The sequence below is a fragment of the Polypterus senegalus genome, chromosome 3 (genome assembly GCF_016835505.1).
Source record: "Polypterus senegalus isolate Bchr_013 chromosome 3, ASM1683550v1, whole genome shotgun sequence".
NCBI classification, from domain to species: Eukaryota; Metazoa; Chordata; class Cladistia; order Polypteriformes; family Polypteridae; genus Polypterus; species Polypterus senegalus.
In genome coordinates, this window is record NC_053156.1 from 47,691,553 (window position 1) to 47,920,464 (window position 228,912).

Here is a 228,912-nt window from a genome sequence, read left to right on the forward strand (position 1 = left end):
GAGGCCCTATGTGGTCACCAAAACACAAAGACTAAACATTTAGGAGACAGGAAAAGATATAGAATTATTTATTTAAATATACGCTGTTTTCATGTTAATTTTAGAAATATATTTGGTCTTACTAAATGCTATAACATTTCTGAACATGTTTCAATACACTTTAAAAACAATGAAATATGATGGATATTCACTTCAGAACCTTATAAATTTGAATAAGAGCAAGGTAAAACCGTACGTTTCAGTGAAATATATTTTATACCAGTGGGTTACTAAATGGAAAAAATAGGCAATATAACTACAAGAAAATGAAAAGGTGTAACTCAGGTATTCTTCAATTTAATTTATTCTGAATAAATTAGGGTAAACATTTAAATATGTACACATGAAGTATTCAAACACAGGTGATCTATATAGTTGGTCCTCCAAAAGCCATTACAGTTACTTTCTTGTGGCGATTACATCTTTAACCAAGCATAGCCAACAGGAAGCTCCAAGACTGACCAGAATGTCATCTTAATTAATGAAGGTGTTCATTGTTTTATGTAAAACTGACATAAAACACAAAGTAGACCTCAAACAGGATATATTTTCCTCTCAAAGTCTGTAATCTTCATAAAACATAACACCCTATACTATATTCTCGCTTTGTACACACTAGTCTATGGACAGCAGAAGATCCACTTTAAGCAAGGAGGCTTTATTACAGGTTTTAAAGGCTTACTATGAATTAAATATAGAAGATATTCTAAGATGTCATTTTCAGATTAGCATATTGTAGTCATTGCGGGCTAAATTAAGCCACCATCAGCTAGATATTCATTTACAAAGATGAAGCATAAAACAATCCATTTTGAAGATTTGAACAATGGTGACATAAAATAAACAGGTGCTCAATACGTAATCAGGAAAAGCAGCTACAGATAAAGATCCTGAGAGTCATCTTTGAGAATGTGTGCTGGAAAATATGAACTAAGGCTCATCACAGCCTAGAAAAAACGATAGATTTATAACTGTTAACCAGATAATTATCATCACCAGATGCAATAAACAGAACAAATCCAGGACATGGATGTTATATGATGTGGTAAGAATTAACAGGTGAATGTCAATGTTGAAGTGGCCCGATACCTGCCCCCAGCTTTAACACTGCAAAATTATGTTGGCTAGATATCACAGCTGAACAATAGTCAATAAAAAATACTTTAACAAAGGGCAGCCTGAATACACATTATAAATTGCAAACAGTGGATAAAAACAAAATATTGCAAGCAATTCCTGGCAACATTACTTGAACTGTGAATATGGATTTGCTTCCTTAGAGAGGATCAAAGATGGTTCCATCAGTTCTTGTCAATTGACCTCTTGCTGTCTTATGCTGAAGGTTTTCTTAAAGTTACAATTCCCATTGTTTTTTCTTACGGTACAAATCAAACACTGTATTGGAAGGCCTATGTCTAGTTACGGTCTTCAAGGGTGGAAGTCCTTCCCGTGGAATGTATGGGGTTTCTGTTAGAAGTTCAGTAGGATTATAGAAGGTCATTAGGTCAGGACTTTCTGTTGGAACAGGCTGATAAGAAAGAAAAAAAACATTTAGTAAATAAATCAATATCAGAATGGACAGTTTTATAAATGAAAAAGCAAAATCCAAATTAAGTTTGCCATGTTGTGATATGGTTCTCCAAAAAGACATGAAAGACTAAATGATGAACTTTTTTTTTTTTAAACAATTTACTGTATCTATCATTTTTACATTGAAATCATCCTTGTGATTTTGAAGGAACCACTCCTCAGCAGATTTATGGCCACCATTCCGTTGCAAAATAACTAACTAGACAACAGAGCAAAACGGACATCAAGAGAAATCAGAAAGTGTTGTTTTATGTTCCTTGGAAACACATCTAGACACTTGGACACCCGACTCTACAGTACAGCTAGAAAGTCCTTGTGTCTACAATATGGGCCATTTTGACGATGCAGGTTCTGGCTCCACGCTTCCATCTGATTTGGGAGCCCTTCAACCCAACACCGTCGGTAATGTCACCGATGAGCTAGTCAGTGAAGGCAACAATTAAGCAAAGGAATGGTAAAAAGTGCAAAAGTGCTTTTATTTAAAAGAGCCAACAATCAAAAACAAAGTATTCAAATAAATAAAGTGCAGTGCTTTTCAAAAAGAAAGAAAAACATGGAGGTTAAAACAATAAGAAAAACAATCCTTTAAAACGAGGTTTAAACGTTTCTTACAGGAACCAGTCTTTAAAATCAATAAGCCTGGTGTCTTTCACTCCAGCATCTCTCCTGCTTCACCCATCTGAGCCTCGCAACAAGTGAGACGCTCTCACTGCAGCTGACCTTTATACCTGCTTCTGCTACTACTGCCAGTCACCTTACCGATCCTTGGCTCCGGTCGGCTCCCCCTGACAGTGACTTGGAAATTCCTCTGCGACCAAGGCTCTCAGGCAGGGAACACCACGTCCCAAGTCCCGATTCCTGCTACCTTCCGCGGAGAGTACTGCACCTTCCGGTCACTCCCACCCTGCAAAACAAACTCTGTGGGAGCGACCACAACCACTACTTCTCCCAGGTGTTGGCCAAACTCCCAGGCTGCCTTCAGCTGCCTGCGAGCATTCTCTCGCTCGTTCTCCTGTACCGGCTTGCGCGCACTCTCTCTCCTCACGTGCTTCCTGGTACAACCTCCGTTTCCTTCTCTTTCCTTTTTTTTTTGTTGTTTTTTTTTATTTTTTTATTTTTCTGACTTGCACTTCTTTTTATACAGCGAGGGGCCACAGCAGCTGTAGCACATTAGCCACAGGAACAATCACGGATGTGGGCAGTTCCTCACCTGTGCACTCGGTGAGAAACGCCCACACCGCAGATCGCCCCATGGCTTGCTACAACCACTACACCCCCTCACAAAGCCGCCTCGAGTGCGGTGATTATTTAAAAACTGGCCCTTACTGAGAGCGCTGTGGACCCGCTATACCACAGCCATACTAAATCCTCCAGTAAAATCTGTGGAAGCGGTGTGTGCTTTATGGTAAACAGTGTTTGATGCACAGTTGTCAACATCATCTCAAAAATCTTACTTCATATAAAGTCTATGATCAAGGGCCACCCCTTTTACCATCACATGAATTCTCCACTATTTTAACTCAGGTCACCACAACAAGCAACAACATTATACTGAACAATACAGATACAATATCATTACAAAATATGAATGATTAGTTGTTAGGGATTATTTATTGTTGATATTAAAAATTTACTGAAGGCTCAAAGCAATGCATTTCAGACTTTTAGACTAGCAATATGAATACCGTCACACACATGCACATAGGAGAAGGATTGCAGGCTCAAATAGTGCTGTTTCTCAGTCAGACCAGGTGTTGGTACTGTTACCTGATCCTTTCTCCCTCTGCAGACCAGCCTAGGAACCCATCTCCCAATGACATCGCCACCAAACCAGCCCCTGTTGACGTCACTTCTGGCAATCTTTAAGAACATCATATCCGGTACCCAGAACCACTCTTCCTGCCATGTCAGTTCCTGTTTAGGCCTCCCCAACTCTACCTCTTCCTCCATTCAGTCATATTTATAGAAGTTTTTCAACCTGTTACTCAGTTCTGTTTTGGACTCCAGTCTGTAAAGACGTGTTTATTTTTCTGCCAGTTTTTCAAGTATACGGGGTGGCCAGCCCCAAACCTTTTTGTGACTCCATTCATCCTTATTACAATACTTACAAAAAGCAGAGATATGAACTCAAGAAATCAATTAAAGTTGCTTAATTCAGGTATGAGGATAATCTAGGGCAGTTAAGTACACCTACTGTAGCAGAGTTTATAGACATTGGTACTTTATTCTGTAACAAAGGCTATTCAGAAGAATGGTGTGGCGGTGAGCTTTGTAAGTGTTTCTACACTTATTTTAAGCTGCATTTAATGTAGTTTAAAACTACTGGACTGTGAGAAGTAATTCAATAAAAATAAGAAGCTATCAATGAATAATGATGTACTTTGCGTTTTAACAATACAAAAAAAACACAATTACATTTGTATTATATAAAATAACACAATAGTAACTGAAGTTTCTGCTTCAACACTTTTAAAAAGCAGCCAGTTCCTAATTCATAAACATACTATATATTTGGACCATAATGGCTTTAAATTTGCAAACTTAGGCAAAAGGAATACTAACTAAAATACAAGATGGAAGAGGCTCATCTATAAAGTCTCACATTTTCATGAAGGATGGGGAGTAAGAAATTCATAACATAACAGAACTCAATGGTCACCAGTTCTGTACAACAGCAAACAATGTAAAAACTGTCAATGTAAAAAAAAAAAAGGAAAAACAAATTCACAGTACTCATGTTGCATAATCAATGTCTTTTATTCAGTTGTTAGCTCGAAACATGCAAAATAATTTTTTTTTTTGCTTAAATATTGTTAGTTACTTCCTTAATTATCAGCTTGTGCATAACAGTAAACCCCAAAACTTACGGGAGAGAATATTTGACTTGAGGACCCAAAAAAAAAACCCAATTGTTTTGCTTCTTGTGACCCTAAACTAGATAAATAATTAGAAAATGGATAGCCGAATTTTTTTTAAAGAGTGTGGTATGACTTCCACATGCCTCCCCAGATAGGCCGCCTCAAATTAGGACCCAAGTTCTGCCGTGCAGCGGGCAACGCCTCAGCACCGCACCAGTTCCGATCCCCAACAGGCCCGACCCCACTGGCTCTCTGGCGGTTTCAACCCTTCTGGGGATGAAGCTCCCAAGGGCTTTTCCCCATCCCTTTCATAATGCGAGCAGCCCTCCTGTGGGCGGCTGCAGCAGAGCTATTCCCGCGGAGAACAGACAGGAGTCCTGCTGTTTCCGAGCTGCATGAAGTTTTTACAGTGGCTGAAGTGCCAATCCTGCTACCAACCCCCAAGTTTTCCCTGCAAGTTGGACGACCATTTGCAAGGGTGAATGCAGTTTAACATCATACAAAGCGCAGTTGATTCCTGGGATCATTAAAGGTGTGTTCTTATTCCTACCCTGTTCTATGCTTGCATGGACTGGGTGTTGGGCAAGGTCATGGGGTCCAGTGGCTGTGAGGCATCTGTTGGTGAAGAAAGATTCACTGATCTTGACTTTGCTGACAATGCTGTGATCTTCCTAGAGTCAATGAAGGCTCTGATCGGGGCACACGAGAGCGAGAAGTCTTAGTCTCCGGGCTTGCGAGTGTCCTGGATAAAAACCAAGATCAAGGCCTTTAATGACTTCTTAGGCATGCCATCAGCAGCGTGTCCATCTGTGAAGAGAGTACAGTGATCCCTCGCTATATCGCGCTTCGACTTTCGCAGCTTCACTCCATCGCGGATTTTAAATGTAAGCATATTTAAATATATATCACGGATTTTTCGCTGGTTCGCAGATTTCTGCGGACAATGGGTCTTTCAATTTATGGTACATGCTTCCTCAGTTTGTTTGCCAAGTTGATTTCATACAAGGGACGCTACCCAATCAGACCACGTATTACGTATTAAATAAAACTCCTCAATGATATACGATATGCTTCCTGCGCGGTGCTTCGCACACTTAAAAGCTCTAACCCGTATTGATTTTTCATTGTTTGCTTTTCTCTGTCTCTCTCTCTCTCTTTCTGACGTTCTCTGTGCCTGACGGAGGGTTTGTTAGCAGAGGGGCTGTTTGCTTAGAAGATACGGAGGCTCCTCTAAAAAATGCTGAAAGGCTACCTTCAAATTGATTCCTTCATTGCGGCCGCTTTATCACGGTGCTTGCATACTTAAAAGCGCAACAGCCCTATTGATTTTTTGATTGTTTACTTTTCTCTCTTTCTCTGACATTCTCTGCTACACGCACTCCTTTGAAGAGGAAGATATGTTTGCATTCTTTTAATTGTGAGAAAGAACTGTCATCTCTGTCTTGTCATGAAGCACAGTTTAAACATTTGACCAAAGGGTGTTATTTCATGTCTAGAGGGCTCTAATAATGTTAAAAAAATGTATTTAGAAGGTCGTAAACAGGTTTTCTATGCTCCAACTGCGAAAATATTAGATTTATAAATAAAGAATCCTACTTCGTGGAAATTCATTTATCTGTCTGGAGCGGATTGACCACGATAAACGAGGGTTTACTGTATAACTGTGCGGAGAATATTTATAAACGGTGTGGGAGAGTTTCTAAGGGCTTAAAATATATAAAAATAACCATACAAACATATGGTTTCTACTTTGCGGATTTTCACCTCTCGCGGAGGGGTTCTGGAACGCAACCCCCGCGATCGAGGAGGGATTACTGTAATGACCTTGTCGAGAGATTCTTACCTCGGCAGCAGCATTCATGTCTCTGGTGAATCTTCCTATGAAGTCATAGATGGATTGGGAGAGCATGGGGCTTATGAGGTCACTGTAATGTATGAGGCACTCTCGATATCTTTGCAAAAGGAAGAAGGTCCAAGTCTTCAGAGTCCTGGTACTTCCTGTTTTGCTATATGGTTTGTGAGACATGGACACTATCTACTGACTTTGCTTCAGGCAACTCCTTTTGCCTTTCATGCTCTTTGGAGCTTGCTTGCAGTACTGTGTCACTTTGGGGAATTCTTGAGTACTACTGGTTTGAATTTGTGTCAAATGAGCGGTTGCTCACAGAGTCCCAAATGCGGCACATTATCTGCATTCTGAGGCAGTGTCAGTTACCGCATTACAGCAATGTGGCGCGATTCCCCGAGGCTGAACCAGCTTGCAGGATTCTCATTGTTGAGGACCCGTAAAGCTAGGCCAGGCCAAGAGGATGCCCATATAACCTGGCTGCGGCAGTATTTAGTTGTATGAAATTAAATCAAGTGGGAAAAACTGGCTGTTCAAGAATTTGGGTACCCTTGTACTTTTGCTGATTTAAATGCATGTAACTGCTCAATACTGATTACTTACAACACCAAATTGGTTGGATTAGCTCGTTAAGCCTTGAACTTCATAGACAGGTGTGTCCAATCATGAGAAAAGGTATTTAAGGTGGTCAATTGCAAGTTGTGCTTCCTTTTGACTCTCCTCTGAAGAGTGACAGCATTGGATCCTCAAAGCAACTCTCAAAAGATCTCAAAACAAAGATTGTTCAGTATCATGGTTTAGGGAAAGGCTATCTCGGAGGTTTAAACTGTTAGTTTCAACTGTAAGGGATGTAAGCATCATATGCGCATGATTGTGGGAATGGTTACGGACAACCCACATATCACCTCCAAAGACCTGCAAGAACATCTTGCTGCAGATGGTGCATCTGTACATCGTTCTACAATTCAGTGCAATTTGCACAAAGAACATCTGTATGGCAGGGTAATGAGAAAGAAGTCCTTTCTGCACTCACGCCACAAACAGAGTCGCTTGTTGTATGCAAATGCTCATTTAGTCAAGCCAGATTCATTTTGGAACAAAGTGGTTTGGACTGATGAGACAAAAATTGACTTATTTGGTCAGAACAAAAACTGCTTTTCATGGCAGAAGAAGAACACCACATTCCAAAAAAAACACCTGCTACCTACTGTCAAATTTGGTGGAGGTTCAGGGACTGGGGCCCTTGTTAAAGTCAAGGGTCAGATGAATTCAACCCAATATCAACAAATTCTTCAGGATAATGTTCAAGCATCAGTCACAAAGTTGAAGTTACGCAGGGGTTGGATATTCCAACAAGACAATGACCCAAAACACAGTTCAAAATCTATACAGGCATTCCTGCATCCTGGAATGGCCGTCACAGTCCCCTAACTTGATCATCATCAAAAATTTATGGGATGATTTGAAGCAGGCTCTCCGTGCTCGGCAGCCATCAAATCTAACTGAACTGGAGAGATTTTGTATGGGAGAATGGTCAAAAATACCTCCATGCAGAATCCAGACACTCATCAAAGGCTATAAGAGGAATGTACAGGCTGTTACATTTGCAAAAGGAGGCTCAACTAAGTATTGATGTAATATTTCTGTTGGGGTGCCCAAATTTATGCACCTAATTTTGTTATGATGCATATTGCATTTTTCTGTTAATCCAATAAACTTAATGTCACTGCTGAAATACTACTGTTTCCAGAAGTTTTTCATATATTAAAAGGAAAGCGCAGCCAATGATAAACAAAAATCCAAAGAATTAAGAGGGGTTCCCAAACTTTTTCATATGACTGTAGATGGTCATTTCTGGAGGGTAAGACTGTGTCTTCCTAGGGGGATCCTAACCAGGACCCTGAGCTGTTTCATTGTGTGGCAGGTGTGGTAACACGTGTACCAGTGCATGCTCCCCAAACTGACCTTACCTGGGTGGGAACAGTGTTGCAAAGGTTAGCACCGCTTCCTCACAGCTCCAAGGCAAATAATGCAGAACTCTGAATTTTCCTGCAGCATTTAAATGTTGCATATGTTAAATGGTGCTCTAAATCACACACTTAGGCCAGGTTTATACTTCATGCATACTTTACGTAAATCTGAAAGATACTACCAGATGGTAGTGCAAGATACCATCATGGTGAGAACACGTTTGGCTTTGCTGTATTGTGAATTGTCTGAAACTTCCATTAAATTCCGAGGAAACCTTGCCACAATATCTCTGAAAAGGATGTTTAATGATTATATCTATCAATCTGGGGATGCACCCATTCCAGCAAGCATCAGGCGCGAGGCAGAAACAAAATCCCTGGACGGGGCATTAGCTCATTGTAAGCTGAACAAAAGCATACACATACATTAGCGTCATTTTAGTGTCACCAAATCACCAATTATTCATGTCTTTGAAAGGAAACCAGAGCACATTGTGGAAACCCACCAGGAAAACATGCAAACTCCAGGCAGGGAACACCAGTGGCGTGACTCCTTATGAGGCAGCAGCACTACTGCTTTGCCACCGTGCCTCCCCAATATGTGTAATTATTAACAATATTCACTATTTAAACAAAGTTAACAATTTATCTGTAAAATGTAACATACATTCTTTAATGCATTTCATCATGAAAGTGATATCAAGTATAAATATAAAGATTCTATATGTGCAAAGAGCTGGAATATCATAAATTTGATGTGTTCTGTGTGGTGATCTATTGTTGCTTGCTGCTGCTGTCAGTTCAGGAGGAAGGCCCAGTGATTAACAGCTGGGTCGGTTTTAAGATGACGTTTACGACGGTCTACTTTAATGATAAAATTAACTACGAGGTTAAAGTGGACATTTTGAGATTAAAGCCGAATTTTCAATTGGGGAATATGCAACAACACTTGAATATAAAAAAGCACCACAAATGCATTTGTATGTGGGCATTTTGCTTCACCACATCAAACTTCAAAGCATGCATATCGATCCTACAAAGGATCTACAAAGCAGCTTTCTGTCACATGTAGATAGTAAACAGAGATTCTGACGTCACATTCCAATTTTATCACACTGCAACTTGCGCAGGCATCACGTTGATTTCTGAAGATGTGCTCAAAGGACGCATCAAATGAACGCTGGGAATGCGTGGCAGTCATGATGTTTGCGTATACGTGGTCTGACCATTTAGTATAAAACCGGCCCTAAGAGTACAGGTGTGCTCATGAATGAGCATCCTGTGCTGCCAACAACAGCAGTGACTTCTTGTGAATCTGAGCTAGATAAGTAGTTTGAAAATGGACAGTTGAATTTTTTTGATGTTTTCTAACATGTTTTTGAACAGTACCATTTCATCACAGAAACAGACCTTCACAAAAAAAAAGGTTTAGAGTTAGAGCACTTTTTTCTATTAATATTTTTTAGATTTTTATTTAGTTTTTGTTTTTACCCTTTTCAAGTTGTTAGTTTTTTTGATGCTGTTTTCTCCTTTTTACTTAGTTTTTAGTCCACCAGTTCTAATCTCCATCCATACACATAGGAAGAACATGCAAACTCCACATGGATCCTGACCAGGTGTTACGGCTGGCTCGTAAGTCGCAACATAAAACTGGCACAACACCACATTCTTGGGGAAAACTCCATTTATTTACCCAAAAATAAGAAAAGTTTACATAACAAAACTAGACGTCTAGAGGTGTAAAATAAAATTTTACACGTGCGAGTAATTAATAGAAAAGCTAAGAAGAGGGGAAAGAAAACACACAAGCAAACACAAAACCTGACTCCCCTCCAAAGGTAAAAAACAGGTTTTTATACATCATGACCCTCCCAGAGGCTTAATTAGTGATTAATATCACCTGTTGCTCAGCCAGCGCTTTCACTTCCCGCAAAACCAGCAAAGGAGCAGTACACAGGCGTAACACCAGGCTAGCAATCAAACTTCAACTCATGACACTGTGTGACGGGATCACTAAGTAACCACATTAAAACTAAATGTATCTATTTAGTTGTCCATGTATCAGCTTGGCGAGGAAACGTAACATCCAACATAGACAATGCGGTGTCTATTTGCTCAAAAGGACACCAAGAAGAAATGATTGAGCTGTGTTTCTGTGTCTGCTTTTATCCCTTCAGCATTAACTTTTACAAGTACCATAAATTTACACAGGCTGTTACAGTACAACATCAAATGTATGTTTTTATCACATGATAATAATTACAGCGACTCACTACTCAGTGTGCTAAATGCAGGAAGGATGCAGGATTTAAACCGATTACCTCGAGGTTGCTAACTGAAAGCTTTTCCACTGCACCATCTGTGCAGACCTGAGACAGAACAGCATTACCACTGTGACAACTAGTTGAAAAAGAAACAAACAAACACATACATATACAAAATCTTTTACTTTGTACCGACTGATAGTTGGGCTTCCGCAACATGTCAGTTGAGCAAATTCTTATTCTTCATTTTTTTTCTTGAATAAAAGCATACTTTGTTTTGTTATACCTTTTGTAAAATTGTTTATTGATTATATGGGCTTCAGTCTTCACACATTCTACACTTCACGTCAACATTATGTTGTTAATTACTGTAACATATGAAAACATTTTCTGTTTTAGCTGTGTGTTCAACATTATTTGCATTACATTTCCTCTGTCATTCTATATTTACACAGATCGTTGTAAACACAGAAAACACGTGAACTGAATATATTTCAAATCAAATGAATATATTTCAAATCACGGTATTTAATTACCTATACAATTCTTTACAAATGCAACGCCAGATAAACACTTCAACACAGCCTTCAGCTGTGAGGACTGGAGCAAGGTGATGCCTTCATCTGACTGAATGGGGGAGGGTGTAGCAGGCTGCGTTGTGCTAGTCTACACATTTGCAAAACAAAAGCGGGCTATTAACGCAGTTATAAGGAGTTACGAGCTTCTTGGTGTATCTCAGGAAAATGTAAGAATTTCGAGGACAATGAAGAAAAATCGCAAGCTTCATCAATTCTAGTATTAAACATTGTCTACTCTACAACATGGCTAACAACAGGGTCATCTGCAGCCAAAGGGACATGAACTTTGTCAGGGTGGGAAAGCAGCTACAGTCACAGCCAACAATAGCAGCCGGCCTGCTCACCTCAGCATTGGACTGGGAACTACGAGAACACTTGGGCGGAAGCTACATCAGATGTTACATCAACGCCTTTGAGGCCAGATGTGGTGTTAACATCTGCCTCTTCAAAACAGATGCTCATAGTGGAGATGATAGTCCCTTTGGAGGACTGCATTGACTGCTAATGAACAAAAATGGTCCAAGTACTATGAGTTGGTGGGGCAGTGCCAAAGGAGCAACTGGAATGCTCATTGAGGTGGGGTGTGGAAGCTTTGCTGGTCCACACATTATGCAAGGTCTACACTATGCTTGGCCTCACAGAAGCTGTGAAAAAGAGATCCATATAGTCCACTACAGAGGCTGCAAAGAGGGCCTCCAGGTAGCTTTGGATCAGGAGGTCCAAATCATAGGCTATTGCTGCTGAGGCACAAGCAAATGCCTGATCAGCCCTGGCTGGGTCACCTGACCGAGGGTGTCTGATGTTGCGAAACCCATAACACCCTACGACCTCAGGAGGCATCAATGATGAGGTGTTCCAGTGCATCCTAGGATGCATCTTAAACTAAGACCTCAAAATCTAACATCAAATCTTTTTTTTTTGATATTTTAACAAACTAGGGGGCTTTGCCCCCTGCTCGCCAATCCCTGTGTTTGCTTAATCGTATATACAATTAAAATTTTTTTTCTTTGGAATTGTTTAAATTTTATTATTTGCACTTTTACTTTAAAACTTCATTAAAAACAATATTTTTTGGAGACACACTGTGACAACGCAACGAAAAACTGCCTGTGAGTGAATATTGTTTCTGTTTCTCTAATAAATAATCCGACTTTTTCTAATGTTTGTCCCTGTGATTTATTGATTGTCATAGCAAAACAGATTCTCACAGTAAACTGTAAATATTTTAATACGAATGGCATATCACAATCTCCTTTGGTATGTAATGTTATTCGCGGAATATATACATTACCTTTCTTTTTGCCTGTTAAAATTTGCATTGCTTCTCTGTGATCATAAATATACACCTGACCGAATTGTGAAATTTAGCTTGTTGTTGCTTTAACTGCAGCGGGACCACAGATTCTCATAGTGTATGGTCTATTATTGTGTAAATCCACAGTTTGTGCATAAGAATGACTCTTTGCCTTTTATTTCTGATCTCGATTTGTCCTGCTCTTTTTTCAATTACACCTGGTTCTGATGATTAATCACCTTTTGTTTTGTGGTAATGCGATCTTTTCTATATTTTCTTTGATACTGTAGCAACTGACATGATAAAGTGTCACAAAAGTTTTACTTGAACAATCGCTGACTTCGTAACCTCAAACACAACTTTCTAGCACCCTCTTCAATCCCTCATCCCCCGCATCTCACCCCCCATTACCGCATCAATCAATACCCATCTATCAATTTTTCGTGCTGTACTCCGCCCTCCCTCAATAGGACCGAACAGTCATTTGAAACCAAAAAGGCCGCAACCTGGCTGGGAAGCTGCAATACTTTCGAATTTTACTGGTTTCATAATCTCTTATCTGTCTTTTTTTCTCTCCAGCGCCTTTGGGTGCCTATTCTCCATATTGTCCTTATACGCTTTGTATGTGTTGAGAGCACAGGATCTGTGTGCACTACGTCAGTGGTTCTCAACCTGTGGGGCGGGCCCCCCTAGGGGGGCGCTGAGTGACAAAAAGAGGGTCGCGAAGATGTGAGAAAAAAGAAAACAAGAATCAAAAATATGAAAAAAACATCTGTTGAAACCAAAACAAATTAACTTAAACTACATTCTGATACTAGAACAATAAATATAGAGTTAGATAAATGTCGATAAAAGTTAAGTAGGTATAATAAAATATGCATCTGCATTTTAAAAAAAATGTTAGGGGGGCGCGATTAAAACTGTTATGAAAACTCAGGTCAGCAAATACTTAAAGGTTGAGAAACGCTACACTACGTGCTTTTACACGACTGACTGTTTTTTGATGGATGTGCTCTTATATGCTATATGTTGTAAATATGGCATGTCTTGCAAGAATCTCATGTTCCACGTCCCCGCGAGACGGCCCTGGGACAGTCTCTTGGCACCAAGTCTCATGTTTACGGTCCCCGCGAGATGCTCTGTGGCAAGTCTCTTTTGTCTCGCGGGTCTTTTAAATGTCTTTCGAGAACTTCCGAGATGATCATGTATCATCGCCTGGAAAGCAAAAGCAAGATTATAAAAAGACTTTCCAGGATTTCTTTTTATAATAGAGAGATATTAGAGGTAGAGAGCAAATAATTATAGCAACACATTTTAGTAAATTAGAAGAACAGGTGATCTCCTTTGGCACCCAAAGAGAACAATTTTTTTTGCCTAGTTTAAAATCCATCAAAAGAGCAGGCTGCATGTAATCCTTGAACTTTGGTAAAAGCTGCCTCTTGCTGACAACTAGTGGGACACCCGGTACCTGATGGTCAATTATGGGCAATGAAATCTTCAGATGAAGTCACTGGCAAGTGACAAGTGTTTGATATTTGCTGTCATTTCTGAAAATATTGAATGCAATCTCTAGAATAAGCCAGCTAATTGTGAGACTCTAATGGCTGCATGAGGGGTTCTTGCATATGCACACAATCAATATTTTTCTCAAAACTAAAATTAAAACTGTGTGGTTTTAAATTGCTAGCCAGCAACTGCGCCCAAAAATCAAAATTACAAAAAATACCTCTCATTTTCATTTAGTTCTAGTTTTCTGACATTTTTATTTTAGTTTTAGTAAATGGAATTATTATTTTTTTTGTTAATGACATTTCATTTCAGTGTTTTTCTCATTAAAGAAAACTGTCTTAGAGTAACATTTTCAGATAAAAATTCAATTTCAGGAACATAATACACCTCATTTCCAGAAATATTGGAGCATTTCCACAACAAAATTTTTCTATAACAAGCTGTTAGTGCAGATAATAGGATATTATCTACTAGTCACAGTCTTGCACTTACCTTTCGACTCTCTGATCTGTAAGGTGGCACCATAGACATTTTCTCTCTTTCAGCATTATTTAGTACCTGGTCTGCTGGCACTGTCACACTGACCAGAGCACGGAACATATGCTGTTCCCTGGGAATATTGAGAGCTACAAAGGGCATAGATCAGAGAAATGTAAATTGTAACATAAAGTGGTAATGAACAGAAAAGTACAGGTACAATATGTGTACATGTGTATAATACACTAGATGTAAAGTAAATATAATACAATGAACCATTGCCACATCTATTCCATTGAAGATGTCCTTACCTTCAGTAATTCTTCCTTCCACAGCATTTCGGGTGACAGAGGACTTTTTCAGGTGTTCTTGCACAGCCTTCTTTGAGTCAAACCCCAATTCTGATACACATTTTAGTTCCTCTCCTAAGGCCAGTGTGGTGTTCAATACAGGATTGTGCAACATATTCACTGGAGTAAACAACTGAATTTCTACTGGTGTCTCTAACCGTTTTGGGGGATGTGACTGTTTCTTGCTTTTCTGGCCTCCTTAAAAGAACAAAAGGAGGCATTTTAAAAAATAACCGTAATCACATTTGACACCCTTGATATTTTCTTACAGAAAAATGAAATAAAACATTGAAGGCATTCACACTTTACTACCTAACACGGATGTACCTATCAAGGGAGTAATACAAACTTGAATAGGAGCGAGACAATAAATCTTTTGCTATTCATTATTCAGTTTGCTGTGAAAAATACCAAAGAACCTTAAATGTGACAACTGTCAACACATAAGATAAACAGCAGCAAAGACGTCTACAAAACTAGTGAATATGGGTAGATTTGGTACATGTACACACTACTTATAAACTTTGTTCCTTACAATTTGCTGGTGTGCAGCAGTGACAATTACAATTAGAGATTTCAGTATCAGGATACTGTATATATATATATATATATATATATATATATATATATAGTAGAAAACCACTTCATAACATATGTACTGTTGTTCACACAGTATTTACCTAAAAATAACCAATATTCCAATAAATATTTAAAATTAACATGTAGTTAAAAAATTTAGGAGCAATGATTTTGGTTCACCAATACCTTTTACCATTTTGTTATTTTCAGGACAACACCTGCGGCATTCACTCTTTGCTCCCTCTGCCTGTAAGGATTTTCAAATGCAAGGATTTTTTTGAGCCACAAAAATGTGACTAGATCAATTTTTGTTAAGCCAAACTAGCTTACCCATTTTCAACCCATTTAATTCAGGATCACAGGGACTGGGGACTATTCCAGCAGCACTGAACAAAAGACAGAAACCAACCCTAGAGAGAGCATCACAGGGCACACCACCATAACAGGCCCTTTTAGAGTTAAAATTAGCCCATGTGAGATTCAGCTTGCTTGAGAACAACAGTCAACTTTATACATGAGACCCTAATTTTAGCCATGCCACACTGCAGTGATGGTGACACTGTGCTGTAAAAATGGCTCCTTCATTCAGATGAGACGTAAAGCTGATGTCCTGACTCTCTGTGGTCACAAAAGACCCCTGGCTATCCTACGTAAAGAGTAGGGTGTATGACATGGCCTAGTCATTCTGGCCCCTTCATCATCCTGTCTCTAATTGGGTTTCTCTCTCACCACTTCACCACTTAACAACTAATGTGTGCTGAGAATTATGGCACAAAAATAGCTGCTATCTCATCATTCATTGCACCACTACATTGGTGGTGATTATGTTGCTCCTCACTCACTGAAACACTTTGAACAGTGAGGAAAGCAATACATAATAATAATAATTCTTTTCATTAATTTATAGTACTAGTCTGGCCCGTGTGGAGCTGTAAGGACAGAATGCTCCACTAGATGGAGCTCTGATCTAGTATCCAGGATGAAGGAACATTTTGGCCCAGGGCTCCTCATTTTCGGGTCTTGGAGGTCAACAGAGATTAAGCAAATGGGTTTGAATAAAAACATGTACTTAGAAGCTATTTATTGTTGCTGGAATTCATTTTTGTTCAAACAATATTTTAGTTAACCACAAATCAAAATGCTTATTTTATTGTGTTAAATAGCTGCATTCACTATTGTTAACTGCTTTTTGTTTTCTTAACCAACTGCCAATTTAAAATAAGACTCAAAATGACAAAATTAACCAGGTCACCATCAAACTTGTTTCCGTTTATGCCTGTGTTTGTTCGTCTTAAGTATCTGTTTTAGTAAAATATTTGAAGAAACTGGGCAAGAAAAAAAGACTAAGACCTCCAACAATCACTTGGAAGCATTTCTATACAATACAAAAACTCTACAATAAAAATCAATTCACAAGTCAGTACTGAAAGCACTACCTAGCCACAGAATTAAACAGGTTTTGCTATTAGCAAAAAAAAAAAACAGCAGTAGTATTGCAGCCTTCCAGGATCAAACTTGAGGGCCTCTGCATTACCCCTGGCCCAGAGGTGCTTCCGAAGAGATCAGGAGTGCTTTTGGGCTGGGTCTAAGGAAGCCTGATGCCCAAAGTGCTAGTGAGTTTAAAGTTGGGTGGAAAAGTATTAGCTACAGCTCACCTGGAAAGACCAGAGGAAGTGAAAGAGTTGTAGGTGGTTTTGGAGTATTGTACAATATGGGTGTTGTGGTTCAGGCTTGCCTTCAATATTTATTTTTTGCTTTAAATAGATTTTGTTAATTCATTAGATTAAAATATTTTGAAAGGGGGATTTCAAGCTTTGTTGTCATGCATATGTTTTATTGGTTCTTGTCAAAAACTTTTTTTTTTCATTTAAATTTTAAAGAAATTAATGTTTCTTTATTAGTATTGTTAAAACGTTGCTAGGGTGCTCGTAATTGCTACTAAGGACTGTCCAAATGACTCACACCATGAAAGTTTGGTAACAAATTTCACCAGAGCAATACACATCCCATGGACCGAGCTTTTGGATTCTTCACCATGAGATCTGTGGGGCTCTTTTGAGTTTGAATTTTTGTATGGAGCCATGCGGTCAAAAAAGGAACGCCCCGCCCCCCAACTAGTTCTATTCTGATTTTGTGGCAAAGGCTTACTTCTGCTCACAGTGCTTTTTCAAGTGGTGAAAGCTCACCTTTCAGTCACAGTGCATTTTGTTTTGATTTTTATGTTTTTTTGAATGGTGAATGTTCATTTTTAAGCCATAAAGAAGTTTCAAATTTTAATTATTGTAGTATAAGCTTGCCTTTGGTTCAAAGTTCATCCACTAGTCACAGAATATTTATTTCAAATTGTTTTCAAAGGCAGCAATTCACATTGTGCCTGCAGTATATTTTTGAGCATATGTAGTGAGGCAGTTTCCTTAGATTAGGTATTGATTAAACCAGTGAACTAGTGCTCTTGAGCATTCACTATTCTGGTTTTGACTCTCACCCTTTTGTCTCAGTGTTTTGGCTCTGGTATATAAAATAGGATTTCTTGGTGAGAAATTCAGTTCTGACTATGAAATCAGTTAAGCCCTTATGTTATAAAAGCTAGTTTTGTGAAAAGTTGTTTTTTTTTTGCTTTGGAATTTATTTTTCAGTCTTCAATGAAAAAGTAATCTTTGTATATTATTTCTGAAGTAAACGTACAACTTCCTAAAACAGTCCACTTCATAAAAAAATTATGCTAGAGGAAAACTTGGGGTGATCTATTTAGGGAGGTGTGTGTGTAGTGAGCTTTCAGATGGATGTGTGCTTTCCATGACTGGTATAACATTGGGTAAAGTACAGCAAGCACCTTTTGGGTTACTTCGCTGCACTGATCTGTCTTAGGCATATACTGTTTTCATCTCTTCCTTCATATGGAAGAATCCCTGTATCTGTGGGTGGCCATTCAAAGATCTACCATGGATGCCAGATAGTACCAAACCCTATTTTCAGGCTGCTTTTGTTTACATGCATACCTATGATAAAGATTATCTGATGAATTTCACATAATAGGACATCACCAACATTATATAATAATAAAATACATTGTGCAACATTATACTTGTGCTTGCTCTCTCTCTCTCAAATGAATGGGATACTGACGTTTTAGCTTAACCCTCAATAGACAATGCAGCAATGAAAAATATATTGTACACACCCACAGTTTAAACACAGTTTAAACACATTTTTACATTCCATTTTAATTTTTGCTTTCTTAAAAAATATTTGGCCTATTGTAGGTTTTCATCAGCTTCTCCATTTTTCATTGAGGAGTAGAACTACACAGCTTCTCTTAGGCTTTGAAGAACTGTTAGCATTACTGCATGTGCTTTGGGGCCACTATTAAGTAAAATTAAGGGTTATTTTTACAACAACACTGTAATAACATGGAAAGAAATGCAAACAGCAAAAATGATAGATGCTAAAAGGCTGGTTATACTGTGCTTGACACATCAGTGCACTGAAAATGACATCAGACACATACCCTTACACTGCTGCAGTGCCCTGGGTTTTCGTTGTGTGCAATACACAGAATGCAACTTTCTTTTATTTATGGATTTATTCATTTAATATTTTAGGGCCATGGTTATTCACGAATGACTAAAATCCCAGACACTGAATCCATGGATGTGGGGATTCTACTGTACTTTGTTTTTACTTCTTATTTGTTAACCTTCTCCTTTATTCTCTTTTTTAATAAGGAAGGATGGATGGATGGATGAGATAGATAGGATAGATCCCAAGGGGAAATTCACATACTCCAGCAGCATACTGATAAAAAACAATATTAAATAAAATTTTGATAAAAAATGCAGGTAAAACAGGCAACAACATTGTATAATGTTAACGTTTAACCCTAAGCCCCAGGTGGAACTGAAGAGTCGCATAGTGTGGAGGAGGAACAATCTCCTCAGTCTGTCAGTGGAGCAGGACAATGACAGCAGTCTGTCGCTGAAGCTGCTCTTCTGTCTGAAGAAGATCCTGTTCAGTGGATGCAGTGGATTCTCCATGACTGCCAGAAGCCTACTCAGCGACCGTCGCTCTGCCATGGATGTCAAACTGTCCAGCTCCATGCCTACAATAGAGCCTAACTTCCTCACCAGTTTGTCAAGGCGTGAGGCGTCCTTCTTTATGCTGCCTCCCCAGCACACCACCGCGTAGAAGAGGGCACACACCCCAACCGTCTGATAGAACATCTGCAGCATCTTATTGCAGATGTTGAAGGATGCCAGCCTCCTAAGGAAGTATAGTCAGCTCTGTCCTCTCCTGCACAGAGAATCAGTATTGGCAGTCCAGTCCAATTTATCATCCAGCTGCACTCCCAGGTATTTATAAGTCTGCACCCTCTGCACACAGTCATCTCTGATAATCACGGGGTCCACGAGGGGCCCGAGTCTCCTAAAATCCACCACCAGCTCCTTGGTTTTGCTGGTGTTCAGGTGTAGGTGGTTTGAGTCGCACCATTTAACAAAGTCCTTGATTAGGTTCCTATACTCATTCTCCTGCCACAATTCACAATTGTCACACACAGTTTTTTGGTTTGGGAGCGGGCAGGTGGAAAGAGTATCCAAAGAAAAGCATGGGGGACACAAGGAAACATGTAAACTCCACACAGACAGATGCCAGGCAAGGATTCAATCCCGGGACACTGGGGTTACATACAGGTATAACAACAGCTTCCCCCACTCCATAATATTCCAGATTTTAGACTCTTCTTCTTCTTCTTTTGGCTACTCCCGTTAGGGGTTGCCACAGCAGATCATCTTCTTCCATAGCTTTCTGTCCTCTGCATCTTGCTCTGTTACACCCATCACCTGCATGTCCTCTCTCACCACATCCATAAACCTTCACTTAGGCCTTCCTCTTCCCTGGCAGCTCTATCCTTAGCATCCATCTCCCAATATACCCAGCATCTCTCTTCTACACATGTCCAAACCAACGCAATCTTACGTCTCTGACTTTGTCTCCCAAATGTCCAACTTGAACTGACCCTCTAATGTACTCATTTCTAATCCTGTCCATCCTCATCAAACCAAGTGCAAAATCTTAGCATCTTTAACTCTGCTACCTCCAGCTCTATCTCCTGCTTTCTGGTCAGTGCCACCGTCTCCAACCCATATAACATAGCTGGTCTCACTACCGTCCTGTAGACCTTCCCTTTCACTCTTGCTGAAACCGGTCTGTCAAAAATCACTCCTGACACTCTCCTCCACTCATTCCACCCTGCTAGCACTCTCTTCTTCACCTCTCTTCCACAATCCCCATTACTTTGTACTGTTGATCTCAAGTATTTAAACTCATCCACCTTCGCCAGCTCTACTCCCTGCATCCTCACCATTCCACTGACCTCCCTCTCATTTACACACATGTATTCTATCTTGTTCCTAACTTTCAAAACGGCTTACAGCATCTTAGTTGCATAAGATCTATTTCATATTCAGTCATTTTAGTATTGAACACTAAGGCACTGGCAATATACAGTAACAGCAACCAATGCCATGTAGGCAGATACTAATGTAACAATGAGTGCAGATTTGTATTTGTATGCCAGACCTAGACTGACACACAAACACAAGAGTGTCACTAACTGACCACTGCGTAAAGATCATCTGGCCAATGGCTGTTTAATGGCCAGGCAGTCACCAAGGATAACAATATTGCTAAACCAGGTGAATTAGAACACACAACTTGTCAAAACCTTGAATTTTTCTACTGCCATACTCTAAGTATCACTCCTTCCATTAAAAAAAAACAAAAAACAAGAAGTGCTTGCCGAGGGCAAATGAGCACTAAATGTTTTGTAAATTTGCATAAGATGGAGGGCCATGATATCAAATGATTCTATAATCTGCTGTTAATTGTATTTACTAATAAAGTACACAATTATTGTAGTATAATCCTAGCAAAACTTTGTTTCTCAGTGGACTTTAAATCTGTCCACAAACAAATATTTTGAAAATGCTTTTATATATTAATAGAGACACAACAGTTAAAAATACCAAGTCAAAGACTTGACTTTGTGAATTTCTACCTCACCTTTAGGAGCTTTCTTAGCAGTCTTGCTAGGTGCTTCCTTCTGTTGCATAACTGTAGCTTTTGAGAAGATTGAAGTAGGGTTACTGTGTGAAATAGGTCTATTTTCTGCCACAACTGTGATGATGCGAGTTTCTTGTTCATTTTGTGCACCAGCAGTTGAAAGTTCATTATCATGACCTCCAAATCCAGAATCAATGTCAAATCGTACCTAGGAAGAAAAATTACTTCACAAAATATTTCTACACTTCTGTGCCAGCTCTCAGACATTTAAGATCTAAAGTTTACTTTAACCAAAATCAAACTGTGGAATGTATTAAAATATTACTTATAATCTCTTTAATAAAATGATTAAATGAAAATACACAGTTCTTCAATTCTGAACTTTTACATTATGAACCATTACATTCTCATAAAAACCTAAAAAAGTAAGAGTAATCTGAGGTGAAAAATATGGAACAGATTTTACTTTGCCACCATTTATTCAGTAAAAAATGAATATATGTATGAAAAAGTCAAGAAGGTACTTTGCAACACACCACTTCATTAGTTAAGGAACAGGAAGTGCTACCATCTTGATGTACTGTAAAAGCAGAACCTTTGGCAGTTCAGTCTGGAGCATTAGGTTTAAATGAACCATAAAACATCAGGAACATTGTCCTATATACAGGTAAACCCAAAGCCAGTTAATTTGATACTTTTTAACAATGGCATGTTCATAAAAAACACAATTAAAAGCTATATCCAGGAATCTATAGGTCTCTGTCAAATTCATAAATGTTACTGTTCATGACTCTACCATGAGAAAATGGCCAAACAAGTATGGCTTTCCCAAAAGAATAGTCCGGAGAAAGTCTTTTCTTTCCAAAAAAAAAAAAAAAATGATGGCACAGCTTGGGTTTGCAAAGTTGTATCTAATTGAACCATGAAGCTTCAGGAACTAGGTCTTCTATACAGACAAGACCAAAGTGAAGCTGATTTGCACAACAACATGTTGGTAAAAGCCAAAACACTCAGTACTTTCAGCCAATAAATTTGGTAGAAGTGAGTCAAGAAATGTTACTGGGGATCTTTTATACCAACAGAAATATGTCTACATAATGCCTCCCTGGGACTATGACAGCTAAGTCAGAACTTATCTTATGTTTCTTTTGATTTTTTTCTTGTTTTATAGCAATTCCAGTGTGTGTTCAGACCAAAATATGTTTGTATATTTATTTATTTGTCTAACTATTTATGTATGTATTTATTTATTTAAAGAGTTTCTGTAAAAAGCCAAATTCACTGTTGAAGTTCAACTTTAATGTCTACTTTTGTCTATACACACCGTGGCGTATCAAAATCACAGCATGCATCATCAGATAAAGCATCAAAGTAGCACATAAACTGGGAAACACTCTGCAGACAGTTCTTTTTAATGCCAAAAGCAAGAAATCTGCAGTTGAGGCACAAAATGTGGTATACGGTATACCATACAGTGAATTTTCCAGCTTTGTACGTGGGGAAAAACATCTAAAACACTAGTAAGAGTATTTGTGGATCTTTAGCTACAAATATGCAAACCATATCACAAACTGTATACACATAGACAGACATACACACACAAATACGCACCTTAAGACCAGAAAATAAAAACTGCCTTGAATCAAGCGCTTCATGTGCTAATGGTCCTGTACCATTTGCCAGTATAGATGAGAAAGAAAAGTGACTATGTAGGACATTTAAGGTATTTGATAATACTGTTTGCTTTTTTTAAGCCAGGATGTTACAAGTCATAAACAGAAAGAAGCTGTGCACTATGCATATTCTGTGGCAACTTTAGCACCTACTATATTGTTTTGCATTCCTGAAATGAGCAGGTGTTAGACCAGGAAGTAATGCTGCTAGTGAAAATGGACTCCCACTATGTACATGTATTCATCTGTGCTCACAAACCTATACATTTGGACCTTCCTCTGACTGAAGTAAGACAATGGTAATCTTTCTTCATAATGGCTAAGATGTGATGCACCCACTTCAGATTGTCAATGATGGTCACTCCAAGAAATTTAACAGATAGGTTTGGTTTTGTCTTTAGCTGCAGAGGTGAGCTCTGTGTGTGTATGAGACCAGACAACCAATTAATGCTCATTCAGAAGTATAATGCAGCAACAAAGAATAAAGAACTTGGATGTTTTGGACCTCACAAATAAAAGAGAAGAATGTCTATCTGATGTCTCGTGTTGTATAAGAGAAGAATGTCTATCTGATGTTTCGTGTTGTATGTACAACACAATGGGGAAAAAAAAGAGAAAAGCGGGTCAAGACTGTAGCAGAGCTTGCTGTAATTCTTAAACATTTGTGTAACACTGTCTCCGTCTGGCAGAACACTATTTGTTGTCAGGCTGAGTACGACTGTGCTGGATAGTCGTAACGTACTTGCTAAATTTGACAAGCCCAGCCATTTTCGGTGTGTAAATTGGAGCCTTTGTAAGGTATTACAATTGTAATAAAACCCTTTTATTTGGAGCTGGGATTTGTGTCTAGGGTTTTGGGTGCTGCAATACCCCCTTCTACAGGTCAAAACATACACACAGACACAAATATACATACATATACAGTGCATCTGGAAAGTATTCACAGCGCATCACTTTTTCCACATTTTGTTATGTTACAGCCTTATTCCAAAATGGATTAAATTCATTTTTTTCCTATGATTTCTCAGTTTCTTTATTTTTAATAAATTTGCAAAAACCTCCAGTAAACGTTTTTCACGTTGTCATTATGGGGTGTTGTCTGTAGAATTTGGAGGAAAAAAATGTGGAAAAAGTGATGCACTGTGTGTGTCTGTGTGTGTGTGTATATATATATATATATATATATATATATATATATATATATATATATATAAATAAATTAACGCAACTAAAAACGACAAGATTCTCTATCTGCTCCCAATAGTGTGCTGTTCCAGTTTTAATACGGGGCTGTCCAAGTCATTCCAGAGTTCCACATTGCAAGCATTCAATTCCTTCCCAGTAATAAAACTGAAAACTAGGTAAGACAAGCTCCTATTTACTTTCGGTTTTTGAAACAGTGAGTTTTTCTCTCAGGGTATTTTTCCATTACAAATAAACATAGTCATTACTGTTTGCGAATTGTTCAAGAAAGGTTAAGAAGAATAACATGTTTTTGTGAAAATTGCTAATAAAATCAAGAAACTGTGTTTTCATTACATGAAAGAAATAATGAAGTGGTAATTTAGGATCAGTTATATACAGCAGGAGTGGATCAGTAGTGTAATAACTAGTGCTGCTGGTTAACGGCGTCAGCATTCTGCAGCTGAATCCCTTACCATTTCTTTATCCATGTGGATACTAAATTTTCTTCCTTCTTTGTGACCCCCAACCAGAACCAAAACCCCCACACACATTCCCCAGATTAGGTTAATTCAAGTTGTTAAATTGGCCTTCAATGTGAATGTGATACTGGCTAGTGAATGAGTCAGTGCTGCAATGGATTTGTGTCTTGCCCAGGACTACTTCCTGCCTTGTGCTCAATACTGCCAAGATAGCCTGCAGTCTCCACTTGACCATAAACTGGATTAAGTGAGTTTGAAAATGTTGTGTAAAATGGAGCATTACATCATCAGCATGCAGTATGACACAATTATCTTTTTTCAAAGTTGTCAGTAGAGAAGTCATTTTGTGAAGATTAATACTTGGCAACAACATTACAGTATCTGCTAATAAATTTGCTTTTGACTGGCGCTTTCCCTTTAAATCAGATGAAGATTACCAGCTCTATGACAAGTAGAAGCATGACTATGCATAATGGAAGAACATTTTAAGTAATTTACTTTTTTGGTAACCATATAAGTAAGAAATCATAAAAAAAGCAAGAGGCACACTAAATTATAGGCATGAGCATTAAAAATGTACTGATATGAATAGCAACAAACCTGCCTCCTGTTGGTTTTTCCACCCATACAATATTCTGCTCCACGTTTGGTGTTCTTTAAAATTCCCAAACCACGTTCCATCTTTTCTGGGGTGAGTGAAATATCAAGTTCAGAGTGTGACCCAAAGATTTCAGCGGTATTTGACAGAGGCCGGGGAGCACATTGAGTGGGAAAGCTATCCTGGTTAGAGTATTTTTCTGGAGTATAGATACCTTGCTCCGGCAATAACGTTGCAGAATCCAGCTTCATCTTCAAAAAAAAAGCCTTGAAATTGGAAACAATACATAAATTCGGATTTTAGGTACACCTTTAATTCAAGTTTTGGATAAAACTGACAGTCTTGGCTACAAACTAGTCATATTGTCTGATGTTTGTTTGTTTTTTTTTTTTTTAATTCAAAGAGAACTCTTATTAGATGTTAATTCAAGTCATTACTTGAATATTATTTAACACACTGTTACAAACCACTTCACATGGATTCTCAGAATAATACAAAAACGTTCATATTTACTTAATTAGACCATAGTGGTAAAAGTGTTGCCCAGCATCACATTCTAAGATCACTTTTTTGACTTCTTTAATGTGAATTTAAAAAAATGGATTCAAATTAAAAAATTAATTACATAGGGATGAATATAAAAGGTATGCATATGACTGATAATGATTATAGAAGAATACGTGTTATTTATAGCATCTTATTGAGTTTTGGATGTGTGAGGCATTTAAACAAGTGCATCTCCCCAAGAAGAATGCAGTTAAATAGTTTATCACAGAGCTTTCAGTACAGTGCATCATAAGGAAGTTGAAAAGATATGAACCCACAGCCACACTGCCTAGTTCAGGCCACCCCTCTAAATATAGTCACATTGTAAGTATGACACTTGTCAAAGAGGCTACTATGACATAAATTGTCACTCTGATGAAGTTGATGAAGTTGTAGAAATCTGTGACTGCAACTGGAGAGGGTGTTCAAGGCTCAACAATACCCAAGGCACTGCACAAAAACAATCCTTCTGTAAGAGTGGCAAGGAAGTAGTCCTGAAAGGGAAACACATGGCCTTGCCTATAAATAAATTTCAAGATGTCACTTGGAAGATACTGCAAAGATGTGGCAAGAAGTAATGTGGTCTGATGAGGCTAAAGTGGAACTTTTGGCTTGAACATTAAGCAGCTTGTGTGCCATAAATCTAATTGCACATCAGCGAGCTAACACCTTCCTAACACATCCTTTGTTGTGAGATTGTTTCCAGCAAAACAGGATTGGCAATACGGTCAGGATTGATGGGAAAATGTATGTTGGACAAAATAGATGTAAAAAACTGCTAACTTGTGCAAGAAAGTTTAAACTGGGAAGTTTGTCTTTAATATGGTAATGAATTAAAGCACACTTCAAGAGCAATAAAAGAGTGGCTTAAAATGAGGAAAACTGATGTCCTTGAGTGACTCGATCAAAAAGTAAATTGTCCAAAATCCATGGTAGCAAATATCATTTATGTATATAATAAAAAGCTAAATATGTTTTCAAGGCACTGCAGAAAACACATACGGATAAAGCATCACTGATTAAGAAATGTTTTGCTTGGAAAAAACAGTGGCTAAATTATTTGAGCAAAATGAAAAATTATGGAAATAACAAAGCATTTTTTTTTTTTAATAAGAAAATATTTATTCATTCATTTTCTCTCCACTTGAAGACAGTGATGGTGACAACATAAGGAATGGAACAGACCAGGTCACCCCATCATCAGTAACTTCTCCCAGCTCTTCCTAGGAAACATGCCCCCTAATCACTTTGGAGATATAATTCTCCCATTGCAGCCTGGGTCTGCCTTTCTTTTTGTGATGTGTGTTTTGAACACTGTCCAAGAGGGAACAGCAACAAGAGCTCATCACAACTACATGCCTGAAATATCTCAGTTAGCTCCTCTTGATCCTAAGTTGCCGTGGTTCCACCAAGATATACTCTCATATTGCGGTGCTGCTTAGCCTGTCATAGACAATTCCTGCACCTGAACCTCGCTTCAGCAGCATGTACCTCATGTGTCTCATTCATTTGCTCATTACGCAGAGCCTGTGATTAACTACAGGTCAGGATGGGATATAGATTGAATGGTAACTTAATAACTTTGTCTACAAACACATCGTTTCAGTACCATGGACCTGTATATCCATAAAACTATCAACTCTGCACAAATACATCGGTCAGTTTCACAACCACTACTACCACCATTTCTCCACCAGGACAACTGCTGACACCTTATCTGAAAGGAGGTACAGAAAATAAAAAGTTTGTCTTGTGTCTAAAACTACCTTTAAAATAATGATGAAAGTGCTTTCTTTAATGGACGAAAACCAAAGTTCAAGGTTGTTAGACAGCCCACCTCACAATATTCAAAAGATAATTGCCTCATGTGTTTCAATTAAAAAAATTAACAAAGGGGGTGGGGGCAGATAAAACAAAAGTGTATATCTTAACATGGCACGTCTTTATCAAATAGTAAGGTATGTCACATTAGAAATGTTACATCAGATCCAGAATCCTTTTACACTTATTTGCTTGGCAGATGCTTTTATCCAAAGCGACTTGCAAAAGTGGTAAACATAATCAAGTAACATTAGGCTAGGACCTGTTTATTCAGCAAGTGTAGTAGGACAGGTAACAAAAGTTGATTGCCACAAGTGAAATGATGTAATAACTAATAAATGTGCAAACATACATTAACTTTAATTGCTTTATCGACTGTTAACCTAACAACAAATCAAGCAACAGTATGTGAGATCATAGAGTAAAGATTCTTTTTTCCCCCCAATCAATTAGACCGATATTCACAGAACAGATGGGTTTTCAAAACACTTCTTAAATACATTGAGGGAGTCAGTAGTTTGAATGGAGCTGGCAGCTCAATCAACCACCTAGGAACTACACTGGAAAAAATTCTGGATTGAGACTTGATACCATGCAGAGGCACCATCACCAGATGCTGTTCCATGGCAGACCCAAGGGCCAAGAAGGAGCTTAGCACCTCACCAGTGTTGCCATATATACAGGTGCTGACTCACTGACCACTCAGTAGGTAAGCATCAGGAATTTGAACTTGAAGCATGCTGCTACAGGAAACCAATGTGGCGACCGATTAGAGAAGCGACATTTGCCTGTCTCTGCGGGTTAAATACAATATGGGCCACTGCATTCTGGACCATCTGCAGCGGCTTGACAGCACTCCTGCCAGAATGGAGTTGTAGTAGTCCAGAAGAATCAAGGGTTTGAATCCCTTGCTGCGGGGAACTTCCAAATCCATACCCCCTAAATAGCCCCCAATATTTTCATGGATCTTTCTCTGGGTACTCCCTTTCTCCTCTAACATCAAAAGAGAAATACTTCTCTTTTTAAAATAATGGAGTAGCCCTATCATAAACTGGCATCCCCTCCAGAAATGATTCCTGCGTTTCACCAAAATTAATTCTAACCCCATGTCCAAAACTGGATTAAGGTGGTCTAAGACATGTCACAACAAGGAGAAAGTGGCCATAAAATGTACTATGGAAACTGACACGAGATAAAAAACACATATGCTGTATATTACTGTTACATTACACGAGTTCTAAAGCAATTTAACTACAGTAACTCAGTAGTACATCTATCATCTATGATGGGTAATAACAACAGATGTTATATAAATACACGTAAACAGCCCTTTTCAGCGAAAACACAATTCAAATCTATGCAAAACTATGTTTCAAAGAAGTCCGCAAACAACTTCAAGTGACAGTTCTAAAATAAAACCATATAACATACAAATGATTATAAAACATTAATCCGATATATTTTTTAAGTGAAATGCATTCAACTGTGCTTTATATGTGACTTCAAACATAAAAAAATAAAGAGAATAGGGATGTACACAGTAATGATTACCTTTCCTTCGAAAAAATAATGAAACCAACAGAAATATGATGATAAGACTGGAACTTACCCAGCTGTAATGTTTCAAAACGCAATGATAATCGTAGGCTGACGTGTTTCCCGATATTACCGACTCCAAAGTAGTTACTGATACAAAAGACTTGTCATTTTAATTGATTACAGTTTTTATCTCCACAAATTTATAAAAAAATATATTGCTTCTGCACCAAACACTGTGCTTATGTTCCGTTTAAACTTCCCTCCAATTGCAGTAGCTACGGCGCCACCTTCGCCATCTTACCTCAACAATAGAACAACAATTCCCAGTGTCCTTTTCGTCAAAGAAGTCCTTTTACTGCAGCACTCAAACAGCAATTCCCAGTATAGCTTTCGACATTTACGACCGTTTATCGTTAAACGGAAGATCACTACATCCCAGAATCCAGTAAGGGCGGAAGTTGTGCACCAGAGTCGTTCCTGTTCCTCATTTTGTTATTTTTGAGCGCTTTAACAAAGCATTATTTAAATGCAAAAATATATATATATTGTTTAAGGTAAAAAAAAGTAAGCTTCTTAAATGTTTTAACTCATCAAAACTGCTAGCATTTTAGTTGCGTACTTTTAAAATATTGTAAATGTGTGTGTTTCGTTCCATTATATACTTGTCCTTTTTTAAAAAGTCGTTATTAATAAAATTTTACGCAAAAATATATGAGAAAACAACAATAAAAAAATACAAAACATGCAAACTTTGTATATATAACACATAGAGGTATTTATACACAAATGAAATTGCAAGGTTACAATAAATTAAATAAGAACTCAACTGCTTTACAATTACGTAGTTTTTTTTTGTCTAAGCATTTTTCACTCCGTACAATGTATTAATATAAAACGCAGTTTTAAACGGTGTAAAGTTTTGCTCCTTCTTGGACCATTTAAATTTATGAATAAGGGATTTATTATAAATAATGAATAAGTTTAGGTTATAACAACTTGGGGCAGCTGCCTTGCAACAAGGTAACCAGGGTTCGCATCTGAGGTCCTCCCTGTGTCTGTGTGGGTTACCTCCAGGTGCTCTGAATTTCATCTACTGTCCAAAGACAAAGATTGGGTGAATTGTTGATGCTAAAAAGGCCCTGGTGTGTATCTGGTGTTTGTGTGTGTGTTTGCCCTGCAATGGAATGGCGCCCTGTCCAGGGTTTGTTCCTGACTTGCTCCATATACTAGATGGAATAGGCTCTAGCCCACATTTCCGTTATAAAAAAACAAATCTTTATCTTTTAAGGAAATGTAAATACCAGTAGTCATCTAAAAAGAATGATTAAACATTGCACCAAAATAATATTGTGTAAATACATCCAAACAAACAAATGAACAACACTTTTCTCCTCAAATTTACAAAATACACAGGATTAATCAATATACTTTTTTTAAACTTTCCTAGCACCTGGTTTATAGGATAAATGTGCTGAATGGTTTTAAAAGAAACCTTTCCAATTTTGTTGGTAATACAGTACCTTCATGAGATATTATCAGGTTCCTTTCAATTAATATTTTCAAACTGAGAAAGCCCAGTAGCTTTTTGCTGAAAGTATTATATATTTTTGACACATTTTCCTAAGATAGTTGTTACAATTTTGCCTTTTATGCTCATACCTTACAACATTGAGTTAAAAAAGTAAACTTTAAGTTCACAATAACTGCATTATGGAAATATTTAATAATGTGTATGCCAGAAGGTATGGCATCAAGTACAATTGCATATTTTTTGATTGATATTGGAAACCTATGTTTCTCTTAAAATTCTGAATAGATAAGTAAATTAACATTATCATGAACCAATTGAGTTAAAGAAAAAATATTTTTAAACAAGTTGCTGGAAAAAATGTGTTATTTTTATATCTTATATCTTTATTATTCCAAATTAAAAAGTGCAGTCATTTCTACTGCTGTGTCCAAAATATATACAAATACCCTTAAATGAAAGCCTGCAATGTGCACTTTAATTACTGTTGAATTGTTTAATTTGAAATTTTAAAATGTGGAGCAAAGGAGTAAATCAAGGAAAAATGTGTCTTTGTCCCAAACATTATGGAGGGTACTGTATATGCATGGGGAAGCTGTATCAGTATGCAGTCAGCCAGGAATTCAAGACTTGCCTATGGAAGTTAGATAGCTTAATGTGCAGTTTATTAACACGAAATTGCAACTGAGGAGAAACTTAATGCCACTATTTTTTTTGAAAAACAATTTTGGAATGAAGTATCATTATATTCTTTTGATTTCATGTAGTTCTTAATCCATTTAATCTTAAAAATGGTATTTGAAGTTTCAAAGTCAAACATATTCAGTCCTCCTTGTCTACTGTATATGAATTACATAGTATGTTTTACATTTCAGTGTTATTAATGCTAAAGATGTGAGTTAAGGGAAGCTCCAACTGTCTATTAAAGCACTGTGACAGAAAAGCTGCACTTCCACAATATTGCTGTGATACTCTGGCTCAATCTGCATAACTGAGGCTTTTATTCTTAAGTTGGAAAAAAGAATCCATTATTACAAACCACTGTTGGTGCAACTTTGTATTGGTTATCATGTTTCGTGAAGTGATATATTTGTGCAATATTACTGTACATGAAAAGCTATACAAGATTGTAAATAATAATCAAAAACAATATGCTCCTAATCATCATTTTTTAACCTGCTTAATCCAATTCAAGCACTCTGGGTGCCACATCCTAATCCTGCAGCACTGGGTGCAAGGCCATTGTAGAGTAAAAATAATATTGAAATAATTTTAAAGTTACCACATACAGTATGTTTAGGATATATCCCTGAACAAATACTGACATTTTTAGTGTATTTTTATTGTCGATATTCAGACACAGTCAAATTACCTCCCCTGCAGACCCAAGCTGTCATCCTCTGCTATGTGAAACATTTTAAAGTAGAAATGAAGTACCAACTTTCATTCTGTTGTTCTCCAACAACAAAATCTGCAGAGTTGCACTTGCATGCTGAGTTACAGTAACTGGTAGCTGTAAATTGTCAATCAGCCTAACATGCTGATTTGTGTCATTACTGTAGTAAATCAGGATCAAGCTTATGTGCATAAAAATCTGCACTGTAATCAACACCTCTTAGAAATGTAAAAGACAGTAGCAATCAGGATCACCAGGAAACCTGCATAAGTAATGGTGATATACTAACCTCCATAAGAAAATAAATCTTATACCTTTTGAAGATTTCTGTACAAAATATAATTTAAATGTTAGTCAAAAAGAATACAATTTGATCATTAAGGCTTATCTATCTATCATATAGTGCTTTTCTTATCTATCTATGTGTCTGTCTATGATGTCATGTCTTTCACGTCTATCTGTAACACATTGAAATCATTTAATTTTTCTTTAATCCACCGCCTCCTGTCTCACCAGTATGACAGTCTCCCCCACATATGATATTCCATTTGACTCATCTTAATGTCTAGTTTTGTAAGATATCAAACTTTTTGGAGTTTTACAGAAACACATATCAGACACACAAAACATGTGACTTGGCTGTCCCACTCCCAGTGAGGCATTATGCAGAGATATTTCTTTTGGTATTAAGGAGCCCCAGCACCGACAGTACTTGACACACTTCAGCTGAATAATTAATGGGCTGAAACTCCTCAGTGTTACTGTGCCAGAGAGAGGATGTGTAGCATTGTTCATAATGACACTCAGTTTTGTCTTCATTCTCTACTCCTCTACAACCTAAAGTTACTACCACGCATTTCTTCAATCAGAAGGGCTACTTTCATGAGGCACTATGCCATGCCAATGATAAAGACATCAAGTTACCATATAGATCAGCAACACAAAAAATGCAAAACAATGTAACAAAGGCATTAGTGTTCAGGCAATTATGATGATGAATAAAACTTACTTATGTACCTCTCAGTAGGTCTTACTCCAAATATTTTGATCACCTCTCTTATTTCCCAAAAGACATGCAATTAATGCAGCTTTTTTGGGTTTTCCCCTAGTTTTGTCCCTCTAGACCAAAAAACACTTGTTTTAGGACCTTTTAGATAATATTTTGTGCAGGAAATTACATCCTTATGATAAAGAGTGAACCAATTTGTATCTTCATTAAAGATTATCAGAAGGACTTGAAGTTGTACATGCCACATTATCTGACCCCAACTGATCCCAAGGGTTTACTCCCTAATGGAATATGAGGGGTCAACCTTGCTCCTTTAAAAAAATTTTAAAATTAAAAAAATCTAAATTAAAATAAAAAAACCAGTAGTAAAGACAATGTGGAGTGTTGTTTTACTGTATTTTAAGTTTCTTGATATGTTAATGTTATTAATATTTCATTTTTTACTGGTGGTCCTCGACCTCTAAGAGACACTCCCAGAATGTTAAAAATGACACATTTCCAACATAAGCATGTGATTAAATTTTTTTTTTAGATTATTTCAAGGCCAGTAATTACGAATTTAATTTTATATTTGATTTTGATCATTTACTAGGGATCTAGCCCTTTATGGTCCTCTATCAAATTGTAAAAAATGACACATTTCTATCATAATCAAGAATATTTGTGACATCTATTCTTTTTTTATCATTTTCTTCTATATCATGAAGTAAATCATTACATTACTTATGCTAATTCAGACTTTTTTCACCTTTCCTGTTACTCAAAAATGTAAAGAAATTCATGTTAAAATTTAAAAACCTACATTATTTGCCATTTTTTTCTTACGTGACTTGAATAATTATTTTTCAGCCTTAAAGTACTTGGGAGTTAATGGAACTACTGAAAGATTTGTAAATTTAACCATGGAATACAGTTTAATCAATAGTAATTCCAATTTTCTTATTTATTTTTTTAGTGTGACTTACATCTGGTTCTTATTATTATGATTAACATGGTTCAATATATTAAGAGATTTCTTTTATTGGCTGTAATATACTGTCCCCGGCCACATTACTAGATACACTTGTTCAACTTCTTGTTAACACAAATATCTAATAAGCCAATCACATAGAAGCAACTCAGTGCATTTAGGCATATAGACATTATCAAGACGACCTGCTGAAGTTCAAACTGAGCATCAGAATGGGGAAGAAATGTGATTTAAATGACTTTGAACGTGGTGTGGTTGCTGGTGCTAGGCAGGCTGGTCTGAGTATTTTAGAAACTGTTGATCTACTGGGATTTTCATGCACATGTGCCTCTAGGGTTTACAGAGAAGGATACAAAAAAGTATCCAGTGAGTAACAGTTCTCTAATCAAAAATGCCTTGTTGATGCCATAGTTCAGAGGAGAATGGCCAGACTGGTTCAAGCTAATAGAAAGGCAACAATAACTCAAATAACCACTTGTTACAACCAAGATACACAGAAGGGGATGTCTGAATGCACAACACGTCGAACCTTGAAGCAGATGGGCTACAGCAGCATCAGACCACACTGGGTGCCACCCCTGTCAGCTAAGAACAAGTAACTGAGGTAACAATTTGCACAGACTCCCCAAAATTGCACAATAAAAGATTGGAATAATGTTGCCTGCTATGACATTCGGATGGTAGGGTCAGAGTTTGGGGTCAACAACACGAAAGCATGAATTCACCCTGCCTTGTATCAAAGGATCAGGCTGCTGGTGGTGTTGTAATGGTGTGGGGGATGTATTCATAGCACACTTTGAGCCTTTTAATACCAATTGAGCATCATAGAAATGCAACAGCCTACCTGAGTATTATTGCTGAACATGTCCATCCCTTTATATACTGACGATAGATGTGGACAAATTTGCTGGTATCCCTGCAAGAGAAAAGAATAATAATATTAATAACAAAATATTTTTACAAAACAAAGAACTTTCACAGATTCCTTTATCTGCAATGCAAATACAGTCATGGACACAATTCTTTATCCCTTTTCTTCTTCTCATCCTCCAGTATGCATCATCATCCTCCTCCCAATTCTGACACGAAGTGAAGTTTAACAACACAAGAGGGTCTCCTCTCAGGAGCACCCTATGATAATACCCAAGGCCCCTGACAGGGTTCCCCTCTGAACTACGAGTCCAATGCAACCCTGCAGGTGTCCAAAGGCACACTAACACCTTTAGTATTAAGGGATGAACTATTACTGTCCCTCAATCCATCCATTATTCTTTCTCCGTGACTGTGATAACAATTGAGAACTATCTTGGCTGGGTTGCACCTCCATCCATATTGTTCATCCATTTTGGCATCCCAGCTAGGTATGGAGCATCTTTCAAGCCCAGTCAGTACAGCAGACCATCAATTATGTCTCTTACAGTACATACGGATGACTGGAGTCACACAGCTTGTGATTTCACCATGGTAATTGTAAAAAGCCCAGCACCGTGCATTTTCGATTTGTCCAAGATTGCAGATTTAAATAAAAAAACTCATAGCCTGCATTAGTCTATTTTGTGTTTCTGGCTTATGAGCATTTTGCATTTGAACTCTGCCCATGATTTTGTTTTCTGTATTGGCTTTATCATTTTGATTCATAGATTTCCCAGAAATGAACTTTGACCAGTTTCTTCTACTATGATTCATCTTCTGATTCCTTATTCATTAAATCTGCCATGCAGAATATAGATACACTTGTTTTAAAAAGAATTTGTATTCCTTATTAATTCTTTAGTTTCCTTTGTTAAGTGCCAGTATTGTCGTGGCGAAAAATTCATCATCAGAAGGCTTTTTACCTAAAAATAAAGGCTATTAGGACTTGAGATAGACAGACAGAGTTTTAAGGCTTTATTGCAATAAATCAACAACACGGACTCAACCCAATTCGGCCAAATGAGATTGAGCCCCGAACATTACAGCAATTGAAGTTTTATAACAATTTCTTATAATTTTTACCTCGTTCGATTAGCTCATTCTGCACCTGGTTTTACTGTCCATTATTCCTCTTGGTGTCTGTTCGGCTTATTTTGATTGGTCTAAGACTGGGTGGATGGCTTCCTCTTACCATCTTTGGGCTTTTCTTATGTCATTTCCGATCTTTTCTGACCTCGCTCGAATGAGCTCTCTTGCCAATCTTCTCTGACTCCATTCTACTCCTGTCCGGCCGAACCTTGAGTTTCCATGGGAACCCTTATTATCTCCTTACTTTTCTATCACTGGCCCCCTCGTGGAATTTGTTATTTTTCTATGTTGTCCCATTTTCTCTAACTGGCCAAGGCTTCAATTCCATATATGGGTTTCCTCTCATCATTTTCTTTCTTAAGCCTTCCAAACTTTTTATAATAGTGACCTGAAGCTTAAGCTTTTAATAAAAAGAAGTATAGTATGTGCTTTCATTTAATCATTGCTTGGCATGTTTGATTTGTCTTAATTTCTACACTAAAGTTAATTGCTAATATATTCTTCTAGTATTAATTTACCAAGATTTTCTCTTCATGCATTATGTCAGCGTGACCCTGCTTACAGCAAAAGCCTTTTTGTTGCATTTCTGCTGATTCATCAACCCAGCTGGTTTTCGATCCGCGCCTTTCAGAGTCATCTTCTCTGTGTTATCGCTTCCTAGCCTTGAATCACAGGTGTTCTCAAACTCTTATCCTGTCCAAAGCTGGTTTCGGTGCATCAATTTGCTGTTCTTTTCTTACTCTGGAAATTTTACTGTAAGCCTAAAAAATAATGCAATATAACTGATTTTTTGGTTAACTATTTGCTTGACCTCTTATTTGCTTAACATTCTAATTTATGCTTAATCTTAATATTTTAGAAGCTTTGAATTACTTTTTATGGCTATTTTCTATTCTTTATGTTAATATCAAAATTTTCCTTCTACAGTATGAGCAATGGCCAGGAAAACAGCCTCTTATGGCAGTTGCCTTCAGCTACCTAACCTTGGTATAGCCTGTTGCTGATGTTCCTCCACACTTTTAGCTTCCTCTGTTGGATTCTGTAACTGGGGCCCCAGTTTGTGCTAACAAAATTCCAGCAGTTTGTCAAAAGAGTGCTGGGTGGGAGGACAGTAACTTTACCTCTTTTGTAAACTGAAGTCTCATACTTTCAGCACAGAAAAGTTGTGTTTTATAGGGTGACCACGTTTAGTGCTCATTATGGCATTTCCAGATTTGCATAAACAAATTTATTAGTCCAAATCAATAATAGTACATATGAAATCTCTTTTCAGGAATCACATATGAGGGAGCTAGATTAGATCTTGAGGGCTGTACCGCAAACCACCATTCAAATCACAACCAACAAGGGCAATGCTGTATATGATAGAACAACCAGCCAATGCCTTTACCTGATCCCACTGTAGATTTTGTGGGTCTGTTTCAGGGAAAGATTTTTGTCAACGGGCGGAATGTTCAGAGGTGCCTATCATATGCTCTATTACTTCTAACCTGGTTGTTGATATCTTTCAACTTCTGATTTCTGCTTCTGGACTGTTTGTCCTTATTTTCTTAGACTTTTATGTTACATCTGCTAAATACTAGATAATCATAAAGACAACTGGGACATTGGGCCTGCAGAAAGCACTCCTGTCTCCTATTCTCCAATGAACAAGTAGATAGATAACAACATATCAGGTGTGGATATACCCCTTCCTAATGTTTCCTCTTTCTATAAGTTTCCAATGGATACTCCTTGATTGAACTTCCCAACTGGGTATTGTGAGGAGTATCAGAGCTGTAGACTAGTAGGAATGTCTCAAGGGATATTTTTCTGTGTCAAAAAATGTTATACAAATGTCCAACTAGGAAAAGCCCTGTTATGTTGCCAATAAAGAGATAGATTGCTTCACTTGCTTGCCTGCATGCAGAATTTTAAAATGACTAGCATCTGAAATAAGGAAGTTTCAGATGCTTTTACTGATATTCTCATTTTTGCAGTTATTGCCCTCATTTTATGACCATAGGTGAGGATGGGGATAAATGCCGACCAGTAGATAGATAGCTTAGCTCTCACTTCACCACTGTGATCTGGCACAATGTCCACAAAACTGCCGCTTCTGCATCATTTCACTTGTTCTCATGATTACTTTTGCTGTCACTTTAGAATAAGACCCCAAGGTAGTTAACCTCCCACTACTGGGGCAGCTACTCACGTGTAGGGAGCAAAACAGTATTTTCTGAGAAAGGATATGACCTCAGATTTGGAGGTGCTGATTCTCATTCCAGATATCCTTCCATCCATCCATTTTCCAACCCGTTGAATCCGAACACAGGGTCACGGTGGTCTGCTGGAGCCAATCCCAGCCAATACAGGACACAAGGCAGGAACCAATCCCGGGCAGGGTGCCAACCCACTGCAGGACACACACAAACACACCCACACACCAAGCACACACTAGGGCCAATTTAGAATCGCCAATCCACCTAACCTGCATGTCTTTGGACAGTGGGAGAACACCGGAGCGCCCGGAGGAAACCCACGCAGACACGGGGAGAACTTGCAAATATGTTACACTCAAATGTGAACTGTACAATGTTTTTGATTAGGCCAAGAGGGCAAAATCGCATGCAAACAGTAGTAGAGCAATACCTAGCTCCAACCCTTGGTTGTACCTCGATATTGTGTCTGTAAGATTTATCAACAGGACAGGAAACATGACATCCAATGTCATTAAGTAATGCAAACACAACTCTCGCTCCCTAAACACAGGGATTAAATAGCAAGCAGCAGTAGCCTAAGAGCATCATACTTTTCTAGCACCTTCTGCAATATACCGAGGTTAACAGCATAAGCCTTTAGCAACTCTAATAAACTGTAGTTAGCACTTGTAGGCAGAACTGAAAACTCCCATGATCCCTCATATATCTGTACAAGGGAAAACATGTTGGTCCACTGTTCCATGTGCAGAGCAAAATCCTCATTTACATCAAAAAAATCAACAATTAAATTACTGGAGGGAGTCGATCTTCCAGTACCCTTGCAGTGAACCTCGTAAATGCTTTCAGAAGGACACTCTCAATGGCATCACCAGACTCCACCCACACACGGGCCTTTGACTGGGCCATTGCAGTGCTAACATTGCATGGAAAGCCAAGGGATGCTTCCGGAACAAGAACCAACAGCCTTCTGGCCAAAGCTTTCTACTGCTGCTTTCACTTCTGAGAAACTGAATATTATTCATTCTTAATTCCTATCTCCGACCTCTCCTGAAATGCAGAATAAACTCTTCTGGAGGTGAGAATTAAACAGATGCAGCATTTTATCAATCCCATCACAATTTCATTACCCATTTGGGGCTTCTAGGTCTGTTCTGAGGGTTCTTTCTAATTCTGACCCAGGCCACCATCAAGAGATGATCAATTGAAAGCTCAGTGTCCCTATTTACCTGACTGTCAAGAGCATGCAGCCTCAGAACAGGCAATTTGTTTTAGAAAACCTAAGACTAATTTAGAAATTCAATTACAAATTTACTGCTTGGAATCAGATCGAACAGTTCCTCCCAATCATGTTCCTGCAGGGGTCTCTGGCACTCCTGATGCGAGTGTTACAAATCTCCCTCTATGAGTACAGAGTCATTAGATTCTATCACTTCAAACACTAATCTTATGTCTCCAAAAAGGCCTAATACTTTGAATAATTGTTGATTGCAAATAACACTCTTGTACACTCCATCTGCACAGCACTCAATCAGGATCTTGAAAGTGTATCCACATTTGGACTTGAGCCTGGTGTAATTCCAGAGTAGAGGAAAGACCAAGAGGTCTGGTCCCCAGAGCTGAAGCGTGTGACTATATTGAGATGGTATTTTGAGTCCTGCGTGAGTTCTAACTCCTTCACCACCAGAGAAGCTTACTTTTCACATCCCAAGAGCCACGGTCTGTTAGAGCTGGATCTATTACAGTATTGCCTGTCACCTGAAATGACACTACATGCCATTTCCACACAGTACAGTAGATCCTGTTGTAGAGAAAAACCTCTTCAGAAAAAGACTCTCTGGATGAGCAACCAGGATAAGACTTTATTGCAAAATGCATAAAGCCTACTCAGTTCAATGAAGTTAGTGCCATCAATTTGGTGGGACCTAACTTTTATTATGATTACCATTTATACAAACTACTCTCCTCCTTCTAGTTCCTCCCACCATTACATAATGTCCAAGTCGACTAATGTCCATCATCTAGCATTCATTATTTAATCAAAACTTGCCATCGTTACTCCTTACCCTGTGCGGCTGTCTGAGACTTGTTTATTGAGCAGTTTCCACCATTAAGTCAGAATCAGGAGGACCCATACATGAGATACTGGAATACTCAAATAGATAATATCCTTCAAGGCTGAAATTTTAAGCAGCTGCATCTCTAAGACAATGGTGCTTTGTTTTCTTATAGTACACGCTACCACATATACTATCCTTGCCTTGTCATCACCTCATGCGAGTGTCCAGACAAGCAGAGGTCTGGCAGCTACAAGTGAAAGCAAGTGGCCATGAGCTGATAAGGACAGGCCTTTTAGAAGAAATGAAATTACAGACACAAGCCTTTACTAATTAACTCTTATATAAACTAAAGTTAGCTAATACAACATATATTGTTGCACTACAAGGCAGTGTGCTGTAGTGGTTAAGGCTTTGGACTTCAGCCTCTGCGGTTGTGGGTTCAAATCCCGCTACTGACACTGTGGGACTCTGAGCAAGTCTCTTGACCTGCCTGTGCTCCAACTGGAAAAAACATAAGAAATGTAACCAATAAATGTTTTAAGTCACATTGGATAAAGGTTTCATTTTACTTTACCTTGATTAAAAAGCATTGATGCATAGATTCAAATTTTCTAGATATTTTCTAAAAAGTGGCCTGTTTAGCTCTCTCAAGGTTAAAATCTCAGTAGCTGCATTTCTTAAAACAATGGCCTGTTTAGCTCTCTCAAAACTCACAGTGTCCTTGACTTTTTGTTATCTCACTAACGTTTTAAGCTCAGCAAGTAAAAAAGAAAAACAGGCCACTTGCAAGTAAAAAGCCAGCAGCCTTTATACTGAAAAGGAAATTGTGGCTTTTAAGCTACTTAAAAAGGAAAATATAAGCAAAAGTTTTTAATAAAGCTAATGATTGAAAACACATTGATCCATACATTTAAATTTTGTATAATCCACACAGCTTTTTCTGGCTAATCCCAACTGGGTTACGTGTGTCACCAGCAAACTCCAGCTCCATCCTGGCTTAAGGATTGGGTTCCAGTATACTTCTATCCTATTGCATAAACTAAAAATATCAGTCTTGAGGACTCAGACAGCATTTCTGTAATATATAAAAACATTTTAAAGTCTCTACCTTTCAAATATCCCAGAGTACAGTGGGAAAAACATTTCTAACTCAAAAGGAGTGGAAGGCAGCAATGCGGAGAATTTACTCTAGCTTGATATGCGCAAAGCATACAATAATTCAACTTAAAAGCATCTGCCGAGCACATCTGTCTTGTTTAAAATTGTCTAAAATATTTCCAGGGTAAGATCAAGCCAGCGAACATTGCAATCAAGCTCTGGCTTCACTGGGTCACATGTTTTAGGCCTGCACCAAAATTAACCTCATTTTGGACCAAAATCTTTAAATGCCTTTCAGCCAGCCTTGGCGTCGCAATCTCTCCTAATCCACTAACAGCTGCGTTTGGTGGACTCCCAGATGAGATTAAAATGGAGAAGAACAAGCAACCTGTAATTACCTTTACTACACAAATTGGCACGTAGACTTATCTTGCTCAAATGGAAGAATCCTAACTCGCCTCTTTTAAGTCAGTGGATAACTGATGTTATATACGATTTGAAATTGGAAAAAAATCTAATTCGCACTTAGAGAATCTGTGCAAAACTTTTTCAAAACCTGGCAGGACCTAATCAATAACATTTTAGAATAAGCATTTAAATTGAGGAAGCAGATTCTCTTCCTCTTTTTATTCTGTTTATTTACTTATTTCTTCGTACCATTAGTTTCACTATGTTGGCTTAGCTCTTTTTCTCATGGGTGGTGGTTGATTTGATTTAAACTTAATTCTGTACAATTTGACTTGATTGTATGTAATGTTACTTGCTTTTAATAAATTCAATAAAATGCTAAAAGAAAATAGAAATAAAGACCACCATTTAGTGCTTATCGATCTACCCAGTCTTAAGACACTGTCCCTTATTCATACTCAAGGTAAAGGTTTTGATATACTGAAATCTACTGAAAACACTGTCAGCATTGCATTTGCTGCAGCCAGCTGAAGAAGGGGCTGTGCTTATGTTTGGACATTAAAAGAACGAACATTCTAAAATGAAGATTATTCATCAATTTAGCATAGTTTTGAGGCTATGCTACTCCTCTTATTAACCTTGGCTGTATTTAGACTAGTGCAGGCCTTGAAGCCTGCTTCTCGATTGTGGAGGCAAGCTGATTTTCTTTCCCCAAGTCTCACCTGGAGCATTGAGGTCTATTTTATGATGTAAACTCTGTTAATTTTTTAGTTTATTGCTCCAACAACAAGTACAATATACATTAAGATCACTCTTTGGTCATGGTGTTCTTCATTTATGTGGCACACAGCAGGTATTAACTTCTCACTTTTATTGTTCGGAACCGACAAACACCCATAATAACAGACACAAACAGTCCTTCTTGCCATTTGCTTTTAAAATCTCGTGTTTCCAGATTCTTGTAATCTTCCTTCCCATTTCTCCGCATGATCACTGCTAAGGTGAAAACAAGGAAGCGCCACCTAAGAATAACCCACTTAATAGGCCACTTGATACACATTTTTAGCAACAAATATCGACAAATAAAAAATACGGGTCTTCTAATTGTCCTTCTTCTAGAACATTTCTAAATTTCAAACAAATCAGTCAAAGCATTATTGAGATCGTGGGGTTTTTAGTTTTTCTGTTGATGGGTCGGGTTACCTCTAAATATCGATATATGGAAATGTTGTTTCTTAGCAGACACCTACTGCCTGAAATGTACCATCCTGCCAAAATTCATTTTTTTAACTTATTGGGAAACAGTAATTTGGTTGATAAGTGGTTAAGTGAGTGACTGAGTGAGTGAATCAAGCTTACATTATATATAGATGTAAATACAGTATACAAATATATATTCAGTAGATTAATATGGGTATTGTTTTGTTTTTGATACAACAATGCAACTAATTTAAAATAACTTTAAATCCAGGAGGCTGCACCAAAATTTTCCAAATTGGACCCAGCATCTGTAAAGAGAGAGCAACTCCATTTGACATGAGGAAGACGCACAAAACAAACTGTAAGGCAGATGGGCAAAACCACCGCCTGTATTGGAGTGTTAAAGCTTATCGAGGCGACCATTAGATGGCAGCAGAGGGCTAAATGTCTAAAATAGATGCCCCTTCGGTCTCAGCTTTCAAATCCCGGACTCACTACTTCAGTTTAGCATATCCTGCCTGTTGTTAGTCATTAGCACTAAAACATAAGTAACATGATAGTTATAATTTGTTACTAACCCTCACCCACCTATTCTCTTCTCGGTACTCAAATGTGGCACTTGGTGCCACGGCCCACCTGCCAAGTTGTTTTGCCTGCCTAAGGTAAAGTCATCCCTGATGGAGGATTACAGGAATCGTCAGGTAGAGGGGTCCTGTCATTGGATTGGCCGGCCCAGCGCTGTTTCAGCCGTAGATTGGCCAAATGGGGGTGGCAGCTTGATGACTGAGGTCTTCAGGACTGTAAAAAATCCAAATCATATTATGGGATATCATCTACTTTTAAATTCTGGTCCATACTTATATTATTTTTATTTTACTGTAATACTGTATTGAGGGTTACTTGTGTTCTGTTCTGTGTATTGTATTGTATTGTATTGTATTGTATTGACCCCCTTTTTTTGACACCCACTGCAAGCCCAACCTACCTGGACAGGTGTCTCTCTTTGAACTGCCTTTGCCAAGGTTTCTTCCATTTTTTCCCTACAAGGTTTTTTTGTGAGTTTTTCCTCTTCTTAGAGAGTCAGGGCTGGGGGGCTGTCAAGAGGCAGGGCCTGTTTAAGCCCATTGCGGTACTTCTTGTGTGATTTTGGGCTATACAAAAAATAAATTGTATTGTATTGTATAAAACAGAGCGGCCAACGGCAGGCTTATTAGTCACTTGGATCAGTGGCTTGTGGGTAAAGATGCTCTCTGCACACAGACACAGACCCCATATAAGGATGTCAAGTAAATGAATTGACCGTTCGTAAAGTTGTCAAACATTTTGAAGATGTTATTCAAAAAGGAACATGAAGAAAATCCATCCATCCGTTATCCAACCCGCTATATCCTAACTACAGGGTCACGGGGGTTTGCTGGAGCCATTTCTAGCCAACACAGGGCACAAGGTAGGAAACAAACCCCAGGCAGGGCGCCAGCCCACCGCAGATATTAAGAAAATGATAGATCAAAATGTCAACTGTTGACTTGCGAAACCTCCCATTTTAAAAATAGTGTTATGAGTAGCACAAACGAGCCTTATTCTACATTGCGTCATTTTATAGTGAACAAGTATCTTTTCACACTAAAGGCCAGATAAATTACTGGCAGGGAGTGAAGCAGGGACGTTTTTCTTAAAACCTTTTCAGTACTGTAATGATCAGGCTGCAGATTCAGAGGGCTATGTGGCTTGACAGTAAATGAGCGCTGGGCTGAGCACTGAGGAGGTCCCAAGAAAAAGGATGGAAGGAGCGCAAGAGACAGGATTGAGAATGCGGGGGAACCCACTGACTGGTTATGGGTGTTACAGTTGTGTTAGGAGAGGAAATTAAATATCCTGGATAAGCACAACTGAGGGAGGACACCTGCAGAAACACAGAAAATGGCAGATGACAATTACCCTCCACTACCACCATTGTGACTAAATGGAAGAAGAAGCCCATGGATGAGCTTGGCACATCAGGGCCTGTGGTGAGGCAGTCTGACATCCCTGATTTAATGCCAGGGTGGCATGATGGGACCAGCAGTTGGGAAGCCTACTGGAATCAGTTTAAGGCCAATGGTTGGAGAAGCAAGAACAGGGCAACAAAACTGGTCACAGCTTTGGAAGGGGAGGAACTGAAAATTCTGGAAGATATCCCAAAAACAGATTTAATGCTCCTGAATAGACTATTAGAGGCCATTGAATGCCAGTTCGAATGGAAGGAAACTAAACTGGGGGTTAAAAAAACAGTCAGGTCTGCCAAACAGGTGAGCACCTGGAGACCTTCGCTGCTGAAGGTGCAGGGCTTGGTGAATCGAGTATACAAGCACTTCCACTGTGTAATCGGGGATGAGTTGGCACAAGATACGTTTCTCTTGGTGTTGGCACCTACCACTCTTCGCTCAGCCACCAACTTGAGAGGAGGCATGGAGACAAGTGTCACACACGCGCGCTTGGGAGTTAAAAAAAAAGGGACCAGAAAACGCCAATTTCAGGTCAAGGGGAGGCTGGTTGTGCTATGCCTCTCTCTTCTCTCTCCGCAGACTAAATACAAGAAATACTCCCTGTCCAGGCCCCGAGGATGTCACTACCTGGGAACAGACTATAAAAACCCCCTCATCCTCCATACTTGAGCAGTTCTACTTTGGACTCGAATCCGTACACATTGTACTAAATCTTAATCCCTTTTGCAGCCAGGGAAACTATACGGTGGCTGCTCCAAACCTTTGTTGTGTGTCCAGTCATTTATTTCACACAAGCCATTGAATTTGAGTTGGTGTGCGGAGAGGAATCACCCTCTTCATTGGCCTGGGGAGAAGACAAAGCCATGACAAGTTGTTCACCACTGGAGAGCAGACTCTCCGTCCTGAGAAATGAAGCCCTTGGCCAGGCTTCCCCAGTGGAGTTTGGGCCAACCCAAGTTTTCTCATCCGCTGCCCTACCTCCAGGCTGTTGGTATTGTGAGATATCCGGTGGTTTTGTCCTCGTTGACCTCCTTCAATGTCCGCATCTACGCCTGGCGAGATGCGGGGAGAAGGATGGAATCCGACATAGGAGGGACATTACCAGGTGCCATGGCAGTACCAAAGCAGCAGGGTGCTACCAGTAATTACCTTGGGACAGTTAGGGCAAGGGGGTTACTCTCATTTACTCATCCAGGTCTGAAGCATGCCAGTGAGGACTCTACTTGACATGGGTGCTATGGCCACTATGGTACAGACTGACTTGCTGCTGGTGGGCTGCTTTTTGAGAGACACTGGTCCTCATTTTGTTGCTGCCACTGGTTCAACTGCTCCAATGGAACTTTGCACTATGGCACAGATTAAAATAGGGGATAGGACTTGGACCCATCCTGTGTGGGTAGCAACCATTAGAGAGCCATGCATCATAGGTATGTTTCTTGGTTAAACTTTTTTTACAAAGTGACCCTAACAATTTCGGCCAGTGCCCCCTTCCCACTGCTCAGTGAATGCCTACCATCAGAATGGTCAGTGGTGATGCAGCTGGGGGTCACCCATCCTATCACACAGGATAATGGTTAATGGAATGGCAGATTAGAAAACCCATGGAAGGAGAGTTGTCCAGGGCAGGAGCCTCCGCCCAACAGCAACAGCTCAAGGAATTGATGCAGGAATATGGGGACTGTTTTGCCATCTCCCAAGAAGACATCGGCCGCACCCAGCTGGTACGTCATACCATTGACACTGGGGAGGCCCATTGAATCAAACAGTGCCTGAGGTACATCCCCTTGAGATGGGAAGCTGAGGCAGAGCAGCTAGTACATGACATACTGACTGCTGGGGTTATAGAACCCTCCGATTACCCCTGATGTTCACCCTGTGGTATTAGTTTGGAAGAAGAGCGGCAAATGCCGCTTCTGCATTTACTATCTCTGCAATAACACGGAAGGATTCCTACCCACTTTCAGTATGGAGGAGGCCCTTTATCTAGTGTTGGGATCCAGCTGGTTTTTGACATTAGATTTGAGGAGCGGGTATTGGCAGGTGGAGCTGGCACCAGAAGTCAAGGAGAAAACAGCGTTCTCAGTTGGGGGTGGACTGTGGCATCTTTGGGTGCTTCCTTTTGGCCTTTGTAACGTCCCAGCCACCTTTGAGCAGTTCTGGCGGATATCCCATGCTCCAGTTGCCTGGTGGATTTAGACAGTATGCTAGTTCATGGCTCCACATGTGACGCTGCCTTGCACGCACTCCTTGTTGTGCTGTCCAGATTACAGGAGGTTGGACTCAAGTTGCACTGTGGGAAATGTAAACTGTTGTACCGGTAGGTTACTTACCTGGGCCACCGGGTTGAGTGAAAATGGGGTGACCATCGATGATGGTGATACGCGACTGGCCTGTTCCCATCAACATGAGGCAAGTGATGAGCTTTCCTGGGCTTGCTTCATATTACACACAATGTGTCCTTGGGGTTTTAGCCCTTGCTAGACCGCAGCATCAGCTCCTTAAAAAGGGCCAAACGTTTGGGTGGGAAGAGGAGGAACAACTCGCCTTTCAAGCTTAATAGGATGCTTTGTGTCAGGCTCCCATTTTGGCTGCACCAGACCTCACCCTGCCTTTCATTCTTGACATGGACACTAGCAAGGTAGAGTTAGGAGCTGTTCTTACTCAGCTGCACGCACAAGGGAAGTGCATGGTTGCATACTTCAGTTGGATTTTAAGTAGGGAAGAACATAATTACTGTAGGTCATTATGTTTATCTGCACGCTAACCAAACAACTGGTTATGGTGGTTAATGAAAGTCAGTTTAATTAGGACCAGCAACTACCCTGATCCTCCTGGCATGTGATACAGGAATCCATCAGTATCACTATTCACTTTATTGGCCAGGTACGCTAATGTGTACTAACAGTTTGTCTTGATAGTATTGGGGCAACATGTAAGGACAACACAGAAAACAAACGATAAACATAAAAAGAGAACCGAGAATTCCTGCCTCCTTGGAATTTGGATTACCTCCAGAACGGGATAAGTATTTGTCGGGGCCTGAATACGCCCACATTCTGCAGAATCGAGTTGATGCCATCCACGCTTTTGCTAGGAAACGGCTGCGCGAGGCTGGGATACGTCAAAAGCGCCATTATAACATCTGAGCTGCGCAGCTCTCATCCAACCCGGAGGACCAAGTCCGAGTATATAATCCCAGATGAAAAAAAGGGACGCTCTCCAAAACTTGATAGTGCTTGGGCTGGGCCATGCCAGGTGATTGAATGAGTAGAGGAGGTGGTGTATTGGGTTCAAATGCTACCAATAGCCTACAGAGTGTTCCTGTACCAAGCTTGACTGGCACCCTACAGAGGAGGATGGGGTGACAAAGCACCACCCGTCTTGGAGGAACTGTCCCTCATTCCCACACCGGAGGACTTTGATATGCCCTTGGGGATGAGGAGCTGGAGAGGTGGGAGGACATTGTAATGATCAGGCTGGGGATTCATGTGGCTAGACAGCTACTGAGCATTTGCTTTCAGGAGGCGCATTAAGTTATGAAAATTAAACATCTCACCAAACTTGGGAGGGCAGAGAGGAGGGGGTCCCGGGAAAACGGTGGAAGGAGCATGAGAGACAGAATTGAGGGCAGAAGGTGCTGGAATGGAAAAGCTCTTGCTTGGGATTGATGATGGAGAGCAGACGGACATACTGTGCAGAGTGAACGATCAAATAGAGGGGAACGAGAGTGAAAAGGTGGCGTGCTTCTGGGCCGTAACACTGAAGTAGGAGACGAACGGTGTAACGGAGTTAAACAAGTCCGACTGGGATGGTAAAGTTGAGGCGTTTCCCACGGCTTGAATAGTGGGAGTTTAGTTGGAAGACAGTTAATAAAGGCTCAGCAGTGATCCAGACTCCTAAAACGTGTGTTGATGTTGTTCATCCCTGTGTGTTTTAGATTATGTTTATTATTTGGAAGGTCAGCACTTAGAACCGTTGCTGCACAGCATTTCTGAGCTGTAATTATGGTGACCAGATGTCCTGTATTCAGGCTATGTGACCTGTTAGGCTGACCAGACTAGTTTCTTCTGGGAGAGTTTCATTTTTAATGCATTGCATCCCAGAATTGAACATAATGTCCTATTCTGAGGCAGCTGAAATGTGAAGGAAGTCCTGGATTTCAATCTCACAAGCATTTTAACAAGGTACATGATACTCCATGGGGGAATCCCTCCTGTCCTCGGATCTTCAGTTTTACCTGCGTCTAGCACGCTCCCTGGGTTAGTTGTGTTCTGTTTTGGAACCACAACAATCTGGTCAGCCTACATACAAGCGTCCCGATTTGGGGCTTTGAAAGTCTGGTCACCCTTGTTGTAATAGCACAGCCATAGCTTTCTCTGTGGTTTTCTATTTTAAATGAAAGACTGAATTTTAACTTTTTATTTCGGTACAGGAATTTGTTTTCGTGAGTAATGCGCCCGTTTCTTTTTGATTCACATGAGGTGTGTCGATATGTAAAGTTCATAATGTACATCGGCATTTTGGATTGATGTCATAATGTTAAATTGAGCAAACTCGGATTTGACAGCTCAGCGCCGAATTTCAGAGTTGTGAATCCAAGTTAGAGAGGTGTTCCAGTTGAAAACTTTCCACTTCAAATGGAACACAGCAAAAATACTGGACCCTGTCTGACTGGTTTTAACACATGGTTCTCAAACGCCAGTTCAGTGGCTGCAGGTTTTCATTCTAACCCTTTTCTTAATTAGTGACCTGTTTGTGCTGCTAATTAACTTCTTTTGAATTAATTGTAATTGATCAAGTATACGGTGTGGATCTCCAAACCTTGTTCTGGCTCTGTGTTTCTCGTCACAACACACACCCTCACACACACACACAGTAGGGTCAATTCAGCATCGCCAATTCACCTAACCTGCATGTCTTTGGACAGTGGGAGGAAACCCGGGGAGAACACGCACACTCCACCAAGGGAGGACTGGGGCAGCAATCCTTGCTCTGCTTACTGCGAGGCAGCAGCGCTACCAGTGTGTGCTAACATAATGCTTTCTGTATTTTGTTTTGAACCAGGATGAGGCCTTTGCTATGAGAACTCTGCATTCTCTACATACGACTCAAGTCATATACTTAACCATTTAAAAAAAAATAATAAGAAAATAACCACACACTCAGTAAAAGAATTTCAGAAATGTATTGAAGTTGCCAAGTTTCATTGGTAGAATTTCTTTTATAATTAAAATCTTTCATCTTTTCAGTGCATGCTACCACCTTTTTATAAAGGTGCTTTGTACCATAATTAACCATACTCGTTTGCTTCTCAGCAGACAAAATAATTTAAAATAATTAATTTCAACAAAAGACAAAGAAAAAAAGAGTCGCTATATATAAAGAGAATGCACCCCTTCCCAAGTCCAAGTAGGTTCTGCCATACAAAGAACATTTCTGCAGGTGCCATCTCCGCTCAAAAGCAACAAAGAGCATTGCATCAATGGCCTGTAAGAAGCCAATGTTCTACACTTGTTGTTGTGTGCAGTTGTTAAATGTCTACATTTCAAACAGGAACCGATGGTACCTGTGCACACGACCTTGCGCATTTGCGTCATCAGCATGCCTATATTACATTTTAGTCATATTTAGGGCGCAGGCCCTGTGCCACCACCATATGCGGTCTGTGTTAAAAACAATGACTCTGTAAGCACCACCCACATGACAAACTGGCTTTGTTGTGCTTTGGCTGAACCGCACCCCTGCTTCTACAAACATCTGTGCACAGTGCTGCTCAACTGCCTTGTCTTTGGATAGAAATCTGCAAAAAATCTGCAGTTGTTGGGTTATCTTTATGGAGATCATCAACAAGTAGTTACTGGGTGCAGATAAGCGATTAGAGGGCATGAAGGAGATGCAGTGTTGTGCCACAGAAGAGGTAGAAGCATTTATAGGTGCCCCACAGAACATGGCTAACATTTATGAAAGCTCAAGAGGCTAGAAAAGATAGTGTCCCCCGGCCAGATGAAAAGAACATGACAGGGGCACGGTGGTCCCCTACGAGGCCTGAATGAGCACTCTTCGAATAATAGGTTCTGCGTGAGTCCACGTTTCCCTCTGAATGAACGATCACCAAAATTGGTGTTTACTGGAAGGTATCGTGGAAGTGCCTTGTAAGATGGAAACATCTAAATGGGTTGAGATGCCTCATCCCCAAAACACCACAGTTTAAACTTAAACTGCCGTTCTAGTCAGTCCATTTTCAGAAGCCTCACCAACAAAACTTAAATGGATCAAGCACACATATCTAAAATGGAAGGGAATAGACACTTTCTTCACGACATGGAGAAAATGTCCAAAAGTTAAAATAAGTGAGTCTCTATTAGACAGGGACCTCAAGGGAGGTTCACTTTTTAATCAGAGCTTCTTTTTCTGCTGTAAGACTGAATCTCTGCACCAGCCGGGGTGACTTACTGCCATACAGCCATAGACTCTATAGTAGGCCTGAAACTATCTGGGGGATAACAGGTTAATTAGGAAGTTTTTTAGTAAGTGCTACTCTTTCATAATTAAAAAAGATAATTCTGTACTAAAAGCATTCATTATTAGCAGAACCGGAAATACAAAATAATGTCTAAAACTGGCTGGACGGCCACACTCTATAGTGTCAAAAGTTCACAAATACTAAGTACTGCTTTTCCCAGGTTGGTGCCCACTGTACCCAGCCAGTCTGGTATAAACTGAATATCATCGGAGCAGAGAAAAGAATGCGTTCACCTAATCTAGACATGTAACATTTGGTTTGGATTGTTTGATAGTTTATATATTATTTAAATATAAAAACATTTCTTTTGATTGACTTTGATATAATATTTTTTCCTTTAATCTATTGTATGATTATCTAAATGCAAATGTCATTACAGGTACAAGCACAACACAAGGCACAGATGTGGTTTTAGTATGTGGCTGCCTCTGGTGTGCTTGTATGTAACTGCAGAATTAAAAACATTATCTGGACAGTGATGCAAAGTCTATATAACGGTCCTGGTCAACAAGAGGCCTTTCTGGACGACAGGTCCCCCATGAATTATGAATTACCAATGACAGCATTGCTGGCTCAGGCTCTCCTACTACAAACAAATGTAATAATGAAGACATTGCCTTTATAGGAATACTGGTGGACCATATGGGCCGAGAGTTGGCCCCCTCGATAGGTTTGGAAGATAGCTGTGTGCTCTCCTACCTCTGGTGTGGCAGTAATTAAACTCTGGTTATACTGCTTGTGGAAAAACATTTTTTTTTGGTCCAATGACTAGATTCCTTCCACTAACCAACTCCACAATGGACCCTCTGGGACCACTCACAAACACTGACTGCAGTTCTAGTCATAAGTTGGTAGTCTCTGGAGGCCATCCTTGAGGCAGGGTGCTAGCCGACGAAGGAGGGGGTGCTTTAGTGCTGCTCTTGGGTCGAGGAGGCCAGTCTGGGTCCAGCATTAACTCCTGGGCCAGCCTTTTGTACTTTGCTTTCGGGGTATTTCCCTTTCGCCAGCAGCAGAAACGTCGGCCGTAGGAAGCTGACACTTCGTCAAGTTCAAGCTGCAAACAACAACAAAGAGAATGTCAGTGTTTCATTGCTATGTTCATATACAAGCCACAGAATCTGCTGACAAGTTACATTTCTTTAAGCCTGCAGCTAACATCTGCTCTCAACTGTGACCACTGTGTATTCAATATATAAAATAAAAGAATAAACATACTGTATTATTCATCATATACAGTACTTACATATATTAAAAATCAAAAGACACTGAACCATAAACAAACATTACATTTATTACTGTCTCTGCTGTTGAAGTGGCAGACTACCAGTGGCGTGTTTACAAAATGAATCAAAATTAAACCTATTGTGCAGTTTTACAGACCAGAGCTGTTTCCAATACTCAAGCAGAACAAACGTTTGTTTCTCCACAGCACAACTGAATCCTACAGTCTTTGGATGATGTGCAGGATGGGAAGCTGGGGATGAGACAAATCCTGAACACCGAGTAGCTGCCATCCACCCAAGCAAGCTTACAAATACTTAAATGATGAAGCGCTTAAATACAAACAAGCCTGCCGTGACTCACACTAAATATTTAAACATTTAGACAGTTTACTGCAGCTTTTGTGCAGACTGAGCTGGGAGACATCTTTAATTATGGGTTGTCAATCCTTTACATGGCTTTATAAATTCAGAATGCAGGAACTTTTTCAAATTCACTAGAAGAGATTTATGCTCTCTTCTGTTTTAAGACTTCTACTGCATTTTCTCATTACTTTCAATTCTAAAACTATGCTTAAATGTTCAGCATCCCCTGGATATGAGAAGCATTACATTAAAAAAACAAATTTCAAGGAAATTACAACCTTGATGATTCATAGAGAACAATGGGAAAGGGATCTTGCAATTCTGTGCCTTTTCTGACCTTTTAATTACGGCATTAATAAAATGCACTTTACTTCGATATGTGCCAAACACGCACTCTGGACAGTAATACCTTGGTTAAGAGATCCTATGAGACTGAAGCTCCTTCACAACAAAGAGTGCATATAAAATGTGCTACGGCACATCACACAAATTCAATTACCAGTCTTTACAGCAAAGATTATCACAGACAGTGTTTAGGCAGAGTAACATCAGCCATCAAACCTAACATCCCGCCAGGCATTAGAATGCACAGCCACATACACTCACCTAAAGGATTATTAGGAACACCATACTAATACGGTGTTTGACCCCCTTTCGCCTTCAGAACTGCCTTAATTCTACGTGGCATTGATTCAACAAGGTGCTGAAAGCATTCTTTAGAAATGTTGGCCCATATTGATAGGATAGCATCTTGCAGTTGATGGAGATTTGTGGGATGCACATCCAGGGCACGAAGCTCCCGTTTCACCACATCCAAAGATGCTCTATTGGGTTGAGATCTGGTGACTGTGGGGGCCATTTTAGTACAGTGAACTCATTGTCATGTTCAAGAAACAAATTTGAAATGATTCGAGCTTTGTGACATGGTGCATTATCCTGCTGGAAGTAGCCATCAGAGGATGGGTACATGGTGGTCATGAAGCGATGGACATGGTCAGAAACAATGCTCAGGTAGCCCGTGGCATTTAAACGATGCCCAATTGGCACTAAGGGGCCTAAAGTGTGCCAAGAAAACATCCCCACACCATTACACCACCACCTCCAGCCTGCACAGTGGTAACAAGGCATGATGGATCCATGTTCTCATTCTGTTTACGCCAAATTCTGACTCTACCATTTGAATGTCTCAACAGAAATCGAGACTCATCAGACCAGGCAACATTTTTCCAGTCTTCCAACTGTCCAATTTTGGTGAGCTCGTGCAAATTGTAGCCTCTTTTTCCTATTTGTAGTGGAGATGAGTGGTACCCGGTGGGGTCTTCTGCTGTTGTAGCCCATCCGCATCAAGGTTGTGCGTGTTGTGGCTTCACAAATGCTTTGCTGCATACCTCGGTTGTAACGAGTGGTTATTTCAGTCAAAGTTGCTCTTCTATCAGCTTTAATCAGTCAGCCCATTCTCCTCTGACCTCTAGCATCAACAAAGCATTTTAGCCCACAGGACTGCCGCATACTGGATGTTTTTCCCTTTTCACACCATTCTTTGTAAACCCTAGAAATGGTTGTGCATGAAAATCCCAGTAACTGAGCAGATTGTGAAATACTCAGACCGGCCCGTCTGGCACCAACAACCATGCCACTCTCAAAATTGCTTAAATCACCTTTCTTTCCCATTCTGACATTCAGTTTGGAGTTCAGGAGATTGTCTTGACCAGGACCACATCCCTAAATGCATTGAAGCAACTGCCATGTGATTGGTTGATTAGATAATTGCATTAATGACAAATTGAACAGGTGTTCCTAATAATCCTTTAGGTGAGTGTATCCCTCCTGTGTTAACTACGTTTCTTATAATGAACTAAAATGCATCTATTTCATTATCAAAGGAATTTCTGTATATCTCTAGGACTGTTTTGGTTCTAAGATCACTCCTAATGCTTTAATACCAATACTTGCCACAGTACAGCCATAGCCATGAGGGGCAGTTCCATTTTTATCTTCACCGAAACATGGCTGCAGAATATCACTCTTGATGCAGCCACTCAGTTGGATGGACTGACCACTTTCCAAGCAGAAAGAGTTGCTTCAGCAACAGGTAAAGTGCATGGAGTTGGTCTGCATGTTTATGTGTTTAACAAATGGTGCATAAATGCTGCAGTAGAGTCAAGCCAGTGCTGGAATGTCTAATTGTAAAGTGCAGTCTTTTTTACTTGCCACGGGAGTTTACCAACATTTTTATTCAAACCATTTACATCCCTCTAGGAGTTAATTTTAAAGAAGTGCTGAATGTACAGTTGTGCTTGAAAGTTTGTGAACCCATTAGAATTTTCTATATTTCTGCATAAATATGACCTAAAACATCACATTTTCATTCAAGTCCTAAAAGTAGATAAAGAGAAACCAGTTAAACAAATGAGACAAAAATATTATACTTGGTCATTTATTTATTAAGGAAAATGATCGAATATTACATATTTGTGAGTGGCAAAAGTATGTGAACCTTTGCTTTCAGTATCTGGTGTGACCCCCCTTTGCAGCAATAACTGCAACTAAACATTTCCGGTAACTTTTGATCATTCCTGCACACCGGCTTGGAGGAATTTTAGCCCATTCCTCATACAGAACAGCTTCAACTCTGGGATGTTGGTGGGTTTCCTCACATGAACTGCTCGCTTCAGGTCCTTCCACAACATTTCGATTGGATTAAGGTCAGGACTTTGACTTTGCCATTCCAAAACATTAACTTTATTCTTCTTTAACCATTCTTTGGTAGAACGACTTGTGTGCTTAGGGTCGTTGTCTTGCTGCATGACCCACCTTCTCTTGAGATTCAGTTAATTTTCCTTTAGAATTCTCTAATATAATTCAGAATTCATTGTTCCATCAATGAAGGCAAGCCATCCTGGCCCAGATGCAGCAAAACAGGCCCAAACCATGATACTACCACCACCATGTTTCACAGATGGGATAAGGTTCTTATGCTGGAATGCAGTGTTTTCCTTTCTCCAAACATAACGCTTTTCATTTAAACCAAAATGTTCTATTTTGGTCTCATCCATCCACAAAACATTCTTCCAATAGACCTTCTGGTTTGTCCGTGTGATCTTTAGCAAACTGCAGGTGAGCAGCAATGTTTTTTTGGAGAGCAGTGGCTTTCTCCTTGCAACCCTGCCATGCACACCATTGTTGTTCAGTGTTCTCCTGATGGTGGACTCATGAACATGAACATTAGCCAATGTGAGAGAGGCCTTCAGTTGCTTAGAAGTTACCCTGGGGTCCTTTGTGTCCTCGCTGACTATTACATGCCTTGCCCTTGGAGTGATCTTTGTTGGTCGATCACTCCTGGGGAGGGTAACAATGGTCTTGAATTTTCTCCATTTGTACACAATCTGTCTGACTATGGATTGGTGGAGTCCAAACTCTTTAGAGATGGTTTTGCAACATTTTCCAGCCTGATGAGCATCAACAACTCTTTTTCTGAGGCTCTCAGAAATCTCCTTTGTTCGCGCCATGATACACTTCCACAAACATGTGTTGTGAAGGGCAGACTTTGATAGATCCCTGTTCTTTAAATAACACAGGGTGCCCCACTCACACCTGATTGTCATCCCATTGATTGAAAACACCTGACTCTAATTTCACCTTCAAACTAACTGCTAATCCTAGAGGTTCACATACTTTTGCCACTCACAAATATGTAATATTCAATCATTTTTCTCAATAAATAAATGACCAAGTATAATATTTTTGTCTCATTTGTTTAACTGGTTTCTCTTTATCTACTTTTAGGACTTGAGTGAAAATCTGATGATGTTTTAGGTCATGTTTATGTAGAAATATAGAAAATTCTAAAGAGTTCACAAACTTTGAAGCACAACTGTACTTTACATAACTGTTACAGATCTGCAAACCACACATTCTGATGACTTTATTAATGTGACTGGAGATGTTATTCACATGAACTTGGAAGACAGATCTTCACAACTTTTATCAATATGTAAATTTTCCAACCAGGGTAGAGAATAAACTGGACGCTGTGTTTACAAACTCTTGCAATGCGTCCAAAGTCATACCCCACACACATCATGGCTCTTCTGATCATGTTTCTGTTATACTACTGCCTACATACCGAACGCTGCTTAAATCATCTCTCAAACAAGTCAGGGTGTGACCAGTCAGCGCTGTTTCAGCTCTGCATGACTGGCCATGTTTAAAGCAGCTGCCACCTATGTCCATCAGATCAAACTAGTGGAGCAGGCATCCCAAGACACTGGCTACATTAACAAGTGCACAAATAATATCACTGCTTCAAAGACGATAAGAACATGTGCAATTCAGAAACTGTGAGTGACACTGGAGGTATCTGCAATGTTAAAAGCTTGTAATGCTGCTTTTAGATCAGGTGACAAGGTATCCATCATGGACAGCAATTGCAAACACATCTCACGGCATCAAAGCAGCCAAACGGGGGTATGGCAAGAAAAATCCAAAACCACTTTCAGGACACATGACACATATGGCAGGGTATCCAAGCCAGCACAGACTATAAGACCACAACAGCTATCTGCAATGGTGATGCACCCTTTCCAGATGATTTAAATAATAACTAAGTACAGTGTGATTTCCTGAATGTGAGGAAGTCCACCCCTCCTCAGGAAGAACATGTACAGTGGCTTTTCACTTCTGATGTGAGAAAAACTATGTTGAAAGTAAACCCACACAAAGCTGCCCGACCGAGTGCTCAGAAAAATGTGCAAACCAGCCGATGGATATCTTTACAGACATCTTCAACATTTGCCTGAGGCAAATAGTCATCGCCAAGTGCTTCAAACTCACCACTATCGTACACATTCCAAAGACATCCTGTCTCTTGCCTCAATGACCATCACCCTATAGCATGCACACCTGTCATCATGAAGTATTTTGAGAGGTTGGATATAATTAGAAATGAGTACATTAGAGGGTCTGCTCAAGTTGGACGGTTGGGAGACAAAGTCAGAGAGGAGAGATTTTGTTGGTTTGGATATGTGCAGAGGAGAGATGCTGGGTATATTTGGAAAAGGATGCTAAAGTTAAGAGGAAAAGAGGAAGGCCTAAGAGGGGGTTTATGGATGTAGTGAGAGAAGACATGCAGGTGATGGGTGTAACAGAACAAGATACAGAGGACAAAAAGATATGGAAGAAGATGATCCGCTGTGGCAACCCCTAAAGAGAGCAGTCGAAAGAAGAAGTAGTCTTGGGCTAATTGAAAGACTCTCTCCAGTTTGCCTGTCGCCCAAACAATTCCACTGAAGATGCCATAACATCTACATCACTAGATCCAAGAGACACTTATGCTGGAATGCTTCTCATTGACTTCAGTTCAGATCACCATCCCTTAGAAGCGCATAGGGAAGTTGAGTCTGCTGGGCTACAACACTTCCCTACGCAACTGGATCCTAAAATTCCCGACAGAGAGATCCAAAGACAGTCTGTGTCAGAAACACAACTTCCAGTACCATCAGACTAAGCACTGGTGACTCCCAGTCCACTTCTGTTTATTCTGCTGACTCATTACTGTACAGCTTCATACAGCACTAAAACAATCATTAAGATTTTGGATGACACAAGGGTGGCGGGTCTTTTCAACAATGGGGAAGAGTCAACTTACAGAGTGGAGACATAATTATTAGTGGATTGGTGCAAGTAAAGCTATCTTTCTCTTAATGTGGACATGACAAAACTGATGATTGTTTACTTCATTAAGGTCCACATGGTAGAATTGGTCAAGCACACCAAATTCCTTTGTGTGTAGCTGGCAGCTGACCGTAATTCATCAATTAACACGTCCTCCAGAGACAAGAAGGTGCAGCAGCACTTACTTTGGTAACTGAAGAAGGAAAGTCTACCTCATCCCATTCTCACTACATTCTACATGGGTACCATCGAGAGCATTCAGACCAGCTGCATCTCTATCTGGTTTGAAATGGCAGTGTCTCTGACCCTATTGTCCTAGAAAAGATAGTGCACACAGCTGAAATGTTAATTGGAACTCCTCTGCCTTTCATTAAAGACACTTTATAAAGTGTTGCTTCAGCAAAGCCTACAGCATTGTGAAGGTCATCTTCCATCCCTTCAATGGTTTCTTTGTCCCACCCACCCTCAGATCTGCTCCTTGAAGTTTATTTATATGCAGTACATTTTCTACACTTGTGACTACTGTTGTTTTTTATTATTACTTGTGCAGTGGAGTATATCAACAGACAGTTGTAAATAGAGTAAATAAACAGAGTAAATATAAAATTAGTGTTTCAGGATTTCATTGACGAGAACAGAGATGTTTTGATGACTAACTAACCAACCCCTGCATTAAGGCCATAACCCTACAGTAGCTGACAAATTTCAGCTAAACAAATGGTATCCATTACTTAAGGGCAGGTAGGAAAAGGCAGTGTGTGCACCCATTGGTCTGAGAAATAACTGTTTGGGATTGGTTTTGAATCAAAGGTTACTCTGCACCATAATGCCCTATTGGCCAAAGGATTTGGACAGAGAAAATATAAATTTGGTCACTTTACCCCTCCCTCTCAAGAGGAAAGAGATTACCTTTACAGTCTGTACCAGTAAGTGGAGACAACAACAATGACCTTTATTAACGTAGAAACATGTTTGTCAGGGAATCTAAAAGAATCTGTCAATGGAACAGAATGGGTGATGGAAAAGAATACTGCTAGTACGGTCAATTTAAGAGGAGAAAGGAGGATTTGGAATAATTTATTTATTAACTGCAATTTTTCAGCCAAGGTTGCTTCCCTGGGTGGGGTTTAAAGTCTTGTTTCAAGTCCTTTTAATTCTTTATGTTAATGTTACTTTTGTTGATTATCTGCTGTATTTTCTTTGCCTGTGTCATGTTTCATGTGTTTTGTGAGTGGTCCCTCAAGATGTGGAAGCCACCTACCAATCATCACCAGGAACTGCCCTTCATTTTATAAATCTGGAAGGTGTCGCACAGTTCCTGGTGATTCATTTTAAATGTACTAGGGAGTGGCGAGTTCTACAGTTCTTATTTGATATTCTGGATTTTTTGACTAAATACTATGTTTATGACTTTTTTGGCTTATTATGTTGGGCCTCTAGTTGCATTGGATTGTTTTGGGCACATCCTTTTAAACTTTGTACTCAACAGTTCACAAAGATTCTACAAGAACCTTTTTGTGTCTAGCAGGGGGTTTTGATGGGATTTTCTCCTCTGCGGGGCATTTTTGGAAGTGCTTTTGGGACTCCTAATTACAACAATAACTAGACACAAAGCCACAGGAAACAAATAAATTAAGGATTTGGATCTAAGGAAGTTCAACCAAGAAGAGGCAGAATATGACCAGCATGTAACTCTGTCAGGGACCATATGTATAATAATGTGTGCAATCATATGTGATTTTTGAAGATCCAAAGGAAGTTTAAAGTGAAGAGAGGGTGGTACCCTCATACTGTAAATGTGAAAGGGTTGGTAGATATCAGAACTGAAAAATATAATTCCATCCTGAACACCATAAAACCTACAACCTGCCAAACAATTACCAATTGTATCTGATCAAAGGTCTCCTCTGCATCTAGTGAGAGACAGGCAGCTAGAGATGGTAAAGTTGGACATTCAGCAATACTATTGAGGTGGCGGATGTTGTCCATACATAAGACTGAATAGAACTGGTCTGATCAGTGTAAATTAATTTGGGAATAACACTTTGTAAGCACTAAGCAAGATGTTTTCTCAGAAATCATGCAGTAGTTTAAAGATGTTTGAGGTTTTCTCCTTATTTTCAAACAAATATTATCTTTAACAAATTAAAAGAGTGATTTACATTTATGCAGGTTATGACAGCATTTAAGTTCTGGAAAAGTGGGTTGTAAAATTCATTTTGAAAGGCAGATAAATGCTCAGGACGCACACCATCCTATTATCACAATCAATCTTTATCTCTAGAATTCAATGCCACCGCAAGTTCAGTCTTTGAAAGTTGGCATGAGGTTGGAAAGAAACTTTTTTTTTTAATCACAAGATTTGTATTTGTTAGAGACCCAGTTTAGTATTGATATCCAAAAGTGGAGGTGAATAATCCCTGTCTTCTAAGTTTAAGAGGCAATAATTTACTGGATTATTAACACCAGACATATAGTACGATACACATCTACTGTATAATTTAAATACTCTTGCAAACTGCACCAGACACATAGTATTATGTTCATGTATGCTTGACCTTAAATTCAGCAGTTTCCTGAAGCGGATAATTGAACTATAGCTGTGTTCTTTAAATATGAGAGGCGTGACTTAAGATTATAAATGTTCTATTTTTTTAAATGGGCCAATTCCCTGGCAAAGGCAGTTGTGAAATACAAATGGTACTTTGTATTGCTTGCCAGACACATGTTGAATAGTCCACAGGGCCAGCATCAATAGCAATGATTTGATCCACATTGCAGGGAAGTTTTTGGCAATTGTCAGCACTTTGGAGTAGATGGGAATTAAATCTGCAGAGAGCAATAAGGGATGTAAACAACAGAATAAGAAACATCATGTACAGTTAGGAAAGGTTTTGAACTTGTGCCTTTATTTTTTTGGTCATTTTGCTCCCAACTTTAGAAGTCATTCCTGAACAGTCTTACACAGCTACAACCCTGGGAGGTATTTAGAACATCACTCGTTGCTTTTCTGTATTAACAAGCTTTTAATCCTGTTTAGTTATCCTTTTTAACTTTTTAACATTTTTAGTAAACTCAATGAGTTGCTAATACAACGTAATGAACTAAGTTAACAAAAACATCTTCAGAAAAATATTAAAAAAAAACACTGTTCAGGTAATTTATTCAAAATGATGTATGTGCACGGCATTTTGAACACTATATTTATTTATTCTTTTTGTATGGGCGCATTTTTGGACGAACCTCACAAGCCCGATCGACTCATGAGTGGCTTCTTTCGAAGTTTACCTTTCACTAGTACGAGTGAAATGACAAGCACAGAAATTTTATATATTCGGGAATGACTTTATATAATCAAAAATCAACATTTTTATAAAATCAAAAATGAGTTTATATATTCCAACGCTGACTTTATACAATCAGGTTTTGACGTTATATATATTCAGGAGTGACTTTATATATTCTAACTCTGACTTTATATATTCAGGAATGACTTTATATATTCTGATGACGACTTTATATACAGTAATCCCTCGCTATATCGCGCTTCGACTTTCACAGCTTTACTCTATCGCGGATTTTATATGAAAGCATAACTAAATATATAATGCGAATTTTTCATGGCTTCGCGGGTTTTGCGGACAATGTGTCTCTTTACTTCCTGTACATACTTCCTCAGTTGGTTTGCCCAGTTGATTTCATACAAGGGACACTTTTGGTGGATGACTGAGAAGCTAACCAATCTGAGCACGCAGTTAAGTTCCTGCCTGCTGAATGCAGTGTTAACCAGGAAGTCTCGTCTCGCTCATTCAGCATCAACGTGTTTCGCTGTGTAAAGAGTTGTGCTCTTTTGTGTTTATCTTTGTGCATAGTCAAGCCCTTCATTATGGCTCCAAAACGATCTGCTACTGCTTCAGGGGCCGTGCCCAAGCACAAACGGAAGATGTTAACGATTGCCGAAAAGGTAAATGTTTTGGATTTGTTGAAGGCTACGATTCTTTTTATTTAAAAAGTAGAAAAGGAATATAAGATATACGGCCGCAGTGTCCTTTTAACCAGGGTGCAAAACGAGTTGTAGGTGGATGTAATAAGGCAGTAGTCTGGATGGAATCTGCTTTAGGGATTTGGATTGAAGACTGCCAGAAGAAGAACGGCAGTGCTACACAATCGCCTGAAGTGGCTCCTTTGGAAGAGCTGTAACGCTCTCCTTTGTTGTGCAGTAAAATTAAACTCATTGTTATCAGACAAGTCATCGTGTCATTGTTGGCGAGTAACCATAATTAATTTTCTACTTACAGTACTTAGTACATGTACGTACGTTTAGTGTCACTGTACACACATTTACTGTATACAATTTTCCTTGCATTGTACGTATTTATTGCTGGTGGCCTGTCAGTCGTAATTGGCTGTAAACATATGTGATATCGGAGACACTCGATATCTTTAAAATAATATTTAGGTTTTACTGTATATAAACAGTGTGTTTATATATGTAATTTCAATGAATCTTACCTAATATCTAAGAGAATACAAAGGGATTATGCTGTATAACTCTGCGGGGAATATTTATAAACAGTGTGGGAGAGTTTATAAGGGCTTAAAATATATAAAAATAACCATACAAACATATGGTTTCTACTTGCGGATTTTCACCTATCGCGGTTGGATCTGGAACACAAACCCCGCGATCGAGGAGGGATTACTGTATTCAGAAATTACTTTATATATTCAAGTTTTGACTTTATATATTCAGAAATGACTTTATATATTCCTAAATTCATTGCAATTGCCTGTTTGGCACTCCATATGGCACTATATAATAGATATATAAAAAAAAAGCTAAGGGGATAGATATATAGATAGATAGGAAGGAAAGGCACTATATGATAGGCAGACAGGGAAGCTGCTATATAACAATACAATTACTGTTATTACTATTTAGATATTATTTATTTACTTACTTCCTACAGCGTAAAGTCATGAGTGCAGAGCTTCCCATGTACATATACAAAGTACAGCGATGGCAAAAGTGCATTCTTGATCCGATGTAGAACAGTCATCATGATTTGAGTTTGCCTCTGTTATAGCGTGTGTGTTTAAACTGCAGTTTCTAATGCCTGGTGAACACGGCTGAGAGAATAACAGAATAAAAAAAAAAAAGGTAACCTTTACAAGTATCATAAATTACACCAGCTGTTACAGACTGGAATCAAATGTATGCTTTTATTTATTTTTTTTAAATACTAATAATATGTGCAGCTCACTTTTCAAAATGGACTCATCTGGAATCGAACCCATGAAGTTCAGACTACCAGTCAAGAGCTGTGCCACCACACCACTCCACTGCGGGTTGTTTTTCTGTAGTTATATTTTTGAATAAAAGGGCTCTTGTTCTATTATATTTGTACCTTTTGTGAAACTGTTTCTTTAATATTTGGACTTCAGGCTTCACATATGATAAACTTCATGTCTACATTTTGTTAATTATGACTAAAACATGAAAAACAATTCTTTTTTAACAATGTGTGTACATAGATCTATGTAGACACAGAACACACATGAAATGCGAGTGTTCCAAATAACGATATAGTATTTATAAAAGGTGTCATTTTGCTTGACTTCTCACTCTATACAACTCCAAGCAACTGACACGCAGGTAAACAGACTTGAGCTGAGAAAACTGTGCGACGGTGGGAGATGTGATAGTAGGCTGCTTGCTGTTTGCTGCTTAGCCACAAATTTAGAAGACAAAAGATGTGACGGAGAGGTGTGAGGCAGTTTAAGGTGGGACGAGTCTACGAGTTTTTTTGTAGGCTCTGGTAATTCTAGTGTTAAAGTGCCTCGGACACATTTTGTATTCATGGGCACTGAAATTAAAACCTTGAACCTCGATTATGAGATTTTATCTATCATCTAACAGCAAAGCAATGGCAAGTGAAGCATTTGTGACAGAGAAGGAAAGCAATTGGGAAACAGTTAGTTCTGCAGTGAGTATCATAAAAGGGAAAAGAAAAAGTATTCCTTGGTGGAGGAGTTCACCAAACAGAAAAGTGCTGGATCAAATTTAAATTGAAAGTGAAGCTGCAAAAAGGACAGGTAGCAGTATGTGGGTGGAAGGCAGTAGGAAATCATCTATAAATAGGAATCTGCATTAATGCTGAGAATTATTCCAAAGTCTAAAATTTACAATTTTACCAGCTGGGTTCAGGTAGAATAACAGCTTGTTCAGGGTCTGGCGATAAGTGCAGCACAGCACAATCTTTTTATCACTGATCTCCACAACAAACAGCAAAACTGGCTACAACTCTCAGAACGCAATTTGAATGTTTTATGGTGTGCTACACTAAAATTAACCACATGGATTTTTAAAAGTCAGATGAGGCAGACACAATTACAACATAATGTTTGTTTCAAAAGTGGGGCATGTCTTTATCTGAAAGCCTAGATTCCCACAGGAAAGAAATGTTGATTTTTTTTTTCACCACAAACTCTTGAGAATGCTTTATCTTGTAACATTTAAACAGCGACCACAAAACTGAAATAAAAAAGATAAAAGCAACTAACACAATGCTCAACTGTCTCGCCACAGCTCCCTATGAAAGTAATACCACTGAGAATCACACACAGAGCTTCCACAGACACAAGTACCCCCATAAAGGCTTGAATCAATCCAAAAAACAGAACAAACAACACCAACACCACTCCATGACACCCTTCAATATCTGCCAGTACTGGAGTAAGTGTAACTTCTGAAACCCTTACACCAGAATCTGTGCTGACATGAAGCCTACAAATTAGGATTTGTAAAAATGTAACAACATACCACATGTTCTTACAACAAAAGCCACTGACATGGACTCAGAATCCATCCATCCATCCATCCATTGTCTAACCCGCTGAATCCGAACACAGGGTCACGGGGGTCTGCCGGAGCCAATCCCAGCCAACACAGGGCACAAGGCAGGAACCAATCCTGGGCAGGGTGCCAACCCACCGCAGGACACACACAAACACACCCACACACCAAGCACACACTAGGGCCAATTTAGAATCGCCAATCCACCTAACCTGCATGTCTTTGGATTGTGGGAGGAAACCGGAGTGCCCGGAGGAAACCCACGCAGACACGGGAGAACATGCAAACCCACGCAGGGAGGACCCGGGAAGCGAACCCAGGTCTCCTAACTGCGAGGCAGCAGCGCTACCACTGCGCCACCGTGCCGCCTACTCAGAATCCTCAATGTATTGATAATTTAAACATCAGAGTCCTTTTCTGATAAATGTGGACATATTTCTTAATAAACTAGAAAAAAAATGTGTGCGACATAATACAAAAAGAGCAGTCAGTTGCTGTCTGACTGAGCAGATTAGCAGACTGTACGTTGCTATGCATGAATGTGCTCTGCATGGTTGGATTCTTGGAATTTGTTTCAATGTACAATCTTCTTCTTTCGGCTATTCCCGTTAGGGGTTGCCACAGCGGATCATCTTTTTCCATATCTTCTGCATCTTGTTCTGTCACACCCACCACATGCATGACTTCTCTCACCACATCCATAAACTTTCTCTTAGGCCTTCATCTTTTCCTCTTTCCTGGCAGCTCTATCCTTAGCATCCTTCTCCCAAGATACCCAGCATCTCCCCCTCTGCACATGTCCAAACCAAGACAATCTCGCCTCTCTGACTCTGTCTCCCAACCGTCCAACTTGAGCTGACCCTCTAATGCATCGTTTCTCAGCCTTTAAAGTATTTGCAACCCAAGTTTTCATAACAGTTTTAATCGCGCCCCCCCTAACATTTTTTTGAAATGTAGATGCATATTTTATTATACCTACTTAACTTTTATCGACATTTATCTAACTCTTTATTTATTATTCTAGTGTCAGAATGTAGAGTTAATTTGTTTTGGTTTCAACAGATGTTTTTTTCAGATTTTTGATTCTTGTTTTCTTTTTTTCACATTTTCGCCCCCTTTTTGTTACTTTGCGCCCCCCCTAGGGGGGCCTGCCCCACAGGTTGAGAACCACTACTCTAAATGTACTCATTTCTAATCCTGTTCATCCTCGTCACATTCAGTGCAAATCTTAGCATCTTTAACTCTGCCACCTGCAGCTCTGTCTCCTGCTTTCTGGTCAGTGCCACCGTCTCCAACCCATATAACATAACTGGTCTCACTACCGTCCTGCAGACCTTCCCTTTCACTCTTGCTGATACCCATCTGTCATAAATTACTCCTGACACTCTTCTCCACCCATTCCATCCTGCCTGCCCTCTCCTTTTCACCTCTCTTCCACAATCCCCATTACTCTATACTGTTGATCCCAAGTATTAAAACTCATCCACCTTCGCCAACTCTACTCCCTGCATCACCATTCCACTGACCTCCCTCTCATTTACACACATGTATTCTGTCTTCTTTATACATTTAATATATTATATAAAAATTATATATTTAATAAATATAAATTTATATATTCTTTATACATTCTTCAATGTATGCTTATTATTTTTTCTCCTTTTTTCTTTAACTGTTTAATTGTTATGTTAAGTCAAAATGAATGAAAATACTTAAACTAAAATGCCCTACTAATGCATAAAACAAATACACAAAATCAAGTTGTACCAAACAAGTTGCAACTACTTGAAAATTAGAAACACTAACTGATGTTAAGAATTGCCTTTAACAAAAATGTATCTGTTGATAGAAACCGACCCTGCCAGTCTCTGCCATGTTTATACCAAAAGTTCACACGCATCACTGCTGCAATGACTGTGCTTATGTGATGCGAAAAAAATGAATTAAACTTATTAGAATCAATTCAAAAACACCCAGCAAATATAAAACTGAACTGTACTTATCTAACATAATAACAGTACTAGTAAAAATTATTAACCCCCCAAGAAAAAAAAACACAAACACAATAATAATAGCAAATCTATTTGGTCATTGTTTTCAACTACATGATATTGTTGTAGTTGTAGACGTTTTCAATATTTTGTCAGCTTTTTCTGCTCATTAAATAGCAGCAGAATTTCCTATGATTTGATGCTCTGCTCCGTAATTACTTCGGCTGTAAAGCGTTAATCCTTCATGTTAAATTTGCTCTTTTGCCTGTACATTTCAGAGCACTGGCTGCTACCCCTGTGACTGAGATGGATTTCATCAAATCTCTCTTTCTGGAACAGGAAAATCCTGAACCCTTTCAACAAAGCAGGATTAACAAGTTATCTGTATCTTCGGTCCCATGAATCATGTAATTCTGGTTTAATCTGTTCCAGAAACACAGGCTTAGCTAAATCCAGGTTTTCTGGAATGGAGTTAGACCAATTCCCATGCATCCCAAACTATTTTAACCAAATTTCATACTAATCCAGCTTTCTGGAACAGATGTCAAGAGATGGAAAATGCAAAAGAGAGCCACAGTCAGACAAAGCAAGGGTCAAAACCAGGAGTTAAAATTTGAAATTAGCAGCCAAAATCAAGACATTAATTGTAAGGGATAAGCAAAATTAATTTGAAACCCAAAACACTAACCTATTTGATTTAGAAAGTAACTATGCTACAGAGATACTGTTCATTGCATATCCATCAAAGAATAATGCGGCTCTGAACATCATGTCCAGGATGTCAACTACCAAGACAATCGTGGTCACATGGCACCTCCAAATGGTGTTGTGTAAACAAAGAACACAAGATGTGAGCCAAAATAAACTTTATCAAAACAAGAAATAAACCACAGAAATTGAACCCTTATGCCAAATAACCACAAAATACTCACAATTCGAAGTGTAACAGCAAGCAGAATGAGAGATTTGCCACTTCAAATGAGAAATGGACCACAAACAGCAATGTGAATAAAGTAAACAAGTAAACAAACAACAACATGGGCATAATCTGTCACAAAATAGTAAAACGGTTAAAACAACTCCATTTGGCAATTCCAACAACAGAACACACGATATTTAATTGCTACAACTGACTATGAAAGAATTTGATTCAAATCTGTACGTGAAATTAATGCTATGTTATTTTAGACGCTTCTATAGCAAAAGAGCAATTGTTATAAACAGAAATAAAAATATCTACAATGTACACAAATATATGATATGCAGTTTGAGTATTTGTAAGTGTTAATGGTATAAAAATACATTTTATTAGAGTTCAAGTGGCATATCGCAACAACATAAATATGAAAGTCATCAGAATAATTGTATACGTTTATTAGTATTCCACGCCAATATGTTTGTCAAAGTCATGCCTGTAGCATCACGGAAAACTGAAAGTTGGCATATTATTTTTTGCTACCTCTTTCAATTACAATCTCCTGAAGATGGGAAGAAAGCTTAACAGTAACTTGCTCCTGAATTCTTTTCAAAGCTAGGGAAGCTTCCAAACGCCGCCTTTACCCCAGAAAACATAAATATCAAATAAAATGAAAAAACCTGCATTGCCCTCCTGCCTGTGTCACACATTTTTTCAGCGGTCTTCTTCACAAACTCAAAGACTATTTGCTATGAGCAGTGCACATATTTGTAAGTAAGTATTTAATCATTACTAGTAATTATAAAAATTACACTGATACTATTATAAAAATCTCAACATAAATATTAGATAAATATCAGCACAGTCATCATGATATGAAATGACACAAAACAAATACTTTGAATTGCACTGTAAGGCATACTGACAATGAACTGTTTTGGAGATAACATAAGAATTCATGCAATTTTATACCCAGCTCTGCTTGTACAAATTTTCATAAAACATGATTTTGGGATAAAGATGTGTATATCCCCCATTTCTAAAGCATTCTTTTATTTTCTCCCCTTAGGCCTTTTAATGGGAAGCAGGTCCTGAGCTAAATTGGGCAAACAATTACTTTTAGGCACTTCTGCAAGAAGTACAAGGGGTACTGAAGTCATAAGGGCTACAGAAAAATCAGCCCTAGTGACAGATACCTGGGGGTAAGGGGCAGCCACTCTAATGTCCTCTCGCTTCTCACTGTAGACAAGGCGCAGCCACAGTTGGCCGGAGTTACAAAGACAGCTCTGTCAACAAGAGGTGGGAAAGGGAGGGGTGGGGGACAGGGATGGCAAAAAGAGTATGGGGTTATAACATAACACAAGCAAAACCTTTCCTTTCCTACCTTGAGTGAAGAAAACAAAAAAAAAACAAAAATAAAAATAAAACAGAACACATACAGAACTGAGGCTTCAACTAAAAACTGAAACCGAAACAGTGACAATAAAAAATGTAAATTTTTAAGTTTAACTCACTTCAAGAAGGAGGGCCAAAGCAAGATTGGCAGCAATTATTAACAGCATGGTAATCCGCCACTCAAATGGCACACATACAAGCTAGAAAACAAGGAAGATGCAAACAGTTTTCACTTAGTGCTGCAAGTACACTCCCTCCTTTTTTCTTTTACCCAAGTGCAACATTTAAATTAGACTGCTGTTTCTTCTTGTCTATTTAACGTAGGTTTACCAGTGTCCACTATCCAATATTTACTGGATCTACCTTTATTTAAGAATACTTTATAGCAATTAGGTTAACAAACCTTTTTCACAGGTTACACCAAGCTAGTTCAATGTCTTAGAGTTTTTCTAGTTGTAGATGACATAAAACCTGCTTCTAGATTACAGTCACTTTATTGCAAAGGATATACACTTACCTCAAAGAATTCTTCAAGAGCTGTGATGGGATAAAGCAGAAGGAAGAGGATGAAAGTATACATGACCACAATGCAGCCAAGGAACAAATCTGAATTGAAACAGATACACAACAGATATCAGGATACATTGGATATAGAAACTTCAGAGCACATAGCTGTTCAAACCAAATAATAGGATAATATTAGCCCATCTGTCAGAAGATTGAAACTCAACTAAAAATGGACCTCACAACATGATAATGACCCTAAACATAACAGGAAATCCACAAGTGTTCTGGAACCGCCTAATCCGAGTCTGAATCTGAATCCCATTGTGTTGTGCTGTGTTGTGGAGGGATTTGAAAAGGGCTGTGCACAGAAGGCATCCCTCAAACATTGCACAGCTGAAAGAGTTCTGCATTGTGGAGTGGGGAAGACTTTCTGCTAGTCGCTGTCAGAGACTGATAGGCACTTACAGGAAATGAGGAGGCAATACCAATTATTAGAGCCAAGGGTGGACTTACTTTTTCCACAGATGGAAATGACGCATCCGTTTTCTTTTTTGTTGAATACATGTCAAATACTGCAGCAACACACTCTGCCAGTGCATACTCCTCAACCTGACCTTTTTAAAATCAAATTTTAATACAGGGGGTCCTAGGGTTACGACACAGTTCCATTCCTACAACGGTGATGTAACCCAATTTTAGTGTAAGTCGAAACACACCCTAGCCTAAGTAACTTAACCATCCTAACACATTTGCAAAATCACAATCTAGAACATAAACAGAATGTTTCTAGAACACAACTAAACCACAGAAAAAGGAAAAGGACATAAATGTTACTGTAGTAACAGAAAAAAATGAGTGTAAAAAAAATCCTTACATTTATTCCTTCTGACGTCTCAATTTTTTAAAGTTTTTATGGGAGTGAGCGTTGTAAACTCGAAATGTCATATGTCGAGACGTTGTAACCCGAGGACCCCCTGTACCTTAAATCACCTTTACCCAAAGATATGGTCTAAATTAAGATCAAATCTTGATACAATATGTCCACACGTTAAAAAAAAAAAACATTTTGTGGGGTGTACTTACTTGTTTGATAGTATTAATTAATAATCACAGGACATAGTTATAGAAAGAAGTAAAAGAAACATTTAAAATGAAAAACATCTCTCTATCATAATAAAAAAATCTTGGGAAGAGAGACGAGACATGACTTTCCCAGACAGACGCTTTCACATCCCACGAGACGAGACTTTGTGCCAAGAGATTTAACCACGCCCGGGGCTGGATATAAAAGACAAAGAGTAGATGACAAAGTAGAACGTCGTAAAGAATTCAAAAACGTTGGCACAATACACATGCAGAGCAGGTTAGAGATAATGGAAGTATGAAAATTCAAAAGTCTCAAAAAATGATAGTAAAGATCGCATTAGTGCAAACAAATGGAATTTATTACTCTGTGAAATAACAGAACAGTGAAAAGAAATCGAATATATTGTTTGGATTTAAATTAATCGAAGACTTGTAGATCATCTAATTTGTATGGCCATCAGGGAAAAGTAGTGTTTCTTCCCAATGAAGAGGCGTATCCGCGAGAATTAAAAGATTTGTTGTTTGGTGAAAGTGAAATCCCGTGAGAGAAAATTTCAAGCCCCATGAGACAAGACTTTATGCTAAGAGATTTGGAAAAGTCGGACCCACATCTAAAACATTTAACACCACGCACACGGTTCAATCTTTTCTCCTTTGTGTGAATGCTATTTTCAGACACAGTTCATGTAGAGAGAAAGAAACGATATTCACTCAAGGGCAGTTATATGTTGCATTGTCACGATGTAATTCCAAACACGGAATCAAAATTCAATGCGATATTGATGAAAAGGTAAAAGTGAAAAGAGACTGAATATATGGACATAGGTGATATGACAGAAGCATGTAGACAATGTTTGGCTTTAAATTTTAAGTCGAAGACTTGTAGATCATCTAATTCGTGTTGCCATCAGGGAAAAGTAGTGTTTCTTCCCAATGAAGGGGCGTATCCACGAGATTTAAAAGTGTTGTAGTTTGATTAAAGTGAAATTCACATACACGAGCGTCAGAGATGTGAAGTTGCTGGCATGTAGTTAAAAAAGATTATAGCTAAGAAAGCTAAATAAGATGTAATACAACTATACAATGCGAACAGTACACATTTCTTATATTAATCACAGTAAACATTCCATATGACAGGTTAGTATCAAATGTTGACTTCTTTCGTCATTAAAAGGACCTTATTGAGTTTTAAAGAGACTGAGAATTATTAACTCTTTCTCCTTGTATGTTTGGCTATCACCATCAATGAGTACTTTGAGCTCAGCTGGAAACAGAATACCAAAACTGAAGTCAGCAACATGAAACTGCTGTTTAATAGCATATTATGTTATCCTTTTTCAGCAGTTGCAACAGAGACATCTACTTAGGATGTAGATTCAGTTATTCTCACAAAAGAGTCTCTTTTCAAAAAGAATCTATATGGTTTAATATCTCTGAGGCCTGTCAAGTTACTAGCTGTTCTGTTTCTACAGTTTTGCAGTTACACTTACATCTCCCTGGCAATAGTAACACTGTCATAGAAGAAAATTGGTCATAAATTGTGGGAGAGAGTGAGGTATTAAGTATAGTAAAACTTACAGTTAGTATAGATGGGCTGTCTAAAAGGCTTTCCTTTAGAGAATGTCAGGGCCACTGTCAGATACTGGCAACAAGAAATGAAGAAGAGTGTTGTGTTCTCAAAGTTTTTAACATTGTGCTCCTCTTCCTCTTCTGTCGTATTATGAAGGGTTGTATTCCAGGCCCACATGTCCTCTGATACATTCTCTCTGCAGACGCTAGACAACAAGAGCAGTGTGCTTAGCAGGTAGGACCTCACTCGCAATTACCACTTAAACGTAGGGCTACAACAGGCTATGAGATACTACACAGGAAAGAGAAAGATCTTTGAAAGATCATTTTAAGAGAGCTGACTAGCAGCTGAGGTACTTACTTCATGCCTGGTTGCCAAATAGAGTACCACTGCTGGGTCTTCACTAGGAGAAAGACCCACACCTGAAATCCCATACACAAAAGAATCTGAATCACTACAGAGAGAAGAAGCTGGGCAGAGATCAGGCTGGATGGGGGCCGCTGGCGTACAAGCTCAGTCCATGCAGGATTTAGACTCACTACACATGGAGGAAGAGAAGGCAGAGAGAGAGAGGGGATTGGAATTTTGTCTTGTATCTCGCAGTGTAATGACAGCCTGTGTTGCAACACATATATTTTTATTTAGTGACTCAAATTGTTGAATTGCATGCCTCTGCCCTAAACACTGCAATGAGTGGATTATTAAATGTAAAAGCACCCCAGAGCAAAAACTACAATCTTGTCTTTTTCAAAGTACTCACTGGTGAACACAGCAGTCATGATAATAGCCAGGTCGATGAACAGGTACTGCCTGTCACCCATATTACTCAGGATCTGAAACACAAGCTCACAAGAATAAGTTTGCAAAACATACATTTACACTGACTCACATGTCAGTCATAAAACAGACATGCACATGTATTAAAAGAAAGACAAACACGTATGTGATGTTTTTTCTTGCATTTTAATATCAGGAAGCTTAGCCCACAGTGTTACATGTGAATGGGATGTCCTCTTACTCCAATGTCACTCTTAGTGTAGCTATGTTATTTTCCACACTTACTGAGTAGAGCAGCAAGACGGTCAGATACTGAATGATGCTGTAGAGAGCCATGAACTTGAAGACACAGAAGGAGGTAACAAGTGCTGCTCGGCCCTCCCTACAAAAAAAACAAAAACCCTTTTCATTTCACTACACTCAAAATATCAGTAGGGGTGTACACACTCTCTCACACACCATTGTTTCATTTTATATTTATGTAAACATACTATACCTGAATGAAGATTTGTGTTTCTCCAGTCTAGCTCTGAGAGACACTCTGTCTACTGGTTAAGTTCCTAAATGTCTAATTTTGCTAATTACTGTTTAATACAAAGTGAGGATTTTTGAATTGTTTCTATGTGAGAAGAAACATTGAATTTGTGCAGCTCAATATCTATTCATAAACAATACTTTCTGATAGTAACAGTATATAAACATTTTATTAACTATGCAATTATCAATAATAACTTATTAAATATATTAACTATCACATTAACAATAATTTATTATAAAAATAACATGTTTCTTGGAATATAAAACAATAATAACTAACATATGTTAAAAAATATTATTAATTGATTCTTATAATGAAGACCTAAACTGACATTTTGCTGAAAAGCCAAAATAAAAGATGGTCAGGAATGGACATCTTCCTTGAAGAGGTAGACATGAAGGGACACTGTGGCAGCAGGTCTCGTTTATAACTATGTCTGCTAGAGCTAACACATAGCAGTACATAGCGCTGTGCCAACTGTACTGCCCACTATTCATTCAAAGCTGACCTTAAAATGTTTTACTGGTTCACAACCAAGTTAAAACACCTAAAGGTTGCGTTTTTAACTTCCTTACACACCAGACACTGAAAGCCAAAAAAAACACGTTTTTTTAAATAGTAATACTATTCAGAAAACAGATATGAGCATAGTTCAACGACAACATCATGTAACAATGAACGTAACAAGACAGGGGCCAAATCCTTTTTTATGGTATTGTGCATCAACCATTTGCACTAAAATATACTAGCACCAATTGTGACATCGCCAATACAACTTAGAGCATAATCATTGATACTTTTTCAATTAATTTATGGTTTTATAGTCTCGGCTTAAATAAAACTATTAAAAATTAAAAATAAAAATGGGAACATCATTAATATATATATATATATATATATATATATATATATATATATATATATATATATACACATATTTATAAATATCTTAGCAAACTGTATTTTGACTTAACTGAAAGAGGGCTAGAGGAGCTACACCACTTTATCAACAGGGAAGGGTTAAGTGAAATGAAGCATTTACAGAAACAGCAGCTCCTTACCTGATGAGGTCTGGCACACAAGAGATGTCAGGGGTCTTTGATGTGAATGGGGAGGCAACGGAGGCCTCAAGCTCAGAGAGAGAGATGCCAGCGTGAGCACGCTTCAGAGCCTGTGATGGTCAGAGATGAACAAGCAATGACATCAGACAAGGAAAAGAGCAAAAAGAGTGAAGAAAGATGCATGGACTGAGACATACTAAATGGGGCCAGGCTGATAGACCTAGACTGGGGGTGGGGATGTAGGGGTGGGAAAACATAGGTCAGACAGATGCAACAGCTCATAACAGTAAAGAAAAATGGTAACATAAAGACAGACATTTGGCTTCTTACCCCACAGTCATTGGCCCCATCGCCACACATTCCCACATAGTAGCTGTAGACAGAAAAAGACATATTTATTTTCAAAGCTGTGAACAACTGGATATTCTAAAGGTGTGACCCAGTTATTAATTGGGACAGAGAGACTCCCACCTCCAATGTCATTACAACTTACTCAGGCATGCTTTCTTGAGTTAGTCAGTCACTCTTGATGCTGAAAAGTAGCAAACAACTTGTTCATTACCTCTTTGATTGGGTACTTACTCCACTTTCTGCAGAGCCTCAACAAGCTGAGTCTTCTGATCTGGAGCCATTCGTGCATAAACTGTCCCACACAGAAGCAGCTGAATAAAGGGAGAATATTAAGAATGAATCAAGCATCAGCTTATTGTATCCTCAACTGAACTTTGTAATACCACTTTACAGAATAGTACAATACACAGTGGAACCTTGGATTGCGAGCATAATTAGTTCCGGAAACGTGCTTGTAATCCAAAGCACTCATATATCGAATTTCCCCATAAGAAATAATGGAAACTCAGATGATTCGTTCCAGAACCCAAAACTATTCATATAAAAATGATGAATACAAAATATAAAGTAAAAATACATAAAACAAATTAACCTGCACTTTACCTTTGAAAAGAATCATGGCTGGTGCGAGAGAGACGAGAGAGAGGAGGGTTATTGTGTATTGTATTCTCTCCTCTGTACTCAAATGTGACACTCAGTGCCACGGCCCACCTGCCAAGTTGTTTTGCCTGCCTAAGGTAAAGTCATCCCTGATGGAGGATTGCAGGAATCGTGGGAAAGAGGGGTCCTTTCATCAGATTAGCGCTATTTCAGCTGTGGAATGGCAAAATGGGGGAGGCAGCTTGATGGATGAGGTCTCCAGGATTCTAAACAAATCCAAATGATATTATTTGATATTATCTACTGTTAAATTCTGCTTCGTATTTCTAAAATTTTTTATTTTTATACTGTATTGAGGATTTTTCTGCTTTGTGTATTGTATTGACCCCCTTCTTTTTGACACCCACTGTATGCCCAACCTACCTGGAAAGGGGTCTCTCTTTGGACTGCCTTTCCCAAGGTTTCTTCCATTTTTTCCCTAAAAGGGTTTTTTTGGGAGTTTTTTCTTGTCTTCTTAGAGAGTCAAGGCTGAGGGGCTGTCAAGAGGCAGGGCCTGTTAAAGCCCATTGTGGAACTTTTGTGATTTTCCGCTATACAAAAAGAAATTGTATGGTAGTGTATTGTAGGTCGGCTTTCACTCTAACTAATGGAATCACTGCTATCTGTTGGCTCGCTGGAATCTTTTTCTTTTTTTTGCGCCTTTAACAAGGAAACCTATCCAATGACAGTTGCTTTTGCCTGAAGAGTCACTACACTTGGACACAAAATTAAAAAAATGCTTTACGCACTGTAAGGTTTCTAATCCACCCAATGGGACGACATGCAGAACAGCATCCCGAAGAAACCACAGTGCTGTAGCAGTTCGCCATAAAAATGAATCCGAAAAGATTGCGGACATGCTGTAAGTGCCTGCCGTTGATGGGTGATACAAGGAACATTATAAATGCAGGGCACAGTATTACTTGGCCACTAACCTGGCCATGACCCTGCCTGAGTGCTGTGTCTGTGTATAGGAGAGCGGCAGATCCCACTACAATAAATAACCGTGCTATTCCTGTTTCACACTGAATAAAGCTGGTGTTGCTAAAGTACTGAGACTCAGCTTTGTGTTTTGGGGTGCAAGACAGGGACTCACACATTCCAACACACACACGTGGTCACAATGCTGTAGTAAACAGTATACGCTCGTACAGATGCTGATTATATGGGTGAGACACACCGACTGAGGCCGAGAATGGGAGACGATTACCCACAATCCCGCAGCAAAAGAGAGAGAAGAACCATCAGCTCAGTTGTGATCATGTTAACTTGATCATGTTTATCAAGTTAAAATTTATTAAAAATTTTAGGTTGTCGTGCAAAACACTCGCAGACCAAGTTACTCACAATCCAAGGTTTTACTGTAGTACAAAGTAAAGATACTAGCTGGGCTATAATGGTCTTCAAGAAGTGTTATTAGTTAACCACTCAGATGGAGCAACATGATTGCAGCATGTAAATTTAGAAATCTTAAGACACATTTCCACTTTTGGACTTCCAGAGTCCTAAATCAACGACAAATTTCCAACCTTTAAAAAATCATTCCCCCTTAATCAATCTATTTTTTCTCTTATTATTCTGTCAGCAAGATCAGATTTGAAAAGGATTAATTAGTTAGGATAAGAGAATTTGGTTACATCATGATCTGCTTTTGGCAACCTTATTCAATTCTTTTAGATAATGGACTTAAATGAAGGTAATGAAAATTCACAAACACATTAATAAGCCAAAGCCTGAGAGAAAGCGCTGAAACAACAAGCAGCAACTACATTTGATGATTTCTCCACATACAGTGGAATCAGAAAGTTTTCAGACCCCGTCACATTACACACTGTATTGTGTGGTAGATTTAATTTTAAATTGTTAAATTTGCCATTTTGCCAATTAATCTACACTCAGTAATCCATAATAACAAAGTGAAGGTATGTTTTTAGAAATTTTTGTAAATGTATTAAAAATTAAAAACTGAAATCTCTCATTCACACCCTTTGCTTTAGCACTCCAAATTGTGGCAGAGTTCATCCTGTTTACTTTAATTCTCTTTAAGATGTGTCTAAAACCTGATTGGAGTTCACCTGTGGCAAACTGAATTAATTGGACATCGTGTAGAAGGTCCCACAATTGACATTGCATGTAAAGACAAAAACCAAGGCATGAAGTCCAAGGAACCCTCTGTAGACCTCTATGATAGAATTGTGGTGAGTTAGAGATCAGGACAAGGGTTAAAAAACATTTCTAAAGCTTTGACTGTTCCCAGGAGCACTCCGGTCTCAATTATTGTGAAATGAAAGATGTTCAGAAATACCATGACTCTTCCTGGAATTGGCCATCTGAATTGGATAAACTGAGTAAAAAAGAGTAAAAAGGGCCTTGGTCAGGTAGGTGACCAAGAATCCAGTAGTCACTCTAGCAGGGCTTCAGAAGTCACTTGTGAGACTGAATAACCTGTTGGAAGACAACCACCTCAAAAGTGCTACATTAATCTGACATCTATGGTAGAGTGGCTGGACAGACGCCACTCTTGAGTAAAAGACCTATGACAATTAAAGGACTCTGACAGCATGGGGAAAAGATTCTCTGGTCTGATAAGACAAAAACTGAACTCTTTGGGCAGAACTCATGGTCAGAATTGAGGAAAAGATGAATGCAGCCCAATACGAAATGGTCCCTTGAAGAAAATCTGCTCCAGAGTGCACTGGTCCTCAGATTAGGAAGACGGTTCACCTTTTAGCATGACGATGACATGAAGTACACAGCCAATACAATGCTGATATAGAATCAAATCTAACAGAGACTGACAGGATCTGCCAGGAAGAATGGGACTCCTTCCAGGCATGCAAAGCATGTAGAGGCTTACCCAAGAGGACTCACTGTTGTAATTGCTGCCAATGGGGCTTCTCCAAAGAACTGAATTAATGGTCTGAATACATATATGAAGGAGAGATTTCAGTCATTGATTTTTAATACATTTGCAAACCTTTCTGAAAACATATTTCACTTTGTTATTAGGAGTTATTGAGTGTAGATTGATGGGCAAAAATGGCAAATTTATCCATTTACAATTAATTCTACAACATAATACAGTGTGCAGAAAGTGAAGGGATCAGAATGCTTTTTGAATCCACTGTATATTTGTTCTCAAGTACACAATGCAAGATAATCTAACAATTTCAACACTAAGGTCTACCACCCTGGTGAATCAGCTTCTGCTCCCAGAACAATCAAAACTAAACCAATTTAACAAGATTTATGTGTACTTTCCTCGGTGGGTTAGAAACTGACTGAGGAAAGTTAAGTACCTTGGGCAGAAGGTCTGGAAAGTGGTCTAAGATGACAGAGAAAGTCTTCCCATTCATTGCAAAATGATAGCTGGGCTCAGCTGGGCTTTGTTCGGCAGCTTCCAGGTCCTTCAGTTTCCTCTTCTTGATTAACTGCTCGGAGTGATAGAGAAGGGGTTAGTTATGAATTACAAATACATTTTTGATAAAGAGGGAAAAATGTGAAGCTTTTCTGTTTATTAATAGTAACACATTTGCCTTAGAAAAAGGCAGCAATATGCACAAATTTAACACAGACTTATGGAGGCCATTCTGCAAGTTAAACACACTAATCATTATTACCACTGCTTGCTAGTTGGCCTTATGCTTAGCTGCTCAACCTCATCAACAGAAATGTGGATTCAAACCACTTACTGTACCAGGAGTCACTCCTTCTTGAAAGGCAGACACTGAAAATATTTTAACAAGCAATGAAAATGTGAGGTAAATATTTGTATCGAGAATTTATTTATACTGATGATAACAAACATGAAAAACAGAAGGAAAAGAGAGAACATATAACTTGCTCATGAAGCAATGGACTACGAATAAGAGCAGAAGGTAAAGACTTTCACCAGCTGTACCAGTTGCTTGAAATGACACTAAAGTGATGGCATATTGTATAGCAAGGTTCTCAAGTAAACATCTCTGAAGTCCACTGCCCTTCTGCCAAAAATTACATTTACTTGGCTGAGCCAACTTAACACCAAAACTGCATTTAAGCAGTGTTGAGGGCCTATTGTTAATTCACTGTAGTGACTGAGCTGTTGAAAACTAACAAACACATCATGTATGTGCTTTGCATGCATGAAAGCCATGGCCAGTACTGAAAAGGTTAAAGATTATCACAAAAACAGACAACTCCATTCTGACTGGGCCAACCAATTTTGCTTTATTTTACCAGACCACACAAATTATTTGCTCTTTGTGTTATCTGATTATAGTCGCCTGCTACATGGCAAATAGAATGCAGGACTTAGAAACAACTCAAAGCCACTTTAGTGACAATCAGCCTTCAAGATCTGAGAGTCGTAAAGAGGTTACCAGTTTGACTGTGGTTCATCCATAAAACTACATCTGCAAAAGAGAGCACAACTGTGGCATAACCATGTGCTTCAGGGAACGTATCTTTTTTAGCATTGGCTTATTTAATACAATTGCGTGCAATGGAAATGGTTTTAGAAGTTTTAAGTCCCGATAAAAAAAAAACTAAGAAAATGGTTGTGGAGCTGTTGAGAGGATTGCCTGTCTTTTCCGCTCTCAATCTAAAGAAAACAGATTTCATGTCACTCACTACTGACTCATCTTGTGAGAGGATTAACACAGAATAGCTGATTGTGTTTCAGAGACTTCATTTTAAACAGGAAGGTTTTTGGGAAGACGTTTGCTCTGTGTGTTGTCATTGCCAGAGTTCTGTCCATAGTTGGACAGCACTAGGGCTTGGCAGGCGGGCTAGCATGTCACTGATAGTGTAGAGTGGCATATTGTGGAATATGAAGGATGAGGCTTGTAAACGTAAAGTATAGCTTTTATATTTCTCAAATCAAAGTTATTTCTTCACAATCATAGCATATATTAATTTGACACATTAAATTGTATTCTAAACTGAAGCCGTTTTTATAAATGTTAAAAAAAAAACTTTGTCTGTTCTTGCAGCTTAAAATGGGACCCTGCATTCATAAGTGATAGAAACAGCTTTTAAACTTACCGAACACATCCACTTTGAAGCTGCAAAATGCATGCCTCCATGTTTATGAGGCCTCCATGTGGCAGCAGAAGGACTAGAAATAATCCCTTTTATAATACTTACTTAGCCTTATTTTCGCAAGGTAAAAATATTTACTTGCTTTATTGTGTGCTTGCGGAGACTGTGGATTTATGACAATGCAATGCTGAGCCACTTTTACAATCTGTGGGATTAGTTTACATCACGCATACAGGTGCCGGTCATAAAATTAGAATATCATAACAAAGTTGATTTATTTCAGTAATTCCATTCAAAAAGTAAAACTTGTACATTAGATTCATTCATTACACACAGACTGATGTATTTCAAATGTTTATTTCTTTTAATTTTGATGATTATAACTGACAACTAATGAAAGTCCCAAATTCAGTATCTCGGAAAATTAGAATATCAATTAAGACCAATGCAAAAAAAGGATTTTTAGAAATGTTGGCCAACTAAAAGGTATGAACATGAAAAGTATGAGCATGTACAGCACTCAATATTTAGTTGTGGCTCCTTTGGCCTGGATTACTGCAGCAATGCGGCGTGGCATGGAGTCGATCAGTCTGTGGCACTGCTCAGGTGTTATGAGAGCCCATGTTGCTCTGATAGTGGCCTTCAGCTCTTCTGAATTGTTGGGTCTGGCGTATTGCATCTTCCTCTTCACAATACCCTATAGATTTTCTGTGGGGTTCAGGTCAGGCGAGTTTGCTCACCAATCAAGAACAGGGATACCATGGTCCTTATTATGTTACCCTTCATTGATTGCATCCTGTTTATTACAACATCTGATTTAATGATTGATCACCCTTCAAAGATGAATACATATTCCAACATGGCATACACAGAGGAGTTTGTTTAGTTTGCTTATCTGTATTCATCTAAATTACATTTTGTGTAGTCTGCATACATGCACAAAGGGCAAATAAATTACTGGTTTGCATACTTGCAAAGATGATGCTACAGTTTGTGATAAATACTGTGGGCGGCAGATTTACCATCCGTTCAAGGATTCTTCCACCGATTTATGTATTCCATGTGTAGGTGAATGTCTACATCATATCCATTTTTGGCCATTTTAGTGTGGAGAGAGGTATTTTTCCATCCATCCATTATCCAACCTGGTATATCCTAACTACAGGGTCACGGGGGTCTGCTGGAGCCAATCCCAGCCAACACAGGGCGCAAGGCAGGAAACAAACCCCGGGCAGGGTGCCAGCCCACTGCAGGAGAGGTATTTTTGTAAAAGACTATTTTTACTGTGGTTGGCTGGCGCCCTGCCCGGGGTTTGGTTCCTGCCTTGAGCCCTGTGTTGGCTGGGATTGGCTCCAGCAAACCCTGACCCTGTAGTTAGATATAGCAGGTTGGATAATGGATGGATTATTTTCATTGAAAAACAGATTTTAAATGAAAATGTAGTAGTGTTGACATAGCTTAAAGTCCATCCAGTTTTTAATATTGTCTTAATAATCCTATCTATCTGTGTTCGGTGAAACCTCATACTGGAGTAAAACATTTCAATAAAACAATACACCATTGTCTCATTTTTAAAAACAAAAGCACATTTGATTTTACAGCTTTTTAAAATACATGTTATGTGCTTTCTACTCCAAATCATTACGCTCCACACTATACACGGTCGCCATCATTACAAAAAAACACGATACTTGCAAAGATGATGCCAGATTAGGGGACCAGATGGCAGATTACGGGGTCTGTTGGCAGTAGAGGCGGATGTAATGTTTTCTTCAATGCTGCTCAGAGAGAATACATCTCACTACAAGAATGTATCACTTTTTGTGTGGTTGTTTGCCATTAGCAGCACTGTTTAAAAATGGATGGGTTCAAGAATAAATAGAACAACAATGTAATACAAAATCTTACTTCTCAAATGAAATGATAAATATTTTGTAATTGTGTACTTATTGGTACAAAAGGTGGATGATAAAGCAAATGATATATGCAATTATAAAAGTGTTATAAGAGAAAAACTATAAAAGTATTGTCATATTTACATGTCATGGCTGCAAAGATTTAATTTAGAGTTGGCACACAAAAAAGACAGACTAGCAAATGAAAATTGCTGCTTTAACCTCATCCTGTTTCGAAACAGTAATAAGATATTTTAAGAAAGTCCAAATTACCTGTTTAAATTAAGAAAGTGCAGTGGTATGCAATCCTGTCTGAGGAAGTGACCTCACTGCATTACTGCATGGGGGGCTGAGCAGATATAACATTTCCTTTGGTGAATGCCAGAATTTTATTAACTTTTTATGTCCCAAATCATCTCTGTTGTTAAAGGGAGGAGGACATTCACTATCCTCAAGTTATATGCTAGACCATCTATCTGATTTGTTACCTTGCCTAATCATTTAAAAGAAGTGGTGTCTATACCAATTGGGCAGCCAGTTCAAATACAGACAAAATTCTTATTTGTCATTATTAATTATAGTTTCATAATTTCCTAATGCTAATTGTTAGAAGAGAATAATAATTAATAGATCCTTTAGGACAGCCCTACACATCTGAAAACTTAAGTCTTTCATGTATGGATTTAGATAAGAACCCGTAACATAATGGAGTTACCATAATGCTTCCTGGTTTAGATGATGTTTTCAAGATGATATGCATCCTTAGGCCAAACATTTAATCAAAATGACTTATTTTAACTTCATCAAAAAACTTTTACTTCTTTTAATTTTGAAGTTTTCTTCAATAGCCACACTTGAAACATGATGTAAGCTTTCTTCCGGTATGTCTTTTTGTTTTTCTCTTTCCGCTGAAGCCCAGTACTGAAGCAATTGATATTACACAGTTACTGTAGTTTCTCCTATCTTTTTAACCATATGATTCTTAGTGACTGCCCTGACATGTCTTGTTCTTATAGTCAGTTTTGCAAGATGCCCTTTTCTATAATGAATTAAAATCAGAATCACAGTTTTTGCAATTTCTACCAACATTTAAAATCACCCTATGTCTTGAAAACTGTTTTACAGCACATCCACTTCCTGAATTGATTTTCATTAACCTTATTCTGAATTGTGTAACCTGCTGGTGCCAGAGTTAGTGTTGGTGTCTCATGGATCCTGGGTCCAAACCCCACTTCTGTAATTGACTGTGTGGAGTCTGCACATTCTCCCCAAGTCTGTGTGGGTTCTCCTCCATCAAGCTAAACATGTGCAAGTTAGATTAAGTGGAGACTGGTCAGGTATTCATGGGTGGCCCTGTAATGGACTGATGGCCTGTTCAGCCTTGTGACTGATGCAGCTGGGAAAGGATACTGCCAACCCTGACCATGAATTGATTTAAGCAGGTTTAGGAATATTATGATATATCATTATGAAGACAAATGTATTGAAGGCAGTGGAACTTTTATCTCTGAATCACTGCATGACCCAAAGAATATCACTTCAGCTGTCTGTGCACCGTGTAAAAATGAGTAAACAAATGTACAACTGTTCTGTACTTCTAAAACTCTTACAACGAGATTCACTATGAAAAGGTGTTAAACCCTTATAATGGGATTCAGAATAAAAAGATGTTAATTTTTTAAAATGGAACACTGGGCTGTATTGTGCACAAGTAGACTCCATTTAATTATGGGAGTTCTAAAGACAAGTCATCTCAACCAGATAGTATGGAAGTGTGTCTTGGCATAGAAAGCCTATATTTATACACATACACAGTAATTGTATGAATTATTAATAATACATTCAACAGGCGTATTGTTAATCCATCATGCGTTGGTTAGGCTTCAGGTCATAAGAGGGTTTGTAAACCACTTTTAAGAATTGCAGAATATCTCTTATGACAAAGTCAAACACCAAGGTGGTATTGCTTCCTGTTACAATGGTTATGGATGGATGGATGGATGGATGGATAGATAGATACTTTATTAATCCCAAGAGGAAATTCACAATGGCAGGCAATTTGCTGGAAGCAAGCTAGGCTACTCTACCAAAGCTGTCATCTTGCACCACAATAATACTAGACCGCACACTGCAAATATCACCTGTGAGTTTTTAGAGGGCTTTGCACAGGAGGTGCTGGACACATCACATCCTAGATGTCATGCCAAGTGACTTAAATTTCTTTGCTCTCTTAAAAAAACTGTTGGGAGGTTAGTGATTTGCAACTCAAGAGAATGTACAGAATGTGGTAACATGCTGGTTGTAGTATCCTGACACCAATGTCTTGTGGGCAGGTTGAAGGCTTTGGAGTCATAGTGGAGGAGCAAATGTCTGGGCAAATTTAGAAACTACATAAAGAAGTTAAAAATATATGTACAAGGGTTTTCCTTACTTTTGGAAATACCTGCATGCTTGTAAGTAATTTTAAGTTACTGTTAATGAATATTTAAGTTGTGATCATCCACGTTTACACAACTTCCCGGTATTTCAATAACAAATTAAATGACGAAAGGAGAAACATGATCCCATAGTTACTTTGATTAATAAAATCAGTACAATATACACATGATTTTTAATAGAAGAAAACTCACAAATGTAGAGTTATGAAATTAACAGAGAAGCGGTACACCAAGCATTTGAAAAAGTTACTCTTCATACTTTATGAATGTCATGTTCATTATGAAGTCCTAAATGTAAGCGTTTGTACTTAGATTAGGCAAGGTGTGTATTTATCATTTACCCAGAAAGCAAAGAATTAAATTGTCAGCTATCAGGTATGTCTGCTCTTTAAAGACCTACAAGATGTAAAATGCTTGTTTGAACCCTGCAGTTCTACACAAAGTAACAGAACAGTTTTGTCCAACTGAAAAAGAAACAATATGTAAGATGCATATATGGTTTTCTAACATATCAAATCAGTCAGTCATTAGTAGCAAGAAGTTTGTGGCAATCAAGTTAATCGCCAGCACTGATTCACCGTTGGACCCTGAGTAAGTCACCATATTAGCCAGCATTAATTTGTATGAAATCTCACTTCACATATTTGATTTGTAAACTCACCTAAATAAAAAAGGAAAGGTCTTCTAAATAAATAAATGTAAATTATAACAAATGTTTATAGGTCAGTACCTCAAAACCTAGGATATTATATATAATGCAAGATACCTCTATTTACAATTTAAGCATGGGCAAAATGACTTGTTCTGCCCACACATAATGAAGCAGGCTGGAATACAAACCTGTAAAATGACTTAAGGATCTCATGTACTTCACTGGACGTTAAGCGTGCTTGACAATCAGAATTCACAAATCAGACAGCTGCCCTTTTCTTACTACGGTTTTACTCTGCAGTTGCAGCACTTTGCAAATGCACTTCTTTATTTGTGATATAGCCATTTCATTCTCTGTAAGTGATGTAGCCATTTCAGCACATGCTAAGATAATGCTCAACATGGAAAAAAAAACTTGCCAAGTACGTACACCCTCCTAATTAAAAGTCTTTTGTTTGTGAACACAAGGATAGACCCCCACAAAATGGAAGAAATCATAAGTAGTAATTAGTTATTAGAACATTATTGCAGAAGAAGGACTAAATAGAGCAAAAAAAGGGACATCTCTAGAAGACAAAAATATTTATTACCTCATCATGCTCAGTCATGATATGTATGTCCTCTGGGTGTGATGTATCATCATTATAAATCCAGTTAATTGTGGCAGGCTGCCCATCATGTGGGGGCAAAGCCTTAGTGACAATAACTCTTCCACTTGGCGGAATCATGCCACATTCACGTGCCACAGACACTGCAGTCAGCATGCTGTCACCTGGAAAAAATCACAAGTTTGAGTTTGAGGCTTTTTAATCATTTTATTGCCAGTGCTGAGTTTGCAATAATGACTTGGGTGCCTGGCATTAGCTAATCTAATGTCAGTTGTTTCTGGTTCAGCAAAGGTAATAATGTCTCTACCTGTCACCATGACTGTCCGGATGCAGGCTTTTCTCAGTTGCTCCAGGACAGGCACACTTTGTGGTTTCAGTTTGTTCTGCATCATAATCAATCCTAGAAACTCCATGTTACACTCTATTAAATCCCTACGTCACAGAAGAGAAAAAGCAAGAATAAGCAAACCCTTCATATGATACTGATGTGGTGTGCATTTACTGTTTGGCACTGTATTTGTGTGCTTATGTGTGCAACAGAAGATACATAAGAAAGACGGAGAGAGACAGCACAATGGAAAGCACACTTTTGTCATAACATCTACATACTATTGCCATTACTCACCGATTAATATTCTGCAGCTTGTGCCATGTAAACTTCTGTTCTAGTTTCCGATGGGCCAGAGCTATCACTCGCAGACCTTGCTGTGTATAGCTATCCAGCACTTCCAAGTAATTCTCAGGAACTGCCAGATCAGAGAAAAAGGGAAAGAACACAATAAGTTAAAAGACATACTGTATTTGACAGAAGAGTGCAAGAATGATGGAATGTCACGAAAGAAGACATGAGGGTGGAATTATTAGTAGAAGACAATTTAGAAGATAGAAATAACAGCTGAGTGAGGAAACCAGACAGATGTGCACAAGGAAAGGAAACAAAAAAAAAAAAAGTCATACTACATAATATGCAGAGTGAAACATCAGAGCAGGATGCCTAGCGGCCAACTCACTGCTGTCCTCTTTGCAAAGCTTGGCCACTGTCTCAGGTGCTCCCTTCAGGTAGGCGTGCATCCGCTTTTCTCCTAGAGTTTTCGTCACTACACTCATACGTTGTAGCACAGAAGAAAATGGAAATTGTGCAACTATTCCAACCTCATATTGATTCTGACCACAGAAAAACAAAGTGGAATGAATATGACAGTTTTAAAAGCTGCAGCCTCAAGAATTAAGCACAGAAATATCACAGACAACATCACATGCCTGAAACACTCTAATCAAAGGCTCAAGGCTTGTGAAGCTACTGTACAGTCATATAATAAAGTACACCCTTGTTTAATTCTATGTTTCTAAATATCTAGATGTAATTAGCAATCAAACCAAGTGTAACCTTAGGCCAGGCTGCCAAATCAATTAACCTAATACAAGTCTTTGAAGATGTAGGAGTAAAACCAGACTACCCAGAAGGAAAACCCACACTGATATGAGAACGTACACGCTCCACACAGACAACGACCATGAGTTCAATTCCAACATAGGATGATGAATCCATGAAGTACTGTGCCACCACAGTCCTTACGCAACAAAAATGAACCAAAACACAGACGCCAGGTGTGAAAAAGTTAGGTACATTAATTTCTTAATTCAACGGCTTGTAGAACCAAGTTTATCAGTAACAAAGCAATTATTGTATTCGCAGGTTTACCAGTCCCATATATCCTACTGAAGGAGTTATGGCCTGTTCCTGCTTTTAATGGTATTTCAGCTCACTGATTCTGAGGATATTCCTTACACACAGCTCTCTCATGTTTCTGCCACATCATCTCAATGGGGTTGAGGTCTGGACTTTTACTTGGCCACTTCAAAATCTTGATCTTCTCTTTTTCAGCGATTCAGCTGTGGGCTTTATGGTGTGCTCAGGAATTTGTGGTTTGGAGCGCAGTGGTGCCCCTTTGTGGTTACATCACGCAACGATGGTTCCTGACGGCCTAATGTGATTTTCTATCCTATGCAATAGAATAAAAAGATCAATGGTGTCAAAAGCTGAACGTAAATCTACATAACAGCATAATTTGTGTGGAACTTCCTTCATCAGAAAATTTTAGAATGTTGCTTAGAACACGAGTTAGTGCTATATCTGTACAGTGACAACTGTGGACAGCAGCCTGGAATTTCTCAAATAAGTTGTGATGTATAAGGTGACACTGAAGCTGTGTGGTGACTACTATTTCAATTATTTTAGAAAGAGAAAGCACATTTAAAATAGGTCTAAAATTGTAGGCGTATGTGGATCTAGATCTTATTTTAGCAATAAAAATGTGGTAACTGACACTTTGAGTGCATTCTAAACTGCACGTCATACCCAACTGTAACCAGTCAGCCAGTATGCCCCAATGCATAAGCCATACAATTCAAAGACGGTACAATTACTTTTCACAATCCTTTTTTTCAAATTAATATTGAGGAATGTTCAACACTATTACCATATTCTGTTTCTACATAACTAAACAGCTTCACATTCCATGCTTTTTTAAATTGTTGCACACTCCACATTAACCAGCACACACACCACATCTATTGCAAAAACAAAGAAAAGCAATATGCAAAAAGTATCAGTCCTAGGGTAACACATAAATATTTACCTTCTAGAATGACAAAAGCATAACAAAATCAATAGGAATGGCCTTGCTTACCATGATCATTTTCATGTCCTATAGAAAGGAAAGGAGAGGCAAAAACACAAAAGCAAATCAGATGTCATGATGGTCGGCAGAATTAATATTCAACAATGAATATCATGAATAAAGCACTGCAATAAGTACACCAGTGCTATGAATGATAGATAGTATGGGCAGTAACCACAGCACATCTTACAGGGTCTTCATCAGGGTAAAGCTGCATTTCTAAGGGCATGTTCTGAGAAGGTCGGACTACAGTGGGCATGATTTGGTCATGAAGTGCAGTCTCTTCAGCAGATGGCTCCTCTAGGATCTTGAGGAAGAAATAAAAAGAAAGAAAAACATTGGTTATGAATCAAGAGGAAGGCAAGGTATTGACATTTCATAGAAACACAGTGAATTCTGCATTCTATAAAGCAAGGGTGTTGAACTCCAAACCTGGAGGGCTGCAGTGGCTGCAGGTTTTCATTCTAACCCTTTTCCTAATCAGTGACTAGTTTTCACTGCTAATTAACTCATTTCCCCTTCATTTTAATAGCCCTGTTTTTAAAAGATTCAGCCTTCTGAATTAATTCTTTTCTTCATTAAATGACAGCCAAACAGAAATGAGATGTGAAATGAGCCAACACTTGACCAGCTATATTGGGGCTTCAAATGCCAACCAATTTCACTCCAACCAATTTCTTAATAAGAAGCCGATTCTTGCTGTTAATTAACCTTATTATTTAATTCCATGGTTGTTGCTGCTCTCATTCTGCCACAGCAGATATTTCAAAAACTATTGATTTTCTGTTTTTTCTAAGAAAAAAGTCAAAATGTTTTGGTGACTTGAGAGATTAACCTTACTGAGACCTCCACCTTTCTTTATTTTCAGATATTGTGTAATGGGCACAGGGGAGCTGGTCATGTGGTGGCTCGTTTTGGGTCTCATTATTGTTTGGCTGCTAATTAAGGAAAAAGAGACAACTAAGGGACCCAAGTGAAGTCAGTTTAGATGAAGGCAAATGAAATTAATTAGCAGCAGAAACAGGTCACTAATGAAGGTCAGAATTTAAACCTGCAGCCACTGCGGCACTCGAGGACTGGAGTTTGTCACCCCTGCTATAAAGGATGGAATGGTTGGCCTACTTTGCCCTTATAAAAAACATCTTTGTTCTTTTTAATTTTTTTTTGAGTTCACAAAAGTGCAATACTCCAAAGACACTTAATTTGTGGCTACTGAAGTATCACCTATTAATGCACCCTGCGGTGGGCTGGCACCCTGCCCGGGGTTTGTTCCTGTCTTGTGCCCTGCGCTGGCTGGGATTGGCTCCAGCAGACCCCCGTGACCCTGTGTGACCCTGACTGACCTATTAATGCATACAATTTATACCAATCCAAGATAAAATTAATCTTAATTTTCAAAAGTACCATTAGCAGGGTGTAACATCACATAGTGCATTACACAGAGCAATGAACACTGAATTAGGAAATGCCAAGAGTGGAGGTCTAGGGGGAATCATTGCTGGGGATGATACTCTTTCTAATTTATACAACTTAACAATAAAGGGCATCATGTTAGACAGATAAACAGGTTCATTGAAAATAGTTAATACTTTAAAACAAAGCTCACAACTAGACAGATATGTACACATGTAGTTTAATGGCAAAAGAAATAATAATTTTGCATTGAAGATGGAAAATTACATAATTTGGAAACTATTTATGTTTTTGAGCTGGAAAGTCTTCTGAGTGTGGATAGGGGGTTGTACTGGACTCATCAATGTTATCTACAACCAGACAGACAAGTTGCAGATAAGTAGCCAACAGGTCTAGCAGGGATATGTTTGGCAAAACTAACAATCGGGTGTGCAGTTCTAATCTTCACATTACAAGGCATGTCAATGCCAATAACTTGGGTTTTAAACCAAAGAAAGAACTGGCAGAACTATTCAAGAACTAATGATTGTAAGCTATAACAGAAAAGTAGATGATAGTCTTTTATGGCTTGGGCATGAAACTAAAGAGAATTGTGCAGAATAATACATTTAATATGTTATGCTGATGTCAGTCAAGTATCAATATGGGTGTTTGAATATGTTAGTAAGTAGATAATCATCCAAAATTTACAAGGAATATTATTAAAATAATATATGAATTGGAACACTGAAAAAGAGAGAAGTGCAACTAAGATTAGAACTAACATTGTTTGTGCCAGCCTTAATTATTATAGGCCAATCTGCTTAATGTTTATTAAAGGGTAAAATACTTGAAAGAATTACAGAAGGAAAAGTTGGTATAGAATGGTCCATTACAGTACTACCATGTGAATTTCACAGGAAATCATTCCACTGAAGATTTTACAACATAATACTATTAATTTTACTTATCTCTCTATTATAAAAGGAAATCCTGTGGAATGAATGACTAGTAGACGATACGTGATCTTCACGTTAAGATCACGAAAGACAAATAAAAGAACCGCGAGGCAAAAGAGAATGGGGAAAAAAAAAACAGTAGTGTAATGGGAAGCAGCATACATAGATACAGGTGTCTCAGTGCACATCATTCAATGCACAAAACGTAGATTTACACAATAATGGAACATACACTATGAGAATCTGTGGACCCGCAACGATAAGTGTAATTTCAAAGAAAACACAATTTGGTCAGGTATATATTTTATGATGACAGAGAAACGATCAGAACACGAGCAGCAGAGACACAAAGTAGGAAAAAGGACAGCGGCTGTAAAGGCTTTAAAAAGATTGAAGGGCAGCGTGATGGCAGCCCCCACCCCCCTGCCCCAGGAGTGTGGGATCGAGCGAGCGAGGGGGCAGCATTATACATCCTGCAAGAAAGAATTTAACCACGCCCAGGGCCGTAAATAAAAGGAACAACTATTGTTTTTAGAATGCCACGCGAGACCAGCCAGTGAGCCATCATTTAAAACAGGTCCTCAGGCATCTAACCTTGCAGTTGTTGGATTGCATCTGTCAGACAAGCATCATGTGCTCCCAGCGCTTAAAACAACGACAAGAGACAAGCAAAACGTGCAGCTCGTCAACAGCAGGAAGACAGCAGATGATGCAACGCCATATTCTTAGCGTACGTTCAGACGCACCTCCCCTTCACAACGCGTATATTGCCTGCCTAAGGTAAAGTCATCCCTGATGGAGGATCGCAGGAATCGTGGGAAAGAGGTTTCCTTCCATCTGATTAGTACTATTTCAGTAATAATATACAATCAAGTACATTAGCTTGTATTTATTATGTTTACAAATAAAAGGACAGGAAAATGAACAGGAAATTGATTGAAGTGAATAATTTCAATCATTTTTAATTTGAGACTAAATGCACTGGGCAAAATGAAGTTAACAAGCTGTGCAGACAGACAGTCTGAATGGCTCTGTGCAAGTCCAACTTTACAGATTTAGTGTGTGTGTGCTTTGCATGTGTTTACATCTTTGTCTTCATCATTCAGCATGTGCTCTGGTAGGGTAAACAAGCTGTCAGCTATCTTCACTTGTCAATTTCTTTGAGGGTGTGTGTGCATTTGCCTTAATATGTAGATACATGTAAACTTAAACAAATGATGTACCTTAAAAATTACTAATGCAAAAAATTGAAAATCAATGGGCCTTTTCCTATGGCTAAATGATGTAGACTACAAAAATCCTGGTTATATTAAACAATTTCTGTGGTGGTTATCACTGTACATAGGATTCCGCAGACACACTTACAGATGCCATGCTTAAGTCAACTTTTCTGAATGTTTTGAACATCACAGAATCAGAATCTGAACTTATGTCAATAATGAAGTATTGACCCCATCATCAAACTTCCACTTCCATGGAAGTAAAAGAAAAAAAAAAAATCAAGCAGATGACAACAAGTATAAGTGCATTAGTACATTAGTGACCAGTCATCATGGGGAAATTTTGTTAGGTTAATATTCTAGAGTTCAAGCTTATATTCAGTGTCATGTATGCACAATGCCTCCCCATGGGCTCACCACCTATGGGAGGGGCCATGGAGGTTGGGTGCAATGTGAGTTGGGTGGTGGCCGAAGGCGGGGACCTTGGCGGTCTGATCCTCGGCTACAGAAACTGGCTCTTGGGACGTGGAATGTCACCTCTCTGAAGGGGAAGGAGCCTGAGCTAGTGCGCGAGGTCGAGAGGTTCCGGCTAGATATAGTTGGACTCACCTCGACGCACAGCTTGGACTCTGGAACCAATCTCCTTGAGAGGGGCTGGACTCTCTACCACTCTGGAGTTGCCCCGGTGAGAGGCGCCGAGCAGGTGTGGGCATACTTATTGCCCCGACTGGAGCCTGTGCATTGGGGTTTACCCGGTGGGCGAGAGGGTGGCCTCCCTCCGCCGGGTGGGGAAGGGTCCTGACTGTTGTTTGTGCGTATCGCGAACAGCAGTTTGGAGTATCCACCCTTTTGGAGTCTCTGGAGGGTTGCTAGAGGGCATACCTTCTGGGGATTCCCTCGTTTTGCTGGGAGACTTCAATGCTCACGTGGGCAATGACAGTGAGACCTGGAAGGGCGTGATTGGGAGGAATGGCCCCCCCGATCTGAACCCGAGCGGTGTTTTGTTATTGGACTTCTGTGCTCGTCACGGATTGTCCATAACGAACACCATGTTCAAGCATAAGGGTGTTCATATGTGCACTTGGCACCAGGACACCCTAGGCCTCAGGTCGATGATCGACTTTGTGGTCGTGTCGCCGGACTTGCGCCATATGTCTTGGACACTCGGGTGAAGAGAGGGGCGGAGCTGTCAACTGATCACCACCTGGTGGTGAGTTGGCTTCGATGGTGGGGAAGATGCGGTCAGACCTGGTAGGCCCAAGCGTGTTGTGAGGGTCTGCTGGGAGCGGCTGGCAGAGTCCCCTGTCAGAAGTAGCTTCAACTCCCACCTCCGGCAGAACTTCAACCCGCCCCGAGGGAGGTGGGGACATTGAGTCGAATGGGCCATGTTCCGTGCCTCTATTGTTGAGGCGGCTGACGGAGCTGTGGCGCAAGGTGGTGGTGCCTGTCGTGGCGGCAATCCCGAACCGTTGGTGGACACCGCGGTGAGGGATGCCGTCAAGCTGAAGAAGGAGTCCTATAGGACTTTTTGTCCTGTGGGTCTCTGGAGGCAGCTGATAGGTACCGGCAGGCCAAGCGAAGCGGCCGGTTGTTGCTGAGGCAAAACTTCGGGCATGGGAGGAGTTTGAGAGGCCATGGAGAGCGACTTTGGACGGCCGAGGAGATTCTGGTCCACCGTCCGGCGTCTCAGGAGGGAAGCAGTGCAGTGTCAACACCGTATATAGTGGGGATGGTGCGCTGCTGACCTCGACTTCGGGCGTTCGGTGGGAGGAGTACCGAAGACCTCCTCAATCCCACTAACATGCCTTCCAATGAGGAAGCAGAGCCTGGGGACTCTGAGGTGGGCTCTCCCATCTCTGGGACTGAAGTCACCGAGGTGGTCAAAAAACTCCTTGGTGGCAGGGCCCGGGGTGGATGAGATCGCCGGAGTTCCTTAAGGCTCTGGATGTTGTAGGACTGTCTTGGTTGACACGTCTCTGCAACATCGCATGGACATCGGGACAGTGCCTCTGGATTGGCAGACCGGGGTGGTGGTCCCCTCTTTAAAAGGGGACGGAGGGTGTGTTCCAACTATAGAGGGATCACACTCCTCAGCCTCCCTGGAAAAGTCTATTGGGGTTCTGGAGAGGAGGGTCCGTCGGATAGTGAACCTCGGATTCAGGAGGAACAGTGTGGTTTTAGTCCTGGTCGCGGAACAGTGGACCAGCTCTTCACCCTTAGCAGAGTCCTGGAGGGTGCATGGGAGTTTGCCCGACCGGTCTACATGTGTTTTGTGGACTTGGAAAAGGCATTCGACCGTGTCCCTCGGGAATCCTGTGGGGGTGCTCGGGAGTATGGGGTACGGACCCCTGATAAGAGCTGTTCGGTCTCTGTACAACGGTGTCAGAGCTTGGTCCGCATTGCGGCAGTAAGTCGAGCCCGTTTCCAGTGAGAGTTGGACTCCGCCAGGGCTGCCCTTTGTCACCGATTCTGTTCATAACTTTTATGGACAGAATTTCTAAGCGCAACCAGGGTGTTGAAGGGGTCGGTTTGGTGGACTCAGGATTGGGTCACTGCTTTTGCAGATGATGTTGTCCTGTTTGCTTCATCAGGCCGTGATCTTCAGCTCTCTCTGGATCGGTTAGCAGCTGAGTGTGAAGCGGCTGGGATGAGAATCAGCACCTCCAAATCCGAGCATGGTCCTCAGCCGGAAAAGGGTGGAGTGCCCTCTCAGGGTTGGGGAGAGATCCTGCCCCAAGTGGAGGAGTTCAAGTATCTCGGGGTCTTGTTCACGAGTGAGGGAAGAATGGAGTGTGAGATCGACAGGCGGATCGGTGCGGCATCCGCAGTGATGCGGGCTCTGCATCGGTCTGTCGTGGTGAAAAAGGAGCTGAGCCGTAAGGCAAAGCTCTCAATTTACCAGTCGATCTACCTTCCTACCCTCACCTATGGTCATGAGCTATGGGTAGTGACCGAAAGAACGAGATCGCGAATACAAGCGGCTGAAATGAGTTTCCTCCGCAGGGTGTCTGGGCTTTCCCTTAAAGATAGGGTGAGAAGCTCAGTCATCCGGGAGGGGCTCAGAGTAGAGCCGCTGCTCCTCCACATCGAGAGGAGTCAGATGAGGTGGCTCGGGCATCTGATCAGGATGCCTCCTGGCGCCTCCCTGGTGAGGTGTTCGGGCACGTCCAACCGGGAGGAGGCCCCGGGGAAGACCCAGGACACGCTGGAGGGACTATGTCTCCCGGCTGGCCTGGGAAGCATGGGATTCTCCGGAAGAGCTGGAAGAAGTGGCGGGGAGAGGGAAGTCTGGGCCTCTCTGCTTAAGCTGCTGCCCCCGCGACCCGACCTCGGATAAGCGGAAGAGAATGGATGGATGGATGGATGGTATGCACAATGCAATGAAATTTGTACACAATCAGTAAAACGCACACACATAAATACACAACGGCATCCACAGCACAGCTGAGGTTAAAACTGGTGTTCTCCAGAGGAGCGCTGAAGATGTTTCTCTTCATATAAATGGTCTTTACAAAATAAATAGATAATTAATTAATTGACAAGCCAGCTATGTTTGCATACAACTCTAAACTAGGTGGTTATTTTAGAGTCAGAAATATCATTATGGATAGACCTGGATAGAGTTCCTAGTGGGGCTGATATGTGGCAGATAAAGTTAAAAGTAAGTAAATGTAAAGATTCACACACAGGAAATACAAGTTTGGATATCATTTCATAATGAAGGCAGGGGGAGGGATCTGAATTAAGAAGGCTAAATGATGCTGGATTACTCAGAACTCTGTACAGAATTCTAACCAACCAAAACTCTTTGTAAGCAATGCAATACAATAGTAAGGCCTCATCTGGAATATTTTATGCAGTGACGCTCTCAGCAATACAAAATGTGAATAAATACACTGGAGAAACTGAACAGAAGTGTGGCTAGAATGATTCTAGGACTGTGAGTTATGAGCTACAAGGAAAGCAGAATTTCATCTGGATAAACAATCAAACATTATCAAATAACGCATAATAGAATTGTTTAAAATTGTGAAGAAGTAAATCTGGTTGATGACAGTATGGCGGACGAGGACAGGACACCTGTCACTGACACTGATGGGTATTTAGGAGCAGCAGCCCTGGACGTTGCAGTACCTCCCTCTGGACTCTGGATGGCCAAGGGTTGGAGCGGTGTCTCAGTCTCTCGCAGGGCTTCATGGGAGATGGAGTTCTCCATAGCCTGGTTGGGATCTCAGGTGGCTGCCAGGGGGCGCAGCATGGGTCCCTGAGCCCAGCTGGACGAATCTTCAGACCCACATGGGGGTGCAACTGGAAACAGGTTATCAAGCACCTGGAGCACTTCCAGGTGGGCCATAAAAAGAGCCAGCAACCACCACTCAGCGGCCAGAGTCGGGTGGAAGGAGGATAAAGCTGTGGAGGAGTGGTGGAGGAAGAGAAAGAGAAAGAGAGAGGAGTGTTTTGGTGTTATACTTAGTGCTTTGGTTCTGTGTTGTGGCTGGTGGACGACATGCCCTCCAGTTGAAGATAATAAAAGTTTATTTATTTTTATATGTGCCTCCTGTGTCCAATCTGTGTTGGTTCGGGTGCAATATAGCGCCTTTGTTACAACAGTTATTACTTTAAAGTCGCTCTTCACCAAGAATACGCAGACATAAAAACTACATAAGGATACATTTTATACATACTTTAAAAAGTCTCCCTTACCCTCACAGTAAACTATAAAAAATATAGAACAAATTACAAAGTATTGTAGTTTAAAATCATGTGCTCTGCATCTTGAGAGTAATGTGCAAAACCTAGGTGAATAGGGGATTGGCAAACTATTTGGGTTAAACGTCTAATTCTTATGAAATTTTTTTCTGATGTTTTTGTAATTCAGAAATACCAGTAGAACCTGCTTTCAGGGCTTAGTGACAATAACATGATTGTTATTTATGTCCTAAAACACAAAAATTATGGAACTGAAAGTAATGTACGTAAACAATAGTATTATAGTTCTATGTTTGTAAAGCAGCAAATTATGGTGGCAAAATATAAAGGCATGTTTTGTGTAAATTATTAGAAAGCGAGTATGGTGGTGAGAGTGACTGACACCATGCTATACACTAATAGACTGGTTCCAGCTCTGCACTATCCTGTCCAGGAATGAGCAGTGACATAAACTTAATGGAAACTTTAAATGTATTAAAACATAACAGCAGACAAAAAGGAATGTGTATACATATACATAGAGCTCAGTGAACAACACTACTTTCTATTTTCTAATTATACCCAGAAATTCCTGACAAAAGGTCACACTCCATATTAAGTTCCTTTTTTAATGACAGCAGTTATGATTAAATAAAAGAAAAAAAACTCAACTAAAAAGGTAGCCATTTAGTTTTTGGGAAGCTTTCAAGTAGAAAACATGAATCCAAAATTCTGTAGGCTGGAATCTGCCTTGTATTTATCATATTTGCATTGATCTCTGATATTTGAGCATAATTCCTGGATTTCATAAATGCTAATGGGGAAAAAAAAAGTTCAAAGAAGGGGCTTACACAATTTCCACCCACACCTTCTGACCGACTAATCTTTTAATCCAATGCTTTGATGTTTCAAATTGCGGCCTTTTTCATCAGCTACATTTGATTTTTGATGTTTGTTTTCTGTTCCAGAAGCTCTTTTGCTTATTTTTTTAAATTCCTGACAACAGCTCCACAACCTAATAATTATTCTGCTTCTCACAAAATATTTCATATAAAAATAATGTTTATTGACTAATCACTGTTAAAACAGTAATTTATAAATATGATTTTTATTAAGCATTACAATAAGAAAGCTGGTTACAAATATGGTATTGAAAGTGGTTTAAATTTGGAAACCATGGTTTACAAATTATGACATGCAATGACCCTCATCTTACCCAGCTGGTGGCCTCAAACATCTTCAGATCAAGGGGGTCTCCAGAAAGCTTGCCATCAATCTTTGTAAGTGAGTGACATGTTGCCATTCCCACAATAAAGTGCGACCATGGCTGGCCTTCAATTACAACCTGATGCTCCAAAGGTCCAAATCTGTGGAGAAGACACAGAGAGAAATTAAAGTGTTAAATTCTTACACATATCCTTCAAACTAGATTATCTGATAGAGCAGTACCATGTTGTATTTAAGGTACAATCAGTATCCAATCCATCTCTGACATCACACACGCTATACTTGGAAATCACATAGTGGGATGTTTTGCACATAAAATCTGATTGTTGTATTTTGATGATGGCATACTTTATTCCTTAATGAAATATACAGCATACTTATTTCTTCCCCTCACACTCTTCTCTGACATAGATTGAAACTTATTCCCAGCACTCAAAGAAAATTATTTATTATGTTTATCCTAAAAATATTTTTTTTGCAATAATTACATTATTTTGCAAAGATATTGCAAACTTGCTGTTGGTATCGTTATATAGACATGCGATTCAGTCGTCTAGTGACAGCTAATGAGAGAGAGGTTCAGCAGTAGTACCATGCAATCCAGTGACAAGAATTGGACAGACATATAGATAAGCATTTAGTTTTGATCAGGTCGAAGTTTAGTACAAAACTTACTTTTGTAGGCAGAGTAGTGTCAGGAAGGGCATCTGGCTATAAGCCTTTAATAGGTCTGCCCCAGTGATTTTTTCTAAGCCCTTACCTCTTTGATCTGGTTATGGATGTACTCACTCATGAGATAAAAAAGAATCTCATGGAATAAAAGGTCAACCTCCCCGCTGCATGCTTTTTGATAATGACATGGTGTTGACTAGCAGACAAAAGGAGAAAGTAGAGAGGACACCGTAAGAATAAAGACAGAATATTTGAGATTTAATTATAATCAGGATTCTGATGTTAGCCTGAAGGGAGAGCTGTTGTCAAGAGTGGATAAGTTTAAATATCTAGGTCCTAGGTAAGGTTTTTAAGACAGTGGTGAGACCAGCAATGATGTATGGAGCTGAGAAGCGGATAGTAAAGGGAGTACAGGAGAAGAAGTTAGATGTGGAAGAAATGAGACTGTTGCGACGGATATGTGGAGTTACAAAGAAAGACAGGATAAATGAGACAATCAAAGGTACAGCAAAAGAAGGAGAGATATGTAAGCTTGTTTGTTTTGCCAAAAGCTAACATGTCCCAGATTCTTCTTAAGGGTCGTCAAGGTTTCTGCTTCAATTCAATGACTTGGTAGTTTGTTCCAGATTCTCACAACTTGGGTTCACTCCTACATGCACTTCCTCTAAATTTCTGCTGGATCTACTTTATCAATGCGTGTGAGGATTCTGAAGACCAGAATTAGTTCCCCACATGGTCTCCTCTGCTTGAGACTAAACAGCTTTAGTTATCTTGAGTCTGTAAGAGTATGACATGTCCTCAAGTCCTGGGATGCACTTGTGTACAGTTCCATGTGCTTCTATGTCTTTCTTGCAGTGTGGTAATGTTAAATAATATACAATACAAAGCTGCACCTTTCAATCATTTAACTTAACATTTTAATTATTAATAGTTACATATTAATTATTAGCTTGTTATAAAAAGTTAAAAATGTGACTCTGCCTTTAGTGAATGTTATTTAATTTAATATTTGCATGAATGATGTTTTACTGTAAAAAGATGCCTGCATCATTAAATTATTTATTGGTACAACACTTTAATCATTTATCTGTGACACCTCTCTACAAAAGCCCTCTAGGCAACAAATGGCACCAACTAATAAAAATGTTCTAGTGGAGAAACTGGCTGCTATATGGAGACAAAATATACAATCATCGACTGCTTCATGCAATACCTTAGGCCTCACCTTCTGTCCTCAACCCGAAGCATGCCCCACAAGTCAAGTCCGTCTTCTGTCAAAGTACCAGTCTGATGGAAAAAACAAGACAAGTTAGAAATGTACCCATGACTTATTTAATTCATTTGAAAGTTGTTTTTTTTTGTTACTTCATCAAAGAGTCAGTTATCACATTTTTGTTTCTGAAATATTTTTGTAAAATGGGTCATATTCACAAAAGAAGCAATAACTGAAGTCAAATTAGATAGATAGATAGATAGATAGATAGATAGATAGATAGATAGATAGATAGATAGATACTTTATTAATCCCAAGGGGAAATTCACATAATCCAGCAGCAGTATACTGATACAAAGAAACAATATTAAATTAAATAGTAATAAAAATGAAAAAAATGTAAATAAAATTAATGATAGCATTTACTCCCCCGGGTGGAATTGAAGAGTCGCATAGTGTGGGGGAGGAACGATCTCTTTAGTCTGTCAGTGGAGCAGGACAGTGACAAAAGTCTGTCACTGAAGCTACTCCTATGCCTGGAAATGACACAGTTCAGTGGATGTAGTGGATTCTTCATGATTGACAGGAGTTTGCTTAGTGCCCGTCTCTCTGCCACAGATGTAGATTAGTAGACTACATTGAATAAATGTTTTTCAACAGTACCCCATAATTCAAAACATAGTAGAAATAGGCTTGTGGTGGCACAAAGGCAGCAGATTTCAATTGAAGTTATCTAAAAATGGCATTCATTGATGTACTATTGGGTTTGTTGTTGGTGGGTCTGTCACTAATAGTTTACATTTTTAAACATTAACATGTTTCAATGATAAGTTAAAATCTCTGTTGCAGTCTGACTTCTGACTATGATGAAGAGCAGGATTGGATCTTTGCTAAAAAATATATAGCATCAGAGGTAATGCCGCCATAACTCCTTTCCTCTCACACTAATTTCTTGATAAGTGACGTTTTGCTTCCGCAAACTTGTAATGGGGGATCTGTTTTGCTGTCAGTTGTGACTGTCGGATGTGTAAGAGGAAAATATACAAAAGTTGAAGTAATCTCTCTCATGGTAAATTTGAAACAGTAAACTAACCCGCAATTGAAGATGCAAAGAATGTTTCTTTGTTTTAAGATGGATGGACTTAGCAAACTTGCCAATGCTTTTCAATTAGAGATTTTGGAATTTCAAAACTTTGTTCTGCATGCTCTTTTCGACATAAATCATTGAAATTTCCTTAAAGAGGAAGTGTGCCAAATTTCAACAAAACTGCTCTACTAGGAGAGAAAGATGGATACAATATATGCGGTAGGTGCTTTTCTCATTATATGTGAAAATACCTAAAAAAGAGCTGATAATTGTCAGTTTAAACAAAGTATTTTTTTAAAATAAAAAAAATGTTGAAGAATGTGCTTTTGTGGATAAATAAGAACCAAGGATTTAGCCGACTAGTCCAAGATACATTGAGTCCTTGTTAAATGTCATAGAACATTTTATGCAAACATGATGACTAAATGGCTTTTAAAGCAAACTTAAATTAAACCACTATTTTAAAATAAGCTCATTACATTATTAAATAGGTATGTTAATTAGCATGGAATGATATGCAGTTGCAATAAACTGGCAAATGAAACATTTTTCTAATACAAATAGCATACAGTGTAACAGAATTAAATATTAAATTGTAAATTACACACACACTATATATATATATATATATATATATATATATATATATATATATATATATAAATAAAATCAAAATGAACAGCATATTAACTGAAATGTATAATTGCATGTTTATATTTTTTAATTAAAATTAACAGCATACTGATTGAAATTTTACATACTTCAATCATGCATTATAATATTTTTCTGTAAATCAGAAATACCTCAGTGATTACTTTCTAATACAAAACAGTTTTAACAATCACTTGCCTAGGCATATTAAATTGTCTCAGTTAAGTTTTTTGAAACGTTTTGTGTAACAAAAATATTTGAAAAAACAGTGAAACAGAAATCAGTCAGCAGCTCAATTATTTTTTTTTTAGTTTGAGCCACATCACAATGTAAATTAGTCCTAGCACTTTCATTGGCTCTGTCAATAATTCTGTCTTTAAAATGATATGAAGATGTCAAATCATTTTTTGACCGTATTAAGCCAAATGCTTAAGCAGGCCAGTTTATTTAGACTTGCTTATCTACACCTCTAGGGGGTGAGATGCTGCTTAAAGCAAAGGAGTTTATGTATATCAAGAGTGTTATTTACGAGTGAGGAAAGAAGGGAGCAGTAGATTGACAGGAGGGTCAGAGCTGCCACAGCAGGCATGTAGACGTTGTACCAGTCAGTAATGGTGAAGAGACAGCCAAAAGGCAAAGCATCCAATTTACCAATTGATCTACGTCCCTGTTCTCACCTATGGTCATGAGCTTTAGGTAGTGACAGAAAGAACTAGATCACAACTGTGTAGTAGTTGTAGTAGAAATGAGCTTCTCTTCTCAGTATGTCTGTGCTTGCATGTCCAACCAGAAGGAGACCTCAGGGCAGACCCAGGGCAAACTGGAGAGGTTATATTTCTCAGCTAGTCTGGGAATGACTCAGCTTTGGAGGAGTTGGAGGAGATGGCAGAGAAAAAGGACATTTGGGCATCTTTGCTCTGACAGATATCCACACAACCTAGACCTGGATAAGTGGCAAAAAATATATGGATGGATGGATGGATGGACGGTCAGTTCAAGGAGCATCTGTTTTATGAATTCCTTTCATTCATTCTGCTCAGAAGAATGTGACCTCAGTGCTTGAATCACACATCTCATAAGGGTTTTTTTTCCTTTTATTTTTGAATTTAGTGGCCTGATCTCCAACTGGCTATTGATCAGAATAGTTCCTTACAGAAGCCTAGAAATACCACCCGCAAAGGATGATGCTTTCAACCACTGCCTTGCCCCTCTCATTTCTGGAATGAAGAATGCAACAACAACATTTACTTATATAGCACATATTCATACAAATAGTGTAGCTCAAAGTGGTTTACATGATGAAGAAAGAGAAAAAAGACAAAGTAAGAATTAAAATCAGAGAACACTAATTAACATAGAATAAAAGTAAGGTCCGATGGCCAGGGAGGACAGAAAAAACAAAAAAAAAAAACCCCAGACGGCTGGAGAAAAATTTAAATCTGCAGGGGTTTCAGGCCATGAATGCCCTGCCCCCTCTGGGCATTCTACCTAACATAAATGATCAGTCCTTACGCAATAAACACGTCAAATGTGTGGAAGGCCAAGCAGTGATAAACAGCACACATAAGTCAAATACTTGTAGAGTATACTTACTTACTTATGCTACACCACTACTGTTAATTAGACTCGGACTTGTCTAGCACTACTATTAACAATGTTTGAAGTACAGTCAGATTAACAGGATTTAATTAAATCTTTAATACGATAATCACATGCGTTAACAGTGATTAATCAGCAGCTCTGACATACCAACAGTCATGCCCTGCTGGACTCAAATTTTACCCTCATTCTGCCTTTTGATGTGAACATTAACTAAAGCTCCTGGCTCATGTTGCATGATTTTATTCATTGCGTTGCTACCACATGATTGGCTTATTACAGGGATTCCCAAACTCGATCCTGGGGACCCACTGTGGCTGCAGGTTTTTGTTCCAGCCAACTTCTGTTTTTCATTGGACTCTTAGCCTAATTAAGTAAGTCATTAATTCCTAGTTTCTGTGTTTTGGAGTCAATGTAGAAATTACAAACTAAGTGTGGTAGATTTTTATTAAAATGTAATAAGCAGTTATATGGGGAATATGCAGGGTTTTTTTTTGTCATTAACAGTATTTTCAACCTAATGTTCATTCTGCTTTTCCATGTGTTGTGGTTATTTAATTGATTATTTACTAATTAGTGAGTCTGACACTGAAGTCATTACACCTTTCATCATCCTGGGCGTTTGCTGTGCTGGATTAAATGAAAGGAGCAAACTACATAGGTAAAAAGAAAAATAATAGGAAAACAACAAAAGAGAATTAACAATTTATAGTTTGAGAAAAAAAATAGAGATATATCTAAAAGTCGTATAAATGTCAAAACCATACTGTTGTGTTTTTCTGAATGCAGAATAAGAGAAGAGTAAAAAAGACCAGCTAATTAAATGAGATCAGTTGTTATCGATTACTATTACTGATTGTGAATCTGGTTGGAACAAAAACCTGTAGCCACAGTGGGTCCCCAGGATCGAGTTTGGGAACCACTGGCTTATTAGATATTTGCATTACTAATGATTTGTTTGGTGAGTGTTTATATTTTAAATGTTATTTTAATTTGTCAGAATGTAGTTACAACTAGTCCAAGAAAGTGAACAGTTAAATATATATATATATATATATATATATATATATATATATATATATATATATATATATATATTTTTTCTGCAGGTCATATCAGCATGTCACATCAGTATATATCAGCATGACTTCCAGTCCAAAAGAGAAAGCTAATCCTTCAACTCTTGCTTTCTTTGCCATGCTAAAACTTGATGATGAAAACTCATCTCCCAGAAGCTCTCAAAACTAGGTTTACAATGTTAATACCACAAGGCCCCCTTATTTAAAGACAAAGGTGCACAACCCTCTACTTAAAACTGAACCACTCAAAAAAGATGGGCAGTTAACACTAGAATCTCTGAAGCTTACGAAAAAGGTAGAGAGGTGCGGAGGGATTTAAGGTGGGCCGGGATTACGAGTTTTTTCGTAGGCTTCAGGGATTCTAGTGTTAAAAACAAGGAGTATAACTGCTGAGTTGTTAAAAAACCTGCTGAATCCTGCCTCTTCTAGAATGTAGTGGTTGTCCCCTGGTTTGTGGGTAGTATATTTCTATTGAACTATTAATAGCCTAGAGCTACTAGGCATAGGGTATTAAAATTCATGCTTTAATAACAACATGGACCCTCATAACCCACACATTTTCCTGTTAGTTTTATGATGTAACACGCAAAGATGACATTTATAGCAAAGTAAAGCACTTTTAAAAGGGCCTGGTTTCACTTTATTTAATGTTTTTAAAACTGTATGCCTACCTTGTCAAAGCAAACCAAGTTTAGTTGGCCACAAACATTGATGCGCTGTGGGCTGATAGAAAAGATACCCTTCTTCTTTAGACGGTTCTGAGCATATACTATCCCAGCAGTCATTGCAGCAGGAAGAGCAGGAGGCACAGCAATGGTGACAATGTCAAGAGCATCCAGAATAATCTCGCTAACCAGTTCCTGAAAATAAGTAATTTGCAGGTAAGATGCAATTATGTAATTAATCACTGATGCACTCCCAGTACAGATTCCTGTCACACATGCCATGCTGGAATATGAAGAACATCATGTTAATTCCATTCACTCCTACTAAACAAAACAGAAAATGCTCCTCTTTTGTGCACTCACCCCATGTTGGACACTGTTGATAATTGAATACAGCATACCAATTCCAGCCACACCCACTAAGCACAGAAGGAAACGAATGGCATCACGGTACAGACGAAAGTCAGTAGGTTTTGGGAACAGGATAGAGTTTACCAACTGACCTTTGGTGGTGTTAAAGCCTAAACAAGAAAATACTATTAATAATGAAAGGCTGTTTGCGGTAATTGACAGAGGCATAAGATGTAGGAATAAAATAAATGGAAAAACACAAACAAAACCACAAAGTGGAAGCACCTGTCCTGATCACAACAGCTCGGATGGATTCACCAATGTAGAAACGGGTCTGGATCACCTGAGTCCCGCAGAACAGGGTGTGCCGCTTGTGCTGCTCCACATCATATATATCTTCTTGATGTGGAGTTTCTGTTGCATTACAAGAAGGATGAGGAAGTTGAGTTTTCATCACTGGTACACTTTCTCCTGTAGATATAAGCAAGATGGCTTGTGAAGCAAGATGGCAACAACCCAGCAAGGTCCTGGCACAAAAAAACACTCCATTTGCACTGACTCACCTGTAAGCATGCTCTCGTTAACAATGCATGTCCCGGTAAGCAGAGCTGCATCACAAGGCATGACCATCCCACTGGCTGGGATAACAACAACATCACCAGGCACAAGGTCAGTTGAGAAAATCTCTTCTGTCTCTGCACATAAAAAGCAAAATAGATTTCATGTCTCTCTACAAGTTTCACCACTATTAGCCGTTTTAGAATCAGCTACATTCTGAGATGGCACAACCCTTAACTTTTGAATGTGCCACTTTAAAAAGTATTCTTATCTGTGTTGCCACATGCAGAATATGACATGTATAAACTAAATTGAATGTATTGTGGGAGAAACCCTACGTACTCGGATTAATACATATTATACTATATATATATATATATATATATATATATATATATATATATATATATATATATATATATATATATATATATATAGTGATCCTATATATCGCCGACTTTCAGCGCTTCACTCTATCTGGATTTTAAATGTAAGCATATCTAAATATACATCACAGATTTTTAAGCTGGTTAGGATTTCTGCGGACAATGGGTCTTTAATTTAAAGTACATGCTTCCTCAGTTTGTTTGCCCAGTTGATTTCATACAAGAGCGCTATTGGCGGATGGCTTAGAAGCTACGAATCAGAGCATGTATTACATATTAACTAAAACTCCTCAATGATATCGATGTGCTTCGGCGGATTGTTTGCTTTTCTCGGTCTTTCTCACTCTCTCTGACATTCTCTGCGCCTGACGGAGGGTGTGAGCAAAGGGGCTGTTTGCACAGAGACTGTTTGCCTAGAGGATATGGACGCTCCTCTAAGAAATGCAGCTTTATCGCGATGGCCCAAAAGCACGTATTGATTTTTTGATTGTTTGCTTTAATCTCGTGGGCTCTCTCTCTGACGTTCTCTGCTCCTGCCCGGAGGGTGTGAGCAGAGGGCTGTTTGCACATAGGCTGTTTGTTTAGAAGATATGAAGGCTACTCTAAAAAATGCTGAAAGACTACCTTCACATTGCTCCCTTCTTTGCGGCTGCTTTATCGCGGTGCTTATACTTAAAAGCCCAACAGCACGTATTGATTTTTTGATTGTTTGTTTTTCTGTCACGCTCTCTCCATCTCTCTGACATTCTCTGCTCCTGGCTCGTTTGAAGAAGATATGTTTAAATTCTTTTAATTGTGAGAAAGAACTGTCATCTCTGTTTTGTCATGGAGCACAGTTTAAACTTTTGACTAAAGGGTGTTATTTCATGTCTAGAGGGCTCTAATGATGTTAACAATGTGGGAGAGTTTATAAGGGCTTAAAATATATAAAAATAACCATACAAACGTATGGCTTCTACTTCAGGATTTTCACCTATGCGGGGGTTCTGAGCATAACCCGTGATCGAGGAGGATTACTGTATATATATATATATATATATATATATATATATATATATATATATATATATATATATATATATATATATATATATATATATATAGACAATGCCTTGATATAGCTGGCCTACTTTGTTAATTATCTGTAAAATGATGAAATAATAGTTGGTTGTGACCACACCCGGTAATTAATGAATTAAATCATTATTCTTCCCTGTCAGGATTATCTTAGGCCACACAGACCAGAGGGATGAAACTGTGTGATGGGGTTTTGCTCTGTGACGTGTGTATTTTACTACTTTACATTCACTTTACTATGTCACTGTCTGCTATTGTTATTTATGACCTTATTTATGCTAATAATAAACAATTATCACAAAAATATATAATATGTAATTGATAGTATTGCTGACTTTAGGGATATTAGATAGCTTACATTTATTTTGGCCACTGCATTGCATATTGCATCTTAACTTGTAAAGCTGTGGAATTCTTCACCCTTTACTTTTTAAGAAATTTTTTAATTTCATAATTATAATAAAACATACATTATATCCTAGCAAATCAATGAAGTAATTAGGCGGTTAGACAGATAATCTGAAATAGAAAAGAGAGATATCAACTAGCATATAAAAATAGCAGGAAAATACCGACTACCCAGAGAATATTTTCAATTATACTAAAAGTATTATCTTGTAGTCACATTCGTATCCAGTTACAAAATGAAGCAAATAAGTAAACAGAGTGTAAGTGAGCAATAAAAAGGAAAGAACACAAAAAGCAATTAGGCAGTTAAGCAGTCAGAGATGGAAAATGGCCAAAAGACTTCTAAACAGATGTGAAAAGAGTGCTTTAGAAAATGTTGGTAAAGTGCTGCCATATACTCAAAATTCTGAGAAGTTCCTTATGAAGTACATTTAAATGTGATTAAAAATCTCACAAAATCAAGTAGCAAGCTAGTAGGTCAACAGATCACAGTGTTCAATATAAAATAATTGTTCATGCAATCTTACACCAAACATGACTATCCACGGTGGAGAATTTATGAGAACTCTGATGTTGCTTAACATGTTTGTGAAAACTGTAGTCTATTAAAAGTCGAGAGCACTGGAAAAACATGTACATGTAGTTGTGGGAGATTATCACTTTACAATTTTTAGTTAGGTCTAATCCATGCACTGGAGTGAAGGTAAAACATTATAATATACCAGGAAATTCCAAAGTCAAGAGCATGTGTCACCCACTTTTGCAAGACATCACCTAATATAAATATCAAGAATTTTCCATATGTATGAACAAAACAAGAAAATTGCCTTGTAAAGTAAGACATCACATCTCGACACACATATGTTGGCATTTATGTGACTGAACCAAACCATAAGTCCCTTAAGTGAGAAATTTGTTTACTTTGGGAAAGTTTCATTATTTTAATGGTTAGCTAAGAGGTACCTGGATGAAATTTTAGAACTGGATTTTTTTGAATAAGGAATCATTCCAAGTCAAGAAAGAGACTACTAAGCTCTGTTACTATCAGATACAGCCACTGCCTACCTGGCTTACAGCCACAGTTTGCTACCAACCTTTGGAGTTGAGAATTGTGAATTACAGCATTTGTGTACTTTTCAGACTCACCATTCTCTTACCTAGGGAATTGCCCCAGGAAACTGTTGGGCTGCTGTGACATGTGTGAGCAAATAAATCCCAGTAAATTCTTGGGTTGGTTAGTTACATGTGAAAATGATATATTTTTTTAACTATTAAGTAGTACTGTATGTACAAAACTAAAAGGAACCCCAGTTATAGCAATCAGTTTTTTATAAGCTATCTGTACTGAACTTAAGTCGGAATGTTTAAGTTTATATCCCCTTAGTCTAAATAAAGCTTTTGAATTTCAGGGAAATTTACAAAATATTTCCTAATCCATTGCAAACATTTCCTGGTGTTCTTAACCCTGTGTCCTCTACAGGTTGATATTTACTGTACAGTCAACAGTCTTCTAATAGAATCTGTCCGTTCTCTATGATCTTCAAGAGCCCGACCCAAACAGCTTTACCCTCTTCTGGAGTTGAAATCTACCCCAGAAAAGCTGCATTACCCAGCTCTGGAAAAAATGGCAGACTCATTGTGGTACCTCTCAGACAATTTCATTCCATTGTTTCTTATTAAGCATTCCTGAAGATTTTTCTAACAGCTTCTCATCTGTAACATGATCCCTCTTGCATTCTTCCCATGTAAGAACACTGCAGAAACTTAATTGTTGTGTGTTCTTAAGGACTGGGAGTTACATCTGTATAAATAAATCTTCATCGCTGTCTCACAAAATTGGAAAATACACATACTACATACATATCTGAATTTTTACGCAGTCTTTTATTATTTACTATTTATTCCATTACTTACTGAAGGAAGTATTACTATACACATATATTAAAGTTCACAAATAGTGCCTTTCCTAGTACTTGTGTAAACTGCTTCAATATTTTATGAGCATGGAGCTGGCACTAAGCAAGCCTTAATGTTACAGGTGCCGGTCATAAAATTAGAATATCATGACAAAGTTGATTTATTTCAGTAATTCCATTCAAAAAGTTAAACTTGTATGTTAGATTCATTCATTACACACAGACTGATGTATTTCAAATGTTTATTTCTTTTAATTTTGATGATTATAACTGACAACTAATGAAAGTCCCAAATTCAGTATCTCGGAAAATTTGAATATCAATTAAGACCAATGCAAAAAAAAGAATTTTTAGAAATGTTGGCCAACTGAAAAGTATGAACATGAAAAGTATGAGCATGTACAGCACTCAATATTTAGTTTGGGGCTCCTTTGGCCTGGATTACTACAGCAATGCGCGTGGCATGGAGTCGATCAGTCTGTGGCACTGCTCAGGTGTTATGAGAGCCCATGTTGCTCTGATAGTGGCCTTCAGCTCTTCTGAATTGTTGGGTCTGGCATATTGCATCTTCCTCTTCACAATACCCCATAGATTTTCTATGGGGTTAAGGTCAGGCGAGTTTGCTGGCCAATCAAGAACAGAGATACCATGGTCCTTAAACCAGATACTGGCAGTTTTGGCACTTTGTGCAGGTGCCAGGTCCTGTTGGAAAATGAAATCTGTATCTCCATATAGTTCATCAGCAGCAGGAAGCATGAAGTGCTCTAGCCCAGGCGAGACGCTTCTGACGCTGTCTCTTGTTCAAGAGTGGCTTGACACAAGGAATGCGACAGCTGAAACCCATGTCTTGCTTACGTCTGTGCGTGGTGGTTCTTGAAGCACTGACTCCAGCTGCAGTCCACTCTTTGTGAATCTCCCCCACAGTTTTGAATGGGTTTTGTTTCACAATCCTCTCCAGGGTGCGGTTATCCCTATTGCTTGTACACTTTTTCTACCACATCTTGTCCTTCCCTTCGCCTCTCTATTAATGTGCTTGGACACAGAGCTCTGTGAACAGCCAGCCTCTTTAGCAATGACCTTTTGTGTCTTGCCCTCCTTGTGCAAGGTGTCAGTGGTCGTCTTTTGGACAACTGTCAAGTCAGCAGTCTTCCTCATGATCGTGTAGCCTACAGAACTAGACTGACAGACCATTTAAAGGCTTTTGCAGGTGTTTTGAGTTAATCAGCTGATTAGAGTGTGGCACCAGGTGTCTTCAATATTGAACCTTTTCACAATATTCTAATTTTCCGAGATACTGATTTTGGGACTTTCATTACTTGTCAGTTATAATCATCAAAATTAAAAGAAATAAACATTTGAAATACATCAGTATGTGTGTAATGAATGAATCTAATATGCAAGTTTCACTTTTTGAATGGAATTACTGAAATAAATCAACTTTGTCATGATATTCTAATTTTATGACTGGCACCTGTATATTTAAAAATAAAATAGTATTATATTTACTGCTAACAGTTATAATAGTGTTCATTGGGATATGCTCTCTATATTAGCATGTTGATATTCTTAGCTATTGCTTGCATTTATTATTGTAGTTGTTTCTCTTTCTGTTTTGTCAAAGGAAAATTACACATACACACAAATCATTACAACTCATCTTAAAACTTATCCACCTAATAAGAAAAATATTGCATCTACATAATCTTTATACTGAATATAATGGAATATCTGTATTTATGAGTGGCTTAGATTTATATTGTCAATAGAATTTATAATGGACTTTCTTACTTTCTGAACTATTCTTACTGGACAATCTGAGACAATTTCAAATTCAATAAAGAACTACAAATAAGGTTTCAGTGAGGTCACACAGTTGGACTTAATGTTCCAACAAGAACACTTCTGTTTCATAAGCAGAACTGCTTATATGCTTGGGCTAGTTAAACATACAATATTTTACGAGTTTTTTCTTGGCTCTGGTAATTCTAGTGTTAAGAGCATCAGTATATTGCCAGCCTTGATATTAAATGCACTGTAGCTCCATCTGTGTGATCCAACAAAGGAGTTTTCATTTTACATTACAGACTTCAAAATGTGATTATCTAAAACCTCTAAAGCAGCGGCCCCCAACTCTGGTCCTGGAAGGTCCCAGTGGCTGCAGGTTTTCATTCTAACACTTTTCTTAATTTGTGACCTGTTTTTGCCCCTAATTACCGTAGAATACAGGCCGACCCGGTATATTAGCCGAACCCCTTCTCTACCTACTAAATTACATGTATTTGCCGATGACCGGTATTTAAGCCGACCCCCTTCTCCAAGCAAAATTTTCTAAATTTCCTTAAAAGTGTCTCTTCGGGTATATTTATAATGTTTATCGGCGAGAATTTGAGACTGCCGGCATTTTTGATATATAATATAATGTGCATAATTTATCAAATCACCAATAATGTTTCTAATGTACTAACTAAAAAGTTATAAAAAGTGCCTAGCCTACTTCGATTAAGCTAGGAGCATGGCGGCGCGCATGGTCGCAGCGGCTCAGGGCTCTCCTTTTCAGTGCACTTTTTTGTTGTTCTTGTACTTTTTTTTTTTGTCCTTGTTTGTGCACGATCGGTTCGGCGAACATCCGCTACACCATTCAGAACCTTATAGACATCGGTGTCCAGAGCCAGACATCTGTTTTGAGTGTTTTTCATCACACGCACAACATCCCAGACAACATAGCAAGATCAGCGGGCTCTCCGTGGATTGTTGGCGGGTCTAGGAGATGACACAGACGGAGGAGGGAAAGAAAGCAGAAGCGGGGCCGCAGATCTGGCGTTATGCTAAAGCTAAAAAACAACCATACAAGCCTTATACAGAACTTTTTTCTGCACTAAAGGAGCTGCTTTTAATCTCATTGTAGATGCGTATAGTGACAATAAAAGGCATTCTATCCTAGACACAATTTCATAATGTACTCACCATTTAATTTGACATCCTTGGGCTGCAGGAAGGGAGGAGATATTTCCACACAATGTCCATCTTCGTTTCGATTGCGATCGCTTTCTTTTACCTTCTCTTCCTTCCTTAGCAATTATGTGTCTTGCTTGCATGGTCTTAATGAATTATATATATAGGTAAATCACTGCAATGATGGAAATTACATCCACAAACACATGTATCTGGGCTCCGATTGATGCTACTAACGCTCTCGGTTGTTTGTTTACAATCTCGCAAGCGGATACACGTGACCGCATCCGTTTAAATAGCATAAGATGTTGATCGTTAATCAAAACAAAAAATTTAATTTTAAACTTCCCGATAATTTATTATAAATTTTATTAATAAAATCAACAACTAAAACACTTTTTTGAATAAATTCTTTAATTTAAAGTACCGGCATGCAAAGTTACTTCTTCATCTGAAAGATGGCTCTGTGGTTTTGTCATTATTTACTTCCGTATTTATCGGCAAAAGCGGTATTGTGCTGGAAATCTTGAATCTGAAACTCGTTGTATAAACCGACCCCCAAACTCCAAGCCAAAAATCTAGGACGAAATTCTCGCCTTATATAACAGGATCTACGGTAACTTCTTCTGAATTAACTTTATTTGACTTGTTCTTGAAGACTCTTAATCGTTTCTTTTTCCTTAATTGGTAGCCAAACAATAATGAGATGCAAAATGAAGCAAAACATGACCAGAAAACTGTGTCGTTCATATAATATCTGAAAATAAGGAAAGGTGTATGTCTCAGGAATGTTGATCTGCTCAGGTCCCCAAAGCATTTTAACAGTGCTCTTAGAAAAGAGAAAACATCGGAAATGTATGCTATTGCACAATGAGAGCAGCAACAAGCTATGGAAGTGCGGCTTTAATTAATGACAAGATTTGGTGTCTATTTAAGCAACTGGTTGGAGTGAAAGTGGTTGGAGTCTGAGGCCCTGACTTAGTTGGCCTTCTGTTGGCTCACTCACTCCACATTTCATTTCTGTTTGGGTGCCATTTAAGGAAAGAGATGAAGTAATTTAGAACGATGAAGAAATTCAGGAGAACAAATCTTAAAAAACAAGTCAATTAAAATTAATTCAAAAGAAGTTAGTTGGCAGCAAAAACCGTGCACTTACTAAGAAAAGGGTTAGAATGAAAACCTGCAGCCCCTGTTTTCCTCCAGGACTGGAGTTGGGGACCCCTTCTCTAAAACTACTTTTTGTTTTATCAAGCCTCCAATTTTCTTGGTCTTTCTAAATGTATTGTGACAATAAATGAACTTACACAAAATATGCATATGTGTTCCAAAGCATAAAACATCATGGTCTTTTTACCTGTGACTGAAGCACAACAAATACATTTACTAAGTTTATTTTTGGAAAAAAATAAGATTATGCTGATAAGGTTGACACCAAAATGCAACCAAAATTAAAGGGAAGACCAGTAGAAGAGTTGTAAACCCCTAAAACATAACTTAAAAATCACAGTAGAAAACATAAAGCAAAAATTAGAAACAAAGGGATCTTTAGAATGTATTTTTAAGAAAGAAAACGTGCAAAGATGAATTCAGAAATCCATCAAACTTAAGATAGTTATTGTTCTGTCCCACTGATCTTTAAACCATTGCATCAGTCACATAATTCACAAAACTTTTGGGACCCCTCATAGCTACCATGTCACAAAATAGCGGGAATCAGAAGTGAACAGAATTAAGGAAAACATTGTTTCAAAAATAAAAAAGTACAGTATACATTTGTAAATGAAAAAAATAATTAAACATCAAGAACAAATAAGAAAAACGTCATCGAAGGAAGGAAGGCAGGCAGGCAGGTAGGTAGGTAGGTAGGTAGGTAGGTACTTTAGTAATCCCAAGGGGAAATTCACAATATATCTGCAAGAGACCCTCCCAAGTACTTAATCAAAGGCCAAGGATACATTTCAGAATACCCATATGATAAATGTGAACAACACAGAGCACAGCATGTAGTTTGAATGGATATTTTGTTAAACATTTATTGGGGTTAAATTGAATACCTTAATGTCTGCCCAGACTTATATTTGCTTTAATTTGTTTGTTAACTGTTTTCAGAAATTCTTTAAAAACATCATTTTCTTGAACATGATGAACATGGGGACACAGTTGGAAGCTTTGCACAACTTCATAAATAGAGAACCATAGACACATGGAATAAGGAACCAAGTAGTGTGGTAGACAGTAGAACTTTAGGGATCTTCAAAACTCAACCTGATGTTATTTTGAAAGCATTAAGTGGATAGGACTGGCAAGCTTTCTTGGGCTAAATGACAAGTTCTTGTCTAGATTGTTCTAATGTTATAATATTCTAACAATAACAGATGTTTTTTTCTACCATTTATATTATGATACCTCCAAAAATTGTTTATAAATGTAGTATATGAAAATATTGTGTACTAAAATAAAAAATAATAAAAGTACACAACAAACAATTGAGGAGATATTCATCAAAATGATTTATTAATGTTTAGTAATAACATTTTCTGTATTATAAAGTACTAGCTGTGTAAGCCCGTGCTGTAAAAAGCCCGGGGTCCTGGAAACTATTGAAATCATCAGAAAAAAATTGAAATGTAGAGATGTCAGGTAATTGAAAGGAACTACTCTGGGCATCTCTCTCCTAGGTGGAATCGCCGACATCTTCACATCGCTTGTGCATTAGCGGTGGGAGGAAAAGTAAAAGGGATAACGTTTTCCCAATATTATCGGCTAAGCGATTTTGTCTTTGTTTTGAGGTTTCGTTTTGCTGACGTGGTGGCCTTGCTTGTGTTATTAGTGGCCTTTGTCCCGACTCCACCTCTCACTTACAGGCCGGACTCACACACACACTTCCATGTGTAGATGTTTATATTGAAGATAATGAAAATAAATGTATCTCTATGTTTAAATATTTGCAGTGCGTGCAATGTGTAATTAAGAAGGAATGTGTGGGGTAAAATATAAAATTAGGCATAAGAGCTAACAGTATTACAGGTTCTGTGCCAGTAATACTAGTTTATCAGCCAGCTCAGTTTTATTGTACGTGAAGTGCTAAAGGCTGTTTTGGTGCATCTGCTGGAGACAGGAATGCAGTAATATTTCTTTGCAAGCTGCTGCTGTCTGCAACTACAAATGGCAAGCTGCTGTTTAGTTTCATTTTCAGGCCTGGGATTGGTTTTTGTGTTTCAGCCTTATGCAGAGGGGTGGTGAAGTGATAGCTCTGTCAAGGTTTACTATATTGATGATGGGATAGGAATTAAATAGATCACTGTAGTATCCTTTTCTCCAAAGGGCTAAGTTTAATTGTTGAAAGTATAGTATAACATCACTTAACTGAGTGTCTCTGTTACAAAAAACAAATTAAAAAAAAACAGTCAATGTATGTGAATGCACAAGTGTACACGTCATGCCCACCCATCCCAATCAAAACCTCAGATCACTATGGAGTTCAGTCTTAACTCATTTTCTTAACTCAGCTTGATTTCCTTGGAGAGCATTTCAATTGTGCTCGGCAAGTAATAAAGGAGAAGTTTCTAAGAGAAATATGCCTGGCAGTTGTGTACAAGCTAATTAAGAACAAGGCAACATTTTCACCACAAAAAAATGGTTTTCAAATTTCTGTGGAATACACTATGCAAATGTTAAACATAAGTAAGTTTTTTATGTTGTTAACCCAGAAAGGGAACATTCTGGAGGCAGTGACATAGGAACTTGTTAACATGACCTGAGAATGTGTAAAACAACCTCATAGCCTATTAGCCTACTAATTTTACTAGTTTTAAGAATCTTTTTTTCCTTGTATTTTTATGGCAGAGTTAAATAATACATAGTTGATTTCTTTCACTTAATCAATACTTGATGCACAGAATAACAACACTTTAGATAAGAATGTTAAAATTGGCAGTAAAACTATAGGTCAGTACAGATCTTTGTCATTAAGCTTTAAATTGGACAGGTCAGTAAGAAAAAACCACCCATACATGTCAAAGTCTCAGATGCTACCATTATACTCAAGTTATGATATGCAAGATTTAAAAACAATTGATTTAGGAACTGTAAGAATTATAAATTACAATGTTGGTAAGAGATAGGGGCCGTATGGTCAGAAACTGTAAATAATTATAGTTTAATTAATATCAAAATTCAATAATTTTGAATCCTAGGTGTGCATTGAAATTATTATAATGAACTATTTTCATTCTTACTTTTTTTATTTACCTTCCCTAGGAGATCTCAGTACATATTGTACATGGAATGTGGGATTTTAGAACTCAAGGAATATGATTTTCACACCTACTTCTTGCATTATACAATATTTACAAAATTTAACTTGGATACCGTCTTATCCTGAAGGTGTTTTGTTTATGAGTTGGTGTCACCTTTTGTTAGCGAGCGAGTCAGCCATTGCCATGGCAATCCTTCCCAAAATTACCCAGGAGTGTGCAACATGTAACATCATTCACAGTGCTGGCATAAAGGTGGACACATTCAACTCCTGAGCATCCCATTATAGGATTCCTGTGTTGGTGTGCATTACTTTATTTTTAAGTTATGTATTATTAGTTATAAACAAGTGTTTTTTCTGATTTTTGGTTTTTGACTTGACGTCTGGTCTCTTTTCCAGTTATGACCCTTGCCTGTTTTGTCGATCACGGCTCATCTTGGAATCCTATTTACTTGTAGTTAAAAATCTACTGTCTCGCTCTGAGTCAGCACAGAGATTATACCAGTTCTTGATTTAGATCAGTGGAGTACAGATGTGTGCTCATTTACCCATAGAGCAAATGAGTTTCCCACTATTAAACCTAAATGCCAACTTTTAAACTATAAGTTTTACATGGTACTACTGCATTATTTTACATTTCCAATACAGTTTAGATTCACATCATATTTCACCTATTTTTTTTTTTTAATAAAGCTGCCCTATATTTTCATCTTTTATCTCTTGTGCTGTATCCTAGATGCACAGTACTGCCAAGAACTGCTCCACATATCATAAAGGACTGCAATTTTTTCAGAACCCAAACACAAATCATTCTAGAGAATCCTGATCTTATTGCTACGCACTGTTGGAATGCCTTTTCACAAAAACCATGACTGACAGAAATGGCTCATATAATAAGGTATGATCACTTATTTCCCTGTGCCAGGACAAAATCTAATTTCATAGAAGCAATATTAGTTTTCTGCACCCAACACTAATAGCAATCAATACAATTGCTGAAAATACACAAAGTAACATTCACATTATACTTATTTGAGAATTGTGTTTGCATGCAACACAAATAAACCCAAATTTCAACTGTTTAAATGAAAAATTTGGTATTCATATTGTTTTGCAAAATACCTGTAGTGTCTGGTTCTATTCATTACTGACTCACTGCCTGCATGCAAATTCTTCTGCCAAGTGTTTATGCAGTTAGCTTCTACAGACACACAGCTACAAAATGTGTGGTTTTGGGAATAAAGGTGAGCGTTTTGATTATAATTGCATATATCCCCACAACCCAGGATAAGAGTCCCTTCTCTACACCACTTTTACACCAGAAAGATCACATACATAGCACACGTGTGCAAACAATCCTAATTTACACACTTTATTGTAATGCAACGTTTTCTTAAAAGTACCAATGCAATGTAACCCTTTCAGAATTTTGTTCATATTGAAGTTGTCAAATATTGTGCCATTTTAAAGTACTGGCTAAAAAGACAGATTTTAAAGTGCATTCTGACCTTCTATATAAAACTTGTAAATAGTGTTCATCATTAGAAAAACTGCAAACACCTCTCTAATGTGCTCTAATGACTAAACTCTGGACTGAAAATTATAAAAACTGCTCATTCAGCACTTGATAAAAACTTACTAAATGACCCTGAGCAAGTAACCCAATCTTTCCTATTCTTTTAGCTGTACCAATATGGAAACAGCTGTATTGTGCCCTTGGCATGTGTAAACTGCCTTGATTATAAATGTCAGATAAATTTAAAAATAAATGTGGAAAACAAAATTACGATATCAGTACACCATGGAATCTGGCCAGGTCCTACACAGCTTGATTTGTTTTGTCTTGTCTAAGTCTAAGTCTGATTTTGTAATTGTCTGATCTGTTTAACTATAATACCAAATGACTGCACAGATCAAATCATATCCCACTCAAATTCAATAAATACATACTTCTGTATACAAATATAAACTGACGAAACAAAACATTATGGCCACCTGCCATTATGCTGTTCCTTCTACATACAGTATGCTGCTGAGACTACTCCACGGACTCTACAAGACCTCCAAAGGTGTGTCTTGTGGTATCTGGAACCAGCAGATCCTCTAACTCTTTCCTGTAAATTGCAAGGTGGAGCTGCGACAGATTGGACTTCTTGTTCCAACACATTTTGTATTCTGGAGAATTTAGAGGTCAGGGCAAGACCTTGAACTCTTCCTCATGTTCCTCAAACCACTAGTCAATAATTCATGCATTGTGGAAGGGTGAGACATTCTGCTTAAACATGCAGCTTTCATCAGTCAATACTGTCACTATGAAGAAGTGTACGAGGTGTGCAGTGATTTTTAGGTGGGTGGTACACATCAAACTAATGTCCACATGAATGCCCAAACCCAGTGTTTACCAGCAGAACACTACCTAAATCATCACACTCCCTCCTCCAGCTTGTCTTCTTGGTGTCATTGTTTCCCCAGCTAAATGAGGCACATGTACTCAACTGTCCACATGATGCAACAGAAAACAGGATCTAAGATCCAGTTCCGACTCTTGTGTTCCTATTGTACAGTATGTGTTTTTCATGGTGGATATGGGTTAGCATGGACTGGTCTGTGGCTAAGCAGTTCCATATGCAGCTCAGTGTGCTGTACTGTATGTCACGACACGTTACTCGCGTAACCATCATTAAAATTATCTGTAATGTGTGCTACAGTAACCCTTCTGCTGACTTGTAGCAGATGGGATAGTGTGTGTTAAGCTCACAAATCAGTGAGTCTTGTCTGCAGAACACCCTGTTGGTGGTTCACATTTTTTTTCCATGAACTTGTTGATAGGTACTTACCATAGCTGACTGCTAGAACCCCACAAGTTTTCACATTTTGCAAATATTCTGACCCAGTTATCTGGTAATAACGATTTGGCTTTTATAAAAGTTACTCAAGTCTTTACAGCTATCCATATCTTTGGCATTCAACAAGCTGACTACAAATAACCAAAATCAGCTCGCTGTTTAATACATTCCTGACCTTGGCATGCACCGCTGTAATAAAACAGTCAACGTCACTAACTTCATATGGAAGTGCTCATAATATTTTGCTCATCAGTGTAAATACACATATATAATACTTATATACAGTTAATCCCAAAAGATAAATACAAAAATATTGGGAGGTAATGGGAACATAATCAAATAAACTGTAATTTGTGAGGGGAATGCACCAAGAAAAGAAAACAGCTGGCACACCTGACTGTACGCTACGCAGCTGAATTGTTGCGTCACTAACCTTTACTTTTTTGGCTGTAGGAATAACGTTTATTTTTTTCCATATTTAAATGCAATACTCACTAGTGGGGAAAAAAATGCCCTGTCATCCTAATCTTGTTTCAATTCATGTCTCAAGAGTGACACATTAATGAGTACAAAAGCAGTGATGTACAGTAAATGCATTCATAAGGAAAGCTCATAGGCTCAGCAAACAATAACACTTACAAAAAATGACCAGATGTTGTACTGTACGTGTAAACCATAAAAATCACTCCACAAAATATAGATATTATAAATAGGTTTCTTGTTCTAATGTACATAAATTAAATCATAATGTTTTCTTGCTTGTTTATTTGCCAATCATGCACAGGCAGCTACACCGATTTTCATAAAATTTTGCATGAGCCTTGCTGTAGGTCCAACTTAAAATATGGTGTAATGGCTTAACAAAGAACAGGACTATAATGAGAGGGGCAACCCAAAATCCAGTGCCAACTCAGGGACTACAATTCCCATCAGGCAACAGGAGTGCATTTGGACTGATTGGATGACATTGTTATCAGCGTACACAAATTTTTATACAGGGTAAAACAGTATCTCTTCAAAGATAACATGTACAGCTGTTCTTCTAAATAAATTTGCATAACATTTTTATTGTGTCATTGACTTATAGATTTTGTCTAAGGGTATGTCTTTTGTCTCATTGTGGACTGTGTTTAGACATACTGAATTTTCAAAAGACAGCTTTGCCCCATTTATTTTAAATCTAATCACTTTGAGAGAAATATGCCAGTCCAAAAGAGGTGTACTGTGTTACCAAGCCCTTAAAGAGTACTATTCCTTTCTTTCAACTCTCCCAAAAACTTTTAAAATTCAAAAACAAATTTTTTAGTGAATTTTGCAGTTATAACATCTCATGCAAAAAGAAGTTCAACGTCAGTTTCACAAAACTGTATGTGAACGGAAACTTGGCTGTTTCACTCACCATTACCTATTATTTTGTGATGTTATATTATACAAAGGATAGTGCTGCTGCCTCAAGGTAAGGAGTCCTAGGTTTGCATCTCAGGTCCTCCCTGTGGGGAGTTTGCATGTTCTCCCCGCGTCTGCACAGGTTTCCTCCCACAGTTCAAAGACATGAGGGCTAGGATGATTGGTGATACTAAATCACTCTTGTGTGTGGTTGGGGTGTGTTTGTGCTTGCCCTGTCCAGGTCTTGTTCCTGCATTTCGCACTATGTCAGCTGGGACTGGCTCCACCATCTGCCGCGACCCTGTTCAGAATTAAGCGAGTCTGAAAATGACTGACATTATACATAACCAATGCAATGAAATTTGGGCCAATGGATGATGGCATGGTGGTGCATGTTAGTTAACCATGTAGATAGGAGCTTCTAAACCCATGAAAATGGTTCTAAAATTAACTGATGAACCTAGAAAAAATTACATTTTTGAAAAAGCCAATACTATCATATACTATACTATATGTTATTAGTACGTGAAATAGAGAAACATATTGAAATATGCATGCAAAGTCGCTGTTCAGAATATGGTAGGAAGAGAACTTTAGAGGCGTTAGTAAGATTTACTGTTTTCTTAACGATAGATACTTTTAAAGTCCATTTTATAATAAGGCAATTATAATTTAAGGGTTTGATGCCAATACTGCATTCTGATGTTTAGAAATTTTAAATCAATGATGAATAAATCAACTTCGAATCATCTTTATAACATTACTGAATACCGCCAGTGGTGAATGGAATGAATGATCAATAGATAGATAGACAGACAGATCTTTAATTGTCCCCAGTGGGAAATATGGCTTTTTACAGAAATACATAAATGGATGAATAAACAAATACAGTGGTACCTCGGTATACGTCCTTAATCCGTTCCAGATCCTTTGACTTATACCAAACAGGACGTATACCAAACAAATTTTCCCATAAGAAATAAAGGGAAAATGATTAATCCGTTCCCATGAAAAAAAATCCTATTGTTATTGGCATATTATACATTGATGTGGTTGTATAAAATAATTTAAACACTGCTTAATACTAAAATATATAAATACAAAGGCAATTAAACAAAATAAATAAAAATGTAACCTCAATTTACTTTTTAATAACGTCTTTGCTTTTCACAATCGTAGATACCGTCGTTCTCGGCATACAGTATGCAGCAGCCATGTCCCGGATACACATGCCACCTTCATGCTTTTCAACAATCAGTTCAAATTTACGCGAAAAAACACAAAATCACGTGAAAAGTCACACAGAGTTATAGCGCAGGTTGTTCACTGAATGCTAGCAACTGGCATACTGACGCTCATGGGCAGTCGTGGCTTTGTCTCGAGAGAGGTAAAAAAGGGTAGCACGCGAATCGTTTTCCAAACAAAGGTCGTATACCAAGCAAAATTTTTTGCATTCAAACAGGACGTATACAAAGTTGGACTTATTCCAAAGTGGATGTATACTGAGGTACCACTGTATATATATATATATATATATATATATATATATATATATATATATATATATATATATATATATATATATATATATATATATAGACACCTGCAGCAATGTCTATGAACTCCAGTTCTCCCCACCTGATTTAATTATGCAAGAAGCCATCCAGTTTATCAATGGGGCTGTTAAACATTTTTTGTGAAACCATACAAAACCAGGAAACACGGAAACGTAGGCTTCATGGTTCCAGCCCAGCCAGGAGTTACAGCAATTATGGAATCCAGTTACACAAAAAGAGTGCAGGGAAACGTGTACTTTGGCTAGTAACTAAAAAAGAGCTTGAAAATAATGGAAAGCAAAATTGACAGCATAGTTCAAATAATTAAAAATATCTTACCATTATGGCCCCTGTGCACTGTGCAGCGCACCACATTATGAGCTGCCACCATGTCATGAAGGAGAATGAATTGCTGCAGGAGGACACAGAGTAGAATGCTTCATAAAAGCACCTTACAACCTACTTACTAAGAATTTAAGATTTCTTGCCAATCCTACCTTGCGAATAGTGAAAAGGGAGGTGCAGACTGAGACTACTGACATGAAGAGGATCACAGAAGCATAGTAATAATAATCATTTAGAGACCAGAGTATCACACTGAAGATTTGGAAAATGTAGAACGGGTTTAAAACCTGAAAAAAAAAAAATCAGTTTTATGTTGTCCTGGTCATAACACCATCTCAGTTCCTTCAACATGCCATAGCCTGAAATGAGTTTCATCTCACCTCTTTGACCAGTAGTTTTACAACAGAAGGCACTTTCACTTCAATCTGATTGGATCCATAAAATAACTTCCTGGTCAAGAGACAGGTGAGCTTAGTGTTATATTAAGAAGAAATGCTGCCAAAAAGCACCTGAAAAGCCAACAGAGACAGACTAACCGATATTCTTGTGTGGCTGAGGACAGGCCCTCGCTGTGCTGGTTGAAGATATCTGATAAATGTGTACCCTTTTCCAGGGCACATAGCTGAGTGAAATTCTGCTCTTTTGGGCTCCACAGGTAGCGGACATTCTGATGTCGAAAATATCGGATCTGAAACACATGAAGTGATGAGAGAGGGGTTTAGATTATGATCTTTTTAAACTAAAAAGTGATTAATGACAAAAAACCCTCACCTCACTCTTCATATCTTGCATCAGTTTAGAAGCCAGATCTTCTTTTCTGGGATGTCCCAGAGGATTACAGCCAGGAGCCAATAGAGTAAGCACTCTAACCCTGAACCAGGTACCAAACTCATCCTGGGAACACACAAAACAGTACAGTCTTTATTGGGAAATAATACAGTCAGGACAATGGTTGCCAGCACCAGTAAATACTGTGCTGGAAAGAGTGGGAAACATTGAAATGTTAGGGAAATGAAATTAACAAAAATAATGAAATTTTGAGTAGTGGGTAATAAACCTACACTAAAATATTTTGGAGGCACAATAGCAGCGTGAAGATTTAACATAAGGGTCAGAAAAACACACGTAGAGGCATCTGACCATTGATTTCTTACCGTGGTGCGCAACAACAAGAAGCGAGCCTGGCTTAGAGGCACCTCCCGGCAGGTGAGACGCAGGCTCCATTCTGGCAACCAAAAGAGAAGGAGAAGCAAGAAGCCCCCAGAGCAGAGCACTCCTAGGAAGACGAGCAGTAGCTTACAGGTGGAGGGCAAGAACCCCCAGAGCTCCTACAAGATAGAAGAAAAATAATTAAAATAATAATATTCTACACTGACTAAGGTCAGATCCCAAGGGCTGAGAAATTAATTAACATGGGAGTATATCTCGGCCCTTACTGTTCTGTGGGCGACACTTTCTCTTAGTGATGGAAAATGGGTTAAAAGCATGGAATAGTGTGTGTCAGGAAAGAAAATGGGAGTTTACCTTGCATTTTCAGGAATAGGATGTAGAGTACTTCTCCCTAAATGAATCAAATTAGACTGGGACTGTTGTCTCCTAACTTGCATGAAAAGGATTAGGAGCTCCTCTGCAGAGTTAGAGAAAATGGATGAAGAGTAGTGTACCTCAGAAATAGGAGCTGAATGAGAAAAAAGTGCTGCTTTCTAAGCAGCAGAAACAGAAATGACACTGCTTCCAAACACTTATGGGATATGACTGGTTGACTTCAACAACCGGAGCTCAATTATAAAGAAACTAAAGGAAGCACACTGTATAATTAGCAAAGCCCACAGGAAAATAGATCAGAGTGGTGCACCTCAACAACAAGAATAGGTCTTGGTTGTTGTCTCCTCAGTTTTACGAGTATCTGGAGAGCAACTCCCTCATCTGCAAGAAATTGTTTAAAAACAAGTAGTCCTCAGTAGACGAAATAAGAAAAAATGTGTCACAATGTCAAGAAGGGAACGGAGAATGTACGATTTCATTTTTTTTTGTCTATTTCATTCCTGCTCACCAGCTCATCCTCCTCTCCTCGGTTGACATACTTCCTCTCCGTTCTCTCCATCTCAGCTTCCTGTGCCCTTCCCGTCTACACCACCACTGCCCTGTATAGGATGGATAGACACAAACATGAGAGTTCAGATATGAATCATTCTTAGTAAACAGTTTCAAAAAGAGAAATAATAAAGCAAACAAAACAAATGACGCAATGAGATCACATGAGAGAGAGAGCATGTGCAAGGATCAGATAACAGAGCCAGATTATTATTTTTTTTCCAAAACAAGAGGGAAAAATTAGCCATTTAGTAGTCACAAAAATAACAGACAAGCATGTGTCACATAGACAGAACTGCACTCCAACGCTGAATTGCAGCGCCACTTAGAAGAGCCATTTACTGAATAGGAACCATTTTCGGCAGTTTTAACTGCTCTCCCAAAGCAAACGCCTGTTCTTTTGGCCCAAAGTGTGACCCTACATAAAACAATTTCACAAAATGCCAAACTTTACTTCTTACAAAATTGCTGCACCTTTCATAGAGCACATACAGTACTGTAGTGCAGGCAAGCCTACATACCACTGCTCTTCTGCAAGAAGAAAAATCATTGTTAACCCTACAGGCTAAAGTGTAGCCTCACCTACAGTACTACATGTTGTATGATGATTAGCACATTTGAGGAAGAATTGCACTGTGCTCTATACATATAAAACTAATGACCCTTTAAACATAACACATCTCCTCTATATGCTATTAACTGTGTCTATGCTTGATTACAATCTAAAACAATATAACTATGAATACAGGTCAAAGTGAAAGCCAGCAGTGCACACAACCCCATTTAGTGTTGTTACATTGACAGTTTCATATTCTGCTATTCGGCAATAGCATCCTTGCAACTGTCATTGGTGGAACCTATGTAGATAAGTTGAATTGTATCCCAAATGTTTTTTTGACATGCATAAAATCACATCCCCTACACCAGGGTTTCTTAAATATTTTAATGTGACGACCCAAATTAGAAAATTGATAGCATACTGGGACCCAAGAAGAGGATTATTATAATGACAGCGAAGTCATAAAGAGACACATGATGACATCCATAAACGTTTTTGTTTCCTTTAAAGCATATTTCTCAGAAGAATATTACAAAAGAGAAAAGTGACAAATAAACGTATTTGTTAAAACAATGCTCCACCCATCCAATTTTCTAACCCTCTTATCCTAAACAGCATCGCTGCAGCCTATCCCAGCAAGAATTGGGCACAAGTCAGGAACAACATCTGGGTAGGACACCAGTGAATTGCAGGGCAAAAATGCACACTTAAATTTAAAATGCTTAGGTTTGAATAAACAATGGGAGGTCTGAACATTTAAAGTACACCTTATGAGAAGGATTTAGGAGTCGCAGTGGACTCGACACTATCAACTTCCAGGAAGTGTTCAAAAGCCATTAAGAAGGCTAACAGAATGTCAGGTTATATAGCACGATGTGTGAAGTACACGTCTAAGGAAGTAATGCTCAAATTTTATAATGCACTAGTCAGGCATCAAGTAGAGTAATGCTATATGTGTAGTTTTGGTCACGAAGATACAAAAAGTACATAACAGCCCTAGAGACAGTTCAAAGAACAACAACAACAACATTTATTTATATAACACATTTTCATACAAACAGTAGCTCAAAGTGCTTTACATATTAAAGAATAGAAAAATGAAAGACATAATTATAAAAAATAAATCAACATTAACATCGAATAAGAGTAAGGTTCAATGGCCAGGGGACAGAAAAACAAAAAACTCCAGACGGCTGGAGAAAAAATAAAAACTGTAGGGATTCCAGACCGTGAGACCGCCCAGTCCCCTCTGGGCATTCTACCTAACATAAATGAAACAGTCCTCTTTGGATTTAGGATTCTCACGGAAGGGCTTGATGATGAAGATGGTCACGTAGACTTCTGCCTTTTAGAAGAGTGACTAGGCTGTTTCCAGGACTACAGAAGATGAGTTACGACAAAAGATTAAAAGAGCTGAACATTTTCAGTTTAAGCAAAAAGAAGATTAAGAGGAGACATGACTGAAGTTTTTAAAATTATAAAGGGAATTGTTGCAGTGGACCAAAACTGTTATTTTAAAATGAGCACATCAAAAACATGGGGACAGAGCTGGAAACTCGTTGAGTAAATTTTACACATACTGTACATTAGAAAGTTTTTCTTCACACACCACTGACCACTGACAAATGAAATAAATTACCAGGTAATATGGTAGAGAGTAGGCCTTTAGGGACTTTCAAAACTAGACTTCATGTTATTTTAGAAGAATTAAGTGGATAGGACTGGCAAGCTTTGTTGGACTAAGTGGCCTGTTCTCATTTAGATTGTTCTGATTTTCTAATGTTTACACACACACACACACACACACACACACAGTACAAGAGAGCCATTTTAGCAAAGACAGTCTACCTAAACTACCAGTACATGTTTTTTAACTGTGGGAGAAAACTAGAGCATCTGGAGGAAACCTATGTGGCATAACTAGATGACATGCAAACCTAAAACAATATCATTCAAGACAGGAACAGATTCCTAAGGTGCATCACGACCAGTGCAAATGCATAATGTTAAGATTTAATAAAGCTGCTAGAAAGATATTCTTGGGCTGTGGCATAATGGCGATTTTTTGAAAGGATAGTATGAACTGTAACTTAACAAAGTCACTTGACTCTTGGCACTTGAATCTAGTGCTACAGTCCCTTCACCTCACAAGATTGTCTTTGTTATTTCCTTCTCTCTCCCCATTTCTTATACATGACCTAGCTTGTCACTCATTTCTGTTTGATTTTTTAATAGGTTGTGAGATGGGAGGTAAGGAATACTTACTACTCTACTGTCATGCCACCTAATGCCACTGTTTTCAAGTTCTCTGCATTATGTTCTTTCACATACTGCAGCAATAAATACAGGGTGAGCCAAAAAGAAGTACCACATTTCAAACGTTTATTCCACAAAAACACTACAAGATAAAATAGATTTCATTATGACACAAGAAAGGTTATACAAATTAGATTTTTTCAATCTTTTAAAAATGATGGTGGCCATCATTAACAATACACTCTTCGAGACGATTTCTGAACACTTGCATGACTCGTTCGGCCGTTTTAAGGAGAATACAGTAATCCCTCGCTATATCGCGCTTCGACTTTCGCGGCTTCACTCTATCGGATTTTATATGAAAGCATAACTAAATATATAACGCGGATTTTTCTGCTGCAGCGGGTTCTATGGACAATGTGTCTTTTACTTCCTGTACATGCTTCCTCAGTTGGTTTGCCCAGTTGATTTCATACAAGGGGCGCTATTGGCGGATGACTGAGAAGCTAACCAATTAGAGCACGCAGTTAAGTTCCTGCCTGCTGAATGTAGTGTTACAGTAACCAGGAAGTCTCGTCTCGCTCATTCAGCATCAACGTGTTTCACTGTGTAAAGAGTTGTGCTCTTTTGTGTTTATCTTTGTGCATAGTCAAGCCCTTCATTATGGCTCCAAAACGATCTGCTACTGCTTCAGAGGCCGTGCCCAAGCGCAAACGGAAGATGTTAACGATTGCCGAAAAGGTAAACGTTATGGATTTGTTGAAGGCTACGATTCTTTTTATTTAAAAAGTAGGAAAGGAATATAAGATATACGGCCGCAGTGTCCTTTTTTTTTTTTTTTTTGGATTTGGGAATCCAGTTTGGAGATACCTGTTTAATGTGATGTTTCACAAAAAATAATGAATGAATGGATTAAGAAAAACATCAAAATATTTGACGTTTCATCAAAATAAAGGTTTTAGAAAAATCACAGGAGCCTGCTGCCAGCTCAAGCTTATCTCTTCAGAAATGAGCACTCCTATAATAGCTGTATAAAATCAAAACCTGTTTTCAAACTTATGTGTTATGTTTTGCCTTTGCTTTTTACTACACCTTTCTTTTTTTTTTTTTTTTTTTTTATTTATTAATTTTATTACAATCAATACATAGCAATCAAGTTTTACAAAAAAAGAATTATGCTAAGAACAGATCGATCCCCACCCTTGAGAGAGAGAGCAAGCCAAGCGTGTAAAATTTAAGGCTTGTAAAAATACCTAAATCAACAAATTCTCTGTGCTTTATAAACTTATTTCAAAATATTACTGATTAGATCCTGCCATGTTTTGAAAAAAGTCAGTACAGATCCTCTAACTGAGTATTTGATTTTTCCAATTTTAAATAATATAACACATCAGTTTCCCACTGACTTAAAAGAGGAGAGTTTGGGTTCTTCCAGTTTATCAGAATAAGTCTGCGTGCCAACAGTGTAGTGAATGCAATCACAATTTGTTTGTCTTTCTCCACTTTAAGACCCTCTGGAAGAACCCCAAACACAGCTGCTAATGGGTTAGGAGGGATTGTGAGTCCAAGACTGTCTGAGAGGTAATTAAAATTTTTGTCCAGAATAATGTTAATTTGGTGCAGGCCCAGAACATGTCACCCAGTGAGGCTGGGGCTTGGTTGCAACGTTCGCAGGTTGGATCATGCCCTGGAAACATTTTGGAGAGTTTTAGTCGAGACAGATGTGCTCGATATATAATTTTGAGTTGTATAATTGTATGCTTTGCATATGGAGCTTGAGTGAATTCTCTGCATTGCTACTTTCCACTCCTTTTCTGATATATTAATTGAGAGGTCATTTTCCCAGTGTCCTCTTGGATCTTTGAAAGGAAGGGATTGTAAAAGGATTTTATATATTGTAGAGATGGAGTCTAACTCCTTGAAATTGAGCAATATTTTTCCAGCGTGGATGAGGGTGCAAGATGAGGAAAATCTGGAAGGTTCTGTTTAACAAAGTTCCTGATTTGAAGATAGTGAAAGAAATTTGTAGCTGGAATGTTAAATTTGGAATGTAATTGTTCATAGGATGCAAAGGCGTTGTCTATATAAAGATCTCTAAGCAAGTTAATTCCAAATTTTTCCAGATATTAAAACTGCATATGTTTGTGAGGTTGAAAGAGGTGGTTCTTTGCAGGGTGCCACAGAAAGAAGCTTCTCCGTCTTAAAATGCTTTCTACATTGGTTCCAGATTCTAAGTGAGTGGAGCACAATTGGGTTATTAGTGTATTGCCGATAGCGTGTGTTTATTGGAGCACAAAGCAAGGAATACAAAGAAGTACTGCAGGATTTTACTTCTATTGCGGTCCATGCCTGTGTATGTTCTTCTATTTGTGTCCAGGTTCTTATCGACTGTATATTTGCGCCCAGTAATAAAACTGGAAGTTAGGTAGAGCCATGCCGCCTTCTGCCTTTTGTCTTTGTAGGGTCGCTCTTTTGATGCGTGGATGTTTAGAATTCCAAATAAATGAGGTTATTGTTGAATCTAATTGCTTAAAGAACGATTTATTAATGTATATTGGTATGTTTTGAAATAAAAAGGAGCTTAGGAAGAATATTCATCTTAACAGTGTTAATTCTTCCAGCTAGTGTGAGATGAAGGGTTGACCATCTATGCAAGTCTTGTTTAATTTTTTCCATGCAGGCACGAAATTTTGTTGATAAGAGCTTTATGTTTACTTGTGATGTTTACCCAGGTATTTAAACTGTTCTGCAATGATAAAAGGAAGGGTGTCTAATCTAATATTATATGCTTGAGAATTCACGGAAAGAGTACACTTTTATTCAGATTAATTCTGAGACCAGAGAGCTTTTGAAATTCTGTGAGTGCTGCTAAGACTGCAGGCACAGAATTTTCTGGGTCCGATATATACAGTACCATGTCATCTGCATATAATGAGATTTTCTGTTCCAGTCCTTCTCTGCTAATCCCCTTTATCTGATCAGTATTTCGACAATGTATTGCCAGTGGTTCAATGGCAATTGCAAACAGCAGTGGTGACAAAGGGCATCCTTGTCTTGTGCCACGTTCTAGTTTAAAGTAGTCTGAGCAAATGTTATTGATGCAAACTGAAGCTTCTGGGTTAGTATACAGTAATTTAATCCATGCACAAATGTTGGGCCAAACCCAAACTTCTCCAAAATAGTAAAAGGTATTTCCATTCAATCATGTCGAATGCTTTTCTGCATCCAATGATAATAATATTTCTGGGGTGTTTGATTTAGTTGGTGAGTATATTACATTAAACAGGCGTCGAAGATTTGAAGATAAGTGTCGGCCCCTAATAAATCCAGTTTGGTCTTGTGATATTACTGAGGGAGCACTTTCTCCATCCTTCTAGCTATGATTTTAGAGAGTATTTTAACGTCGTTATTCAGAAGTGAAATTGGTCTGTATGATGCACATTGTAATAAGTCCTTATTTTGTTTTGGAAAGACAGTGATTAGTGCTTGGCGAAAGGTTTGTGGAAGAGATTGGTTATCTCTGGCTTCTGTAAATGTTGCTAATAGGAGGGAGCTAGCTGAGCGGAGAATTTCTTGTAAAACTCTGCAGGGTAGCCGTCAGGGCCTGCTGCTTTTCCACCTTGGAGTGACTTTATAGCATCCAGTAATTCTGATAATGACAGAGGTTTATCGAGTTCCTCCACACTAAAAGCGTCAATTTGTGGTATCTGTAATTTATCCAGAAATGCATTAGATTGTATATTGTCTTCTTTAAACTCAGTAGTATATAGGGATTTATAGTAGTCTCTAAAAGTGTACATTATATTTTTGTGTTCGATGATTTTATCTCCGTTAGTGTTAGTAATTACGAGATTGCGTTGCGTACATCTTGCTTGTGAATTTGTTGCGCTAAAAGCTTATTAGCTTTCTCTCCATGTTCATAATAATGATGTCTGGATTTGTAAATTAGTTGTTCAGTTTCTTTAGTTGTCAAGAGGTTTAATTCTGAATGTAGAGCCTGCCTCCTCTTATGTAGAGTCTCGCTTGGTAGTCTGGCATGTTCTTCATCTATTTTAGTAATTTCGCTTTTTATCTCTGCTACTTTCTTCGCTTCGGATTTATTTCTGTGGGAAAGATATGAGATAATCTGTCCTCTTAAGAAGGCCTTAAGAGTTTCCCAGAGTATTCCTGCAGAGATCTCAGGGGATGTATTTGTCTCTAGAAAGAATTCAATTTGTTTGGATATAAATTCAGTACAATTCTCGTCAGCTAATAGAAGCGGATTGAGCGCCATCTCTGGGGTGAGTGTATGGGGCTTAGTAATTTCAGCTCCAAGATCATCGGAGCATGGTCTGAAATAACAATAGCATCGTATTTACAAGATTTAATCTTAGGCAAGAAGTTATTATCTATAAAGAAGTAATCAATCCTTGAGTAGCAATGATGTACTGGTGAGTAGAAAGAATATGTTCTTGAATTTGGGTTTAAAAACCTCCAGGGATCTGATAAGTTGTGATCAGTTATAAACTTTGTAATTATCTTTGCGGTGTTAGTTGCCGTTCCCCCTGTGGAGGAAGTCTTATCTAAAAGTGGATTTAGAACACAATTAAAGTCCCCAGCCATTATAAGTTTATGAGTGTTCAGATTGGGAATGGATGCAAATAAATTTTGTATAAATTCCTTATCATCAACATTAGGTGCATAAACATTTATCAAAATCATTTTACAGTTAGATAAGTCTCCCATGACCATCACATATCTCCCTTCAGGATCCAATACTACATCTGATGCTACAAATGGTACTGTTCTATGTATGAGAATTCCCACCCCTCTAGTTTTCTTTGTAAAACTAGAATGGAACATTTGGCCAGTCCAGTCTTTTGCAGCGGAACTGATCCTTACTTAGTAAGTGGGTTTCCTGTAAAAATACTATTTTAGCATTTAGACCTGTTAGGTGAGAAAGTACTTTCTTTCTCTTTAATTCGTGATTCAGGCCTTTAACATTCCAGCTTACGAAGTTAACTGTCCCATCATGGAGACACTGATTCTGAGTTTTTGATGTCATTTATAGTCTTAACTGGAAGTGAAATAGTTTAGGTCTTAATTTCCTATTCCCCAAGAGTTGTTGCCATGCAGCTTATTATTACGTTGATAGTTATAATTATAAAGATTGAGATGATAGATTAGATATAGATCAAGCCTGCTCTCTTTCTCTTCCCCTTAACCCCCACCCTCCCTTTTTGCCTCCCCAGGTGAGGCTAAAACCCACTTCATGCAGTCCCAGTCCTCTGACATACCCAGAGACAGAGCACGTCCAAAGCACATCAAGCCCCCATGCAGTGGCGCTTTAAGGTTAAAAGATAGAGATATCTGTTACCAATATAGTCTTTAAAAGGAAAAAAAAAAAAGAATTTTACACTTAATATATATATATATATATATATATATATATAATCTTCAGCAATTTTAGTGCATTAAGAAAAGTGTCCTTTTAACCAGGGTGCAAAACGAGTTGTAAGTGGATGTAATAAGGCAGTAGTCTGGATGGAATCTGCTTTAGGGATTTGGATTGAAGACTGCCAGAAGAAGAACAATGACAGTGCTACACAATCGCCTGAAGTGGCTACTTTGGAAGAACTATAACGCTCTCCTTTGTTGTGCAGTAAAATTAAACTCATTGTTATCGGACAAGTCATCGTGTCATTGTTGGTGAGTAACCATAATTAATTTTCTACTTACAGTACTTAGTACATGTACGTACGTTTAGTGTCACTGTACACACATTTACTGTATACTATTTTTCTTGCATGGTACGTATTTATTGCTGGTGGCCTGTCTATCGTAATGGTTGTAAACATATGTGATATCGGAGACACTCAATATCTTTAAAATAATATTTAGGTTTTACTGTATATAAACAGCGTGTTTATGTACATAATTTCAATGAATCTTACCTAATATCTAAGATAATACAAAGGGTTTATGCTGTATAACTCTGCAGGGAATATTTATAAACAGTGTGGGAGAGTTTATAAGGGCTTAAAATATATAAAAATAACCATACAAACATATGGTTTCTACTTCGTGGATTTTCACCTATCGCGGGGGGGTCTGGAACGCAACCCCCGCGATCGAGGAGGGATTACTGTAGTGGCGATTATGTGACCAATAGCATCCTTGAGGGCTTCAAGATGTTGAGGTTGGTGTGTGTATACCTTTGACTTGAAATGGAATCACAAGAAGAAATCGCACGGAGAGAGATCAGGCAAACATGAAGGCCACCCGGCATCGCCGCACAGGGAGATCAACTTACTTAGAAACATCTCCTACAAAACTAGTATGGATCTCCATGCCATATGAGCTGTTGCTCAATCCTGTTGAAACCAGGCATTCACCAGATCCATTTCTTCCAGTTGGGGCCGCAAAAAGTTCTCTAGTATTTCAATGTAACTTTCTGAAGTGACGGTGACTGTTGCTCCCCCTTCTCAGAAAAGTAAGGGCCTACAATGTTAAATTCTACAACGCTGCACCAAACTATAACATCCTCACTGTGCAGGGGTCTCTGATGAAGTTCACGAGGGTTATTTTAAGCCCAATAGCAAAATGTTTGCTTATTTACGCAACCAATCAAATGGAAATGTGCCTCATCGCTGCACATGATGATGGCATCTCAATGAATGGTTTGCAGAATGTTCATGCACAGCTCTCTACAGTTGTCCCAGTCTCTTTCAGTGAGCTCCTGCACTACCATCATATTGTATGAATTAAAAGTAAGTTCCTTTATGCAAAATCCTCCTCAAAGACGTGTTGGAAATGCCTAAGGCAGAAGCATGTTTTTACGCTGAACATCTAGAGTCTGTAAAATGAATGCTCTTACAGCTTGGATGTTTTCAGGTGGTGTTCATATAGTCCGAGGACAGCTTGGAGAATTTCTGTTCAATGTTGTACCCGTCTGTCTAAATTTAACCACGCACTGAAGAATTGTTTTCTGATTTGGGATGTCACCATTAGAAGGAATGCTAATAAGTACATTCGGAAGGCGCTTTGCATAGTGATGATGGATTCATTGCTTTTGAAGAATGCTTTGACAGCAAAAGCACGGTGCACACCAGACAGTCCAGTCAGCGCATGTTGCTGACTGAAAACTGCAAGGGATTGCCTATCAAAAGACCCCCACCCTAACCCACTCGACTGCCTCTACCTCATGCAATGACCTTGAGAATTGTGGTACTTCATTTTGGCTCACTCTGTAGTACACTAAATAGTGGGCAGTATATCACTCGACACACAACTCACACTTGGATGTACACAATTACACAATCATGTGGCAACCCCTCACACTGCTCTATACTGGTTTGTATGTTGAACCCTCATCTGCAATCCTTGTTCAACCCTGACAAGTCAAAATCATCTCCAGCTCCACCATTAAATTTCTTGATACCACCATCATAGGCCCAATAACTAATGATGACAGAGAAAAGATTTAACTACTGACTTTACTGCCAGGACAACAAACTTACCCCTAATGTCAGCCAAACTAAGGAGCTGGTAATAAACTACAGGAAGCAGAACACAATCCCATCTACATTGGAGGAGATGCTAATGAGAGTGTGAGCAGCTCTAAATTTCTTGAAATGACTATCACTGATGGCCTGAAGGGTTCACAGCCAAAAAAGCTAACCAATGCCTTTACTTCACTTCACTTTACTTAGGCATCTCAGGAAATTTTTTTTTTTTTTTCATTTATTCTCACAAACCTCTAATTATATTTGTTGAACTTCATGTATGCTGCTTATTTTATTTTTTTATGTGCAAGGCTTTTTCTTAGCACTGTATCAAAGTTACAATTCTGAGGAGACTTGCAAGTAAGAACTTGATTCTGCAATGTACATATGATAATAGACGTGAACTTGACTTTGAAAAACATGTACCATGTGGTCAGTTCCATCAAGTTAAAATAACGTTTGTCGCATTAAAGATACCTTGTATGTGTTGACAAAGCAGAGGGCTTTGAAAGGGAATATGAAAAAGCACAGCAGTTTCTACTGCTACTGCTTTAGTGCTGCCAAGAGTTCTACTTCAGCTGGGCTCAGTATTACAGCTGATAAATAGCTCATTATCTGAATTTAGTTCTGTTTCCTTGGCCTATTTTAATGGAGAAGCTGAATCATGCAGCTTAAGCCTTCATCCTTTATCACTGGGGCACAATGACTTTCACTTTGTGCAAGGTAAAAAGGGTCACCAAGACCACAAGCAACTCTTATAAAGCTGGCAGTCATTCTCTCGCTTTCACATCAATTATTGACTCTAGCATGCAAACTCAACAAAATTCAATTACGGCTAAACATCCATGCCAGGCAAGATTAGAAGACACAGGCCTGAAAAATGCAGAATAAACAGTGTTTTTTGGTGGCGAAGCAGAAAGTGTTCTGATTGTTAGATGTGCAAGTATTGACAGGCATACCAGAAAAGGGATATGTTTCAGCGTACTTTGAATATCATTTTCTTCTATTTGATTCAGCCTACCCACCTCTGTTTGTAACAATTTGATTCTTTCTCGTCTATGACATTATTTGCATGCACGGTGATAGTGCCCACAAAAACATATGAAATAAAGACTGTTTGAAAATATAATGTCCAAATGTCTTATTTTCCTAGGTACCAACAAGTCAGTCTTTGCAGTGTAGCCAAAAACATGGTACAGTACTGTACTTTCATTAATACATTTTCTGCCTATAAGCATGGCAAATATTTATCCGTTTTCAACATCCACTTTTCCAGAGCTGGGTTGCAGGGAAGCTGGAGCCTATCCCAGCAAGCAACAATGAGCCAGTCCTTCACAGGGTTAATACACACACACAGTAAGGTTAATTCAGAAATATCAGTTCACCTAACCTGCATGTCTGCTGGACTGTGGAAGTAAACCGTAGCACCCAGAGGAAACCTATGTGGACTCAGGGAGAAGCATGTGAAATATAAACTGCTAAGAGTGAAATAAAAAGGAACCTCCAAACAGGGATGGGCCATGGAAGCATTTTAAAGATAGTGGAAAAATTTGAAAGAGATAAACACATAGAGATAAAGAAAGATATTAAAAAAGAACAAGAACTTTCAAAATGAGGATAAATAGGTCAATCCATCAAGCTCATTTGATTACCAATTAACTACGTATATCTCATCCAATTACAGTACTTTTTAAAAGAAGTCAAGGTTTATATACACAACTCTAAAGTTTAGTCCATATTTCCAAGACCCGCTTTATGATGGACTGTTTCCTGGTTTCAATCTTATATGTACAGTACACCCCCAAAATTCACGGGGGTTACATTCCTAGAGCACCCTCGAATTGTGAAAAACCATGAATTTTGGATATGGTTAAAAAAATGCCTATTTTCATAGTTTAGACCCTAAATATGTCCCCAAAACACTTTAATTTCAAACTCAGCTTAATACATTACCTAAAAAAAAGAATGTAAAGGTAAACCCGTATACTGTACAGTACTATACTGCTATGTCTCCCGCAGTGCTAGAATGTGAAATACCAATGTTACCGCTATATGTACTACATGCAAGCGTGTTTTCATTGCTAGAAGCCTTAGATGGTGCAGGGCATTTTAACGGCATCTTGGGGCTTTAACCCTTAAAATCCCACATACTTGAGGGATAATGCATCCCTGGACGCCAAATACTTTTTTTGCTGCACTTTAAGTAAATTTCACAATTCACAAAGAAAAAGTGAAATTTTAATGGAACACATTTTTTTCATGCAAAGAGCATCACAATTACTGCAACACTGATCATTTTACACACTGTAAATGAACTGTAAAAACTGTTAAAAAAAACTACTGGAACAATACGTACATTGGTGCAACTGACGCCATTTTTCAGTAAATCACCAAGCCAAATGCACTTGAACTGGCTGTACTGAAGCACACAGAGGTAACCGCTGACGCTGGCAGGCTAATCTAGTGCGGCGGCTTAATCCCAGGGACAGTGAGGCTGTAGTGCTGCAGGGTGTCATACTTGGGTCACAGAATTGCACAGAAACACAGGAGATTGTAGAGGCAGGAACGTTATTCAAACACTTCAAACAAACATGTCTCTTTCAGAAGTAAAACGAGCTCAGTATGCAGTTAGTTCTCGATTAAAGAATAGACAAACATCATAGGGGAGCACAACGGGAGCTGACCCCCAACAGGAAAAAAGGATGTCTGGGGGAGGAGAGAGAAACAAAGTAATCAGCCAAAAAGGACAGGTGCTGTTCAGGTATTTAAGTATGCATAGCATCGTGCGAGAAGCATATCACGCGACAGAGCAGCCGCAAGTAAGCCCAGCAAGTACGGGAGCAATATGAAAGTAGTCTATCAACATTTTTTAAGAGGGGTTTTTTGAGGAGCGTCGGTGTCTTCTAGGGTGCATTCAGCCCCCCTGCTCATAAGGGGCTGGCAGTGGTCATGAGCTGGCTGCTCAACAAATGTACGGCACTGACTGATCAGCTCCTGCAGGCTTGCAAATGGCACTGGGAAACAACTATAGCCAGTTGTGGCGGTTTAAGGGTTAAGAGGAACAAAACAGAAAACACAAAAACACTCCGCTGGAGATGTATCACAGTCAATCAGCAGCAAGGAGAAATGAGTAACGCTGTAGCAGTCCGGTGCCGCTAAGATTCACACCGTTGAGAAGACACTGATTTATTTATTTTTATGGTGGAGATTCCAGGGACGAGCCCAGTCTTGGCCCGACCCGCACACACTCAAAGAGACAAAAACAAAGCAAACTGGTAAACAAACAGCAAATAAAGAATGTAATGAAAACAAATGAAATAAATTAAAACAACAATACCACCCCGTTTCCCTTACGGTGATTACACATTAAATACAACAAAGCACAAACAAAACACACACAGTAAATCATAAAAAATGTTCATGAAAAACGGCAACAGATGAAATGTAATGAAGAAAATAGATAGTCCAGAGATTTGCACGTTGAATGGGAATGTAAAGACAGTCCTACCACTAGTTCCTGAAATGGTGAAGACGGTTGGACGGGTTCAGGTGCGCTCCTTTCTTTGCAGGATGGCCATGAATGCACTTACAGTCCTCATGTACACAGTGTGGCATCCGGCTGGGGGCTTGTCACTCCTCCAGAGCGCGAGGGGGCGTCCTCCCTGGTTATGCTGGGGGCCTCGGGTAAAGGGCTTGGGAGCCCAGCCCTGTAGGGACCCGTGGCCACCGCCAGGCGGCGCCCCGGTGCCTGAATATCCCTGGAGCCCAGCACTTCTGCCACACCAGGAAGTGCTGGGGGGAAGACGACAGGGGACACCCGGACGGCTTCCAGGTGCGCAGCCGGCACTTCCGCCACACTGGGGCGTGGCTACAGAGGAGTGCCGGGAAACAGCTGGAGCCCATCTGGGTTCCTATTTAAGGGGTCGCCTCCCTTCAGTCGATGGTGGAAGTCGGGTGGAAGAGGACGGAGCTAGAGAGAGGACGGGAGGCGGCCAAGAGAGAGGCATTGTGACTGTGTGGCCTGGACATTTGGGGGAACGGTGCTGGAGGCACTGGGAAGTGCACTAACAACATTATTGTAAATATAGTTGGAAATAAACGTGTGTTGGGTGAAAATAAGATGTCCGCCTGTCTGTGTCCGGGTTCAAGTCCACAACGGGCAGACGGCAGACAATCCAGATGCCAACCACGACAATCCAGGACAAAATGAATAAGTACAGGTAACCCAACAGAAGGCAGACAGACAGGAACTTGAAACACAAATTACAAAAACTTTTTTTGCTTTTTTTAGTCACTGGCCCCCTTTTTAAAAGCCGTGCTGACATCCTTTGACCCCAACAGCCCCAGCACCCTCAGCAGAAGACCAATCAGAGCCACTGCAGGGACTGCTGGGAGTTGCAGTTTCAAATTCTATTGGCTAATTTCACCATCCCATGTCACGTTTTCCTCTACAGTTGCTTCCTGGTCTCTCTACAGTGCAATATTGCCACGAAAAAATCCATAAAAATTGCGGAGGATGTTCCACTAACAATTATTAGATAGGTTCTAAAGAAAAATCTGCAAATGACTGAGGCTGCAAACTCTGAACCGCGACTTCGCGGGAGTCTACTGTACTTCCCCTTAATTTCACCTGTGTCCTCAAGTACATAAGTCACTATTTAATTTTATCAATGTTTTTGAGAATTTTGAAAAACTGAATGAGGTATGAGCAACACTGTTGGGTAGTGATAGTGCTGTTGTCTTGCAAGAAGGAGAACGAATTCATGTCAAATGGAGTTTTTATGTTCTCCCCATGTCCATGTGGGTTCCGGGAGATGCAGGTAAGGTGAATTAGCAATGCAAAATTAGCCCTAGTGAGTGTGTGTTTGTGTGTGGGTTCACCCTGCCTGAGGACTGTTCCTGGCTTGTGCCCGGTGCCTGCTGGGATGGGCTCCAGCTGTCCTGTGAACCTGCTCTGAATAAGCAAATTAGGAAAATGAATGAATGAATTATACACCAATGCAAACTTCTCTGCTCAAGAATAAAAATGTTTGTTTCCCATACTATGTGCTTAAGTCCTAGGATAACATTGATTACTCTTCTCTGCACAATATATGCTGCTGTTTTATCTTTTGTATGGGGGACCATAACTGCACACACTACTTCAGATGTGTTCACACTTGTGCAATCTAGTATACTGTACAGCTTTTACCATATAACCTATAGTTTGTATTTACTTTTTTAATCACTTTAATGCATTCCTGGACAGTGGTGATGTGTCTCATATTCATTAGCAAATGAACTTCACTGTTCATAATGAGTTTATAAACATTGTCTATATGATGAGAATATTATATCAATGTAATAAATAAATAGGGTGCCTTCTACAAAACAGTGTCTCTCATTTTGTATTCATAATTAACATTCGTTTTTCCTGTTTTTGAATTTGACACTTTTTTAAAAAATCAATTGCATTTGCCTACTGTTTTTCCAGTTTTGAAGTGGGTTGAGGTCTTTTTGAATTGCTTTTACTGCCTTCTTGATATTTGCTATTCATCCAATTTTAGTGTCATCTGCGAGTTTACTAACTTAAATTTATCTGAATTTATGTAGTTAGTGTAAATTAGTGAGAGTAACAGTCGAAGCACAAATTCCTAGCAGACTCCACTGGCGACTTAGCCAACATTGATTATTCTTCTCTTATTTGTACGCTTTATGTCCTGCCGATTACCATGAAGTATTGTCTTGTATGTTAACACCGATCCTACTGGCTTATAGTTTCAAAATCAATTTTTGGTTCCAAACCACATCCAATGGTTCGTGAAAGAAAAATATGGCATATTTTTGTTTTTTGTCTGTGATTCTAGTTGCCAATTCAAATCAATCTAAAACACTGTTTTGACAAGATCTTCCTCTCATAAACCCTAGCTAGATGTTATTTATTGTATTATTTTGGTATAAATAGTCTTGTAATTTATTTCTGACTATAGATTTCACAGTTTTGCAGAGTAAGGTTTATAAGTACATAACTACTGGGATCCATTTTGTGCCCTTTTATATGGATTGGAATCAACTTTCCAATAATTAGGTACTCAAGTGACTCCTGAATATGCTTAGTAATGGTTTATTATTAATACCTTTCATTTCCTTTTAATACTACTGATAAAATCAGCCTCAGGCATTTATTGGTATTCATGACATTAAGAGCAAGCAGCAAGGGTGGCAAAACATTGTGAAAGGAAGTTGGTGTTTCTTTTTATTTAATTAATTCCGCAGCAATGCTACATGAAAAGGAGTTAAAATTCCAGCAGCCTCCGGATCACTGTGCCAGTATGCAGCTTTGACCATTCACTCTGGGGCTGCTGGGAGAAAAGAAGATGAAGCACTGGATTTAAAAAGGAAGTTGTAAAAAGCAAGGAGGATCATGACAGTTTTGTGTGTCTGTTACTACATTATTTTTACAGCTATAGCAAAACTGTTAATTTGGAGTACAACACCACTAACCTGAAGGATTAAAGTTTTCTCTAGATTTGTGTTCTGTGTCTTGTGCCTGGCTTCTTCATTTGGATTCACTTGGTTTGAAGGTCACCTGACAGCTGAGTAAGTGAAGTCAACTCATCAACAACCTTCTGCAAATACAAATCCCTTGAATATGGAGATGCCACTCTGTCTGTGTGTGTGTTTTGTGTGTGTGTGTATATACAGTATGCATGTTTCCTAAGAAATTGGGCCTCAGTTATAGTGCTGAGGGTTAACTGAAGGTATCAAATGTACTATGTAAGTAGCGGAGTGCTTTTCTGCATATAATATTTATTGCTTCCCCCAACAACCAAACCCAACACCGGAACTCCTTACTCTTGAACATGCACTTGCACCATATAATTGCACATGAGTAATAAAATTATTACTGTAGGTCAATTATTGCTTCTCTTAGTAATCTGGCTTTTGATGTTAGTCACTGAAAAACACAATTTCAGGGGAAATAGTGTTGTTCTGTATTCAAACAAATAATTACAGTAGTAGTTATTAGGACGTGAAAACTCATATTAAAAATAAACAAATATTCCAATATATTCGATTGTAGGTTAAAAATTCTAAGGACTACTACACATACATTTTTACTTAACATGCCTTTATATGCTGCATTATTACTATTTTGCTGTTTTGCTTAAACTACATCTCCAAGGCATGCAGCGCTTGTGAGTCACATACTGACGCAGCCTTCACATGAAAACATGGCCCAGTACAAAAATGGGATTTTCTGTGTATGGAAAGTGACATGATCAAAGAGAAAAGTGGAGCTAGGACACGTCTCTCATGCCTGTGTGCAAGTATGTATCAAAACCCTTTACAAAATCGCTCAACATTACTTAAACATGTTAAACGTACTTGTTACTTTAGTCCCTCGCATCCTGTCCCCTTCTCTAGCCCTCTGCTCTGCTATGTGCCGCTTACACTGAAAATGCTCTTTAAAGCAGTTATACTAGTAAAAGGAAAATATGGCAGTTAATCCCCATTATGGTTAATAAGAAAGGAAAGCAGCTTTTGTTTGCTACGATGAATGCTTAAGGGTTTTAATTGAATACAATAGTAAATCAGGGATCTAAGGTCCAAGAGTGAAAAGGAACAAGATCAGAAGCAAAAAAATATTCGTGGGTGCTGGACAAGTGCTTAAAATCTATTGTTGTTGGTTAAAAAAAAAATAGTGCATTGCAGTCGAAAAACCTTTTATACAGGACAATATAAACTAACTATGACTTATAAAGTTACAATTACAAATGTTTGGTAAATTTGGGATCAAAAGCAACATACAATGAATTGTTTTTTCCTGTAACTTATTACATACAGCATTGACATTTAAAGGCTGCACATTTATGTGCCAAATGGAATGAACTCACTGTTTTAAGCACAGAATGGGAAAGAATAGATGAAAAAAATAAGGTGAACTTTGTGCAATGTCCACCTCCTCTATGTCCTGTTCACAGTGGACCCCTTTACTGATCTGTGTTAGCAATTAAAGTAACCAAGGCATGCCATCGCTCCCGGCTTGTGTTGCACATAGAGCTTGAAGTGGGCCAGTACACGGTACCAGCAGTTTTCTGTTTCTGCTTTATGAACCGGAACACAGAGGCAGATCAAGTCTGGCCTCCAAGAGGATACTGCATCAATTTTACTAACAAGTTGCCCTCCCGACCCATCATTTTAAGTTTACGTATATAAGAGCACTCAACAATCCAATTAGGCTTAATTTTTATGTATTTTATATTGCATATTGAGGAGTAAGAAAAAGCTGGCACAATAGAAAGTACTGTGTGTACTCAAAGAGGCCATTTGCTAACCACATCTTTGAGTTTCACCTAACTTTCTTTTGTTCATTTCACGTCTTATTTTCCATGTAGCTCGCCAACTTGCAGTCAGTCTTGTCTCTCTGCATGATTACAGCCAATTTGTACAGTGGCGCTGTTCTGCTTCCAGCATTCATTCGCATGAACTGCACTCCCCATTTCTCCACATGATCACAGCTGAGGCAAAAAGTGACACATGCCCCAATACTACTCCATTTTCTGTAGCTTTATAACCAACAAATATAGAGAAAAAAAAATCACTAATTTCAATAAAATTAGTCAAAATGTTTTTTGAGATTTTGGGGTATTTACTTTTTCTATTGTTGGGAGGGGATTTAAAATAAACAATCTGTTGCTACCCCTCAATGAAAAAAGAAGAACCTACAATAGTCTCTTAAATAATTTCAAGCTGACAAAAGTAATTTGCACCTACAGGTTTATTCTGTATTTAACAAAAATCAGACTTTGTTGTTTTACAGTTTTGATTCAACAGAAAATTTCAAATATTAACACAAATAAAAAGGACATTGACAAAAATAATGGGACCCTTAACCCAATATTATCTTGCACAACCTTTAGAGGCAATCACTGCAAACAAGCAATTCCTGTAGTTGTCAATGAGACTTCTGCACTGTCAACAGGTAGTTTGGCCCACTCTTTCTAACCAAACTGCTCCAGCTGTTTCAGGTTTGCAGAATGCCTTCTCCTGAATGCAGGTTTCAGTTCTTTTCATACTGTAGAAGTTTGAGAGGATTCAAATCACGGCTCACGGGAGGCCACTTCAGAATAGTCCAATGATTTGTTCTTAGCCATTCTTGGGTGCTTTTAGCTGTGTGTTTTTGGCTCATTATCCTGTTGGAGGATCCATGACCCGTGATTGAAACAGAGCCTTCCTGACACTGGGCAGTACATTTTGCTCCAGAATGTCTTGGTAACTTTTAGATTTCATTTTTCCCTGCACAGACTTAAGGCACCCCATGCCAGACGTAGCAAAGCAGTCCCACAACATATTTGAACTTCCTCCATGTTACACAGTAGGTATGGGTTTTTTTCTTTGAAAGCTTCATATTTTCTCTGTGGGCATAGAGCTAATTTGACTTGCCAAAAACCTCCAGGTTTGTCTTATCTGTCCAAAGGACATTCTCCCATATGTCAAAAGTGTACTGTAGTGTTCTGGCTTTTTTACGTCTTTCTTTCAACAGTGAAATCCTCCAGGGTCTTTTTCCATTGAGCCCACAGTCACTCAAAAAGCAATGGATGGCGCAATCAGATACTCTTGGACCTTGACTTTGGAGTTCAGCTTGTATCTCTTTGTAAGTTGCCTTTTGGATTTTTGTCTACCATTTTCACTATTGTTCTGTCCAATTTGTGGTGAATTTTCCTTTTGCGGCTGCATCCAGTGAGGACGGCTACAGTCCCATGGACCTTAAACTTCTTAATAATATTTGCAAATGTTGTCACAGGAACATCAAGCTCCTTTGAAATGGGTCTTATAGACTTTGCCTTTAATAAGATTGTCTATAATTTTTGTTTCTCATCTGGTCAGAAAACTCTCCCCTTGGCTTTCTCTGGTCCATGCTCACTGTGGGACACAAGGTGATACCAAACAGCAGAAGGACTACTTTTCTCCATTTAAATCGGCTAAATGACTGATTGCACAATTGGAGATGTGTGATACCAACTAAAGAAAACAGCTAGTTTGGAAAATCTTTCTAGGGGTACTAACAAATGTGTTTAGGGCATTTTAGAAAATCTTTGTAGAGTAAACAATGCTCGTTTTCTTCACACTTGCTTGGATTTACTCAATGACAAATCAGAGGTACGTGGGACAATTACTTTTCATGTAATCACTTTTCAGGAGGCATACAGCACTTTTTCAATGAGCTATAAAGGTACCAAAAAATGTTTTCCATGTCTATAGAATTCAGCTCAAAAGCAAACGGGAATATCGTTGTCATGCAATTAATACTACTTGTGCTCTTTTTATCTTAACTAATTTTCTTAACTGACTAACTTTTCTTAATATGCAATTATAAACTATCTAGTGCCTTACAACAGCATTCATTGTTACTCAAGTTTAACAGTATCTTTGAAATTTTAATATTTTCACTCCCTTCATAGAGGATAACTAATCAACACTGGTGTACTTCACAAAAATGAGTTCATACTATTACATCCAAGAAACAGGTGCACACTAATGATTTAACGTACTCACCGTGGCTTCTCTCACAGCGTCAGCTGAATGGCCCTGGATCAATCGACCACACCCTCCTTAGCTGGGTCAGTCTGCTGCACAGCTGTAACACACAAATACAGTTTCTTAATGAAGCTATGGTATTCCTCAAATACCATGTTTTGCAAATGGCACCTTCATTTCAATTGTCTAACTATAAGAATATTTTATGGTAGACATCTGAATATTAGACATACTTGGAGCTCAATGTGTGGCTTTTGTTCATCGATCAAATTTTATAGGTACTACTTATTACACCCCTTTAGGCTTTTATGGAATTCTGGTACACATTGGAAATTTCAGGCACTCACAATCTCTTCTCATATCTCACATGTTTTCTATTATAATCAGTAACCATAATTCCTAAATTGGTCTCATAATGGTATGTGCATGACTAGGCCTTATGATAGCCTGGTGGCCTCTCCAGGACCCCGATTTGTTAATGCTATGTCATGTTGTGCTATTTTATTGTACACATGAATCACTGTAAATTTGTTACTACTGCCATAGCTGTTCCCTTAAAAGAATTTATAAATACTAACAAACACAACTTTATCAAATAAATGTTTTTATAGTAAATAAATGTAAAGTAGGTTATTTATTTGGATTGGGATATAAATAACAAGCTTGTTAAATTTGCAGATGATACCAGGCTAGGTGAATTGGCAAATAATCTGAAATGCATAGAATCATTAGAGAGAAACTTGGACAGCATGCAGGCTTGGGCAGATTTGTGGCAGATGAAATTTAATGTAAGTAGATATAAAGTATTAACATGTAGGAAGTAAAAGTGTTATGTTTGAATACAAAATGGAATGTCTGAAAATAGAGTACACCTTATGAGAAGGATTTAGGAGTCATAGTGGACTTGTCACTATCAACTTCCAGACAGTGTTCAGAAGCCATTAAGAATGTTAGGTTAAATAGCACCCTGACGTGTAGAGTACAAGTCCACGGAGGTTATGCTCAAGCTTAAGAACTTACTAGTGAGGCATCATTTGGAGTAATGTGTGCAGTTTTGGTCTCCATGCGACAAAAACGACATAGCAGTGCTAGAAAAAGACCGGAAAAGAACGACTAGGCTGATTCCTGGATTGTGGGTGATGAGTTTTGAGGAAAGAAGAAAGATTAAAAGAGCGGAGTCTTATTAGTTTAAGCAAAAGAAGATTAAAAGGAGATATGATTAAAGTGTTTAAAATTATGATGGTAATTAGTACAGCGGATCGAGACTGTTACTTTAAAATCAGTTCAACAAGAACTCAGGCAACAGTTGGAAACTTGTTAAGGGTAAATTTCATATAAACATCAAGATGATTTTCTTCACAAAGAGAACCACAGATACATGGAATAAGCTACCAAGTAGCGTTGTAGACAGTAGATCTTTAGGGACTTTCAAATCTCAACTTGATGTTCTTTTAGAAGAATTAAGTGGATACGACTGGCGAGCTTTGTTGGGATAAATGGCCAGCTCTTGATTAGGTTGTTCTCATGTTCTAATAGAAAATGTAATTTTGCAACCCGCTTATTCCTGAACAAGGTCACAAGGTGCTCTAATATAAAATAAGACAAAAACCTTACTTGAAAGCATCTTTTGTTTATAGTCACCTGTACTGGTTATGAATTACTGAAAACGTTTAAGTTTCACCAGTTCCATTGAATTTGGCATGTAGCCATTTGATGTTAACTTTAGGGATAGGAAGTATACAATTGTATCCGATACCCTTTTTCTAGCTATAATTATGTTGTGGAAAGTTTTTTTGGAAACATGGATAACAGTCCTGTGGTGGGCTGGCGCCCTGCCCGGGGTTTGTTTCCTGCCTTGCCCTCTGTTGGCTGGGATTGGCTCCAGCAGACCCCCATGACCCTTTAGTTAGGATATAGCGGGTTGGATAATAGATGGATTGATGGATAACAGTCAAAATTAAGTGAAAATGTTTTATCTTTTGTTGACTGCAAGCATCCTGGAAATTGCTGCTGGTAAAATAATGTGGTGACGAAACACTGGGATCTTTATCTGAACAGCCACACAAGATCCAACATAAAATGCTACAAGGAAGCAAACAACCAGAAGACATGCTTAAATAAAGAAAGAAATTGGTAATTAATGATATATAGTATACTAGGGATAACTTCAACATTATTTTTAGTAATTGATTTGTAGATGCTTGCCACAGGGAGCTCACTAATAAAGCGTAGAGAGATCTTTCTGTAATCTGTGTGGATTTGTCAAGATACCCAGTACTGCTTAAAAGGAGTTAACTTCATGGATTGTACAAAACTAATAGGTTTCATAAATCTCTATGTGCATTTGATTCTTCAATTAAATACTTAAGACCTGAAACCAATGTCACTGAGCAATTTAATGGAAATTTAAACTTATGACTGAAATACACAGCTATAGTGTAACACAATCAAATATTAAATTATTCACTAACAGACGTTCTCCTGTCAACAACCTTTCATTCCTGTATGGTGAGTGAATAATGTGTCACCTACATAACCCAATCATGACACCAAGCATTCTGCAAATGCAGATCACATCTTTATGGGGACCCTGAGCTACATACTACTTTCTGCTTGTTTTTCCAACTTTATCTTTACGTTTCATTTCTGGTTAAATTTTGTCTTTGACAATCTAAATACCACATTCTTTCTAGCTTTTAGCACATCATATGACATACGGAAAAAAACATTCAGGATCTACACCTGATCTTTAGAGTAAAAACCTAAATGGCAATAGTTTTATGTAGGTAACAGTACACAACAAAGATTTCACTTCCTGAGCACTTATCAACATATTTTGTTCTGCCAATTCCAAAAATGAGTGTTAATTTTTCCTGTAAGTTTCAGTGATTTCCTATTATAAGTATACAGTAGAACAACTACAACTAGAAAATCTATACTGATCTAAAAGTAGTGGCACTGCAACTAGGAATGCAGCTTGGATATGCCAAGTATTACCGTGTCATCTGTGACTGGAACAGCCGTGTTAAAGAGTCTCATTACATGAAAAAGATCTGGCCATTCCATGGCAGAAAAGTGTGGCAAATAAACCACTTCCCGAACCAACAACGTTATTTTTGCCTCCACTTGGACTGATAAAAAATTTTGGTAAAGAGACAAACATAGAAGGTGAAAGATTACGATATTTGAGACAGTTGCTTCCATGAATAACTGATGTCAAGATTAAAGAAGACACTTTTGTGGATCTAAAAATCAGACACATCATCAGTGACATGCAGTTCGATGATCTGCTAGTGGGGTTGGTGGAAATGGTGAGGAAGATGTTCAAGGATGTTCATGAGAGTTTTCTTGCCAACTACAGAGCACCAAACTACCTGCACCTGGTTGACAACATGCTTCAAGCATACAAAGCCATGAAGTACAGCATGTTACTAAAGATTCATTTTCTACAATCTCACTTGAACTTCTTAGCTGCTAATCTTGGTGTAGTCTGTGATAAACATAGTAAAAGGTTTTACCAGGATGTTACAATGACGGAAGGGTATTGCCAAGACAATGAAATCCATCAATGCTGGCCAACTATTGTACAAGGAAACAACAAGCACCTGATGTCAAGTTCAAATGAAAACCAACATTTTAGCCCAGTTGAACTAATGCAAGGTGTCAGCATCATTAAGCGACTAAACACGTAAAATTCAATAAAAGCTAATTTCACATTTTTCTAAATTCCTACATGATATAATCAATCTGAAACTATAGACCTTCAACTGCAAACTAAAATTGGTTAAAGAGCACCAGAGTGAATAACACTAGTTTTTCTCTTCTGTCATTAATTGAATAAACAAAGTTTTCCAACTTGCACTTTGTGGGAAAGTTACTGCATCCTCCTTAAATCAGCCGGATGAAAAGAAAAATTCAAGTCAGAGGATTATTGGCTTGATTACAGCTAGTCCTATTGCTGCTCAATATCAATCTCACTTCTGTTACCCTTAGCATCACAGATTCAAGTTGCCAACACAAATACTTAACCAGCACATATAGTGCAATGATTAAAGGAAATTCCATAATTAAAAAAAAAAAAGGTTGTTGATATCTTTAAGTCTGGAAACGGCTACAAAACCATTTTGAAGGCTCTAGGACTCCAGCAACCACAGAGAAAGTCCATCCATCCATCCATCCATCCATCATCCAACCCACTATATCTTAACGACAGGTTCACGGGGGTCTGCTTGAGCCAATCCCAGCCAACACAGGGTGCAAGGTAGGAAACAAACCCTGGGCAGGGCGCCAGCCCACTGCAGCACAGAGAAAGTCATAGCCTACAAATTTAAGACACTTGGGATAGTAATGAATCTTCCCAAGAGTGGCTGGTCTGCCAAAAGTACTCTGTGCCCTTAAAATAAAATCATCCAAGAAGTCACAAAGGAATCTAAAAAACATTACAAGAACTGCAGCTGTATCTTGACTCAGAGAAGTTCAGTGTTTAGACCCTACAATTAGAAAGACATTGGGCAAAAATGGCCTTCACTGGAGAGCAGCAAGGCATTTGCTAACCAAGAACATAACTGCTCATCTGACAGTATGGTGACTGTGGTATGGCAAGGGTAGGCAATTCCAATGTTTTCCCATATTTGAAACTTTAGTGTTTCAGGCTTGCACAACAATAGATTAAAAACACAAGCAGTTCCCAAACAGCCATTATGTAACCAGCATTAATAAAAACGACTGGCATGGAGCTTTCAGTACATCGCAAGCTACCACTTCAAGCCCTTGCACGAGGCTGGCACACTTCTCCAGCTGAGAGATTTGAATAAATAAAACTGAAGCATTCCTGAGCAAGCTATAATTATAGGGCTCCATAAGGCCTGACGCCCACTCACACAAGATAAGGGGGGGCTAACAGAGCAGTTAGCTTACTGCCAATGCTGGGAAAAGGGCTGCAGGCGGGGTCACTGCTTCACATTGGCCAAGGGTGGCAGCAGAAAGCTTACAGTCTAAACCATCATTACAAAATTTCCATTGTGCTGTAGTATTAACTCATGAGGAGGGTTTGCAAAGAATGTGACAATTATGGCGCGCTGCTCAACTGAGGACAACATTGAGCAATCTGAACTGTGTGGTTTCTATGGCCGACAGTGTCATGTTTAAAGTAGATTATGGAAAGAGAATGAAACTGATCTGCCACATATTACCAGTAATCATTCTCATTTTGCTTAAGTGACAAAGGTGGGGAGAGAGGAATATCCACATGGAGAAGGCTTCAATTATCATTAGATTCACTTCATCAGCTCCACCGTTATTTGTGTAGGTGGCAGGGTAACTTTATTCTTCATGTAATTATTTAAAGTGTATTATTTAACACACCTGGAAAAGGCAGGGTGAAACAGGCATACAGATAGATACCTGCTGGTTAATGTGAACAATGCATGCAACGGGAGCTGGCTTCTTGAACATTCAAACAAATGAGGTTTCCCATCTGCAGAGTGTGGTCAGCTAAAATGAGTGTGGATGGACCGGCCTTTAATATTGCAATAAAGACGGCTGGCAGCAATAGCTCCTAAACTTGTCTGTAACTTAATACAACAAACAAGCCCTATCTTTTTACATGCAGTATTTAGCTACTGCTTTGCTTGTAAGTAACTTAAAATACACAGTACAATGGTTTCAAAATTCAAAATGGAGCTCTGATAAATTATATCACAGTGAGTCAGTTAGTTCAACTGGTATCCCTATGGTTTACAGTGCAATGTTAGGACATATTGCCTGCATCATTTTAAAAACTTTCTTTTCACGTTATAGCTATGTAAAAAAGTAAGAACTGGCACACTCCATAGAAATTTTTGATTTTAACTGTTTTGAAAAGCCAAACAAGTCAGTCTTCATCAAAAAAAGTGCCTACAGATAGTTTCAATATACTTGAATAACAACATAAGAAAAAAAAATTTTCAGTCATTTATTCAACAAAAATATCAATAGATGTAATGGTTATTGGTGAAAAAAGTAAGTACCCCTTTGTCCGCAGAAGCTGGTCTTGCTCCCTGCAGCAGAAATGACTTCTTGTAGGCACTTTACATAACTGCCCAGCAGTCTCTGACATCAAGAACACAGTGAAATGTTTGACCACACCTCCATGCCAAATTTCTTCAGGTACAAGATGATTATGGGTTTTCTTGCATGTCCTGTCCTTTCAAATCCCTCCGCAACATTTCAATGGGACTCAAATCAGGGCTTTGACTGAGCCAGTCCATAACCCTCCATTTCTTCTTTTTGAGCTTCTTGGTGGATTTGTTAGTGTGCTTTAGATCCTTACCATGCTGAAAAGTCCTTTTCTGATTCAACTTCAACAATGGGACAGATGGCCTCAAATTCTCGTCAAGCATGCTTTGCTATAATGCAAAGTTCACAGTTGACTTAATGAATGGGCGTCTTGCACTAATCAAGTCAACTACAAATTCTAAAACATATCCACCATAACGCATGCAAACCATAACATTCACCAACATGCATTACAGTTAATATGAGGTTCTTCTCCTGAAGTGGTGTCTTTGGTATGCACCAAAATGTCTATTGCTACCGTGGCCAGACAACTCTATCTTTAACTTTCTGTCCAGATCTGACACATTATTCCAGAAAGCCTGGTCTTTGCCTAGATGCTTAATGGCAAACTGTAGTCTTGATCTAATGTTCTTTTTGGACTGCAAAGGTTTTTTTTTTTTCTGGATTCACATGCTTAACATTTGACACCAACTGTTCCAACAATTACCTGAAGACCCCACAATAAAATATGGGGGTCCTTAGAGACTCCTTTTAGTATCAAACCGTGAGCTTTTGGGCTGAATTTGCTGGGCCGACCAGTCCCAGACAAGTTAGCAGTCATTTGAAACCTATGCCATGATTTTCCTTAAAACGGAATGATTGATTTCAAATCATCTGTCAATCTTTTCGATTCCCTTGCCAGACTTAAAGGTATCTACAACATTCTTCCTGAGTGCCTTATGGAGTTATTTTGATCTTGGCATGATGACACCACTCACATCGACAGCAAAGAGAACATCGGACACCAGATATGTGCAGTTTAAATAAGACAGGGTCCACCCGCACACTCCCTAAGACGGTTGGCACCTAATCCGCAGCATCTGAACCTAATTTTATGGACTTGAAGTGGTCATAAATGTAGCGGTGGACTTTCTTTTTTCAGGTAATAAATCTGCATTTATTTACTTAGATTATGAGAATGAACACACCATGTCAATTTTATGTATCATTAGTTTAAGTATATCACCTTTACCTGTAGGCACTGTTTGCCTGTTCAAATATGTTAAAAAAAATCAAGTTTCCATGGGGTGTACTTAGTTTCTCAAATGACTATACAGCAGCATGCATAGAATACCGAGGTTTGGTAAAGTGCATATTACTCTCCACTTGCTTGTACATAGCTTTGCTTACAAATATATCTGTTCAACGCCACCCATAGAAAATCACAGAAGCAACTACATTATTTACTTATAAAATCCCTTGGATAAAAGTATCAGGGAAATAAATCAATAGTTTCATATTATGCAAATCCCAAACATAAAACTTCATCAAAAGGAAACAAGTGAACAAAAGGAGCAAAGCTGTCAGCTGTGCTATCAATATAAGATTTCGAAAATGGAGGGAGGCATTTCGCATAAATGGGCTACACACATGTGAACAGCCAGCTCTAGGATTTGAATCTTCATAAAGATTGAAAACAACCCTTTACTTTAAATATATCTGATATAACATAGTTGATATATTGATATGATATAGCCTATTTTGAGTAGGACCAACGGCAACCTACATGCAAAATTTCTTAAAAAACTAAATCAGGAGTTTTTGCATGATTGGCAAACAAACAAACAGACAAGGCGCCATCTGAAGGTCGAAATGAGGTCCTTAGTGTGCAAAATGGATACAAAACATCAAACAAAGCTGATGCATGCAAGGGATCTGCAACAAAATACTAAATATGACTGCTTTAATATACCTGCCATTGCTATGTCCCAGACATTAAGGTGCCCTGAATCGTGAGGACCATGAAGAAAAAGGGTTGTCATTTCTACATGGTGTGACTGAAATGTACACAAACAGTCTTAAATGGAAGTTTGAAATGTGCACTTTAATCATGACCGAATTATATGGCATGTAATTTTAAACTGTGGAGCAGAGGGAGAAATCAAGGAAAAAAAATGTCTTTGTCCCAAACATTGTGCAGAAACAAACTTGAATGCTGTCAGACTGAAATAAAATCATCTTCGACATAAAAACAATAGGAATAAATGTTCTTAAATGCCAATATCCTCTTAGAAATGAGAAGAAAAGGTTGTTTAAGGTTATTTAAATATTGTAATATTTACTCCCACTTTGTTCACTTCAGGAGTCAGCAGGACTGCCTAGAGAGCCAAGTGTTTATACAAAGGCACAGTGTTCTGCAGAGGGATTTATGAATTTTATTTTTTTGGACAATCACCAATGGGCCCAGTACAAAAAACAAATACAGCAGCAGAGATGGCTCTGTGATTCAATTCACATTTTGGGAATGTTCACTTTGTACTTGCTTCAAAGATACTTTTGCTCACAATAACAGCCTACTGCCTAAAGAAGGCCTATTGACATCTGTTGTCCTAGTTTACCCATGAACTCTCAGTACGTTTACCCAACTTTAGGCATTGACAGTCTTGGCCTCAGTGTGTACTAAATACTACTGTTGTGTCATTTTTTTCTTTAACAAACTTCGCTGTTTGTTTTTACTGTACTGTACTTTGTTCCAATTTAACAATTGTTAATTTCAATTTAAATGTTATTTTATCATTACATTTGTAATTTATTTATCTACATGGACCAAGTCCATTATGAAGCATACACAGCTGTCAGTATCTCTGACCTAAACACCTTTGAAATATGGAGAGAAACAGCAGTACCTGGAGATAATCTACTCTACGTAGCAGCAAAAAGTAAGACCACCCATGAAATGTTGTGCCATATGTGAACATATCATGATTTGATCTTCATTTAAATAGTATTTTTATGTTTAATTGAAAAAAAAACAATGAAAACTTGACTTTACTATAAGTTATTAAACAGAAATTGATCTCTGTCTATGGAAAAAGTAAGTGCACCCTTGGCTTTAATATCTGGTATTACCCCCTCCCCCAAAAGAGGGGATAATCTGAAACTGTATATCAGTCTCTGACATCAACTGGGAGTAGTTTCATCCTGCTCATTCATGCAGAATTCTTTTAGCTGTGAGATATCTGATGAGTGTCTTATATGCACTGCCAATATCAAATCTCCCAAAGCATTTCGACGTAATTCAGATCCAAGCTTTGAATAGGCCATTCCAAAACACACCACATTTTGTACAGCCATTCCTTGATGAATTCCTTGGTGTATTTAGGGTAGTTTTCATGTTGCAAAGTCCCCTTTCAATAGGCCTTCAATCTTCTGACAGATGGTCCCATAGTATGCTCAAGCACCCTATGGTACAATGAAGAATTCATGGTGGATTCTTTGATGGTGAGCTCCCCAGGGCCTGATGAATGAAAGCAGTCCTAAGCCATAAAATGTCCACCACCATGTTTTACATTGGTATCAGGATCTTCTGGTTAAATTCTGTCTTTGGTGTTTGCCAAACATGTCTTCTTGTACTGCAGCCAAGTAATAGTCTCATATGTCCAGAACACGTTCTTCCAAAACTTCTGGTCATTGTCTAGGTGCTCATGGGCAAACTTTAGTTTTCCCCTGATGTTCTCTCTGGACTTAAAGGTTTCCTTCTAGCACACCTCCCATGTAGATCTAATTTAGGAAGCAAATAATTTGGGTATCCTCTCTCTAACAGACACATCCACAGTGGCAAGAGTTACCTCTGGAGTTCTTAGAGACTTCTTTCAGCATCTTGCATTCTGCTCTCTGCTGAACATGATGTGGTGGTCTGGTCTGGACAATTGGGCAGTTGTTTGAAAATTTATCCACTTCCAGACATTGTAATGGTTCAGTTCCAATTGTTTGGAGATTTTTAAAATTCTGTCCCAAACTCATAGGCATCTATAAGTTTTGTTTGGAGATTTTTTAAATTCTGTCCCAAACTCATAGGCATCTATTAGCTTTTTCTGAAGGCCTCAGAGAGCTCATTTGAACTAGGCATGGTTAGAACACATACTTTAAAAACAAAAAGAAAACCAAACTAAATTGTCTGAGGTTTAAATAAGGCAGCTTCCATCAAGATTCTATCTAATCACGTGTTCCTGGTGGTACTTGAGGTAGGGGCGTACTTACATTTTCCACATGCACAAGTTGTATTAAACAGAGGACTACCAAATATATTTATGTCATGATGTTTTGTAATATTATATCAACTTTGTCTGTACACTAGCTGTATTACCCATGAAATGTCCTAAGATGGGCCTTGGTTATTTGTTAAAATAAAGATATAGCACACTTCTAAAATATGTCACTGTTTTTAATATAGTAAATGTAGTACATTACTGACATACATATTTATGTAATAAAATGTAAGTGCAACACAAACATTCCTCCTTTTTTCCAAAATTATGGTCCCTTCTGAAAAACCAGTCATCACCACCACTCCCCATTCAAAATTATAAAGTGTGGAAAATGGTAAACATGGGGATGTTACATTGGGGTCATGTTATATTAAGAAAACAAATGTTGTATGTGTATGTACAATTAAAATACATGATTAAATCTTTAAAAAAAATTAAGAAATTAATGTACCATAACCTGGCAGTACTAATGTACTGGAATATAAAATCATTAAGTACAACTATTTTAATATATAGTAACTTAAGCTTGAGATGTATTTAGATCAGGGTTTCTTAATTTTTTTTTGTGACCAATTCTTGCCCTTTGAGATCCAGTCCATGACAACCATCAGATGTTTGTGAGGAAATCTGGTCCCCAAGTGTAGGTGTTCAATCCCAGATTAATCCAAAACGCTGCAACAGCAGCTTAAGTATAATCAAAAGCCTGGAATGAATGAGTCATTACCAGCCTTAGCCACAGAAGCCAACGTCATTGACCAGCAGACATCTTGGCATATTACTTTGCTGTTTGCTGGGAATGTCCCTATAAGGCAATTATTGAAGCATCTGGGCACAATACACAAACTAAAAATTGTCATGAAAAATGAGGTTTCTGATCTTTAATGGCTTTAGGAACCCTGTGTGAAATACAATCCAGTACAACCTTTTTGTAGGCTTCTATTGTTTTAAAATTTCTGTACACTAGAAGCCTCTGTTCTGCCAGAAGATGAAAAGTTTGGCAGGTCACAGGGGCAAAGAAGAAGAACCAGGAGATGAACACAAATCTGTAATGTAGCAAAAGTTAAAGCTTGTAAATCGATCATCAAAACCAAAACATTAAACAATACACTAAGCAATAGCAGTACAGAAACAGGAGTTACCAGAAGTTAACTTCAGGAAAAATCAGAGCACATCATAAACAGGAAAGGCATTCACTTCTGAACTGAAGACAGGGTTCTTTACCAATGAATGAGTGGGAGAGGTGGATCTATATTATGTGAATGCATTTCTTGTTTTATGACGTGTGCTGACTTTTCTGAATGTACAGTATTTGCTTAACGTTATTTTATATTAGTGGAAAAATACAAGCATTTTGCATGTTTTGAGCATACAACTGGATAACTGACATGTGGATTATGTGACACAAGTAATGTTATTTTTTTTTTTCATGTACGTTTTTGACTTTGCCATTGTCTTGCATTGGTCACCATTGGGTTCTATTACATCATATAATTTTGGTTATTATAAAAGTTATATTAAACATATTTTTTTACATTCTGCATGAATGCAGGAAATACATTTTTCTCAGCCATCAGCACAAGCAACGTGGGATAAGTAACAAACAAAAAATATTTTTAGATGGAGTGTTCCTACAAATTTTAAAATTGTTAAAATGCATTCAGTAGTGTAGGCAATTAGATTAGATTCCTTAATTTATAATAGAGGTTTGTAAGTCATCTTATATACACAGTGAATAGATAGGTGTTTATAAACATTTTTAATAAATGATTCACTATGAAGGACATAATGGCTCAGAATCTGTGTGAAAACTCGGAAAACAATGATGTAATTATTCAAGTGCTGTGTGAGATCGAATGACACAGAGAAGTGGTGAGATTTTAGCAACTGCACTCTTTAAATGTGACATGCCTTCCATCTAAAACCAGTTGTTTCAAGATGTAAAGTTCTAATGTTAGACCATCAGAAAAATGTTGATGAAAACAAGCCATTCAGAACAAAGCTCACCAATCTTTTCCACCTAATTTCTCCAAAATTACATTAAACCGAGTTATGAATGTCCATGAAGTCCTACACTCTTACCACACTACTTTATAATACTGTATATTGCATGTGTCAATTTGTGAAGAAATACTTTATGTCTTGTACAGAATTTACCTTAACAAGTTTCCAACTGTGTCTGTTTGTTCATGTTGAACCAATTTTAAAGTAACACGTTCGTGTTGAACCAATTTTAAAGTAACAGCCTAGATTCAGTGTCCAACAGTGTCCATAATTTTAAAAACTGCATTCACATCTCCTCTTAATCTCTGTTTGCTTAAACTGGAAAGGATCAGTTCCTTTACTCTTTCCTCATAGCTCATACTGGAAGCAGCATAGTGGCTCTTCTCTGGACTTTTCCTAGTCTGGTATGTCCTTTTTGTAGCCTGGAGACCAAAACTGTGCACAATACTGCAGGTGAGGCCACACCAGTGTGTTACAGAACTTAAATATAACCATCTCTTGACTTTCACTCCACACATCGTGCTATAAAACTGAACATTCATTCAGCCTCCTTAATGGCTTCTGTACATAGTCTGGATGTTGATAGTGACAATTCCACTACGACTCTCAGGTCCTTCTCATAAGGAGTGTTTTCAAGCTTATCTCCTGCTGCTCTCCATTCCCACCCGATAACTGATAATGCAAACAAAACTACAGTTTCCTGCCCTCCTACTCATTATGACAAGTTAGAAAATATGATTCAATTAAAATTTGTATGCATTCCTCTTTGTTGTAAAAAGATAAACTTTGTGTTACTTAATTATTTATTGCTGCTGCTATTTAATTATTAGTGCCACCTCTCTAATAGGGGAAAACTCCCTAGCAGTACAATGACACCCACTAATTAAAGTTTTTTAGGGGAACCACTGATGGCAAGAGAGCATTATATAACATACTCAAACTCGTTTTATCCAATTTATTATTAGATTGGGGCTACAGCCTATTCCAGCAGCAGCAGCAGCAGATGCAATGCAAGCCCTACACATAAACAAACTATACACATCCAGTTTAGAATCTCCAGCTATTCATGCATGTTTACATGCCTAGTTGGTTCGGAGTGGCTATTTCTAAGTCTGATTTCCCGTGTAGCTTCGTTCAGTTAGGTAAACGTGAACATGCAAATTGCACTCTGGTGCAGACCAGAACAACTAGTCCAAGACCCTTTAAAAACAGTGATCTCAGTACAGTTCCAACTGCACCCTGGAACGGTTGGTATGAGGTATGAATTGGCGCTTTTCCACTGCATAGTACGGCACGACACGGTTCAGTTCAGCTCACTTTTGGGGGGTTTTCCACTGCGAACAGTACCTGGTACCTGGTCCTTTTTTTAGTACCACCTCAGCCGAGGTTCCAAGCGTGCCGAACCGTTACCAAAACGTGACGTGTAAACTCTGCTGGTCACTGATTGGCCGGAGAAAATCGTCATTACTGCGTCACTGAACTTGCGACACAAGACACAACAGACCCGCTAGATTTTTAGCACAGCCAGCAAAGGTTCGGACGCACCATTTTGTTTTAACCAAAAATGGCTGTTTCGTGGTCTATTGAGGAATTACAGACGTTCCTCGTTGGTAGCCGAGGCGGATCCAGCGAGAGCTGGATGGGCGCAGCGGAATGAAAAGGTTTTTCAGGAGGTCGCCAGGCGCGTTACGATGATGTCACGGCAGTAGGCGGCGCAACTATAACGACACGTGAATAATCCCGCCCACTCTAAAGCGGTACTAAACTGCAGTCGAAAAGCAAACCGAGCCGAACTGAGCCGAACCAAGGTGAGCTGTACTGAACCGTGCTGTGCCGTACTATGCAGTGGAAAAGCGCCAAATGGGATTTGACACAGGCCCAATCTAAATGCTGAAAATACTGTGCATTATTGGATACATTTCAGACAGTAACTTGGCAATATGAGAATAAAAATAAATTCAGACATACATACAAGTTTGCATAGTACACCCTGCACAACTACCAGTCAATCAGATCAATCCCAGCATCTGATTCGGCCTCACAGCCTCTTTATCCCTTTCACGATCAGATAGCAGGTGACCAGGTTAAAAAAAAAAAAAATAGGTGTAAATCCACTTGTGGTCAAGCAGCCCAAACTATACACAGAGGTAGTGAAAATCAAATGTCCTGTACATACAAATGATTAAACTCCCAATCTGCATTACAAGAGTGATGCATGTGGCTGGCATTTCTTCAATACAATCTCAATTTGGGCATGACGCAAAAACTGAGAACACATTAAATTTGATTCATGTAGGAAATGTTATTCAGACATTCTGAAGTGAACATTGCCACCAGATATTTACAGGTTTAATGAATGCAGACTCATAATTTAAGATAAACTAAACAGAGGTGACGTTCATTTAGAAGTTTATGGAGAGTAAACATGCAACATCACACAGTCAAATTACATGCACCTGATACATTTGCTGTCTAAATAAAATTGAAGCAGACTGCTATATGCCCTCACTAGAGCCTGCCCTCTTCTGTATGGTCACCTGCATGAAATGTGTACTTTCTGAAGCATGTGAAGTAAACTATTATTTTCATGTACTCTTTTACTTATCAGAACAGGCATTATGCCCACAGAGCTGTATTTAAAGAAAACACAACATTACTGCAAATGTGGTGATGCACAAGTGCAGCTCTTGTTATCCTTTCATGATGATTCTCAGGAAAAAAATCATTTCTGCCCAATGAAAGTAGTCCACAACAAGGCCACAGGGTGTTTATTGTTACTTCTGGTTTGCCCGAAAGTTTGTTGTGTGAAATACAATTGAATTAACTGGAGATTTAAACAAAGTACTAATCATCTCGGGATTCGGCACAAACCCAATGGACTGTGAGGGTGAAAACACCATTAGATATGTGTATTCAGTAAATAAATCAAACACACCTATGATACGTAGAAAGAACATGTAGAAAGAACATGACTATGCTACACTGGTGGTAACAGAATACTGGATATCCATGATGCAGCATCAATAATCGCTGCACTCCGGTATTGTCCCTATAAAACTGATTTATAAGTTTAATAAACTAGGCTATGCCCGAGGCAAACCATTTTACACGGACTCCTTGATCTCAAAATAGCACGTATACCTTCATAAAGCCTGGTCATTCATTTGTTAATTTCCCAACCCCACACACTCAAGTTCACAGCTAGCCTGGCTTAAGTATATTTTCCTTTATTTTGTCATTTCTGTTGTTTTTTTATTCATTATTTTATATGTATGTTAAGACCTTTTGTTAATATTGTTTTGTTTAAATATTATTTAGTGTTTATGTGTTGTGCATATATGTTTTTTGTTATTTTTTTGTGTTTTGTGGGTCCAGTCCCTCAAGATGCAGGGCCATCACTGCATCGCTAGAGTTAAATCCCATCCAAGGAGTTAAATCCCTCAGAGTGTTGTTGGTGTTTATGAAGTTCAGAGCTTTATGTTGTAAGTAGTAATTTGGATTTCCTGCTGTTTTTTGCTTTGGTTTTGGATTACTGATTTTTATATAGTTTTGGGTTTCATTTTTAAAGTAAACACACTTTTGCCTTTTCTTTGATTTTCCATTCTTTTTTGTTTATTTAAATACATTCTCTCAATTCAAAGAACACTGTTTTGCCTTTGTCACTTCCAAGTCATGCACTTATGGTTATCCTCTCTTGATGGGTATTTAGTATACTTAAGAGTGTTTTGGAACTTTTAAAGCTTCAGTCTTATTTTAAGAAAGCTTGAAAGCCTGTCTGTTGAGTTTGAGGTCTGGCTGCCTGAGGTGAGGCCTCTTTCTGAGGCAGATCGGTGAAGGTCTTGTGCCTGTGTTTATCAGGTATCTCAGTGTAGAAAAACAAGCCTAATGGGCTTGAGTGTCACAAATTTGGTTGTACTCTTAGCAGTACAAGTAATAGCATTTTTTCAATTTTCCTTATTTAGGAAACCACTCCCAACTCCACCAGGACTTAAGTGAGCTCATGTACTGCAGTGATTTGCTAGGAGCTGTCAGAAGGTGGCATTCAGAAAGAGATCTGCATGCACTTAACAGAAAAGGCTGAATATTTTAGAAACGTTGAACAACAAATAACTTGTAGAAAGATATTGATCTGACAGAGATGGAGAAATATTCATAAAATATCTTGTATGTTACCTAATCGATTTATGTGTTGTCAGATGGAATTCAGCTGTTGGTAATATTACTACTTTGTCCACAGGGTAATTAAGCTTTGCAATAGTGATGATTTAGATGTGTCACAATCAACCATGTCTCTTTACAAACCGTTGATTTATACATTTCCCAGTGACTTCATGTGTGGTGATGTTAAAGCAAGCTGCAATCATGCAATGCAGCATGCACATAAAGATCACTGCCTCAAAAGTAGCTCAGTATACTCAGCTTTGTGAAACAAAAGAGTTATCGTAGCACCAACACGCAGTAGGTCATGGATGCAAACTGTATCTTAGTAGCCAGCAAATCACACTAAAAACTACGTCAGGCTGGATGGGTGGTTGACAGCAAAATGTCACACAGTCCAAAGTCAAAGTCAATGTGAACTTTATTGTCATCTCAACCATATACAAGTATACAGATAGACAAAATTGAAAAGCTCAGGGTTCACAGTGTAACAACATGAAGTGCAAATAAATTAAAAACAGAATTAAAATTAAAATTAAAACACAAACAAGACAAGACATTGTGCAATGACAAGACAAAGAAGTAGCAGCAATATTGACATGTAGTAAGCAACATGAACATTGAAGTAATGTATGGTATTTGCAATCTAGATACATAAATATACTCAATAGATATGTAATATAATAAATAAATAAATAATACAGAAATTATCAGTGTATGATAATTAATGTTTAAGACATGTGTAAAGGGCGGCACGGTGGCACAGTGGGTAGCGCTGCTGCCTTGCAGTTAGGAGATGCAGTTTCGTGTCCCGGGTCCTCCTTTCGTGGAGTTTGCATGTTCTTCCCATGTCTGCGTGGGTTTCCTCCCACAGCCCAAAGACATGCAGGTTAGGTGCATTGGCAATCCTAAATTGTCCCACATTGTGTGTGTGTGTGTGTGTGTGTGTGTGCGCGCCCTGTGGTGGGCTGGCACCCTGCCCGGGGTTTGTTTCCTGCCTTACACCGTGTGTTGGCTGGGATTGGCTCCAGCAGACCCGTGACCCTGTAGTTAGGATATAGCGGGTTGGATAATGGATGGATGGACGGACATGTGTAAAGAATGACAGGTCAGAAGGTTTCACAGCAGAAGGATATCAAGAATGTCAAAATACTTAAAGGTCAGTATGAGATTTTCAGTTCTTTTTTACATGCACTTTAGTCTTTGCAGGAAAGTGGCCTGCATGTATAAAAGTTCTGTGTCAGTGGGTTTTTAGAGGTGGTTGAGGCAGTGTGGAAGATCCCAGGGGGCAGCATAGTGTTAAGGAGTCTGGCAGCTTGGGGGTAAAAACTATCCTGCAGCTTGGCAGATATGGCTCTGATGCTGCAGTATCTTATCTTGGATGGCAAAAGTGTGAAGAGTCCATGTGAGGGGTGTAAGGGGTCCCGCACATTGTTGCAGGCCTTGCGGACACTGCGTTTGTAAAATATGTCCTGTAGTGAAGGGAGAGGCACCCTAATAATGTTCTCTGGTGTCTTCCCTATCCTTTGCAGGTGCTTGCGGTCGGATATGTTGCAGCTGCCATACCAGACCGTGGTGTAGCTAGTCAGAACACTCTCAATGGTGCAACTGTAGAACATGGTGAGGATGGAAGGGGAAGATTTGTATGCTGTGCTCTGCATTGTACAAACCACTGGAACATCTCAGTTACATTTTATAAGCCTGGGAAGGTTCAAGAAGAAAGGCAGAGAATCCCAGAGCATTATATAAATACAGCCTCACAGAAGATCAGAGGAGGATCACAGACAGAAGCAGGGCAGGCAACTCTGAAAGATAATCGGGAACACTGGAAGAGTGAATGCGACTAACAGCCGTGGCTAGTTTCAGCAACTTATTTTATGATGCGTTTCCTGCAATAATAACAGTACGAAGGCAATTCTTCTGGAAGTACAGCTGTGGATAATTCATTGTTAATTAAAAGTGCCTGTTATTCAGTGTGTGTCTCATTCTTCCATTTCAATGTTTATTGTAGTTTTATTCTTGATGTTGTTGTGAAGTGACAACTATGTTCAGCATAGCTCAATATCCTACCTTATTATGGTTTCCTTCTTTTTCTCCTACTACTACTACTTTGAATATTATTATAGTAATTCTCTTTGTGGTGAAGAATTAGCATTCGTATCAGAAAACTACAAAATGAAAAGCAAAGGCTGCCCATAAAATCATGAAATCATTCATTCTCAAATCTCCTACTCCTTGCTGGGACTGGGAGAAGGATGCTTCATAACTACTTCTAATGTCCTACTCAGAGGTAAAAGAAACCCTTATCCTTCTCAGACTTTTAGTGCAATTTATAGGATTAATTCAGAGATGCTTAATAAATATGGGCACTGGTCTGGTTTTTGAGGCGTAGAAACGCTTTACACCATCTTGGGTCATTGAGCTCACAAAATATACAATATTCAACTCATAATGGAACAAAGAGCAGAGCAAACACACTCACACTGACCAATTTAGATTCTCCATCTAATCTAAACCTGCATTATCTTTGAAATGTTAAAGGAATCCAAAACACCCTCAGAATAACAGCAAACAATACACAGTGCACGGGCAGAACTTTGAATCGCGATGGTTTCATTTTATTCATGTAGCAAAATCTTTTCTTAAAAATGACATACAACTCAAAGTACTCAAGCTATGTAGTTGGAACAATGGCAGATCATCTGATTCCTCATCTGATTGCCACACAGTGAAGAAGTGATGGTATTTAATCTAACAATTTGTGTTTTGAGGTCTGGTGTGTTAATCACCAAGCCGCAGTGTCTTTGGTATAATCATGTCTCTTTAGTTTTTAAAAAAAAACTCATTACATATCACTTTTCAATATCAACTCTGGCGTCATTCAAGGGCCTCGGGTGCTGTCTTCAGCTTCCATTCCTTATCATGCACACCACACATCCTCAGACACCAGCCTCACCACATTTGGCAACACCCTGCATGCTTATGTCTGAAGTTTCATTTTTGATTGAAAACGGAAGCTAACATTTCAGAGATGTTCCATTTCAATGAAATATTGACTGACAAATGTTGCCATATTTTCCATTCATGTTTATGGTATACAAAATACTTTGGATAAAACCGTCTACTAAATAAATTTAAGCAGTCCCCTTGTCAAAGCCAGAAGATAGATAGATAGATAGATAGATAGATAGATAGATAGATAGATAGATAGATAGATAGATAGATAGATAGATAGATAGACAGACAGACAGATAGACAGACAGACAGACAGACAGACAGACAGACAGATAGACAGACAGACAATTTATTAATCCCAAGGGGAAAATCACATAATCCAGCAGCAGCATACTGATACAAAAAAACAATATTAAAGAGTAATAAAAATGCAGGTAAAAACAGACAATAACTTTGAATAATATTAACGTTTACCCCCCCAGGTGGAATTGAAGAGTCGCATTGTGTCGGGGAGGAACGATCTCCTCAGTCTGTCAGTGGAGCAGGACAGTGACAGCAGTCTGTCGCTGAAGCTGCTCCTCTGCCTGGAGATAACACTGTTCAGTGGATGCAGCGGATTTTCCATTATTGACAGGAGCCTGCTCAGCGCCCGTTGCTCTGCCACGGATGTCAACCTGTCCAGCTCCGTGCCTACAATAGAGCCTGCCTTCCTCACCAGTTTGTCCAGGCGTGAGACGTCCTTCTTCTTTATGCTGCCTCCCCAGCACACCACCGCGTAGAAGAGGGCACTCGCCACAACTGTCTGGTAGAACATCTGCAGCATCTTATTGCAGATCTTGAAGGACGCCAACCTTCTAAGGAAGTATAGTCGGCTCTGACCTTTCTTACACAGAGCATCAGTATTGGCAGTCCAGTCCAATTTATCATCCAGCTACACTCCCAGCTATATATGCTAGGCACTATTCAATCAGTCATTTCAAAACTTGACCTGTGTGGCATCCAGTATGCCATAGCACATCCATTTGTTATTTTATTCAATTCTGGTGTGAAAACAAAGTGAAATCTGAGGTGAGGTGGGAATCAGGTGTGGTCTCTATAGTATACCAAGGTGGATGCAGAAAACATTGAAAGAGAACCTGCCTTACTGCCTCTCCTGCCCTTCTACAGCACATATAAAATCCCCTCATGCAACAAAACTGACAAAGTAAAAAATGTGCACTGTTCAGTAGTGAGCCCCAAGCCCTCCTTATTTCCTAGGGGATCTGAAATATAAACAAAAGTGTCAATATCAATGGTACAGCAGGTGGAAGGCACACAAAGTGACACATTTCAAACTGGTCAAACAGGTTAAGTCGAAGTTTAGTAATATCATTCAGCGCTACCATTTTATAAATAACCAAATCTGCCTAATCAGAGCCAACTTGCGCTGAGGAAGAAAAAGGCTGCTAGGTCCTTTGGTGTTACCATGCATAAGAAATAAAGCAGATGCTTTTTTATGGTATACACCCTGGTAAAATTGTCATGGTGTTCCTGCATTTTATTACTGGGTAATAGTCAGCTTTAAAGCATTTGAAACAAAAAAGCAGAGAACCTTGATAAAATGAGCTGGCAACTTTGTTGAAGTAAATTCAAAATGTGCTTATTCTTGAATTAGTATATGCAGTGTATACTATCCAATAGTATATATATATATATATATATATATATAGTTTACAGTACCAATTTTCATGAGAAAACACTGTGCAATGTCTTTATATGAAACAACTGCTAGAAATGTGAATTAAGAAAAAAACAAAAGAGCAATGTGAAATAACCTGCCCAGGATTCCAGACTGCACCCTAAAACTGTATGGTTTCAAGCCTTCACCTTTAGCCACGAGGCCATCCTCTCTAAAATTACTGTTTTTATCTACAGTAGAAACTGCAAATTAATTTATTTGTGGCTTACCTCTAATGCTCTCCATAAGGACTGAACTTGGCACATTTTCTTTTGGGATTTAGTATGGCCAAGTGGTCAATGTGTTAGACTTTGAACTCTTAGCATGTGACCATATGCATGCCAGTTTACCTGCCTGTGCTCCAATTACTGAAATGTTAAAAATAAGAGAAAAAAGAACAGCAGCTCTGGCTTGGTGAAGTCAATGGGGAGAGCCTGGCCACATAAATTCACTACATGAAGGATGGCTGTTTATTAGTATTATTTTAAAACCACTGTACTTACTAACTGCTTGTAATTATAATGTGTGTGCTTCATTTATCTAGTAAAAAATGCATCAAAAAAAAAGTTTCATTTTTGAAATACTTTTTCAATCCCCATCTTTTCACATGAACTTCGGGGGTCAGAGTGCAGGGTCAGACATTGTACAACACCACTGGAGCAATTTTCAGGCTAAGGGTCTTGCTCAAGGGATCAAAGGAATAGTTCACTATATAAAATAATGTTTGTTTATTATGTACAGTGCTTATAAAATTTTTCACATTTTACTGTTATACAACAGGGAATCACCTCAGATTTAATTTGTCTTTTCTGACATTAATCAACAGAATAACACTCTTTAATGTCAAAGTGAGTACAGATCTCGGCAAAGTTGTCTAAATTAATTACAAATATAAAACACAAAATAATTGATTAAGTATTCAATATTTAATAGATGCACCTCTGTCAGCTTGAGTCTGTGTGCACAAGTCAGTATCAGCTTTGCACATCTGGACTTCTTTGCAAAACTGCCCAAGCTCTGTTAGGTCGTTTGATGATTGCAAGTGAACCGTCTTTGTCAAGTCCAGCCACAAATTCTCAACGGGATTGAGATCTGCACTCTGCCCCGGCCACTTCAGGACATTAGCATTGCTACATTTAAGCCATTCCTGTGTAACTCTGACTTTATTCTATGGTACAGTTCTTGATAGAAAACACATCTTCTCTCAAGAACCACACTTCTTGCAGACTGTATCAGGTTTTCCTTCAGGACTTTTCTGCATTTTGCTGCACTAACTTCACCCTCTGCTCTCACAAATCTTCCAGAGCCTGATGCTGAGCAGCATCCCCATGGCATAATGCTGCCGCCTCCATGCTTTATTGTGAGGATTGTGTGTTTTTGATAATGTGCAATGTTTGATTGACACCAATCATGGAGTTTAGTCTGATGGCCAGAAAGCTCAATTGTGGTCTCATTTCACCCCAGCACCTTCCTGCAGCTGACTTCAAAGTGCCCCATGTTGCTTCTATCAAACACTGGCTGACATGTCATGTGTGATTTTTTCTGTCTGCCACTCTTCCATAAAGCCATGACTGATGAAGCATCAGGGCAACAGCTGCCTGCACAGTTTCTCAAATATGAGCCACTGCAGCTTGTAACTTCTTCCAATTTCTCATAGGTTTCTTGGTGGCCTTCTTGCTAGTCTTCCTCTGGCATAGCCACTCGGATTTTGCGGATTGCTGTGTCTTTCTCGTTCCATTTCTTCATGATTGATTTAAATGGACTCCATGGAGTATTCAGTGACATGGATATTTTCTTGTTCCCATCCCCTGACTTGTTCTTTTCAATCTCCTTTTCACAGAGTTGCTTAGAGTGTTTTTCTGTCTTCATTGTGTCGGTTAGGGCCACTATACTGACTCACCACAAGCTGGACCATCCACACGAGGTGCTTTTAGACTACAATTAGCTGAAACCCCAGACAAGTGATCTCCATTGATCTAATTCTGGGATGTCTAAAACTAATTGGCTGTACTAGTGATGATTTGTGTGTGTCACATTAAAGGGGTGAATACTTCATGAAAACCAATATTTTGCATTTTAGGTTTGTAAATAATGTAGACAGAGCACAGTTGTGACTTTGATATTAAACTGTCTTTTTCTGTTGATTAATGTCAAAAAGGCCAAATTAAATCCACTGTGATTTAGTGTTGCATTGCATATCAATTAAATGTGAAAACTGCCAAGGGAGTGAATACTTTTAGACACTGTATTTCAATATTATCTTGGCGAAACTAAGCAAGTCATGTGGCCAGTCTGTACTTCATGATGCCAGCAATACTTTATGCCATGTCATGTGCCCAGTATATTATGGTGATGACTGACATTTACAAGAAGCTACAGTATATAAAAATAAATAATTAACATGGCACCACATGAATTTGCTCTATTATATCTTCAAAATTTATCTGATCAGCTTTTGAAAAATACTACAATTTAATTGTTTTCAGAACTGGTATAATTTATTACATTGATATTTGGAGCTTTGAAGTCATCAGATTTTACTTGAAAAACAACAAACCCCAATCCAGTCAGAATACAGAACCCTGCACTTATGCCAACTTGAAGGTGATGAGAGGAAAAGGGACTTGTCAACATGTAATGTCACGGTGTCTTTGTTCAAGTGTTACAAGTAACACTTTGAAGCCCAAGATAACCAAACAAAAGGCTCAGTACCAACACAGAGTCTGACCCTGGCCACACATAAACATTCATTCATCTTTCAAACTTGTTTATCCAGAGGAGAGTCATGGGGAAGCGGACGCCCTTCCTAGCAAGCCATGAACTATCCCTGGATGGGATGCCAGTCCATGGTAGGATGAACATACTCACCCACAAAGCATATTACATGTTAACCATCATAAAGCTGAAACTAGGGTTGAGTTCAGGTTGTATAAATAGTTTTACTGACACCTGTCAATGTGCAATAAATTAATAAACTGAATATATGTTTTTCCTGAAAAAAAATCTCAGTAGCTAACTGGGTGAATGGGCTGTTCTTTTTCAACGTTTGCACCTTTACAAACATCATCTGCTGGCAAAATGAAAAACAATGCATTACCAAGGACACAGTATGAAGCATGTGGTGTTTGACCACATGAAACAGTATTGATCTCCCTACAACATTTTGCTATGAACGCACAACCATCAGACGCCACTAACTTCCTGGACAGACTTCATCTTAAAAGAATTTGTGAGCAGGCAATGTTTCAATTTTGTACAGTATTTAGAATTCAAAGTGGATGAAACTGATCAATTATTGAATAATAATAACTCAAACACAGTCTGTCCAAAGTCAGTATATGGCATGTTTAGAACCTTCCAAATGTCAAACTTCTGATGTGATACAGAACAATCAATGTACCTGCTTTGTAAATTTCAGATCATCGTTACAATAATGTATAACATGAACATAAACAGTGTTCTATGACTGGAAAGGGAAAATTACAAATCCTTGGGCTGTTCCACTTATTTTAGTTTTGTAAGTAATGAATGTGAGGCCAATGTCTGCCATGAAAGGTGCTATATATGTATTACTGGTTAACAATACAAAAATCCAACATTAACAGTGTTCTGAAACCCTTAGTCATAATATATATTATAAAGTATATTTTTGTGCTACTCCAAAGCATTTGACATGTTTATAAAAATCTGACAAATACAATTTCTAGGGACAGTGTTACTTTAGCCTCTAGCCTCCCTCTTTCATCGTCGTTTATCAACATGTCATCACTTGGGTGAAAGAGTTTTATCCTGTTAGTCACTGTAAACATAGGCCATTTACATGTCCAAGTGCAAATGGGAAACGTAAATCATAACTGGTAAACTGTGGGCTGGGGTTATACTTGCAAGACAGAAAACAAAGTGGATCCCAGTAATTAAACAATTACCAATGTCTAATGTACAAACCGGATTCCAAAAAAGTTGGGACACTATACAAATCGTGAATAAAAACTGAATGCAATGATGTGGAGATGCCAACTTCTAATATTTTATTCAGAATAGAACATAAATCACGGAACAAAAGTTTAAACTGAGAAAATGTATCATTTAAAGGGAAAAATATGTTGATTCAGAATTTCATGGTGTCAACAAATCCCAAAAAAGTTGGGACAAGGCCATTTTCACCACTGTGTGGCATCTCCCCTTCTTCTTACAACACTCAACAGACGTCTGGGGACCGAGGAGACCAGTTTCTCAAGTTTAGAAATAGGAATGCTCTCCCATTCTTGTCTAATACAGGCCTCTAACTGTTCAATCGTCTTGGGCCTTCTTTGTCGCACCTTCCTCTTTATGATGCGCCAAATGTTCTCTATAGGTGAAAGATCTGGACTGCAGACTGGCCATTTCAGTACCGGATCCTTCTCCTCGCAGCCATGATGTTGTGATTGATGCAGAATGTGATCTGGCATTATCTTGTTGAAAAATGCAGGGTCTTCCCTGAAAGAGATGACGTCTGGATGGGAGCATATGTTGTTCTAGAACCTGAATATATTTTTCTGCATTGATGGTGCCTTTCCAGACATGCAAGCTGCCCATGCCACACGCACTCATGCAACCCCATACCATCAGAGATGCAGGCTTCTGAACTGAGCGTTGATAACAACTTGGGTTGTCCTTGTCCTCTTTGGTCCGGATGACATGGCGTCCCAGATTTCCAAAAGAACTTGAATCGTGACTCGTCTGACCACAGAACAGTCTTCCATTTTGCCACACTCCATTTTAAATGATCCCTGGCCCAGTGACAACGCCTGAGCTTGTGGATCTTGCTTAGAAATGGCTTCTTCTTTGCACTGTAGAGTTTCAGCTGGCAATGGCGGATGGCACGGTGGATTGTGTTCACTGACAATGGTTTCTGGAAGTATTCCTGATCCCATTCTGTGATTTCCTTTACAGTAGCATTCCTGTTTGTGGTGCAGTGTCGTTTAAGGGCCCGGAGATCACGGGCATCCAGTATGGTTTTACGGCCTTGACCCTTACGCACAGAGATTGTTCCAAATTCTCTGAATCTTCGGATGATGTTATGCACAGTTGATGATGATAGATGCAAAGTCTTTGCAATTTTTCGCTGGGTAACACCTTTCTGATATTGCTCCACTATCTTTCTGCAACATTGTGGGAATTGTTGATCCTCTACCCATCTTGGCTTCTGAGAGACACTGCCACTTTGAGAAGCTCTTTTTATACCCAATCATGTTGCCAATTGACCTAATTAGTGTTTATTGGTCTTCCAGCTCTTCGTTATGCTCAAATTTAATTTTTCCAGCCTCTTATTGCTACTTGTCCCAACTTTTTTGGGATTTGTTGACACCGTGAAATTTTGAATCAACATATTTTTCCTTTAAAATGATACATTTACTCGGATTAAATGTTTGATCTGTCATCTACGTTCTATTACAAATAAAATATTGACATTTGCCATCTCCACATCATTGCATTCAGTTTTTATTCACAATTTGTTTAGTGTCCCAACTTTTTTGGAATCCGGTTTGTAAATAAAAAAAGTAAATAAAATATACAGCCTTTATTTAATGAAGTACCTGTGAACATTACTCCAAGGTAATTGTGTGTACTGGCATATATACATATGTACATTATATTCATAAACTTGCTCACTGTAGGTGCCAGGAAGGAAGGACAAGCATGGATAAAGGAAGGATTCATACCCGGCCAGGAGGCCATAATGGAAGGATCAGGAGAATGTGCTCACCAGAAGCAGTTTAATTCCCTGTACGGCAGGTGTCAGTGTTCCTCAGGGCTATATGGGAGTTTGAATCTTGAGACGCAGCCTTGTCAGGGTCTTTGGGAACCACCAGAGGGCGCTGCTGGGGGAGGACTGCCCTGGTTTCCGCATGACTCAAAAGTGCTCTGGACGACTTAGGCAGTAGACCAGAAGCAGTTCCCAGGGCGGCTTTAAAAGAAAGCCTGCTGCCTCACTTTAATGGAGGGGATTGTGTATGTGTATTTTGCTGGTGATTGTATGAACAAGGTGTTTTGTCAAATAAAAATTCTTTATTTGATCCTGGAAATGTGTTGGGTATTGCTGTATCTGTGGTTTGGGGCTCAGTGGCATCCCTTGTGGTTTCACCACATATATAGTTTATAGATACACACATAGATACATATAAGTATAATACACATACATACATATACACTAGTGATCAAAAGCTTGAAATCATCCAGAAATGTTAATTTTTAATAGAAATCCAATACTGTTCAATATCTAGGTTCTTTTGCCCATTTTAATCTTATGTTTTTACTTGTCAGTTTTAGATATGGTTTTTATTTATTTGTGTATGTAGGTGCTAAAAGGGAATGTAGACAAGGCTAACACCCTAAACCAATTTTAATAGACTTTCATTCCTTCCACCACCACCTTCTTCCAATAACCAGTCCTCCCCACACCATCCCTACTATATCAACAACTCCTACCTCTAACAAGCAGTGTGGACTGTCCATAACTGATGACCAAGTGAGGAGACAACTAAGGAAGATACACAGAGAAAAGGCCATTGGACAAATGGAATCTGTCCTCAAGTTCTTAAGGCCCGTACTGACCAACTTTGTGGTGTCCTCTGTCACCTGTTCAGTCAAAGGAGACCCTGTTATCGAAAACCTTCTGCATTATTCCTGTTTCAAAGAAAGCAAGTGCCTCTTCACCTAATGATTACAGACCAGTGGCCCTTATGTCCCAAATCTTGAATAACATTGAGAAGCTAATCCTGAACTAGATGAGTCCTCTTAAGAAAGAATACCTGAACCCACTGCAGTTGATCTTTAGGACAAAGACTGAAGTGGAAGACGCAATTATCTATCTGCTACATAAGGCTTATTCCCACCTGGCCAAGCTATCAGCACTGTGAGGGTTATGTTTTTTGATTTCTCCAGTGTCTTCAATACCATCCAAACATGCCCAATAAAGGGTAAGTTCAAGGATATACAGGTGAATTCGCTGCAGTGTCATAGATAACAGACTATCTGTCGGGCAGAATACAGTTTCTGAGACTAGTGCAAGTGCAACAGTCTGTCTCTTAATATGGACAAGACAAAAAAGATGACTGTTGATTTTAGGAAGGCCCATGCTGTGCACACCAAACTGCACATCAAGGGCTCTGCAGTGGAACTGGTTAAGTGCACCAGATTTCTTGGTGTGCACCTGATAACTTATCTTACTTGGTCATTTAACACCACTTCCATAGCCAAGAAGGTGCAGCAGCATCTTCACTTCCTATGGCGGCTGAAAGAGGCAATTCTAGCTCCCCCATTCTCTCCATATTCTATAAGGAAACCATTGCGAGTGTCCTAACCAGCTGAATCACTGTCTGGTTGGAGAACTGCAGGGTCTCCATCCATAAGGTCCTACAATGGATATTCCACACAGTAAAAATGATCATCGTTATGAAGTGTTGCATCTGCAAAGCCTATAGGATTGTGACAAAGAAGACAGTGCATTTACACTTACATAAGCGCTTTACACTTATCACCAATGCGCAGTATTCAACTGGATGATGCGACGGTAGACTTCTTTATGCCAGTACGCTCACTACACATTAGTTATGTGTAGAGGTGAGAAAGATTGTTAACCAAACAGAGACAGGAGATGATTAGGAGGCCAGAATGACCAGGACATAATGGGCAATTTAGCCAGGACATCAGGATAAACCATACGGATGCCCAGGGATCTTTTACAACAACAGGGTGTCAGGACCTCAGTTTTACATCTCATCCAAAGGAATGTGCCATTTTTGCAGCACCGTGAAGGGACACTGTGCTGGGGCACTGGGATCCACATTCGGACAACAGGGTAAGCACCTCCTGCTAGCCTCAACAACACCTCTTCCAGCAGCAACCCAAGCTTTTGCGAAATGGTCTCCCATCAAAGTACTGGCCGAGTCCGAACATGCTTAGCTTCAAGTGGGATTACCTGTTCTGACATGGATGCTCATGGTGAAGGACTGCTCCCATCCTTCCTGTGGTCGGTTTTTACCATTTCCAAACTGCAGAAAGTACTGTGGTCTCTGAAACAGTGCTGCCAGGTTCTACAACGGCAGCAAGTCCTAGCATGACCAAACTCTGAACACTGTGCTGCACCCCTGCCCTTAGATCTGCTTCTAGTAGCGTACTTATGTAAAGTACATTTGTTACAGTACTACTGTTATTATTTATGTATTACTACCTGTTCATTACTTATTATTTATTTTTTTTACCTATTATAGTATAGCACAGTATAGTTCTTCACTTGTCTTGCACTTGTCCTGTGTTCATATGAATGCCACACCACGCCCCTGAGGATGTTATTTTCTACCATTGTATGCTGCAGTACCGTGTATAGATGGTATGACAATAAAGCCACTTGACTTAAGATTGGCTCTGGAGAACCAAGTCCAGGTGTAAGAATAATGCCCCCTGTAAAGCGGTGGCACCTCATCCAGGCTTACTTTTTGTCTTATAGCCAATGATGCCCTGATAAACTCCACTTTCCATGACTCTACTGGAATAATTTGATTCAGAAAATAAATGAGTAACTTCTAAAAAAAAAAAAAGAGGAAGTGTATGTATATAAAAACCAGGAAATGCTGCTTAACATAAAGTGGGATACAGTACTAAAACAGGAAGCGATTATCCACACAATGTGGGATTCTGAAAAAAAATTGTGACTGGCGTATTTGATGCTTATACGCCTCACAGAATTTATAAACGGGGTGAATGAGAAGCTGCGATAACACTGCTCATAGCTAAAGGAGGCTGACAGACCGAATGCACTACCCTTTCTGTAAAATGTCAGCATCTTGATTTCAGTTTTTTTTCCTCCCATGAGGTACGTATTCAGTTTATCAACTTTTCCACCACGTACTTTGAATCAACCTCTACTTCAAGAATATACGTCTCTGCCACCTTGGAAGTGTGCCAGCAGATTACTGTCACGACTTTTTGGCTAGTGTTTTGAATTCTGGTAATATATATATATATATATATATATATATATATATATATATATATATATCGCCCTCCGTCGTTTTACCGTTTTTCTCTTTTCTGTGTACGATCTCTACGAACACGACATTCATTCACTGGAAAGCATCTGGGAGGCCGCGAGTCCCCTGACTAATCCCTTCAGCCATGGCCGTGCCGAGTTAACGAACGAACAAACCAAGCGCGACAGCACGCACGCAGCCCGCCGAGCACATGTTCGCCATGGCCAGCCGTGTCCTGGAAACGACGGCTCGTGCGAGGAAGGAGGAGTAAGCAAATGACAGGCGCTGCTCCACTTCGTCCGGATGCAAGCTGCCGTCTAGGGACTCAGATATCGGTTATGACAGAAAAGCTTACATGGCGTATCACCGCTGAGTGCAGTGAAAAGGACTGGTGACACATGGAGCGCGTGCTCTAAATATACCAATACGCAGCGTCGATGTAAGGCTTAAATTGACTGGCGGAGAGCAATGTTTTCCTCATCATTTATCACACCGCCTCCTCATCAACCTCCTTCTCCTTATTCATCATCATCATTATCATCCGCGTCCACAACGCCACGTTGCCTACCCGAGTCTGGATCAACATATCATCTCCTCTGAAGATCACTCCGTCAGGATAGCAGGGCCGTAGTGAGTCGCTGCCACCTCCGAATCCCGACAGTACAATGATCCCGAATCTCCAAAGCGAAGAGCCCGGGTGTAAGACCTGCCTCCACAGGCTCCTGTCTGTCTTCGTTCAGTTACTTTGGCGTGTGTGTAAAATGAACTTGGTTGTGGGGGCGCTCGAGAGCGATGGAGTTGTCTTCGCTGTAGATTTCGTCACGGGTGACGACTGTGTAGTTTTACAGGTAAGGGGGCTACTGAATACTACATTCGTTTACTAGACTTCCCCCCTTTTAGTCTTCCAGTACGAAAAATGTTATTATGGCTAGGTGGAAAATAATGTAGAATATACACGGGGCTTCAATTTGTTTTCCGAGTCAGTGTTAAACCCGGTTAGAGAAGTGGACGCGGTTTTTGGTTGCTTCGGAGTGCAGTTAAACGTAATTTATACACAGAGACAGGTAGCACACGCAAAGATATAGGTTTATGGGATCGTTAATATCAAATACCTGTGTGCAAATATTCACAAATACAGAATACACATGCAGGCAGCAAGCCCACATTTTACTGAAATTGCCTGCAGCACATCCATCCACTTGGAATACGTAGGGGCACAATTAGGTGCAGCCTCTAAGTAAAGTTTTCGAAGTGGTTAAAATTTAGGAAGGAAACACAGCATATACTCTTCCCCTGTGCAAAATTTGTCAGAGATAGGCTTAAGAGACATTAGCTTTATGTACCTGCTGTTGCCCCAGGTATGTTTGTATAATGGATTCATGTAAGAAGGCAAACATTTGTGTTTTTTAAGTGTCGACTCTTTTGTTATTGCTGGCTGAAATGCAAGGGTTGTCATCTACACTACTTCTCTATCAATTTGTGTACTGTCAGGAGTTAAGAATTTGTTCTTTTATTGTATAATTAAATACTCTAACTGCAGACACTCCTTGCTGGGTTGGAACTATCAACACCACTTCTTTGTATTTCTTTCTTTCAGGAATAGAATATTGGTCCTAGTGAGTGTTTGTGTGTGTGTGTGTGTGTGTGTTCACCCTATCCAGGCCTTGTGTCTGATGCTTACGATGATCGGCTTCAGCTTCATTGTGAAACATCTCTGAATAAGCAGGTTTGAACATGGATGGATGTTTGATTAATCACATATTAATAAACTGGTTGGCTTGTCAAATAATTGAATCATTGATATGGCAGGTAATTTGGGCAAAACTATGTGTTTTTGTGTTTTCCCCTCTTTTGAACCTATATTTTTGATGAAACATTTGAAACCCAATCAACTCTATATGTTAAGCTGAGTTAACTATAATATGCATGCAAAGTAACATGAACATCTACTGATCTGTTTTGGAGTGGCCCAGCCGTTACAAGGCCCTATCGAATTTCTTAAAACTCCTTGAAACTTATTTTAAATTTCATGAGCAATAATGTAAATGTAAAGTTTACTGAAAGTACTCACCACTGTTTTTGAGCGATTTATGATTTTTGTGTTGGTCCCCATCACACCAAACACAAAGCTACCCAATCCAGCCATTACTCCCTTTGAATCCGCTTTCACTATAAGGAGGGGCAAACCTCAGCAATACAGTAGGCCAAATTCATTACCATCATCTGAATCGTTTTCAAACCCCCCCAACGTGTTTCTAAATGTGCATTTTGAAAGGCCTTCAAGTTTATATTTTCAGTTGTATGAACAGTAAAATACATACAAAATGTTATGAACTTCAACTCAGCTATTTCCAAATGACATAACTAAAATCTCAGCTGCTCTTCATGATCAAATATTCTAAACATCACCTAGCCTGGCTTTGAAGTTTATTCAACTTATTATAAATTAAAAATGTAATTAAAATCGCCTGGAATAATGCACCGTTTTGGTTTGCTCACAACCCCCCCCAGTGATTTTTTTTGAAATGCCATATAGCCTGTATTTGAAGTTGGACCAATGGCAACCTACAAAATCTCATTCGATTCGATTCGATTCAGTGATTTTTGCATGATTGGCAGATGGACAAGGTGTGATGTGAGGGTTCAAATGAAGTCCTTGGTATGCAAAATGGACAAATAACATCATATGAAGCCAGAAAATTTAAAAGAGAGACAAATGGTGTAATGATTTTATTTATACAGATAACAAATTTGGTACCTTCATACGTAGATGTTAACACTCTCAAAAGTGCATGTAGTGCACACATTCTACTGGAACTGCATGCAGCTCATCCACCTTCTTGCTTATATTGTACAAATGAAGATACACATGTACGTGGAACCCCTACATAAAGTTTCCTAAGGGGGAAGTACACAAAAATCCAGTATACAGCACACAAGTATGTACAGTATGAGTGAATGCAGACAGTATGCAGTACATAAATACATGCAGCTCACATAACCACAAGCTTGCCTGGGTCATTTCCTGATTATTAAGCCAAAAGTGCTCAAAACATTTTGTGCCTTTCTCAGAATTTGTTACAATGTTTTTTAGACTTTAATTACTCTCTTTTAGATTCAGTTGGGGATGAATGATTCCTTAACATCCTTGATTGTTTACCCAGAAAATATGACCGTGACTACAGCAAGCCAGAGGCCAATTGTCAGGCAATTTTATACTTGTCAGAGCAATTGGAGCGACTCGAGTGCACAGGGCTGAATTCTTAAGTAAGTGACAAGTAAATTATTTTATCTTTAAATATTATATGGAGCATGCAAGTTTGGAATAAAAAACATGAAGTGCAATGTAAGTATTCTCTGTAATTCAGCAACATTTAAAAACTCTTTATCAGTCTGAATGCATTTGTAAGGCACTGTGTATAAATATTGTGACAGATTAGGGTTTTCTCGCACCCTTGTACCCTCAGACCACACGTCAGACACCAGATAAAAGTCCAAATAATTGATTTATTATAATAATAAGTGCACAAAGCACCCTCCACTCCCAAATACTCCAATAATTAAATACACAATAATCCAGTCCTCCAAACTCCCAGACGCTTAGCCACCCTGCCTCCCAACTCAGCTCGTCTGTCTGGGATCTCCCACAGTCCTTTATACTCCTCGACCCGGAAGCGTTTCACCCTCTCTGTCCATATGAACTGGAACACTTCCGGGTCAGATAAAAAATCCTTTTTTCTTCACCCAGGAAGCACATCGTTCTCTTTGTCCATGTGACTATGACGTACTTCCTGGGCGTAAGGCAAATAGTCTCTGGGCCTCCCTGCAGCGACTCCTGGCGGCCCCCATGATATCCAGCAGGGCTGTGAATAAAGACTCCAATGTCCATAATGCCCTGCTGGTCTTTGCGGCACCTCCATACTGCAGGGAGGGCTCCACCTGGCAGCGTGGGGGTATTGGCCAGGATGAACAGGCGGCCATACATCACAATATGTTTATAAATAAATACCGTATACTAGCCAACCCGCCGCGTACCATACACCACATAATCAGGCCGTTCTTTTAATGATTTTTAAACACAGGAAGAAAATTAACATTTGAAAAATTGGTAATGTAATAAACCAGAAAGAAAAGCAACATTGTAACAATGCATGGAACAAACCAACACACAATCGTCCGTGCGGCGCTCAGGCGCGGAAGGTGGAACGGGAAGAGAAGGGCGTCCACTCCGCTCCCTCCATAATGCTAGTCTGCTGATTTCTCATCCAGTATGCACTGCCTGCTCATGTGCCCACCTCCAACTCGTCACTCGAGTCGTTGTCTTTGCACAGTCCAGATGCACCTGTGACTCACGTAGACTTTTCATTGCTCTGTGCGGTTTTGGCTGCCTTTCCAAGACACCCGACCACGGTAGTAGCGAAGTGGGAGGGGGGTGTGTACAAAGTGCAGGAGCATCTAAGAAGACGCATGTTTGTCGTGGATGTGAATTGCTGTATGTAGCATGTAAAACAGTTTGCTATGGTTACGCGGTCGTGCGTCGTAACGGAAAACTCGGTTTTTAAAGACCGCTTACTTCATTGTGTATACGACTGTAGGTGAATGAAAAGATATAACTCTGGAGAGGGCAACATACAATACAGCGTTTTACATGCTGCATACAGAGATTCACATTCGCGACAAATATGAATCTTCTTATATGGTGCTGTCGCGTCCACCCACGCTCTCGAAGCACACACACTGCCTGGTCATGTGCCCGTTCGTAAGAGCAACTAACAGAGACCCGCCCACCAACTGTAAGACCATGGAATACCCCTCGCAAACTGCTCTACATGCCGCATACAACGATTCACATCTGCGACAAACAAACTGTTTTACACACTGCATTCAGCGATTCACAGCCGCGACATGATTTTTCTTAGATGGTCCTGTCGTGTCCACCCTCGCACTCGAAGCATACACACTGCCTGGTCATGTGCTTGGTCGCAAGAGCAACTGACAGAGACCCGGCCGCCGAGTCTAAGACCATGGGAAACCCCTCGGAAAATGTTTTACATGCTGCATACAGCGATTTACATCCGTGACAAACATGCCTCTTCTTAGATAGTCCTGCCGCGTCCACCCTCGTTCTCGAAGTACACACACCGCCTGGACGTGTGGTGCCTCTGTGTGAACCGGTCAGGCACAGAGAAGGTCAGCTGCTGAGACAGCGTCTCGACTGTTGCAGGGCCTGCATTGGTGAAGCAGGTGAGACGGTAATGAAACAGATGCACAGGTAGCGAGGTGGGTGTGTACAAAGTGCAGGAGCATCTAAGAAGACGCATGTTTGTCACGGATGCGAATTGCTGTATGTAGCGTATAAAACAGTGTGCTATGGTGCACGTGGGCCGTGCATCGTAACCGAAAACTCGGTTTTTAAAGACTGCTTACTTCATTGTGTTTTAACCTCAGTTGCGAAGGAATGTTTTAAGGATCCCATGGGATACCCCTCACAAACCGTTTTACATGCTACATATGGCCTCTGCGAGAAACATGCCTCCATGAACAGTCAGCGTGGGTCGGAGCTGCATGTTGCCTCTACGACAGACGAATATAAATGACGCCATTTTTTCTGTGCCGTCGCGTCTGAGTTGGTGGGCGTGGCTCTGCGAGTTGTCGTCGTATCCAATGGTCTTGGAGTTGGTAGGCGTGGCTCCTTCCTGCGTGCGCCATAGGTGTCTCACTTGTCGGTGGCTTACTGAATCCACGCCCCTTCCGGCGTGCTTTCCATGGTTGTCTTGCCTTAGTGAATTATATATATAGATTATTTGATTTGTAACATGCATATTATTTTTTGGGTCATGCAATGGCCCGGTACCTTGTACAGTCCTGTTTGCTGCTTTGTATTCAATGCTGCCAGGATTGGCTTTAGTCCCCAGCGACCCTTATTTGGTTTTAGAATGTTTTGTTATATGATGTGACAGGCAGTATAGCATAATGGTTAAGGCTGTAGACTTCAGGTGCAGAGATTGTGGGTTCATCCTGCTGCTGACTTCACCTGTTTATGCTTCAATGGGAAAAACAAAAGAAATAGAACCAGTTGTATCTTAAAGGTTCTAAGTCAGCTTGAAAAAAGGCATCAGCCACAGAAGTACATGTTATATTATTTGTTTTCCTTAACTAAAATTGCATTTTCTTGCTGTTCTTCATCTTACTAAACTGATATTAGTTATCAGGAGTGTTCTTTTCTTTTTGAATGTCAAGACAGTCCCACACAACCATATTAATATTTAATCCCTTCGCATGGATTCTGCTGACACTTGCTAAGTGACCAGTTTACTGTCATCTGCATATTTAAGTAACATTTTAGTTAATATTTATCTGAATCCATCTTCATTTTTTCCTTGCCTATCCATTATATGATCATATGGAGTGGTAACCTATGAAGTAAATTATTTCTTTAATTTAAAAAAGATGCACTCCCACACTCAGAGGTATTTCTGCCTTAAGAGCCTACAAGGGCACAAGCCCACTACATGTTGTGCAAGTAATACAATTCCCTCAGTAATTTATTATTAAAATGTTTATAACAACCCTAAACTTTATCTTCTTAAGCAATTTCCATACCCTACCTAATGTAATTTCGTATGTACAACTGTGACTTGTATAAAATGTAAATAAAAACAATGCAATGATTTGCAAATCTTATCAACCCATATTTTATTCATAATATAACATAGAAAACATATCAAATGTTGAAAGTGAGACATTTTACTATTTCATGAAAAATATTAGCTCATTTTAATTTGATGACAGCAACATGTCTCAGAACAGTTGGGACAGGGGCAGCAAAAGGCTGGAAAAGTAAGTGGTACTAAAAGTTCACAGCTGGAGGAACATTTTTCAACTAATTAGGTTATTTGGCAACAGTTCAGTAACATGATTGGGTATGAAGAGCATCTTAGAGAGGCAGAGTCTCTCAGAAGTAAAGATGTTCACCAATATACAAAAATCTGTGCCTACAAATTGTGGAACAATTTCAGAATAATGTTCTACAACATTAAAACATTAAAATTGTAAAGACTTTGAATATCACGTTATCTATAGTACATAATATCATCAAAAGATTCCGGGAACCTAGAGAAACCTCTGTGTGGAAGGGATAAGGGTGAAAATGAATATCGGATGCCCGTGATCTTCAGGCCATCGGGCAGCTCTGCATTAAAAGTAGGCATGATTCTGTCTTGATAGTCAGTGCATTGGCTCAGGAACTGCCAGAAATCATTGTCTGTGAACACAGTTTGCCTTGCCATCTACAATTGCAGTTTAAAGCTCTATCATGCAAAGAAGAAGCCATATGTGAACATAGTCCAGAAATGCTGCTGATTCTCTTGGCCAAAGCTCAGTTAAAATGGACCGAGGCAAAGTGGAAAACTGTTCTGTGGTCACACAAATTAAAATTTGAAATTCTTTTTGGAAAACACTGATGCTACATTCTCCAGACTAAATGGGGAAGTACCATCTGGATCAGCGCTCAGTTTAAAAGCCTGCAACTCTAATGGGATGGGGGTGCATTAGCGCCAATGGAATTGGCACCTTACACACCTGGAAAGGCACCATCAATGCTGAAATGTATATACAGATTTTAGAGCAACATGTTCTCTCATCCAGATGATGTCTTTTTGTGGGCAGGCCTTGCATATTTCAGCAAGATAATGCCAAACCGAATACTGCATCTATTACAATAGAATGGCTTCATAACAACACCAACAACATTTATTTATATAGCACATTTTCATACAAATAATGTAGCTCAAAGTGCTTTACATGATGAAGAAAATAGAAATAAGAGACAAAGTAAAAATTAGAATAAGACAACACAAATTAACATAGAATAAGAGTAAGGTCCAATGGCCAGGCAGGACAGAAAAAAAAAAAAAACTCCAGACAGCTGAAGAGAAAAAATAAAATCTGCAGGGTTTCCGGGCCACAGGACCGTCCAGTCCCCTCTGGGCATTCTAACCTAAACGAAACAGTTCTCTTTGTATTTAAGGTTCTCTTGGAAGGACTTGATGATGATGGTCATGTAGACTTCTGGCTTTTAATCCATCAATGTAGGACATCACAGTGCTTTGATTAGGTGGTGATGGCGCAGATCGCCACCACAGAAAACTGGGAAAAACAGAAGAGTCCAGGCACTGAACTGGCCTGCCTGCAGTCCAGACCTTTCACCAATTGAAAACATTTGGTGCATCATGAAATGGAAAATATGACAAAGAAGACCCAGGGCTGTTGAGGAGCTAGAATCTTATATCAGACAAGATGGGGACAACATTCCTCTCCCAGAAGTCCAGCAACAGGTCTCCTCAGTTCCCAGATGTTTACAGACTGTTGTTAAAAGAAGAGGGGATGCTACACAGAGGTAAACATGGCCCTGTCCCAACCTTTTTGAGACATGTTGCTGCCATCAAATTCAAAATGACATTATCATTTTCTTAAAATGGCACATTTCTCATTTTAAACATTTAATACATTTTCTATGTTCTATTGTGAGTAAAATATGGGTTTCAGATTTGCAAATCATTGCATTCCGTTTTTATTTACATTTTACACAGCACTGCAACAAATGTGCAATCTGAACTTTCCATTTTAGCACTGTCATTAGCAAAAATGGGACAAATGTTAGTTATGTAAGTTAATGTTAACAATAGAGAAGTCAGCACACATTAAAAAAATCCTCATATGGCACCTCCACAATTTTCATGCCAAAAGCACAACTGCCAAGACTAACCATTACTTTAAACCTCTTCATATTTTGAGATATTTCCTGTAATAATGCAGTTCTAGAACCATCTGCTCCTGACCATGAATCTCTGCTTTTTAAAGTTTAATATCAAGCATCTCTTAAGTCCATATTGACCCTCTGCCAATGCACCACTACTGGGTAGCTGGTATTCTAACTAGTCTTTTGTAATTGTTTCCATTACCTTGCCTGTGATGCACATTAAGCATAACCAGATTTAGCTAATAAGCCCATATATACCAGGGTGAGCCCGGTCACCTCTTTTTATTTAATAGCATTTGATAACATCCATTTTTCATTTCATTTCATTTGATTTCTAAAAAAATTAAGGGATTAATATATGAAACCACTATCTGCTTTAAGCAGGACATATCTGGCATAGACATCAAAATAATATTATTTGTTGTTGTCATGTTTGATGTTATGAGCAAAACATAACCCTTCCTGTTTTCTAGCCTTCTTTTATGTTTCTCTGGGCCATGCAATCACAAAAGGCAGTCTCCTTTCCTGCTTTGTGCCCAATGCTATGAAGAACAAAAAGCACAAATAATCAGAAACCAACAACCCTGCAGTCTCTCTGGACCTGCTCTTGAACCAGTGTCTATCTAGTTGGGGCAGCTCACTGACCTTTTTAACACACCTGCCACATAAATGCACTCCCTTTCTACGTTTTCATCATTCTTCATCTGTCACTCCCTGTATCTTCCTTCCATTTGCGCCTTCTCCATTTTTTCTCTCCTCCCAACTCCAGTCTAAAATGTGATTTCACAGTATAACTACTTTAAACTCCATCCAGGGGTCACTTCTAGCCAAGCACCTAGAATCACTACTAAGGATGGAGAAAAATGTTATCCAGGTAACACTAGGCTAGAATGTTGATGGAAAAAAGTGGCAACGTGTTGCACATGCAAGTTAGACTTTAACTGTGCTATGTATATTGTTAAAGAAAGAGAGGACAATGATAAAGAGTTGGGGTGCCAAGACGGCCTGCCCGCAGCAAATTGGATGCAGCAAAAGTAAAAAAAAAAAATGTAATTATTGTGGAGTCGTCTCTGCAGACTTGAATTCAAAACAGATGGTGGAGCTTTCAACTTTCAGTCCCCTAGGCAGGAATAGGTGGGTCAAGGCGGTCAGACACCAGAAGTGACGTCAGAGGTATTCTAGTCATTAATCATCCGGTCTGCAGAGTGTGAAAGAGTGACAGGTGTTAATGCCAACCCCTGGTGTGGTGGTGGAACTGCAGTCACTACAGCCCTTCAACTGTCCCCTATATGCATGCTCATGACATGACCGCCAGCCCAGAAACATTGGCAGTCTCAACCATCAGGTCATGAGTCCGAGAAAGAGCACTGGTATGGAGAGAACCGCGACGATGGAGGACTTTGAACCGATAGGACTGAAGGTCCAAAAGCCATCTGGTGACCCGCACATTTGACTCCGTGTGAATCTCTATCCACTGAAGGGTTGCATGGTCAAGTCACCAGAGTGAACTCATGGCCCAGGAGGTAGTACCTCAGCTGGTTAATAGCCAACTTTATCACCAAGGCTTCTCTTTCCACTGCAACATACCTGGTTTCCGAGTCTAGTAGTTTCCGGCTCAGGAGTGTTCAACATCATCAGTTCTTTGGCTGAACATGGCACCGAGACCCATGTCCGAAATATCAGTCTTTAAAATAAAAAGTAGAGAAAAGTCAGGAGTCATCAATACAGGCGCTGGCATAAGGGCCTGTTTTAAGTCCTGGAATGCGGCGTCCACTTTAGCATTCCATACCACCGTATTAGGGGCCCGCTTCTTTGTAGGTCTGTCAAGTGTACTGTCCTCTCAAAGAAATGGGCAACAAATCGGCAGTAGTACACTGCTAAACCCAGGAAGGCTTGGACCTGCCACTTAGTTTTCATATGGGCCAATTTTATGGTGGTACCAACTTTGGCACATTGTAGTTGTACCATTGTAGTTGTACCATACTCCTGCCCACCAAGTAGCCTAAATATTTGGCCTCAATTTGCCAAATCTGATCTGAAGACTGGCTTCACTTAGTGCCAGGAGAACACTGTGCACATGCTGTATGTATTCCTCCCAGGTACCAGAATAGATCATCCAGGTAGGCAGCACTATAGGAATTGTGGGGACATAGCGCTCTACCCACCAGATGCGAATGGCTACAAGAGGTGCTCAACTGTGATAGAAACTAAATTTGAAAATATATATTAAAGACAGAAATCTTGTTCTAAAGTAGGACCTCTTAAGTATTTAAATAGTTAATCAAACCAAAGAACAGGTAAGGGTGACGGTTGTCAATTTATTTATATAGCACATTTTCTAGTACCTCAGCTGGTTAATAGCCAACTTTATCACCAAGGCTTCTCTTTCCACTGCAACATACCTGGTTTCCAGTCTAGTAGTTTCCGGCTCAGGAGTGTTCAACATCATCAGTTCTTTGGCTGAACATGGCACGAGACCCATGTCCGAAATATCAGTCTTTAAAATAAAAGTAGAGAAAAGTCAGGAGTCATCAATACAGGCGCTGGCATAAGGGCCTGTTTTAAGTCCTGGAATGCGGCGTCCACTTTAGCATTCCATACCACCGTATTAGGGGCCCGCTTCTTTGTAGGTCTGTCAAGTGTACTGTCCTCTCAAAGAAATGGGCAACAAATCGGCAGTAGTACACTGCTAAACCCAGGAAGGCTTGGACCTGCCACTTAGTTTTCATATGGGCCAATTTTATGGTGGTACCAACTTTGGCACATTGTAGTTGTACCATTGTAGTTGTACCATACTCCTGCCCACCAAGTAGCCTAAATATTTGGCCTCAATTTGCCAAATCTTGATCTGAAGACTGGCTTCACTTAGTGCCAGGAGAACACTGTGCACATGCTGTATGTATTCCTCCCAGGTACCAGAATAGATCATCCAGGTAGGCAGCACTATAGGAATTGTGGGGACATAGCGCTCTACCCACCAGATGAATGGCTACAAGAGGTGCTCAACTGTGATAGAAACTAAATTTGAAAATATATATTAAAGACAGAAATCTTGTTCTAAAGTAGGACCTCTTAAGTATTTAAATAGTTAATCAAACCAAAGAACAGGTAAGGGTGACGGTTGTCAATTTATTTATATAGCACATTTTCATACAAAAAAGTAGCTCAAAGTGCTTTACATAATGAAGAAAAATAAAAGACAAAATAAGAAAATAAAATAAGACAACATTAGTTAACATAGAAAAAGAGTAAGGTCCGATGGCCAGGGAGGACAAAAAACTCCAGACGGCTGGAGAAAAAAATTAAATCTGCAGGGGTTCCAGGCCACGAGACCGCCCAGTCCCCTCTGGGCATTCTACCTAACATAAATGAAACAGTCCTTTTTGTATTTAGGGTTCTCACGGACGGACTTGATGATGATGGTCATGCAGACTTCTGGCTTTTAATCCATCACTGTTGGAACATCATGGTGCTTTGAGTAGATGCCAAAAGGACACCGGAAAAAGAAACAGAAGAGAGAGTAGGGGTTAGTACAGATTTTAGAGCCACCATGAATAGTTATTATAATGAACTGGATATACAGAGTATCAGGATTAAATTACAGTGAAGTTATGAGAAGGCCATGTTAAAATAATGTGTTTTCAGCAGTGTTTTAAAGTGCTTCACTGTATTAGCCTGGCAAATTCCTATTGTCAGGCTATTCCAGATTTTAGGTGCATAACAGCAGAAGGCCGCCTCACCACTTCTTTTAAGTTTTGCTCTTGGAATTCTAAGGAGACACTCATTTGAGGATCTGAAGTTACGATTTGGAATATAAGATGTCAGACATTCCGATATATAAGATGAGGCGAGATTATTTAAGGCTTTATAAACCGTAAGCAGAATTTTAAAGTCAATCCTGAATGACACAGGTAACCAGTGTAGTTACATCAAAACTGAAGAAATGTGCTCAGATTTTCTTTTCCTGGTTAGGATTCTAGCAGCTGCATTCTGCACTCGTTGCAAATGATTTATGTCTTTTTTGGGTAGACCTGAGAGGAATGTGTTACAGTAATCTAGTCGACTGAAAACAAACGCGTGAACTAATTTCTCATTATCTTTCAGTAATATAAGAGGTCTAACTTTTGCTATGTTTCTTAAGTGAAAAAATGCTGTCTTAGTGATCTGATTAATATGTGATTTAAAATTCAGATTACAGTCAACAGTTACCCTAAGCTTTTTACCTCCGTCTTGACTTTTAATCCTAATGTATCCAGTTTATTTCTAATAGCCTCATTGTATCTGTTATTGCCAATCACTAAGATTTCAGTTTTCTCTTTATTTAGCTTGAGAAAGTTACTATTCATCCATTCAGAAATACAAGTAAGACATTGTGTTAGTGAATCGAAAGAGTCGGAGTCATCAGGTGCTATTGATAAATACAGCTGTGTGTCATCAGCATAGCTGTGGTAACTCACGTTGTGCCCTGAGATAATCTGACCTAACGGAAGCATGTAGATTGAGAAGAGCACTGATCCCAGTATAGAGCCTTGAGGAACACCATATCGGATATCATGTGTCTTTGAGTTGTAATTCCCACAACTAACAAAGAATTTTCTCCCTGCCAGGTAGGATTCAAACCAATTTAAGACACTGCCAGAGAGGCCCACCCATTGACTAAGGCGATTTCTAAGAATATTATGATCAATGGTGTCAAATGCAGCACTCAGATCTAAGAGGATGAGAACCGATAAATGGCCTCTGCATTTAACCGCAAGTCATTTACTACTTTAACGAGTGCAGTTTCTGTGCTGTGATTTGTTCTGAAACCTGACTGAAATTTATCAAGAATAGCATGTTTATTGAGGTGGTCATTTAACTGAATAATGACTACCTTCTCTAGAATTTTACTTAAGAAAGGCAGGTTAGAGATGGGTCTAAATCTTTCAAAAGCAGAGGGGTCAAGATTATTTTTCTTAAGTAGGGATTTAACTACATCAGTCTTAAGACAGTCTGGGAAGACTCCCGTATCTTATGACGAATTTACTATGTCAAGAATATTATCAATTAGCACGCCCGATAATTCTTTGAAAAAATTTGATGGTATTGGGTCAAGGACACAGGTGAAGGTTTCAGTTGAGAAATTGAAGTCTGAAATTGAAGTCACAGCAGTCTGTTACAGAATGGTCAAAAAATAAGGGCAGAGGTCTGTTTTATAAACAACTGAATTTACACTACAATGCTAATTAAGGCATACATTTACACTGATTGGTTCATTAGCTTACACCCAAATAACTTATCCAAATAAAATCCTATTCTTCTACACTCTTGCTCTTCTTATCTCTTTTAGTTTCAGCTACCATGTTTCCCCGAAAATAAGACCTACTCCGAAAATAAGCCCTAGCATGATTAACAGGCTGCTCTGTAATATAAGCCCTACCCCAAAAATAAGCCCTAGTCAAGCTCGTCAGCTGAAAAGTAAGGCGCCAAAGGCCAGGTTTATACTTCACGCGATGTGACGCGTGTGCCCGAAACATCCATTAAATTCCAAGGACACTTTGCCACAATATCTCTGAAAAGGATGTTTAATGATTACATCCATCAATTCGGGGATGTGCCCATTCCAGCAAGCATCGGTGCAAGACAGAAACAAAATCCCTGGACAGGGTATCAGCTCATCGCAAGGTGAACACAAGCACACACATACACTAACGTCATTGTAGCTTCACCAAATTCCCAAATCTTCATGTCTTTGGATGGAAAACTGAGCACACTGTGGAAACCCACCAGGAAAATATGCAAACTCCAGGCAGCGATCACAAGGAATGTGTCTCCCTGTGAGACAGCAGCACTTCCGCTCTGCCACCATGCCACCCCATATTTGTAACTATTAGCAGTATTCATTATTTAAACTAAGTTAATGATTTATCTGTAAAATGTAACATACATATTTTTAATGTATTTCACCATGAAAGTGATATCAAGTATTAATCTAAGAATTCTAAATGTGCAGAGAGCTGGAATATTATAAATTTAATGTGTTCTATGTGGCGATGCTGCTTGCCACTGCTGTCAGGTCAGGAGGAAGCCCCAGAAGCACATAGCAATTTAACAACTGGGTTGGTTTTAAGATGACGTTTACGATGGTCTACTTTAATGATAAAGTAAAGTATGAGATTAAAGAGGACATTTCAAGTTTAAAGCTGAAATTTCCACTTTAATCACAAAATAGACATTTTCATTATGTCCTTATTTTTTTTTCTCTGTGGCTCAAATACGCCACCGTACATTCTGATGGTTTTGTAAAGATGCAAAAAAAAAAAAAAAAGATGGCACAGAAGATGGTATGTAAGACTTTTAAAACGTATCGTGTCATTACTTTGGGGAATATATAATGCTTGAATATCAAAGCACCATGAATTCATTTGTAGGTCAGCATTTTGCTTCACCACATCGAACCATTCATCAAAGATTGAAGCACGCACATTGATCCTGGAGGATCCTAAAAATGGCTGGAGTAACAAGAAATTCAGGCTGAAATTCGGGGTTTGAATGTGGAGAGTTATGACGATATTCCAGAAGAAGATGACATGACTGTATTTGGATACATGTATATTGTTGTGCATGAATAAATATAAGATATCCCCTGAAAATAAGCACTAGTGCATCTTTTGGAGAAAAAAAATAATATAAGACCCTGTCTTATTTTCGGGGAAACAAGGTATTACCCTTGAAATCTCTGTATATGTGACATCTGTCCAGCCTTGTTGTTTACCGGTCATCTGCTGATCTCTTAATCATCTCCTAATACATTTTGTGTACTACATAAATTATTCTCCTGGTACGTCCTTGTCTTTTATTTATTTGAACACTTCAGTAGTTCTCTTCCTGACATTTCTAAAACAAATGCTTATATATTTAAATGTGCACTGCAAACCAAAATACTTAACTTACTGTATTGTTACCTCCAAATTATTCTCTCACAAAACATGGTCTTCTTTGCGGATTACATTAAAGGCATTTGCCAGTACCCTTTCATCATGACAGCAGTTGTCAGATATTGAGTTTTGTTGAGTCGCTCGAGGAGTTCATCCACTCACAACATCAGATAACCATCGAATGATTAATTTGGCAGAAGTCATTTCAAAAGTGCCAGCAGCTGTCGGGCTTTGGGACCAGGATGATGGAGCTAGACCAGGGACTAACATTTTCCTCAGTGACACCAAGATCTAGCATTCTTCTGATATGAAGTTCTACTTTAGCAGTTTTGCCTCTGGGAGGTGGTGAGGGCATTCTCAGATGACAACCCCTGGTTTGGTGATGATGTCATGCACAGTCAGAGAGGTTCATCCTGGTCGTTCATTCAACACTTCCAGGACAAACGAGAAGGCTGCTTCAAGGTGTTGTCATGGTTTAGGTGTCAAATCTGTGCTGAAATTAAGGGTCATTTTCTGGGCAAATTAGGAACGAGTCTGTCCAGAGGAGGGATTAGGATCCCTGCCCTCCCACAGTTTCAGCAAATTCACATGGTAGACTCATTTCAGTGGTCGACAATCTGGTTGTTTTACTAAATAATCAATCAGTCCTCTCCTTTCCTTAATTCCGTAAGGGCTTTGCCAATGTGCCAACAATTTAGGATGCAAATTGGGAATGAGGACCATTTCTCAATCTCTGCGATAGAACTCACAAAGTGTTGAGCCACGATTGTAATAGCAAGCCTGTGCTGTTTGTGCTTGCTCCATTTATTCTTTTAAAATAAGTCTAATTTTTTTAATATACTGCGCAATATATTTTAGAATATTGGTGGATGGTAGTGCCTCTTTCTCCCAAACCTCTTTTAGAATATACAGTAATCTCCAGGGTTGTCTTCCATACAATAACTCAAACAGGGAGAAGCCCATGGAGGCCTGTAGCACCTCCTGATATGCAAATAATACAAGGGGGAGTAGCTGATCCCAGTCCCATTCTTGGTGACCACCTTTTACAGCATCTGTTTGAGTGTTTGATTGAAACGCTCTACTAAACCATCAGTTTGAGGGTGATATACTGAGGTTTTTAATGATTAATTCGGGATACCTCCCTGAATGTTTCTGAGATGAAAGGCATCCCTTGATCCATTAGGACTTCTTTAGGGATGCCACATGTGCAAAGAACACTACCAGTTCCTGTGTTATGTTTTTGGAATTGGCTACTCTTGGGGAAATAGCTTTTGGATATTGTGTAGCATAATTAACCACCACGAAGATATGTTTATGGCCACAAGCTGAGGGTTCAAGGGGTCCTACAAATGGGATGTCATTGAACGTGACGGGGATGAGAGGAACTCTTTCCTTCCGAAGAATCTGTCACAGTTGGCATTCCAGCCAGGATCTGCAGAAGTGACAGACCTGCTTATTGATCCCAGGACAAGAAAAACTGAGCTTAATCCACTCTAAGGTGTTCTCAGCTCCCAAATGGGCCCCTAAGAGAAGGGCATGTACTAATTTGTAAACCTGCCGCTGGTAAATTCGCGGAATTAACAGCAATGACCTCACCTCACTATCATGCTCAGTAACACAATGTAATTAATCATTCTTAAGTACAAAGTGTAAGCCCAGTGGCCTAGGATAAGGTGTTTGTTGTCCGTCTACCAGATCAATCGCATTCCTGGCAAATTTCAACAAATCATTGTTCCATCATTCTCCTCAAAAAAGACCAGTGTTTGCTGAAATTGAAAATGTATGTCTAACAGGGGATCTGTGAAAATTCACCATCTGTCTCCGTGGAGACATCCAGGAGATCCGCCGTTACATCACCCACATCAAAATGGATAGCCATGTGACTCAGCTGGCTGACTGCACAGCATGGAGTCAGCCTGAGACTGGTTTGTACCTGCTATAGTAAGGCCCAGTATTCCAGATGGGGTGGTTCATGCTTCTCTGCATTTACTTTGCGACCAGTCTCTCACCAATATCACAGGATAAGGTGAATTACAAAAAACAGCCACCCTGATTTTCTGAGGTGCCACTTGGTATGTGATTACACATGAGACGGACCGGTATCAGCAAGTTTCCCCATGGATGCAAGTTAGACTAGTCGATCTGGACTCCCATTGTCGTGGTAGCACATAACAGCATGCAACAACAAAAATGTTGCTCCTAGAATCAATTAGTACTGTCACCTTATGACCATTTATAACATCACCCCAGTGCAAGGAAATGATGGGGGATTGCCTATGAAAAAATACCTCTTGCCTAACTGCAGTCAATCAGCTTCACCTCTCCACACTTGCAACAGTGGGGAAGGGACGTGTGCTCCTCCTTTGGTTCTTCTGATGACTCTGTCTTGTAACAGGTAGGCTTAGGGATGGCAGCACATTCTGAGTGTTCAACTTGTGAGGCCGTCTAGTGCCACACGAGGACTGAAATGAGACCATTGTTGAATTTATATTCCAGCTGCCAGATCAGCTGGGCAAGGTAATTGGGGAGGGTGTTTACCAGAAGGTCGCAGGTTATTATTTCGATCATCCTTTTTGGGATATGGGTCTCTGGCTGTACCCAATGCAGACTTTGCTGCAGAGTTCAAATACTTGGGAACGGGTTGGCCATTCTGGTTCGTATCTCCACTCCCTACAAGCCCTCATCTGCTGTTTCGGACCAATGCCATACCTCAGCAGCACCTCTGCTTTTAGTTGATCGCAATTCATGGCAGCCTGCTCGTACAGGTTGTAATAAGTCCATTGAGCCGCTCCCCTCAAGAGCGGCAGTATTATGTGCCTTTTCCGTACGCTCCCAGTCAACAAATCCTGCTGACTACGCCAGTGTAAAAGAAAGAGAGGACAACAATAAAGAGTTGGGGTGCTAAGACGACCACTTGCATAAATGGAGGCAGCTAAAGTAAAAAAAAAAAAACATGCAATCATTGCGGAGTAGTCTCTCCAGCCATGAGTTCAAAACAGAAGTAGCAAAGATGGTGGCGGGATCAGGTAGAAGTGATGTCAGATGTGTTCTAGCCATCAGTCATCCAGTCTGCAGAAGGAGAAAGAGAGACAGGTGTTTACACACAACGCCAATCTCTGGTGTGGCAATGGAATTACAGTCACTAGAGCTCTTCGGCTGTCCTCTATGTGCATGTGCATGACAATATGTAACAATAATGACTCAAACATCAAGTGATTCCTAGTGTCACAAAACCTTTAAGCATTTACTTACCTTCAGTGTTGGGTCTGCATGGCAAGTTCCCAGCTGCTTCTATCTTAGGGACATCACATTTTATATATTTCCTTCTGGGACTGTATGGTCTCTGAAGGGCAGAAGGTGTTGCATTCTCCGGTGTTCGCTCCCAGGCATCACTCTCTCTTAGGACTCCAGTGCTGTGCTGTTTTTGCCTTGCTAACTATCCTGACAGATAGGCATCACCAGCAATACATTTAGCTTACATGCTTATCTATAACAATTTAATTTATTACAGAATAAATCTTGCTACTTCAAGTTAGATGCTACAGTATTTTAGATAATGTCATTATTTGTAAACAGAGGTGACTGCAGCAGAAGACTGACAAATGCTAGTGATACTTTAGCCTCAAATTCCCAGTAGAAAAAATTAGTAGAGGAGATGTAAATGTAAAAAGGACATTACAGATGTTATTTGTTTGTTTTTTTTCAATCAAAAGTAGAGAGAACGAGAAACATTGTAATGGGAAGTGTGGTAATGTTTGAGTGAATAAACATTTTGAAAAGAAAAAAATAATATAAATGATTAAAATAGCCACCATGCTCTGGAGAGCTGCCAGTGAGCCACATCATGGTTTTAAAAGCTGATGTTTTGGAGTCAACTTGAAAAATCTACTTCAAGATATCAGCATGGAAAAACGTCTTCAATTAATACAATTTGTAAAGTGAACACAGTCAATTGTTTTGACGTACCTTTTCCGTCTGTCTTCTACAACTGTTTGTTTTTGGAGCATTCGGTACAGTAAGTCAACATTCAATGTAACAAGCTAAGTGCAATTTCATTCTAAAATGCTCATTTTTATATTTCTTAACCATTGTGATGTATAAAAGAAGCAAATTTTAGCAGCTGCTGCAGTTAAAATAAATTCTCAGGGAGTGTGCATCCTGTGCAGAAAATACTTGTGCTTTGAATCATTTTATATTTATTATTATTATACTCATCCCCATCCCAAGGATTCAGCCAAGCTTCTGTCATTGCAGTAATACTTAATGGAGCAGCTATATACAAATTATTTTCTATTATAACACCAAGCCCCAAGTCACAACACGGTTTCAGGAAATGGGGGCACAGAAACAGACGTAAGGAGCACATCAGGTAAGCTGATTCAGTTTTCTCTTAGTTGTAATGAAGTTATGTATTTGAAAGCGTTCTTGTGTATCACGATGACAGGGCGTGGCTCCATCTTGCATGTTGGTCAGACACAATGTGCGAGTATGAATTTCACTTTACTCATTACACATGACATCACTACTACTACTAATAATAATACTACTCTTATTTTAATGACTTTAACATTATGAAAATTAATTTTAGTTTACGGTTCTTTCTGTCCTTGCTATATTATGATGCTTTTTAATTTTAACTAAAATCCAGTTAATTGTTTCGTAGCGCTCTTCATTGAGTACAACCTTAGTGTGTTATGGTTTGTTTTGGGTCTTGCTCTGGACTTTATGTTTTTTTTCTTTTGTATTTTGTTTTCTCAAATTTTTTTTCCTGTAGACGTACTGTGTTTGCACTGATTCTCTTAATTGCGTAACAATTGTTAATCGTCCTATTTTAGTTTCTTTTCTTATTTAAATTATTTTATATCTGTGTTCTTGTTTCATAGTTCTTGTTTCATAATTCAATTATTTTGTTTATTTTTATATTAATTTTCTGTGACTATTTTTGGCAATGTATATATTCTTTTTGCTGTTTTCTACAACAGAGAATTTATTTTTGGCATAACTTTATTTTCATATCTCATACCGTTTAAAAGTTCATTATGTTTCCTGTTATTATATGATGCTATTTTTGTTTATCTGTGGACGCCACTATTCTTGAACTTCAGTGTATTCCATTGCTTTAGCAATGTTCCCATAATCCTCCAGGAGTGTGCCGCCTCTGACATTATCATTGCGCAATACTCACCATTGTTACAGCCTTATTTGTAGATTTTCGATTATTGGGCAGTTGGTTAGATGGTTTACGTCTTTTTGGTAATGACTTTGGCACACACTTTTTACCACGTCCATTTCTCACAACCTTTTATATATGATATTTTGCAATAGACCACCTGTTACTTGTATTATTATTTTGATGGTTATCCCTCATTAGGTAACAGGCCCCGGGTGCTATAATTAGATTCACTATGGTGCTTGGACTAAATATGTTTCACTTGGCCACTGCATTTTTGTTTTTTAAAATGATAGCTTAAGAATATCATCCATCCATCCATTATCCAACCTGCAATATCCTAACTACAGGGTCACAGTGGTCTGCTGGAGCCAATCCCAGCCAACACAGGGTGCAAGGCAGGAAACAAACCCCGAGCAGGGCGCCAGCCCACCGCAGGGTTAAGAATATCATTCATTTATTATTGAACCCTCTTAATCTAATACAATGATAGTTACATCTCAGTAGAATTTTGTGCAAAACAGGAACCAACCCAGGACAGGTCTCCATTCCATCACAATGTACACTTGCTAGCGACAAACACACACATACTGAGCCAATTTAGAATCACCAGACAGCTGCATATCTTTGGAATTTTGGAGGAAACTTCAGTTACTAACTGGCGAACATACAAGTTAAAAAAGATAGCACCAAGTGTAACAATGAAGTTTTTGTTTTTTTTAAATGTTACTGTTTGTTCTGTGGCTGCAAATATCTTGTAAAGTTATCATTGGAAATTGATACAGCTTTACTGAATTATGTTTAATTGCTTCATCGTTATGATGAAATGCTCTTAATTTTAACTTTATCCTACTATGCTTTTCAAAGTGCATTCTGACACAACATGCTTCCATATCGCCTTAACAATGAGCAGAGTTTCAAGGTAAGGTTGTTGTACACATTAATCAATGTACTGGAGAAAGGTGGTGTGCTGCCTGTTGCTTAGCACATTTAAGTAAGACCTTCATTGTACTAAATACACTTGTGTGTAAAATTAGCAGACAGTCAATTCCACAAATTATTATGAATATAAGCACTTTCAACTCCATAACCCAAGTTATTTTCTAAATGTATGGTATTGCATCTAAATTATCATATTTAAAAAGCACCAGCCTGCAAGAAATACCAAACTATAATTCCATAATGCATTTAAAGTAGACAGAATTGTTTATTCTATTGATCACTGCGGAGATGTTTCTGCACTCTGTTTGGAGCCCACATGTGGTCAATTCAATTGACTGGAGATGATTAGGAACAGAACAAACCTGTCTATAGGAGGTCCCCCAGTTGACAATGTGTATCACAGCAAAAACCAATCCATGATGTCAAAGAAATTGCTTTACTGCAGAACTTAGACACAGGATTGTGTCAAGGTAGAGATCTGAAGAAGGCTACTAAATTTCCTGCATCACTGAAGGATACCAAGAGCACAGCTGTCTTCATAATTTTTAAATAAAGTAAGATTGGAACAACCATGATTCCTAGACCTCGCTTCCCAACCAAACCAAACAACTCAGTGAAAAGGGTGTTAGTAAGAAAGGTGACCAAGAACCCGATGATCACTTTGGCTGAGTTCTGGAGAACCTGCATGGAAATGGGAGTAACTTCCAGAAGAACAACCATCACTGCAAGACTCCCCCAATTTGGGCTTTATGACAGAGTGACGAGACAAAAGCATATTCACAGTAAAAGACACATGGACACTTGGAATTGTAAAAAGGTACCTTAAGGACTCTTAGACTGTAAGAAAGAAGAATCTTTGATCCAAAGAAACCAAGAGAGAAACCTGTGCAATGCTATTCCAGTGATGAAGCCTGGTGGTGGCAGCATCATGCTGTGGAGGTTTTTCAGCAGCACTGACTGAGAGAGTAGACTGAATTAAGGAAAAGCTGAATGGAGCAAAGAACAAAGACATCCTTATTAAAAAAACCTGCCCACAGCACTCTGAACATCAAGCTGGACCAAAGGTTCACCGTCCGACAGGACAATGATCCTAAGTGCAAGACAAAGACAACACAGGAGCAGCTTACAGATCACTGTGGGATTGTCCTTTAGTTGCCCAGCCAGAACCTGGACTTGAATCCATTCTAACATCTATGGAGAGACCTTAAAATAGCTGTTCATTGATGGTCTCCATTCATTCTGACAGAGCTTGAGAGGATCTGAAGAGAAGAATGGCAGACCATCCCAAAATCTAAGTGTGCCAAGCTTGTCCCTTCATTCCCAAGAAGACTCCAGTAATTGCACTGTTTTTGCTTTGTCATTCTATGGCATTGAGTGTTGTTTGATGAGAGAAAAATGAATATAAATAAATTTAGCACAGTGCTGCAACATGGCAAAAAGTTTTAAAAAGTGAAAGATTTTTAATGCTTTCTGAAGGCACTGTATACGGCTGTAGAATGTGCATGCATTATGTGAGGTGTGTGTACAACTAGTATAACATTATTTTGCACCTTTAAACATAGTCTCCTAAGTCCTTTCTAAACTTTCTTTTTAAGTTCATCTCTATTATATCTTAATTAAACTTACAAATTCTTTAGATTATTTTTATTTTGGCATCTTTTTTACTATGTTTGATTGAAGGTTTTATGGATTGTTTGATCACCTCTGTGAGTATAGCAGAAATCGTATTGTATATATAGCCTCTCATATGAGGATTTTCAGCAATTACTTTACATAACAAAAACAGAAATAGCCAAAATTGGCAGGTTTAATATCACATGAATCTTTAACATATTAAAAGACTGTAATACGTGAAAATGAATTGTATGTTGTGTTCATATATTTCCATTGATCAGTATGCTCGCAGGTACTGTTGCCATCCATTGGTTACAGGAGACGTGGATCAAATCCCAGCACTCTCACTGCCTGTGTTGAGTTTGCACATTCTGCTTTATCCACTGGGATTTTCTCCTGGTTCTCCAGTTTCCTCGATCATCATACTGAAGAGCGGAATGGGCTGACTGGCTCTAAGTTAATCAAATAGGAGTGCATGTGCCAGCACTGGACTGGCACCCTCTCTGGTGCCTGCAATGCTGTACTAGAAAAAGGAGATTCATTAAATAGAAAATGAATGTAAAACAGATGCATAAAAATTTATGTTAGTTCCATTTGACCTTCACTTTGGTTAACAGTGATCTCTAAAATGTTTTGGATTAGGATAGGAAAAGAGAAGGTCTTGATGTGACTCTGTTAATGCTTTATGCATGAAATCTGGAGAGATAACATTGACTTTTATGAGAAGATAATGACAAATTCTTCATATGCTAATCTACCAGGTGCTCTGCTTGCTTTGAAAGCCTTCGGTTTCATTTCCATTATTAACGGAACATAATCTGTGACTGCTTGAATGGATAGACATCAAAAAACATTTCTGTTTAAAGGCTGTCAAAAGAAAAGGGGATGATTGCACTTTCAGGTTTGCAGTCCCTTAAATCTCTTCCTAACAGCAGTCACTTTGGAAGGCCTGTTCAAGCTAAAGCTGGATGTATCTGACTTTATTTTCTTCAAACTGGTTAAAGCAGGATTCCGATGTGTTTTGCATGCATAACTCACGCCGCATGTAGAAAACTCAAATAACAGCTGTTCTGCAAAATGTCACATTTCACAACAGGTGCAGATAACATCATTCAGGGCCTCGTTTATTTTGGTATTTAGTATCATGTCGTATTTTTGCAAGTGTAAAGAAATTAAATTACAAGTGGGAAAAAATATGATGAAATCATTATAACCTGGACTAAAATGTTTCTAGTGGTGAATATGGATAATAAATGAGTGGACAGCAAAGGCAATATTTCCTGCCGGTGTTGGGCAGGGACTGCACGTCAGACTACAGAGGAATCCATCTTGACCAATTCAGCAGATTCCACTTCTCTGAGCCCTGCCTTTTATAGACAAAAAAGAAATCCCAGACCCATCAGTCAAATCTGGGATGTCTCGCTGGGAGTTTCTGGCCTAATACACTAATAACTTTAGAAATTAAACTAGATCTTTCAAATATCAGATGACACCATCTGTTGAATTTTATGTATAATGAAAATTAGTACAGAGCTTACAACTGGGATAAATTCTAATTTATTTTATCAAGATTGGTACAATGGCAAAGTGGTTAGTGCTACTGCTCATGAACTTAATCCTGGTTACTTTGGTGTAGGTTTCTGTTTTAAATTTTGTAGCATGAAGCATCTTTGTAGTTTCTTTGCAGTGAATAAAACCCAGCATTTTTTTTTCTTTGCTATACTTTTCAGTGCTAGCAAAGTGCAGTCTTAGTTCATATCTACTCTATTCATTCTCATGGCGACCTCTACTGCCAATGAGCTGTCATTCAAGTGTCCCTACCAGAATTCTTATTTACAATACAGAACAGAAGCTAGTACTATGTGCAGTAATTATTCATTTCAATTCAGATTACTTTTGTATAGTGCTTTTCACTGAGTGCATGTGCTCAGTGCTGTTCTTAGGTGAAATGCACATGTAAATTTTACAAATTACCAAATACAGAAATCAGTACACATAGAGACACTGAGGTAAATGTGTGTGTGTATATATATATATATATATATATATATATATATATATATATATATATATATATACTGCTCAAAAGAATTAAAGGAACACTTTTTAATCAGAGTATAGCATAAAGTCAATGAAACTTCTGGGATATTAATCTGGTCAGTTAAGTAGCAGAGGGGGTTGTTAATCAGTTTCAGCTGCTGTGGTGTTTATGAAATTAACAACAGATGCACTAGAGGGGCAACAATGAGATGACCCCCAAAACAGGAATGGTTTAAAAGGTGGAGGCCACTGACATTTCTCCCTCCTCATCTTTTCTGACTGTTTCTTCACTAGTTTTGCATTTGGCTACAGTCAGTGTCACTACTGGTAGCATGAGGCGATACCTGGACCCTACAGAGGTTGCACAGGTAGTCCAACTTCTCCAGGATGGCACATCAATACGTGTCATTGCCAGAAGGTTTGCTGTGTCTCCTGCACAGTCTCAAGGGCATGGAGGAGATTCTAGGAGACAAGCAGTTACTCTAGGAGAGCTGGAGAGGGCCATAGAAGGTCCATAACCCATCAGCAGGACCAGTATCTGCTCCTTTGGGCAAGGAGGAACAGGATGAGCACTGCCAGAGCCCTACAAAATGACCTCCAGCAGGCCACTGGTGTGAATGTCTCTGACCAAACAACCAGAAAGACTTCATGAGGATGACCCAAGGGCCCCATGTCCTCTAATGGGCCCTGAGCTCACTGCCCAGCAGCATGCAGCTCAATTGGCATTCGCCATAGAATACCAGAATTGGCAGATGCACCACTGGTGCCCTGTGCTTTTTACAGATGAGAGCAGGTTCACCCTGAGCACGTGACAGAAGTGAAAGGGTCTGGAGAAGCTATGGAGAACATTATGCTGCCTGTAACATCATTCAGCATGAGCAGTTTGGTGGTGGGTTAATGATTGTCTGGGGAGGCATATCCATGGAGGGTCACACAGACCGCTACAGGCTTGACAAAGGCACCTTGGCTGCCATTAGGTATCAGGATGAAATCCTTGGACCCATTGTCAGACCCTATGCTGGTACAGTGGCTCCTGGTGCACGACAATTCCTGGCCTCATGTGGTGAGAGTATGCAGGCAGTTCCTGGAGGATGAAGGAATTGATACCATTGACTGGCCACTACACTTTCCTGACCTAAATCCAATAGAACACCTCTGGGACATTATGTTTTGGTCCATCCAATGCCACCAGGTTGCACCTCAGACTGTCCAGGAGCACAGTGATGCCCTGGTCCAGATCTGGGAGGAGATCCCCCACAATACCATCTGTCATCTCATTAGAAGCATGCACCGATGTTGTCAGGCATGTATACAAGAACACAGGGGCCATACAAAGTGCTGCGTACAATTTTGAGTTGCTGCAATTAAATTTTGGCAAAATGGACTAGCCTGCCACATAATTTTTCACTCTGATTTTTGGGGCGTCTTTGAATTCAGGGCTCTGTAGGTTGATCATTTTCATTTCCATCAAACGATGTGGCATCCTTTCGTTCCTAACACATTACCCAGTCTATATCAGTATAGATATCCAGGAGGATTTCTTTTTCCCGTTGAGATCTGATGTGTTTTCAAAGTGTTTCTTTAATTTATTTGAGCAGTTATATATATATATATATATATATATATATATATATATATATATATATATATATACATACATGGAGATGCCCTGAATTCCAGCAAGGCATCATGGTATGTGGAGTTTTAATGCACAGCCCTGCTGGATAACGTTGGGGCTGCCAGGGGATGCTGCAGGGAGACCAAGTGACTTATATTTTCAATACAGCCTGGAAGTACATCACAGTCACGGGGACAGAAGAAACGACGTACTTCTGGGTTGAAGAAAAGGAGTTTTCACCTGACCCAGAAGTGCTGGATAATCGCATGGACTTAGGGATCAGAAGCACTTCCGGGTCAAGGACTGTAAAAGACTGTGCTAGATCCCAGATGCGTGAGCTGAGTTGGGAGGAATGGAGCAACACGTATGGGAGAGGAGGATTGTTATTGGATTATTGATTATTGTGATTTATATGAGTATTGTGGAGGGTGCTTTGTGCACTTATTTATAATAAAAAGTCAATATTTGGGACTTTTATCTGGTGTCTGGCGTCTGTTCTGAGGGTTCAAGGTTCAAGGGGACGACACCGCCCCCTATCTGTCACTATATATACAAACCGGATTCCAAAAAAGTTGGGACACTAAACAAATTGTGAATAAAAACTGAATGCAATGATGTGGAGATGGCAAATGTCAATATTTTATTTGTAATAGAACGTAGATGACAGATCAAACGTTTAATCCGAGTAAATGTATCATTTTAAAGGAAAAATATGTTGATTCAAAATTTCACGGTGTCAACAAATCCCAAAAAAGTTGGGACAAGTAGCAATAAGAGGCTGGAAAAAGTAAATTTGAGCATAACGAAGAGCTGGAAGACCAATAAACACTAATTAGGTCAATTGGCAACATGATTGGGTATAAAAAGAGCTTCTCAAAGTGGCAGTGTCTCTCAGAAGCCAAGATAAAACCATACTGGATGCCCGTGATCTCCAGGCCCTTAAACGACACTGCACCACAAACAGGAATGCTACTGTAAAGGAAATCACAGAATGGGCTCAGGAATACTTCCAGAAACCATTGTCAGTGAACACAATCCACCGTGCCATCCGCCGTTGCCAGCTGAAACTCTACAGTGCAAAGAAGAAGCCATTTCTAAGCAAGATCCACAAGCTCAGGCGTTGTCACTGGGCCAGGGATCATTTAAAATGGAGTGTGGCAAAAGGGAAGACTGTTCTGTGGTCAGACGAGTCATGATTCGAAGTTCTTTTTGGAAATCTGGGGCACCATGTCATCCGGACCAAAGAGGACAAGGACAACCCAAGTTGTTATCAACGCTCAGTTCAGAAGCCTGCATCTCTGATGGTATGGGGTTGCATGAGTACGTGTGGCATGGGCAGCTTGCATGTCTGGAAAGGCACCATCAATGCAGAAAAATATATTCAGGTTCTAGAACAACATATGCTCCCATCCAGACGTCATCTCTTTCAGGGAAGACCCTGCATTTTTCAACAAGATAATGCCAGACCACATTCTGCATCAATCACAACATCATGGCTGCGTAGGAGAAGGATCCGGGTACTGAAATGGCCAGTCTGCAGTCCAGATCTTTCACCTATAGAGAACATTTGGCGAATCATAAAGAGGAAGGTGCGACAAAGAAGGCCCAAGACAATTAAACAGTTAGAGGCCTGTATTAGACAAGAATGGGAGAGCATTCCTATTTCTAAACTTGAGAAACTGGTCTCCTCGGTACCCGGGCGTCTGTTGAGTGTTGTAAGAAGAAGTGGAGATGCCACACAGTGGTGAAAATGGCCTTGTCCCAACTTTTTTGGGATTTGTTGACACCATGAAATTCTGAATCAACATATTTTTCCCTTAAAATGATACATTTTCTCAGTTTAAACTTTTGTTCCGTGATTTATGTTCTATTCTAAATAAAATATTAGAAGTTGGCACCTCCACATCATTGCATTCAGAGTGTCCCAACTTTTTTGGAATCCGGTTTGTATATGTATATATATATATATATATATATATATATATATATATATATATATATATATATATATATATATATATATATATATATATATATATATATATATATATATATATAGTGAACTTGGCCCGGACACAGACAGGCGGACATGTTGTTTAAAACCACCACACGTTTATTAAACACAATTATTTACAATAAAGGTCACTCAGACCCAGTCCAATGGTCACACAGACCTTAGTCACGTGTACAAAACGAACCCCAAACAGTCACAATCCTGGCCACAATGCCTTGTCTTCGGGCCGCCTCCACAGCTCCTCTTGCCTCGTCCTCCTTCCACCCGACTCTAGCCTCGAATGTATGAAGGACGGCCCCTTTTATAGAGTGCCCGGATGAGCAGCAGGTGTTCCCGGCATTCCTCCTCCTGACAGCTCTCCGGGTAACACCAAAGATCTTCCCCCCAGCACTTCCTGGTGTGGCGGAAGTGCTGGGGCAACAAGTCTCCAAGACATCGGGGCGCCTAAGCAAAGGTTTATGGATGTGATGAGAGAGGACATGCAGGTGATGGGTGTCACAGAGCAAGATACAGAAAGATATGGAAGAAGATGATCTGCTGTGGCAACCCCTAATGGGAGCAGCCAAGAAGAAGAAGAAGAAGAAGAGAGACACATAGGTAAACAAGTAGTTTGAAACATTTGAAAGTGTACAAATTACTGTATATACTGCTGTGAGTTAATAGTTCTCATGAAGAAGTTGTATGACTAGGGTATGTCTTTCACAATTTTATGTGCTATCAGAAAGGGAGGTCCTTACGTTGGAAAAAAACTTACTAATAAGGGGTTTCTCATAAACGGGTACTTTCAAGTTTCAGTCCTCCCATTTCTGTATTCATATCTAACATTTTTACTTGTAATACCTTACATTTATTTACATTAAATTTCATCTGCCATAGATTTACACAAGCCTGCATGTTATCCACATACTCTGTAACATTTTAGCTGATTCTACATGATCTGCCCTTCTGCCTACTTTGGTATCATCTTCAAACTTAACCAGTTCATTGATTATATTCTTGTCCATACTATTATGTATATTCAAAAAAGGAGTGGCCCCAGCACTGATCCCTGAGGGACATCACTATTAATATCACATAATGTATTTCTGGAAAGGTTCCTCTCACCATTACCTTTACTTTCTATGTTTGTGCCAATTGCGTACCCACCTACAGATCATGCCTTGAACTCACACATCTTTAAATTTGATCAGTAACCTTTTCCAAAGCTTTCTTTAAAATCAAGACAAATAAAAATAGATAATAAGTGAGTGGACAGCAAAGACAATATTTCCTCCCAGTGTTGGGCAGCGACTGCATGTCAAACTACAGAGGAATCCATCTTGTGATATACATGATATGCATTTCGCTGATTGTGTGCTTTTGTTACTTCCTCATAGAATGCCAGCATATGAGTGAAACATAACCTTCCCTGTCTGAATTCATGTTGTCTATTTGCTAAAATTCCTGGTCTAGACATGTACTGTTTGATGTTTTTTTTTAAAAATTGCTCCATTTCACTCACTTGTGATATAAGCTAAGCTAACTGGCCTATACTGTACTTACTTGGATTTGCCTAATCACCCTTTTTATATAATATTTGATAGCCTCCGGTCTTTAGAAACCTTCCCAGTGTGCTAAGATTTAAAAAAAAAAATGTGCTAAGGGTTTACATACACATTGTCTTCCTCAAGTGACTAATATATAAACCCTTGGAACATATTCATTCATCTTTAGGTGAGACCACAGATTTTCAGGGTTTAGGCCCAGTCCTTGAGTGGGTCATTCAAACACACTGAAATTGTTTTTTTTTTCCTTTTGTTTGAATTGGCTATGTGCTTCAGACTGTTAATATGTTAACAGCGAAAATTGTTTCTTTAAAATCAACTTTCTTGTCAGGAGAGCAGGATTTGGCTAACATGTGTTAATAGCTGAGCTAAACTTTGTTCTCTCTCTTTTGACCAGAGCCCTCAGCTCCACTGAACAGAAGCAGCCAACTATCTCAATGCTTCTACCACTATGTTTGAATGTGTGTTTAGGGTGATGAGCTGTGTTGACTTTCTGCCAGATATCTCTTTTGAAATTAAGGCCAAAGGGTTCTGACTTAGTCTCATCAGACAATTTCCCCACATAACTTAGGAAGACTCAGCTGTACTGTAAAATTTATCAGGCTTAAATGTTCTTTTTTGTGATAAAGATCTTCCAACTTGCCGGCCTACCCTACAACTTGTGGAATAATCAGAAAGTGGTCAGACACAGCCATAAATTCCAGCACCTTCTTTATGGTAGTCTACTTGATGAGCTTTCCTTTTGCCAAGTCATCAATTCCTTGTGGTATGACTTTTGTCTTCTACTTCTCAATGATGACCTCCAAAGCCTTACATGACTTTTTTACGATATTTTTCTTATATCAATTTTAACGAAAAAACTGGAAAAAATAATTGAAAAAAAGACTCAAACATTAATAAGGGGAAAAGTTGGAAAGTCCCTGGCCCATTGGTGCTTCTTCACCCCTCCATCCCATCCCATTTGGAGATAATTTCAAAGTTAATGCTTATCTGTTATATATTTGACTGTATACTTTTACTTATGCCAAAATGATGCATATGCCTTTCCATTAATCGTAATGGAAAGTGTTTTAATATTAATTCATTTCAAGTCAAGCCAAGTCAAGTTGGGGAGCATGCACTGGTACAGTGCGTTGATGCACCCACTACACGATGAAACAACTCCCGGTTTGCAACTCCCCAGGCAGACACGCGGTCCAGTCCCACCCTCCAGAAATGACCCTCTATCTGTCGCAGCAAGGTATTATATGGGCAACCCTTTGGCCTGGTCCAGCCACTCGGATCCCCAACAATGAGGATCTTACAAGCCGGATCACCCTCTGGGAAACGCGCCACATGGCCATAGTGCCGTAACTGACGCTCCCTCACAATACAGGTAATGTGCCTCATTCGGGACTCCATGAGCAATCGCTCATTCGACACAAAGTCAAACCAACGGTACCCAAGGATTTTCCGGAGAGACACAGTACCAAAGGAGTACAGTCTTCGTCTCAGGTCACTGGATGTTTCACAACCATATAGCAAGACAGAAAGCACCAGGACTCTAAAGACTTGGACCTTCGTCCTTTTGCATAGATATCAGGAGCGCCACACACCCCTTTCCAGCGACCTCATGACCCCCCCATGCTCTCCCAATCTGTCTACTGACTTCATAGGAAGAGTCACCAGAGACATGAATGTCACTGCCAAGGTAAGTAAACCACTCAACAAGGTCAACACTCTCTCCGCAGACAGATACACTGCTGATGGTTGTGCCCAAGAGGTCATTAAAGGCCTGGATCAGTTCTATTTAGGATATTTGTCTCATCAGAACAGGGAATCTTTTTTCCTAATACTCTCATGGTCCTTTAAACTGTCATATGCCTTATTCTCAAGTATGGCTTCAGTCTTGCCACTCTTCTATAAATTCCCAAAGCTTTAGAAATGGTTTTGTTGCCCTGATCTGTGACTCACTAGAACTTTATTGTGGACGTCTACAGAGAGTTCCTTGGACCTCATGACTTGGTTTTTGTCCTAACATGCAGAATTGTGAACTGTGGGCCTTTATTTACAGAGATGTGCCTTTATTAATAATACCCAATCAGTTCAGTTTGCCACAGGTGGGCTCCAATCAAGTTCTGGACACATCTCAAGGAGAATTAAAGTAAATAGGCTGACCCTGACCACAATTTGGAGTGCCACAGCCAAGCCTCTAAATACTTACATGAATGGGAGATTTCAGTTTTGATTTTCATCAAATTTGCAAACCTTACTGAAAACATGTTTTCATGTTGTCATTTTGGGATATTGACTGTGGATAAATAGATAAAAATGGAAAATGTATCTGTTTAAAATTAAATCTACAGCTCAATAAAGTATGAAAAAAGTGGTCTGAATACTTACCAAAACCACTGAATACAGCACAAAATAAAAACTATTTAAAGCTCTTAGCTCACAAAATCAAAACGGCAACTGACTCCTAAAATAAACTAATATCATAGTACTATTGAATTTTCCAGCCCCCTACAAATGACTTTGTGGTCATGCTCACGACATACCTGTACGTGTACATGCAGTTTAAATGTGGACCAGCCACCTGCTTCTGATCAGTCTATTGCAGTTGACACTAGAGTCATATATGACGAAAGACATTTTTATTGATTTCCATTTGTTTTATATGCCAAAATCTTAACAGTTTAATGACTGAATAATTTGAATTTAAATATCCTGTGAGGGGCAGGAAGGTAGAAAGAGCAGGGTGCCTTCTGGATCCAGCATTCTGCGTTGGAGTGCTATGTCCAACCCATGACCGTGTAACGTTTGTCTGTGTGGGTTTTTCTCCAGGTTTTTTAAAATTCCCACATTAAGCAAAGGGTTGACAATCACAGTTGCCAGACTGGACTGTTTTTAAATCAGTTGTGTGTAGAAAAAAATGCCTCAGGTGTAATTATTCTTTTTGGGGTATTTTTCTTGAAATTCTGTACAAATTTATGAAGACTATATGTCTATTTCTGCAGTGGGCTGGCACCCTGCCCAGGGTTTGTTTCCTGCCATATGCCCTGTGTTGGCTGGGATTGGCTCCAGCAGACCCCGTGACCCTGTAGTTAGGATATAGCGGGTTGGATAATGGATGGATGGATGGATATATGTCTGTTTGCATTTCCAGGCCACTTTAGCCTATATGAAAGAATCTCTATTTCTTTGCCCACCTATGTAAAATGTCTAACAACCTCCCTTATTTAAACTTTAAAACCTGTTAGTTTTACAATACAGTTTCAGCTCATTCTACCAATGACCTTGCAGCAACAACTACCCCTACCTAACTATTGATAAAACTGGTCACTGCAGTGGGGAATCAACCAATACCTACGACTGGCAAAATAGTCTAAAAAAGAAAAGCACAAATGTGTGTCCAAAACAGGAATGCTGATGTAGGATAACTCCAGTACAGAAAGCATTTTCGCGGTTTACTCTACTACTGTTGGGGCAGATTTGAAAACAAGTAGGAAAAATATCAAAATATTTTTAAAAACAGAAAAATAATCCCAATTCAGAACAATTGCTCTTTGAGACAATATAAAAGTTAAAGCCTTATTTCTTATTTGAATGCAGCATCATTAACTATTAATCTTTTATATACATGTACGCATTTGGTAGCACTTTTTTAAAAAAAAAGGATGAGTCCTGGGTGATGTGGGTTATATTTTACCATGACGTTTGTCATATTTGCCATATTGTTTGGGTGTCTGGTATGACGTCTTTCTATTAAGGTAAAAAAAAAAAAAGTTGCGTCAATATAACGTTGCACTTTTCCCCCTCTGGAGATTCACGCGGACGCAGCCCTTTACTGTCTGTTATGTTGTTTCGCCTGAAGGCAAAATATGCAATAGATACAGACAAATGAGCGGTTGTCGTAATTTGTTTCTATCGATCATCGTATTTATTTAAGGAATAAATATGAGCTGTGCCATCGGACCTTATCCATTCAGGAAAATACTCTAAAAAAGTAACGATCTACTCATGCCTATTTCATGCAAATTAGAAAACAATTGACCATTCAGAGCAGAACATTTAATGATGTTTCCTGTTTGTGGGTGGGTAGGTTATTTGGGCGGCAATTTAATTGCTTGAAATTGACTAACCAATACAAAGCTGACATTTTGTAGGACTGGGTGGGACTTTGGTTGTCATTGGGCTGTAAAGTGCTTGTCAAATCTGGCAACCCTGCCGACAATTCTAAACTGCGTGTCCAATTCCGTATGTTTATGTTTTCACCCCACGATGAATTGGGCTTGCTGTCTATGATTTTCCTGCCTTGCACCCCATCCTTGCCGGGTTAGGTTCTAGCTTTCCTACAATCCTTTTCAAAATAATGCAGGTTTAGAAAATGGATGGATGTTACATGTTATCGATCCAAACGCACCTCCTGCATTTTGAGACTAAGCAGTTTGCATGTACCCCCAAGTAGCCGCTGAGCTCCGTCTCCGCCCCTTTCCGAGACCAGCCGCGAGAACCTTGTCCCAATCACGGCGCATACGCTCTCGCTGTACCCGCGTTGAAGACGTGGATTGTTGTAATGGCTTTTGTTGTCTGACTAGGAGCCTTACGTGGACTCGGTAATTTGGTAATTATGCAACATAGTAAAAATAACTAAAGGGAGACTATACGTTCCATTTCATAAAAAGGCAACGTAATTAGAGAAACAAAAAAGCGTTCACAGCGGGTATAGTTAGTGCTTGTTTAAATCGCGTATTAAGAGTGAGAAAAATGTATTTATATTATTACCATAATAATATTACGCAGTGGTGCTCTTAAATCGACGCTTGTCCACTTTTATTTGTGAAAATTAATTGTCCCCGGCTTAAGCGACACTATCGTTTCTTGTCCTTGAATTTTGTTTTTACTTTCTGTTATTTTTATATTGTAGATCGTGAAACAAAATAATTGGCTTTTAGGCTTCGGTCGTTCAGGCTGCTTCTACCAGATGTCAATGTATGTCAGCCGCGTATTTAGCAGCTCAGCAACAAGGCACTAGATGGCACTCTAACCCCTTCTTTCATCAACGAGATCGCAATTTGAGGAGTCCATCTGCTCAGTCCTTTGTAGAGTTGCTGCTGATCCAGTGTATCAGTGCAGTCGGGCTATGCTCACGCTCACAACACTATTAGGTCTTCACATGGGCAGCAGGTTTTGGTTAATATCATTCAAATATGACATTTCAAAGTAAAACTCCCAATAATTTAATAGTTTATTGCCAGCTATATTTAGATGTATTGTATTGTACAAAAGAAACATATCTTATAGAGGTATAGAGAAACATCAAGCAAAATGACACCTTTTATTGGCTAACTGAAAAGATTACAATATGCAACTTTCGAGGCAACTCAGGCCCCTTCTTGATGTAAGGGGCCTGAGTTGCCTTGAAAGCTTACATATTGTAATCTTTTTAGTTAGCCAGTAAAAGGTGTCATTTGCTTGACTTTTCTCTACATTCATAATGGCTAACATGGTACAACACCCTAGTATTATAGCGGTATGATATTATACCCATGTTTTACCTTAGAATGCAACAACAACAACAACAACATTTATTTATATAGCACATTTTCATACAAAAAATGTAGCTCAAAGTGCTTTACATAATTAAGAATAGAAAAATAAAAGACATAGTAAGAAATTAAAATAAGTCAACATTAACATAGAATAAGAGTAAGTTCCGATGGCCAGGGTGGACTGAAAAAACAAAAAAAAAAAAAACTCCAGACGGCTGGAGAAAAAAAAAAAATCTGCAGGGATTCCAGACCATGAGACCACCCAGTCCCCTCTGAGCATTCTACCTCACATAAATGAAACAGTCCTCTTTGTATTTAGGGTTCTCACGGAAGGACTTGATGATGATGGTCACGTAGACTTCTGGCCTTTAGTCCCTCAATGTTGGAGCATCATGATGCTTTGAGTAGGTGGCGGTGGCGCTGGCCGGAAAAAGAAACAGAAGGGAGAGTAGGGGTCAGTATGGATTTTAGAGCCACCATGAATAGTTATTATAATGAATTGAACATACAGAGTATCAGTATTAAATTAAAGTGAAGTTATGAGAAAGCCATGTTAAAGTAATGTGTTTTTAGCAGTTATTTAAAATGCTCCACTGTATTAGCCTGGCAAATTCCTATTGGCAGGCTATTCCAGATTTTAGGTGCATAACAGCATAGATACAGAACAGAATAGATACATTATATCTAAGATGACTTTTAAAACAAACATATAGCTGAATCATGGAACATACAGTATGTACTTTTAACAGATGCTGTATTTTAGTACACCGTTTCCTGAGAAAAACATATTTAGTTATGTTAGGTGTTTAAGTATAGTGTTCTTCAATGCTCTTTTCAGTCATGTGTGCTTCAAAAAGCTGTCTATTAGAAAAACGACTTGAATAATACGTCAGTGCCTGGTTCTCTTATTTTTACCCACTGCCTAATTTATAATCATGGCAAAGAAGATCCACACTGAATTTTTGAACTGGAACGAACAAGTAGTGTTAAGGGCACTTGGGGGATGAATACGGATTTCCTTTTAGTGCAGCCTGTTACAAATGTAGTCTTTTACCATGAAGTCGCATCCAATTTCACAATTCTGAAAGTCTTATATTGCAGAGATTCTCCTTCTTAACAACCTTGCTCCAGCATTATATATAGTGGGGTACAGCCCGGACACAGACAGGAAGACATGATGGTTTCAATACACACACGTTTATTTACAATAATATTATTTACAAATAAGTGCATCAACCCAGTGCCGCAGCACCAATCACCCCTTTAAGTCCAGGCCTTTCACACACTGCCTTTCTCTTCTGACCGCCTCCACTCCTCTCCTCCAAGACTTCGTCCTTCTTCCACCCGACTCCAGCCATCGTATGGAGGGAGGCGGCCCAGTGGCGTAGCGTAGCGGGGGCGGCAATATTTCACAATAAATAATAATAATATCTTGTAAAAATTTGAACCATTTAATTTCAGATTTTTGTTGCTCCTACGATTCGGACCGATTGAAATGAGCACGGAATTTTTCATTACTTATTCTGTGACGAAACTGGGGAATCTCCTTTCTTTAAATGATTGTATAATAATGACATCTTGCTCATTGTAGTGACTGGAAATACCGTCTGTACTCAGTACAGTAAAACATATATACATGAATTTTTTATTTGTAACCTGTACAATACACAATAATGATGATTGTTCTTGCCTGAAAAATTCTTTAGAATTACTGTATATTTTAGTCTTTTAAATTGAAATACCTAAATAAGGGGCGGCAAAATTTTCCTCCGCCCCGGGCGGCTGACACCCACGCTATGCCACTGAGGCGGCCCCTTTTCTATCCACCCGGATGTGCTCCAAGTGTCTTCCAGTGACCTTCCGCCGACACGTCCTTGTGTGGCGGAAGCACCGCCTGTGTACCCAGAAGCACTCTGGGTGTCTCCGTTCCTCTTCCCCCCAGCACTTCCGGGTGTGGCGGAAGTGCTGAGGTCCAGGGCTCCGAAGGCAGCGGGGTGACCCCTGGCGGCGACCACAGGCCCCTACTGGGTTGAGCCTCCAGGCTCCCTACCTGTGGTCCCCAAAGCAACCAGGGCGGTCTGGGGAAGGCGCAAGCCCTCCTCCTGGGTGTCCCAGCCAGGTCGCCTCCCCAGCCGTCTCTGACAATATATATATATATTAAATTAGTGGAATGTGTATGAGGACAATAGAGGTGAAAGCAATCTACCATTTATTTTGAACCCATGATAGAGTACAGCTTTACTCTCGAGCACACATTTACCACCACCCAGAATATCTTGTTCTCTTAACACATCTTAGTTTTATAAAATGCCTCAGAAATGTGGTCCTGTTTTAAATCAATTACATACCAACAAGGCACGATTGGAGAGAGAGAATACACAGTCACACCCATCCATCCTTCTGTTTTCTAAACTCGCTTAATCCTGAACAGGGTCCCGAGAGCCAATTCCAGCAAATGTAGGGCACAAGGCAGTAACAATCCCTTGCAAGGTCGCCAGTCCATCAGAAGGTGAAGACACAAACCAACACTAGGGCCTATTTAGCATTGCTGAACCATCAAGCCTGCATATCTTTGGACTTTGGGATGACCCAGAGAAACCCACATGGGCTCATGGAGGACCTGGGACATAATCCCAGGCCTCTTTGTTGTGAGGCAGTAGCGCTGCCACCGTGCCACCCATGGTTAGTCACACACAGGAGGGAGACACAGGGTTCAAAGGACACAGTAGTAAGGTGCTCACCAGTCAAGAACTATATTATAGATATAGCAGCCTGATCATGGGAAATTGCATCTCTATTACTGCCTGTACTATATATATGTATATATTGTATATATAGGTGCTGAGAAAGGAGTGGTGGTGCATACAGATTAGGGATTTTGTGGAAGGGCCATCAGGATGAAATCTTACCTGTGATATCATCACTAAACAACATCTGCTCAAGACAGAGGCATTTTGGAACCTATTGCAGTGGACAGATAAACTCTTTAGCCACAACCTAAAAAGGTTTGTTTTAGAGAAAAAAGGAGCAGCATTTCAAGAAAAGAACACCTTAGCAACTGTTAAATACAAGAGTGAATCTATTACACTTCAGTTTATGTGGCAGCCAGTGGCACAGGAAACATTGTCTGAAAACAGGAAAGAATGAGTTCCACTAAATATCAACAACAAATCTCGAAGAGAACATCAGATAGTCAGTCCAGGAACTGAAGCTGTAAAAAGGAAAGGCTTCTACAACAAGACAACGATGCAAAAACACACTTTGAAGTCTACCATCTGAAGGTGAAGGTTTTGGGGTTGTCCACACAGGTTCCCAGACTTAAACTTCATTAAAAATCTGTGGGTAGATCTTAAACGTGCTGTTCCTGCAAGACAGTCCAAGAATATCTAACAGCTTGGAAGCTCTGGAGAAGTTTCCAAAAGAAGAATTGAAAGACTGCATTGGCTACAAAACAAAAAAAGTTTGCAATTTGTGATTTTTGCCCAAGGGGTTTTTACTAAATACTGACTTAGCTGGGTGATAGATGCCACATTTACTCCTTCATTTGTTTGAAGAAGGGGCCTGAGTTGCCTCGAAAGCTTGCATATTGTAATGTTTTTAGTTAGCCAGTAAAAGGTGTCATTTTGCTTTACTTCACATTACGTCCATAATGGCTAACACAGTACAACACCCTAGTACAAAAGATAAGGAAGACAGCTATGGACCTATTTATTTGTTGAAGAGTTTGCACAATGGTGTGATCACTCCAATCTCAAAGAACTAAATATTTCTGAGACAAAAGATATGGTAGTAGATTTCAGGTGCTCCCCACCATCCACTGTCCCAAGTTTAATTAAAGAGGAGACAATGGAGATGGTAGGGCAATACAAATATCTGGGAACAATCATTGATAACAGTCGTGACTTTTTAGGAAATTCAGTTGTTTTAAAAGTGAACAAAACCATAATGGCAGTCTTTTATTGAGCCCATTTGTTTTTACCTGTTGGTTTGGCCACATCATCAGTAAGAATATAAGCCATATTATCAACATTATAAAATTAGCAGTGAAATTATTGGCTCACAGCAGACCTCTATCAATGAAATGTATTGCAAACAGGTCATTTCTGACAGTAGCCATCCTCATTGCTCTAAATTCCAACCATTGCCTTCAGGCTGCAGATTTAGGTTTCCAAAGGTAATGAGCAACAGATTTAACAACTCTTTTATACTTAGTGCTATAAATATTTTAAATTCTGTTACTAGTAGGGATGCTACTTAATGTTAAATTCTGTATTATTTTGTGTACTCTTGAAAGTATCTATTAATCTTGAGTGTGTGTTTATGCATTAACATTGGTCGCCAAATGTGTCTTTGTTTATCTGTTAGATCTGGTTTTGTATTTTCCTGCTGCAAATAAATTTTCCTCTGGGACAATAAAGTCTACCTAACCTAACCTAACGTAACTTGGATGTTGATTAGCACAGGAGGAGGTTGGGAGCATGGGCTAGTAAGAATTTTACTGTTCCCTGTACATGTGACAGTAAAGGTGCTTTAAACCTATGAAATACAGTACTAAAGTGTGGAGATGACAGTTCCTCTACGAGGGTTTTTAGAAAATAACAGGATGTGCTGATACACTTTTACAACTCGACAGAACTTAACACCAACAATAAACAAAGATTTTCCTTTTTAGCACCCCAGCTGTTTTTACTGATTCTTGTCAATTTTTTGTAACTATATTTATATTTGTAACTGTATACATTCACTAAGCAAATAATTAAGAACACATGTGCACCTGCTTATTTATTTAATTACCTGATCAGCCAATCATGTGGCAGGAGCACAGTGCATCCAGTCATGTAAAAGTAGGTCGGGAGTTTCAGTTAATGTTCTCGGCAAGCACTGGAATGAGGTAAAAAAATGTGATCTCCGTGATTTTGACGGTGGCATGACTGTTTGTGCCAGACAGACTGGTTTGAGTATTTCTGTAACTGTTGATCTACTCAGACATTAGTCTCTGGAGTTTACTCAGAATGATGCAAAAGGCAAAAAAATTCAGTGAGCGGCAGTTCTGTGGATGGAAACACCTATTGATAAAAGAGATCAGATGAGAATGGACAGACTAGTTCAAGCTGACTGAAAGGCTATGGTAACTCGGAGAGCCTCTGTGTACAACTGTGTTGTGCAGAAAACCATCTCAGAATGTATAACACATCATACCATAGGTGACTGGGCTACCACAGCAGAAGACCACGTCGGGTTCCACTCCTGTCAGCCAAGAACAGAGAGCTGATGCTGCAGTGGGCACAGGCTCACCAAAACCGGACAGTTGAAGACTGGAAATACATATTTTGGTCTACTGAATCTCATTTTCGGCTGAGGCACACTGATGATGGGGTCAGAATTTGGCACCAACAACATTAATCCATACACCCAAACTGAATTTTGTCAACAGTCCAGGCTAATGGTGGTGGTGAAATTGGTGTGGGGAATGTTTTCTTGGGCTGTTAATACCACTCAAAACATCGCCTGAGTGCTGCAGGCTTGTTTTAGTATCATTACTGACAATGTGCATCCCTGCATGGCTACAATTTACCCATCTTCTATTGGGCACTTGCAGTATGATAATGCACCATGTCACAAAGCAAAACATGTGGTTTCATGAACATGGCCATGAGTTCAGTGTTCTTCGGTGACCTGCAGTCACCAGATCTGAATCCAACAGATCACCTTTGGGATGTGGTAGAACGGGAGATTCACAGTATGAATTTGCAGCTAACATCTGAAGTCACGTCAATATGGACTAGAATCTCAAAGCAATGTTTCCAACAGGCTGTTTTGAGGGCAGAAGGAGGCCCAACCCAGTTTTAAATATATTGGTCTTAAGAAATTGCTCAGTGAATGTATTTTGTAATTGGTGACTCTAAGTTATCCTTCTTCATTTTGGCATTAAGAGGTCTTTGTAGCGCACTGGTGCTAGGACTGTCTAAAAAGTATGATACACTATAAGGTATTTGGTTTGTCTGCTAAATGAGACAGTCCATGTAAATAAGGAAGACTTGCAGCAAGGGGCTTCAGTAATTCTGAGTTCCAAAGGCCCCTTAACATCAAGAAGTTTTGAACAGTGTCTTGTAGACTCACTATGTGGTACATGCATTGAGGGGAGTAGCAGCTGTGACAGTCATTGCTTAGACTTACAAGTACAATATGGTTGAGGCTGTGTGGAAGTGCAACTGCGTCCAGTAGCATCAGCAAGGCCTACAAACTATGGTGAAGAGCTTGACTCAGATGCTGGCAGTTTTTTGGCATTGTGTTTTGCAGTCTTATTGAGCTACAGGTTATTCTGTGCCAAGTTTTCCTGCAGCTTTAGTTAGGCATGGCGTCTATTGTGCTTATCAGTCTATACATTTGATAATATATTGTAATTTTATTTTCCCCTTGAGGACAAATCTATCTATCTATCTATCTATCTATCTATCTATCTATCTATCTATCTATCTATCTATCTATCTATCTATCTGTCTGTCTGTCTGTCTGTCTGTCTGTCATCACATACGTGCGAATAGGAGACAGCTAAAGGGCCTGAATAACAGTAATTCCATGCCAGACTAGGGGGCAGCGAGGTGCACTAACTGTCTTTCTCGATCCCTTGCAGACCATTCTCGGGAAATCCTTCACGGTTCCGGCGCCTCTGATGACGTCACTTCCATTGCTGGAACCAGTTATTATGTCACTTCTGGTCCCAAAGATGTCACTTTCAGGTCTGGCAATATCAATGCTGTCACTTCTAGTCCAGATGATTTCAATTCTGGTTCTGGCCCCGATGATGTCAGTTCCTCCACTGGCCTTAAAGCCGACATTTTGCCTCTCCATCTTCAGTTCTGTTTTGGACTTAGTCTTGGGATCATCTCACAATTATTTCAATTAGTTTTTGCAGCCAAGGCACATTATACAGGTGGCTGCCCCAAACCTTTATGATGTCTTGTGTCGTTCTTATGACACTATCTATCTATCTATCTATCTATCTATCTATCTATCTATCTATCTATCTATCTATCTATCTATCTATCTATCTATCTATCTATCTATCTATCTATCTAATGTTGTTTGGACTACAAAGTGCCATCTGATTGTGAATGCCGCTAATTTTGTTATATAAAATAAAGACTGGTTGACATGTTAATTACGACTTTCCCTCCCATTTTGTCAGTTTTGATATTAGCGTGCCTGACTTGCTATATGTAATTTAAAATGTGCCTGGAATGGTAGATTTTAACAAAGACTACGATTGTCCAAGTTTTACATGTATTGTCTTGAATGCAAGCGATCGGCTACTTCAGCATTTGTGATTGAAAAATAGACTGTAAAATGTTTTGTCTAGTAAAAGTAACATGTTTTTGTAAAGTGTAAACACAATAGTGGTGCACCATAGTCAATGTCTACCCATAATTTAGTTTTAATTAATAATAACCACCATTTAATGCTACGATTTATTTTACAGTTTTACACTTTTATTTAAGTTTTATTATAGACAAAAAGCTAACAAAGACACATTCCAAAAGAGTTAAGAGCTGCTTATTAAAGTACTGCTTATTGTTTCTTATTTTAATTTTCATTGTAGACAAAAAGCTAACAGAGACACATTCCAAAAGAGCTGCTTATTAAAGTAGTTTCTGATACCTACAATGTTAAAAAGAAATCAAAATGTGTGATTTAAAAAATGTTTAACAGTAAAATGTATCTTGAAGTCTGACCTTGTGGTGGTTATTATAGTGTCTTTATGAAAGTTCTGATGTTACTTTGTGTATTAAAAGAGGATCAAAAGTGTTTAACTATTTTAAATAAGAAATTCGTGTGAATTATCCCATAACTCTGTTGTTTGATGTCCCCCAAGTGCTGTCAGCTAGACTGTAATATGACACAATAATTAACTTTCAGATTATTTTTTCTCTGCTTCATTGATATAAGAGATATTGGTCCATTATTCGGTCTATGCTGCATCAAAGATTTTTTTTCTTCCTATATACAGGCAGCATTCAGTCACCTTGAACAACAGGGCTATGGACTGATTCACACTTGATTTCACCATAAAGATTATTACAGGTTTGAAATTGAAAATGGATACATACAAGCAGGCACGGGTACAGAATACCCATCCAAAAATTGGAAAAGTAATCAAAAAGTAATTAAAAAAAAAATAGGTGGCTCCATGCAGCTACCTCAAGCAGCTACTCCAAAAATCTCACAGCTGTTTGCCAGCTTATTTAGTAGTGCCATTAAATATGGAGAGGTGTGTGCCACTGCATCCAATGAATTTGATAAACGTGGGCAGTTCTGTGCCAGTGTGTCTGGCAGCTTCAGTTAAGTACAGGCAGTGATTTACAAATTAATCACAAATACAGGTAATGATTTACAAATTAATCACACTGTGTTTTTGAAGTGGGCAGCTGTGTGCCACTGTGTCCAGCAGCTTAGGTTAAACATGGGTTTTGAGGTTCCCGACTGGCTGCCTACAAGAGTTTCAGCAGGAGAGGACCATCTCTGTGACACAGTGTCCAGCAGTTTCAATAACTGTGGGTCCATCCGTGCCAGTGTGACTAGCCGCTTCAGTTACATATTTGCAGTTCTGTTCTGGCACATTTAGCGCTTGCAGATGGTTTGTACCATCTGTACAGGGTGGTCCAGATCTAACTATGCAGATCCAGATCGTCTGGATGACTTTGATTTATGCGGGGACGATTCCAGTTCGGCACAAAGATGATTCTTTATGTTGTCAGTTTGCACACTTCTCGATGGTCTGGGATTTTTCGGGTGATTTTTAATGTATAAAACTTAATAAATTATAGCGTAATGAAAATTGCATAATTAGATCTGGACCACCCTATACATCATGATATTTCCTACTCATTCTGGAAGCACAGAAGATATATGTAAATATTTGTCATTTTAAGTTTAACTTATAATTATACATATTTATAAATGTATGCTTGTTTGTTTATTTCTGCAAATATGAACAAATCTTTCTTTAATTTTGGATGTTTTTGCACAAAAAGATCATTGAGCTGGCTAATGTTGACATTTGCCTAAATAACTCAGCACCTCCAGATTTGCTTCACACTTGTGATGTCTAATCATGGCACTGAAAACTGAGAAAGTGTTCTGATGAGGCCTAACACCGCCATGCTGCCTCAACTATAAGTATTAGTTGCTGTAAATAGTACCTTTTCAGAGTATTTTTAAATTTGGTCTCCATTAGTCTGAGCATTTATTGATGTGTTTATGAGTGCATCACACTTCTATCATGACTCTGAATGCTCTGTATACAGACTCCCTGCAGGCTCTTCATTTTCAGGTTCTTGTCAAGACCCTGCTGCTTCCTAACCAAATTTTGAAATTGGTCCTCATGCTCCTACCAAGATTAGACTCACTTTCTGATGGCTCAGCGTATTTCTCTCAGTAAACTACAGGTAGCTGACAAAATAACAGAAACCTCTGAGTAAATGAAGAAGACTCTAAACAGACTGGTGTCAAAAATAAAAATAAAACAAAACACTTTCTAAATTATTATTTTTCATGTGTCATGTAATTTGTTATATTTGTTCATTGTTTAATATCCGGGCATTTTAATTTTTATGTATAGAAGAGTTAAGGGCAAACAGAATTTAATTAGAATGATCCAGAAGAGAAAGAGATCACAAGCGACCAAACCACAGATAAAGTACAAATTGAAGTCAGACATAAAATAAACAGGACAACAAAGTGCAGTAAAATGTTTTCAAAAGGTGGTCACAATGTTGGACACTTGAATTTCCTACCTAGTAGCTATTTATACTATTGCAGAATGATGTAGTGAGCGCAACTTCCCTAGAAATCATGTAACAAACTAAGTCTACAATGACAACATCAATGGAAAAACAATAAAAAATAGAATAAATAAGTAATTTCTGATATTCTTGATAAGAACAAATCACAGCACAGAAACTGCACTCTTTAAAGTAGTAAATGATTTGTGGGTAAATGCAGACAGAGGCCATTTTAGGCCTCTTAGATCTGAGTGCTGCATTTGACACCATTGATCACAATATTCTTAGAAATCGCCTTAGTCAATGGGTGGGCCTCTCTGGCAGTGTCTTAAATTGGTTTGAATCCTACCTGGCAGGGAGAAAATTCTTTGTGAGTTGTGGTAATTACAGCTCAAATACACATGATATCCGATATGGTGTTCCACAAGGCTCTATCCTGGGTCCGCTGCTCTTCTCAATCTACATGCTTCCGTTAGGTCAGATTATCTCAGGGCACAACGTGAGCTACCACAGCTATGCTGATGACACACAGCTGTACTTATCAATAGCACCTGATGACCCCGATTCTATTGATTCACTAACACAATGTCTGACTGGTATCTCAGAATGGATGAATAGTAACTTTCTCAAGTTAAATAAAGAGAAAACTGAAATCTTAGTGATTGGCAATAATGGATACAATGAGGCTATTAGAAATAAACTGGATACATTAGGATTAAAAGTCAAGATGGAGGTAAAAAGCTTAGGGGTAATTGTTAACTGTAATCTGAATTTTAAATTGCATATTAATCAGATCACTAGGACAGCATTTTTTCACTTAAGAAACATAGCAAAAGTTAGACCTCTTATATCACTGAAAGATGCTGAGAAATTAGTTCACGTGTTTGTTTTCAGTCGACTAGATTACTGTAACGCACTCCTCTCAGGACTACCCAAAAAAGACATAAATCGTTTGCAACGAGTGCAGAATGCAGCTGCTAGAATCCTAACTAGGAAAAGAAAATCTGAGCACATTTCTCCAGTTTTAATGTCACTACACTGGTTACCTGTGTCATTCAGGATTGACTTTAAAATTCTGCTTATGGTTTATAAAGCCTTAAATAATCTCGCCCCATCTTATATATCGGAATGTCTGACACCTTATATTCCAAATCGTAACTTCAGATCCTCAAATGAGTGTCTTCTTAGAATTCCAAGAACAAAACTTAAAAGAAGTTGCGAGGCGGCCTTCTGCTGCTATGCACCTAAAATCTGGAATAGCCTGCCAATAGGAATTCGCCAGGCTGATACAGTAGAGCACTTTAAAAAACTGCTGAAAACACATTACTTTTAACATGGCCGTCTCCTAACTTCACTTTAATTTAATCCGGATACTCTGTATGTTCAATTCATCATAATAATTATTATTCATAGTGGCTCTAAAATCCGTACTGACCCCTACTCTCGCTTCTGTTTCTTTTTCCGGTTTCTTTGTGGTGGCGGCCTGCGCCACCTCTACCTACTCAAAGCTTCATGATGCTCCAACATTGATGGACTGAAAGCCAGAAGTCTATGTGACCATCATCATCAAGTCCTTCCGTGAGAACCCTAAATACAAAGAGGACTGTTTCATTTATGTGAGGTAGAATGCTCAGAGGGGACTGGGTGGTCTCATGGTCTGGAATCCCTGCAGATTTTTTTTTTCTCCAGCCGTCTGGAGTTTTTTTTTGTTTTTTCTGTCCACCCTGGTCACTGGACCTTACTCTTATTCTATGTTAATTAATGTTGACTTATTTTATTTTCTTACTGTGTGTTTTATTTTTCTATTCTTCATTATGTAAAGCACTTTGAGCTACTTTTTGTATGAAAATGTGCTATATAAATAAATGTTGTTGTTGTTGATATTCTTGTATTAAACTAGCAGACCTCGTGCGCTTCGCTGCAGTCGCTGTAGTTGGAATAATTATGTATCTACATGCGACTTATAGAGCTTCTTTATATAAAACATTTTTGGTTTGTCCTCCTGGAGCCAAAATAAATACATTTTCTCGATGACTAATTCGGGAACATGCTACATAAAAAATATAAACAGGAAAAACGGCAACACCGCGTCTACTAAACACTAAGAAACACTAAGTAGAAACACTAAAGGAAAAAATACTATTCTGTAAGTACTGTGTCTAGTAAACAGTAAATCAGCAAAGGAGAGAGGACTAAACACTAAGGAAATAGAACGGCAAGATCGCGTCAGCTGCGGAGCTCAGCTCGGAGCGAAATGAAGTGAATGAAATGATGTGAGTGGGAGGGGAGATGATCGCGTGACTCTCCCACCCGCATTAACTCTCCGTCCCTCCACAAACACACAAGCACAGTCTCTCGGATCCCAACTCTCCTTTATATGTATAGATTTGTATTCTTTTTAAGGTAAATTTTTAAAGTAAATTAAAAGCAGTATTGAATGAGGACAAAGAGTTCTTATGTTTCCTGTACTTTGTAAGTAGATCCCTAGGAGGCGGGGCCACCCTGACATCACTGCTTCTTCTTCTTCTCTCCGGCTATAAAGAGCAGAAGAGATCAGTTGTGGTTCATTGTGTTTGGTTGGAGTCTGTTATTTTTTCAGTTTCCTGGTTTTGTGGTTTATTTGTTTCTGTTTTCTAGATGTGGCGTTGTTTTTGCATATTTGCGCTTCTTTGCTTTGGATCACCTTTTAGACAACTCCTCTTTTGTCCCCATTCGAGCAGTATTTGTTCTTCTCCATGTTAAGTTTAGAAATGTTTAATTAACAAGGATTAATTGTTTGGTTTGCCTTTAAAAGCTGGATCTTTTTATGGTTTATTCCTCTTGTGAAGCATTTTTGGTATTAAAAGCTATTTATCCTATTTTAGGTCTAACTTAGGTCTCAGCTTCAGGCTAGTAGTTGGTAACAGTCTGGGTTAGGGTGAGCTTCTTCTTGGCTGGACAGTGAAATTCCTGGCCTGCTTTTGTGGTACGTTTGGAGACCTCACACTCTTTTCAACATGCTCCTTACTTGTGTTCACAACTGTCTTGTTTCACTTTCCTCTAACTAATAGTAACTTCTTTGTTTGTTTGGTCTTCAATTCAATACACAGATAAAGTAATGAATCATGCTGTCATCTTATATAGGCTGATGCAGTGACGTCACACACCAAGCCTACGTAATTGGCAACATGTGTCATTTTCATAAACAACATGGCTACCAAAAGCACCACAAAATGGTGGACAGCAAAAAATAAAAATCCAAAATGGTCTCAAGATAATGAATGGTTTTGTCTTAATGATAATATAAATAATGTGGAAAAGTGTGTGCAAAAATGAAATCGATTAGATCTAGACTGTTACAACTTCTGTCCCAAAAATGCCAAAAAGAAGACCCACACCTCCCAACTCTAGACCCGGTTTTGAGGCCTTCTGTTAAAAAAAAAAAAATCCTTTCCCCCCAAGTTTCCAGTGTGATGAGTCGTGTCACAGTGCCAGCTTGGTTTTTGTATTTCTAACTTTTTATAGACTGGATATAAAGTGTAAATTAGAACATTAGAAAGATTTAGATGACAGCAGGTCATTCAGCACAACAAAGCTTGCTGGTCCTATTCACTTAATTCCTCTAAAATAGCAAGTTCAGTTTTGAAGGTCCCTAATGTCTACCATAGTATTTTCGTGTTCATGCTCCAAATAGCTGAGAGGAGGATTCAGCAGACCTGAGATTATTGGCCAGTCTACCTAGCTTGGTATGATCTGCAAACTTAACCGGCTTGTTGTTCAAAATATCAGATTCCCCAGCACTGACCCCTGTGGATCACCACTCTTAACATCACCCAATTCTTACACGGTTCCTCACATCATCACTCTCTACTTCTTGTGTTTAAGCCAATTCTGCACTCATGTACAAACTATACCCTGAACTCCCACTTCTTTTCTAAAGCTGTCTGAAAATCAAAACAGATAAAACTGTATGCACGTCTCCAATCATAACCTTTAGCTGCTTTCTCATTGAATTCCAGCATATTAGTGAAACATGACCTTCCCAGTGTGAACCTATGTTGACTGCACAATAAAACACCCGCTCCTAACATGTGCTGCTCAATCTTGTCCTTAATGATTCCTTTCATTAGTTTACCCAAGCTTAGTCGCCTATAGTTACTTGGATTTGTCTGATCCATTATAACAGAATAATATTTGCGGTTTTCCAGCTTATGAGAACTTCAAAAGTGTGCAGTGCTTTTATGCATCAAGGGTTTATATATGCATGGTGCTGCACCAGGTGCCTATGGTATGGAGGTTGGATGTTATACCTGTATTTGTTGGAGTTTAATCTGGGGACTTGATCTTCTTAATGAATAATGATTATAGCCAGATTGAGTAGAACCTCTATAGTGTCCTGCTACAAATGTGTGTATGCATAGATGTGTTTTTGTCTGCCATATATTGTGTAGGCATTGCAGTCAGTGCTGTTTCTTACTTCAATGCTTAAACTGTAGGCCATCCTAAATTAAACGGGTATGAGCAAAATGAATGGATGAATGAGTCAATGGCAGAGTAATTTGCTGTCTCACAGTACACTGACCCAATCTAGTCCTTAGTAGGGTTAGCTTACAGTGTAGACATGCACTCTATTGTCAAAAGTATTGGGACATCTGTCTTTACACACACATGAACTTTAATGACATCCCATTCTTAAAACATAGGCTTTAATATGGAGTTGGCCCACCTTTTGCAGCTATAACAGCTTTATCTCTTCTGGGAAGGCTTTCCACAAGGTTTAGGAGTGTGTTTATGGGAAATTTATGACCATTCTTCCAGGAGAGCATGTGTGAGGTCAGAGATTGATGTTGGATGAGAAGGCCTGGCTCACTCATAGTCTCCGCTCTAATTAATCCCAAAGATGTTCTGTCAGGTTGTGGTCAGGGCTCTGTGTAGGCCAGTCAAATTCCTCCAATCCAAACTCACTCATCCATTTCTTTATAGACCTCGCTTTGTACACTGGTGTGCAGCCATGTTGGAACAGGAAGGGGCCATCCCTAAACTGTTCCCAAAAATTACTTTGTATGCTGAAGCATTAAGAGATCCTTACACTGGAACTAAGGGGCCAAGCCCAATCCCTGAAAAACAACCCCACACCATAATCCCCCCTCCGACAAACTTGGCACAGTGGAGTCAGGCATGTACCATTCTCCTGGCAACCGCCAAACTCAGACTTGTCCATCGTGTTGCGTGATTCGTCACTCCAGAGGACACGTCTTCACTGCTCTAGAGTACAGTGGCGGTAGGCTTTACACCTTCATCCTACGCTTTGCATTGCACTTGGTGATGTAAGGCTTGTATGCAGAACCCCATTCCATGAAGTTCTCTCTCTACGCACTGTTCTTGAGCTTTTGGAGGACTGTAGCTATTGACTCTGCAGAAAGTTGTCGACTTCTGCACACTGTGCACCTCAGCATGCTCTGTCCCTGCTCTGTGATTTAATGTGACCTACCACTTCATTGCTGAGTTGCTGTTGTTCCCAACTGCTTCCATTTTGTCATAATACTACTAACAGCTGACCTTGGAATATTTAGTAG

General features: G+C 39.0%; 2 protein-coding genes across 6 annotated transcripts; both read right to left on the reverse strand.

The window, feature by feature from the left end:
• Positions 1 to 316: 316 nt before the first annotated feature.
• On the reverse strand, positions 317 to 35,089 carry ppp1r35 (protein phosphatase 1, regulatory subunit 35). Of its 3 annotated transcripts, none has more exons than XM_039747133.1 (6): positions 35,003 to 35,089; positions 25,352 to 25,615; positions 21,415 to 21,622; positions 14,737 to 14,973; positions 14,441 to 14,574; positions 317 to 1,567 (listed from the first exon to the last, which is right to left on the reverse strand). In XM_039747133.1, the coding sequence occupies exons 1-6, from the start codon at positions 35,027 to 35,029 to the stop codon at positions 1,394 to 1,396; spliced, it is 1,044 nt and encodes a 347-aa protein (XP_039603067.1). In that variant the 5' UTR covers positions 35,030 to 35,089; the 3' UTR covers positions 317 to 1,393. The 3 variants fall into 3 exon arrangements, with proteins under 3 accessions (XP_039603067.1, XP_039603069.1, XP_039603068.1); XM_039747135.1 differs by lacking the exon at positions 35,003 to 35,089 and adding an exon at positions 29,557 to 29,628; XM_039747134.1 differs by lacking the exon at positions 35,003 to 35,089 and adding an exon at positions 29,326 to 29,548.
• A 15,185-nt stretch (positions 35,090 to 50,274) lies between these two features.
• On the reverse strand, positions 50,275 to 178,179 carry LOC120525115 (probable cation-transporting ATPase 13A3). Of its 3 annotated transcripts, XM_039747137.1 has the most exons (34): positions 177,993 to 178,179; positions 147,297 to 147,378; positions 126,418 to 126,508; positions 125,519 to 125,692; positions 125,136 to 125,258; positions 124,901 to 125,052; positions 124,745 to 124,814; positions 124,517 to 124,651; positions 124,359 to 124,431; positions 107,240 to 107,371; positions 106,962 to 107,147; positions 106,829 to 106,846; positions 106,689 to 106,744; positions 106,332 to 106,520; positions 101,257 to 101,318; positions 99,349 to 99,499; positions 90,063 to 90,179; positions 89,882 to 89,899; positions 88,202 to 88,355; positions 87,817 to 87,937; positions 87,499 to 87,623; positions 87,174 to 87,355; positions 79,877 to 80,008; positions 76,170 to 76,249; positions 75,918 to 75,960; positions 75,588 to 75,697; positions 74,274 to 74,370; positions 73,972 to 74,044; positions 73,572 to 73,749; positions 73,220 to 73,416; positions 70,566 to 70,654; positions 70,168 to 70,248; positions 69,850 to 69,939; positions 50,275 to 52,685 (listed from the first exon to the last, which is right to left on the reverse strand). In XM_039747137.1, the coding sequence occupies exons 3-34, from the start codon at positions 126,466 to 126,468 to the stop codon at positions 52,473 to 52,475; spliced, it is 3,672 nt and encodes a 1,223-aa protein (XP_039603071.1). In that variant the 5' UTR covers positions 126,469 to 126,508; positions 147,297 to 147,378; positions 177,993 to 178,179; the 3' UTR covers positions 50,275 to 52,472. The 3 variants fall into 3 exon arrangements, with proteins under 3 accessions (XP_039603071.1, XP_039603070.1, XP_039603073.1); XM_039747136.1 differs by having other exon boundaries at positions 106,689 to 106,846; XM_039747139.1 differs by lacking the exon at positions 69,850 to 69,939 and having other exon boundaries at positions 106,689 to 106,846.
• Positions 178,180 to 228,912: the final 50,733 nt, after the last annotated feature.

Excerpts from the sequence above, each read along its gene's own strand:
- LOC120525115 (XM_039747136.1), bottom strand. The coding sequence starts at position 126,468 with ATGGAGAGAACGGAGAGGAAGTATGTCAACCGAGGAGAGGAGGATGAG. Across the intron at positions 99,500-101,256 it reads CTTCGGGTTGAGGACAGAAG|ATTTGGACCTTTGGAGCATC; the intron begins GTGAGGCCTAAG and ends TCTTCTCCACAG. Across the intron at positions 75,698-75,917 it reads ATGGGGCCAATGACTGTGGG|GCTCTGAAGCGTGCTCACGC; the intron begins GTAAGAAGCCAA and ends TGACCATCACAG.
- ppp1r35 (XM_039747133.1), bottom strand. The coding sequence starts at position 35,029 with ATGGACATGTTCAGCAATAATACTCAG. Across the intron at positions 25,616-35,002 it reads TGTTCAGCAATAATACTCAG|GCTTTTTTTTTGAAGATGAA; the intron begins GTAGGCTGTTGC and ends TCCAATTTCAAG. Across the intron at positions 14,575-14,736 it reads GGAAGGAAGAATTACTGAAG|CTCTCAATATTCCCAGGGAA; the intron begins GTAAGGACATCT and ends TGCCCTTTGTAG.